This window comes from Sorex fumeus, unplaced genomic scaffold, assembly GCF_029834395.1.
Source record: "Sorex fumeus unplaced genomic scaffold, SorFum_2.1 ptg000009l, whole genome shotgun sequence".
Lineage (NCBI taxonomy): Eukaryota > Metazoa > Chordata > Mammalia > Eulipotyphla > Soricidae > Sorex > Sorex fumeus.
Window position 1 is genome coordinate 18912145 of NW_026606066.1, and position 215532 is coordinate 19127676.

The 215532-nt window shown below is 36.5% G+C and overlaps 1 protein-coding gene across 2 annotated transcripts; it reads right to left on the bottom strand.

Annotated features, from left to right (window-relative positions):
• Window positions 1–14866: 14866 nt before the first annotated feature.
• SCN1A (sodium voltage-gated channel alpha subunit 1) lies at window positions 14867–157671 on the bottom strand. Of its 2 annotated transcripts, XM_056110249.1 has the most exons (27): window positions 157413–157671; window positions 98263–98575; window positions 82462–82582; window positions 79990–80077; window positions 77880–78008; window positions 75688–75779; window positions 73962–74231; window positions 67555–67618; window positions 66892–67033; window positions 65891–66097; window positions 64184–64465; window positions 61121–61501; window positions 59675–59807; window positions 58575–58813; window positions 56865–57038; window positions 55575–55931; window positions 54547–55029; window positions 45368–45488; window positions 41964–42118; window positions 38715–38888; window positions 35629–35751; window positions 28558–28839; window positions 25977–26030; window positions 24509–24646; window positions 22498–22602; window positions 20602–20872; window positions 14867–18113 (listed from the first exon to the last, which is right to left on the bottom strand). In XM_056110249.1, exons 2-27 carry the CDS (start codon window positions 98524–98526, stop codon window positions 16936–16938), a joined length of 6027 nt encoding a protein of 2008 aa, XP_055966224.1. In that variant the 5' UTR covers window positions 98527–98575; window positions 157413–157671; the 3' UTR covers window positions 14867–16935. The 2 variants fall into 2 exon arrangements, with proteins under 2 accessions (XP_055966224.1, XP_055966225.1); XM_056110250.1 differs by lacking the exons at window positions 79990–80077; window positions 82462–82582; window positions 157413–157671 and having other exon boundaries at window positions 98263–98399.
• Window positions 157672–215532: the final 57861 nt, after the last annotated feature.

Genomic DNA, 215532 nt, shown 5'->3' on the forward strand with positions numbered 1-215532 from the left:
CACTCTGCTTGGTGTGACATTTAGATAGAACATTATTTTAAATTTTACTAACTGAAGTCCCAGTTCACATCTGAAAATAATCTTATTTAAGATCAAATTGACTCCATAATCTTCCTAGACACCCTATAATTTTTTGAATGTGTGATCATCAGAGTTGTGCTCTAATTTTTATCTGCAGGTTGAGAACAGGCTAACATTATAGCTTTCTAAGTGTTGGACTCTTAGCTTTGTTTATGGCAACGTTTCCAACTGACTACCAACACTCCTGAGAGACAATACACACTTGTAAAATAAATGAAAAAACAGCAATTCTGTGCTCAGTGGACCTGAGTTTATGGAGGATTCTCTGGTGTGATCGTCTTTGAGTATGTCAAATATAGAGAGTTTCTCTCCATGATTCCCTGTCTCTTTCCATTCCTTCAGTTCCTTCCTTCCCTGCACCCCATCAGTGTCCATGTGTTAACCCTGTGTTGACTTCTTCTTTACCAGATTTCCTCTTGTCAGCTTGTCCCTCTAACATGTCTTCCCAAAATAACCCCTCAGTGTATCAGCTTGACTTATTTGTCTGATAGAAAGCAGGTCAGAAGCTGGACATTTCACAGAGATACATGTAACATGGGCTGGAGGGCGTTTGCCTTGCACACGGCCCACACGTCCGACCTGAGTTCGATTCCTCTGCCCTTCTCGGAGAGCCCAGCAATCTACTAAGAGTATCCCGCATGCATGGCAGAGCCTGGCAAGCTCCCTGTGATGTATTCCATATGCCAAAAACAGTAACAACAAGTCACAATGGATATAACAAGAGGGCAGTGCTACAGTGTTACATGTAACATTTCTTTCACCTTAAAAGTGTCTAGTTCCATCTTCCACTGGAAGACATCTCTTCCTATTCAGAGCAAGAGAGGAAGCAAAGGTCCAATTGCTTCTAATAGCTGAGAAGAATTTTTCCCCTTCCCATCCCAAAGTTTCCATGTTCTCTCTCTTCATATCTTACTCTTGGGTTCTCATGCCCTAAATCCTCATTAGACACTATTGCTTTTATGATTGGATTAAATGAAAAGTGCTCCGGTTTGCACCTTGGGAACAAATTCGTTAGTAATTGGGCTTTAATTTATTGTTTTGTGTGTTTTACGGCCATTTCCCCCTTATATTAATTAACAAATATACAAAATGTTTAAAAGAACAATGGAAAAGCCAAACTAATCTTTTTTTAAAATTTTTATTAGTGAAACACCATGAGGTACAGCTGTAGACTTACAAATTTTTGTGCTTGTGCTTCAGTTATACAATGATCAAATACCCATCCCTCCACCAGTGCCCATTCTCCACCACCACCGATCCCAGTATCCCTCCCCCCCTCCCCCCCATCCCACCCTACGTCTGTGGCAGGGCATTCACTTTTGTTATCTCTCTCCTTTTGAGCACTATGCTTTGCAAAAGAGACATTGAGTGGCAATCATGTTTGGTCTATAGTCTACTCTCATCATGCATCTCCCATCCTGGGAGGAACCTCCTGGAAAACCCAAACTAATATTTAAGAAAAAAACTAATCTTTAAGAAAAAAATCTTTAAATTACTGGTTTAGAAAATATTTCCTTCTCCTTATTTCAAGTGAATAGACAACCTGTTAGAATTTTAAAAGCGCAGTGGAAGCAAAAGCCTTTAGACTTGAACCATTTCAAAAGGAAGCCATTATTCATATAGGGCTGTTCAAATTTACAGTACTATTAATTAAAATCAGGAATTAAATTCATCAGTTGCATTAGCCATATTTCTAATGCTAAGTAAACATATGTGGCTAGTGATTATTGTACTGGACAACGCAAGTAAAGGACATTTGCATTATTTCAGAAAATTTAATTTTATAGCATTTAAAATGACTTTAGATATTATATAAAATATCCCATATAAAATATAAAATACCCATATAAAACATGGGTTTCTTGGTTGGTAGAAGGAGAAGTGCCTCTGAGACAAGAGGGTGGCAAGCACTTTTCAGAACAAAGAAATGGATTTGAGCCAGTAGGGTCCTATAATATTTATGAGTCCACCCCTGGTTAGTGGGCATAACCAGAAGGAAATGAAACCTTTCATTACAATTAGCCTAATGTGCCCAGTAGAGCTGAGTTTTGGATACTGGTCTCAGTGATTCACGTTAGCTTAGATAGTAAGGATATATCTGAATATCTAATGGGTGGAAGGGCTCAGAAACCTCTCCCACTCTCTGAACACCAGATTGGTCTTTTGAATTCTGGAAGAGTATTGGTAGAGGATGATGCCATAATAGCTGAAAGTCAATTTGCTGACAGTCCATTGGAAGATGTTCAGTTTTGGAATGTATTAGATTTTTTTTATTTTTATTTTTTTTCTTTTTGGGTCACACCTGGCGATGCACAGGGGTTACTCCTGGCTCTGCACTCAGGAGTTATTCCTGGCGGTGCTCAGGGGACCATATGGGATGCTGGGAATCGAACCCAGGTTGGCTGCGTGCAAGGCAAACGCCCCACTTGCTGTGCTATCTCTCCAGCCCCTGTATTCGATTTTTTAAATAATGGAAACTTTGGGGGCTGGAGCAATAGCACAGTAGGTAGGGCGTTTGCCTTGAATGTGGCCAACCCGGGTTTGATTCCCAGCATCCCATATGGTCCCCTGAACACTGCCAGGGGTAATTCCTGAGTACAGAGCCAGGAGTAACCGCTGTGTATTGCCAGGTATGACCCAAAAAGCAAAAATAAAATAAATAAATAAATAAATAATAGAAATTCCTACACACATAAATTTTGCAAGTGAGTTTGAAACCCACCCCCAAAATAGTGAAGCGCGGACTAGAAATATGACTCAGATTGCCGAGTTTGATCTCCAGTACCACATGCTCCTTATACCCATCACCTGTGGGAGTATTCCCAGTAACAATAGCAATAACAATTAGCAGAAATTATCCCTGGTAATCATTTTAAATGGTATATATATGTGTATGAAGTTTGTTTTTGTGATTATCAATCTTGTACTTGTTTTTGGACTCCAAGGTAGATATTGTTGCCTCATGCAGAAACAAAATTAACATAGAACAGAATCAGCCAGAGGAGTTGTCAAACCTCAGATCTCTGGACTGCCACTGGCACAGATCCTAATCCAATGTAGTTCAATGTGAACTTGAAACATATTCCCAAGTGATGCAGATGTTGCTCCTTTGAGGACCATGGCCTTAAACCACTGACTTGGTAAAAATATGACATTGAACAACGTTCTGACCAAACTTGCTTCCTCAATAGGATATTGAACATGAACACAAAGAAAAGTACTGCATTTATAAGTAATTTAGTCTGGTTTTATATACTCAAAGTGCTCATCAATATAGTGAATGGGTACAGAGATGGTGCTTAAGATGAACAAACTTCATAGTTCCTGAGACTAAATGAGTGTAGGTCTAGATAGAACTTGATCTTTAAATTACTGGTTTAGAAAATGTATACCCAAATGCCATAGGTCTCTAAACCTAATAACTCATTTCCAAATTGTAGTTTAGGCAACATCTAGGAAAATAATTTTTTTAGGAAAATCCAGAATTAAGTTTAATTTTAAAGTGTTACAGCTGGTATATGAGCTATATATATATATATATATATATAAAAATTAAGACTTAAAGAGATCATCTTTCATAGCTTTTGAAAAACTTACTACAAATGTTGCTATTTTCCTCCTCAGGTATTTATTTTATTGGAATCTAGAGATAGTAGAAATAGCATATAATGATAAATATTTTGTACATTGTGTTATAAAGTGAGAAGATTGGTATGAGGTTTACTTAATTTACTATCTAAATTTATGTGACTTATTGATTTGTGCCTGCAGAAATTGGTATTATACTCAGAAAATTAATGCTTTAACACTAGAATGGGCCTTGCAAGTATATTCATTTAGTATAGAGAACAAAGTTCATGAACATTTAATATAAGAACAAAGTGTTACAGATTTTATTAGAGCAGATTTCCGGTCTAGGGAAGAATGATTGAGAAATGTATTGAAATGAAGTTAAAGTATGCATTCTTTTCACATGTAGTAAAAACACGAAGAAAAACGTAAACTAAATCTAGCCGTTTATATGTCTGGGGAGGCTTCCCAAAGCTGTGCTTGAGAGATCCCAGCTGCCTGGTCTGTCAATTCTCTGCCAAGTAAACTGGCAGCCCAGTTTCGAGGGTAGGAGGATTCTTTTAGGCGCTGAAGTGCTGGGGAATTCCCCAGATCATGCAGTTGGTACTGATGTACGAGCCCTCTTGGGGTGCACCTAGTGGTGTTCAGGGAGGACAATGTAATGCTGGGATCAAACTGGGATCTTCCACAAGCAAGATCTAGTTATCTCTTATTCCCCAGGGAATGTGTTGTGTTGATCTTTGTGCTCCTTATTTATTTTTTTTTTAATTTTTATTGGTGAAACACCATGAGTTGTAGACTTACAAACTCTTGTGCTTGGGTTTCAGTTATACAATGATCAAGTATCCATCCCTCCACCAGTGCCCATTCTCCACCACCAATGTTTCCAGTATCTGTCCCACCACCTATCCCCTCATCCAACCCCGCCTCTGTGACAGGGCATTACCTTTTGTGCTCTCTCTCCTTTTGGGTGCTGTGGTTTGCAAGAGAGGTATTGAGTGGCAATCATGTTCGGTCTGTAGTCTACTTTCAGCATACATCTCCCATCTTGGGAGGATCCTCCCAACACCCTTTACTTGGTGCTCCCTTCTCTATGCGAGCTGCCTTTTCCCCAAGCATGTGCAGCTGGCATCCAAACCATGGAGTGAACCTCCTGGTACTTATCTTGGCTATTCTTGGGTGTTAGTCTCCTATTTTGTTACTTTATATTCCCCAGATGAAGGCAATCTGTCTATGTTTGTACCTCTATTTCTGACTCATTTCACTTAGCTTGATACTTTCCATGTAGTACCACTTGTATGTAAATTTCATGACTTCATCTTTTCTAACAGCTGCGTAGAACGTATAGATTGTGTAGATGTACTAAAATTTCTTTAATCAGTCATCTGTTTTCGGGCACTTGGGTTTTTTGCAGATTTTGGCTATTGTGAACAGTGCAGCAATGAACATAGAAATGCAGATGTCACTTCGACTTTACTTTTTGCCTTTCTGGGATATATTCCCAGGAGTGGTATTGCTGGGTCAAATGGTAGCTCAATTTCTAGTTTTTTGAGAATCGTCCATACTATTTTCCAAAAGGGCTGAACCAGTCAGCATTCCCACAAGCAGTGAAGGAGGGTCCCTTTCTCAGCACATCTGGGCCAACACCGATTGCTTTTGTTCTTTTGGATGTTGACCAGTCTCTGTGGTGTCAGATGATATCTCATTGTTGTTTTGGTCTGCAACTCTCTGACGATTAATGATGTAGAGCATTTTCTTATGTGCCTGTTTGCCATTCAGATTTCCTCTTTGAGAAAATCGTTCATTTTGTTGCCCCATTTTTTGATGGGATTGGATGTTTTATTCTTGTGGAGTTAAACTAGTACTTTGAATATCCTTGCTATCAACCCCTTGTCGGATGGGTATTGGCCAAATATTCTTTCCCATTCTGTAGACTGTCTTTGTATTTTGGTCACTGTTTCTTTTGAGGTGCAAAAGCTTCTTATTTTAAGATAATTTAATTTGTCTATCAGTTTTCACTTGCTTGGCCAGTGGCATGTGATCTTTGAAGATACTGATAGCTTCAGTGTCGTGGAGGGTTTTGCAAACCTTGTCTTCAATGTACCTTAAGGATTCTGGTCTGATGTTGAGGTCTTTAATCCATTTTGTTCTTACTTTTGTACATGGTCTTAGGTAGAGATCTGAGCCCATTTTTTGCATGTAACTGTCCAGTATTGCCAGCACAATTTGTTAAAGACGCTTTCCTTGCTCCACTTCACATTTCTTGCTCCGTTATCAAAGATTAGATGATCATATGTCTGAAGGGATATGTCAGTATATTTAACCCTGTTCCATTGGTCTGTGGCTCTGCATTTGTTCCAATACCAAGCTGTTTTAATTATTTGATTATTATCGCTTTGTAGTAGAGTTTTAAGTTAGAAAGGTTTATTCCTCCCATTTTCTTTTTCCCAAGTATTGCTTTAGCTATTCGTGGGGGCTTATTGTTCCATATGAATTTCAGGATTGTTTGCTCCATTTCTTTGAAGAATGTCATGGGTATTGTTATAGGGATTGCATTGTATTTGTACAATGCTTTGGGGAGAATTGCCATTTTGGCAATGTTAATTCTCCCAATCCATAAGCTGGGGATATCTTTCCACTTCCTTGTGTCATCTTTTATTTCCTGAAGTACCGTTTTGTAGTTTTCTTTGTACAGGTCTTTTATTTCCTTATTTAAGCTGATTTCTAGGTACTTGATTTTCTGGGGCACAATTGTGAACGGGATTGTTTTTTTCATGTCACTTTCTTCTCTCTCATTATTTACATATATAATGTTCATAAGCCATGAACATTTGGATATTGATTTATAGCCTGCAACTTTACTATACAAGTCTATTGTTTGTAGGAGTTTCTTGGTGAAGGTTTTAGGGTTCTCTAAGTATAGTATCAAATCACCTGCGAATAGTAAAAGCATGATTTCTTCCTTTCCTACCTGAAAGCCCTTAATATCTTTTTCTTGCCTAATCGCTATTGCAAGTACTTCAGTACTATATTGAACAGCAGTGGAGAGAGTGGTCATCCTTGTCTTCTCCCTGATCTTAGAGGGAAGGCTCTCAGTTTTTCCCCATTGATGATGCTTGCTGTAGGCTTGTGGTAATAGCTTTAACTATATTGAGGAAAGTCCCTTCTATACCCATTTTGGCAAGGGTTTTCATCATAAATGTGTGTTGCGTCTTGTCAAATACTTTCTCTGCATCTATTGATATAATCATATGGCTTTTTAAAAAGACTTTATTATTTATTTATTTTGCTTTTTGGGTCACACCTGGCAATGCACAGGGGTTACTCCTGGCTCTGCGCTCAAGAATTACCCCTGGTGATGCTCAAGGGACCATACGTAATGCTGGGAATTGAACCTGGGTCAACCGTGTGCAAGGCAAATACCCAAACCACTGTGCTATTGCTCCAGCCCCCTAATCATAGAGTTTTTTATATTTTTTGTGGATATGATGGATTCTGTTGATTTATTTCTGAATATTAAACCATCCTTGCATTCCCAGGATGAATCCCACTTGGTTATGGTGTACGATCTTTTTGATGAGTTGTTGAATTCTATTTGCTAGTATTTTGTTGAGAATCTTTGCATCCGTGTTCATCAGGGATATCCGCCTGTAGTTTGCTTTTCTTGTGGTGTCTTTGTTTTCTTTTGGTAATAGAGAGATATGGGATTCATAGAAACTGTTTGGGAGAGTTCCTGTTTCTTCAATTTCTTTGAAAAGCTTGAGAAGAACTGGCAATAGGTCCTCTTTAAATGTTTGGAAAAATTCACTATTGAATCTATCTGGACCTGGTCTTCTGTTCTTTGGAAGACTTTTGATTATAGTTTCAATATCATTGATGTTAATAGGTTTATTAAGGTACTCTAGATCTTCTTGATTCAGCCTTGGGATATTATAGGAATTCAGGAATTTATCCATTTCTTCTAGGTTCTCTCGTTTCGTGGTATACAGACTTTCAAAGTAGTCTCTGATGATCTTTTGAATTTCTTTGCTTTCTGTTGTGATATCCCCCTTCTCATTTCTGATTCAGTTTATTAGGTTTCTCCCTCTCTTTCTTTGTGAGTATTGCTAGTGGTTTATCTATTTATTTATTTTCTCAAAGAACCATCTCTTGGTTTCATTGATCTTTTGGATTGTTTTTTGGGTTTCCATGTCATTGATTTCTGCTCTAATTTTTTTACTTCTTTCCTTCTGCCTGGTTTTAGCTCCTTTTGCTGGTCCGTTTCTAAGATCTTGAGTTGTGAAGTCAAGTTGTTTATGTGGGCCCTTACTTATTTCCTGAGAAATGCTTGCAGAGCTATAAATTTCCCCCTTAACATGGCTTTAGCTGCATTCCACAGGTTCTGGTAGCTCATGTCTTCATTCTCATTTGTTTCGAGGTCTTTTGATTTTGTCCTTGACTTCCTTCCTGACCTTACCCACTAGTTGTAGGGTGTTCGCCTTACAAGCGGCCAACATGGCCGACCGGAGTTCGATTCCTCCGCCCCTCTCAGAGAGCCCGGCAAGCTACCGAGAGTATTGGATATGCCAGACACAGTAACAACAAAGTCTCCAATGGAGACGTTACTGGGCCCGCTCGAGCAAATCGACGATCAACGGGAGGGCCTTTACCTTTACCTTTACCAGCTACTACCATCTGAAGAATGACGTTGTGCAGACTATATTGTTAGTTTGCAGAAAAAGTAAAGGTGCTCTTAACTTTGTGTCTTTTTTATTATTATTTATTTTTATTGTCATTATTTTATTGAATCACAGTGAGATGCAAAGTCTGAAAGCTGTTCATGGCTGGGTTTCAGTCATACAACCATCTAACAGCCATCCCTCCACCAGTGTACATTTTCTGCTACCAGTGTGCCCAGTTTCCCTCCCTCCCCTCCTTCCTCTTTGGGGAATTATGGTTTGCAATACAGATATTGAGAGGTTATCCTGTGTGTTCCTTAGCTTTGTTTCTAATTCTAAATTTAAAGACATTGTTAAGGATACTTTCAGTGTAGTTTGCAGTATCGAGTTGCTCAGTAGTTAAAAGAATACTATATAGGCACCAGTCTATACCATGCTAGAGGAATATGATTCTTGTTTATAGAGATATTATGGCTGTAGTTCTATTTGTCATAGGAGAAATTTTGGGAGACAAAGAAAATAAAGAATTGTTTTTCTTATTAGCCATGCTCTAAGACGATGCTAGCATACAGGCTCCTACTATCTAATAAAGAAAAATAGGGAATGTGAGCTTTCACCTGGTATATCCAATGTTACAAAAAATAACCATACATGTCTCAAAATACTGGGAAAATATTCATCTGAGTCTTGACAGTATACAAAAAAACTACAGAAATGTAAGTGTCCTCAAATAGAGGTTAATTAAATCTATAGAATGAAACACTTTGCACCATTTGAATGAGGTATCTGTGTGAGTGCAAAATAGAAAGATATCCAATACATTTTACTTTTAAGGTCAAGTTTTAGAAATCATAAAATATCTTATTTTTATAATAATAATATTTCTGCATTTGTATGACACAATAACTAAATAATTACTCACGATGTTCTAAAAGAGATTAGGATTATATTATGTATTTTTCTATTATGCTTTACAATATTCTTAGATAATCAGCATGAATTTTATAGGCCAGCAATAACAAAATAATGGTCAACTTTAATGTTTATAGACTGATGGGTCCTGATTTTATTTCTTGTCATAGATTTTTTAAATTCTTATGTTGTTTATAGTCTTTTTGTCTGGTGGGGAAAAAAAGATTTTTACACCTTTAAACATTACATCATTGACCTGCAAGTTAACTTTTCTCTGTGTCATTTCTAATTTATTTGTAATTTATAATAAAATATGACCCCTAATTATTTAAATTGTTTTGCACAAAGTTGACGGCTGAAATTCAGCTCATGCATAAATATTTTCAGTCCACTGCAGAGCATTTTCTACCAAAAAATAAAAAGGGATCTTTTTTCTAATTTTTTATAAATCCATGTGTGAATTAATATGTCCCTGGTATTAGAACATATTTTCTTTAAAAAATATAAGTCACATATTTTAAAATTAAGGATTTTGCTTTGTCTAATCATCCATTTTTCTCAGAAATCTTAAGGCACAAAATAGTACCACACTGAATAAAATTCTATACCATGGGGTGCGACTTGATGACGATATATTCTGATATTTTAATATTTTGTTAAGTACATTCAAGGAAGTCATTGGCAAAGGGCCAAGAATAGAGCAATCCTTTGTCTGGTCAAGTCTGTGGAGCTGGATGTAGAATTCTCTTTCTCTGAGGTACATGAAAAATGGGATGATGTGGTTAAATATGAAGTGGGTAATTTTTAAACAGTTCTGAAAAGAAAGTAAGAAAGAAAGAAAGAAAGAAAAAGAAAAAAGAAAGAAAGAAAGAAAGAAAGAAAGAAAGAAAGAAAGAAAGAAAGGGAAACCAGCAATACATAATTGCAGTAATCTTTTGAGCTTCTAAAACATACAGCCTTGGTCTACTAATGTGTTTGGAATTTGGTATAGATACCTCTGTGTATTATCTCTTAGAGGTTATTTTGAGCAGGAGAGATAGTACAGCGGGTAGGGCGTTTCCCTTGCATGTGGCCGACCCGGATTTGATTCCTTTGTCCCTCTCAGAGAGCCCAGCAAGCTACCGAGAGTATTCCACCCACAAGGTAGAGCCTGGCAAGCTCCCCTTGCTGTATTTGATATGCCAAAAACAGTGAAAAGTCTCACAATGGAGAAGTTACTGGTGCCCGCTCAAGCAAATCGATGAACAATGAGACTATAGTGCTACAGTGTTACAGTGCTTTATGATCAAAGAATAATGAGTTCCTAAAGGTCTTATACCTTTCAAAGCTGCTTTCTATTAAGTCAGGGTTTTTCAGACTTACCTGATCATAAAACTCTCCAGAGGAATTTCATATAGCTTTTTCCTAAGTATGATAGTACAAGACATTTTTTTTCTTGGCAATTCTGATTTAAGATACAACTTAGAATAATTAATTTTAACTATTGTCTGCCATGTTTCTAAGAATTAGAAGAGATTTTAAAACATCTCAATTATTATTGAAAGGTAATAGATATAGATATAATGTAGTGGGAATAGAGACTTGGTACCTACCTTATTGATGTTGCCTTTAGATACTTACTGGGGCCAGTGGTGATGGGGTTGAGTCACACCTGATTACACTCCTTGCTCAGTAGTTGGGTCACTCCTAGCAGTTCTCTGGGGATCATATATGGTGTTGGATATTAAAATATGGTTTTATATGCAAAGTTAGTGCCTAACTTTCTGCACCATGTCTCCAGCCTATCCTTAGCTATTTAAGCCATAATTTGGACATGTACATCATAGTCTATGGAGAATGCCATAGAAAAACCTAAGTTTCGGTGTGGAGAAAGAAGAGAGTCACAAAATTTTAAGACAATCAAGCTAGTTTCATACTGCATTCCACATAGTTAACGGCCTAAGGAGTTTTATTTTTAGCAAGTCATTATATGAGAAATAGGTCAAACTCTTCTGTATTTGAATAAAGTTCTCTTCACTCTTGTCTGAAAGAAAAACTTCTAAGTACTAATTCAACTATTCTCCATAAATCTTGTTCTCTACTTCTGACATATTTATACATTTGTGGTCTTATTCTTATACTTATATTTGCTTTTGTGTTTTACATGTTTAGATTATCAGTCAGTAAAACTCAGTAGACATTTTTCCAAAGCAGGTGCACTTTTGACTGAAGTTTATCAAAGGCAAAATCTGTTAGCCTTTAGAAATTTGTGTTTTCTATGACTGCAAGAAATACTGCTGAACAAGATATTTTTCACCATCCTTGATGAAAGTTGAACATTAATAATGCAGATAACAATCAGGCCAAGTATTGCTAAAGGGAAATTCCTTTTAGATGAATAAATTTAAAATGGCAAACTCAATAGTTCCACTCTAGCGAAGATGAGGTGATTATTATATAAGCCTTAAGTTCTAAAGATTTAAAAAAAAAACAATTGAGGAAAGAAAAAAAACCCAATTGATGGGCTTTTCTACTGAGAAGTATTTAACTATTTTATTTCAATACCTAGCCCTAAATAGATCTATCTATATAAATGTTTCTATCAGTTTTTTCATCTTTATTTAAAATTATTTATTTCAAAAATGTCTTAACCATTTGTATTGAAGTACTGGGATGCAGTCCTGCTAGTTATTCTCTTTCTGTATACATCATTCCAAGAGCACATACATCACCATAGTGCTAGCCTTCATCCACCAGTGTCTCAAAGATCCCCTCCAGACTCTTCCCATGTAAAATCAGTGTTGTAGACAGAATCTCCAGTTCTGATGACTTTTGGCCATTTTTTTTGTCTCTTACGATGTTTCTTTTTTAGAAAACAAAATAAGACATTAAAGCACCGTAATTTACAAAGTTGTTCCTAGTTAAGTTTTGGACATACTATGTACAATATCAATTCCACCACCAGTGTTAACTTCCCTCCACCAGTGTGCTCAGTTTCCTTCCCACTCCAGCCTGCCTCCTTGGAAGGCACATTTTTAGGTTTGGTTGTTGTATTTTGGATCTCATGTTTCCAGTGTTTGCTGGTTTTGTGTTATATGTAGCTATACCACTGGGCCTCAGATACATTAGTGATGTATGTATATATTTTTATAGGTAATAGAGGTAGTATATATAGAAATGATTGTAGAAAGGTCTTATGGATGTAGAATTGTCCATTTAAATGTTTATCATAAATATATATCCAGTTTTACTATTATTTACAAAATCATACTTTCACATATAACTTTTGTGATGTTTCATGATTTTATGTATTTTATATCATCAATCCTTTGATACAATAAACAACTAGATGTATACAGTAGTTGAAAAACTAATGAAAATTCATCACAAAAAAGGAATAGGTTTGAACAGACACCCTCTCAATGAAGACATACAGATGTCCAAATAGGTGTTAAAAATTGCCTTTCAGGGCCAGAGCAATAGTACAGCGGGCAGAGGGTTTGACTTGCACGGAGCCCATGCAGCCAGCCAAGGTTTGGTCCCTGGCATTCCATCCGGGCCCAAAGCTCATTAGGAATAATTCCTGTGTGCTGAACCAGGAGTAACCCTTCAGAATCGCCAGGTTTGGCCTAAATTTCATCACTTAATCATTAGGAAATGTGGAAATGTAAGCAACAATGAGAGATTATCACACACCAATGAGACTGGCACACATCAGAGTAGAAACAAGCAGTGCTGGCAAGAACATAGTGAGCAGGGGTGCATGTTTTGTATGTATGGGATGCCAATTAGATCCATGGCACTATATGGCCCCTCAAGCATCTCTGGCTGGAACCCTAGAGGCTTCCAAAAACTTCCAAGTGTCCCTGAATGATGACAATTTATTCAAATAAAATATTACAAACCACTATAATTTATTCTTATAATTATTTTAAAGTGAGTATCTTAATCTAAACTTAGTTTAAATTTTGGAAATTTTTGGATACCTTTTTTTCCCCATGATTTGTAACTTATTTATTTTAGAGTTCAAATTACCCTTCAGGCCTTATGGGAACATCCTTCACATTTGTTTCTGTGTCCTATCATCATGACTCATTCCCTGAGCTTTAAATTACTTTTAGTGCAACAAATCTGATGCAAAATAACACTACAATGAAGATAGCAATATATTCAATTACATTGTGTCCCTTTGTGTTTGGAGAAGCACCAGTGAGTGCCAGTGTGTGTGGAGTACAAACAATTCTCTGGGAATTATCTAGCCGACCTTGTTTGTGCTGGTGGAAAGGGAGACATTTTTTCCAGCCACTGCTAAATTAGAATTAATTGCCATGTTGTTGTACCCAAATGCGGTTTTGAAGAGACAGGTCAGTAAGTAATAGGTTGGGAGAAGCACACTGTGTATGTCTTGTTTTTTTTTCCTCTCCTTTTCGAGGCCTGTTCCTGGCTTCTGGTTTACTGTGGTAATGACTGAGGGCCTCCCCCCCTCAGACTAGTAGCTTTTAAAACTTTTTTTTGCCAGACCTGGGTAGCGTGCTCAGCACTTACTCATGGCTCTGCAATCAAGATAACCCCTAGCAGGCTCAGGGGACCTTCGGGACTGCCAGATGGTCCAGCTGCATGCAAGACAGTCTCCCTTCTCACTGTGCTATTTCTCCTGCAGCATAAATAGTAGTATTTTGTTGTTGTTGTTTTCACAAGCTAGCAATATTGCCATCTGGATCAGTCCAGTCCATATTTATTTTTTTATGATTTCTTTGAATTTTCTACCAAACCAGTGAGAACGAACCGTCAAACTAACCCAATGTATGACTTTGCATCGCATCCATTTTAACATTGGCCATTTGGTAACGTTACCTAATAATAATTTCTCTCCATATTATTATCTAGACAGGAGACTAAAATAAGGCAACAACATTTACACAAACGGGCCATTTAAATATGGGTGAGATAGGTTAGTGGAAAGTGAGATGAACTGAGGAACTGAGTACGTCAAGTCTATTCCTAGGACTAAAGTAACAAGAGGTGCAGTGGCAAGGAGAGCTCAAATAGAGGAGCTCTTAGAGAAGGTTGTTTGACTGGATGGATGACTTCCTATTGATGAATGCAGCCAAGTCAATGGAGAACAAAACAAGGAACTTGGGAGTAAACACCTAGTTTCACTCTTGTCCCATTGTTGCTTTCCCAGAGGTGGTGGAGTTGGGGGTGGGGGCTTTCTATTTGCCAAATCAATTAGGAGCTAGAAGGTAGCTATTAAGGCAATGCACAAAGCCACCCTCCAAGTGAGACTGAAGTATGGGCAATAGTTTTAGAGGCATAAATCAAATATCCCACTGACGTTTAGCAACTTAAACTTTTAAAATCCAGTTTTAAAGACACCACTTTAAACCTAGTCAACCATCCTTGTTATGGTTCCCATACTTCTTTTCTATCTGGAGTCTCCCGCTAAAGCTTTGGCAATAACAGAGATCCTTTTCCAAGTAGAATACAGCTGTTTCCTTGGAGTCCTTGGATCTCATTTTCTTACCTCTATCCTGTTTCTTTTCTATCCCAGGTTTTCCAGATATGTGTATGTGTATGTGTGTTGCAGCTCCCCTGTCTCCCAATTTGTAAGTAAAAACATCCTCATTTTATAAAACGGTGTTAATAAAAAGTAACTGAGCAAGCAATAAAATAAAAAATGTAATCTTTATTACTTTTGCACATTTTTAATGTTGGTTAGCATCATTTAGGGTAATAGCATTTTCCAGCATGCATTTGACCAATACAATTTATCTAAGTAGTTTTAAGAAAAAGTGGAGCCTATGATTTGCCTCTGTAAGAACACAAATGTCTGATGTAATTGACTACTGAAGTTCACTACTCTTGTTACTGTGGAAAAAAAGGTGAAACCCACATCATATTTAGAGCAGTCTAGAGCAGCATAACACCAAAAAATAAATACATAAACAAGTTAAGAAAAAAAAGGGGACAAAAGTGAAAAAAGTTCTACTTTAATCAAATATGCTCCCACCAAAATAAGTAAATAAAATTTGATACCCTTTTCTAATTGCAAGACATAATTTAGATGTGAGTTGTGAATCTATATTGCCCCTTAAAATAATGAATAATCTAATATTAACAAATGTAATTTAAAAAGCATAAATCTACAACTACCCAGTCTTATTTTCATTTCTTAGCAAATTTCTTTCATGAAAAAGTACTATGGACAGAAAGTAAGAAAAGTGATTGTGATATCAACCTGAAGATAATTTCTTTTTCATATTTATATACATAATGCTGAAAAATAAAATAAAATGACTTTTTTACAGTATTTATATTTGCTTATAAAATTCTAAACACATTTTAACAGGTTAAGTGGTGTTATTTTAAACATGTCTGTACAATCTGACTATTTGCCATATGTTATCCACTTAAATTTTAAAAGAACCAAAAAGCTGTTAAAGTGCTGCAAACTATTGCTTAATGACTTAAAGAAATGAGATCTGTTGAACAATTTCTTTGACTTTACCACTGACATATGGCTTCTCATAAATGAGATTCTTAGCAGTGGGAGAAACCAGATTCAGCAGCATGATAATATAAACATGCATTGATAGCATCCAAACTATCTATAATGGTACAGAATACATTATATTACCTGTGTAAAGCTTGCACTCTACATTTCTTGTGGTACATATTTGATGCAATAAATAGTGTGCTTAGATCATTATTTGTTTGCCCAAACGTGCACCACAGGGTAAAATGACTATTTACATAATAAATAGCATTTCATTAACATATACATTATCAACCTTGCTGAGCTGAAGATGGCTAACCAAAGTGCAGATTAAGCAGAAATTTATTAAGGGTTGTTCTTTTGTTCAATTCAGTTCTCAGGGGAGAAGCAGTACTCATTATTCCTTTTTTTAATTTTTGTTTTGATTTTTTAAATACATTAAACAGAAACAACATTTATGAATCTAGACATTTGAATGAAGTTTGTACCTGCTAAGATTTAATGGCCTACCCTTGAAAAAGAAAAGACCTACCTTATCTAGAGGGACTGGGTTGGCAAAAATAAAAATAGCAAAGCACCTCCAACTATCACTGAATTACCCCTCCCAGAAACATGGATGGAATTTAAGAACTCATTTTATTCCTTGTGACTTTTTTCATGCACAGTCTCTAAGTATAGCATGCCCTCATGCAAACCACTTCTTTGTGCAAATGGGAGGGACATGTGATTTCTCTTACCTGGATGACAAACCTGTTAAAGAGGTCCTTTAGTCTATTTCCCAACAGAAACCCCATTTACAAAAATAGTCACATATAATAAACAGCATATGGATTAAAAAAAAGATGAATCCACTAACCGATTTTGTAAAAATGTGACAAATGTGGCAGTTGAAATGCAAAGAGTGGATTAAAATTACTACACTAAAGTTTTTCACGTTAAATAACCCCCAAATTATAGGTTTGCACCCCTTTGAACTGGTTCCTACAGTCTGAGTAGCCATTTAGTCTCTTGTCTTCAGCAGTGTCAGCTGGTAGTGAGAACAGTAACCTCCTGTCAAGGTCATCTCCCCTTACTGAGTCACAGTTTTCTGACAAGGGGTCACTGTCTTATTGTAGGCACTGACCTTAAGTAGATTTGTGTAAAAACAGTCAGTTTGGCATTGACCTCCTAAAGGAGTCCTGTTGACAAAAATACATCACCTTTCACAGGCTGTAAACAATTTGTCACCTTTTAAAAATTTTATTTCCCTTTGGCTTTTTCATCTTTACCTTCTTGCTCGTGTTTTTCCACGATTGGCTTTGTTACCCGATCATAGGAGGGTGGGCAAGCGGCTGTGGACATGGTCAGATCAGTTTTTTCTGTAATAGAGTTTTCATTTATTCTGTCAATTATCATGTCTTCTTTGATAAGAAGATTAGCCCCACCTTTGAGTTTATTTTTATTATAGGTAAATGAAGCTTGTTTTACAGTTCTCTTTAGAAGGTGGCGCCTGTAAGCACGCTGAATAATAACAGCGGACACCTCCTCTTGTTTTCGTTTTAAAGTTGTAGTAATTGGCTGATAGGAGACCTTCGATGGGTTGGAAGCCATGAATCGCTCTTCCATTTGGACTCGAAGAGCATCCATCTCTCCACTCTCCCCTAGAACACGCTTCGTAAAAGCAAATAAGATATCGAGACAGTGGATCCGGTCACCACTTACCATGGGCAAATCCATGGCAATGAGTTGGAGTTTGTTCGGTTGCGGCAAATTGAGTGGGGGTTCAAGAGCAGCTGCAAACTGAGATAATTTTTCAAACTCCATGAACTGGGTGGCATCCGGATCAAACTTTTCCCAAACCTCATAAAACATCTCAAAGTCATCCTCACTCAGGGGCTCTGCACTTTCTTCAGTAGCAACACTGAAGTTCTCCAGGATGACAGCGATGTACATGTTCACCACAACCAGAAATGATATGATGATATAACTGACAAAGAAGAAAATCCCAACAGATGGGTTCCCACAGTCTCCCTTAACTGAGCTCCCCGGGTTATTTTTGTTAGGGTCACAATCTGGAGGTCCACTGTTAAGAATCGGTGCTAACAATCCGTCCCAGCCCGCAGAGGTGGTGATCTGAAACAGGCAGATCATGCTGTTGCCAAAGGTTTCAAAGTTGAACATGTCATCAATTCCAACTTCTCTCTTAACATAGGCAAAGTTGGACATTCCAAAGATGGCGTAGATGAACATGACCAGGAAGAGCAGGAGGCCGATGTTAAACAAGGCAGGGAGGGACATCATCAGAGCAAAGAGCAGAGTGCGGATCCCCTTGGCCCCTTTGATGAGACGCAAGATTCGACCAATCCTGGCCAGACGGATGACTCGGAATAGGGTAGGAGATACAAAGTACTTTTCTATAAGCTCAGCCAGAAACATACCTGTGGGCGGGGGGTGGGGGGAGACCAACCAGTGAAGAAGTTATCAAATACTTTACTTTTCGTAAAGGCTCTAAAGTTCAGAATACTGAAACTTATGTACACATGCTTTTAAGTATCACATACATATAATATATCATAAATATTAATTTTGACATCAAGCATAAAATTCTATTCAGTGTTTGCTAAGGACAAATGAATTCTTATGATATTATTAGTAACTTTATAAGCAGAACTTCAGAGAGCTTTCATACTCTCTCTTCCCTTGCCATGCACATGAATAGTGCTGCCTACCAGACAAGAAGAAAGGGTTACTAGAAACTTGTCATGGTTGATGTGTGATCTTGGTCTCTTAGCATACAGATCTGTGAGAAACCTTGTTTGTGCTCTTTAAGCAGCCACTCTGGTTCTGGTAAGGCATGTCTGAACTAAGATGATATTCATTAAAAAAGGATCTTACTGTGCTTTATGACTTTGAAGGCGATTTATGGTTATTTTTAGTTTACATGACATTTCAAAACCAAATCTCAAAAACGAGTTAAAAATTCTCAAGTCTATGTAAATTTCAGAGGGTTAAAATTTATAGGAATATACATATTTTTCTGAAATTGCCAAGCTACATAGCCTATTTTGTGCTCTTATCTGACTAAAATGTCTGGTTTTGATACAATTTTCTTTCTCCGTGAACTTCGCTTCCCTAAATTTTAGCTTTAATATTACTATATATTTATATATGTTCTCGCATGTTTCCAAAGGGATCAAAGATTGATGCTTTCTTCTTTAACATTTGTCTTTCTGTCCCCTCCCTTGAAATTTTCTTTTCCATTATCTTTTAATGAAAAAATAATTATAAGAAAGATCAATAAATCATGTACCTTCAAGTTACATAGCTTTATTCTATAAAGGATAAGTTTAAATAAACATGAAGGGTGTGTGTGCGTGTGTGTGTGTTTGTGTGAAAGACAGACAGACAGACAGAGAGAAGATAGAGCAGAGAGAGAGAGGACGTAGGGAGCAGGAAATAACAGAATCAATGGCTATATACAACACATAAATTGGATAGAAGGTCAGCTTCTCTAGAGGGAGAAATGGCATGAAAATATGGTCTAAAGAGATGACCCATAATACATAGTAAAATATAGACCCACTTCCAATTCATCATCTGTTTATATACCTGGTTCACACAGAGACCTCTTCACTTCCATGGAGCTAGAGTAGCTATATTTTAAAAGATATGAGCTATTGCTTGTAGGATCTCTTCTGTTCTGTGTTCTAGGTTTTGAAGTGTATGACTACTGAAATGATATCTTAAGCCAGCTCACTTTCTTTCTGCATCATTACTATTACCTCCTTTCAAAATAATCTATGATACCCTAATAAGACCTCTCATGCACATTTGCTAAAACTTTGATCCCCATCTTTATCTCCTAACCTAAAGGACTTGTTAATTGCTTATTTATCAAAAAAAATTATTTCTCAAACCAAAAAATCACATTTTATATTGCCTCTATGGACACCAACTAAAAGAATTTCTTTATGTCCCAATAACACTTAACAATTTGAAAAATTCATTCACTTTCTTCACTTCAAAATATTTTGTGGAAAGTAGCTCTTATCTATTTCATGTAAACTCCAAAATATATTGGCACAAATTTCTTTAAAAGGTTTATTAAAGCCAGGTAAGGCATGAATATTATCATAATGAAGTACCAATATAAAATAAAATTAAATGCAATATAAAAATCTTTCATGGAATCACAATTTCTATAGGAATATGCATATTCCCTTGTCTTTTGGTTCTGTCATATCAAATTTAGAGAAAGATACAATGCTCAGGAATATAGTAAGTGCTCCACAATATATGATCTCAGGCATTTAATTAGTATGTTACATACACATCTTGAGGTTTTAAAGCACCAAAAGTCATCATAACTATTCTCAATTCCAATGTAATTTCAGACTGAAGGAGAAATTGATGACTGTTCAGCCCATTGTACTTTTTCTTATTCTCTTTTCACTCAGTGCTTCTCTTTTTCCTGCCATATTTCATGACAATTTTTATTTTGCTTTTTGGGTCACACCTGGCGATGCACAGGGGTTACTCCTGGCTTATGCACTCAGGGGACCATATGGGATGCTGGGAATCGAACCCGGGCCAGCCGCGTGCAAGGCAAATGCCCTACCTGCTGTGCTAACACTCCAGCCCCTCAAGACAATTTTTTTAAAAAAAAAAACCTTACACCACATTTATGGTTTAAATAAATAAGACTTTACTATGTTGATAATTGATAAGTATTGAAAGTAGGTAGACTAAGCCTATAATAGTGTAAATATAGCAGAAGCCTCATTTTGTAATAAAACAACACATGTGGAAATAAATCAAGTCATAGGTGGTATCTCTGTGTGGGGGGGAAGAACTGGAGTCTAAATTTGATTGCTCCAACTTTTACTTTTATTGATATGAACTTAGGAGACTTTAAATACTTCTTACCTACAATGGAGAGAATAACAACCACAAAATCAAAAATATTCCAGCCTATGGTGAAATAATAATGGCGCAGCGAGATGAGCTTCAGTACACACTCTCCAGTGAACAGCACAATGAACACAAGGTTGATACGAGACAAAATGGTAGTGACATAATCACTCTGGTCATCTGTTTCTACCATCATCGTGACCATGTTCAGACAGATGAGAATCATGATGCTTATGTCAAAAACTTGTCTGGTCACAAAGTCAAATACCATTCCTTGAAATTTATTCTGCAAAGAAACAGACATTCTGTTAGTGAGAGGTTTTGTTGTTGTTTTATAAACTTTAGCATCCATATAGCTACTTTCTGCACATATTAACTTTCTATATTTCTACATAGTAGCCATTGATCTTGGTTTTGTAAAAGATCATCTTTAGTCCTTATTTTAAACTGCTATTTCCCAATGAGTAGTCTACAGACTAACAATACTTTTCAAAAGGGAATTTTTATAAGAAGTTTTGCATATACTGTATTTCTCTGAGATACAAAATATGTGTTGAAAGCAACTATGTTTTGTTACCCAGTATGTGCCCAAATTATTTTGACCTTAGATATCATGGTTGGGCTCTCTCATGATTGCGCTGGAACAATAGCATAGCGGGTGGGGCATTTGCCTTGCACGCGGCCAACCTGGGTTCGATTCCTCCATCTCTCTCAGGGAGCCCAGCAAGGTACTGACAGTATCCACCTGGCAAGCTCCCTGTGGCTTATTCAATATGCCAAAAAACAGTAACAAGTCTCACAATGGAGACATTACTGGTACCTGCTCAAGCAAATCGATGAACAATGGGAGGACAGTGCTTCAGTGCTTAGATCATGAATATAGAACTAAATACAATGTGGGACAAAGCCTCCTTATCTCATAGCAATAGCTCAATTCATCATAAAAAGTGAGAATATTGTTTATTATTAACATATTTTATTATTGATAGACTTTTATAGACATTAGTGAATTCTAACTACATGGTCATATAAATAAATAGTTGACCTAGAATCCTTTTCTCTTTTCTCCACCACAATAGTTAGATCTGCACTGAAAAATAAAATGAAAGTTATTGTTTCACTCAAGACCTCATTAAATTTTTTATCTAGCAAAACCATGCATGTTTTCAAATCCAACCAAAAGCTTATTCTTCTCCTTAACATTTCTTGACAATTCTTGAGTTATGTTAACAATTGTTTATTTTTCACATTACTTATGTATCTTACTACTGGCTCTCAGCTCAGAGATCACTCCCATTCCTGGTGGGTACAGGGAACCATATGAATGCCAAGGATTGAACCCAGATCAATTATATGCAAGGCAAAAATTGACCTACCCACTGTACTGTTGCTGTGTGGTATCTTTGGAAAACTTCTTTTTGGGGGTGGGGGGGTCACACCCGGCTATAATGCACAGGGTTCGCTCCTGGTTTTGCACTCAGGAATTATCCCTGGCAGTGCTCAGGGGACCATATGGGATGCTGAGAATCAAACCCAGGTTGGCCGCATGCAAGGCAAACACCCTACCTGCTGTGCTGTCATTCCAGCCCCCTTTATGGAAAGCTTTAACTACTGCTACCAAAGAGGTAGGTTAGCAATGCTCTAAAACTAGAAGGAAATTTTGCCCAGGAAATATTAGCTGCTATCTTTTCCATGAGAAAACCAATTATATTGTCCATATAATTTAATCCTCTCTCGGAGAGCCTGGCAAGCTACTGAGAGTATCTCCCCTGCATGGCAAAGCCTGGCAAGCTACCCGTGACGTATGCCAACTCAGTAACAATAAGTCTCACAATAGAGATGTTACTGGGCCCGCTCGAGCAAATTGATGAACAGCGGGAGGACGGTGTTATATAATTTAATATTTCTTACTCCTGGTCGAGGTATAGGCTTTTGTGGCTTTTTTGATCCCAATTTTTTCATTGCATTATAGTATTTCTTCTGTTCTTCTGTCATAAATATGTCTTGACCTCCAAAGTATAGAAAGGAAAAACAAAACTGATTAAAACTGTGTCCCCTTATACTTGTTTCATGATAAATTTAAAATAGGAAAGAACAGTTAAAGAGGAACATGCAAATTTCAATACATTAGCATCATTGTACTGGGATTTTAAATTTGAATAAATAGAAAGCACTTTAGTTCATATAATTTCATTTAGTTCTCAAATCATCCAAATTTAACTCTACTAATTATTATTATTATTGTTATTAGTTGTTTTGGGGCCACACCTGATGATGTTCAGGGATTACCTTTGGTTCTGTACTAAGGAATCACTCCTGTTGGTGTTTGGGGGACCATATATAGGATGGTGACGATCAAAACCAGGTTGGCCTGGTGCAAGGCCAGTGCCTTACCCGCTGTATTATCTCTCTAGCCTCTCTCATCACCATCATCATCATCATCATCATCATCATCATCATCATCATCAGGAGAAAAAAACTGAAACTCTGTGAGGCTTAGCATTTTACTCATTTTACTCAAGACTATATTAGTTGAGGTGAATGGTAATAATTGATTTGCCAAAATACTAAATGTTTTCCTCCTTATGCTATGTATGCTGCCTTTCTGAAGTTAAAGACAATGATTTTCTTATTTAAATGTAGCAAGGAGCTATGGTATGTACATTCCAAGATGTTTTAGAGTTAATCATGGAAGTTACTTTCTCTCTGGCAAGGACTGGTGCAAAGGAATAGAAAGCTAAAAGGTAAGTACAATTACAGCCAATTACAAGGTAAGTCAGACCATAATTATGGCAAGAATGTAACAGTCCAGTTAGTAAAGAGAACTGGAATTCAGGTGGTACGTTAAATGAAGGAAACTGATTCTGAGTACAAAATAATATTAGCCAAGGTACAAGGTAAAAGGGTCAGGAATGTTGTAGAGTGAGAGTCTCACATAACAAAAGCATAAGTTAAATAAAAAGAAAACATGCTAAGTAAATGACTTGAGGAAGCAGTACACAAAAAATTACCAATATATAAAAAGCACTTTAAAATAGTTCAGTACTTACAATAAATTATACAGATAAATTAAAAATAATTTTATTTATCAAATATATAAAGTAATAAAAATCTTAAAAGTAAGGAATCTAAGCATGTGCATGCACTCTGTGAACATGAGTGGATATATTGTATATTATTGTAGAGAAGCAAAATAACGTACTCTTGGAATTAACATTAAAATATAATTAAAGACTCATTTTTGTTGAAAAGACACTCGATTAAGCAGTATTTAAATTATTAAAGGTAAGAAGCAACTGGAAATGATAAATGCTATCTACTCTGAGAAAAAAATATCCATGCAAATCAAAATCATGAAAAAAATCATCAATCTTGGTAAAGTATTGAGTAAAATTTAATAATGCATGTATAAACTTAACAAAATAGGAAAACATGTAGAGTCAAAAAAATTATCACTGTTGCTGTCACTGTCATCCCGTGTTACAAATAATCTTATTAATAAGTGTGTGTTAAGAAAATGTTTGAGGAGAAAAGCAAAACGTGAGTGTTAGTTACTGTAAGTGTAAACAATAATATTAGTACTGTAGTAAACTGATACTCCAATAAAAACTGATTTAAAAAGAATAGATGGTCAATGCATATGTGAAGCATAAACAAAAAAGAACATTTTGCTAGATTAAAACAAAAATTAAAAATGAGGAAGAATTGTAAACCTAAGCAAAGTAATATAAAGCATAGTTATTCTTGGCTTTCATTACCCTGAAAGAGATGAGTGGTGGGGGAGGGTGCTTATACACAGATAGACATATACCTATATATGGACATATATGGTATCATTGGGTTCTTCAAATTAATATTCATTTGGTGGAGAGAATATCATGAATAATTTTACTTAGAGGAGAAAAATATTAGAAATACTTATCTTCTTTTTTTGTTGGTTGAAATTATCTATGATCACACCAATAAACAGGTTCAAGGTGAAAAAGGACCCAAAGATGATGAAAATAACAAAGTAAAGATACATGTATAGACTTTCTTCATATTTAGGCTGGAGTTCCACCTGCCAAAGGAGAGTATTTTATAAAATATCATAATGTATTTTGATGATATAAAAGTCATTGAAATTTTTTATGTGAAAAGAAAATTTCTAGTAATGCATAAACTAGTGTTTTTCTTTTTTTACATTCTAAAAGAGTGACTATTAAAAAAAATTCTGAAATTAGACTTTAAGAAAGCTTTCATATAAAAAATATTATGAAACTGTATGTTTAGTTTAAAATATTGTTGGTTGAACAGCAATGTGTTTAATTTGGCTATTTTAGGTGTTGGATTTTTAAAATTAGAAAGATAATTAGTGAAAAATCATCAATAAAATTAGTGAAAAATTATCAGCATATTTAGAAATAGTCATTTATATATACATGAATTTCTTTAGTAAACAAGAATTGGATATTCAGTAAAGGTTGATTACTATACTATTAACATTACAAAATTCATTGGATTTTTCATATGGCATAGACAGAACACTCCATCTAAAATCTTCAATGATAATTTAATCTTTAGGTTGTACTCTCAGAAAATTAACATTGATCTATCACATCACTTAGGAATAAAGAGTCACTATTGACAATTCCCTAATACGTTCATGTCCTTCCAAAGACAATGAGTTAAAACCAACTAAACACACACAACAAAATCACTAAGAAAGTGAAATAACACCACTCTCATGGGTATCAGAAATGAACCCAACATACAAGCTAAAGCCTCTAGGAGAAGCGCATATCAAGAAAGATAAAAGTGAACTTTGCCAGGTGTTAAAAATTAAAAACAACAGGGATTGTTATTTTTGTGAGCGGGGTTGGCTTGTTTTGTTTTGTTTGGGTGTCACACCCTGTGGTGCTGACTGAGAAGAGGCCTGCAGTGACTCCAGCGAGGTGCTCATGAGATCTTGTGATGCTGGAGATCAAATCTGGGACTTCTGCAGAATGACCGTGAAAGGGAAGATTGCAGATCTCTGAGGCTGCATAGCTAAAGTCCTGAACTTTACATACTAATATGAAAAATAAATATTCATTCCAAATACTTATAACAATCATGTAGCTCTTTACACTTGCTTCAGTACACCAAATGTATTAAATAAAAGAAAGCAAAATATTTACTATGAGAATATTTGTTATTGAATATATGCAGTGTTACTTTTGCTTAAATTTCAAATTAATTTGTTCCATTTTAGTGTAATTTTTCTGATAAATGTTATTAGTTTTGAATACTAATGAGTCATTTTTTCTGCTTTTAATAATCTGGATTATTCTACTTAGCTTTGTTCTCTGTTGAATTAGTATTAGCAGCAAATAAATATTATACAAAGACAGGCTATGAGAAATACTTACATTTCTAGAATCAACTGCTGCATACATTATATCCATCCATCCCTTAAATGTGGCCTATTGAAAAGAATTTGAATGTTTCATTTTTAAGTAAAAATAAGTGAGACTTGATTTTTAAAAAATAATTCACACACATATATTTAAAATATACATATTGGAAAGCATTTTAAAATAGATTTTGGGTCATCACAATATCTTGATATATTTGTTGTTAGATAACCAACTCATGAATAGTTCTTAATTTTTCAGAGGTAATGATGTATTGTTTAATTTCAGGTGCTATCAGAATTTAGTAGAATATTTTCAAAAAGTATGGAATATTTAAAAAAATATTCCAGAATGTTTGGCAATCTCTATAATAGAAAAATAATTATAACTTTAGCTTTTTATAACTTATATTTATCTGCAAGGTCATCAAAGTAACTGAAACTCTAAGATTTCTTGATTGTAACAACTCCCCAGATCAAACATAAAGTAAAAACAAGTCAGACTTGAAGACTATAAGAATTTTGAACCACAACATTGCCAAATAAACCTGCATTTTACTTCTCTGCAATTTTGATGAGATGAAAATGGGTTAGAAAAGAGGAAGTAATACAGTAGACACTTCACATTTTCAGATTTATTGCTTTTTGTTTGTTTGTTTTTTGGGCCCCACCTGGTGGTGCTCAGGACTTACTCCTGGCTCTGTGCTCGAGGCTCATTCTTGGCAATACCCAAGAATTGAACCCAGGTCAGCTGCACTATCCTACTGTACTATCTCTCCAGTCTCGTGGTATTTACAGATTTAAAAAGGAAGTAATGATTCCTAAAAAATATGAGTGCTTTCTTTTAATATAAAAGAAAATGTGAACTATTTTTCTTTCTCTTTTTTTTTTTTGTTTTGCTTCTTGGGTCACACACACCCAGCGATGTTCAGGAGTTACTCCTGGCTCTACACTCAGGAATTATTCCTGGCAGTGCTTGGGGGACCATATGGGATGCTGGGGATTGAACTCAGGTCAGCCACATGCAAGGCAAACGCACTATTCGCTGTACTGTCCATTCGCCCCCCACTATTTTTTTTTTTGTGTGTGTGTGTGTGTAACTTAAAAACCCAGTAGAGCAAACATTACACTAGTTAAAATTGACTTTAGTAATGGTACCAAAAGACCATTTGAGCTGAGACAAAAGAACCTGTGTTTTATTTCTATTTAGCATTTAGGCACTGTAGTACTGTAGCACTGTATTCCATTGATTTGCTCGAGCGGGCGCTAGTAATATCTCAGAACAAATTGTGAGACTTGTTACTGTTTTTGGCATGTTTGGCATAATGCTACAGTGACAGGAGTTTTTGGCATATTGAATACACCATGAGGAGCTTGCCAGGCTTTTTTGCCATGCGGGCGAGATACTCTCAGTAGCTTGCCGGGCTCTCCAAGAGGGGCGGAGGAACCGAACCCGGGTCCGCAGCGTGCAAGGCAAACTCCCTACCTGCTGTACTATCGCTCCAGCCCTAGCATTTAGGCAGTGTCACAAATTTTCCCAACTCCCTGTGAGGATCCAATCCTAAAACTTAAAAATCATTGCTTATATCATGCTAAGTGAAATTAGTCAGAAAGACAGGAACAGAATAGAATGACTGCACTCATTTGTGGAATAATAGGAGATTAACACCTAAGGACAATAGGAGATAATAATAGGAGACTGTCACCTAAGGACAGTAGAGATAAGGGCCAGGAAGATCACACCATAGCTTGGAAACCAGCCTCACATGCTGGGGGAAAAGGCAGCTGGGATAGAAAAGGGACCACTAAGTAAATGATGGTTGGAGGGATCCCTCAGGATGGGAGATGTGTGCTGAAAGTAGACTATGGAACAAGCATGATGGCCTCTTAGTACTTGTATCGCAAACCATAATATCCAAAAGGAGAGAGAGTAAGAAGGAATGTATCTGTGACAGAGGCAGGAAGGAGGTGGGAAGGGGTGGGGGTGGTGGGTGGGGTATTGGGAACATTGGTGGTGGATAATGGGCACTGGTGGAGGGGTGGGTATCATTGCATGACTGAACTGTAGTTATGAAAGTTTGTAAGTCTGTAATTGTATTTCACAGTGATTCCATAAAAAAAAATTTAAAAAATCATTGCTTAGTCTTGAATTCAAACTATACACCCCGCCAATTAATTACAATTAGTTGCAATCCATTCAGGTGGGCTAAGTATAGATTTTGAGAGGCTGATCTACCAGAGAGACAAGCTTCTAATTACAATAGATAAATAGGAGCAAACACATTGATTCATTAACGTTTTCAAATGAGAAAGAAGAGCAATATAGAGAGAACAACCCATGGAACAAACTGATTGATCTCTATATTCTGCACTACTTAGATGTACTAGTTTCTTCTATCCATCTGGACTCAGAAAACCATACTAAAAATCAAATTAGAAAAAAACAAAATGTTAAAAACGATTTTCTTAGTAACTATATAATCAAATTAGACAAAAGAAGAAATATTATAAGCTATTTTTATAACTAAATAATAACTTGTTCAAGGACTTTGTTATTATTCCAAAAAAAAAAATCAGAGAAAAGAGTGGTTACTTACAACTTGAAGCAAAGAGAGATACCCAAATCCTACATTATCAAAGTTTACTTTCACATTTTTCCATCGGGCAGTCTCATTTCTTTCTATTAATTTTATGCAATCAGAACGATTATTCACTTCGGTGATTTTAAACATGTCACCAGTTGTGGTGTTAACACAGTGGTAGAATTTTCCAGCAAACAAATTTACGCCCATGATGCTGAAAATTAGCCAGAATATAAGACAAACCAGAAGCACATTCATGATGGATGGAATTGCTCCTAAAAGGGCATTCACAACCACCTAGTACACAAATGGAAGAAAAAGAAAAGTCAGAATTCTTGTTGGACCAAAAAGAAAGGCATCCCCCTAGTAATCTGTGGCATTTCTAATTTTTTTCAAATACTAGGTCTATTCCAGAATATTTAAAACAAAGTAAAAATTTTAAATAAAATCCGTTATTTCATAAGCAATACAATTAGGGAAACAAATATAGACAATGTAACAAATAAACAAAAATAACTTCAAAGAGAGGGAATTGTCAAAAAGCTAAAGTAAAAGCAAAATTAGAGGAATTTGTTTCCATATGAAGTCAGAATACTTCTTTTTTCACTAGAAAAAAAAATGAAGCAGAAAATCCTAATACCAAAAATGAACTCATTCAAAAAAAAGAAAGCAACATATTAAGGAATAAAACTAAAATATTTGGACATGATTTATTTAACTAATATAATTTAATTTAAATTTCATATGTATAAATATAGTTATTATTAAGCACCTAATATAATTTTAACCTTAATTATTCATGCATTTCTATGACTAATAATTTTTGCATAAGCAAGACAATTTAGCATTATGTATTTCATTAGATCATCACATCGTTTATTTCAAGCTCCAGTCATGTCAGTTGTTTCATTTACTGAGTTTAATTCAATAAAATTATTTTAACTGAAACATAATTGAATTCAGTTTATTAGAAAAACAAGGAGGGATACCTTATTAGAGGTGATAAATCTCAAATCTGATACGATTTCATAAAATTCTGAACTAAACCATTATCTACTTAGATGATGCTACAGACTTGAATTCTCCCTATGTCCCTCTATTATTCTGATCAATCTTATTCAAAGCAAAAGACATGTATTAAAATGTCTTCTACTTTTCTTTTGATGTCACTATATCTTGGAACACTCAAATAGTTTCTGACTATCTGAGGAAAAAAAATACAGGAGCCAGTTCTTAATAATCTCCAGCCCTGTTTAAAATCTAAAGAAGTCTTGACCTTCGTTTGTTAAAAGCAGTATTATTTAAGTAGGTCAAAGGAAATTGTAAAACAATGACAGAAGTGAAGAAATATGCATTAAAAAAATTTAACCAAGTTATCCAGGCATAATCAGATTACATAGTTTGTTTAGTAAACTGAACATGGCAACACTGTATCTCATTTTGCTGACTTCATTTATACAATGAAATAAATAAATTCTTAATTATACTTTTATTTCAAAGGTGTGGCTTTGTTTCTTTTATATTGAATATTTGAAATTTGAAATCATGTTATTGTCAATCCTTATTTTTCAGAATATTTTACCTATCACCTTGATTTAAGAAAATATATCTGTTGTGCGGACATTAAATGCATGTTAAAAGGCACTTTTTTGGGGGTCAGAGGATGTCAGAGAGATAGTCCAGTAGGTAGGGTGCTTTGCTTTGCACATGACTGACATAGGTTCAATTCCCGGTTTACCTTCCTCCCTTCTTCCCTCCCTTCCTCCCTTTCTTCAGTTTTTCTTTTTGTTCCTTCCTTCAACACTGTTTAGTTGTACCTTTATATTGGATTTTTCTCACATAAATCTGTAGGTCTCATACCTTTTCAAACCTTTCTCACCTTTCTTACTTTCTTTTCCCATTTCACCATTTCCATTCCAGTTCTGACATCTGTTAACTTATATTTGCATAATTGTAAAACTCCTTTTTATCCATGTAAGATGACTCAATCTTCTTTAGATCTTACATTAAAATTATTTAATAGATCCCCACTGACTATGAAATTCTATCCATTCTTTGAGAGTTGAATCACGCTACAATCTGCATTTCCAATTTTAACTTCCCTAGTCTAAACTTTCATGTCAAGCCAACAGTTATAATTATCACATACTAATACAATCTTAAGAGAATTGAGATGTCATTTCCTTTGAAATTCCTTGTGTAATATTTCCACTCCTGAAATCTCTTTTCTTTTCAAATTATTCTTTCATTCAATCATCCTTTGTACCCTCATCTAACTATCAAAATAAATAAAGTGAGTATTTTCTCCTGAATTCATTAATCATAATTTCAGTGCTGAACAAGACCAGAGAAATAACTTGATATTGTGTGGCCATTTAGCATATGGGAAATAAAGCTAAAGTCAGAAATTAGACTAGCAGTAACACCCAAATCTCCTCTGGATTATTCTCCTTAGATTGGTTCCCACTTAACTGGAAAATAACAAATGGCAGATTGTTTGCTTGTTTTTAATTTAAGAAACAAAAATATACTCATGAATTTCCCAAGACCTCGAGTGCCTTAGTCATGGAATAAAATTGAGTACTTTGAATAAATGAATACAAAAGTGGTGAATTTTTTAAAAAAAAGAATGCAATAAAGGTTAGTTTAGTATGTCTTGATCAAAACAAAACTTTCAATGTTATTTTTGGATATGAGACAACAATAAAGACTTTAATACATCAATGAGTTTAGGGTTAGCTAAAAAGCCTGAGATGTTTCCATTGAAATGAGATTAGTTTTGCATTAACTCCTATGGAACTCCTGATGTAAGTAAGCAGTCAGAGGCAGTGATGTTCAGGACATGATTTGCAGTATTTGCTAATCCTTGACCCACTCCCTCAAAGTATTTTTAATTAAACAAAAGTAAAGAATTATATCTTGGAAAACATTCTGCATAATATTGGGGAATTTGTTATACAGAGTTCCATTCATATTTATCATTTCATTAAATTACACAAAGCAGGATGAGAGAGAATATTGCCTTTTCCCAAGAGTTGGTTCAGCACAGAGGGAGACATATTAGCTCTTTGCTGGCTCTAGGGAACTACAGTAATTGGTTCCCATGTGATGAAGGAACTAGACAGAACTGGCCTGAATAAATTGCAAAGCACGCCTGTGGTTTTTAGACTGCCTAAAAAGAGATATCTATGAAAGCAGCTATCTTAATGAATACTAGGGGATTTTTCTTTGCACAAGAGTTTTCCAAGATATCATGAAATAGAATTTTTCTATTCTAGCACAACTGATCCTTAGAGAAACTCTTTATATCTTTGGCTCATTATCAACATTTTATTAAATAAACACTAATTGGGAGATTGAAGTTAAATATGCAAATTAATATGAGGGATTTTTATACATGCAAATATACTTGGGAGTGAATCGTCCTGAACTTCAAATCAATACTACTCATGAATTCTATTGCTTCTTCATACAGGAAAAGAAAATAAATAAAATTTGAAAGTACACAAAGATAAATCATATTTTCAAATACAAAGGCTAATAGAATATTTTAAAATATAATTTATATATTTGTATAATGGGGTTTAATAAACAATTTTTATAAAAAATACATCCCTTTTTTCCAAAATAAGAACTCATGCACAATATTCTTCAAATTCAAGAATAAAGAAAATGAAAAATTATTTATGTTTTCATTGGGATGTCTATGATAAGTAGTTTTCTAAGAGTGACAAATTCTAAGAAATAATGCACTAATTTCTATCTTTATTCACCTGATGTTTCTGAGTTTTTTCTAGGTAAGTTAGTTTGTTCTATAATACAAATAAATGCATGCCTTTACACTATTTTTTTTGTTTGAAACATTGTTCTTACTTAACTTTTCCTTAATATATTTTGCCATTCTATGTTTTGAAAATAATCTCTATAAGCATGTACTTAAGAAAAATTGAGAATGGTCACACAATACCATCTTAAGAAACCTAGAATATTATGTCCCAGAGTGTACTCATACATATCAACAAAGTAAGAGATCGACAGCTTTTATTTTCAAGGCAATTCTTGGTATCCACAGTAACATAGCAAGTGGCAAGGTTTTAATACCTTACAACAATGCCATGAACTTGATCATAAAATTTTTACACAGCCATTCTGCACCTGGGCTCCCACCCTCACCAGTCAGATTACCTTCCCATAAGGGATAAGTCAACACACACATAACTAAATCATATTCAATGAAATAAAGATATCATCAACAGTTGGGGTTCAAATCCACAGAGGATAAATTCACAAAGGTATTCTTTTCAAAAGAAATTTAAGACATGAATATAGGGGACTAGAATGTAAATACTGTATTTTCCTACTGTGGTACAGTAGTACCCTTCCCAATCCCTCCCTCATCCCACTACACAAAGTCACAGTGAAAGGATGAAAGGTAGCAAAAGGGGTAATACAGTACCCATAATTAAGGGCTGAGGGGAGGAACCAGCGCTCCACCCCATCCAAGTTGGAGCAAGATTATCCTATATAAAATAGAAATATATAGTTTGTTATTAGGTAGAAATCTGATATGACAGAACATTTGGTGTTATTTTATTTTTATTTTGTATATGATGTTCTCAGTGTCTGTTTTCCTATCAATTAAGACCTGAGTTCTTTTGAAAAAGAAGGTATTTAAGATTTCCTAGAGTAGGAAATTAAAAATACAAATTTAAATAAGAATTTAATTTTACTCTATATATTCATGACACCAATTCACTCAGTTTAATTTTACAAGCTGAAAAATTTGGACTGGAAATTTGAAATACAATAAATGTTTAAAAGCTGTCAGCCAGAAATGTGCACCAAACATGCAAAACATAAAGTGCAACGTGATGATAACTTAATATTTTCTAATCTCTTACCAAGCAATGTACAACATGCTCTATTTAGTTTTGTTGCATAAAAGCACATGCTTTGAAAAAGGTGACAAAACAAAAACAAAATGAGTGCCTCTTTAGACTTTGGCACAGCTAATATGATTTTATGCTACTAGAAAAATTATTAAATGAGAGTTTCTGAGTATATTTAAATCTCACTTTCTACTTATTATCAATTATTGTCTCCATACTTTACATTATATTTTTTATAAAATCATAAAATTCAAACACAAGAAATGAAACAAGCACTCAGTTTCTTTGTCTTTATAATGCCAACTAGATGCTGAAATGATCACTTTGCTTTGTGTTTAATATGTTGCCATGAGACAAAGAACCATACTAAGGAATCTGATAGTTGAAATGATTAATTCATTTTCTACCAGCATTATCAATTTTATGTTTCTAAAATTCCAAGCTTCCAAAATTAACTTATTTTTATGACATGAAAGAAGATGTGAAATAAATTATTATTAATATAATTATAGCTAGTTTAGTGAAAATAGGAGACCATAACACCAATATTGTAATAGATATGCAGTTTATACATGAGACTGTCTTATCAGTTGAAGTTACGGATTTAATAAACTTTCAAAAGATAAAGTGAGAAATGTTTATAATAACATGATACTTAGCAAGTTTTAGAAAACTTTTCACATGCTTGGCTTTTGTTTTAATAACATATTTTTGAGTAGAATGAATTTAAAAAATCATATTTTTTTCTCCAGAACTGAAATTGTCAGTTTGAAGCATAAGAAAGTTATGTTTTATTTGAAAAATAACCATCACCAGATATCTTAGAGAGAATATTATTTTCTAACAAAACTTTAGTGAAGAAGACCTCTGAGAAAAATAAATAGAACTACTTGCCTTTTATTATGTTGAATTGTTTTTAATGAAAAATATTTGAATACAAATCTTATGCTTCACAAAAGCTGCAATTATAAGTCTTTGATTGAAGGGACTACATAAGGCTATCACCTGTATATAAAATACAATTGAAGGTGTGTAATATGGTGCAGTTTTTATAAACATGACCAAAAGTTAGTTATGAGATAGCAAATGAGCATTGGTTGTTCATAAAAATCACAACTTAGCAGCTTTGTTTTAAAAAGAATTCTATTTTTTAAAAAATGGAACAAATATATGAATGCTTTGTGCTTATAAAAAGGCATTGCTAGGGCTGGAGCGATAGTTCAGAGGGTAGGGCCTTTGCCTTGTAAGCGGCTGACCTGGGTTCAATCCCTAGAACCCCTTATGGTCCCCCAAGCACGGCCAGGAGTAATTCCTGAGTGCTGAGCATAGCTGGGTGTGACCCTCCCCTATAAAAGGCATTGCTAATAAGTCAATAATGACAATTTCTACTTTGTTATGAATCAAATAGTTGAATTCTTTCCTTAAAAGAAAAACATAAAATTTTACATCACTTGGATAGATGATACATGTTATGGTTAATTTGAGTCATCTATGATAATTAGTCAAAATTAAATTTATCTTCATTGTTATGTTTTTCCTTCACTGTCATAAAAATATGCCAATTTGAATACAACATTTAAATGAGTCAATTATTCATATAAATGAAGAATAACGTATGGTTAAAAAGTGAGGTTATTAGCATAACATATTAAAATAACAACTTTTAGAAATATTTAAAATGTAAACAATATTTGTAGTTTAACCTTAAATATATTCCAAATATGAGCTTTGGCATTATATAGACAAAATTTTTAACAACTTGAATTGTTTCCTGTCAATTCATATTTATATGTGGTTGACATTTTCAATAAACTCATTAAAATTATGTTATGTTTAGATAATAAATGATACTTTATACAGAATTATCTTTATTTTATTATTACTTCATTGTAAAACATAGCAATTTAATATGTAATTTCTTCATATATATGCATGTTCGTAATGAAACTCCCAAGATGGATTAAAATATGCAGTTATTTTAAGGATCACAGCACAGATAAATGATAAATCATTTCAAAAGAGGCCTAAATTCTCTTGCATATCACCTACAAGTAAATATGCAACAGAAAAAATATAAAGTAGCAATTCTGCAAGAATTTGCCATTCCCTTTTGCATGCATGGATTTTTTTCATTTTATAATTTAATTTATGGAATTTTGTCTTAGTAAAATTCTTCGGATTCCTTCATGTTCCTTACCCTCATCCCTTCAAATCGTGATAAGGCTCTCAGAGGTCTCAGAGCTCTTAGTGTCCTGAGAGATTTAATGGCACCAAGTTCTGAATAACCCAAGGCATTTGCTGTTAAACTGACCAATGAAACCTGCATAAAAATGATATATACATGTAAATAAATAAAATAAAATAACAAATAATTAAAAGAAATTGTTAGCATTCATTTATAATTACTAGTAAGTACAGTAAATATAGCTTCTGCTAGCAATCATTCAGAAGATAATGGCTGGATATATTTTTAGTAAACCTTTAAAGTTAAAAAATTTCAATTTGTTTCAAAAAGTTAAGATGTTAACTACAAATTCACAGAATTAAAGAACTTGAATGTCGCATACTTTTTAATTGTTTCACTAACTTATTACTAGAGCAATTTTAAAATTACTACAGCAATTTTAAAATACATTAAAAGAAGAAATTTGGTTTAAAAAACACAACATATTTATTTTAGTGTATAATCCTCAATCTAGGGTTGTGCTTATGTCTAGCAATAAATATAAAAACTGATAATATAACCAAAAAAGACGTCTATTTTATTGCTATAAAATTATATGTTGCTACAAAAAGTTGCTATATACAACTAATTTTAATCAGAATACTCAAAACTGATTATACTAAATCTGTTTTAAAGATAACTTTTGATGTATTTCTATTACTAAATTATATTTCTCACTTGTTTCAAGTATATTTTTAGGTAAAATAATGTAATCTCAAAACATGGCACCATGGGGCTTGAACTGGGTTTCAATCCTGACACTGCGTGCTCTCTAGGACCCATCACAAAGTACAGAATCAGCAACAGCCCTTAAACATGGAAAGCATGGAAAGCCAACTGTTCCTTGCCCCAAATTCAAAAATTCCACCATGAAACTTCTTCAACTTTTTCCTATGCTGTGTCACACATTTTGGACCACAGCACTTGGTCCAAAATGACCAATCAACAAATATATTAATTAATTCACCCTATTTATATGAAGTATGTAATGGCCAAGAAATAAAAGTTCATTGGCATCTAATTTTCTATATCAAATCTTCTGAAACTCAATATCCAAGATGTTATAATTCCACTAATTTAAAGGGTTTGAAAAGATAATATAGCGGCTAAGGCACTTATCTTGCCTTCAATGGACACTAGTTGGATCCCTGGCATTGAATTATGCCCCCTGCATTGCCAACAGTAATTCCTAAATATAGAATCAGGAATAACCCCGGATCATTGTTAGGTATGGACTTCCAAAGAAGAAAAATTAAAGTGGATATCCTGGAACATTCAGTTTCAAAAGATTTATATTTCAGAATATTCACTGAAATAGGATTCTTCTGAAACTTTTAAAAATGTTCTATTTTTGAATGCTTTAGTTACTTTGTATTTAAAATATATTTTAATTTATTTCACGTGTATTATAATTGCTCTTATCCTTTTGTAGAGATTGATCCAATGTGAAATAAAATGGAAAATTAAAAGTTGTCACTACTGCAAAACTACAAAATTCTTTATAGAATTATTTTCTAAACTATTTCAGAAATAGTACTTAAGATTAACTTGTGGTAAATAAAATGATTTTCTCCCACTAAAAATTTCAAACATGTAATAGGCATAGTAGAGAAAAGCACAAACTAATTTTCAAAACAGTCAAAAATTAAATTAGACACATTCTTGTGTAAAGTTTTGATGAGTTAAAATATAAAAATACTTGAAATATCAATATTAGAAATATTTTATCTTATACCCATAATGAAGGGCTGGAGTGATAGCACAGTGCATAGGGCGTTTGCCTTGCACGCGCCTTGCACGCGGCTGATCGGGGTTCAGTTCCTCCATTCGTCCTGAAGAGCCTGACAAGCTACTGAGAGTATCCTGCCTGCAGGGCAGAACCTGGCAAGATCCCCATGGTATATTTAATATGCCAAAAATAGTAACAAGTCTCACAATGGAGACGTTACTGGTGCCCGCTCAAGCAAATTGATGAACAATGGGAGGACAGTGCTACAGTGCCACAGTGCTACTGTAATGAAATTAGTTTATTGTGTTTTCTTTCATTTCACTCATTTCATACTAAGATTATTAAACTCTTCAAATAGTTTTTCATGACTCAGCTGAAAATTACTTTTCACAGGAAACCTAATTACTATTGGATTATTTTTATTTGGGCACAAAAATGAAGTCTACAAAGTCTTTGATGTTTTGGACATATTTAAATGAGAAATAATACCAAATGACTAATTTGATACATGATGGTTTAATTCTTGAATACATTCCTTGCTTATAGTATGTGAATATAGTATGTGAAGGGCTATTGTTGCATTATGGGCTCAATGTACTTCACGTTTTCCAGAAAACCTTTTCACTGCATGAAATAGAGTATTCTTTTATAATGTGTACACCTTCTTTATTTTTTTGTGGGGTGGGAGTGGTTGGGCCCTACAAAGCAGTGCTCAAGTTAGTTACTTGTGGTTCAGTGCTCAGGGATCATTTCTGGTGGTATTCGTGGGCCATATGTGGACCAAGGGATTCAAATGGGTCAGATACATGCATACAAGGCAAGAATCTTACCTCACCCTATGCTAACTCTTTGAGTGGAATTGCAATTTATGTAATCTACTCACTGAGTTAGTCTTTTAAAAACTGCATGTACTGAAAAGAACATAAAAATTTGACTAGCTCCAATATCCTAGTTGTCATTTTACAGGATAAAATCCAATTAATTTAGTGGTACACACTCTATCATTTGTGGGTCACGAATTCAAACTCAAGTCTATTTGATTCACTATCTAAAAAATTTAAGAAATATATCCCTTTCACTACTCTCTGTAAAAACTACTGATCTCTCTCCAGCTTTTTAACCACTGTAAATTCCATAATTTCAATACTAAAACAGTAACATAGTCACCTTTCGCTTATAAAACAACACTATCACTCAGAGTACCCATTAGTGTTTTTTTATGTAGTGTGTCCTCTCTACACCACAGTGGTGAAGATTCACTGTTTTATGATAAGTATCTTAATAAGATAAACCACCTTGAATTTAAGATAAAGATATAAAAGATACTTACATCAACAATTAAGAAGTCCAACCAACACCAAGCATTGGTGAAATATGTTTGATAGCCATATGCCACCCATTTTAGAAGCATTTCCAAAATAAAAATGTAAGTAAAAACCTTGTCAGCATATTCCAACATTGTCTTAATTGTCTTTCTCTGATCGATATATATATCTTCAAATGCCTATGAATAAAGGATATATTTAGCTTTCAAAAACATTGCACTTTGGTACCTTTTCAGATTTTCTATGTATTTCCCCATATATATTTATTACATGTATACATATAGACATATAAATCTATTTATATACAATGTACGTGTATCTTACATATACATTATAACATAAATATGATATTCATCTGTTAAAACAATAGGATATAATTAGAGTAACTCTTCCTTGTTCGATTCCTCCGCCCCTCTCGGAGAGCCCGGCAAGCTACCGAGAGTATTCGATATGCCAGACACAGTAACAACCAAGTCTCCAATGGAGACGTTACTGGGCCCGCTCGAGCAAATCGACGATCAACGGGAGGGCCTTTACTTACTTACTTACTTACAATGATTATTTGAGTTAATCAGGGAATGAGCTATATTCTCAACTCACATTATAGGCAGATGAAAAAAGTAAAAGCATAATTATAATTAATTAATTTAATTTATTTAGGCTATAGCGATTGATGTCATATTCTGATGTTTATTTCTTCCTTGTTTCTTATTTTTATACTTATTTCTTCCTTTTGTACTACTATTTATACTTCTGTCTCTTGGCTGTTCTCAGAAGAAAGGTTGAAGAAATAAAAAAAAAATGAGGGTGTATAAGACTGATTAGCACATTCTTCAATTTTATACATAGTTAGGTTTGTTTTTACTTTTCTCCTGTTTTCAAATTTTTTTAATTAAACATTTTTTGGGGTTTTGAGGGCTACCTTCTGCTGTGCTCATGACTTAAATGAATCACTGCTGGTGGGCTCAGGGCACCATATAGGGTAATAGGGATCATACCAGAGCTGGCCATATGCAAGGCAAATGCTGTACTCATTTACTGTCTAGTCATCCCTCCTTTAATTTAATTGATTTTTAAAATATTTATAAGCAGAGAGATGCTATGACAATGATGATAAAAAAAGTTCTCATTTTGATCACAGTATGTTTGGCTACAATATAAACCTTTATCGATATTTTACATCCCATATATATTCTTTTCAGTGGTTAAGACTATTAGTTATTTAGAGGTATGGAGAAAAAAGTTTATTAGAGAAACAGAAAAATAGATATTTCTGTTTATATAAGTTTGTTTAAAAACTAAAAATAGAGCTACACTATAACCAGCAAGTTCACTTTTTAGCATTTATCCTAGGAATACAAAACCATTAATTCATTAAAATATATGCTCATCTATGTTTATTGCAGCACTATTTACAATAATCAAGATCTGGAATTAAGTCAAGTGCCAAACAATAGATGATGAATAGGGAAATGATTATATTATATGTGTAATCTATCTATCTATTGATCTATCTATATGCACAGTGGAGTGATACTCATCTGTAAGGGCTGGGGAAGTGCGGAGGAATTGAATTGGGTGGATCAGATGTGGCAGAAAAACAAGGGAGAAAGTTTTCTTTTAACACTTTGGTGGAGGTTGTAGTATTAAAACGATAAACATTAACACTGTTATAAAGTATGTTACCTCAATAATAATAATAAAATAATAATTCTTTGTAAGAATAGTAAATAATTTTATTTGGTTAGGGAAGCTCAACTCTCATCTATCATTTATCACCTATCCTTACAGTTTAAGTGTTTGATTTGTATCATTGTTCTTATAAACTGCTTTCTCTATCTTCTTCCTTATATTTTTGCAAGTTATTTCCAGAAATTAATTCTGATAAAATAAAAACTTTCATATTAAGAGAAATTAATTCTTCAGTGAATTTCTTAGGTGTGCTAACCAATATTTTTTGTTACCGACCTTCACTATTACCTGAATAGCACAAGAATGGCCCTCCCGTTGTTCATCAATTTTCTCGAGCGGGCCCAGTAACGTCTCCATTGGAGATTTTGTTGTTAGTGTGTTTGGCATATCGAATACGTCACGGGTGGCTTGCCAGGCTCTCCCGTGCGGGCAAGATACTCTTGGTAGCTTGCCGGGCTCTCCGAGAGGGGCGGAGGAATCGAACTCGGGTCGGCCATGTTGGCCGCTTGTAAGGCAAATGCCCTACCGCTGTGCTAATGGGCAGAATTCAAAAGGGAAAGAGAATAGCCCCTAAATTCTTATGAACACTTCTTAAAAGTAAAGTAACACTCAAGAAAAACATCAGAAATTAGACATGCTTTTCTAATTACATAATTTTCATTAACTGCATTATTGTTACTATGCTTATTTTCTTGTTATTCTGTGATTGCTTTATTCTTTGGTTATGTCATAAAAATTAATAAATTAATTAGTAAATGTGTTATAAATGAAAGCATACATGGATAAAATAAGTCGACAAATGCACAAGTACAAATTAAATCATGATTTGAAAAATTACAAGTATGGGAGGGGCATTTAGGATAGAGAAGGGACTACTGTGACAATAATAGTTGTAAAATAATTGTAAGTGATCACTCTGGACAAGAACTGAGTGCTGAAAGTAGGTGAAGGAATGTGCAGTACAATCTTTCAGTATCTGTATTGCAAGCCACAAAGCCCAAAGGAAAAGGAGAAGGAGAGGGAGAAGGAGGAGAGAGAAGAAGAGAGACAGAGAGAGAGAGAGAGAGAGAGAGAGAGAGAGAGAGAGAGAGAGGCAGGATGGGAGGCAGAGAGTAACTGAGGACATTAGTGGTGGGAGAAATGAAATGTACACTAGTAAACCAAAGGGTCTTTGTACATTGTATGACTCAAGCCCAATGACGAAGAACTTTATTTTATTTTTTTCTTTTTGGGTCACACCTGGCAATGCACAGGTGTTACTCCTTGCTCTGCACTCAGGAATTACTCCTGGTGGTGCTCAGGGGACCATATGGGATGCTGGGAATCGAACTTGGGTCGGCCGCTTGCAAGGCAAACGCCCTACCCGCTGTGCTATCGCTCCAGCCACACAAAGAACTTTCTAACTGTGTATCTCATGGTAATTTAATAAAAAAACAAATATATTTAAAAATGGGTTATTAAAATGCTTTGATACAATGTAAATGCATCAGAAAAATAATAAATTATCAGTAATGGATATTTCTAAAACAGTATTAGAGCACTTTTGCTTAATATTTACTCACCAGAGCCCCACTACTAAGGAGAATCATGAAAACAATGAAGGTCTCAAACCAATTATGTTCTACTATTCGGAAACAAGTTCTTCTCAGGTTCCACCATTGCTTTCCTCTCCCTTCTTCCACACTAACTTGACAACATTTGAATCTTCGTACACAGCCTACAAATATAATAATTCAAATATGAGTATATAAAATAACATGAGTTTCCAAAACATCCTCTAGCCTGCTCTAACTTATATAATCATTATTGCCATCTCTATTTTACTAGACCAGTGTCAATATCTAAGAAAGATTTAGTAAAGCATCAACAAATGTAAATTAGCATTATTTTGTGCTATATTATTCAGGGGTATTTAGTTCAAGTCACTCTAAACAATTACTTTAAAATGGAAATTTGTAATAATCAGAAAACTTCCCTTTCCAAGAGAATAAGGAACAGGGATATAGATCTTTTCCAAACTTTCTGGGTTTGTTGTGGGTAGTTATTCTTTTGATGCTCCTAAAAGAGAACTTACAAAATTTAAAAAAATAATAACCTAGTTCTCTAAAATGTGCTATTATGATCTGCTTTGACTTGCTATTATCTTCCTGTTACTGCTTCCACTTTAACAGAAAATTAAAATCAATAGACACCCTGACTCAAAAAACATCAGATGTGCTGATAGAAAAAGGACAAAGGAGAGAAAGGAGAGGAGGAAGGAAGAGGCAAGAAGAATGCTAGTAAAGATTCACCTAATCGTTTAACATGAAAGAAAATAGCATCATTGGATAACGTGTGATTAGTAATCAGGTAAAGTAAGTGAAAATATTTATTACAACTTCAAAGAGAAACAAGATTTTCCTTTCGGGGTGTCGGGGGGGGGGGTCTATTTTCAACAGTATCCATCTGACAGAGCAGGCCTGATTCTTGGATTTTTCCTGGACATGGGGCTCGAACCTGGAAATTCTCTTTTTTTTGGGGGGGTGGAAGGGAGGTCACACAGGGCAATGCACAGGGGTTTTCGTACTCAGGAATTACCCCTGGCGGTATTCAGGGGACCATATGGGATGCTGGGAATCAAAACCTGGGTTGGCCGCACGCAAGGAAAGGCCCGAGCCACTGTGCTATTGCTCCAGCCCCCAAACCTAGCAATTCTGGGAGGCGATGCTTGTAGTATTCAGCCTCAGAGCCTCACATGGACTTTATCGCCCCAGCCCTCTCTCCAGCATTAATAATCTCCTTCTGGAAGAGCCTCACCTCCCTAGAAGAGAGATGCTGCATTATTTATAAATCATTTAATAAATCCAATTAGATCTTGGGAAGTTTGAGTGATGTACATAATTTACATAGCAAAAAAGGGGAAATGATCAGGTTCACGGAAGGAATCACTAACTACAGATAATGAAACTATATTCATTTGGGGGGGGCATACCTTTTATTTATTTATTTATTGTATTTTTTTAATTTTTATTAGTGAGACATCATGAGGTACAGTTGTAGACTTACAAATTTTTGTGCTTGGGTTTCAATTATACAATGACCAAATACCCATCCCTCCACCAGTGCCCATTTCCCACCACCACGGATCCCAGTATCCCTCCCACCTCCCATCCCCCGCACCCCACCCTGCATTCATCTGGGGAATATAAAGTAACAAAATAAGAGACTAACACCCAAGAATGGCCGAGATTAGTACCAGGGATTTTACTCCATGGCTTGGAGGCCAGCCACACATGCTAGAGGAAAAGGGAGCTCAGATAGAGAAGGGAGCACCAAATAAAGGGTGTTGGGAGGATCCTCCCAGGATGGGAGAAGCATGCTGAAAGTAGACTATAGACCAAACATGATTGTCACCCATTGCATCTTTTGAAAACCACAACACCCAATAAGAGAGAGAGAACAAAAGGGAAACTATATTCATTTTTAAAGTTCAAATTCCAAAGGAAATATGACCATGGTACTAGTAGCCATGGGGAATACAAGTACTTAGAACTGATTGCTCAAAGGGTACTAGGCTTCTTAGAGACTAGGCTTAAGTATTGGATATAGAGAGCAGTATTTAATTCTTATTTTATTAATTAAGCATTGGAAAATGTAAATTTTACCCAAAATTAAGTATCCTCAATTCACTTGGTTGTCATAAAGTTACAATGAAATTTGGTTTGTGTTTCTGGTGGTGCTCAGGGGCTACTCCCAGCTCTGTCTCAGTGTCTCTGCAATCCATGTTCAGCAGAACATATAGCCTCAGGGATTGAACTGGGTCTCCTGCATGCAAAGCACTGCACTCAGCCTCTTTGAGCTGTTTCCCTGGCTCCAGGGTGGGTGAGCTGGGGCCCACACCCAACAAATTTACTCCTGGCTCTGTGTTCAGGGATAACTTTTGACAGACGCCAGGGGACTATAAGCAATTTGTCATAGATCAAATCCATGTCAGCCATATGCAAAGCAAGAGCCTTCGTCCTTTTATGTTTCTCTGACTCTACCCAAAGATAATTTTGGGTGAATTCTATGTATGAGAATTTTTTGTTTGTTTGTTTTTGGGTCACACCCGGCGATGCACAGGGGCTAGTCCTGGCTCATGCACTCAGGGATTACTTCGGGCAGTGCTCGGGGGACCACATGGGATGCTGGGAATTGAACTTGGGTCGAACCTGGGTCAGCCACTCACAAGACAAATGCCCCACCCACTGTGCTATCGCTCCAGCCCCAATGTATGAGAATTTTTATGATAGTGCTTAGGATATTAACTTACTGTGAAACTAAAATTTTAAAATATTCCTATTTACCACTAGTTTTGATCCAATAAAATATATTTTTACTTTAATTTTATGAATCCTTCCATACAGTGGAAAGAGAAAACTCAGACATAGAAATAGATTTTAAGTTCTTTTACCAGGGCCACTTAAATTTTTTTAAATTTGTGATTCCTTTTTGTCTGAGAAAACTGTATGCAACAATGAGAATATGAATACACAAAATAGACACACAAATCACTTACTGCTAATAAACCATAAAGAAATGTATTTTAAAATGAAATTTAAAAAATGTATATAATCTCATAGGGGGTTATACTCTAAGGTTTAAGATGCTAGATGTTAGACTGTCGCACTGTAGCACTGTCCTCCCGTTGTTCATTGATTTGCTCAAGCAGGCACCATTGTGAGACTTGTTGTTACTGTTTTTGGCATATCAAATATGCCACAGGGAGCTTTCTAGGCTCTTCCATGTGGGTAGGATACTCTTAGTAGCTTGCTGAACTCTTTGAGAGGGACAGAGGAATCAAACCAGGGTCAGCCGCGTGCAAGGCAAACGCCCTACCCATAATTGAAATAGATATATCAAACAAAATTACTTCCTTTGTAATCAACAGTTTAAAAAATATTGTACTCAACAAACAGGGCATTATCATGAGAATCATTTTTTTTACCTTCAGTGAAACAGGCTTCAGGTTCCAGAGTTTCCTCAGGTTCCACCACGGGTTGTTCTTCTGCAGGTGCACCGATGTCTACTGTGCTGCCTTCGGAAGAGCTACTGCTTTCATTAAGCTTCTGTGCGTGAGACAGGCATAAAAAGCACACCATTTTAATTTTGGAAACTAATAAAGAGCCAATCAAGGCAGACTTGATTATAGTATTATGAGCTGATTTGAGGTTCTGCTTAAAGTAATTTCAAGGTTAAAGCAGATTTGAATTTAAAAAACGGAAATGAAAAGAGGAAATAAGGACATCATTGGATAACTCCTCTCCTTGGCTTTATAATGTAAGTATAAAAATCAGATTACTGTGTTATGAAATTACTAATGGCCATCAGTCACAAGTACTAAGTAAAACACTGCCCTATGAGATAGAGAAGTCCTGCAGGGAGGGGGAAGGTTAGAAAATCAGTCTGTGTTACTGTTCTCATTCATCATATGATGAGACCAGGTTTCAGGCAGCTTAAATAATGCCAATATCACAACTCTTATAAGCGAGAAAGTTAAGATTTTAGACAATTGTTACTGAACCCTAAATTCAAGCTCATTTCTATGTAAGAATCTTGTTTCTAAAACAAAATAATAAACATATTTATGCACCTATAATTCTTTCTCATTTTAAAAGTGAAAATAAGCCATAGGAAAAAGTCAAGATAAAAAAAGAACATTAATCTAACCTTGAAATGAAAGACAAATCACTATACAAAAACCAAAAGGGAGAAATAATAAAATTTTTATTAGCTGAAATAAGCACAAGTTAGAGGAGTTGTAGAGTTGAGCTTGAGTTGAGCTTTATTTAATTTTTGCTAATAGTCATTCTACCAACCTAATTACATACTTGCTATTAAGCAAAGTCATAATAGCAATTTATGGGCAAGCAATAATAAAACCCTTCGGTATAGTATTTAATGTACAGGAAAAACTAAAAGAAAACATACTACATGCAAATATGCAAAACTCTTTTAAGTTTTGAAAAAATTCTGCTTTTGCTTACAAAAGTTTTCACAGATAGTGCCAAACATCAAGCTCTACATATAAGAGAATATATTACTAATATAATTGCTTGCAACCCAGATTTTAGTTTCCATTCTTTATTTTGATTACTAATAAAAAAGAAAAAAGCCAAAAAAATACAATTAATTTTATCTTGTGCCTAATAAATTATACCTTTAAATATCATTTCCCCCATTATAGCTTGCCTGAATGATTATAAGATAAACCAATTACTTTATAATGTATAAAGTTACTTCTTAGTAATTTAATAACCCCAAACAATAGTTCTTCTATTTATTTATTTTTTGTGTGTGTGTGTGTGTGTGTTTTCAGGGAGGACATCTAGTTGCACTCAGAGCTTAGTTTTAGAATCATCTCTCTCATATCTGCGATATACAGAAACATAGCAGTGGAATAATAAATATCCACTGACAATACAATCTGAGAAATAGTCTAGAGGACTAAGTCTGACACAATGGGGAAATGGTGGGGAGTAGCTAGGAGAGATAGTAGATCAAAAGTAGAAGGAAGCGCACACTCTGGTGTAGAGTATGGTGCTAGATGTTCTATGCATAAAACTACCATTAGCAATTTTGTAAACTACATTGCCTAAAATAGTATATTCTTTTAAATTATCATTTTTGGTTTATAACCCAAATGTGTCCCTATGTGTAATTTCTCTTTAATGCATAGTTAGGAAATAACCTACATTTTTTTAATGACCTCCTAAATTTAAATAAAAATTTAGGTCTTTTATTTGAGAGCCTCCTATTCAGGAGGCTGGGAATCCCCATGAACCATCCTGTGACTGACAAGACAGGATGAATCGGAGATGCTGGGAACCTCTAGGGTTACACTTGGCAGGACTAACCTTGGGCTCTTGTGCATTGAAGATCTGTACTCAAGTCCCCTAAACGATCATTCCAGCCCAAAACCTACATTCAGAATGTTTTATATGATTTCAAAATTATAAAATGCTCATTGCAGTCAGTGGAATAAATGCTTTTGGAAAATTCCCAGTCTAGGCAAGAGATTACTTAGATTTTTATAAATAAATAGCAAGGGAAAGAAACATATTAGGGGAATTTTAAAAAATGGTCAAAGGCAATAGAATATGAAAACTGGTCCATAGAAGTACAGGATTATGAAAACTGGTCAATAACAAGAGGCTGGGGAAGAAGGAGTCACTGAGACAATGGTGGAGTGTGAACAGTGATAAAGGATGTGGCATTGGGACTTGTTTTGCTTGAAATTTTATAATTAGCTGTGTTACAAACCATGGTGCCTTTAGTAAAATTTAAATAAATGAAAACTTAAAACAAAACAAAACCTCAAATGGATAGACAATCTTGATGTTAGACCCAAATTTCTAAAATACATTGCTGAAATCCTAGACCAAACTCCCAAACTCCCCTATATATATTTTTTCTGCAGAGGTGTATTCAATGATCCAACTCCATTAGTAAGCAAAGTCAAAACAAATATGAACAAATGAGACTGCTTTAATTAACAATTCTGTTGATCTGACCAAGTGTTAACATCTAAGATAAAGGACTCACAAAAGCAAAGCAAAAAACTCAGGTACTGGAGTGAGAGTACAGTTGATGGGGAGCTTGCTTTGCAAGTGGCTGGCTCAGGTTTAATCCTGGGCACCTCCTATGGTCCCTTTAGTACCACCAGAAAAGATCCTTGAACAAGAAGCAGAGCCAGGAGTAAGCCCTAAGCATCTCTGGGTGTGGCGCCAAAACAAACAGCAACAAAAATAAAACATAGAACTCAAAGGAAAAATACCCAAACATCAACAATAAAATGAACAACCTCATCAAATATGGGGAGAGGAACTGCACACATACTCTCTCTCTCAAAAAAAAAAAAGACACACGGATGACCATCAGGCTTAAGAAAGTGCATCATCAAAAATGATCAAGGAAACACAAATCAATCCATAAAGTACCTCTTTATACCAGTGAAAATGATCTGTATAAAAATTCTGGAAACAGCTAGTGTTGAAGGAGATGTAGTGAATTCACAACTGGGAATGTAAGTTGGTTTAGCCACTATAGAAAAGAGTAAGAAAATTTCTTTAAAAAATTAAAAATAGGGCTGGAGCGATAGCATGGCGGGTAAGGTGTTTGCCTTGCACGCGGCCGACCCGGGTTTGAATCCCAGCATCCTATATAGTCCCCCGAGCACGACCTGAAGTAATTCCTGACCAATGAGTCAGGAGTAACCCCTGAGCACTGCCGGGTGTGACCCAAAAAGAAAAAAAAATAGTAAATGTAGGAATACTAAATGACCCAGTGATTCCATTTCTTGGCATATATCCCAAGAGAAATAAAAACATGAATTCAAGAAATATAAAGGCCTACCTATGTTCATTTTGGTACTATTTGCAATAGTTCAACAACAGATATGTGGATAGAGAAATTGTGGTATATATACAGGATTAAATATTTCTCAGTGATAAGAAAAAGAGCCCCGACCAGGGCTCCAGCAGCCAAAGACCTCCAGGACCAGCCACCACCATGCTGAGACCACTCTCCGCACACATGAAGGTACTGGCAGAGGGACAAAGCCACGCGGGTTCCGGGGCCGAGATCTCCAAGCCTACTCGAAATGGAGTCGAGCATCCTCCACCCAGATCCTCCAAATTCCAGTAGGCGGGGGTCACACCCACCACCTGGCCCCCTGGCGCCATGTAATCCCATCAGCGGCCAAGACTCAGAGACTATAAAATCCAGCCCCCGGAACCACGCGGCCACGCGACATCTTATCAGGACATCTTTTTATGACATCTTATTATCTCATTCCTACTTTGGACAAACTTGCAGGCTATCGAATGTAGCCTGCCCACAGGGCAGAGTCTGGCAAACTCCCCGTGGCGTACCAAATATGCCAAATACCAGTAACAATGATGGGTCTCATTCTCCTAAAGAGCCTTGAATATAATCTCAGGGCTAGAATGAAAGAGACGTTACTGGGGCCTGCTCGAGGCAATCGACGAATAACAACGACGAAGAAAATATTAAAACCTTGCATTTTGTTATAGCATGGGTGAAAGCAAAGAGTGTCATGTTAAGAAAAATAAGTAAGGAGGAAAACAAATACCAGATGATCTCATGTATGGAATATGAACAAACAGAGCAATAGCATACACAATGGCCAATGAAAACAAATCTTTAGACTCTGACAACAAACAGAACTGAATTTTCCAAGCGAGGTGAAGAAACAGGCAGGAAAGGAGCTTGCAAAAATAAACCTAGGAACGATGGTGGAGGGATAAAGGGACTTAAGTGGTGGGTGTGGTAAAATAACATTGTAAGACTGAAACAAAAAATGCTATTGAAAACAATATTACCTCAATTAAAAATTAAGTCAAAAACCATCATAACCAGTATGTTTTCATTTATACATTCTTATAATTTACATTACTATTATCTGAGGGTTTTTAAAAAAATTAGTGATAATATTCTGTAATTCTGAATTCATCTGATTGGAGCAATAACACCGAATTAAAAGGGTTAGGGAAAGAGCTTTACATGAGTGGAGAGTTTCTTTACATTAGCATGAAGATATTAACTTAGTTAAAATACTAAAGAAGCTGCTGAGAGCTACCTAAAAAAAATCAAATAAGCACTTTCATTGATTTAAAAGACAATGAGAACAATTAATTTTTTCTCTTTTGCTCTTAAAAAGAAAATTAATTTTTTCTTGAAATTTGCTACTTGCATAATAAAGCAATTGGGTCTCACTGTTTTTTACATTAATGAACTATTTAAAAAATCCATTTTAATGTTTGGTTAAGTCATTTATTAACTTTAATTCAACTAATTTCCAAAAGAGTTAGTTCACTTGAAAATATGTATATTTTCACACAGGAGTCTCAGAAGCTAAATCATGCACTGACTTGTATTGTCTAAGACTCTTTGGCAGGCTGATTTAATAAGCGAGCTAAGAGAATGAAGGGACCATATCTATCTGAAGCATCCACTTAGCCATGTACACCAGGGCATTCAATAACTGCTTAATAACTACAGTCCTGATGGTAAGAGCATTTTTCTTTCTGAGTAGATTTATGTAACATTTCTAACTTAAAAGAGAAATGTTCTTTACTATAGCAAATTATTTTGACCTTGAGGTTGAAGCTAACAAAGCAAAGCAAATAAAATACTCTCTAATATTTCTTCAATACTACATGATTGAAAGTTCTTATTTTCTCGTTCTCTGACAACTATAAAATGTTTATCCTTTTACTTTACATTTGGTTTTATCCAAGGATCTTCTCAATAGCGTTTAAAAAGTTTCATCTGAAAGTTATAAAATTAATTTAAAAATTTACCTGCAATTTTAGGACCAAAAGAATATAAAAATTTCTCTCTCTCTCTCTCTCTCTATATATATAGGTATATACATAGATATTTATTTTTAAGGAAGGCATGTATGGATAAATTATCTTAATACCTTTAAAAGTAAGCATTTATTATTATAAACTGGATATTTTGCTATTTAAATATATGCATATGTTTTTAATATATACATAGATTTAAAATAATATATAAGTGAGATGTTTTACAGTACTAAAATATTATCATTAATATTTAATTGTGTACATTATGCATTAGTAAATATTTCTAGTATACACTAAGCATATTAAAAATTAAAATAAAATCTATTAAAAATTCTCAACACAACAATATATTATCAAAGGAAAAGATACTGTGCTGAGATTTAGCAGTTTTAGAGGAGCTAAAATAGCCAAATATTAACTTATCAATTTTCACAGATGATTTCTTCATCAAGATGTAGTTGGAAGATTAGTGTTCAACAAATTATTTATATTTACTGTATACTAATTGTACGCAATTAATTGTAAAATACAGTGCCATCAAACACCTAAATTAGGATGAAGGTGGAGGAATAGAGTCCTAAATATAGCCTGTATTTCCTTCCTGAGGAACATGGTGCTGCAAAAGTTACTATTAAAAATAGTTGAACGTATCAAATAGTTATTTAAGTAGATAATGAATTAAGTATTTCCCAGATAGTACTTCAATTAATACTGTAAAAAATATCATGTAGGTAATATTATCCCCATTTTTAATAGTTGGAAGTGAATAGTTAGGAAAAATTGCACAGTAAGTGATCATAGTCCAATATTTGGCTTCAGAGAATGAGCTATACACATTAAAATTGTAGCTTTTCATGGCTATAACAAATGCTTAGATAATGGATAATGACCTATGAATACTTTCAATTTTAACCAAGGCATTAATACAATTTAATACCTGAAAATCATAAATAATTCCTCTTAGATAAAATACTTTGAAATTCAGAAACTGAAACACTAATATATTCAAATAGCACAGGTCTAATAGAGGTCATAACAGGGAGTGTTTTGAAAAATAAGGTATGTCTCTATATGAAAATTTGTATTTAAAGGAAGAAAGACACATTTCTAAAATAAAATTATATGTGAATAATATAGATATATAAAATCATCTTTCTAAAGCAGTTTATTAGTATCAGTAACTTCACTGGTGCAGGGTAAGTGCTAAGTCAATGAATGCAATGAATAAAGATATAATAGAGAGTCAAAATGATGACATTAGTGTGCTATAGCCTATATTTCTCTTTTGTTTGTTTGTTTGGGGCATGATATTTTGGGCAACACCCAGCAATGTTCAGGGCTTACTCCTGAGTCTGTACTCAGGGATCACGGCTGGTCATGCTTAGGGAATGCTGGGAATAGAACCCAGGTAACCTCCATGCAAGGAAAGTGCCTTACCCAATGAATAATCTCTCCTGCCGATAGGCTATATTTCTAATATGAAATAACTCCTAATATAAAAAATATTTTAGAGGATCTTCTGTTAGTATTATTCCACTAAATGAGAGCACCTTGAAAGTTATGCCTTGCTATGGTGTAGAGAGTACAAAATGAGACTAAGGAAGCAATGAGGATAAACAATTTTATATGGATTTATTTCTGATCAAGAAGAAATAAAAGTGAAGACAAGTGTCAGAATCCAGGACAAAATGGTAATCTATGAAGGGATATACACAGAAAGAACACACACACATACACACACGCACACACACACAGTGAAAGTGCTTTGTTCTATCACTGTCACTGTCACTGTCCTCCCGTTGTTCATTGATTTCTTTGAGCGGGCCCAGTAGCATTGTGAGACTTGTTACTGTGTTTGGCATATCGAATACGCCACATGTAACTTGCCAGGCTTTGCTGTGTGGGCAAGATATTCTCGGTAGCTTGCCGGCTCTCCGAGAGGGGCGAAGGAATCAAACTCAGGTCGGCCATGTTGGCTGCATGCAAGGCAAACGCCCTACCTGCTGTGCTATCGCTCCAGCCCGCTTTGTTTTATATTTATTTTAAATTTATCATTTCAGTAGTTAGTGTTTAAGACCTCTTAAGTTATCTAAGATTCTTAAGATGGTTTAAAACTGTTAAGTAATTTGTTATAGAACATGTTCCCTTACTTTAATAGTTTGAAGCCCTCATCTTCTATCTATTTGAGGAAAAGGACTATGAGGTAATGATAAATGTTAAAAGAAGTAATAAGGGTATTAAATATAGAGCTGGTGGGTTTTTTTCTCCCTCTCCTATCCTGACTCTGTGCTGGGAAATCATGTGGTATCCTGTGCAAGGCAAGAACTTTAACCTTTTATACTGTTTCTACAGTTCAGGGCTGGTGTTGTTATAAAAAAAAAAAAGGGCGGTCCCAGAACCTTTTCTTCCCACCCTGAGTAAAGGCTACTGGGGGACACAGAGAGAAGGCTGATATGCGCAATCCAAGAAGGAAGTTTTCACAAGAGATACTGACCCTGTTAACACTTTGATCTTAGATTTCAGATCAAGTGTTGAAAAATTTGAAAATTACATTTCAGTTGTTTATGTCAACTAAAATATCTATTCAAAAATAAGGCTATACACATGAGAAAATGCTCTGCATCATTAATCATCAGGAAGATGCAGATCAAAACCACAATGAGATACCATCTCACACCTCAGAAACTGGCCCACATTCCAAAGAACAAAAGCAACCGATGCTGGCGCGGATGTGGGGAGAAAGGGACACTCCTTCACTGTTGGTAGGAATGCCAACTGGTTCAGCCCTTTTGGAAAACAGTATGGACGTTTCTCAAAAAATTAGAAATTGAGCTCCCATTTGACGCAGCAATACCACTCCTGGGAATATATCCCAGAGTGGCAAAAATGTGTAGTCGAAGTGACATCTGCACTTGTTTGTTCATTGCAGCACTCTTTACAATAGCCAGAAACTGGAAGAAACCTGAGTGCCCAAGAACAGATGACTGGTTAAAGAAACTTTGGTACATCTACACAATGGAGTACTATGTAGCTGTTAGAAAAGATGAAGTCATGAAATTTACACACAAGTGGTACAACATGGAAAGTATCATGCTAAGCGAAATGAGTCAGAAAGAGAGGGATAGACATAGAAAGATTGCATTCATCTGGGGGATATAAAGTAACAAAATATGAGATTAATACCCAAGAATAGCTGAGATCAGCACCAGGAGGATTACTCCATAGCTTAGAGGCCAGCCAGGCATTCTAGGGGAAAGTGCAGCTCAGATAGAGAAGGGAGCACCAAATAAAGGGTGTTTGGAGGATCCTCCCAGGAGGGGAGATGCATGTTGAAAGTAGACTATGGACTGAACATGTTTGCCACTCAATGCCTCTTTTGCAGACCACAACACCCAAAAGGAGAGAGAGAACAAAAGGGAATGCCCTGCCACAGAGGCAGGGTGGGAGGGGGGTGAGGGGGGATATTATCCTTGGTGGTGGAAAATGGGCACTGGTGGAGGGATGGGTATTTGATCATTGTATAATTGAAACACAAGCACAAAAAATTGTAAATCTACAACTGTACCTCAGGGTGTTTCACTAATAAAAATTAAAAAAATAAGGCTATAAAACCACACACGTATTATTCTTCAATTTATTAACTACCTCATGGTTTAAATCTTTGATTCTTTAGTGAAATAAATTTTGAATAATGGCAAATATAAATATGGAAAAATGGATGCTTATAAAAGCAACTTATGTAATACCTTAGATACAAATAAATTTTTACCTATCTACATGTGTAAAATCTTACCTCTTTACTTTCTTCCAGATCTGACTCACTACTGAAGTCCTCAGTGTTCAAATTTTCAAAGTCAGACTCTCCAACAGCAATCGGTACAGTCACAGTAAGACTGGGATTGTTTATAAATGACATGTAGTCACTTTCATCAATGATGTATTTTTCCACACTGCTGCCAGTTCCTATCCCACTTGTGGTTCCATTTACATCTTTAAGGTAGTCAAGATCCTTCCCAATTTCTGTTGTATGATTGGACATGCAGCTGTCTTTTTTATTGTTTAGATCATCAAGTGGTTTAATTTCATCTAATATTTTTTGTTTTTTAACGAAGGATTGCTGCATAAATTCATAAATTTTTCTCTTTACATATGCTATTCCTTTATGTATCCTCTCCACAGCAATTTGGAGATTGTTCATTTCATTATCATCATCGGTGGCTGCAAGGTTGTCTGCACTAAATGAGCTCAGAAGCAAGGCAAGGAAGAGGTTCAGGACCTTAAAAAAGGAAGAGTGAGATAACTTATTTCTCTCGTAGGACACTTAAGTGCTAACAACTTAGTAAGAAGGAAACACCCATAAATTTTCCTCACCTTTTCTGATCAGAAGTTGAGTGATCTAATTTTGTGATCTGTCTCAGTAGCTATATATCCCTATAGGTCTATGGCAAGTTCAGTTTCAAATTCTCACATGAATAAAAATGATGTAATTATTAACTAAGTAAATAGTTCTAAAATTATAAGGAAATATATTTGCTAGGAACCCTATTAGTGTTCTAATATTCTAATTAGTGTTCTAATGTTCTAATATTAGTGTTCAGTTGTTTTTCCTTTCATGACTCTGAACTTGTAAAATATTGCCAGCATTTCTTTTTAGGCCTATTTTTAATATGATACTCTATTGACTTTCACACAATAAACATGTTTACAAATTCACCAACTACCATAATTGCAGTTTTATTGTTTTATTTTTAGTACAGAATGGTCACTACTCTATAATGTTTCAGTCAGTTTCTAACATATACATTTTTAATAGGTACATACCACCAGGTTTCCAATCACCATCACCATCATGAATACAGTAAGGCACATGGCTTGACCAGCGACCTCCATACAGTCCCACATGGTCTCTATCCACTCTCCACACAGTACCCGGAACACAATCAGGAAGGAGTGGAAGAAGTCATTCATGTGCCAGCGTGGGAGCTTACAATCACTGGAGATCTTACAGACACAGTCTTTGTAGCTTTTACCAAAGAGCTGCATGCCGACCACAGCGAAAATGAAGACAATGATGGCCAACACCAAGGTTAAATTTCCCAGAGCCCCCACTGAATTGCCAATGATCTTTATTAGCATATTTAAAGTTGGCCAGGATTTTGCCAACTTGAAAACTCGAAGCTGGAAAACAAAAAAAAAGAGTTTTATATTAGTATTATCTTTAAAATAATCCCAAATGCTGAGGTTTACCCAGAAATGATGACTAGTATGAAAACATCATTCTATACTGAAACCTTGTAAGGCTCGTGGCAATTTCTGCAAGGCCCTCCACTTCCCTATAACCACCACCAGGATAATTATGATTCTGTCATGTTTTAGCCCTGTAAATATTTTCCGTTGGAGTGAATTACTTAGGACCCAATTGTCCTCAATTTGTTTTAGGATGAGCCCAAAAACACATCTGGTCTAGTTGCAATATTGGCTTTGTGTTGCAATGATCTCTGCTAAATGATATTGATTAATCCATAGTTCTGAAAGTAACATTTTGAGCCCTGCTACACCTGTAGAAATGTTTCTTCAGGTTTCTCATATAGTTATATGTGCCTGCCCTAAAAAACTTGGAATATCTCCCATTACTTTATAATAATTTTCCCGATTTGAAAAAGTGTGTATGTAAATAATAGGCATATTATGCCACATGTCCATATTATTAGATATTCTTTTCTGATTTTTGGAATGAACTTATTTTTTAGAAGTAGAATAGGAAGTACTTCTGCATGTACACCATGCATATGCCATCATACACCACTAAGAGAAACATGTTGATATTTTCAAGTTAAAGTATAATAATATCTAATTTAAAACATTTTTATAAATTCAGGAATATTAAATGTAAACACTTATAAAAGCAATAATCAGCAAGCAATTAATATATTACACTTTGGAATAAAAGTTTTTATAAATGGGAATGTCTAGGATTTTTTTTTGATTTAGGGAAAATTTTTAGCAATGCAAATATTACATAAAATTAAAAAATTGTGTGGAAAAATGTATAAAGGTACTATGAAAAACTATAGCTATTGGAAAGATTGTTTTTTTTTTTTTTTAGTTTACCAGTCGGAATGAACGAAGAACTGATAATCCTTCCACATCAGCAAGACCAAGTTCTACAAGACTAAGTGTCACAATAAAACCATCAAAGATATTCCAGCCTGCTTGGAAATAATAGTAAGGATCCATGGCAATAATTTTCAGAAACATTTCCGCTGTAAAGATCCCAGTGAAAACCTAAGATCAAAACAAATTATTCTATTTCCATCAAATAAAAATAAGACAACACAACACATTTGTTCTCAGAACAAATCACTTTTGTGACTTTCCCCCATAAAGATACTATTGCAAGTTTACATTTGTGTAGTAATCTACAGTTGATGAAAATATTTCAGATGTTATTTCTTTGTTTCTTTGTAAAAATTTCTATTAAGAGTTAATGCAGATATTAGAATAATTACTAATGAGGAATAAGTTCTTTGAGTGAATGCAATAATTATTCTGGAATCTTAAAACTAGAAAATGGAATCACAAAACTAGGGTTTAAGTATAAATCTCTTTTTAGTTTAATGTTTGCTTTATTAGATCTTGAGATTCATGCAGAAGTAAGGCAAAAATTTTCTAATGGTTTTATTTACCTGTAAGCTTTCCTCCACTTTTATGAATCAGTTATACATTTGTGTCTGTTATTATGAGATGCTCCTCACTAATTATCACTTTGTTATGCACATTTTAACAGAAATTTATTCCATAGAGGAAATAATAGTGCTTTAACAATGTAACTATTATCTTGTGGGAGGTTTCGCATATATATTTTTTAATCATGAAACATTGTTACAAAACAAGTATGGAAAATGCATACACTACTTTAGAGACCTCTTTTACCAAACAAAAACTGAGTCAGCTGGCAAATATATTAATTTGTATTTTTATGGTTGGGTATTAAAAGAGAATGGCAAACCTCAAAAAATAACCCTGCTCATCATATAATACACAAAACGTTTTGGGAGTTTTCAGAATTTTGTAGCTTTGGTATAGAAGAGAGAGATAAAACAATTCATGTACTACCTAGATCTTGGCAATAAGAAAGATGGAGAAAATTTTGAGTTGTTAAATTATAGCTTAGAATGAGGATGACTAAGCAAGATAAAAAATTCTGCGATTTAATTTTAGCCTTTGGTATGTGGGGAAGCTGTGGTAATATCAACTCCAAAAAGTGTGCCCTGAAACTGTGAGCTGCTTTTGTATCTTGAAAAATTAATAAACATCAATATTAGCTTTTTAGTGTATCTATGCCTATTACTCTCTAAGTTTGCGCTTCAACTTTAAAGGCTGTTATTTTTTGGCAGAAAAGGATAGTAGATTCAACTAGACACAGACCCATCTTACATAGTCTAATAGGTAGAAGAATAAAGGGGGGAAATCTATAATTTATTAAAAGTATAGCATTTTCAAATGAAAATTTTGAAGACTGAACACATTTACCTTCCAACATGCTTACCAAAGGGCTGGAGTGATAGCACAGTGGGTAGGGAGTTTGCCTTGCATGCAGCCAACATGGCTGATCTGAGTTAGATTCCTCCACCCCTGTTGGAGAGCCTGGCAAGCTACCGAGAGTATCTTGCCCGCACGGCAAAGCCTGGCAAGCTACTCGTGACATATTCGATATGCCAAACACAGTAACGACAAAGTCTCACGATAGAGACGTTACTGGGCCCACTAGAGAAAATCGATGAACAACAGGAGGACAGTGACAGTGATAGTGATGCTTACCAAGTTTCCTACTGCAAGCACATTAGTGAAATGATCCGTCATCGGATAGTGCTCCATGGCCATGAAAAGAGTATTTAGGACAATACAAATGGTGATGGCTAGGTCAACAAATGGGTCCATCACAACCAGGTTGACAATATGTTTTACTTTTAACCAATATGGCGAACAGTCCCATATTAAGAATATGTTGGAAAATTTATACCAACAAGGTGGGCACTTTTGCCTGGATTCTTCAAGTTCTAAATTAATAACAAAACAAAATAAGACAAGAACCAAGAAAAAATCATACATTTTACACAGACACATCATGTCACTTATTTCAGATCTACTAGAATTTTTCTAGTTAGTAGTCAACATATTTCAGTTTGCCAGAGTCAAGTTTTTTTTAAAATACACAAAATGCATCCAATTCTTAAATAATTTCTTCAGAAACAGTCACAAAGTGGTATAGCAAAGAATTGTTTTTTCCAGTTATGCACCTATGTCGTGTCAGTACTTGCACACTTGCCCTTAAAATAATAGAAAAAAAATACTTTAAAAGAAGCCCCAGGAGAAACAGGGTTGGAGGAGTGCAGATGCTTGATGCTGTTTTCTGGCTATGCTGTCATCCTTGGGCTATCAGAAATAAGGTAGGAGTCAATGTACATCAAGAACAAGAATCTTTTAATCTGGTGTGTGTGGAAATAACCTAACTCCACACTGAAATCAAGAAAGTATCTAGAAGAGTTTTGGAAGTCATAAACAAAGTGGAAAAGAAGAGAGGATCACTATGGCTGACATTCGAAACTCAAAAAGAAATTCTGCATTTGCAAGAATGTCCACACAAAGGACAACATTCCAATATCATTAAATTTAGACCAATTTTTATTTCTCAGTACCGGGCACTGAATCCAGGACTTCACAATGTGAGGTATGTGCTCTGCTACTGAGCTACATCCCTGAAGTAGTTTTTTTAAAACTTCTTTTATGACAAGTCACCAAAAATAATATCACATTCTCTTCAGAATGTGTTGTTTCCATGTCCCACTTAGAAATATTTGTTTCAAATGAGATACAATAAGCTCAGAGGAAATGAGTGGAAGAGCGGACTTTGTACAAACCTTCTACAGTATTTGTTAAAATGCTGGCTATACTCATTGCTCTTTGTCTTTGGGAAGGATCTTCTAGAAAGTCCATAGAAACATGGAAAGAACTTGATCTTCTCTTTCTCATTTCAGTTTCAGTGGTGGTTCCCTGTAAATAAAATGCTTACATATTAAATGATTAACTTGAGTAATATGGTAAGCCAACAAGCAAATGTGATAATGATTATCATGAAATACATGCATCATGCACCTTCATATTTAATTGGTGATGGCAGATATTGCTGACTTATTGTATCATTAACCTGGAATGTAAAAACTGTTAACCATTTAATCATAGAGCAAAAACTGATTTTTTTGTGTGGTGTCAGGGATGGAACCCAAGTCCTTCACATGTAAGGCATGTGCTTTATCACTGACCACATCCCAGGAAAAATGTGAAATTTTTAAGCCCTCTAATTCAAAATTTTATGAGATATTTGTCTAATATATCACGAGACATATTTAATAGCTATCCTTATCCACTTCTTACTAGTCATTCAGAAATAACTTAAAAAGTTAGGTAAATATTAAGACATTTTATTTTGAGAAGGTAGCCATTAATTTTTAAAGAAATTTCAATGATCACGACACCTGTAGCTGCCATCTCATTTTCTGGACACAACACATAGATGGTCACTGACAACACAATTGTAATGTTAAAAAAAACAAAACAAAAAAACACACATGCTGCATGGACAACAGTTTCATCCAGGGTATAAAAGCAATAAGTCATCTATCCTGATGTCATGCCTCATCATGCTGATATATTTCCAAGTGAGTTCACAGTCTAATAAGAGGCAGCATGTGTTTATAAATTTCTCTCCCATGTATGTATTCACAAACACATAACATACCTTTGTACACAGACAATTTCTGTCTGTATTAAAATGTGTTTCTCTTCATTTAGTTTACTTTGAGAAGACCTATATCAGCATTTTTCTTATTAAGACAAATATGAGTAATATAAATTTTAATAATGAAGATATCTATTTAGGCACAGTGTTCTTGAACATCTAAACTAAAGCAGAGCTATATTGAAGAATCTGTTGGAAAGATTTATTATATACCCTTTACACTTAAACATTTGAGTCATTCATTTACTTTAGTAGCAGGGCTTTCAATATCACACTATTTAAGTTCAACACGGGTATATAGCAAACCCTCCAACTGAAGACGATAAAATTTAGTTTTGTGTCTAATATATCCTCAGCAGGTCGAACAACTAAATGCATTCGTGTTTTATGCAAGAATATTGAGGTTTTGAGGTTTAGTTGGTTTGTCTGTTAAAGGTATTACAAGATGCAGTTGCATTCACAGCTTGACCAACCAAGAATCATTCTCAGGGGGTTCCATTCTGTAGAAACACTGGCTGGTGCAGCAGTAATAGGCCAGCCATGCCTGAGCTATTTAAAACTTCCTTACATTGTCATCAGTAGCTGGCTTATCTATTATCACCTCTGGCAGAAGCTGTCCAACAGGCGATGTAGGAACTGAAGGTCCACCAACCAAGGAAACCACACCATTGCAATCCACAGTGCTGTGCATCTTCCCATTGGCTGGAAACACTGCCAGCATCCGGGATGACCTACTGGTCTGACTTAGGTTACTGTTGCGTCGCTCTCCATGTCGTCGGGGCACAAATAAGGAGTCTCGCCGGCTCTCATTATCTTCAAAGGTGCTGTGCTCATCATCAGCAAAGTCATTCTCTGATCCCACATCTTTGGCGCGCCCTCTAAAACTGAAAAGGCTTGTTCTGCTATTTCGCCTTGGAGAAAATAGGGAGCCACGGATGCTCAACAAAGACTAAAAATTTGAAACCAAAAAAAAATTATTTTAACATAACCATTAACACCTGCTTTTATTTTACAAGTTTTCAGCATTCATTTAAAAAAAAGAGCGAGACACATTTCTTTTGATTAAAATACTCTTTTGGCAAGCATTCAGATTAAGTGGCTTCTAGTCCATGAGAAAAAGTAATAGATGGAGAGAGGTCAATTTAAAGATGATTACAAAACAAAACCCTGAGCCTCCATTTTACATGCATGCTCAAAAGTAATGTATTTTGTACAGATTTTGTACAGATATTCTAAGCAGTCTATAAACATTGGAAACAATATCTAAAAATAACCACATTTATATCCATTGTTCTTTCCTTACAGGGAAGACTAACATTTTTCAGATGTTGTTTATAGTCCATTGTTGGAAAATTCCCTTAAATAATCATTACTTTTTCATCCTTAAGGGAAAATTATGTTAGAACTTAGAGTTAAACTTCTGAGATTCAGAGTAATGAACTTTTGATAATATGTCACTTGATGATTATTCATGCAATTTATAAAGAATCTGGGGACTCACAACTTACAAAAGTCAACTCAAAGTGGACCAAAGACCCTGGGATGAGATCAGGATTTAAAATATATTGAGGAAAATAAGGACAGAATGTTTCAAGATCTGGACCTCAAAGGTGTCTTCAATGATAACAATGCCACTGCAACTGTGGCCGAGTTAAAAATAAATGTGACTTCACCAAATAAAAGAGCTTCTATCTGGCAAAAGAAACACAGGCTAAAATTAGAAGATAGCTAACTTATTGGGAGAAAATATTTGCAGTCAGTACATCATATAAAGAGTTGATATCCAGCATATATAATGTACTCACAAAGATCAACAACAAAAATTATTCAAAAACCTCAAAAAAATGGGGAGAGGCTGGAGTTGGAGTAATAGTATATCAGGGAGGTCATTTGTCTTACACATGGTCAACCCAGCATCCCATATGGTCACCCAAGCACTGCCAGGAGTAATTCCTTAGTGCAGAGCCAGGACTAACGCCTGAGCATTGCGGGTTTGACTCAAAAAAGTAAAAAAAAAAGGGGGGGGGGGAAGAGGAAATGAATAGAGACTTCTCTGAGGAAGACCAATGTATGGCTAACATGCCTATGTGAAAAATTGCTCACCAAAATTTATTATTATTGGGGCTGGACAATAGCACATTGGTGGGGTATTTGCCGTGTACACGGCCAACCCAGGTTCGATTCCCAGAATCCCATATGGTCCTCTGAGCACCGCCAGGAGTGATTCCTGAGTGCAGAACCGAAGTAACCCCTGAGCATCACCAAGTGTGACCCAAGAAGCTAAAAAATATTATTATTATTAGGGAAATTCAAATCAAAACAACAGTGAGATCCCATCTTACACCATTGAGAATCAAATATATAAAAAATAATGGCAACACTGTATTGGTGGAGATGTGGTGAAAAAGGAACTCTCATCCACTGTTAATATGATGTTGTCTGGTTCAGTCATTATAGAAAACAGTATGGAGGGTTCTCAAAAGTTAAAATTGAGCTCCCATTATGACCCAGCAATTTCACTTTCGGGTACCTATCCACAGGACAGGAAAACATTCATTCAAAAGAATGTATGCACACCATTATTCACTGAAGCACTCAGTACTAAGATTTGGAATCAACCTAGATGTCCAATAACAGATCAGTGAATTATGAAGATGTAGTATATAATACACAATGGAATATTATGCAACTGCAATAAATAATGAAAGCATACAATTTGCTGCAACATGCATGGTACTGAAAGATATGTTGAGTGAAACCAAAAGAAGAAAAATCAACACAGGATGATATCACTTATAAGTTGTAATTAGAGTAACTGGATGAGGAAATGCAATGGTTTAAATGGGGGAGGGGAATGCCTACTTGACCCTTGGTCTCAAAGTATAGGGAGGAGAAGGAAAGATAGTGAGTGAAGGAGGTGGGTGGAGGGAGAAGAGAAGAGAAGCAACAGGCACAAGGATCAAGGTACATCAGTGTTGTTAAGAAAAGATAGAGCTAAATATTCAGACCACAGAGTCAACAACACTGAAATCATGAGATCCAAACTTTAAAAGGTGCCTGTCAAGATGGTGGGGTGGGGGTGGGGATGAGGGCAGGACAGGGAACCTGTGAACACTGGTAGAAGGAAACTGACACTGGTGATGGGATCATTACATGTCTAAAACCCAATTATGTATAACTTCGTAAATCAATTGCTTTATTGAAATAAATTTGGAGCAAAATAAAGAATCTGGGGAAACAGAACACTAAAACATTTCAATGTTTTTACTGATCACTAGCCTCATAGTCCCTTTTTTTTTAACCGATCACTAGCCACATAGTCATTTTTTTTTTCATTAAAAAGCTAAGAATCAGAAATACTAAATGACATTTGTTAGAGATAAGTACCAACAGAAAACAGGATGGAAATTCAGGTCTCTTGACTTTCAATCCAGAGTTATTTTATCTACACTAAGATATACACTTACATATTCACAGAACAAAATTTTCTCACAACCACATAACGAAGGGTTAAAACAATAGAAGAAGCAGCCAATGAAGTGAATAACCATTTACAAAACTGCTTTAACGCCCATTCTATCTGATGTTCTAATTTTCATTCTTTTATCAGTGAACTCAGTAGGTGCCATACCTGATGTGGGGAGGAGTACCTCTTTTCATACGTTAATCTATTCCCTTCGATAGAGAACCGAAATCCTTTCCTCCTGATGCTGTCTTCAGATTCAGATTTGTGGAATTCATCCTCATCTTTCTCTTCTCCACCAGACTGTTCTTTCTGTTTCCTTTTCTTTCTCCGGTTTCTTCTTTCCTTGGCACTCTTAGAGCTCAACTTGGAGGCTTCTGATGAGCTGTCAGAGAGTCCGCCTGCTGCACTGGCTTCTCTAGAATGCTCGGAGGCAGTAACAGCTGTTTGCTACATTGGGGAGAAATCATTTTAGCCTGGCACTAGAGAAGACAATCTTTTAAATAAATTGTTCAAGTATTTGTGTAAATTAAAAAAAATCCATTTAGCTAATTCAAGCTGAGCTTACATAGGAATAACTATCAAGTATAAGAGGGATTTTTTTCTCTTTCCATGGAATGAAGGTTTCAAAGTCAGTTTGGTTTTCTTTGTACAGATTTTTGTGATGCTTTACAGAAAATGTATTCAAAGGAATAAATCAGATATCAACAAGAATATATATTATTTTTAGATTTTATTAACTCTAAAAATTGGCACTTCATTAGGTTCATCTTTTCTCTGAAAAAGAAACTGAACCCGAGAAGGAAAACAGATAAGGACAAGTCCAACTGGAAATGGAATTAAGATCTAAGGTCCTAGCTCTCATTAATGAAATTGGGCTGTCTAACATTTTCACAATTCTATCAATCGATTTTATGGAAGGTGATAAAATCCCTTCTTCATTCATCTACAGAAGATTTCCAGAAGATTGGAGAAGCAAGGATCAACATTTTCTACTAAGCAAGGCAACACACTTGCTTTTCCAAAAACCATCCCCACCTTCTTCAACTTACCACTTGTTCTTGCTGACCACGTGGGCATGGAATAAAAACAATGCTTTTTGATCACAGCTTGTATTGGTATTAAATTGGTACTTTCTGACTTTCATTATTTTTAGAGCACCCTCAATACAGGGGCTCTTGCAAATAAATTATTATTCCAAAATAAAATTTTAAGGAAATACAATATAATTGTATTCTAAATAAGAGGATTAAAGATGGAAATGACATGAAAAGTATTTTATAATTTATTGAACTGCAAGTACTGACACTTCACTATAAGAACAAGCTATTGTTAAGTTATCTGATCTCTATAAGATTGGTTACTCTCATGAGCAATTGGTCACTTTCAAGTCTATTGAAAACCTCTTTTATCAAAGAACACATTACTTGATCACTTCATTTACTTGGGGAAAGTAACACATTTTTGGTTAAAGAAAGAAGACTATCTTCTACTTTCAGAAAAATATATTTTAATAGAATAAATATTACATATTTTTCTACAATATGGTTTCTTAAAACTTTCTTCTAGAACCCATACTCTAATTCAGTAAAAGTTTCTTACTTGAGAAGATTCAAAATACACACTTTCCCTTTCATGTTAAGACTCTTGCAATAAGATTAACATGAAAGAGTTCTATTATAGCCAATATTATCAACAGAAGAGGTTAACTAAATGATTGACATATGAACAAAACATATATAGAAAAGTTTCTTATATCACTACTTAAGTATGGTATAAAATTTCTGTCTCTCACTTTTCAATGTTTTTTAATCAATCAAAATAATGAAAAAGGATTATACCATGAGCAGGGCCCATCTGATTCAGTGTATTTACCTGGGCTGCCTCCTGTTGCTTTTTAAGCTGCTCAAGCATCTGCTGAAATTCAGCTTCTTTCTGTTCTGCCTCTTCTAATGTGGCCTGGTTCTGTTCTTCATAGGCCATGGCTACTACAGCCAGAATCAAGTTTATAAGATAGAATGATCCCAGGAAAATCACCAGCACAAAAAATATCATGTATGTTTTACCAGCTGCACGCAATGTCTAGAAACAAAAAAATTAGAATTACTCTTTTGATTTACTAAGAGTTGTTTTCAACTTCTAATTGATTATGTACCTAACAGGACTCTGATACACATAATATTTATATTGAATAAATCTGTCCTATGTAAATAACTTTTTCATTAGTGTCATCCTCATTCCATCTCATAACTCATAATTCATAATCTGATTAATAGGCAGTAACTTTTGGATTCACCTGGAATAAAATGGAGTCAATGAAACGGAGTGGGGACCTCCATCAAAGAGCTGAGCCTTTGGTAGAGGTCAAAGAAGACACCACAGTTATCTTTCTACAATTGTTTCTTCATTTTTATCATCAGTCCTCTAAAAGATAAAACTTGAAGTAGTATATGGGGCAGAGAAGAGAATGATCCTTTGGTTTGGGATGATTTGTGTTTGAAAAAGCATGTCAAATAGGGGCTGGAGCTATCGTACAGCGGGTAGGGCATTTGCCTTGCATACGGCCAACCTGGGTTCGACTCCCAGCATCCCATATGGTCCCCAGAGCACCTCCAGGAGTAATTCCTGTGCATCGCTAGGTGTAACCCAAAAAGAAAAAAAAATCAAATAGTTTTAGTTTGAGTGGAATTGTGAAAAAATTGCTATCTTAATATCACAATGCTTAACATGAGGTATAATCAATACATTAGAGGAACTCCAATTTCCTGATCTCAATTCTGTTCTTTTCATTATTCTCTGTTATGGATTTCAAAAGTAGGTTGGTTTGAAATATGCAATTTTATTTAAAATGCAGAATGTTTCTCTTCAGCTCTTACCAGTTGATAAAGATTCTCCCAGAAGTCCTGAGTCATCAGTCTAAACAGGGACAAAAATGCCCAGCTGAAGGTATCAAAACTTGTGTAGCCATAATTGGGATTTCTACCAGCTTTCACACATATATATCCTTCTGGGCATTGACTATAAGTGGGGCAAAAGAAAGTATTAAAGGACATTAAGCTATTATTTTTATTTTAGCAACATATTATACTTTTAATATTATCTAGACAGCTGAAGTTGCTATTTTAAAGACTTACAATACAAAAAATAAGTATAATAATTCCAATTTTTTGCTTAATATAATTTTAGTGGCTACCTAAAGTCATCATTAAAATATTACACAACATTCCTAATATTAATTTAAACTATTTTATATTGATAATTATCATGTTAACATTTCTATTTCATTTTCTCTATTTCTGAGCCTCTGGTATTAACTATTAACACATATACACAACAAAGGGAAGAAATAGCATTAAAGTATTGCATCTTGAATTATAGAATATAAAAGTCTGTTCAACCTTGAAATAATCCCTTACTTATAAAATCTCAATTATAACTAATTAGCATGAATAAAATTAGTTTGTTGTTATCTATGTTTCTATAAAAAGATTAAAAACATATGTGTATATATACTCATACACACAAACATAATGACTTACCCTGCATCTGAACTATTTCCACATAGTAGTGCATCTAAAAAACCCTCCAAGAAATAATGATATCCTGTTTAAAAAAAAAGAAAATCAGATGGTGAACATTTGTATTACTCTGCAAATAAGAACGAGAAGATCTCCAGGTCCTGTATTTAGGTTTCATGGAGTAATTTTTAAATTTATTCATTTAAATATATAAGTTATTGCCCTTTCTTCTTCTAAATACCAGATACTGTACTAAGAAAAATTATGCCTAATAGTACAAAAATGTATTCATTATGAATGTAAAGTCAGTAATAGGCACAGGTACTAATACAATATTTTTGAAAGGCATCAATGGCTTTCTACTATCATCATTAAAATAAAAGTTTCAGGGCCCAGATATGTATAGTACAGTGGGCAAGGTACAGAGATACAGTACATTGCATGCAGTCCACCTAGATTCAATCTCTGGCATCCCATATAGGAGGACTGACACCTGGTTGCAGAGCCAAGAGTAACCCCTCAGCATTGCCAGGTGTGGCCCAAAACATAAATAACTAAATAAATTTCATTCTGCAAAATTTGAGAATGGCAGATAGTTCCTTGCATTCTCAGTAGCACCATATACTTAAAATTAAAAGCTGTGATATGCTTTTTAATCTTGTCTATAATTCCATTTTTAATATTTATTCATAATTTTAATTGAAGTAATGTTGGTCTACAAGACTGTTTTAGGGGTTTAATTTTACAGCTCTTCAAAATGTTACCACTCCACATCCTCCAAAATACTCCCTGTACTATTTATGAACCCCGTTGCCTGCTTTAGTCTTCCCCTTCAAAGTTTTATAATTATCACTTATATACTTTCAATTTCAGAATATGGTCTTTGCAGTTTATAGTTAAAGGCCCTTATATAGCACCAAGCATTAAAATACTGAACAAAAATATTAAATATTAAAGCTATAATAATTTCTAGAGGTGAAAATTAAATTATGGCAAAGTTTTCTTTTTCAATGTCCAGTGGAAGCAACACTACTGTGAATTATTCCTTGATATTATCTACTTATTTCTTACATAAGATAATATCTATCTAGGCAAGATTTAGGGGTCAGAGTAGATCTGGAAGGTTATTTGTCTTGGCAGTGGCAGACCCATCCTGGTGAGTTCCTGACACCACATATGGCTCCTCAAGCACTGCCAGAAGTGACCCAAACCCTGAGTCCTGAACAGGCCTTTTTGCATAGCCTGATGTGAACCAAAAATGGAACAAAAAGAAAAGAAAAGAAAAAAGAATCCTAGATACCGTGTATCTAGATAACACTGACAAGTTTAAGAATGCTTTTCACTGTGTTGTTAGTAACATGCATAGACATGTAAAAAACTTCAATATTTCCATCATTATAATACTCATCCTATACTATAAGTATGTATTTATAAATATTGTTTCTTCTTGAAGGAAGCACAATTATTACACAGTTACTTTTCTATGGTATCTAGCACTTTTAAATAAAACTTATGAGTGAGTAAGCAAATAGATGACAAAAAGAATCGATTTGCTCGAGCGGGCCCAGTAACGTCTCCATCATGAGACTTGTTGTTACTGTGTTTGGCATATCAAATACGTGCGGGCGAGATACTCTCGGTAGCTTGCCAGGCTCTCCAAGAGGGGCAGAGGAATCGAACTCGGGTTGGCTATGTTGGCCACTTGTAAGGCAAACGCCCTACCGCTGTGCTATCGCTCCAGCCCCAACAAAAAGAATATCACATATAATTCAATAATTAGGTTGGATTTTGTAATAAGAATTTCTAATTTTTTTCTAAATGTTATTTTTCACGGTCACGGTCACGGTCCGGTCCTCCCATTGTTCATCGATTTGCTCGAGCGGGCCCAGTAACGTCTCCATTGTGAGACTTGTTGTTACTGTGTTTGGCATATCGAATACATCACTTGCCAGGCTCTGCAGTGAGGGCGAGATACTCTCAGTAGCTTGCTGGGCTCTCCGAGAGGGGCGGAGGAATTGAACTCGGGTCGGCCATGTTGGCCACTTGTAAGGCAAATGCCCTACCGCTGTGCTATCGCTCCAGCCCCAACAAAAAGAATATCACATATAATTCAATAATTAGGTTGGATTTTGTAATAAGAATTTATAAATTTTTCTAAATGTTATTTTTAATATAAAATAATTCTTACGCATGGTTCTGTAATGATACAAAAATAAATATTTCCACTCTTAAAATCCTAATTATTTTGAACATAACATAGGTAAGATTTCTTAATTTTTAATTAAAATTAAATAACCAAGTAAAATGCATATGATAATTTCTGGTGTAACTTTTGACATACGTTGTTTATAAATAAAGTTTTGTTCATTTAATTCAAAGATCCATAAACAATCTGAAGAAAATATGACTCTTATTCAATGTTTATTTTCATATAAATTTTCTATTACTTTTAAAGAAAACCACTTTACCCTATTTGAAATAATCTGTTCCAAGAAATAAAATATTTTAGGCAAATGACAATAAATGTTTTTGGAGTTGAAAATTATCTCTGGTAACTTTGTTTTCCCTTTTACTTTAAGTATATATTTTTACTGTATATAATAAATCCTAAAATAGTAGGCTGTTGGTGACATTTAATATGCTTTTATGTTACATATATGAAAATTTTACATAATCCTAAACTAAAATGGGGCATTTAAAATATTTTTCTGACTGAAACCTCATGGGAAGCAGGGGCGTTCCCGGCTCGTCCTTCACGCCCTATCGAGGTCACAAGTTGCCCCCCACGAGCGGCTCTCCAGCTTGGCCATGGCTCCAGAAGCACAAGGACTTAATGCAGAGCCCAGCAGCTTGCAGCAGAAAAGTGAATGGACTATGCCTTAACCCATGTCACCATGCCTGCCAGGAGGGAAAAAGGTGTTGGTCCCTTCCACCTTTTTCCCTCTGGAAAGAAAGATGGCAGCCGTTTGAGAGCTTTGTGGAAAGCCAGGTATGAGCTGGTCGCCCCCATGAGCGGCTCTCCGGCACGGCCATGGCTCCAGAGCACAGAAACCAATCTCATAACTATCTGACTTTCAGCAGAAATACTTCCAGGGTTAATAAGTAAAATACCAGAAATCCAAAATCGCGCGGCCACTGTTGCGGCCACGCGACATCGTTTGTTCTTGTCACTAGTTGTAGAATACAAATTATTTTCACAATGCCTGTTCAGCATATCTGATTTGGGGGTGTAAACTCTAAATAATAATGGTGCATCTTTTGTCGAAACAATGAATCTAGTCAAAGTAGAGTGTTAACTAGAATTCATTTGCCTCACATGGATTGGGAGGGTTGCGGGGGGTTATTGGGGTTCTTCGTGGTGAAAAATAAGTATTTGTAAAGGGAAATATGTTTGATATTTGCATGACTGAGACTTAAACCTGAAAGCTTTGTAACTTTTCCCACAGTGATTCCATAAAAAATTAATTAAAAAATATTTTTCTGGCATTTTTATTTCCTTTTCTGGAACAGTACACTCAATGAAGCTCAGGACTTACTCCTGGCTCTATACTTAGGGACAACTCCTGCAGGTGCTGGCTACCGTATGTACTGCTGGGGATAGTACCCAGGTTAGTCAGGTGCCAAGACAAGCATCTACCCCACAATACTATCTCTCTGGCCTCAAGGATATATTTTTTTACCTAGAGATGTACAACAATAATATCTGCCGGGATATCACCTCACTAGAATTATGAAAGTTTATTTGTATTAACCCAAGCTATCTTCTAGATCTACAAGTAAAAAAGGACATTGATTATTTTTTTTAATTATGCTATCATTGCTTTAAGGGTTATAGAATCACTAGTAACCTTTAATAGTAATCCAACTTTTCTACACAACTAGTCACTGAGGTTTTTTTTCTTTGATTTTTTTCCTAAGTATTACTATTACCCTTTCACTGTCACTGTCCTGTCACTATCCTCCAATTGTTCATTGATTTGCTCAAGCGGACCCAGTAATGTCTCCATTGTGAGACTTGTTGTTACTGTGTTTGGCATATTGAATACATCACAGGTAGCTTGCCAGACTTTGCCATGTGGGTGAGATACTCTTGGTAGCTTGCTGGGCTCTCCGAGAGGGGCAGAGGAATCGAACCCGGGCATACAAGGCAAACACCCTACCACTGTGCTATTGCTCCAGCCCAATAAAGGTATAGCTATATATAAACAAAACAAACATTCTGAGTTTGTTTTGTATGTTTCATATTTGTATTTTTCAAAGATTATATGCCTCTTGGAGAGTCCGGCAAGCTACCGAGAGTATCCCACTCGCATGGGCAGAGCCTGGCAAGCTCCCTGTGGCCTATTCGATATGACAAATATAGTAACGACAACAGGTCTCATTCCCCTGACCCTGAAAGAGCCTCCAATCATTGGGAAAAGATGAGTAAGAAGAGGCTGCTAAAATCTCAGGGCTAGGATGAATAGAAATGTTACTGGAGCCTGCTTGAGTGATTTTATGATCAATAGGATGACAGTGACAGTGACAGATTTTTAAAAGATTTTCCCTTCCTTCTTGAATTTGTCTTAAATCTCTCTGCTTTTGAAATATTGAGATTGTCAGGTGCCTAAAGAAAAAATTATACACTTTCACCACTTTAAAGAGAAAGATTACTAAGATACAAATTTTCTATCTAGACTAGAATAAACAACTTACTTTTGTTATTGTAAAAAGAGAAATAATAGAATCATTATTTTCTATCCTTCTAGAGTAAACTAAACATTCAACTATATTTTTTGGACTCTTGAAGTCCAGATTTACTAATTTTTATGATGTCACCAATTTAGCTGTTTTTATTGCTCTCTTTTAAGACACCATTTTTTTATCTTTGATGTAATTTTACTTTTCAAATATAATATTTGTTATGATTACTTGGTTTTCACAGAATGACAACAAAAATAATCTACTAAGCTATTAAGTGTCCTGAATTCATGCATCATGAAAAATATTTTCCCAACATCCTCTTAGGAAAACAGAGGTACATAATGGTACACAGAGTTACATAATACACACAAGGTACATTCTGGTGTATAGATGCATTCCACAATCAACATGCTTGATGGGTTATATCTGCAGACACTATAGTTTAAAAAGGCTTTCATAGTAACAAAATAGGAGACTAACACCCCAAAATAGCCGAGATAAATACCAGGAGATTTACTTCATGGCTTGGAGGCCAGCCGCACACTCTAGGGGTAAGGGCAGCTCAGATAGAGAAGGGAGCACCAAATAAAGGATGTAGGGAGGATCCTCCCAGGATGGGAGAAGCATGATGAAAGTAGACCCTAGACCGAACATGATTGCCACTCAATGCCTCTTTTGCAAACCACAGCACCCAAAAGGAGAGAGAGAACAAAAGGGAGTGCCCTGCCACAGAGGCAGGGTGAGATGAGGGGATGAGGGGGGTGGGAGGGATACTGGGATTAGTGGTGGTGGAGAATGGGCACTGGTGGAGGGATAGGTACTAGATCATGAAACCCAAGCACAAAAGTTTGTAAGTCTACAACTCTTCCTCATGGTGTTTCACTAATAAAAAAAAGACTCTGAAAATAAAATAAAATAAAATAAAAAGGCTTTCATATATTTTGTGTCATTCTGTTCTCAGTCACCATGAAAAAAATGTATAACAACCAAAGTCCTTAGGGAACTTCATTCTAAGTTCTTCAGCATTCCAGATGATGATATATCATAAAATGATAAATAAGAGTTAAATTATTGTGAATGAAATAATGTTTGCTAATTCAGATGATGCTGCACTGCACTGTAGCACTGTCCTCCCATTGTTCATTGATTTGCTCAAGCGGGCCCAGTAACATCTCCATTGTGAGACTTGTTACTGTGTTTGGCATATCAAACATGTCATGGGTAGCTTGCCAGGCCTTGCTGTGCGGGTGAGATACTCTCAGTAGTTTGCCGGACTCTCCAAGAGGGGTGGAGGAATCGAACCCGGCTCGGCCATGTCGTTTGTGTGCAAGGCAAATACCCTACCCGCTGTGCTATAGCTCCAGCCCACAGTGGGTAGAGCGTTTGCCTTGCACACGGCCGGCATAGTCTACCAGAGTTTGATTCTTTTACCCCTCTCGGAGAGAGCCCAGCAAGGTACCAAAAGTATCTCCCCCACACGGCAAAGTCTGGCAAGCTCTCCATGATGTATTTGATATGCCAAACACAGTAACAAGTCTCACAATGTTCCTGGGCCCACTTGAGCAAATCGAACAACAGGAGGACAGTGACAGTAATAGTGAATGAAATAATAAAATGCATGTGCAAACCACTGATAAAGTGATTAAGAGATCACACCCTGATGTAAACATTAAAAAATTTTTTTTCAAGCTTCCCTGGAAGGCATATAAACAGAGGGAAAAACTACATATAACAGTAATTCTTACTTGAATCTTGAACATATGATTTCCAGTCAAATTCATAGAGAGTTTCATTTACAAGTGTGCCATTATAATTCACAGTTATATTTTTCTCTATACTGTGTTCCTCCAGCGAGGCATTAGTGGGAGGCCACTGGACACATTTATTGCGCAGGTTTCCCATGAAGAGCTGAAGCCCAATCAGCGCAAACACACTCAGACAGAACACGGTCAGGATCATGACATCTGAGAGTTTCTTCACGGACTGGATCAGGGCCCCCACGATGGTTTTCAAGCCTGAAGAGAAAGGGCTGTCACTAAAAACACTTACAATTTCTAAAATAACAAAAACTGCACACTTTTATGGAAAACACAGATTATATGTGCAAGTCTGCAAAATGATTGCAATGCCCATAGAAGAAACACGTCATGAAGGGCTTCTATTTTCCAATACTTCGTGGAAGTGTTACGGCATATTGCGGAGATGAATTAGAGAAAGATCCAAATTTTGTTACATTGAGAGAAGCTAGTGGGCTGCATCTGGTTTTCATGAAATCTATGTAAAGAAAAGGATCTTCTACAAGAAGACAACGCCCTATGCAATCACTACGTTAGTAAATTGTCAGATATATAAAAAATTATCTGAATAAGTATTTATAAATTTTTACATATGAGATGGAAAACCTTTTGCTATAGCACTAGAGGTGGTGTTGAAGTACAATTTTACTTTAAGATAATGTTTCATTAAAATTTAGCTAGTATTGGGCCAGAGCGATAGTACAGTATGTAGTGTGTTTGCTTTGCACCCTGATGACCAGGGTTTGATCCTCGAAATCCCAGATGATCCTTTGCACCCAGCCAGGAGTAATTCCTTAGTGCAAAACCAGGAGTAAACTCTGAGCATTGCTGGGTGTGACCCCAAAGCCAAAATATATTTTATTATTTATTATCCCATTCCTTTATTTTACTAAATAAAATATAAATTGATATTGTATGTACATAGGCATCAGCACTTACAATGAAAAAGAAATTATAGTTTGATATATTTAAGGTAAAAGGTAAAGGCCCTCCCGTTGATCGTCGATTTGCTCGAGCGGGCCCAGTAACGTCTCCATTGGAGACTTTGTTGTTACTGTGTCTGGCATATCGAATACTCTCGGTAGCTTGCCGGGCTCTCCGAGAGGGGCGGAGGAATCGAACTCGGGTTGGCCATGTTGGCTGCTTGTAAGGCGAACGCCCTACCCGCTGTGCTATCGCTCCAGCCCTTGATATATTTAATATGAAACAAAATTTTGGTACAATGGACATGCAGGAAGGAAAACATAAGATCTCTAAATGCAAGTTCCACTGACTGGGAACAAAAGGCGTAGTACAGAAGGTAGGGCATTTGCCTTGCACATAGGTCATCTGGGTTTTAACCCCAGCACTTCATATGGTCTCCCAAGCCTGCCGAGGAATGATTCCCAAGCACAGAGCTAAGAGTAAGCCCTGAGCACTGCTGGGTGTAGACCAAAAAACAAAACTCCACAAACTGAAAGATACAGGATCTCAAGCAAAGACCTAAACTCCAAGACTCAAAAAGTGTGAAACAAAATCTACCCCTAAGTAAGACAAATCATATTCTTCAAAATATATAATGTTGAATATTGTGGTTTTGATTCCTTAAATTATTCCAATTTTATTATGCTGAAAGACAAAGAAACTTGATTACCAAACATGATGAATCAACTTCAGTGTATAATCTATTTCTTACCTGGAATGACTGAAATAGTTTTCAGTGCTCGGAGAACTCTGAATGTTCTCAATGCTGAGACATTGCCTAGGTCCACAAACTCTGTCACATATCTGTAAAAAGGAGTTCACACACAAACAATAATGGGATACAAGGAGATACAGAGAAAGAGAGAGAGAGAGAGAAAGAGAGAGCGCTGTGGGTATAAGGACCCTATGCTTAATACTAGTCATTTCTTATCTGAAAATACAGAAATGATTTGCAAACCTTCCAAGACTCTGAAACTGCGAAGGCCTCAAAACTTCCCTAGGTTTACAAATTCTATTATATGACTATAGAAATAAATCATAGTTATTTTAGAATTATGCATGTTTTATTATTTTCCTGTGTATTTTTAAATTATATTGCTAGTTTTAAAGAAAAATATTGTAACAGGTTAGAAATAAGAATATATCACTATGGATTCCTTTATTCACATAATTTAAGGCCATAATTAATTGTAAACTTCATAAAATACACATTTTGGAAGGCAATACAATTAAGATTATGTGTAATTTAGAACTAACTCGAAGGAAAATGTTTCTTGGGTATTGGCTTGGATATTAACTCTTAAGTAAAAATTAGACCAACTAAGAATAATGCTTATGTAGTCCAACACTTGCTCCTGCCATTACTGCTACTTTTTCCTCATAACCAGTCATCACAAAATGCATTCTTTGGAACTGTGGACAGAGGAAATAACAAAGAATTGACTTAATAATTAGATACAGAATTAAGATGAAACAGGCAGTACTTGGAACCACTTCTACCCCTCTCCATCTTGTTTTACCTGTAAGAGGACAAAAGTAGAAAGTGAGCTTCAAGAGGAAGGATGAGGACCAGTGGTATTGGTCTACCTTCCTTTACACTCTACTTTCACCTACTTCTCAATAGTCTTCCATTACTTTTCTGATTCTCTTTGTTCCTTGGTAAAGTTTACCACTAGGAAGAAAAAAAATAGCACAGAAACTGTAGAAATTGTGAGCAAATATTGATGGGAGAGAAAAATAGGAAGGTATTTGTTAACAGATCAGTTCATGATATTAAGGGACTGAGCTTCACATCATGGGGCAGAGAGGTTACTTTGGACTGCCAATTTGTTAAAGATAATGCTCATGAAATGGTGGTGAACTTTTCCATTAGAGGGGGAAAGTGTTGTATACCAGTGATTAATGAAAAATTGATCCTCTTGGAAAAGGAAGAGAACAACTTTTTGAATGGAGAGTTTCATCAAAAAAAGAATAGGAACCAGAGAGCTAGTACAGTGGACAAGGAGGTTGCTCTGTGTTTGCCTAACCTGGGTTAGATCTTCAGTATCCCATATTATCCCACTGAGCTACCCATTAGTGATCTCCAAGAACAGAGTAAGGGATAAACCCTGAAAACCACTGGATGTGGTCCTCCAAATAAAAAAAAGAAGTGGAATAGTATGTGTATAAATCATGTGAAGAATGGCACTCCATTTTGATACTTTCTTATTCAGACTTATAGGATCTAAGTTTTAATGAAACAAATAAAATTTCATCATATTTTCCATTTCAAAAAGAAGGTTTATGCTGAGAGTTAAGAAAGAGTTCAGGAAAATCATAGAGGGAAATAAGAAAGAAAGGATAAATAGAGAAATTTCTGGAGAGGCAGTGATTCTGTATATATCTTTAAAAATCAACTCATCAATAAGACAATAATCTAGTATACTTAATAAATAACTTATCAAATAGCTTTTCTTTGCAAGTTAGAAAGTGTTGATACAAATTGATGCTCATTTTCTATTAGTGTAAAAAAAATTCTACAGAAGAACGTAAAGCAATGAGCATTTATGGCTGAAACATAGCTACAATAAAAATTAATACATTTTACAGATAAAATATGCATTTACTTGTGCTTCTCTACTAGTGTGTGTGTGTGAGAGAGAAAGAGACAAGAGAGAAAGATATGTTGAAAAAGTGACACGTGAAATTTGATGAAGTATGTTTGTTACATGTTAAAACTTATCTAAACTACCATCATTGCTTTATTTAAAAAGATGGCATTTTGACCTCTTTAAATCTATGGCTTAAATGTAGAGACTATAAAAAAAATTATCCATATGAAGCAAGAATATACCTTGAAGCAGAAACACTCAAAATATTTAAACTGCAGTCACTTTTGAAATTTACAAAAAAAAAGTCACTTACGCAAATGTTATGACAGTAAAGTCGAGCCAGTTCCATGGATCCCGAAGAAAAGTAAAATCTTCTAAACAAAAGCCTCTTGCAATAATTTTTATGAGTGATTCAAAAGTATATATTCCTGTGAAGGTATACCTGGAGACAAGCATTCAAAAGAAATTGACAAACAAGTAATTTTCTTTCATATTGTATAAAACCTCTATCATCTTGTAAGTGGAATAAAGGAATAAAGAAATAAAAAATCTAAGCAGGTTAAGACCATTTTTATGGAAAAAATTGAATAACTGTAAATTTATATTTAGTTCTTTGACATTTGAAGAGTTGTTTTTAAAATGTTCTAAGAGTTGAAATGCATGTTGTATAAAGTTTATCTAGTTACTATCTGAAATGTGTTGGTATCAATACAAATGAGGAAAGACTCCTGAGGATTATCTAGTTCATATACTTTATGAAAAAGTCATACACATCAATTTTACAGAAAAATAAACTGATCTTCCTTTGTACAATAAAATTAATAAAAAATATAGTAAACTCCAATCATGCTTTAAGAATGAGAGAACATGTACAAGTTCAACATATAAACATATGAACATAAAAACATATGACCAAGTCTTATGTTTTTGCTTTTTACAAGATATTTCTATGAGATAATTGAGGTTAACTCAATTAAAAGTGGGAATTTTTTTAATCCAACAAAGTAGATAATTCTAGGGTCATAAGTAAACTTTTCATTTAGATAAAACTACTGTTTTCACTCAAAGTTTAAATTGTCTACTCAGCTAAGATGAATGATATTTAGATGTTTCTAAACTGAAGTTTAGATGTTTCCAAAGTTTTAATTTTCTTCTGATAATTTGAAGAACAAAAATTACAAAATTGTGCTAGAGCACATATGGGACTTCACATATTAACTTTAGTATTTTAGAAATTCTTACCACAGAAATATTACTTTTGCCAGAATTAATGTCCCTTTTCTGACTGGCTCTAATCTGGAAGTATCCAGGAAGTGAAGAGGCTTTTGGGAATATCATGGTGGTTGTTTGTTTTAAGGGTCAATAGCCAATGAACAAAGTGGATGGTGGGTACAGATGCAATAGCCATTGTTAGTGGCAGCCCCAGATTATGAAGCTGCCCTGTGCCTTCAGAGCCATCACAGAACAGACCTCATCAATGAAGCTAGCAATTCTACTGAAAATACATCCCTAACTTTTGCTTCAATTTACTTATCCCAATATCCATGAGGACAGTGCTGGAGAGCCCTGGTTACTTTGGTGGTGATGGTGTGCAGCAATTTTAAATACCATTACCATAAACTTGATCATACCTTACTTTATTGTAATAAAAATTCTAAGCACTTCCCCCAAATACATAAAATACAAATCTTAAGGATTTTAAAAATCACTATTTGGTGAACACATCTGAAACTGATATAGGGATGAAATTAAGTAGATAATTCTGATGGAAGTAAAAAATTTTAAGATGCAACCTTGTGTTTTTATGGCACATATAAACTACCCTTGTTGAATTCTAACTTACTGAATTAATCTTCAATCAACTGGAATGAACATCTACCACATTGAATCTTTTCTGCAATTGCTTTCATCACACAGGTTTTGTCAAAGATGTTGCTCTTAAATGTTGATACTAAAGGGATATTGGTATTTAAGAATGACTTTGTAGCCAGAGTGGCAGTACAGAGTTTAAGGCACATGACTTGTACATAGCTCACCACAATTCAATCCCCAACACCACATGGTCCTCAAAGCACCTCTAAGTTCCGGTACAGTTCCGGAGGTCCCCAAGTATCACCAGGTAAACTCAGGAGGCCTCTGAGCACTGCTGTTCCCCCCTTTAAAGAATGAGGGCCTTCTGGTAGCTACCAGTTACAAATGAAGATGAAATATTAAATTCAACAGCATGAGAATGAGGCTGTGGGATTGTATCTATAAATAGCAATAATAAAAACACTTTCCAGTTTTAATGTACATTAAGATATATTAGCTTCAAAAATCTAATTATATATACATAGATATGTCTATATGTATACCTATCTTTATATATACATATAAACATGTATACTCACATAGTTGTGGTTTAAAATATAAGTTGAACTTACTCTACATTCTTTGTCCATTCGGGAGGGTTACTCATGGTCATAAACACACAGTTTGTCAAAATAGTGCACATAATTAGCATGCTGAATAATGTAGGTTATCGTTAAGGAATACACAAAAGAAAATCCAGACCGCCCTACTATATTATTTAAAACAAACACTGAATTCTCAAACTTCAGTTTAGCCAGTATTCATTGGTAGATACATTGTGGACAAATCATCTAGGCTCCTTAAATTTCAATGCTTTCATCTATAAAATATGAGTAAAGTACTATCATATAGAAAAGCTGTATATAGATAAGATAATTAATGAGAAAATTTTGTGTAAGTAAAATGTGTTGCTTTTGTCAGTATCATTAAATCAATAACTTTGTAGTCAATGAACCTTAGTGGGAAAACTGCAAGCTAGAGTTGTATAGTCTTTGAACTGAAAGTGGTGACTTGGCTAATTCTGGTGATTGAAACAGTAAATTGTTGAGCTGGAGAGATAGGACAGTGAGTAGGGCCCTTGTCTTGCATGTAACAAAACTGAGTTTTATTCCTGGCACTTCTATGGTTCCACAAGTCCTGCCAGGAATAAGCCCTGAATACTGCAGTGAGGCCCAATATTGCCCTCCTCCATAGAAAAATGTTGATGGAGACACATATCTATTGTATTATATTTTTTAAAAATGCAGATTACACAGTATCTTCCAACTGGTTTAAAAAATAATTTTCAAAAAGAAGAGTGTAACATTAATAATCTTGTCTGAGTTAGGTAATTGCAGAAACATCACATTAGACTGAAAAAAAAGTTTTGAAGACCGGTAATTAACATGAGGTAAACACGATCAAACTCAACATAAAATTAACCATGGGCAAGTTTGACCTCTCTGTGCCACTGAAACTTCTTCTGACTCTACTCACTTTGGTACAAAGGGATGAATTAGGTGCATAACTTATCAGTTTGAGAGGCAGTTCAATAAATTAGTTTATGTGACGTACTTCGAACTGACATGTATATTAGTAAAGTACATACAACAGCTTTAGTAAATGTTATCGAAGTGTTAAATTAACAAGACTTTTGGAGCTGAAAAAGATTCTATTTGGAGCTGAAAATGATTCTAAAAAGCAACTAGCCAATTTATTATATTTTAGAAATAAATAAAAACTAAGCTCTTGAAGAAGTTAGAGAACATGGCCAAGGACTAAAATATCCAGTATTCTTTCCAATACACTGCCAAAACAAAAATTTTCCATAGATAAAGAGAAAATTTCCTTTAAATGGCCACATGATGGCACTAAGAACACAAAGTAGAATAAGGAAGCCCCTAAACAAATAGCTTATATATATTTCAAATACTTAATTTTAATAGATATTTATACCATTGAGAAAGCTCTTACGATCAGTTTAAAAATAGAATGATCTACTATATTTTAGAATCCTTTTAAAAAATATCAGTTTGTTTCTATGATAATTGCAACATACTTCTTTTGTTTGTTTATTTTTTCCGCCACCCCCAGCAGTGCTCAGGACCTACTCCTGGCTCTGCACTCAGGGTCACTCCGGAAATGCTCGGAGGATGATATAATGTGTCAGGGATTAGACCCAGGTTAGCAGGATATAACCTAATCATTATACTATCTCTCCAGCTCCTCAACATATTTCCTATTGCCAAGGCCACTAACTGAAATGATAATCTGAAATGAAAACTTTTTACTGATATGAACAGAATGAATTCAATGAAAGAGTCAATTTGAAAAAAAAATAACACCATCAGGAATCACAAAGCTAAATCCCTAAAGACTATTTAGAAATATCATCTCATCTTCTTTCATTAACTTGGAGTCTTTACTAAGCAATTAGTTTTGCACAATAGGATCATAATATAATGACAAGATTGAAATTCAGCCAATATTCCATTATTTAATCCTTATTTCTTTAGTAAAATTCAAGAATAGCTAAGTATTAACTAAGCCACTAATTCTCCTGTGGAAATATACAAAGGTTTATTCTAAAACATACAATATATTTTATACTATATATTTGTTTAAACATGGTTCTAGAGTAGATTTCTTTGTTAGTATGTTACTGTTCATTAAAATATTTAGAAATTACAAAATTTGTACAAAAAGGCAAAAGTAAAAATGAATACTTTATACTAAGTATGTAGGGCTCCATATATATACTATTTTAGAAATATTTATGTATATTTTAATATAATATTTTAAATGCACATAATGAACATATTGTACAGTCTATGGCTATAGATTTGATAAGAAAAATATGTGTTTGAATTATATAATATACATATAATGTTTAAAATTGTAAGCTTCAGTGACATCGATACAATTAATAAGCTGTGAATAAAACAAAGATACAAAATAGGAATGGTAAAAACTGTAATATGTGGCTATTTACCAACTTAATTTTATATTTAGCTACAAAGCACTTATTATGTACAAATAGTTAATATTGATCACTTGAAAAGGATATGAATGTACCAAAATCTTAATAGCTACTTTCCTAAGAGGATTGAAGGGAGTTAAAATGTACAGGGCAGAGGTGGCACTGAACCGGAAGATGGCCTTCCCTTTATTCAATACTATAAAAGTCTGCAAGATAGGAACACAACATAGAAGTATGAAAGCATGAGCTATTTATATTCTATCACCTACTTTTCGTATTTATCATAAGAAATTATTTCAATGTTGCAACTTTTGGTTTATACAATGAACACAAACTGTCACAAGGTTTGTTCTTTTAACTAAAGAACATCCAGTTATCTTTGTTGTTACTTACCTTTTCCCTGATACTTACCTAAAGTATTATTTTACCTAGGACATTTAGTGAGGATAATTTTTTTTCTTTTCTTAATATTTTAAACTTCTGAGCTATGTGAAAACCTAAATAGGTACCCATTTAATTTTATTCTAAAAAGTGTAAAACACTACACTTTTTACAATGAGTTCAAGCTTTCCCAATTCAAATGTTGAAACATTTATCTTATAAAACATACACTCATTAAATAGTACTAATGCTATTTTAAATAAATATTCAATAATGCTTATAAAATAAACATTATCACTTGATTTTGATAGAAAACAAAGCCAACATAAATAGCCAACATCAAACCCATTCTTGAGTTTGATGGATCTAATCCAAAAATTGATTTATGAGGTTACATTCCCTTGTGAGTATCTGTACCCAGGAGTCCTAACTATTGTATTGGGATTTCTGAGTTAGCTGACACACTGAATTCTAATTCCAGTTGATTGCCTATCAGTGCTTTCTGAAGCACAGAAGAAAAGCTCAGAGCATCTGCAGAACCTAGAATTTAGGGGAGTTAACAAAACTGCAGTCCAAAAGTATAAACATATTAAAGAAATGAGTAATGTACTTTATGCTTATATTCTAACTAAGAATCTATAATGCTCTCCTGTTGTCTATATTTAGAATTCGAATAATTTATTCTATTTTTCTTCCCCTCCACTGAGCCTTTCTAAATTCAAGTAGAGCAACCACTCCAAAATGTCTTTGAGTTGCTGCTTCAAAAGTTTGTCATTTCTATTTTATGTATAAGTGCCTAACTAGTGTGGGTCTAATTTGTGGGCTGGTAGGGAAAAAGGCAGCTCAGATAGAGAAGGGAGCACCAAGTAAAGGGTGTTGGGAGGTTCCTCTCAGGATTGGAGATGCGTGATGAGAGTAGACTTTAGACTGAACAAGATTGCGACTCAATGTCTCTTTTGCAAACCAGAGCACTCAAAAGGAGAGAGATAACAAAAGGGAATGCCCTGCCACAGAGGTAGGGTGGGATGGGGGGTTGGGGGGTGGGAGGGATACTGGGACTGGTGGTGGTGGAGAATGGGCACTGGTGGAGGGATGGGTATTTGATCATTGTATAACTGAAACCCGAGCACAAAAATTTGTAAGTCTACAACTGTACTTCATGGTGTTTCACTAATAAAAATTTAAGGGAAAAAAATAATTTGTGGGCTGGGACAAGATATTAGGAATGCTTAAGAACTTGTAAGACAATTTGACAAACTAGTTCAGTTAAATCTAATAAAAGAGAGATACAGTATGATGGTCTTCGTCATTTTAACTTTCTAGAAGTCTTATATTTACATATCATGCATACTATTTAATATATATGCATTTTAAATTAATTTTGTAGTACTCATACAAGGTATTTATGTTTTTGCCCTAGTGAAAGCACACATATAAGGACATGGAGGTCCAATGTAAGCTAACTCAGAACTTAATATAGTTTTCCTTGCTTACCAACTGCCTAGGCTTCCTTTTCCAAAAAATATGCTAAGTAAGAACTGATAGAAATACTGAGGTCTAAGAATGAGAAAGTAAAAATATAATCTAGCATAAGTATATTATAAATATAATAATAACCCCCTTTCAAGTAATTGCATATTTTGCAATTTTATGCAAGATAAATTAAATATATATACTAGTGATTCAAAGAGATAACTGAGGAAGAAGTTATAGTTCACAGGAGGTCTATAACAAGGATGTGATGGCTAGGCAATGATAAGGTACTGATTGTAGCTCAATGAAAGAGAAATTAACTAGACTAATTCTAAAAATATGGAACCACACACAAAAGATATATATTATCTGTAGCACTGGTTATGTAGTCAACCTCATGTCCAAATTATGAGTAGAAAAGTATTTGCCGTAGAGGCAGACTGGGGTAGGAGGTACAAGGAGGGTAAATGGGGACATTTGTGGTGATAAACGTACACTGATGAAGGGACAGGTGTTGGTACATTGCATGTCTGAAACCCAATCCCATGGACAAATTTGTAACTATCTCATGATCATTTAATAAAAAAAATTTTAAAGGAAAAAAAGAGCAGAAAAGAGCTGGGAACTCTAATTCAATGAGTTGAATTGAATAAAAACCTTTACATTCCTGCAGTAGGTAGGTTATTCTAAATATAAGTATTCATTTGACATAAAAAAGTTAATATTCTGGCATAAAAATGAAAATGAATCTACATAATTCTCAATTTTGAAGGACTTTTATTAAACTACTAGTTATACAATGTACTTTATTCAAGATTTAGAAACCCAATGAACATGTGGAAGATAACTGACTTTTAATATAATTTACAAGATTTATGTGTACAATGTGTAAGTGCTTGATACTCAAATTTATAAACAGAATTAACTAGGTTTTACACTACAGTAATTCATGTTCGGCTTTAATTTTTCACAAGATACATGGCCTGCTAAGTTCTGTTAAAGTTTCCCTGAAAGCAGACAAGACCAACTTTGGGATGACCATTTTTTATATGTTCTGTAAGGACCTTATAATACTACTGATGTTAGTGAAGGGAAAATTGTTCGCATGGATTGTTTATAGAGTTGGCAGGAAACATTGTTTATTTACAAGTAGTCAAGTAACTTTAGAAATTTTAAACAGAGATATTAGCCTTTTCCATTTTACAGATAAGAAATAACTTGAAAAGAATTTTAAGTTTAATCAACATAATACAGACTTAAACAGCAAAGAGTTACATAGTTTAAAAAGATGAAGACTTGGGGCCTGACAGATAGTACAGTGGATATGGTGCTTGCCTTGCACATAGCAAACCTGGTTTCTACACCCGGCAACTTTTTTTTGTGGGGGGGAGGGTTTGGGGGAAGCCAGGAAGCCAAACTTGGCATCATTCAGGGATTACTCCTGCTCTGCACTCAGAGATCACTCCTGACACAGGTCAGGAGAACTATGTGGTATGCCAAGGATAGAACCAGGATCAGCTAGGTACAAGGCAAGCACCCAGCCTGCTGTATTAACTCTCTGGACTTCAGAGAGGACATTTTAAAAAGAAAGTATCAGAGAGCTTATTATAGTTTAATACTAGCATCCTTTAAATTTAATTTAGTTCAATAAAAATTTCATTAACACAGATTCATAGGATTATTTTTTATTGCATTAAGTTAATTCAATGTAAAAATAATTCAAAATTTATGGTGACAGTAGAATGGTTGATTCTAATAACACCTAGCTTAAAATAAACGTGTCTTTAACAGTTAAAGTTATAGGGGTAAGGGAGAAGAAAGTCATTTTAACATGTAAGCTATTTTATATGTAAGAACAAATCGCAAAATACAGTATTTTACTCTACTGGTAATGAGGTTCTGCGTATGAATTACAAGATAAACCATTTTAAAGGTATATTTGCAGGGATTAATCCTTTGAAATAGTAATAGTTGATAAGGATTGTCAATATCTCTTCCAACATAGTTACAAACATAAGTAGTATTTATTGAGTTTATATATAGATAAAAATCTATTAATATGTTTGAGCATTGCAGATTTTGAAAAGAAGCATCCAGAAACTAGTTTTCAGTGTAACTGTTAATTTAATTCATCTAAGTTCAAATGATATGGATCAGCCATTTGCTGCTTGCAAATCTCTGAGCTACAATTTATAGGGAAAACAATGATTCTGAGATAGTAATCCCCAAGAAGGTTACAAATCTGTTAACATTCAACTATAACACTGATGGAAGAAAAGCTAGAAAGATCAAAGTAGGCTTATCTAGACCAGAACTGTCCAATGGCAATAATAAGTGAACTACAAATCTGTGCCACATATACGATCTTAACTACTTAAACAACTTTTTTTAATGAGTATAATGAAGCAGGTAAAATTAATTTCACAATGTTTCCTTTTATCCAATATACTCAACATAGCATCATTTACATATGAAATAAATATTTTAAATTATTGGGTTATTTCACAACTTTTCAATACAATTTTGTTTTTTCAAAGTATGTACTCCTGTATTTCAAGCACAATGTGTAGTCACACATGGCTAATTCCTATTGTATGGAGTGTACAGACATAGATGCAATTCATTTATTGTCCTTCCAGGACATACTTTCTCAATAAGCCTTATTTGGTAAAAATCTTTTCTGGGTCTAAAAGCAAACTAGAAACACAGTTGAATATTTCTTATAATCAACATTTTAACAACCTAGAAAGCAACCTAGGAAGGATTAGACACTGAAACTAAAATTCTGAAGTTTTAGTAAATAACCCTGGAGATAAAGGAATAGCAGGGCTTTGTATCAGTGTTAATTAATTGTCTTTTAAAGACCTCAAATAATTTTTTTGCATCATACCCAGTGATGCTCAGGGGTTACTCCTGGTTCTGCACTCAGGAATTACTCCTGGTGGTTCTTGGCGGACCATATGGGATGCTGGGGATTGAACCTGGGTCGGCCCTGTGCAAGGCAAATGCCCTACCCACTATACTATCACTCCGGTCCCAATACCTCAAATAATTAATGATAAATTTACACAGTTTAAATTAGATAAGTAACCTACAAAAGAAAAATTATGACTGCTATTAAAATTCATATAAAAGTCAGAGTCCAGAAGCTGTTGAAGTCTGGGCTCCATGCACATCACAAACCACACCAGACTGGAAATGAGAATGAAAGTTTGTGCACAAGATAAGTATATCCCAGTGTTGAAATTTAGCCAATCACTCTAGCTAAACTTCCCACCAACCGGAACTTCACTGACTAAAAAAAAGTTCCTCACCTTGGGCAACTGGAGTCCTTGCGTCTGTTTCCTGACATTTTTTCTTTGTTTTTCCTTTGCTGAAACTGAACCAGAGACCAAGTTTCAGCTCTTCTCTCTATATAATCCTTCCCTAATCTAACTGCGTTGTTGGTGTAGAAATAATTATGTATAGTAATTTGGAATAAATTGCTATTTAATAATTGATGCTAGTTATCATCTAGAAATGTTTTTTCTCTCAGGTTTTAGGAAATAATTCTGTTTGTAATTTTTCATGCTGAACATTAATTTCAACCAGTCATGGTTTCCAAGTTTCATTACTAAATATGTCTATAATTTTACATTTCTTGTAACCTAGAGAGCATGCTTCTTAAAGTTCATAATTTAAACATATGTCCAACTTTGTGTTTATCTGGAAAGAAATAGGCAAATGACATAACTAATCTCAAATTTCCAACCTTTGCTTCTAAAGTATACCAACAAAAGGGAAAAAATGGTGGTTAGCAATATTCATGAACAATGTAAAAATGTAGACTAACCTGTAGAACTTACCTCTTCATCTCATCTAAAATAGGTAGTTTTCAACTTAAACTAACATAATAAAAATAAATGTATATAGGGGTCAAAGAGAGAGAGTGCAGCAGCTTGGGTTCTTGCTTTGTTTGTAGCCTACCTGGGTTATATCCCTGGCATTCCATATGGTACCCTGAGCACTAAAAGGAGGAACTGCTTTACCAGGAGTAACCAGGAGTAACCCCTGAGCATGGGGTTACATGTAGTTTACACACAAAAACCTACACGTGTGTGTGTACTTATATTTATTATATACCTCAAAAGCCTATGTTAATGAAAGAGTTTTGAATGTGGAATTTTGTTACATATCAAACAATGTGATTCTAAAATTGACAGCAGAGTTCCAGGATGGGATGCTGCAAGTTACACCTCTCTCCTCCTGAGGTTGCCCAGGACACAGTGGTAAGGCATTTGCCTTGCGCGCAGCCAACCCGGCTGAGCGGGTTCGATTCCTCCGCCCTCTTGGAGAGCCTGGCAAGCTACCGAGAGTATTGCCCCCACGCCAAACACAGTAACAAGAAGTCTCAAAATGGAGACGTTACTGGGCCCACTCGAGCAAAATCGATGAACAACGGGAGGACAGTGTTTTGTTTTGTTTCTATTTTCTGCTGGAAATGGAGCCAATCCCATTTATTCACTAAACTATTGACTTAAGGAGAGATTCCAGAAGGGAGGGTCAGAATGAAGCCTATGTTCCAAAGAGAGATATTTCAAAGGTTTGGGTATAAAAATTCATCATTGGTTCGGGATTCTATTAGTATACATCTATGAGTAGATTCCTCATTGGACTATCTTCTATGCTATTTTATTCTTTTCTCTTTAGTTTTTTCTGGCCTACTCTCTAAACGGCTTCACATAATTCCCTGCAAGTGTTATAGCCTCTGGATTCACGTCAAGACTTCGCTCTTTTTTGAGCTCATTGGGAATAGAAAGTTGGTTTTTTTTTTCATGGAGAAAGTGCATTTCATCTGATTCTAAAGTCACATGCTATTTTTTTTAATTCCCACTTGATCTTATTCTCGTTTTCACTTTAGATTAGGAACTAGCCTATAAAACGAATTCCTTGTATAATGAAATAGCTAAGAATGACATACCATTCTGACTAACCTCAAGAACTATAAATGGCATTTGACTGTTCTTCACTAAGCTTTAGTATACAATCTTCAACAAATTACATGTATGGCTTTAAGTCAGTGCTTTGTTAAAAAAAATATTAAGCCAAAATGGATGCCTACCACATCATATCTGTCAATGTTGTTATACATAGCAGTGTTGTCAGATTTTAAGAGAAATCTTAAGCATGCATTATTATGTGTGTGTACATGTGTTTGATGTCCTTTACTGATAACACAAAACTAAAGCAAAATTTTATTTTATTTTATTTTGCTTTTTTGGGTCACACCCGGCGATGCACAGGGGTTACTCCTGGCTCTGCACTCCTGGCAGTGCTCAGGGGACCATATAGGATGCTGGGAATCAAACCCAGGTTGGCCGTGTGCAAGGCAAATGCTCTACCCGCTGTGCTATCTCTCCAGCCCCTAAAGCAAAATTTTAAACAGTAGTATATGAGTCGACCCAAATATGTCTGTAGGCTTGATGCCTTACAGTCAGATATTGATATCTTTTGAGTAGAAGCAAAGAATAAGTTCTCCCTTAGAGATGAATTTATACAACTGTTTGCATCTAGACCTTTGCAGGGTAGAATAGAGGAGGCAAGGTCACTATAAGAGACTAAACTTAGAAGGTTCCTGGGGGGGGTCTGATCACCAGGTGTGCATGTACCACCGTCTTAACTTCAGACATAAGGAGAAACTAAAAGGAGAAGACCTATGACTCAAATAGTTTTTATCCTTATAGCTTCAGTCAATCCCACAGGTATTATATATTATATAATAAATATTATAATCAGTTGATTTTTGTTAGATAATATATTGAGGCTCAGTTTTTATTAGGTACTTGCAATGTAATATCATTAAAAATTATTCTATGTCAATTTCTACACCTAAAGGGATGAGATGATAAAAGTATTAACCACAGGGTATGCTTTTCCTTTTCTTTCTCTTTGAGAAAGAAGTGAAATATGAGTACCTTTAATAAATTCCAAGATGGCATAAAAATACACAAATTAAGATATTAAAATGGGTGGATGCCAAAGTGACTGAACAGGAAGAAACTGACAGCATCCTCCTGTGATGAATGTAAAATATACACCAAAATTTAGATTAACGACAAAAATCTTCCTAAAGCACAGACAAAGAAGGAACAGAATGAGAATTCCCAAACAACAGAGGAAAAATTCCTAGAAATCAAAGAAAAATATTTGAAAACAATTTCTGAAAAAACAAACCAGTAACAAATTATACTCACTGATAAAATAAACAAACTTTTCCTCATAGAAAAGACATAAGGCCTCGATATCCACTCTGACCCGTATTATTAAGTATAGCATTAGAAGTCCTAACCACAACAAATAGATTGGGAAAAAAAAAAGTCCAAATTGCAAAAAAAGGTTAATCTATCATTATTTGCAGATATAATTACTTTAGGAAACCCTAAAGATCCAATCTTAAAACTATTAGAAACAATAAATTAGTGCAGAGAATTGGTAAGCTACAAAATCAATATTAAAAAATCTGTTATTTTTCTTTAAGCAAATAATGAATAAGAAGAGAAAAAATGAGGAGCTGGAGTGATAGCACAGAGGGTAAGGCATTTGCCTTGCACTCGGCCGACCTGGGTTCGATTCCCAGCATTCCATATGGTACCCTGAGCACTGCCAGGAATAGCCCATGAGCATTGCCAGGTGTGACCCAAAAAGAAAAAAAAAAGAAGAGAAAAAATGAGAATAAATAACCTCACTTTCAATTGCATTTTTAAAAATAATTGGGTATCTTGGAATCAACTCAACAGAAGGTGATTTTAAAAAATTATGCACCAAACACTATAAGCTACTATCAAAAATAAATAGAAAATATAGAAAAATGAAAAAATATCACATGTTCATAGATTGGAAGAATTAACATTTCGGACATAATACCTAAAGCATTATACAAGTTTAATGAAATTGACCTATAACATTCCAATTTCGTTCCTGAAGGGAAAATAATAAATAGTATTAATATTTGTAGGTATGTGAAAGCTCAAACGCCCATGAAGAGTTAAAACAATCCTGAGATGAAAGAAAATTGGAGGCCTCAAATCCCCCAATTTCAAACTATACTATAAAATTATAGTAATAAAAAATTATTAGAATAAATACTAGAATTTCGAGCTAATGGAATACAACTGAGATTCCAAAAGTAAACTCTAAAATGGGTGGGTAGGGGCTGGAGCGATAGCACAGCGGGTAGGGCATTTGCCTTACATGCGGACGACCCGGGTTCGATTCCTAGCATCCCATATGGTCCCCTGAGCACCGCCAGGAGCAATTCCTGAGTGCGCGAGCCAGAAGTAACCCCTGTGCATTGCCGGGTGTGACCCGAAAAGCAAAATAAATAAATAAATAAATAAATAATAAAATAAAATGAGAGGGCAGTTAATTTATGACGAAGGAGCTGGGCACATTAAGTGGAGAAAAGAATGTCTATTCCACAAATACTCTGGGAAATGGTTAGCTCACATCCCCCAAATAAAAAAAATAATAAATAATTGTAAATAATAATTATCATAAAAAGAAAAATAAACTGGAGTCTATCTTTTGCCATGCACAAAAATTGATTCCAAATGGATAAAAGATCTTGATATTAGACCAGAATCCACAAAATACATCAAGGAATACACAGCAGAATAATACTGACGTTAGAGGTGTGTTCAATGGTTCGATTCCATTGGCAAAGTAAATGAAAGAAAAAATAAGCAGAGAGGACTACCTCAGACTGAAAACTTTGCTCACTGAAAAACACATAATGTTTAAATTAAAGGCATCAAACAGATTGGGAAAAAATATTTTTACACCATACATTCGACAAACTGCTAATATTTAAGATATACAAACCACTCAGAAAACTCAAATGGGAGAGGGGAAAAACAAACACTCCCTCAATGAAGTTGTGCAAATGACCAGTAAGAATAAAAAAAAAAGTTTTTGTCATCGTTTCTCATGAAGTAAAATAAAACAACACTGAGATATCACATCACACTAGCAAAATGGCTTATATCAAAAAGCCTGGAAACACTCAGTGCTGGGGGTAGCACTGTAGCACTGTCCTCCCATTATTCATCGATTTGCTCGAGTGGGCACCAGTAATGTCTCCATTGTGAGACTTGATACTGTTTTTGGCATATCAAATACGCCATTGGGAGCTTGTCAGGCTCTACTGTGCGGGTAGGACACTCTTGGTAGCTTGTCGGGCTCTCCGAGAGGGACAGAGGAATCAAACCCAGGTTGGCCACATGCAAGGCAAACACCCTGCCCACTGTGCTGAAGTTAAAAAATAGAAACCCACAAAAAAAAAAAGAAAAGAAAAAAGAAACCCTTACTGTAGTGGGAATATAAACTCGTTCAACCTCCTTAGAAAACAGTATGGAAACCTCTTCATAAAATTAAAAATAGAACTACTATATTAATCAATGAGTCCACTCCTTGGCAGTTCTTCCAAGGACACAAAAGCACAGATGTATCTTTTTTTAAATATATGCCTATCTATGTTCATTGTGGTACTACTTACAACAGTAAAGATCTGGGGGAAAGTGTGCAATGACTGATAAGAGGATAAAGATGTGGTCTACATACACACTGAAATACTAATTAGCTACTAAAAAGTGAGATTTTTCCTCATTAATAGAAGTGGAGGAGATCATATAACAAAATAAATCAGGAGTAGAAAGACAAATACTGGATTATTTTAGTCATTAATGGTAGAAAAGGAAACAAGGTAAGAGAAATGAGTACCTTAGACTCTAATGAAAGGAGTGAGTTTATAACATAATATGAATCTAACACCCAAGGACGGTAGACATAAGGGCCAGGATTATTGCCCATAGTTGGAAGACTGCCTCATGAGCTGGAGGAGAAGGCAGCTGGAATAAAGAAGGGATCATTAAGTCAATGATGGTTGGAGGAATCGTTCGGGATGGGAGATGTGTGCTGAAAGTAGATAAAGGACCAAATGTGATAGCCTCTCAGTATCTATATTGCAAACCATAATTTCCAAAAGGAGAAAGAAAGAAAGAAAGAAAGAAAGAAAGAAAGAAAGAAAGAAAGAAAGAAAGAAAGAAAGAAAGAGAGAGAGAGAGAGAGAAAGAGAGAGAGAGAGTATGGGGGAAATAGTCTGCCATAGAGGCAGGGGGAGGGTTAAGAAGGTGGGTGGGAGGGATACTGGGGACATTGGTGGTGGAAAATGTGTACTGGTGGAGGGATGGGTGTTCGATTATTGTATGACTGAAACTCAAACATGAAAGCTTTGTAACTATATCTCACAGTGATTAAAAATAAAAACACACATTTAAAAAAAAGAAGTGAGTTTACCAACTGTGGAAGTGGTGGGAGTGGTACTTTGAACTGTGATGGAGCATGGCATTTTGTTCATAGTGTGTAGTGGTAACATTTTAATAGATAATAGGTACATAAATAAATAAGTAGAAAGATAAATAGATATAGACACATGTACCCTTTAAAAATCAATGGTATCTCAAAAATTAAAAAATATTAAAATTTTGTGTCATCTTGTTTTTAAATAGCTACATTTACAAGTTCTTGTGTATTTAAAAACACTGACAAAGTTCACATTCAAAGGTACTACTTAGTACCTTTCTTTCTCCCTAAACCTCATATTCAGAAAACACAGCCTTTAGCATGCTCTTATTTGATACTTAGTTATCACACTTCCAAAATACATTCTGATTCCATCCATTATACTCAATATGCATGTCATAAACTAGGTCAATCCCCAAAGAATAGACTCCCAACTTTAAAATGATCTTTAAGTGGATCTTTAATATAAGTGGATCATGTCATTATCTTCCCAAAGTCTTTGAGGCTTAATTTTGCCTTTAAATATCAAACTGTTTTTTGATATTTAGAGCTACTAAAAGGTCCTTTTTTTTATCTAGTGCCAGGCTCAGCTTCTCGATATCATCTAAATCTCTTCTTACATACTACAGTCTTGCTATATTCCATGTCTTATCATAGGTTATTTTATATTCTTGGGAAAAAACACTAATGTCAAAAATAACAAGTGAATATAATGACTAACCACATCATAATAACCAAAAATATCTGTAGTGAAGACAGACTGACCAGGCATGGATTTGAAATCACAAATTCCTCTATGATCCTTATGTCATTTCAAAGAAAGAGGAGTACAAATATTTTTAAAGAATAAATGATAAAATGGAAGAATAGCTGTTTTTAAATGATCCACAAGACAATCAAGGAAAGAGTACATTTTTTAAAATAAATACATTTCTGCATTCCATAATTAACATCCATCTTCACTACAGGTCTAAAATACCTCATGCTTTTTCCAGTACATTGTGACACTGTCAAAAGAATATTTCCCTCTATGGTACTAATGAGTCATCTGTAATTTTAAGAACATGAGAAAGGAGAAGTTTTCTGCAACAAAGAGTGGGTGAAGAATTTGAATGTATAGCCAACTAGTGCAAAGTCAACTCAAGTTATGAAAGGAAACTGTGGGGGGGAAAAACCCACATGGGAGGAAAAAATTATGTCCACAAGCTTGCCTTGCCACACAGCTAAATAAATAAATAAAGTTACCTATAATGAGATTATGTTTAAAAGAGCTAACAGGGCATTGAAATTTCTGGTTGTACTCTGGTAACACTTTTATTTTATTCCTTAGCTCCTACTTGAACTTCTTAAGGCTTAAAACATCTGAGGGTCTGGAAATGCACTAATATTTCTATGTCTCAGGAATTCCCATGAGATAGTTGTTACTCTTACTTTGGTTACTCTTACACTGGTTATGGATGAAACTACTTTAATAATTTTAATAAGATTTTTGAATACTATATCACTTTTACTTTTATAAATGGGGCAAAGGAAATGAAAATGTGTGGATGTAAAACCATCTGAAAATATGCATCAGCAATGACATTCCATAAGTTCACTGACATCGTCTTTGTAGAAGAACAAAGGAAGTTTTAGTCTCTAAAATTAGCATCATTTTTATTCGCATAAATGTCCAATATATATGCAACTAAAATGAAGAATAGACTCTGATTAGGTTCATTTTTCTGTTGAAGCTTGTTTATACTCTCTACATTATTAAAAATAAAGGCTTTGTACATAGATACAATTGACACATTAATTATTGCACTTTAATATAAACTTAGGGAACTATTGGCCTCACTGATATTTGCATGTATTGACTCACTCAGCAATAAATTCAATATTCCCAGTATCTATAATAGTGGGAAATCTTGTCCTGAGAAGCATATTCCCTAGTGACATTTCTACCATTAGATTTTGAGGTATGCCAAGTGTACTGTATTCTTACTGCATTGTTTTAATATTACCCTGCCAATCTCAGATATCCAAGACACTGAGATAAGCGTTGTCTGCAAATATCAAAAGACTCATTACTTTATAAAAATTTAAGATTCATTTAAACATCTGAACTTTAACTAGATCATAGTAATTTGGAACATAAGGCTATTTCTCAATACCAAATCAAATTCACTGTCACTGTCACTGTCCTTCCGTTGTTCATCAATTTGCTCAAGAGGGCCCAGTAACATTGTGAGACTTGTTACTGTGTTTGGCATATCGAATATGTCATGGGTAGCTTGCCAGGCTTTGCCGTGTGGGCGAGATACTCTCGGTAGCTTGCCGGGCTCTCCAAATCAAATTATAAAAGAAAATTTAAAATTAGAAAACAGCATATAAGCAAAGTATAGAAAGTTTTAAAACATGAAAATGCTAAACAAGGAAATTTCAAGACTGAAGCTAAATAATGTGTCCTAATTATGCCAAGGTGGTTTATAAGAATTCAATCCTGAAAGTTTCATTTGTGTTGCTTTTGAATTAGTTACTCAAAGACTTGCTTGATGTCATTCCACTGTGGATGCAGTGAATGTAACTTACTTTGGGGAAAACTCTTTTCTGATAACAATATTTCTCTTATCAGCTTGCTCTACTTGCACACTGTGATTTGTTCCAAAGGGTCAAAATGTTTTTCAATCTGCACATAATGTGCATTTGAAGATAAGGATAGAAGATGTTAAACGTAAGTCTGAATGTGAACTACAAAGTTTGAAAGTGTTACATCAGCACAAGATTCGGGCCAGCATATTATTCCTTTAGAGTTGGTACTTCACACTTAATGACTAACATGCATTAATTTGGTCCTTCTTCAAACTGTTACTGTATTGTTTCATAAATAAGGATTTAGCTATAAGCTAGGATATTAGATGTGATTTGTTTGATGAAGGGGTAGTTTTAAATAATTTGATGAAGGGGTAGTTTGAAATAGTGATTACGAGAGTTGTAAAAATTGGGTGTCTGGGCATAGCAAAATGTCTGCTGATGATAGTCACTAACCCATGAGGAGATGAGCTAGGTTATGTAAACTGGATATATAAACTGAATATGTCCAACGGCTTTTAATAAAAAATAGGCTTTACAGTGTGAGTCAATTTCAGTCTAATACATACCAAAGTCATAATATATTAAGTATTTTTAAATAACTTCAGTGTTTGAACAACTTCATTATTTGTGCTTTTATTTTCATTATGCAATAGATCATTCATATTTTGCTTACTTTGGGGCTTAGCTTTTCAGGTTATTAAGTTAAACTGACTTCCATTGAACTAATTTAATTACTAAGTGCAAATTTTCTCAACCTAAATAGTTACCAAATGAATAGTCTACCAAATTTTGCCAACTGAGATTTGACAATGTCAAGTTTAAAAAAAAGAGCTAAAATAAGAGAAATTTATGAAAAAAAAGACTTATCTCTTCTTTTTTCTGTAAAAAGGAATAAAAAGTTGAGTGTAGGGGCTGGAGCGATAGCACAGTGGGTAGGGCGTTTCCCTTGCATGCAGCAGATCCAGGTTCAATTCCCAGCATCCCAAATGGTCCCCTGAACACCACCAGGAGTAATTCCTGAGTGCAGAGCCAGGAGTAACCCCTGAGCATCGCCAGGTATGACCCAAAAAGCAAAAAAAAAAAAAAGGTGAGTTTATATTATTCTCAAACTGACAATATACTGAAAGTTAAGTAAGTAAAGGTAAAGTAAAGGCCCTCCCGTTGATCGTCGATTTGCTCAAGCGGGCCCAGTAACGTCTCCATTGGAGACTTTGTTGTTACTGTGTCTGGCATATCGAATACTCTCGGTAGCTTGCCGGGCTCTCTGAGAGGGGCGGAGAAATTGAACTCGGGTCGGCCATGTTGGCCGCTTGTAAGGCGAACGCCCTACCGCTGTGCTATCGCTCCAGCCCATAAAGATGCTATAAATGAACAAGTTTCAAATTTAATCTGAACTCAATATAACATTTTTTTTACTTTTTTCCCCCCACTGCTCTTTCCCATGGTTCAGTGAAAGTGGTCGTAACAAAAGCTCAGGTGCTTAATATTATCTATTCATTTCAAGTATGGGTATAGAAAAGGTAATTATCCTGGAGCTGGAGTTATACAGCAGGTAGGGCAAATGCCTTGCACAGTTGACCCAGGTTCAATCCCCAGCATCCCATAAGATCCACAGAGTCTGCCAGGAGTAACCCCCTCTGAATACTGCAGGGTATGGCCCAAAAGACAAAAGAAAAAAAAAGAAAAGAAAAGAAAAGAAAAGGTAACCATTCGACTACTGTTTAAATAGTTATTATTATTTTTAGCATGCTTTACAAGTTGGAAATTCTTGAGGTATTTCCAGGAGAAATAATTAGTTTTGAAATTATATAACTTGTGATGATATTTGAATTTTCAAAACCACAAACCATACAATAAATCCAATATATGGGAGAATATTTTAATTCATTATGTTATCAGCCTACAACATTTATTTTTAGGTGTCTAAAATGGTGCTTTTGGGAAAATTCCATCTGTTATGAATGATCAAATTATTTCTCATGTATATGCATAAAATAGATGTGAATGTGTTTTCTTTCTTAAGCAGATAGACTTTTAAAAGTGTTGGTATCGTGACAAACAAAGGTATGTAGCAGGAAATTAGCAGGAAAATATGCCTGATAAAACAATCACTCACTTTTTTGTTGACATAGTAGGGGTCCAGGTCCTCCAGTGGCTCTGACACCATCCCTGGAGGTATGTCTCCATAGATAAAAGGAAGATTCTTTCCAGCTTCCAAGTCACTATTTGGCTTTGGGCCATTTTCGTCATCATCTTTTTTGTCTGGTTTGGGATTCTTTGCCTTTTCCTCTGCAATGCGTCTTTCAATAGCTGCAAGAGATTCTCTAGTGAAGAAGTTGAAGCTGTCAGGTCCTGGTGGTACAAGCACTGTTTGCTCCATCTTGTCATCCTGCACATTTTAATTACCATTTACTCTGCATATGAAATTCCTGAAAGAAAAAAAAGAAGAGGATGTGGGAATTTCAAAAAAATTAAGAAAGACATTTTTAATATCTAAAATCATTTACAATGAGACATGAAGTAGATGATTGAAATTTGTTTTAATTAAATTAAAATGTAAGTGCCACATACACATTCTTTTTGCACTAAGATATTTTAACATAATACCTACACTTTTAAACACATTTTTTAAATGTAAAAGACAATTACTCTTAAATATAGGCACAATGTTGTATAGCAGGTCTTATTCATCTTGCATAACTGAAAGTTTATGCCAATCAAATAGTAACTCCCATTTCCCTGCCTCTGGGATCTGGCTATTATCATTCTGCTTTCAGTTTCTACAGGTTTAGTTTAACACACACGCTCTTATTACTTGCCCTATTTTTTATATAGTGCTTTGCCTGTTCAGTAAATGTGTCACAAGTTAAAACCTGGTTCAAGAATAATCTTAATTAAACTACAGTAAGCAAAATATCACCATGTCCCTAATTGGCTGTTTACTCTTTGAGTCACCCAGAAGATGAGGTCCTATCTCTATGGAGACAATGGTTATCTCTTTAAGAGGATAAACTGGGAAGAGATTTGTCTCTGTAAAAATGTAATATATATCCTTCTAATCTTTGCAAGTGGCTGCCGGTCAGGTTAGTTTTAACAGCATGCTGCAGGCAGCTTTAAAGAGTTAGTGCTGGCCTTTCCATTTGTCTTAGTTAAACCCAATTCAAATGATTGCCACATGTCGTATGTACGAGCATCAATGGTATAGACCACACAGATAGTCATGCTTCCTTGTTGGTCTTCATCAGTACTTCCAGGCTGAACTGTCATAGCAATAGTCATCCGAGAGTTGGCTTGCTTGGACATATACAGGAAAAAATGGTAACATTAGGATATTGCCATTGTATAACTGAAAAATCAGAGAAAAAAGAAACCTGAAGGAAATGACTAGATTGAGTTCAGGTGGGAGAAGAGAGCTTTCGGTATCAAGATAGGAAGATTCTTCTACCCCAGGAGAAAACAAAACAGAACAAAACAGGAAGAGGATAGAGTGCTATAAGTTTAATTTCTTTTCTGATATTCTTGCTGAGTCTATAGTTCAATAGTGTTAAACATAACGCTAATCATTAAAAAGACCTAAGGCAAAATTCCTAACTCTTTATAGCAGAGTCAGACCTGATCTAATGCCAGAGTTAAATCCCAAATGTATTGTTTTAAGGCATATTTAATATAAGCTCAAATTTCACTGATATTACGGAGCCAAAACTTCCCAGAGCCTAAGCTACCACTGACCATGAGCTTTATTTGGATACTGTATTAACTCATTAAGGTCAGCAAAGTACAATACAGTTAACTACAGCTCAATCTTTGTACGTGAAGGGCAAAAATAAAATTACAGTGATAATGAGGATAACTTCATTTTTAATGAAGAAGATTCCCACTGCTGAGACATTTTTGAAGTGTCCCCTTCCCCCATGAACAATTTAATATAAGGGGAAATAAAACAGAATTTTTATCCTCAGTCTATTTTTTGTTTTGTTTTATTTTGGGACCACAGCAGGCAGTGCTCAGGGTTTACTCCTGGCTCTGCATTCAGGAATCACTCCTGGCTAATTCAGGGGACCATATGGGATGCCTGTGATGGAAGGTCGGCTACACTTGAGGCAAATGCCTCACAGCCACTATACTGTTGATCTGGCCTTTCAATGGTCTATTGAATGAACTAACAAACCTTTCTGCTGTTCTTGGCTTTTGCATGCAGTTTAAACTCTGCAAGAATATAAAAACTGAACCACTATGTTGAAAGCAGTGGGAAAAGAATGTTTTGTCTTAAAACCTTTTTTCCCATAATAGGAAAACACTGCCATATATTTGGAAATAAAAGTTTAGGAATAACAAATAGGCTACTTTTCCTAATAAGCGATGACATAGATATATGAATGATTTTATTTTTTAACTAATTAGGCACTTCATGAAAAATATACAAATGGCATAAATTTGAAATACTGTGGAGCTGAAGATATTATAGTGATTAGGGCTTTTACCTTGCACATAGACAAGCCAGGTTTGATTTCTGGCATGCCAGATGGTTCCGTAAGCACACCAGGAGTGATCCCTGAATAAAGAGCCAGGAGTAAGCCCTAGGCATCACTGGGTGTGGCCCATAAACAAAAAACAGACAAACAAACAAAAAATGAGAGCTGAGGAGATAGTACAGCAGGGAGGGCACTTGCCTTGCATGTGGCCTACATGGGTCCGATCCCTACCATTCCATATGGTTTCCGGTACACCACTGTCAGGAGATATTCCTGAGCACAGAACCAGGAATAAGTCCTAAGCATCACTGGGTGTGACTCAAACCAAAAACAGAATTTTTTTTTTAATCAAAACATTGAAAACAGCACAAATTCTTCTCCCTACTGTATACTCTAGTGTTTAATTTTTCTTTTCAGAAGTAACCACTACCATATTTGACTCACTGTGAAATACACAATTACAAAGCTGTTTATGATTGGGTTTCAATTATACTATGTTTCAATACCATCCCTCCACCAGTGTATATTTCCCACCGTCAATGACCCCAGTTTCCCTCCTACCACCCCTCTCAGCCTGTATCTATTGCAGGTACTTTGATCTCTCTCTCTCTCTCTCTCTCTCTCTCTCTCTCTCTCTCTCTCTCTCTCCCCCCCTCCCCTCCCTCATTTCTTTTGGGCATTATGGTTTTCAATACAGATAGTGAGATGTTATCATGTTTGTTCCTTTATCTACTTTCAGCATGCAATTCTTGTCTAGAGTTCTTTCCAGTGATCACTGTATCATATTTCAAATGATACAGTGATCATATCATTGTATCATGGCTTCACTGATTGCTTCCTATATCGATTGTATTGGATAGAAATTAAATGTAGTCACCCACAAAAATTAAGAAAACTTATACAAAAATTGGTTTAAACTTTATATGAAAAACTATACAAGCAAAAATAACCAGCAATATGTTAAGGGGAACTTTGGTTTCAAAATTCTCCTTATGGTAATTACCGGGCAAAAGGCTGTTTAAAATTTCCAAATGATGAATTTACCCTCATTTTAATTGATACTTACTTTGTGTAGCATAACCCAATTTGTATTATTGTTTGCTTAGAATTTGTAGATATTTTTATTCTAATACAAGCTTTCTTTAATTATTATTATTTTTAAAAATAAATCTTTAAGAACATAAGAAAGAAGTTTTTCTTTGTTATACAGCAATAGATTTATGGGGTGGGGAGGGCACATGCCTTGCACCTGGTCCTCTCAGGTTTGGTCTAGGGCATCACATGTGATCCCTCATATCAACTGCTGGTTGTGGCCCACAAATGTTTATATTTAAAAAATAAAACAACAGTGATTTAATGTATGTAAATCAATTAAATTTCAATTTTTAAATTTGTGTTTGCCTTGCACGCAGCCAGCCTGGCCGAGCCAGGTTCATTCTTCCGCCTCTCTCAGAGATCCTGGCAAGATACTAAAAGTATTCCGCCTGCACGGCAGAGCCTGGAAAACTACCCAATATGAAGTACTCAATATGCCAAAAACAGTAACAACAAGTCTCACAATGGAGACATTACTGGGCCCGCTCGAGCAAATGATGAACAGTGGGAGGACGGTGCAGTGCTATCTCCAGTTATTGTTAATTTGCTTGGCTATGAATTGAAGGGTGATTACATGTATATTTTAAGGTGTTTATATTTTTTAACTTTGGAAAAGTTATATTATTTTATTTTTAATTTTTTTAATTCAATCACAGTGAGATATACAGTTACAAATTGGTCATGATTGGGTTTCAGAAAAAAACAGGGGCCAGAAGGACTGGTTGATGGTTGGAAGCTTGCCACAAGTATGTGGGAGCCAAAGGGCAGTTAGGATGACTGGTATGACAATAATAGTTAGAAATTATCACTATGGACAAAAACTAAGTGTTTAAAGTAGGTAAGGGGATAAACATAATAACTTGTCTGTATCTGTATGTGACCCATCGTGCCAGAAATGAGAGAGGGAGGGTGGGGAAAGAGGGAGGGAGAGAGAGAAGATAAAGGGGAGGGCAGATGGGAGCAAAGGGAAACAGGACACTATGGAAAATGTACATTAATGAAGGGACATATATTGGAACATTATAAAGTATTTATATTTACTCATTTAGTTGTGATTTTGATTGTACAAATTTTATTTATTTTATTTATTTATTTTTTTTTGCTTTTTGGGTCACACCCGGCAATGCTCAGGGGTTACTCCTGGCTGTCCACTCAGGAATTACTCTTGGCAGTGCTCAGGGGACCATATGGGATGCTGGGATTTGAACCCAGGTTGGCTGCGTGCAAGGCAAATGCCCTACCCGCTGTGCTATCGCTCCAGTCCCAACTGTATGAATTTTAATGATATATTATTTAGTGTGTAGATGCTGCTATGATCAGATCCCTGGAGTGAATTGAGCTATTTACCACTATAAATAGTACTCATCTCACTTTACTTTCTTTTTTCTCTCAGAAAAAAAACCTTGTCTGATTTAAATCTTGTTCTCTCATTTGTATTCATCTGGTATGTCTTTGCCAGTTGATTTGGTTCCATCCTGTTCTATTCGCTGACCTTTTTTACTTCCCTTAATATATGTATGGTTGGATTTCATATGTAGGTATATATTAAACATATGTGATCAGTCCTTTGGCCAATTGATGCTTTTCATAAGGAGTACCACATTAGAGATCATTGTCCATGAAACTGTGTGGACAAAAAAGAAATAATTACTAAACTCTTTCTTATTCTCCAAAATCATTGCATTTGAGAAAATTCCCTGAAATAAACACACCAAGCAGCAATCTTTGATCAGTGGGTGTGAATTCCAACTGTTTCAAGAAGTAAACAATCAGTAAAGTATTCTACACTAAAGAAAATGATTACTTCAAATGTATTATAATTATAAATTAGTTCAGACATTAGAATTGCATTTATATGTTAGCAATTTAACCCATATTATAATGATATCACACTGAGGCTAATGAAAGTGTTTCTTAATCTCTTAAGTAGACCCTATATTAAATACAATCTGAGAATAAGCCTTATTTTACTTAAGTTATAAGGATAAGACATATTTTTTTTATTTTATTGAATCACCATGAGATAGTTACAAGCTTTCATGTTTGGGTTACAATCACACAATGATCAAACACCCATCCCTCCACAGTGCACATTCCCCACCACCAATATCCCTGGTATACCCTCCCTTTCCCACCCTCCCCCTGCCTCCATGGCAGACAATATTTCCCATACTCTCTCTCTATTTTTGAGCATTATGGTTTGCAATACAGACCCTGAGAGATTATCATGTTTTATCTACTTCCAGCACACATCTCCCATCTTGACCGGTTCCTCAAGCCATCATTTTCTTAGAGATCACATCCCTTCTCTATTCCAGCTGCCTTCTCCCCTTTGCTCATGAGGCAGGCTTCCAGCTATGGAGCAATCTTCCTGTCCCGTGTATCTACTATCCTTAGGAGTCAGCCTCATGTTATGTTGTTTTATACTCCACAAATGGTGCAGTTCTTCTATGTCTGTGCCTCTCTTTCTGACTCATTTCCTTTCTGGAAAACAATATGGACAGTCCTTCAAAAACTAGACATTGAGCTTCCATATGACCCCACAATACCAATTCTGGGAATATATGCTGAAAATATGTATATTGTCTGCCATAGAGGAAGGGTGAGGACTGGGATGTAGGGAGGGAAGGGCAGGGATATTAGGGACATTGGTGGTGGAAAATGTGCACTGGTGGAGGGATGATTATTATATGGCTGAATCTCAAACATGAAAGCTTTGTAAGTATCTCATGTTGATACAATAAAAATTGTTTTAAAAACTAATGTGGAGTTCATGTCCAATTCAATCAGCTTAATCAATGGCCGAACAAATAGCAGTACTCCTACATTATTAATTTGAAAAAAAAAAGGGTAAGAAAAGTAAGACTTCTACTCATCCACTTGCTCACATACCAAATTCTGCAGGATGGATATGTCCTTCCCAACATTCTCCCTTCTGAAATCCGACACACCATCTCATCGGTAAAGAAATAAAGAGCACCTGGCCCAGACAAGGTCAGACCTGAACACCTGAAGAACCTACTGTCAGTATTCATCAATACACTGGCTCGGCTCTTCACATGCTACCTGTCTGAATGCAAGGTTCCATCCCAATGGAAAACCAGCAGGACTGTACTACTATGCAAGAAGGGAGACATCCACGACATTGGTAACTATCGCCCAATCTGCCTATTGTCTGTCATCTACAAACTGTTCACTCGAGTCATCCTGAATAGGATTAGCAGAACACTAGATGAAGGACAACCATGTGAACAAGCCAGATTCCGAAAAGGATTCAGTACCATCGACCATATCCATACGATTACTAAGCTCATTGAGGTTTCTCGGGAGTTCAAGATGCCGCTCTGTCTAACGTTCATTGATTTAAAGAAGGCCTTTGATTCTGTTGAGATGGAAGCAGTCATGGAAGCCATGACCGTACAAACTCAATACATCAGGATCCTTCGTGAGCTCTATTGCGGATTCACTACCAGGATCTCACCATTCTACAAAGAAGTGATCGTTGATGTTCAAGAGAGGGATTCGTCAGGATGATACTATTTCACCGAAAATCTTCAGTGCCACCCTTGAGAACGTCAAGTGATGACTGGAATGGGAAGATAACACCAAACATCAGCCAAGCGGCACAAATGCTTACCGACTTCGACCATGAGTGTGGAAAGGTCAGATTACAGCTGAATCCCACAAAGACAATGTTCATGAGAAACAGTCTTGTTCCTGACGTTCCATTCGCTCGCAATGGAACGACATCTCTGAATGCAACGGTTATGTGTACCTTGGTTAAGAAGTCAACATGACGAATGACTTGGCAGCTGAGTTGTGCAGGAGGAAGAGAGCAGCTTGGAACGCCTTCAAGAGCATTGAAGAAATAGCTAAGAGGACAAAGAACCTCCAGCTCTGAGCACATCTCTTTGATTCCACTGTTCTTCCTGCATTAACATACACCTCGGAGACTTGGACCCTACAAAAACAGGATGAGAGCACTATTCAGGTCTCTCAAAGAGGAATCGAAAGAGCTATGCTTGGAGTATCACGCTTCACTCAAATGAGAGAAAGAATCCGGAGTTCTGATCTCCTTCAAAACTCAAGAATCAGGGACGCTGTCTCATTTGCCAAGGCATCGAAAATCAGATTGGCTGAACACGTAATGAGATTTATAGATGACCACTGGACTAGAGCCATTACCGACTAGATTCCACTGGACCTCAAAAGATAGCGTGGACGCTCACCTATGAGATGGTCAGACTTCTTCATAAAGACCCTGAATGATCGGTTTGAGGCTCTTCATGTTCCTAGAATGAACAGATCCCATTGGGCTACGCTAGCATGCAACAGGGATGAATGGAGATATTACTGGCACCCGCTCAAGCATATTGATGAGTAATGGGATATCAAGTGATCAAGCCATATCCTGAGGATTCAAAAAAGCACAGTAGAAATGACATCTGTATCTATATTTTCACTGCAGCATTGTTCACAATAGATTGGCTAAAGAAACTTTGGTACATATGCACAATGGAACACCATGCAGCTGTTAGGAGAGATGAAGTCATAAAATTTGCTTATAAATGGATAGACTTGGAGAGTATCATGCTAAGTAAAATGATAAGACATATTTAACAATTGTAACTGATCACACAGACTCACATAATAAACTAATAACTGAAGAATACAATTAAGTATTACTATTTTGTAAGTTATGGAAAATGTTCTGGTTATTTTGAATAATTAAATATAGAAATTATCATAAGTCTTTTTTACACTTAAAAGGGAGTTTCATTCTTTTATATAAAAAAGTCTTATTTATAAAGCTACACTTCACTATACAGTGAAAGAATCAACTCCTCAACTAATAAATAAACTTACCATAGAGATTTATGTTTTCTCAGGTTTTCATTTTTCAGTTTTTCTCTACATGCAAGAATATGTATATGACCCCTAAATTAATAGTATTTCAATGTCAATAAGAAAATGTTAAAAATGTTATCAGAGTACATTTACATTAAGTAAATATCTAACATATAGTACATGTAGTATATACAGACATGTAATAACATGTTATTGGGGCTACTGCTGAAAATTGCATCATTAGGGTAACAGCTCATGGATAGAAGACCAACCAGTAAGACAGTGGTGCCAAAGGGAAAGAATAAGCTCACTCAGTGGCTAGGCTTGGAAAAAGGTTGAGAAACAGTGTTCACATTCAACTCTCATTTTGCTTAGAATGTGTTTGCATACCAGTTCCAAGGTAAATGTGAAATGTGTAGGATTGCAGAACTGAGTTATGGTAAAATAGAAAATAGAAACTTCATTTCCTGACTCCTAGATTAAAGTACAACAGTTTCTAATAATTATTGTATATTTTTCAAGGACTCACAGGATGTTAAACTGAGACAAAATGTGCACATATAGAGTACAAGTGACCATGTTAAAATATTATTCATTCATTGAGTTTCATTTCTTGGAGAAAGAACAAAATAAAGCTGATAAATTAAATATGTTGGCAAACATATATATATCTTCAAATATCCAAAAAGTAGGAGACACCAGAAAGTTGATTGTACTATTTAAATTTAGAAATCACTTTATGTAGATTTGAAAACTGGTAAATGATATAATCGTGGATGATTTATATTTTATACCTACGACTTTCCTGTGCTTTGATAAATCTGATTATTTTTATTAATTGGGAAGATCATTATATAATTAATTAATTTGTCATACTTTTATATTTTCAAAATCCAAAGTTGTAATTATAGAACATTTATGTATATTATAATATACAACACTGTATAATTTGAGATGGCTAAAATTCATATAATTGCAATTCTGTCTTTAGAATGGTTTGATTTTCATGCTGAGAAGAAATCAAACAGATTTCTGCCAAAATGACTGCCAGCTCCTTGTAGAGCTCCTTGTACTATTCTTGGTACATAAACCATCTGGGCACTGCAATTCGTGAGGAAGTGTTTCAGTTGATTTTGTGGTGTTTCTGCCACCCACTTTACAAAAGAGTGTTGCTGCCAATAATAATAAAAATAACTAGGTAAAATGTTATTCTTACAGTTGTGATATCACATAACTATTTTTTTAACACCCAAGAAAGAAATTGCTCTTTACATAGAATTTCACAAGCCTAGAAAATAATGTTTTATCTTTTTTAGAAGTAACTGTTTTGGTATGTGTATAATAAAAGTCTTTATCATTTTGTTTTTAATAATATACATTTTAGCATTGTAAAAACATTTACATTCCCTAAAGTCCATAGAATCCACCTTAAATTTTTCTCTATTTGTAGATTATGTTGTAAATAAAGCTATATATTCCACATATGTCTACAGATGCTTCTATCTGTTTCAAGAGTCTTTCCCAGAATATTCTAATATTAAGCTACAAACTACAAAGTTGACTAAATCTCACAGTGTATTTGTTGACCCAATACCAGTATACGACCTTGTCCTAACTGACTATAACTTTAAACTTTCTGTAATACTCTGTGGTATGTTTACTTCAGATACTAATATAAACTTAACACAAATAATGTGATTAAATGCTATAGGTGGGTTCAGAGAGATAATACAGCAGGTAGGGCAATTGATTTGCCTATGGCAGATCCAGGTTTGATCCTCAGTACCCCATGAGGTCCCCTGAGCCCTCCAGGAGTGATCCCTGAGTTCAGCACTCAGAGACAGGAGTAAGCCCTAAGAACTGCAGGGTGTGGCCCCAAACAAAACAAAAACAGAAAGTGGTGCTATATGTTAAATTAAACTAAAACACTGTACTCTAGACATACTTTCATGCAAGAAATAACTAGTAAATCATTTTTATTAACTAAACTCTCAAGTTATTAGGCATCTTTTGACTCACTATATAATTAACTGCATCAAATTCTTATAAATATTAGGGTTTAATATTTTGTCCCTGTAAATTGGGATTACTTTTAAATCTAACCTCAGTTTGCCAATATGTTTGAAGCCAATATGTTTTTAAATAAAATCGTATGTAGTTTTTTCAAAGTATTTCTTATAAAGTTCTGATTGTTCATGCACTTATAGCCCACTAGCTTATTCTCAGGCTCATAGAAAATGTTCCAATTCAAATTTAGCTCTAATTGATATTCTTATGTCTTTATTTGTCCTATTGTCTTAGCAAAATAATTTGGTGGGTTCCATTTAAAAAGGCCAATTCTATTTCAATACTATGCCTATGACAACAATATAAATTCTACCACCACCCTGTACAAAGTCATATCTTGCATTTAATATACTCCTCAGTAAAAATATGCTTTGCAAGTATGAAGAGCAGAAATGTATGTGTCCTAATTCTTCACTGAGTGTCTTGGTCATAAGAAGTTATTTCATAGTGATACATTTTATTGAATTACACATCTCTGTGTGTTCTTCTTATATTTTATCTTGTACCATTTCAAGAAAATGAAATTATGAGGCTTCCATTACATCAAGATTTTCAATAGGTTTGAAGCTGCTTGAAGTTCATACTTTTTTTTTCTGGGTAAAATCTTGAATTCATTTCAAGTATGAATTTATATACCCCAGAAGATGGGAGAGAGGCAAGAGAGTTACATAGGTGATTAGTGAGAGTTTCCTGACAAGGAAGGGATGACAGGACTCTGGGAGAGTGATAAAATTCTGAGAGAGAGCTGAAGAGCTAGTTCCTTGTCAGGAGAAGTCTTAATCTTGCCAAAGACTCCTCTATACTGAGCAAGGCACGCAGGGTTTATCTTATGGATATGAAGACATGAAACAGTCATGCACCTCTGTGGCATTCGACTATGATGTACACTCAATCATTTATTCTACTTGGGAATTACACATTACTAATTGCCATGTGACTTACAGGCTATCCTGGCAAGTGATGTTCCCAGACCGATTCTTCTTGCCCTGTAGACCCTTAGACCAAGTGATGTGCTTTGACAACAAATAGTCTTTAATCAAATAGAAGCTCTCAAGACTATGTTTTGAAAGCTGGTCCTATATAGCCTTCTGGTACTCTCTCTCTTTCTGTCTTGAGAATGGCCTGTCATAAACAGAGTTATTCCCTTCATTAAGGGCCCAGAAGTAGGAAGCTACATGAAGCAAAACTACCAGAGCCAACCAGAAACACGGACAAGTTTTTAAACCATTGAGACTTCACGCTGTTAGTCAGAACGGAGCAATCAAATCTATCAGCACAAACTACTCATCAATGTGCAATATCTATACTGGCTGTACAAATGATCAGAAAACACATAGCATCTTTGAAACACAATTCTTCCCTGCACAACTGTGTCTAATACAATTCTAAGATTCTGTCCTGCTATAATTTATTAGCCATTTAATCCTGTCACAAAGAACATGATTCGCTAGGATGCTTTCCCCCTTGAAGAGAAATTAAATTCATAGAAATTAGGAGGTGGATATAAACTTTGTGAAATTCAGGGTCTCTTCTGGATAATAATACTCAGAAAAATTCAAGGGATCTCCTTTGAGAAATTGTGGGGCTCTCATCAAGAAGATTTCAATGACTTTAATTAAAAACAAATTATTTATCTTAAATTCGTCAGAAAAGAATATTTTAGGTTAGGAAATAAAGAATGTCTCGGTGTGGTGAATGAGTGGTATGGTCATAGAGATTTGGGAGGACTCCTGAGTAGAAAGCTTAATAACTAAGGACTGTGTCTGTGGTTACAGAGTATGAGATATCAAGTGTAAGCAGAAAGGCACTAAAAGTCTAATTGGGCCATCCCATGCCTGATTAGTTAGGAACAGGAGGGGGACTGCCTAAATCTAGGCTACATTTGGCAGATTTCTGAACAAAGTAGATTGCTTGAATATTGTGTCTGCTTATCCTCTCTTTCTCATCTTTTCTCTTCCAACTTTCCTTAATTCTCCATTTCCTTCTTTTTCCTCAGTTCCTATCTAACTTTTGTTGCTCATCTTTCATACCTTTCACTCCTCTTGTTTGTGGAAGTGTCACAGGCCCATTCAATTTTATTTGAAAACTACTCTCTAAAAGTAGTTTAATATAAAACACAAAACAAAAATACAAACAGAATCATTGCCATTATTTTGTTGCTCTCTCTCTGGCAGTTCCAATAATTTGTGACAATGGGATCGGCAAAGGTGAGTGTTATGTAGCAATAAGTAGCAGAGAAGGGACAAAAAGCTATTGTCAATATATAACCTTTTATTGATATGGGCTGGGTTCACTGCCACAACCATGCTTAAGGCCACTCTTGGACACGCTTGGACGAGCCTCATGCATGAAGGAACCGGAAAAGGAACCCAGGTATGCAGGACCCATGGCTGAGATTTCCAAGCCTGCTTGGATCAGGACTGGGCCTTCTCCATCCAACTCCCCCATTTTCCAGTAGCTTGGCAGTCATACCAACAAACTGATCCTGGCCCGATGTAATCTCATCAACGGCCAAAATCCAGAGACTATAAAACAAAGCTCCTGGAAGAGAGTGATGTCCCTCTCTGTCCCTATTGAAGAGCCCAGCAAGCTACCAAGAGTATCCCAGCTGCACAGTAGAGCCTGGTAAGCTCTCTCTGGCATATTTGATATGCCAAAACAGTAACAATAATGGGCCTCATTCCCCTGACCCTGAAAGAACCTCCAATATGGCAGCAATGGTAAGGAGAGGCTGCTAAAAATCTCAGGGCTGGGAAGAATGGAGACGTTATTGGTGCATGCTCAAGCAAATCGATAAACAACGGGACGGCAGTGACACAGTGATACAGTGATTGATATGAGAATAATGGAAGGGGAAAATGGCTGAATTTCATGGTACAATTCTAACTGAAGGTAAAAATAAGGCAGGGCTAGCATTTTATTGCAAGGTGTTAGGAGGGTAAAAATGTTCATAGCTCTTACCGGGGGTGTGGGGGCGACTAAAACCTCATGGGAAGGGGGCGTTCCGGTCCGTCCTTCACACCCTACCGAGGTCACCAGTTGCCCCCCACGAGCGGCTCTCCAGCACGGCCACAACCCCAGAAGCACAAGGACTTAATGCAGAACCCAGCAGCTTGGAGCAGAAAAGTGAAAGGACTATGCGTTAATCCAGGCCATCAAGTCTGCCAGAGGGGAAAGGGGGTTGCCCCATTCACCCTCTCTTCTCTGGAAAGAAGGATGGCAGCCGCATGGGAGCCTTGTGGACAACAGGTATGAACCGGGGGTGTGGGGGCGACTAAAACCTCATGGGAAGGGTGGCGTTCCGGTCCGTCCTTCACGCCCTACCGAGGTCACCAGTTGCCCCCCGCGAGCGGTTCTCCAGCACGGCCACAGCCCCAGAAGCACAAGGACTTAATGCAGAACCCAGCAGCTTGGAGCAGAAAAGTGAATGGACTATGCATTAATCCAGGCCATCAGGTCTGTCCGGAGGGAAAGGGTGTTGCCCCATTCGCCCTCTCCTCTCTGGAAAGAAAGATGGCGGCCACATGGGAGCCTTGTGGACAGCAGGCATGAGCCGGGGGAGTGGGGGCGACTAAAACCTCATGGGAAGGGGGACGTTCCGGTCCGTCCTTCACGTCCTACTGAGGTCACCAGTTGCCCCCCGCGAGCAGCTCTCCAGCATGGCCACAGCCCCATAAGCACAAGGACTTAATGCAGAACCCGGCAGCTTGGAGCAGAAAAGTGAACGGACTATGCGTTGATCCAGGCCATCAGGTCTGTCCGGAGGGGAAAGGGTGTTGCCCCAGTCGCCTTCTCCTCTCTGGAAAGAAAGATGGCGGCCGCATGGGAGCCTTGTGGACAGCAGGTATGAGCCAGGGGTGTGGGGGCGACTAAAACCTCATGGGAAGGGGGGCGTTCCGGTCCGTCCTTCACGCCCTACCGAGGTCACCAGTTGCCCCCCGCGAGCGGTTCTCCAGCACGGCCACGGCCCCAGAAGCACAAGGACTTAATGCAGAACCCAGCAGCTTGGAGCAGAAAAGTGAAAGGACTATGCGTTAATCCAGGCCATCATGTCTGCCCAGAGGGGAAAGGGTGTTGGTCCCTTCCGCCCTCCTCCCTCTGGAAAGAAAGATGGCGGCCACATGGGAGCCTTGTGGACAGCAGGTATGAGCCTGGGATGTGGGGGCGACTAAAACCTCATGGGAAGGGTGGCGTTCCGGTCCGTCCTTCACGCCCTACCGAGGTCACCAGTTGCCCCCCGCGAGCGGCTCTCCAGCACAGCCACGGCCCCAGAAGCACAAGGACTTAATGCAGAACCCGGCAGCTTGGAGCAGAAAAGTGAATGGACTATGCGTTAATCCAGGCCATCAGGTCTCTCCAGAGGGGAAAGGGTGTCGCCCCAGTCGCCTTCTCCTCTCTGGAAAGAAAGATGGCGGCCGCATGGGAGCCTTGTGGACAGCAGGTATGAGCCGGGGGGTGTGGGGGCGACTAAAACCTCATGGGAAGGGGGGCGTTTCGGTCCGCCCTTCACGCCCTACCGAGGCCACCAGTTGCCCCCCACTAGCGGCTCTCCAGCAAGGCCACGTCTCCAGTGCACAGAAACCAATTTCTTAACTATCTGACTTTCAGTAGAAATACTTCCAGGTTCAATAAGTAAAACAGCAGAAATCCAAAACTAACATTTAATTCTTGAACCCAGCTGTAGAAAGCAAATCACTTCACAATGCTTTTTCAGCATGTCTGATTTGGGGGGGGGGTAAACTCTAAATAATAGTGGTGAATCTTTTATTGAAACAATGAATCTAATCAAAGCAGATAGAGTGTTAACTAGAATTCATCTGCCCCACAGGGACTGGGAGGGGAGGGGGGTGGGGTTTTATTGGGGTTCTTCATGGTAAAAAATAAGTTTTGGTAAAGGGAAATGTGTTTGATATTTGCATGACTGAGACCTAAACCTGAAAGCTTTGTAACCTTTCCCACGGTGATTCAATAAAGAAATAAAAAAAAAATGTTCATAGCTCTTCACTGCAATTATCTGTCTTGATAACCATTTTAGTAATACAGTGCATTTTTTTCAATCACTCTGATAGATTTACTTTCAGGACTCCCACCATTTATAGGCTCTGTTCCTGAAAAGAACATATTACATCTCTTTGTTAGGATCTTTACTGAACGTCGGCGGGATTTGTTCTTAAGAACTCATGATTACTTCTATTTTTATATTTTTTATGATTTTCAGTTTTCACTTTAATGGGTGTTGCCTGGACAACTCAGAGTGTGAAATAGTTTAGTTTTTCAGCTGCGTCAGCCAGAGGGGTGTTTGTGGTGATATACAGAAACATCCTAAAGTGTGGAACTTTGATCCTAATGGTTGCCTTTTGTAAAGCCTCAATTGGAATTTGTTCCTCTAGCTCAAACCTCCAAAACCACCTCAACACAAAGCAGAACTTGCCTAGGGCACAGCTAAACAAGGAAATATAGCAGAGAGCAGTGAAGTCAGTGAATAAAGACTGGTAGAATGATGAAGAAATTAATAAAAATGATGGCAGAGAGGATAGAAGGATATTCACACATCTGATCCACCTTACAAGCTGAGTATCTGCAGTTTGACATTTTCACGCTTCAGAATGACCTGAAGACAAAGGAAAGCTCTCTGAGTTATAAGAAGTTGAAATCATAAAGTACCAAAGCTTCAGAAATTCACTTGGTAAATATTTTGTAGCTTATCTGACACTGAAAAATTATATGGAAAGAAATAATATTGTCTGCATTTATTAACATAAACTCTTGTCCAAAGACTCTAATTGATATGAAGTAAACTAAACAAACTCAAAGGAATATGTAGAGTTAATTTCCTATTGGAAAGAAACCTCACCTACTGCAAGATTCCACTTATTTTTTTGTACACAACTAATCACATTACTTGGTTTATCTTTTAGTCTATGTACTCTCAGTGATTCTACTACATGCTTTTGTGGTATATAGTTTGAGGTAAAGTGAGCCTCTAGATATTGCTATAGTTCAGTGCTACAGTGCAGTGCTATCTAGAATGAGTGTTTATCAGCTAATGATCATCACAAGTTTGTAAAAAGTGGACAACTAGCAGATGCTTAGCATGAATATGCATCACAGAAGAGCCCCAGCCAGCTATATTTCTGTTAGTGTGAGGCACGTGGTATATTCAAATAGTTATACTCATTATATCTTTATTGAATGCATATCATGGATGGAATACTGGTCAGAGTTGTAAAAATGAGAGATGACAAAAAACATTCTAATACTGGGATGCAAATAGATTAATTTTATAGTTTGCATTATAAAATAAACTTTAGATCGCTTGCACAAAAGTTGGAGGATTCGGTATATCTGCTCCTTCTTTCAAATTGTTTCTTTGGTTTTTTTTGGTCACAACTGGCAATGGTCAGGGATTACTCCTGGCTCTACACTCAGGAATTACTCTGGTGTAGAGTTCCATAGTCTGCTGGGGTCCATATGGGATGCTGGGGCTTGAACCCAGGTCATCTGCATGCAAGGCAAATGCCCTACCTGCTATACTATATCTGTACCCTCCTATCTACTCCTTTGATATCCTTTTTGTTTTAGGGATACATCTAGCTGTGTTAAAGGTTCACTCCTGGTTCTGTGCTCATTGGTCATCTCTGGTGGTGCTCAGGGGACCATATTCAATGATATGGAGTAATCCTGGGTTGGCCATGTGCAAGGTAAGTACCTTACCTGTTATACTATCACTCAGGCCTTAGTACATCTTGCTCTGAATGAATTCACTCTGTTAGTCCTACAGCGGGTAAAATGAAACTTGAATATTGAAGTATTGAAGCACTGATAATTAGACATCTCTCTCAAGCACACAAGTCAAGTAAGTGTGTATGTGCATATATATGTGTGCATGAGGACAATAAGTTAAAAACTCAGTCACCAGTCTGAATTATTATGAATAATCATGTTATAATTATATTTTAATTATTTAGTAATGGCCATGCCATCCTTATCAAATCTCACACAAAATTATGAGGCTAAAATTATGACAAAATTTTTTTCTAGTCTATATTTCTATTTCACTTAATGGTGTTTTCTAGTGCATAAAACAATAAACATAAGGAAATGTGTGATACCACAAAACAAAGGGCTCAATATATGTCCTACTGTTTTTTTCCTCTTAATCATTTTCATGTTTTTCATGCCAATACCTTTTTTAGGTGACAGTGATAGAGAAATGGAAAAGAGAATGAAAACAACAATTCATAAATTAAACTGCATGCATTTGGAATCCATATCATTTTCTTCCTCAATATGTTTTCTAACATTTTTTTATGTGCTGAGAAAAATTTCCTTTCTGTTATCCTCAATGGCAAGAGACAGCTAAAGCTGTTCAATTGTATGCTTTGTTAAGGCCTTATAAATAATTTAAATACTATAAAATTTTACTATAGTTTATACTGAAATTATTTTTCCTTTTGACCAAATTATCAAATACTTCTCACGTGCTACTTTTTCCCTACGCTTAAAGTAAAATCACAAAGCCTATGAGTTAGGCAAGCATTACTGTTTTCATTTTTTAAATGTTGTAGGAGTTGGCTGAAAAACTGCTTGATTTGTTGTAACAACTGATGTTCTTCTCTGGGTAGTTTGGATGGAAGAAACAGAATGATATCCAAACACTATGATGTACATAACATCACCTGGGGCGGCGTCAGCTGACTGGAGGTTGGGAGAGCCAGTGCAGGCTTAGTGCCAAGAAGGTCATTAACAATTGCCATGATAATTTAAGAAATCTGAATTGTGTCTTAAAAAATATATATAACATACAGTTATGTTTGGAATTCAGATGAACAGGAAATTCTCTCCCAGTATAAACCTATGATAAAACTGAGGTATATATAATTATATTTTAAAAAGTTGATCGCTAATCTGACATTATAACATAATTGGGCATCAATAGTTTTCTTTGATGAATATTGAAAATTTAAACATGAAAAAAGTCTTCTAAAAATTTCATTTACTATTGCCTGAAAATTAGCATTTTTATTTCAACTAAAAAGTTTTTCCTTTCAGAAGACAACTTTGAAAAGTTGTTGTGCATACACTACTATGACTTAATGAAAAAAATCCATTTCCACATCAATCCCCAACAGATTTTTTACTACTAAAATGGATCAAAATAGTCAGACTGTAGACTAAAAAAGTTTTTTGTTTGTTTCTTTGTTTTAGGGGTGAGAAGAGGTCAGAATGTCAGTTTGGGTCAGAACTGTTTATTTCACTGGAGCTATAGATACACTATTTTTAGTAGGATAGCTCTGACAGAGACAGGCTATACAAAGGAATGAATTAAAAGTAGGCGTGCTTCAAATAGCTAAAGTAATCCTTGGGAAAAAGAAGATGGGAGGCATCACCTTCCGCAACCTCAATCTCTACTACAAAGCGGTAATAATTAAAACGGCATGGTACTGGAACAAAGGAAGATCTGCATACCAATGGAACAGGATGTAATATGCTGACACACACCCTCAAATATATGATCATCTACTCTTTGATAAGGGAGCAAGAAATGCGAAGTGGCGCAAGAAAAGCCTCTTTAACAAATGGTGCTGGCAAAACTGGAGAGCTACATGCAAAAAACTGAGCTCAGATAAACACCATATATAAAAATCAGATCAAAATGGATTAAACACCTCAACATCAGACCAGAATCCATAAAATACATTGAAGACAAGGTTGGCAAAACCCTCCAAGACACTGAAGCTAAAGGTATCTTCAAAGATGACACACCACTGGCCAAGCAAGAGGTAACAGATAAACAAATGGGACTATCTTAAACTAAGGAGCTTCTGCACCTCAAAAGAAATAGTGACCAAAATACAAAGACAGTCTACAGAATGGGAAAGGATATTCACCTAATACCCATCAGATAAGGAGTTGATCTCAAGGATACACAAGGCACTGGTTGAACTCTACAAAAAGAAGACATCTAACCCCATCAGAAAATGGGACAATAAATGAACAGAAAATTTCTCAAGATATCTTAATGGCCAAAAGGTACATGAAAAAATGCTCTTCACCAGGGAGATGCAGATCAAAACAACAATGAGACATCATTTCACACCATGAAGACCGGCCCACATCCAGAAGAACAAAAGCAACCGGTGTTGGTGTGGGTGTGGGGAGAAAGGGACTCTCCTTCACTGCTGGTCAGAATGCCAACTGGTTCAGCCCTTTTGGAAAACAGTGTGGACGATTCTCAAAAAATTATAAATTGCGCCCCCATTTGACCCAGAAATACTGCTTCTGGGAATATATCCTAGAGGGGAAAAAGAGTATAGTAGAAATGACATCTGCACTTCTATGTTCATTGCTGCACTTTTTATAATAGCCAAAATCTGAAAAAACCCAAAGTGCCCAAGAAAAGATGACTGGTTAAAGAAACTTTGATACATCTACACAATGGAATACTATGCAGCTGTTAGAAAAGATGGAGTGATGAACTTTACATATGAGTGGATCAACATGGAAAATATCACGTCAAGTGAAATGAGTCAGAAAGAGAGGGACAGACATAGAAAGATTGCACTCATCTGTGGAATATAAAGTAACAGAATAGGAGACTAACACTTAAGAATAGTAAAGATAAGGACCAGGAGGTTTACTCCATGGCTTGGAAGCTGGCCTCAAATGCCGGGGGAAAAGACATCTCAGATAGAGAAGGGAACACCAAGTAAAGGGTGTTTGGAGGACTCACTCAGGTTGGGAGATGCATGCCGAATGCAGACTATAGATCAAACACAATGGCCATGCAATACCTCTATTGCAAACTACAAGGCCCAAAAAGAAAGAGAGAACAAAAGGGAATGCTCTGCCCCAGAGGCAGGGTGGGGTGGGGTTTTTTGGGTGGGGGTGGTGGGAGGGATAATGGATCATTGGTGGTGGAGAATGGGCACTGGTGGAGGGACTTGATCATTGTATGACTGAAACGCAAGCACGAAAGTTTGTAAGTATGTAACTGTACCTTATGGTGATTCACTAATAAAAAAATAATAATAATAAAAAAAAGTAGGTGTGCTTATTACAGACTCTTGAAAAGAATCCTTAATTTTAATGAAGAAACGGCTAATGGGATTTGTCTTTGAAAACTGGAAAGTGGGAAATGTAAAAATTAGTAATGAATTTTCACAAATGGTAGAGATATCATAATAACCTAGAGAGAACTACTCTGTATTTTCAGTTTCAAAAAATGATTTTCTTTAGATAATAAGTAATTATTGTTTATTCCAGTCAATAATTTACTGGGACCTGAGCCAGTGGGTGGGGTGCTTGTTTTGCATGCAGCTGACCTGAGATCAATATCAGCACCTCACATGGTCTCCAGAGCCCCACGAGAAATGGTATCTGTAGCACTGACATTGTAAGCACTGAATATTACCAGCTGTGGTCCCAAAACAACAAGAACAAAATTTACTTGAGTCAATCAAGAATTATTTTGCATTTTTATAGAAAAATAATATTAAAAGGAAGTAAAATACTAAGTTGGTGTGTTTTGTTTCTAGGCCATGCAATCACAGAAGGAAATGTCAGTTCAGGTTGAAGAATTATCTTTCCAACGCATGAACACAGATTTTGCTAATGTATACACACATTATCCAGATAATTGCTTACAGGTGGGGGACTCAGTCTCTAACCACAGAACAGATTAAACCTGTGGCTTTCACAAACCCCTATATGATGGGTAAAAAGAACAATAAAAGGAAAAATCAATGGAAAGAAAACATTTACCTGATGTAACAACAAACGTGTTGGTAACAATGCTTCCTCTGAACCTCACTGCAAACTTAATCAGGATTTTCAGATAAAACCTGTAAGTTTATTTCAGCATTTAAGGCTTTGCCTTTTGTGTATCCTAGGAGGTATGTGGAGTCAGTTAAAATTAGACCAACCCACCACTAAAGTCAAATAAGCCGCAGTGATTTCCTAACCAAATTAAAAAATATTCAGTATAGTTTCTGGCCCAAGTTGAAAGGATGAATGGACAGATAGACAGATAGATGGAACTATTTAGGAATATGAGTTATTGTCTGTTCTTAATCTACCAACTGACAATTGAAACAATGAAAACCACTGTTCATTCTTTGAGAGCATGATGAGAAAAGAAAAATTTGAATGGCAACACAAATCTGATCAACTAGTTTCATATTGACTTAATATGTCTGAAAGTTATATTTAGATTAATAATATTGAGTTCCATATTTTTATATATATCTCCATTCGCTGGTTTAAAAGTCCAGCTCTGAGATCGATGATATCTGTCTATGTGCTATACACTGTTGGGTTTCTTTTGTTCTAACTACTAGTGATGTGAGATTATCCTCATAGGTGTGGGTTACGCCTTTTTCCAGATCAATTTTGTCTTTTGTTACTATTATCATTTTGCCCTGACTCAGTAGGTCCTATCCACATCAACTCTGCAAATAAAAAAGAGAAGGAAACTCAGAAACTAAAGACGAAGCTGCTAAATGTGATAATATTAACAAGGAGAAAAATGCTTTTAAACATCTGAATGATAAATTCATCAACCTATAAACTTTTAAGAAGAAAAACAGTGTATATTTCCTTCAATTGCATAAGTTATGTAATAAATTCATAGCAAAAGCAAAGGGATAAGAACAGATTTGGCACATATAGCTCTTCTGCATAATCAGGCCAGGAAGTCTTCCCAAGTCTCTACTACCCATGGCCTATTGTCTTTGCCTTTAATGAGCGCAAATCAGACCTTTTTCTCTTTCTCTTTTTCATTTCTCTCCTTTTCTTTTTTCTGCTTTTCTCTTCTCTCCTTTCTCCATCCTTCCTTCAATGCTAGGCAGGGCCTCATACATGCAAGACAACTGCTAAGCTGTTTACAGCCTGAAACAGACACTTCCTCATAATATAAAACTATTGCACTTGACCCCCTTAATTTAATCTTTCACAACATTGAAAAGGTAATGTGTATTTTAACAGGCCCTCAAAATTTTTGGTTAATTTTACAATTGTGTTTTTTTAATTATTGGTTTTCCTATGACACCTAGCTGTGCTCAAGGCTTACTCCTGGCTCTGTGAACAGGAACCACTCCTGGTGGGGCTCAGGGGACCATATGCTGTGCCCAGGATTGAACCCAAGTCAGCTGCAACTGTGCATTTGTTTATCAAAATTTCCATTTTAAAGTGAAAAAGTCTTAAAATTCTAAAGTCAAACAATCTTACATTTTAGACTATCTATCAGTTTGCTCATGCCAATGCTTGTTGCTACTAACTAAATGATTCAAGTTTAAAATTTCATCTTTCTGTTTTGGGTTTTAAAATAGCACAATTTACCAAGAATTAATTCAAACTACAATTACATTCTATTTCAGTCACTAGCAGATGTCAGTACATAATGAACTAACCTACACTGTATTTGTAATTTTTTGTCTCCTCTTGAACCAATGGCATTTGTAGGAAAGAGCTAAAGAGCTGACTGACTTGCAGGGAATGTTACACAATGCACATCTTTGCAGCAATACACTAATGCAACATTGAGATGCTGCAGGGAGGCTGCAAACAAAATCATTTCTCTTTAGAGAAGCACAGCTTGCTTGTTTTTAGCTGAGATGGCATTTCTTTTCCTTTTATTTTCCCTTTCTCTTTTCCTAGTCTCCTATTGTTTCTTAGTTTTTTTAAAAATTCACGCAACTTATCTATAATTGATTTCTCTAAAATTGGATACCTGAAGAGGTATTTATCTTAGAAAATTGTTTATCAGCTTTTAGAAATGGAATATATATACATATATCTATCATGTGCCTATACTAAAATGTAGATAAATATAAATGTGTATATACATAAATATGTGTCTATATGTAAATATATAGACATATATGCTTTGCTTCTCTTTATATAATATCAACCATTTAATACCTATAGACTTGAATTATATGTAATTCTATATATACATATGTATGTGTATACATATATATATAAGTATATAGATAAAGAGAGAGAGACATAGAGAGAAAAAATGTCATTACAGGAAGGACTTAATACTATTTGGACTTAATACTTAATACCCCTTGTCCAGATGCTTAGAAGGTAAGTCCTATACTTGATCAATGGACAAGTTTTGAGAAATTCCAGCATAGAAGAAATGACTCTTTAATGCATGTAAAGAAAACTAATCAAATTCATTATACAATTTATATAGTTTGACTCTTTAATGCATGTAAAGAAAACTAATCAAATTCATTATACGATTTATATAGTTTGAGGTCTATTTTGCACTTACAAACAGAGTTATACAAACATCAGAGATTAGATATCACTGGTAGAGGATATTGACTGGAAGCAGAGAGAGAACTGTTGTTGGCAGGAATTACATAATACTAAGCATTTCATATACTGATACATTTTTCTAGGTGTATAGATGATTCAAAGTTCAGTCCCCTGTTATTCAGTTGTCTTTCTGCCAAGGGGAAGCAGAAAAGACACTTCAACAGTGAGAAGAAAGATAAACTGTGCAAACATATCAAAAACAAAATCAACTAAATCTGCGAGTCCTGTGTTTTCTAGCTCCCTCTAAAAAATAAGCATACTTATACTATCTGATACATAGAACCAAAGCATGAGCTACACTCATTTGAGTGTTTTTTTAAATAAACCACACAATGATTGAATTTTTAATCAATGGCTTATCCTAGACCATCAACTCAGTTAATAGTATTAAGAAGGGCAATATTCAGAAGAAAAGTGAATGGACCATGTGTTAAACTACAGCGTCATGCCTCGCCACAAGGAAAAGCGCGTTGCTCCCTTCCTTCCTTCCCCCCCCCCCAAACAACAAGGTGGCTGCCGCCTCAGAGCTTATAGGAAAGCCAGGTACGAGCCAGCGGTGACGGGAAACTGCAGTCTCATGGGAAGGGGGGTGGTACCAGCACGTCCTTCACACCCTACCGAGATCACGAGTTACCCCCAACGAGCAGCTCTCTGGCACAGCCATAACACCAGACACACAGATAATTACCAATCTCGTAATTATCTGGCTCTTTGCAGCAATCCAAAATCGTGGCCGTGTGACATTATGATTCTCATAACCAGCTATAGGAAACAAAATATTTCACAAATGCCTTTTCAGCAATTCTAATAGTTTGGGGGGAAATTCTAAACAATAATGGTTCATCTTTTGTCAAAATAATGAATGTAATCAATGTAGAGAAGAGTTAAGTAGAAATCATCTGCCTCACAGGCATTTGGAGGGGTGAGAGGGGGGTGTACTGGGGTTCTTGGTGGTGAAAAATGAGTACTGGTAAAGGGAAAGGTGTTTGATCATTGTGTGACCGAGACTTAAACCTGAAAGCTTAGTAACTTTTCCCACAGTGATTCAATAAATATAAAAAGAAAAATAAAGAAAGAAAGTTAAAGAAAAAAATTAAGGTGGAGTTTATGCCCAATTCAATCAGCTCATCAGTGGCTGAATAAATAGCAGTACTCCTACAAAAAAAAAAAAGAAAAGAAGGGCAATATTTGTGGCCTTCTCCCCCATCTCTTTCCCTGAGCACATCCAGGTGTGTCCTCTCCAGCAACCAAACTAAAAACAAACAAAAAAAAGAAACTCAAACATTCAACCATGGCAAACATTTTCACAGTTTCACTCAGATATAAAATCTTTCTTATGAAATTCGACAATGTAATATTAAATTTTAATTAAGTGATTTTTTAATTTGTGAAGAAGTAAAACAAATAAAATTGCTTATTATTTCCATAATAAACACTGTATTTTGAGACCATAAACCAGTGCATACATAAAAAGCATATAGGGAGCTTTTTGAAAACATGCAGTTCAAAGAACCACCCAACATTTTCATTAGTTGGGCACAGAATCTATATTTAGACCCCTTGTCCAGATGCTTAGAAGGTAAGTCCTGTACTTGATCAATGGACAAGTTTTGAGAAATTCCAGCATAGAAGAAAAGACTCTGTAATGCATTGTTTACAAACATCAAATTTAAAAAAATCAACAATTTGATACCTATCGGTTTGAATTAAAGTATTCATATATTGGTTACTGATTAGAGAGAAAGTCACCTATATCTATTTGTCATACAAAAATTTAAATGTCAAGAGGATGATTTCTTGCTGGAGATTTATTTTCTTGACCATGAAAATGTCATGGTAAAACCCCTGTGGTAGAATGAGAACATATGAGTTCAAATTTTTGGTTCTAATTCTTAGTAAAATTAAGACATCAAATTCGTTTCTTGGGGCTGTAGAAATAGCAAAGGGTTTAAGGTGCTGTCAATCCAGGTTCAATACCTAGCAACACATATGTTCCCCAAAGCACACTGCCAGGACTGACTGAATGGTGAGCACGAAGCCAGAAATAGCACTGCTTCACAATCCCCCCCCCAAAAGAAAAAGAAAAAGAATTTCATTTACTGACCTCAGTCTTATCTCTATTATTTATAAAATGTCACGAATGCTTATAGCATTCACATAAAGTGCTTACCCCGCTCTCATTCCTTTGATGTTACAGATAAAAATTTTATTATTTAAATTAAATTGAAAAATATTAAGGACATGATTTATATAGTTATTCATGGTTGAATTTTAAACATACAATGTTCCAAGGTGACTTTTCTTCCCGCATAAAGTGACTTTTATCATGTATTCAGGCTTCCTTCTACTCCCCAACCTGCCTCCTTGACAGGTACATTTTTAATTAATTAATTTTATTAGTGAAACACCATGAAGTACAGTTATATACTTACAAACTTTCGTGCTTGGGTTTCAGTCATACAATGATCAGAGTACCCATCGCTCCACCAATCCCCATTCTCTACCACCAATGATCCCGGTAGCCCTCCCACCCCCACACCCCATCTCCCCACCCCACTCTGCCTCTGTGGCAGGGCATTCTCTTTTGACCACTCTTTCCTTTAGGGTGTTGTAGTTTGCAATAGAGGTTTTGAGTGGCCATCATGTTCGGTCTATAGTCTACTTTCAGCATGCATCTCACATCCCGAGTGAGTCCTCCAAACATCCTTTACTTGGTGTTCCCTTCTCTATCTGAGCTGCCTTTCCCCCCAGCATGTGAGGCCAGCTTTCAAGCCCTGGAGCAGACCTCCTGGTACTTATCTCGGCTATTCTTGGGTGTTAGTCTTCTATTTTTCTACTCTATATTCCCCAGATGAATGCAATCTTTCTATGTCTGTCCCTCTCTTTCTGTCTCATTTCACTTAGCAGGATCCTTTCCATGTAGAACCACTTGTATGTAAATTTCATGACTTCATCTTTTCTAACAGCTGCATAATATTCCATTGTGTAGACTTACCAAAGTTGCTTTAACCAGTCATCTGTTCTCAGGCACTCGTGTTTTTTCCAAATTTTGGCTATTGTGAATAGTGCAGCAATGAACATACAAGTGCAGATGTCATTTCAAATGTACCTTTTTGCCTCTCCGGGATATATTCCCAGGAGTGGTATTGCTGGGTCAAATTGGAGCTCAATTTCTAATTTTTTGAGAATTGTAACAGGTGCATTTTTAAGTTTCGTTGTTGCGGTTTGCGTTTCATGTTTACAGTGTTGTTGGCTCTGTAGTTATTTTAGTCCTATGGCTCCATTGACAAAGGCAACAAACAAAAGAAGAATGAGACTTCACCAGACTGACATTTCTGCATAGCCAAAGAAACACAGGCTAAGATTAAAAGACACACAGCTGAAACAGGAAAAAATATTTGCACTCAACACTCAAAATTAGATAAAGGATTAATATCCAAGACATACAAAGCACTCACAAAGATCCATAACAAAAATGCAAAAAACCTACTAAAAATCCACAAACCCTATAAAAATGGGAAAAAGAAATGAAACAAAGGAAGTCAGACATAATAACGAAGTAGGACTGGGGCTGCATTTCAGTGGTAGAGTATATGCCTCTAATGTGTGAGGCCCTGCATACGATCCCTGAGAAAAGAAAACCAAGCAAATTAAAAACTAAAGGAAGCACAAATAAAGAAGAAATGGGGGTCAGACAGATAGCGTAAAATTGAAAACAATTGCTTTTCATACAGATCAACCCTGCTCAGTCCCCAGCTCCACATATAGTCCTAAGCACTGCCAGCAGCAATTACTGAGCACTGCCAGGTGTGACCCCAACACTCCCTCCCTCAAACATAAAAGGAGAAAAAGCATATTGCCATTGAGAAAGAGTGAGTCATTTTGATTTGGTTCCTGATTTGTCAGTTTCAGTTCTGTCTCTAAGGCTTAGCCCTGGTTTGGTCTGTGGAATTTAAATTTAAATAACCCATTTTACTTATACTAATTTGAATGTTTTTTAATCCCTGAAAACAGTTTTCCTTATCCAAAAAAAATGTAAACCCACTCTACAAATAATATATTCTTTAAATTTTAATTCAGCTTTCTAACTTATAGAAGAGAAAAAAATGAAGGCTCAACAAAGTAAAATATCACAGGTAATGGAATAACTAGACCCAGTGAGATAGTTGGTAGGAAGCTTGAGATTTGAATCTGGGGTATTGTTTCATAGTACAATGATTTTATTTTAAAACTAGAAATCCAGGCAAGAACTGATATTTTCATCAAACATGTCTTGTTCTAAAACGTTTTCTCACTGAGAAATAGAGGTATTTCATAAAATTGACCAAATAAATCCTTCCAACTCAAAGATCTTTTTTAAAAAGAAAGAAGTAAATCGTCATTAGCATAAAACTTAATTGAAATGTTAAAGCTCTATTTCATAGAGATGAATAACAATTTGGTCAGAAAATAAGACAACGATTATTGTTACACAATAAACATTTTTTTAAAAAAAGTTTTATCCTTGAAGAATGACATTTTTTAGGGGACATATCTGGCGTTGTCTGTTAGAATGGACTACCTGCCAATGGAATATCCAAGACTATTAAAGAGCTGAATGGTTCAAAATGTTCTTTCAAATATTTAGACTTTGTAAAACATCTGCCAGAAAGAACAATTTTTAGCGCAATTGACACTAAGTTTGCCCAGAATGACAAATAGAACCAAATTTATACTCCACACAAAGTCATAGTTTTATGCAATTATTATTTTGCTGCATTCAGAATATTGCACCTCAAAGTTCAAAAAATCTTAGTAAAAAATATATAAGTGCTTTAGATGTTTTAAAGAATGGTCAAACGTAGAAAATAAATTGAGTCTGATAAAAAATATATACCAGAAATTTTACTTAGTTGGAGTAGGCATATAGTTGCTAGGTGTAACAAAACTGAGTTCAACCAAAAATCATGCACAAATACCCATCAACCAATCAATCCATCAGCAAAGAAACTGTTAAACCATAAATCTACTCAGTAACTATTAGAAGACATATGGCAAACTGATAAAATAATCTCCTTTAATAATTAACTATTCTGTGTAAACAACAGAGTCTATATAAGTAACCAACCATTTACCCAATTACAACAATGATAAAATCATTGTTGGCTATTTAAAATGTACAAGCAAATGAAGTAGCAGCTCTGAGGAGGGCGGGTTGGGTTTCCCTCCCTGCCCCAAGCAGAACCTCAGCAGCCAAAAACCTCCAGAACCCAACCGCCTCCATTCTCAAGGCCACCCTCCATATGCTCCAACGAGCCGCACCCAAGAGGGAACTGGCAGAAAAACCCAGGTATGCGGGCCCCATTACTGAGAACTCTAAGCCTGCTAGGATCGGGACTGAGCCTCCTCCCCCACCTCCCCAGTTTTCCAGTAGATTGACAGTAACACCCACAAACTGCCCCTGGCGCCATGTAATCTCATCAACAGCCAAGACCCAGAGACTATAAACTAAAGCTCCTGGAAGAGAGTGACACAGAATTTCCTGGAGTGTGTATGATCTCTTATACTCTAGCCCATTTATGTACCAAAAGTAGCACACATTTGTTTAGTTTTAACTTACTTGCTTGTATTCTCTTATGTATGGACTTAAATGGTTCCACAGTCAAATACAACAACCTTCACACACTTCTCTCTTATTGCAGTGGAAAGGTGATCAGTAGTGTGATTGGTGTTTGAATATTATCTACAGTGAACTATTATGCAGTACTTTATGAAAATAAAGTATATAAAAATTTCAAAAAAATACACACACATACACAAAACAAATGAATCTCTCTTTATTACAGTTTATGTCCATATCCACAAGATTAAAATTAAATCCTGAATTTTCGTTATGACCAATACTGTGGAAGACAATTGAATATCTCTTTTTTAGTTTTCTCTTTTTCATATTCAAAATATTAGTTTTAACTCTTTATCATGGATACTTTGCTGATTTCCTCTGAAATTTCTGCTTCAATTCACTGATCCACTTAGACACTGACAGAATAATGGTAATAAAATACACATCACAGTTTGTTAATAGAATATCCTTTTTCATTTAGCCTTATATCTTCTGACAAATCAATCTGGCATAAAAAAAGGTTGAGACAATAAAATTGATCTTTAAGTATAAAAATATACTATGATCCTTTGATTCTTCCTGCTATTAATCAGAAACAAAAAATATTTGAGTTCATGTTGAGCACAAAGACCTTGTTGTTTCCACCAACTTGCAAATAATTAGCTTTTCCACATCTTGTTATTTGTATAACTTGTTCTTGATTTAAAATATACTATAGGACCACAGAGACAGAATGGTATGCAAGCTGCTTGACTTGCCCTCAGCTGACCTGCATCCGATTTCCAGCATCTTATATGCTCCTCCAAGCACCTCAAGAAGTGATCTCTGGGCAAAGAGCCAGGGGTAATCCCTTGGTACCACTAGATGTGAACCAAAACAAAACAAGAAAAGTTCTACACCCTGGCTAAATTTAATACTATAGTCTTGCCCTAATAAACCTGTTTCCAGAGATTTCAAAATTATTCTCTTTCTCATCCCTATAACTAAGAGTTATTATTATCATTTATTGTATGAAAAGTTTAAGTTCTCTATAACAACATCAGGATCAATGAGAATTTGATAAAGAATAATAGTTCCTGGACATTTCCAGAACCTCTGCTTCAACCCTCCAGGTGAGGTTAGCATTTGGGGGACTTCCACCTTCCAGAAGTGGATTTTGCCCTCTTTCAGTTGAATCCTGGCAGCCTCCAAACCCAACCTCATCGGGCATCTTTTCATCAGGCCACCTCCACACCTCCTGAACTTCATGGTCACATAAGCTCTTGCACTACAGATCTGTCCATTAAATATCGCATATCACACTTATATTTTCTCTCACTGTGTGAAGAAAGGTAGAGAAGGAAAAGAGAAATACACAATTTAATTCCTCAGAGACTCACAGTGAGGTTAGCTATAAAGATGCACCTTGACCACAGCAGAAAGACAACAAGTACAGTTGAGGATGGTGAACAGAAACCCCTCAAGCTTAATGAGTGAAAATAGGAACAGAGAAGGCTCTACCAGAACCAGAAAGCTCTGTAAACTCTCAGAGAATAATTTCGTTGACATCAAGTTGAGCTTTTTAAAATAAGCTCAAAGAAATGATGACACAGATAACACATCACAAGAAAGTATAAGAGGAGAAATAAAGAAACTACTCTCAGAGGTGACAGAAATGAAAGGTATAGTAGGTGATTAGAAAATACAAACTCAATACAAGGTTTGAGCAGCAGAATACAAGCAGCCAATAAAAAAATCGAGAAGCTCCAAGATGAGTTTCGAGAAACCTCCACAAAACAAGAGGATGGTAGCGGTGGTGGTAGTGGCAGTGGTGGGGGTAAGATGTGTGTGTGGTGGGGTGGTTCCTAAAGGAAATGAACAGCACATCAGAGAAATACAGCACGAAGTCAAGGAGGGAGGGAGGGAAGGAAGGAAGGAAGGAAGGAAGGAAGGAAGGAAGGAAGGAAGGAAGGAAGGAAGGAAGGAAGGAAGGAAAGATTTACATACAAAGGAAAGCCTATGAGATCCAAAATCGAACAAGCAAAGAGGTCAATGAAATAAACAACTCACCAAGGATACTCAACCAAGATAGACTATTTTCCAGATTTGAAGGAACAACCAGAGCTTCATAGACAGTCAATAGCTTAGGAGAGTCAAAGCCTTGGAACCAGTTCTGCAAGAAGCACTAAAGGAGCTTCTTTAAAAGACAAGACAAACTTCGCAGCACTTCGCTGTAGAGTACAACATTTACTCATGGTACTTACTATTACCCATTAAGCACAGCAGTAGGGCATTTGCCTTGCGCGCAGCCGACCTGACTGACCCGGGTTCAATACCTCCGCCCGTCTCGGAGAGCCCGGCAAGCTACTGAGTGTATCTCGCCCGCAGGGCAAACCCTGGCAACTACCCATCATGTATTCTATATGCCAAACACAGTAACAAGTCTCATAATGGAGACGTTACTGGGCCACTTGAGCAAATCGATGAACAACGGGAGGACAGTGACAGTGACTAGATTTAAAAATATGTGCTGGCGTGGATGTGGAGAAAAAGGGACACTCTTTCACTGTTGGTGGGAATGCCCACTAGTCCAGACTTTCTGGAAAACAGTATGGACAGTCCTTCAAAAACAAGAAATTGAGCTTCCATATGAACCTGCAATACCACTTCTGGGAATATATCCCGAGGATGCAAAAAAGTACAGTAGAAATGACATCTGTACCTATATGGTCATTGCAGTATTGTTCACAGTAGCCCAAATCTGGAAACAACCCAAGGGCCCTAGAACAGATGAGTGGTAAAAGAAACTTTGGTATATCTACACAATGGAATACTTTGCAGCTGTTAGGAGAGATGAAGTCATGAACTTTGCTTAGAAATGGATAGACATGGAGAGTATCATGCTAAGTGAAATGAGTCAGAAAGAGAGGGGCAGACATAGAAGGACTGCTCTCATTTGTGGAATATAAAACAACATGACATGAGGCTGAAACCTAAGGATAGTAGGTACACGGGACAGGAAGACTGCTCCATATTGGAAGCCTGCCTCATGAACAAAGGAAAGAAGGCAGCTGGAATAGAGAAGGAATCACTAAAGAAAAAGAAGGTTGAAGGAATTGGTCGCAATGGGAGATGTGTGCTGAAAGTAGATAAAGGACCAAACATGATAATCTCCCAGTGACTGTATTGCAAACTATAATGCCCAAAAGTAGAGAGACAGTATGGGGAATATGTCTGCCATGGAGGCAAGGGAAGGGTGGGAAAGGGGGGGAGGTTATACCAGGGAGATTGGTGGTGGGGAATGTGCACTGGTGGAGGGATGGGTGTTTGATCATTCTGTGATTGAAACCCAAACATGAAAGCTTGTGACTAACTCACGGTGATTCAATAAAATTAAAATAAATAAATAATGGGCTGGAGCGATAGCAAAGCGGTAGGGTGTGTGCCTTGCATGCAACCAACATGGCCGACCCAAGTTCAATTCCTCTGCCCCTCTCAGAGAGCCCGGCAAGCTACTGAGAGTATCTCGCCCGCACGGCAAAGCATGGCAAGCTACCCGTGAGGTATTTGATATGCCAAAAACAGTAACAGTTGTCACAATGGAGACGTTACTGGGCCTGCTCGAGCAAATCGATGAACAATGGGAGGACAGTGACAAATAAATAAAAATATGTGCTTATTCCTACCTTGTTAAGGGATATTATAGCTTTTCAGTAATGATTTAACATTTCATTTGTACTGAATGTTCTATCAGTTGTGTTTGTTGCATCTACAGAGATTTTTATTATAGTCTTTTACTTATTAATGAAGATACTTAAATCATCTATAATATTTTCTAACATAAAGTCTATATCCCCTTTTCAGGATAAAATACACATTTATATTTATGTTAATTTTTTAATTTTTAACATTCCTCTACTTATTCTTACTAAATTGTGTATTTGTATAATTTGTAACACCTATTTCATGCTAATGTTAAAATTATGTATTAGCATAGAACTATTCACACTAATTTTTAAACCTATGGACCTACAAAAGTGAAGCAAAATGAATACTGCCTTATTTCTACAAGCACTGTTACATTTGTAATAAGCTACATGAAAATAATCCAGTAGTGTTATATATTACATAATGCACATAAACATAGAAAAATATTTCTTTTTATGGAAGGTCACACCAGCAATGTTCAGGGGTCACTCCTGGTTTTCACTCAGGAATTACTTCTGGCAGTGCTCAGGGCACTATGTTGGACGTCAGGGATTAAACCCAGGTCAGCCATGTGCAAGACAAACACCTTACCCTCAGTACGATCTTCACAAAACTATGTTCATTTTAAACCTCAACACTTAAAGCTTAGATTTTCAAATATGAGAATGTGAAATTATGATAAATATTGTTTGGAAACAATAAATGAAGTATAAACAGAACTATATGACATCTAAATGACATCTATCTCCTTGAATGAAGCAATAATAAAAAATAAGAAAAACACCCAAGATTAGATTATGATAGTTAATGTTAGTATATAATCACCAGTTAATTTTCTTTTCTTTTCTATTTGAAACTCTTAAAAATATTCAATTGATATCTGTTGATTCCCCAGTAGGAAAAACAAAGAGTATCAGTCTCTAGATGGATTTGATTAGAGTATGATTAATATCTTTTCCTAAGATATAACAGAATCATTGTTGATCTTCTTGAATCACTTAAACATTAGTAGCTATGTGATATTAAAAATTTTTTGTCTGCTTTTGTTGGTCGAGTGGTTTGTGTTTTGGTTCTAGGTCACACTTGTTGATGCTCAGAGCTTACTTTTGGCTTTGTTCAAGGATCAGTCTTGGTGTTGCTCAGAGAAGCATGAGTTCTTGTGATCAAATCTGGGTTGACTACATACAAAGTAAGCACTTTACTCACTGTACTATTTCTTGAGCCCCAAATATACATTAATTATTGCAGGAAATCACATTAACAGTTATTCAAAAGTTCCAAGGAAATATAATGGCCACTCCAGCTTTTTATTCATAATAATACACACTTTATACATATTCATATTAAAATCCCTTTTCACAGTCGTCAGGACGACTGGTCATTGGTTGGAAGCTTTGCATAAGTGTAGGGGGGGAGTGTGGGGGGGTGTGGAGAGCTCAGAGGGCGAAGGGCAGTTAGGATGGAGAAGGGATCAATATGACAATAGTAGTTGCAAATGATCACTCTGGACAAGAACTGAGTGTTGAAAGTAGATAAAAGGATATACACAATTACCCTTCAGTATCTGTATTGCAAACCATAATGCCGATAGAGAGAAAAAGAGAGAGAGAGACAGAGACAGAGAAGAAAGGTGGGGGTTGGGGAGCAGGAGGGAAGCTGGGATATTGGTGGTGGGAACTGTACACTGGTAAAGGTATGGGTGTTGGAATACCACATGACTGCAACCCAATCGTGAACAACTTTGTAACTGTGTATCTTCTGTGATTCAATTAAACAAATAAATAGATATTTTCAAAAAATTAACATTTTATATAGAAAAAATCTCATATAATTATATGTATGAACATGTAAATAATACACAGACACAATAAAATAAAAATTCCTTCTATGTCTTTGATAGCCATATATATTGTTATTCTCATCAGGCACTGCAGGTTCAACTTCTTTCATATACTGATTTATCATAATTCTGATACAGAAGTTGGCAATCTATGGAAGATTATGTGCATATAGAAAAAAAGACACCTGAAGCACAGATAAGTGAATCACTTTTGTCTTGATTAGCATAATTTTTTACTATGTCTCAAGGAAACTAAATTGATCAGACAAAATTCCTATTCACAAGGGTAGAGTGATTTCTGTCCATTCTATTCCAGATGATTATCAACTTCAACAAATGTCATGTTTATGATTCTGTTTTGTTTCCTTGTTTTGAAAAATATACTTGAAGGCACCGAGTTAAGATTAATATTCTAATATTCTTTAATCATTTTTATCAAATACAGATCATAACATCTATAGATTTAGCAATAGAGCTAAATATTCGCCATTACTGGAGAAGACCTTTTCAACATTATTTTCTTATTGTCACCTTATTTACAGTAATTTGGTATAATTGCATTGATTATTATGTTTCTTCTTCTCTCTCTTTGCCTAGAAGCAAATGTTTAATAGTATCTCACCTAATTCTGTTGTCCCTAGTGATTTGCTATTACTAATACATATGTGACTTATGTATTCCCTGATACTTAGAGTAGACAATTATATTCTTGGATTTAACAATATAAATGTGAGTTTTGTAAAGTTTTTTTCATTAACGTTACATACAAAAATTCATTTCTTACTTATAATTATATGTAAATAGTTTTTATGTTAGAATATTAAAACTATTTGCCAAACAAGTATCTCAGTTAATGAATTTTAGGGTATGGACAATTGAGAAGTTTCATGTTGGAACATTTAATAAAATAATAACAAAATATTATTATATCAGTATATAATGAGAATATCTGAACAACAGTCTAGCTACTCAATCCTCAATTTGGTATGTCTACTCAAAGTTAAGAAAATATTTCTTGAGATTTTTTTTTTACAGCATTAATAGGAAACATTTGAGGTTGTTTATTTAGTTTTGGTTTGGGAACCACAGCCAGCAGTGCTCAGGTTTTACTCCTGGCTCTGCACTCAGGAATTACTCCTCATAGGGTTGGGAAACCATACGCAATGTCAAGGATCGAATGCAAGTCAGCCATGTTCAAAGCAAATGACTAATCTGCCTCACTCTCTCTGGCCTCCAAACATTTGAGTTTTAAAAGATACAAGAAATCATGAAATAATCAGACTGCATTTTTCCAAATCAACACATTCAAAAACAGAAATAAACCTCATTTTAAGACTTAACACTTGCTTTATACTTCAGTATATCTCTCTATATTTAAAGGTGGAGTTTGAATATTTTGATATGTTTTTTCTAGAAAATATTAATCAACAAATAAAACTCAGAAATGGGGTGTGGGGGATGTTAGCCCACCTCTGGCAGTGTTCAGAGCCTATGCCTCGGCCTGTTCCTAGGAATTACTCCCAGGGGTGCTCAAGGAGTTTTGTGGTGCTGGGGATCAAACCAGAGTCAGCCGCATGTAAGGCAAGTACCTCAACCCCTATATTATTTTTTCAATACAAGTGTCAAGTTTTGATGCTATTTATATGTAATTGAAGACTTTTTTTTATAGTTTTTTAAAATTTTTATTTATTTATTTATTTACTTTTGCTTTTTTTTTGGGTCACACCCAGCAATGCACAGGGGTTACTCCTTACTCATGCACTCAGGAATTACCCCTTGCGGTGCCCGGGGGACCATACGGGATGCTGGGAATCGAACCCGGGTCGGCCGTGTGCACAGAAAACTCCCTACCCGCTTTGCTATCACTCCAGCCCCAATTGAAGACTTCTTAAGGCAGTATTTGATCTACTTCACTGTCACTATCACTGTCACTATCCTCCCGTTGTTCATCGATTGCTCAAGCGGGCCCAGTAACATTGTGAGACTTGTTGTTACTGTGCTTGCTCGAGTAAAAGTAAAGGCCCTCCCGTTGATCGTCGATTTGCTCGAGCGGGCCCAGTAACGTCTCCATTGGAGACTTTGTTGTTACTGTGTCTGGCATATCGAATACTCTCGGTAGCTTGCCGGGCTCTCCGAGAGGGGCGGAGGAATCGAACTCGGGTCGGCCATGTTGGCCGCTTGTAAGGCGAACGCCCGACCCGCTGTGCTATCGCATATCGAATACGTCATGGGTAGCTTGCCAGGCTTTGCCATGTGGGCAAGATACTCTCGGTAGCTTGCTGGCCTCTCCTAATAAATTCTTATTTAGTTGGCAAAAAATTCTAAATCTGATTTAGAATTGGTCTATGAAAGACAAGGGTTATTTTCAGAAGCAGTCTATCAACAGGGCTGTACTGCAATATTTGTAAGTATAAGCATGTTACTGTGAGACACAGGAAATACAGAAAGACCAGGAGGGATGGTTTTGGTAGGAATAGTGCTATTGCTAAGAGAAGCTTCTAAGTGAGAGCAAAAGTACAGTTTATGAAATGAAGTAAAATTTTCTAGGAATACAAAAGAAAATGGCTGAGGATATACAAAGCATGCAAATGTCCTAGGAAAAAAAACCCCAGCAGAACAGAATAATAGTGTAAAAGCATTTACTCGGGAGCTGGGAAAGTGACTCGTGTGGTAGACTTCACATACAAGGCTCTGTTTGATCCCCAGCACCTCTAGAAGTAGCCCTGGTGGCCACAAGAACCTCTGAGTCCCACCAGATAAGACCATTATAAACTAAAAACATGTACTGAAACTATTTAGTCTGTCACCTATCATACTGTAAACTCCACATGCATGATCATTAGACCTTAGCATCTTATTTTTAAATATAGGACATCAATGTTTTATATAAGGACACAACAATCAGGAAATAAGTATAAATTAGTCAAAGTGATTTAATATATATCTACTTCTGTGTTATGAATATTAAATTTTCTTGAACTCCAGCCCTAGGCACTTCTGCTGTATCATATTTGCTGGAAACATATCACTGATCATGGCATAGTGCCTGGTACTATGCTTAAAAATATCTACTGAGTGAAAGAATGAGTGAATGATTTGATATTGGACTCAATTTAGTCAGTTAAATTTGTTGGTGATATTTACGGATAGTTGGGAAAAGAACTGAGAACAAAGACGAGAGACATGAATAGATTTATTGTAGATTTCTAAAGAAAATGGTAAAAGCAGATATTAGTCCAAAGAGAAGATTTTATTCTTAAAAGTCAAATATTAACCTTTACAAAAAATAAAAGAAGTAATTCCCTTTTTCTAAAAGAGGAAACTAGGGGAAAGAATAGCAAAGAAGAAAAAGATTAGCATTGCCTAATATTTCAGCATAATTCAGTAGGGTTAGAAAAGAAAAGAGCCCCTCTGGACTGCTAGCATGGTTGTCTTGATTACTTTAATGAACATAAAATATTTCACAATGCTAGGGAAAAAAAATTGAACACCTTGTTTTAAATTTAGCTTTAATAGTAGTAAAGTTTAGATTAAAAGTTTGACTATATTTTCTTTATCATAATTAATAATCAACTGTGAAACTACATACAATTTTAACTGATGTACTTTTAAACATAAAAGAGGGGTAGGGGATGTGGAAAAGTGGTTGAGCACTTGCTTTGCATGTGTGAAGCCCTGTGTTCAAGCCCGAGTACCATGAAAAAAAACTTGTGCCATTTGAGCTTGGAAGCCAGCTCAAAGGGCAGGAGTGAATTCCTTTTATACACTATGCCTTTGAGTTTGATCTCTGACATTGCATGGCTCCCCCTGCACTAAAGGTCCAGAAAGCAGTACTATACTTCCCATCTCAGAAATGAACCATCAGGCCCAGCACACTGGATCATGCATTTCTAAGAGTGGTTACTGAGCCTCTGTTGTGGAGTACTTTATACCAATAAACAAATGGACAATAAATCACTCTTAACAGAGCTTGACTGTGATAGAAGGGCAGGGTGTAATTACAGCCAGAAGGAGCAGGAGAGTTTGGCCAAGGGAATGGCATCTTACAAGCAGGAGGGAAATAATGGTTAGTAGAGAGAATCTACCAGGAAGGTAGATGTAGAGACAGCAGAGGGACTGGAAGGCTTAAAAAGAAGGAAAATAGTTTAAAATGGTTTAAAACTCATATCCTTACTTTGCTGATCAGAGATACTCATTTTACCACTTGTGATCGCTTCTTCACCTAAAAAAATGTGAGATTAAACTTGGAGGGTCATCAGAGTTCCATAAAATAAGAGACTAGATCAGATCATTTGTAAGTTCCAGTTAGAAATCTGCCCTTTTAATATTGTACAATTTTTGCTCTTAGAATTTTTTTTTTCATTTCATCATCCTGTTATTCGTCGATTGCCTCGAGCAGGCCCCAGTAACGTCTCTTTCATCCTAGCCCTGCGATTATATTCAAGGCTCTTTAGGAGAATGAGACCCATCATTATTACTGGTATTTGGCATATTTGGTACGCCACAGGGAGTTTGCCAGACTCTGCCCTGTGGGCAGGCTACATTCGATAGCCTGCAAGTTTGTCCAAAGTAGGAATGAGATAATAAGATGTCATAAAAAAGATGTCCTGATAAGATGTCGCGTGGCCGCGCCGTTCCGGGAGCTGGATTTTATAGTCTCTGAGTCTTGGCCGTTGATGGGATTACACGGCGCCAGGGGGCCAGGTGGTGGGTGTGACCCCCGCCTACTGGGATTTGGAGGATCTGGGTGGAAGATGCTCGACTCCAATCCGGGTAGGCGTGGAGGTCTCGGCCCCGGAACCCGCGTGGCTTTGTCCCTCTGCCAGTACCTTCATGTGTGTGGAGAGTGGTCTCAGCATGGTGGTGGCTGGTCCTGGAGGTCTTCGGCTGCCAGAGCCCTGGTCGGGGAGGGGAGGAAAGCTCAACCCGCTCCCCTCCAAGAGGCCTCGGCGAGGAACAGCCGCCAGGCGCGGGGGCAGAAGACTGCACTGTTCTCGTCCGGGAGCTGGATTTTATAGTCTCTGAGTCTTGGCCATTGATGGGATACACGGCGCCAGGGGCCAGGTGGTGGGTGTGACCCCCGCCTACTGGGATTTGGAGGATCTGGGTGGAAGATGCTCGACTCCAATCCAAGTAGGCTTGGAGATCTCGGCCCCGGAACCCGCGTGGCTTTGTCCCTCTGCCAGAATAGATTCATTTATTTAGTTAGTTACTTAGTTACTGTTTTAGGGTCACACTGGAGATACTCAGGTGTTATTCCTGGACTTGTGCTAAGGAAATACACAGGGGTACCATGTGGGATGCTGGGGATCGAACCCCGGTCAGCCGCATACAAGGCTAGTGCCCTGCCTGCTGTACTATCTCTTCATTCCCAGAATAGACAATTTTAAAAGGAAATTAATATACATTATATATATATGAAATCTTCAACTGATGTATATTAGTAAACAGCTCATAACAGAAAAGTTGCATCATCTTTGAAATGAATTGGACACTTTGTCTTGCCAAGCACACTGCTTATAAGAAAGTGCAGAGCTGCATTAATATTATATTCCTGAGAAAGTACTTCCTAAGGGAATGAAAATAACAGAAAATATTTTATCTGTGGGTAAGCACTTCTAAAAGGAAATTAAATAATTTCATAGTTTATTTCTGATATGTTTCAGAGGCCCTCAGTTAATTCCTAAAATGAACATCTTGTATTATCTTGCTTAGGATTTTTGCTATAAAGGAAAGAACAAAGAGTTGGAGAGATAGTATAGGTGGTAAGGAAGCTGGCTTGCATATGATCACTTTTACTGCAGCTCTGGATGCTGATTTGATACTGGGCACCACACATGGTCCCCTGAGTACCACCAGGACCAGGCATTATTCCTGGAACCAGAAACAGGCCCTGAGCACACTCGGACGTGGCCCAATCCTCCCCCTGTGCTAATGAAAGAAAAGAACATAAAGTTTTCCTTTCTTCCTTCCTTCCTTCCTTCCTTTCTTTCTTTCTTTCTTTCTTTCTTTCTTTCTTTCTTTCTTTCTTTCTTTCTAAGGGAACCAATCTCCACGTGAGTATTACTTTTTTAACTTATTTTAAAAGTTGTATCACCAGAAGATACTCAGTTCCAAAGTTATTCATGATTGGGTTTTGGTGATACAATGTTCCAATGCCTTTTTCTTCAGCAGTGCATATTTCCCAGTACCAGTGTCCCCAGTTACCACTTCCCCTCCACACACACACCTGCCTGTCTTTATGGCAGGCACTTTTTTCTGTTTATCTTTTTCCTTTGGGAATTATGGCTTGCAATACAGATACTGAAAAGTCATCATGCATATGCCTTTACCCACTTTTAGAACTCAGTTTCTTGTCCAAAGTTATCATTTTCAATTATTATTATCATAGTGGTCCCTTCTCTATCCTAACTGTCCTCCACCCACCCCACCTCCCACATACTTGTGGCAAATTTCCAATCGTGGGCCAGTTCTCCTGATCCATTTTCTCTGCCCTTGGATATTAGTCTTATACTTTGTTTTTTAAATGTCACAAATGAGTGCAGTCATTCTATATCTGCCCCTCTTTTTCTTATTCATTTCACTGAGCATTATACTCTCCAAGAACATGAAGTTTTCTTAATTTAATGTTTTTCACATATTTGCTTGATACGCCTTGCTGCTAAGTCATGGAAATGGAAAGTCATTAGAAAATGGAAAGTCATTAGAAAATGGAAAATATTTTTACTTTAAAAATATTCCAAGGTCAATACCTGAACAGACCTATCACCATCAAGAAAATTGAAATGGTAATAAAAAGTATCCCCAAGCACAAAAGTCCTGGCCCAGATGGATTTACTAGTGAATTCTTCCAAATCTTTAAAGAGGACTTACTCCCAATCCTTTTTAAACTTTTCCACGAAATTGAAATATCAAAAACACTTCTGAACAGTTTCTACGTAGCAAATATCACACTGATACCAAAAGCAGACAGAGATACCACAAAGAAAGAGAATTACAGGCTGATATCCCTGATGAACACAGATGCAAAGATCCTCAACAAACTACTAGCAAATAGAATCCAACTACTCATCAAAAAGATCATACACCATGACCAAGTAGGATTCATCCCAGGGATGCATGGATGGTTTAACATTCGGAAATCAATCAACATAATCCATCATATCAACAAAAGAAAAGATAAAAAGCATCTGACCATATCAATAGATGCAGAGAAAGCATTTGACAAGATCCAGCACCCCTTTATGATGAAAACCCTAGCCAAAATGGGTATAGAGGGGACTTTCCTCAACATAGTTAAAGAAATCTACCACAAGCCTACATCAAGCATCATCCTCAATGGGGAAAAACTGAGAGCCTTCCCTCTAAGATCAGGAATGAGACAAGGATGCCCACTATCTTCACTGCTGTTCAATATAGTACTGGAAGTACTTGCAATAGCGATTAGGCAAGAAAAAGATATTAAGGGCATTCAGGTAGGAAATGAAGAAATCAAGCTCTCACTACTCGCAGATGATATGATACTATACGTAGAGAACCCAATAACCTCCACCAAAAAACTCCTAGAAACAATAGACTTGTATAGTAAAGTTGCAGGCTATAAAATCAATACCCAAAAGTCCATGGCTTTCCTATACGCAAATAGTGAGAGAGAAGAAAGCTACATGAAAAAAATGATCCCGTTCACAATTGTTCCCCAGAAAATCAAGTACCTAGGAATCAGCTTAACTAAGGAAGTAAAGGACCTGTACAAAGAAAAATACAAAACGCTACTTCAGGAAATAAAAGAGGACATGAGGAAATGGAAAGATATCCCCTGCTCATGGGTTGGGAGACTTAACATTGTCAAAATGGCAACACTACCGAAAGCATTGTATAAATTCAATGCAATCCCTATAAGGATATCCATGACATTCTTCAAAGAAATGGAGCAAACACTCCTGAAATTTATATTGAACAATAAGCCCCCACGAATAGCTAAAGCAATTCTAGAGAAAAAGAAAATGGGAGGAATCAACCTCCCTAACTTCAAACTGTACTACAAAGCAGTAATAATCAAAACAGCATGGTACTGGAACAAAGGCAGAACTGCAGACCAATGGAACAGGGTTGAATACAATGACATCTCCCCTCAATTATATGATCATCTAATCTTTGATAAAGGTGCAAGTAATGTGAAGTGGAGTAAGGAAAGCCTCTTTAACAAATTGTGCTGGCATCACTGGACTGCTACATGCAAAAAAATGGGCTCAGAACTCTGCCTAACACCATGTACAAAGGTAAGATCAAAATGGATTAAAGACCTCAACATCAGACCAGAAACCATAAGGTACATTGAAGACAAAGTTGGCAAAACCCTCCATGACATTGAAGCTAATGGTATCTTCAAAGATGCCATGCCACTGGCCGAGCAAGTAAAAACAGAGATAGATAAATGGGACTATCTTAAACTATGAAGCTTCTGCATCTCAAAAGAAACAGTGAACAAAATACAAAGACAGTCTACAGAATGGGAAAGGATATTCGCCGAACACACATCTGACAAGGGGTTGATATCAAGGATATACAAAATACTGGTTGAACTCCAGAGGAAGAAAACATCCAACCCCATCAAAAAATGGGGCAATGAAATGAACAGAAACTTTCTCAAAGAAGAAATCCAAATGGCAAAAAAGTACATGAGAAAATGTTCTACATCATTAATTATCAGGGAGATGCAGATCAAAACCACAATGAGACACCATCTCACACCTCAGAGACTGGCTCACATCCAAAAGAACAAAAGCAACCATTGCTGGCACGGATGTGACGAGAAAGGGACACTGTTTCACTGTTGGTGGGAATGTCGACTGGTTCAGCCTTTCTGGAAAACAGTATGGACGATTCTCAAAAAATTAGAAATTGAGCTCCCATTTGACCCAGCCATACCACTCCTGGGAATATATCCCAGAGAGGCAAAAATGTATAGTCGAAGTGACATCCGCACTTGTTTGTTCATTGCAGCACTCTTTACAATAGCCAGAACCTGGAAGAAACCTGAATGCCCAAGAACAGATGACTGGTTAAAGAAACTTTGGTACATCTACACAATGGAGTACTATGTAGCTGTTAGAAAAGATGAAGTCATGAAATTTATATACAAGTGGTACAACATGGAAAGTATCATGCTAAGAGAAATGAGTCAGAAAGAGAGGGATAGACATAGAAAAATTGCATTCATCTGGGGAATATAAAGAAACAAAATATGAGATTAATACCCAAGAATAGCTGAGATCAACACCAGGAGGATTACTCCATAGCGTAGAGGCCAGCCAGGCATTCTAGAGGAAAGGGCAGCTCAGATAGAGAAGGGAGCACCAAATAAAGGGTGTTTGGAGGATCCTCCCAGGAGGGGAGATGCATGTTGAAAGTAGACTATGGACTGAACATGTTTGCCACTCAAAGCCTCTTTTGCAGACCACAACACTCAAAATGAGAGAGAGAACACAAGGGATTGCCCTGCCAGAGGCAGGGTGAGATGGGAGGGATGGGGGTGGGAGGGATATTACCCATGGTGGTGGAAAATGGGCACTGGTGGAGGTATGGGTATTTGATCATTGTATAATCGAAACCCAAGCACAAAAAATTGTAAATATACAACTGTACCTCATGGTGTTTCACTAAAAATAAAAAAAAATAGAAAAAAAATATTCCAAGGTCAGTGAAGCTGTATTCCATTACAGTTTTTGTGAATTAAAATCACCATTTGTGAGATTTAAAAACAAAAAGTCAATCATAAATTCAGAGAGACAATTCAATGTTCTGGAGCACAGGCTTTGACAGCAAGAGTCCTGGGTTTGATCTCTAGCAATTCATGGTTTCCTAAGCACAACAAAGTGACCCCAAAACACTGAATCAGGAGTTGGGCCTCCAGCACAGTCATTGTGACTTCCACACCAAATAAATAATCCTAAATTGTAAAAAAAAAGTCTTAACTAAAGTTTCTTATACAGTTAAAAATGAGGGACAAAGGGTCAGAAAGATGGTACAGGGTGAAGGCACTTGACTTGCATGTGTACCAAGCCCAGTCTTATCTCTGACATCAGTTGATCCCTTGAGAATGGCAAGGTTAATCAATGAAGGCCAGCAAGCACCACCACCAAGTACCAGAGAAGTATGGTAAAGGCTTGTGGACAACCTGTGTACCATTTGGGAGATCCCTCACCGATCCAAAAATGAGACACCAAAATTTAGTTAATAATATTACTAATACCATGTCTGAATGTAAATAAATTCAGACATGGTATTAGTAATAATAACAAAAAAAAGTCACTAATAACTGATGATTCAGTGAACTTCAGGCCTCTTGTATCCCAAAAAGCTTATATTTATACTTTATTGAACAATTAGAATTAAAATAACTGTCACATATGATCATATGAAAATAGTTTGAATCAGTTTAGCTTAGCAAAAAATAAAGAAAATCTTACAAAAATCTATTAAATGGCTTATTCAATATAAAACAATCAAATATTTAAATTGGAAATAGATCAAGCTATGATACTTAGTCAATTAATAACTTTTATGCCTGAATAGAAAGGCTAGATTATATTCAAATTCACTAGTGAAAGAGTCATATTTTATTAAACCAAGTGAGAAGATCAAATATCACACTGCTCAACATTTCTCTGTGGATAGTGACATGAAATGAAGCTTGCAACAGTATAAATTCTTAAAAAAATTCAAAATAGATGATATTAACTAAGCAAAGGAATTTGTAACAATAGAGCTAAGGAGGCTGGAGCGATAGCACAGCAGTAGGGCGTTTGCCTTGTACGTAGCCAACATGGCCGACCCGAGTTCGATTCCTCCACCCCTCTCGGAGAGCCCGGCAAGCTACCCAGAGTATCTCACCTGCAGAAAAAAGCCTGGCAATATTGTGACATATTCGATATGCCAGACACAGTAACAACAAAGTCTCCAATGGAGACATTACTGGGCCCGCTCGAGCAAATCGATGATCAACGGGAGGGCCTTTAGAGCTAAGGAGGAAGCAGAAAATACACACTGATTTACATGGAAACCTTTTCAATAAAAGTAGTTATTAAGAATCAGATATGAAAGGACAAATATTGTTTTATTGAAATTACACAAGGTACTAGAATAGTAAAATTCATAAGGTCAGAAAGTAAAAATATAGTTACTAATGACTAAGGAGAGGGGAGAATAAGGAATTACTGTTTAATGGGAATGGAGTTTCAGCTTGGACTATGGAGAGTGATAATGCTGATTATACAAATGTAACTCTACTTAATGTAATAAACCATATGCCAAATAAAACGGGAAAAAAAAGTAGTTATTAAGATGCAAAAAAATCTTGAGTGTTTTAAGGCTGAGATGGAGCATAAACATGAAAGGATGCTAACCTACTGCTGGAGGTCAGACTTTGTTTAAAAGGTTGTGGTTGAAGCCCTTAGTTTGTGACTATGTATTCTAAGTTCCTGGAATGTCTAAACAACCTTTGGCTATAGTTGTAAATAAATCAGAAGCAAGCTTCCAAGACTCAGGTTAGCCAAGGCTGGCAGATAGATCTGCAGGGAATGGCTGTGGACGTGAACCCAGGGCTGTGTGGTATCTATGTAGGGAGAGCTGTGCAGGTGGTCTCTGGACCCTTACCGGGTCTGTGAAGACATTCAATTGGTCATGAGGCTTGAGGAGTATATCACCCTATGTTCACAACACACACACACACACACACACACACACACACACACACACACACACCCTCTATGGGCTATACAACAGGTACACGTGAAATACAAATTAATATGGAAGGAAGCTCCTTTCTTCTGTAATGTTTCTTCACTGCCCTCTACTGACAAAGCTTAGTATAACACTCACAGTAGTGGACCAATGCTTGAAATATCCCAGCCATGATGGCTATTGGGCACCGAAGTGCGAACTTCTAGTGAAGTCATGAGACAATAAACTATTAACAAGAACATTATTAATGTAACAATGAATATTATTATTCATAATATTTTTATCAATGGCCATACTTTTTACTATCTATGTTATCTATGTTCATTAATCAGATACTTATTGTTCTTTCAACCCCTTTAATTATTTCATAAATGGATATGCACTAAAATTTGCTGCCACATAGATTACAATTCCTTCACTCACTGGCATCTTTCCAAAGCAAATATCAAGTCATCCGTGAAATCCCAATATAATTTAACTGCAACTTTTGCATTACTTGCTGACTTATACCCCCTACTATAAATACTTACAAATATGTTCCATGTCCATGAGCATACTGAAAGTAGCAACCATCCTTGGATTCTGCATTAAACTATGCAAGGCACTTTACTCCGTTGCTGAATTAGTTGTAATATTTTTACACTTAATCCAATAACTCTGAGTTCTATAATAGCACTAAAACTATACCATTGGACAGCAGCTCTTCTTGTTTATCTATGCGATCGAGCAATCAGCCTATATGCTTATTATAAATATGATACAGAACAATAGAAGTTAGAAATAGCTAAAACAATGAGATTCTTTGTACAGAATGAGGAAATGTATTGTAGTAAAAGGGAGATGACTCAAGATCACCCTTGACTCCAGTGTTTATAAAGAAAGATAGAAAAGAAAAGAAATCAAAGGGGGAAGAAGAGAATGGGAAGTGATGGGTAGACAGAAAACAGGGCTTCACTTATACCGGTGATATGGGAGAGCGGAATAGCCATATATCCAAAACAGATTCAGCACAATTGAAAACAGGAGATCTAAGCTGCAATCACTGAAACTTTGTAATATAATGGTCAAGTTGACAGGGGGAATGCAATTGGAGAGGGGAGGGAATATGGGAACACTGGGGGAGGGAAGTTGACACTGGTGGTGAAATTGGTGTTGAAAGATTATATTCCTAAAAAGTCACTATCAATAAATTTTGTAAATAGCAGTTCTTTAATTTAAAAATATTATTCTGTTAAAGACTATTTTGGAGCTCTTAAAATTATGTATTTAAATTACTTCTAATAGCTTCTGATTCTATAGATACAAAATGAACATATTTTAGAATGAAAATATCTTAAAAGCAATACTTATTAATATTATGGAAGAAAATAACAAAACATTGTGAAATTGTGAATATTATTCCTCTTTGTACTTCACTAGTATGCCGTAAGTGAGTGGAAAGGAAATTGCAAAATTTATCAGGCATTGAATAACTCACAATGGTAAAGGTAACATTATATTACAGGATGTTCAAAATAACTCCAAAAGGTAACATTTGTCATGTCTAATAATTATATATATGGAATCACTGACAAGAGTTTGGAATTTACATAGGAAATAAAACAAATATTAAATGTAATACTTAGTATGGGCTGGAGCGATAGCACAGCAGTAGGGTGTTTGCCTTGAGCGCGGCCAGCCTGGCTGAGCCAGGTTCAATTCGTCCGCCCCTTTCAGAGAGCCCGGCAAGATACCGAGAGTATCTCGCCACATGGCAAAGTCTGGCAAGCTACCCGTGACATATTCAATATGCCAAACACAGTAATAAGAAGTCTCACAATGGAGACGTTAATGGGCCCGCATGAGCAAATCGATGAACAAAGGGAGGACAGCGCTACAGTGCTACTTAAATATATTTTAATAAAAGTGGTATTTACAAAACCCTCTTTAAAAAGCATAGAATTTTCAAGTGTTAAATGTTATCCAAAAATTGTTTTTGTTTTGTTTTATTTATTTAACATCTACCCAGCATTTATGTTTTCAAAAAGGAACAAGGCAGCAAAACTGATACTCAGTCACATCAGACAAGACTGCACTATATTGCAAAAAAAGTAAAGCATCAGAGGCTAGCAAGAAATTAGCATAGTAAAGGGGTATGACAGAAGTCTATACTAGGCACAGCCACAGCACAAAAGGGAAATGAATCATTCCTGGGTAGAGATCATAGCTTTTCAAACAGAGTAAGAAGCAATAACAAGGACTTGGAGACAGAAACAGCTTCAGATATTCACAGAAATGCAATTAATTCTGCAGGACTAATGGTAGGGTAGATAGGCCACAAGGAAGAGTTAAATTAGACAGCTCATAGAAACCAGCCACCCTGAAGAAATGGGACTTTTCATCCCAAAGGCAAAATTTAGTTTTAAGCAGTGAAGATTTGATGTGCCAGTTAGAAAGGGCACATCAAATAATGATACTGTGGAAGGAAGATTCTAAGTGGGAGAGGTAGATATTTGGGGGAAAAAAGACTATTAGAAAATTCCTGCCTTGTTTGATGAAAGTTCAAACAAGAGTAATCGAGCGAGCACTTATCTTTTAAAATCTCTGATTTGCTTCACAACACTTTTTTTCTTCCTTTTATTAGAATTTACTGAACTAAACTGACGATACATTCAGGTTATATTGTAGTAATAAGAATCACACTAGTATGTTATGACAAATATTGTGTCTATCCAGCATAATACTAAAGGATACAGTTACTGGCATTATAATAATAATCTCACCAAATACATGATCTGCAGAATAGCAGACATAAATGGATGTGGAATTTGATAAATTATTAATTTCATCTTTGTCTTACAAATTTTTATATCACAACTATTTATATTAATTTACTTTATGTGGGTTATAGTTATTGATATTAAAATAGAAACATAATAAATATTTATTAATTTATCAATAATAATTAGGCAATGGTGTAGTAATAAAGTCACATTTTGAATGAATAAACTACCAGTCTAAAATATTTGTTCCCCCCACAACATCCAGGACTTTCAAACCTTGGCAGCCACACCCACCTCCTACAGCTATATCATGTTGACTCACCCGCCCCTGCTCTGTGGAGGATTCACGACTAAATCTCCCATTAGATGTACACCAAGTAGCTAAAATTCATGGAAACACTCGTCCACGTGGCTGAAAACTCTGGCATGCCCTCTGTGAAGCAGGAGGGCCAAATACCTGCCCTGCGAAGTCTGAAAGTCACACTCACACCCACACCCCCTCACTGCAGTCAATCCAATGGCCCAACTCCTCAGCTTCAGGAGTATTTTCTACAGAGGCCAAACTGAGAATAATTTCAGGTACTCGAGTGGGTGCCAAAGCTGGGAGTCCTGGTGTTCCTCGGAGTCCAGGTGGATAGCCTCCCCATGCCGAGCACTTCTGAACACCCCTGAAGCTACGCCCACCTCCCACATGGGCTGCCTTGTCAATTCTCTTGCCCAAACCAGGAATTCTCAAAGTCTCTGGTTCTCATACTGAAATTCTAGTAGGAGCACACCAAAGTAGATGGGAAAGTAACACAGAAGCCAAATACAATCAACAAACAAAAGCAATGACACAGAAGACTTAACTAGCAACAAACAGCTTAGAAATTCTTAGATAAGGACTTACCAACCACATGGTCAGATATAATAATGGTCCCATAAAAATTTATTTTTATATACTTAGTGATGTTAATATTGGAGCTTTGTTAACCAATCAATTTCAACTAGAATTGTATCAACAGTGTGGCTTTTGTCTACATTCAATAAATTAAAAAAAAATTATAATTTTGTTTCACGACTATTTTATAAACTTATAAATATCTTTAGCATCTAGCTTAATGTCGACATTCTTAAATTTTCTTCTCTATGTTATCAGCCATATTTTGACTTTGATATAAGAAATATGATCTTTCATAATTATGCAAATATGAACTTAGAAAACCTTCATAGCATTTTCACATTGTGAATATTTTTCTTTGATAATCTACTGAAACTCAACAAGTAAAATATGAAACTATCTCAGAGAAATTCTTGTACAATGGTACAGAAAATATTCATTGACAAAATAACTCAGATCATTGAAATATTGAAACATTTCATTACCCATCTGTTAACATCACTACTAATCACATCAGAAAATTGTTCTAAGTTTTGAGCAAACTGTTGATCTCATGGTAGCAGATACAAGTTTTCCAATATTCTAATTCTCTCTTGAAAATTCAAATGTTGTCACTGGGAACAAATATTTTCAGTTGTTTTTCTTGAAACAACATGCTCACTTCATTTGTTTTCAAAAGATCATCTGCCAGATATCTAAATCTCAATAACCACAATTTTTTCATTCTTGCAAGTAAAAATGGTACAGAATGGGAAAAAGCTGCTAGTTCAGTTTGTTACTCAATACTAAAAATGTTTTTCTGTTTTAGCACAGCGGGTAGGGCGTTCGCCTTACAAGCGGCCAACATGGCCGACCCGAGTTCGATTCCTCCGCCCCTCTCAGAGAGCCCGGCAAGCTACCGAGAGTATTCGATATGCCAGACACAGTAACAACAAAGTCTCCAATGGAGACGTTACTGGGCCCGCTCGAGCAAATCGACGATCAATGGGAGGGCCTTTACCTTTATACATTGATAAGTGGCAGATTTTCTTTCTGCATAATTCCCATATCTGTCCACAAATGTTAAAAAGAGTGCTTGTGTGTCTATAAGAAATATGAGACTCTTAGTGCTCGACTAAGCACATTTTCTTAGTAAAACTGGCTATTAATTTTATTTATTTACTTCATTTTGCTGGGATTGAGTGGTAGTGAGGAATATAATGTCTACCAGTATAGTTTGAAGTCACTGTTCTGATGTGTCAAAAATAGGAGTCTTAACTAGATCTTGCCCCATCAGGCCAAGATATCAACTCAGCAAAGAAGGCTGAAAATATATATTATTGTGAAAACAGCTCTGAGCAAATGGAGTCCCTAAAATATTGTAAAGAATGTCTGTCAATATACTATAAAAACTATCACTTAAATCATATCAATAAATTTTCTGTTTTTCCGATTGAATTCTTATATGTGTCAAAGACTATGAAAATGATGTTGGACATATTTACACACAATTCACTGAGTGAAGGAGGGATTATGAATAAAGCACAAAAGGGATAAAATTAAAATGAATGACAAAAGTGAAAACTAAGGAAGAAAAGGTTGACCAAGAGAGAACAGATATTCCACTCTTTATTACTCCATAATTTTTTTTTGCTCACTAACTTCTATTTAACTTTTCAATATGTTAAAATTTCATTTATAGAATTTCTTCAAAGGGCAATCTCCATTCATACAAGTTGATCTATAATCCTCTAAATGCCTTACGTAGTAGTATGCAATTTTCTAGAGTCTAGACTACTCAAATCACTAGAAATTTGAAACGTCAAACCCACATTTCACTGAAACTATGGCATTCTAGACCTGAAACCAATCTGTTGCCTCTTTGGTTTTGTACCAACACATTCATAGCCTAAAATACCACTAGCCTTTTAAAATGGCATATCACATTCCAGGGTAATATCCAAACTGCTGCCTAGTAGTATTTGTCAAGGCTCAAAGCAACTCCTTCCAGGATTTTCAAATCCACTGAATTTTTAAGATTGAAATATTTTAGGTAACAGAATTCTATTAGTGTTCCCTCCTCTATGAATATATAATTGGAAACTCTATGCTTTAGTTTCTTTACTCGGTATTTCTCCATAATTTTCTAATTAATAGTATTTACTTAAGATCGCCTACATGATTTTATCTTAGACTGGTCATTAATCAGCTGTGTTTCTTCATGCAGGTTCCTCAACATGCTCAATTTTTACTATTTAACATCCCCCAAAGCAACATTAATGACAACCTCACTGTTCCACCACTGCTGAATAGAAAACATTGTTAATCTACTCTTGTCATCATTTCCCAGGATAATCTAATAACTTGATTATTGCTAACTTGGTGACCTGTATTGTCAGTTGTTAAAAAAACAAACAAACATGTATTTATTATGTCAGAATTTACATTGTTTGGGGATTTAGTTTCTCAATCGGAGGATCTGAACAGTCTAAACAATACATTGCAAATAGTAGACACTGTAGCTCTGTCCTCCCATTGTTCATCAATTTGCTTGAGCAGGCACCAGTAAGGTCTCCATTGTGAGACTTATTGTTATGCAATGCACAGGATTACTCCTGGCTCTGCACTCAGGAATTACTATTGGTGGTACTCAGGGGGCCAGAAGGGATGCTGGGAATCGAACCTGGGTGGGCCGTGTGCAAGGCAAACTCCCTACCCGCTCCATCCCCTGTTTTTGGCATATTTAATACACCACAGGGAGCTTGCCAAGCTCTGCCCTGCAAGGGGGGGTGGGGGGGAGTACTCTCGGTAGCTTGCCAGGCTCTCCAAGAGGGACAGAGAAATAGAACCCGGGTCAGCCACATGCAAAGCAAACTCCCTATCCACTGTGCTATCACTTCAGCCCAGTAGACACTAAAAATATAAATTTTTTATTTTAACATTTTGCTGAATTCTGAAGGAGAAGTTATATTGCCAAGTTACACAATTTTTAGAATGGTATCCCTTCAACAGTTCAAAACTAAATGTACTTAGATCCCTTCCTAAAGTTTCTTTTATAGTTATGCAACTTTTAAATTACTAAAATTTTATTATAGAGAGTTTATTAGTTTGTAACATTTTCTAACATCGCTTTCCTCAATAACTTTACATTGAATTAACTATTTGATTTTAGATACAAAAAATATTTTATATGAAACAAATTTACACTGTTTCATTAAAAATAATTTATGCTAATTCTGGTTCTGATATTTTGGGCCTACCCCAACTCCTGCTTCTTATTTTTAAGTCAACATGGACTTACTTTGAAAAATTTGTACAAAACCATTTTGGCATGTAAATAAATAAGCAATACTACTGATTTCTACTTTTGTAGCGCTGTAGGAATCATTATTATCTTTATTCCTTAATATTCTGCTTTTAGTTTTGATATTAGAAACTATTATTTTTGTTATAAAAAACATTCAGTATCCTGGTTTTTTAAAAGAAAATTTATGAAGAGGAAAACAGAAATAATGCTTCATATATCAGTAATAACTATCAGGTTCTTTCTGCTTTGTTCTTAAAGGAAAGGCCTTTTTGTCTTTTTTCCTGTTGTTTTCATTAGTCCTTGAGACATACTTAATTAAACTATAATATCTCATTATTTGCATTTATTATGGATTACTAAAACATCATTCTAGTATATAACTATTATTTCTAAACAAGAAATAGCAAATTATTCCTATCCAAATACTGTTAAGTCAAAAGTCTAATCCATCCTTAAAGGGATCAGATTCCTAACTCAAACTCAAGAAGCTACTTATTCATTACATTATCATTATTATCTTCTTAATAAGTGAATATGCTTTTAATAATAATAAAAATTGTGGCATTAAGTTAGGTCAAAAAGTAGTTTAACAGTTAGGTGGCCCAATTTCCTTATACATTCAAGTCATATGGAATCCTCTGGAAGAATAACGGTCAACCCCTTTAGTCTTAAACAAAAGCATCATCTCTAACACACAGTCTATGAAGCACTTGAGACAAAAACATTGATGCATATAACTATGAATTGAAAAACAAGATGAACAAGATTACTTAAATGGTGAACATAACAGCCATTTCAACACAAAATGCTGGGACAAGTTGATATCAACATGAAAAAAAGGCTGGACTCCCTATCTCACATTATATATTGATGGGTATGGATTGTAGACCTAACTATAAGATTAGAATCTTTTTATTTATTGCTTAGAATCAAGAGGGAAAAAATAAGTAAATACTCATAACCATCAGTTAGATAGAGATGTCCAGCATCTTATATATGACATCAAAAACATAACTGACAAAAGAAAAAATAAAACAAAAAGTTTTAGCTACTTCCTCTGATTTAAAATCAAGGTTATAGATAGCGCACCATGGGAAGAAGCTCTATGAGAGGACAAGAATTTTTGACAATCCGTAAGGATAAACTAAAAAGTGAATGTCATTTTGAGTTGAAAAAGAAACTCATATATGCTTGAAAACTACAATGCAGATGGGTAATTAAGAGAGAGTGGGAGCAATCAGCTAGGAAATCAACAAATAAAACTTTAGGATGAAAATTTTAAAATGTAAAAACAGTTTATTATAGATGAAAACAGAAACTGATGTTATATTTTACCATTTAATATGAAATCACATTCAGATTTATTCACCTGCCCCCCAAAATGATTTCTTAAAATACTGAGTACCCACTGTGTCCTGACCTTGCTAGGGAATGTAAAAACTCATTTCTATCTTTAATGTCAGCTCTCTGCTTGCACCTCCTCAATTTAGTCAGAGCAAAGTCCTTAAGTACACACAAGAAGGACTGGAGGAGTAGAGCTGGTTTTTAATTTTAACTAATAGTATGCAGAAACCTAACTAACAATCTTACTCAGGCATACTCTTTTTCCATCAAATTCCATCTTCTGAATATTTTTGAGACAATTATACTGCATTCTAGGAACTAAAGCATTTTTAACAGAACTTTACAAACTGTTAAAAAAATTCGCGTGAAAATGAAATCTTTTTAAATCTGGTAATCTGTCACATTAAATTTAATTTTATTTGACAATGTTTTTGCAGGTTTTTTTTAAAAATCAAAACCAGGAACCCTTTGAGTCCTAGTACTCTACAGATCTATCTGGTCACTGCTATGACCTGCTTCCTCCCATTTCTTGTCTCAGGATGGCTCACAGGCAAGGCTCATTCCTCATACCTCATTCCTCATTGAATGTTTTGGGGCTTGTTTTCCCTCTTTTTTTTTTCTGTTTAGTAATCTTTTTACATCTCCTTAGTATCAGCTTTACCCTGCACACCCCTCCCCCAATAATTCTCACTATCTTTTTCTCCTGATTTAGTTTTCATCAGAAAACATGCATGTACTTTTGTGGAACAGCCTGGCAGAGAAGAGACAAAGATACACAGGGAATCAAAATTTCTTCTCATTGGAATTAACTAGATGTTCCTTCGTACACTGTTAGTGCAACTAACATATCCACAGTCTAACTTCATCATTAGACTGAAAGCACCATGTAGGGAGGAGCACTGTTTAATTTTTCACATCTGGTCACCTAGAGAAGGAAGACACACATTTTTAATGGCTAAATTCGTGGGTGGGGAGGTTTGCCATGGCAGTGCTCAGGGCTTTTTCCTGTCTCTGTGCTCAAGGGTCACTTCTGGAGGGACTAGGTGATCATATGTGGTCAGCTTCATGCAAGGCAAACTCCTTAACTTCTATACTATCTTTCTTGACCCAATGAATAAATACATTTAGGAAATCATCCTAAACCAAAGTATTTCAAATATTGACATGCAAGAAAACTAATCAATTATATACAGCTGCTCAGATTGGTGCAACCAAATGGATAGATTGCCTTGTACATATCATACCAACCTAAGGCCTGACTTTCTGGGCTACACCTTGTCTTTGTTATCACAAAAGTATGATCAGGAACCCAAAATTGTACTTTCTGGTATCAAGTTTAAGCTCTGTCATTTCCTGCCTAATCAAGGGCAACTTCACAAACTTCACATCATTGTGTCTCATACACAAATTGGTGATTCATAATAGAACCAACCTCACAGAATTATATAAGAAAATATAAAATACTGCTTAGAATAAAAACAGGCAGAGTGAATGCAATACATCACTGTTAAATAAAATAAGAAATGAGAACCCAAGAAACAAAAGAGAAAGTTAGGAAAGCACAGGTTAGGACAATTTTAAAACATATGGCTCTTTTTTTTTCCTGACCACAATTGATAGGGAATAAAGCTCTACCCCCACCTCTGCTTTAAACCAACAAAATCTGTGCTGAGCTGTGAAACATGCTGAATTGACTAATCAGACTTTCAAAGAGAAGTAATTGCAGCACAATACAAAACCCAACTGACCCGGAGGTGAGGTGGAAGACTACAAAAGCATCAAATTGCAGATTCTCCACCCTCCCCTAAAATCTCTTTCTCTTCCCCTCCCCCTTCCAAGCAAACTGGAAGATTGAGGCCTTAAACTCCAGGTATTTACAGGTAGTAAGTAAGCCTCTCTAACAACCAACGAGGATGAAATGTAATGTTGTACCAGAGGAACCAAACAAATCCACCTTAGCTCCATAACCCCCACTTTTTCCCCTTCTTTATCTGCAACACCAAGAGAAGGCATTCGAACATCCCCCCTCTGAATCATTCTCTATCTGATACCTTTTAGAACCCTTAGTACTAAGAGCTAGAGTGTTTCCAACAGAATCCTTCTGAGATTCTGAAATTTCTATTCCCTGTGTTAATGGTAAGAGAAACACGAATTAACTTTTGGATCTCTGGTCTACCCCTTTGCCTCCGATATCTATTGGTTGGTAATGCAGAATCCTGGCTGAGATCCCCAGTGCCTTCTTGGATACTGTATAATTAATTAGGCCTCCAATTGTGCCTTCCCTTCCCCTGCTAGGGCTTGAGAAACCCTCTAGACCATGTCTTAAAGGGAAATTGCCCAATAAACAAGGCTCTGGACACCAAATCTCCCAGCAAGAGATGACTATGTAAACAGGATCGTTTGTATAGGCAGTAGAAACTGATATGAGTATTTTTGTTTGTTGTTTTAACCAGTATGAGCATTCAAATGTACAGCTGCCCAAAGAAAATTTGGGGGAAAAAAAAAAAAAGACCATGTGAGCCAAGAGAGGAACACGCCATAAAAAGCAGTTGCAGAGAGTTTAATGAAAACTAATTCTATTGCCAGGTTCGAGTGCTATAACCAGCCACTTGTGCTCTATTCTCGTGGTTTATAATGTTACCTCACCCTCTCCACGAAATTGTTTTCCGGTAAATCTCTGTGGCCATCCATTCCTGTCTACACATTATGTTCCTAAAATAGACACCATCTAAAAATCTCTTCAAGGAGCTTTGTGGAGGAAGGCCTAAATTGCATCACTGCTCCTGTAAAAGGGATGCCAGGGATTGACAGAGACAACCATAAATGAGGGGTCTAGAGGAGTCTATCCACCATAATTATCCTGCTTCCAAAATGCACAGAGGAAGGGTAAGAAAAGTGTCAGATACCCCGTGAATGTGTGAAGGTCCAAGTTACATCATCCAGGCCTGCCAAGGTCCTGCAGCAAATAAGAGAGGTAAGCTACCCTCTGTGCAGAAAAAAAAAAAAAACTAAAGCAGGCATCATAACCTCAGCATGGAATTTTCCTATTTCTGTTTGGCATCATTTTCTTGGGATAATTAAAATGTCTTTGGAAGAAATATGTTCTCTTACTCTACTAGAACATCAGAAATACCATGTGAACCTGTAAATCCATAGATGTAGCAGCCACATTTGTTAGGTGTGACAGCAACAGCGCTTGGCAATTTGCAAGTTTGCTACTGCAGCTAAGAAATATTCAGTCACATGCACATATGGACAGAATCAGAGCCCTCTTTGGCTTTGGTAGTTTCATCAGGCACCAGAAAAAGCTCCCACCACCGCTCTATTTGGACTGATTTGTGGAAGAGGAGTGACGATTGTCAGTAAGCAACTGAAGAACACACACACACACACACACACACACACACACACACACACAAATATGAGAAGCAAACGTTGGGGGAAGAGGGGCTTTATACACATACCTCAAACAGGTAGGAGAGAGAGAATCCATGAGAGCAAAGACCACAAACATTTGAACAAGCCTCACAGTGACCCAGAGACATTTCTTGTGCTGTTTGGAAAGGCAAAACGGTTCACACTGGGAAGCGAACAACCTCTGCAGTATCATTGCCGGTGGTGACCTCTGCCTATTTAAAACTTACTCAATCTTTCCTTTCTGGCATTCCATGGAGGAGGGGATTCTTTCCCACTTCCTTCAAGCTCCTTTTTCAGTGTGATTGGGTGAGAGTTGGGGGACATAAATCTTCGTCCCTTTCTTGCTCCGAGCTTGAAGCATTTCTCCCCAAAGCCCAGCCTCAACCCGGGGAGGCTGAACACCCCTGCATTGCTAGCTCCAGCAGCGGTCCCGCTGCCTTCCTCCTTCCTGTGGGGTTAACACTGAGATCTAATTTTTGTTCCATCCCTCGGAACAATATGACCTCTATTCACCGCTAGCTCGTTCAAGTTCTAAAGCACTCGGCGAACCAGGGGGCTTCAAAAGGAGACCTTGAATAGGATGAAGGCAAGCAAAGGCAAGAGCTGGCCAGCTTCCAAGCTATTTCTGGCCAAAGAAACCCATCTTGTATCAAAATGCTGAACTGCAAAAACAAACCTGATTTCAGTTCGTGGAAGGTTGAGAGGAGGGGGGATGGGGAGGGGAGGAGAAAGGGAGGAGAAGAGGGAGGAGGGGGATAGTTGGTTCGAATTCTCATAGAAAAAAAAAAGGACTTCCTGCTCTGCCCAAACTGTCCATCTATGGGCCCCTTTTCCAACGGAATAACTGGAACAAATATGCCTCAAATCGCGACGAAACAACCAGAGGGCTTACCTGATAAAAAGGAAAATTACCCATCTGCAATGAGGAACAGCATCTCCCAAAGACCAGAGGATAACAACGTGCCTTCAGTTGCAATTGATCAGATTCCTTCTCGCCAAAGGTGAAGAATATTTACAAGGGCTGCAGTCTCACTGGGGCAGGACACACGTACCCAAACACACACACACGCACACAACCACACATACACCAGAGACCTCTGCAGTATCCTCTCGGCTTCATCCTCGCCTCACTCTATGGTACCTAATACAAATCAGCAAATAGCTTGTTAAAAAAAAAAAAATCGAGAAAGCACCTTACATTCCACCGCCATCTAGTGGCCAAATATTAAATGCTTTCTCACCCACAGGATTTGTGTTCTCAGCCTCTTTTTTTTCTTTCAACCTCCTTTTCCTGCTTCCCTTCCCCTCTTGTACTGTGGCTTCCTCTTGCTTCTCCTTCATACCCAAATATTCTATCATATCAAACATCAGTGTTGCAGAGGTGAAAAACTTTCAAACAAAATGTAGCTATCAAAGAGAACAAATACCTCCTATATTGTTTTTCGATTATTTTTTAATTTCTGTTTTTGTCCTGTATTTATTGCTGTTATCTTTACAAGCTACAGAATTTGTAAATCAACTTTGACTTTTCATTCCACTAAAAAAAATCAATGCATCTTTATTACAGACATATGTCTTTTATTGAAAATTCTATTTTAAATATTGTTTTAATAGTAAGACCCAGAGTGAGATCTAAGTTCTGAAATAATTCAAAAGTTCAGCATTAATGATAATAAGAAATGCCTTGGATAAGTTCCTGATCGCTTACAGGAAAGCTTACATTTTCTCATCTTCTACTAAAACTCAAGGTTAAAAAAAATGTTATTTTCCCACTATAAAAACTATGGTTTTATTATATTTATTACAATATGTTTTGTTATTTTGTGTACAAAAACCCAAGGCTTAATTATAGTAACATTTTGTTCTGTATGTATGTATATATATATACATATATATATATATATGTTTTGGATCCAAATCAGTATTTGGATCAATTGTTGATACAATTGTGTTTCTCTAAGACAATGGAGAATCTATATTTATAACTCTAATAAGTGAGAGTATAACTTTCTTTTTCTTTTCTTTCTTCTTTTTTTTTTTGCTCTGTGCATCACACCCAGTGATGCACAGAGGTTAACTCCTGGCTCTGCACTCAGGGATTACTCCTAATGGTGTTCAGGCTCGGGGACCATATGCGATGCCAGGGATCAAACCCATGTCAGCCATGTGCAAGGCAAATGCCCTACCCGCTGTGCTATTGCTCCAGCCCCCAAACTTTCTATTTTATATACTGCATGACCTTTAAAACTGACAGTGTTTCAGTTTTGGCATTGCACAAATTTATAATTTGCTATGTATAGATTAGTTATTCATGAGTATTTATCCTGTTTTTCTATGAAATACATTTATTTTGATAACTGTCATTTTATGTGCCTTTCATTTACTAAGTGACATCACCTTCTAAATTTTTTTCTGTAGATCCTATGGATCCTATAGATACTATGAACATTATTATAAATATTGTAATTGTATTGTTGAGAGTACTGAGACTTTCTCGGCTTCCTTTGAGATTTATTCACAACCATACATAGCTTGCAAAGCAAAAAAAAAAAAAAAGGACAAGCTGTACTGAAATCCAATATTCTCTGCAACATAATTTACCTCTAATTTACCTTTATTCTCCTGTTCTGGACTCACAGAAATTTTGGCCTTCCCCCCACCCTGCACCCCCATCCAGTGGTGTCCATGGCTTAGTCCGGCTGTGTGCTCAGAAATAACTCCTGGAAGCACTGGGGGACCATATGTAGTGCCTGGGATCAAACCCTTGCTGTGTGCAACTAAGTGCTCTACCTGGGGTAACCATACTATTACCCCAGACCCTGTCATAGAAATTTTTGACTCTATGCTCACAAAACATTTTCTAGTCCTGGTATATAAGATACTGATGAATCCATCTTCTCATCCTTGGAGGAAAGAAATTGAATAAGATAACTACCTGTTCCAACTTAAAAAATCCTATGCTTTTGAGAATGGAAAGGTTGTACACGGAACCTGAAGTATGCTCTGAGCACCATTGTATGACTCAACTAAACTCCCCCCTCCAAAATATTCTATTTCATAAAAGACAGTCATGATAATATTGACACATTAATTAGTGTCTGGTTAATGGTATGATGCAGATTCTGGTAGTCAAGAAAATGTCAAAAGGTTGGAGATTCAGAGAGCCAGGCTCAGTGCATGTTTTGCATATAAAGGATCAAAATCTATCAGTTTCAATGTGGGTATGGGAAAAAATAACCCTCATTTACTTCTGTGAGAATAGTAACTGATCCAGCCTTTTTGAAAAACATTATGAATACGTCAGAAAACTAAGAACTGAGCTTTCCTCAGATCCAGCAATTCCTTTTCTAGGTATCTACCCCAAGGACCCTATTCTGAAAAGACATTAAACTCTATTCCGAAAATACATTTTCATTCCTATGTTAATTGTAGCACTATTTACAACATCCAACATCCAAAATCCAGATATGACCCAAGTGTCCAAGAACAGATTACTAGGACACTACTTGGCCTTAAGAAAATACAAAATATGGTCATAGTATATAACAGATCTGGAGAGTGTCATGCTGAATGAAGTCAAAATGAGAGGAACAGAATGACCTCCCTCATAGGTGGCATATAAGAAATCCAGTAAGGAAATAGCAAATGACCAAGGAATCAGAATATGAGAAATGGTTATACAGCTGAGCTTATACTCTCTTTGAGTGAAATACTGTGTGCATGAAACTCTGTCATTAGCAGTATTGCAAATATTGGTGCCTTAACATGTTGAAAAAGAAAAGGTACGTCATGTGCAAGGACTTAAGTTTGATCTCTAGTACCAAAAGACCCCATGGGCACTAATGGGCTTGACCCAGGAGACCCCATCACTTTTGGCCTGAGTAGTACCTCATCATTGAGTAGTACCTCATCACTGACCTGAGCATTGAACATTCATCCCAACCAATCATCTTTATGAGGGTTTCCCAGCACCGTCAGTATTATGAGGGAATAGCCCCTTCAAATAAAAAGGGCAAGCCCAGATAAAAGGAGTTGAAGACATAGTAAATCTGGAAATAATACCAGGATATCATGGATGCAGAAAAAAACAGAAATATGTTAACTGAAGGGTAGTGTTTAAAAAATTTTAAATGAACATATTCCTTATTAAGAATACTATTAACACATAAGATATAAAGGATGACTACCTGATCTTAATGCCTTCTTATTGCTTATAAGAATCAATATTTTTTATGTATCTTTTCAAGATCCTCTCTATAATTCTCCCTTCCTGACCAACAGGGCTGAAACCACTCTCCTTGGCTACAGAGAACCAGAGTAGAGGGGAAGGCTGTCCTAGCCAAAAACAGCAACTACTGCCATTATGACAGTTATAGAAGCTAGTCTTCTCTTGCAATGCAGATTTCAGAAGACAATTTGCAGGAATAGAAGTCATGACAAACGAAAACCATAAAACACACATTATTTTCCTTTTTGGGGTTGCAGTCCTACCCAAGATCTAGAATTCCATGACATACGCAAGTAAACTCTATATCTGCTTATTTGACGGCTGTTTCTGTTATTATAGAGTATATTAACCAATTCATTTATAGCAGCAACTCTCATTACCCTAGCTCTTGGAAGCTATTAACTACTGCTCATACTCTGGGCATCTGATACTTCATTTATTCATTTCTTCAAGCATCTGTTATATTCCAGGCACTTTTCCAGATTCTGAAGAGGGAACAAAACAGAAAAAATCCTTCCTATTTTGCAGTGATATGTCAGATAAATGGGAGGGCACATTGATTGCTTTTTAAATCACCATATCATCCTTCCACTTGTAATCATATATCATCCTTCCACTTCAGTATCTTTGTCCACAGTCTTTCCTACTCTTGGCAGAACTTCCCTCTTGCAAACCGGTAAGTTCTACAAAGGCTTTAGGGAAATATTCCATCTCTTAAACCATATTTATTTTCTTAATGGACAGTCCTTTTTTCTTTTTAATTACAGAACAACTTCATGTTCAGTTTTGAGGAATATGGTTACTTGTTAAGTTGAAAGCTTTAGGTTTCAGAGAGTAAATGGCTGTACTTTGCCAGACAATGGGGGGAAAGGGAGACCAGGATCCTATTCATTTTGGAATGAGTAAGTTTAATGAATAGCTCAGCATTTGTCCACAGGCATTTTAATAGCACTGAAGCAGTTTAACTACACTGGTAAATTTAAATAGTCCTCATGTAAAGCCTGGCAGAAAAGCAAACCAGGAAATTGTTATTAGTGTAGTATACACTTAGATCACACATTCATAAAAGCTGGAAAAGGATCAATTAAAATAAAACCACCAGTGCTTCCTATTAATGCATTGACACTTGTCTCTTTTGACCTTTTGCTGAGTCTTAAGTTCTCTCTCTCACCTTATTTACCTCCTCTAAACTCCCAATAGAACCAATCCTATAGTGTTAAGATTTCTTTGACAGAACAATTTATTGACATATAACTTTCTTTTCACTCTCATCTTTCCACTTTCAAAAAATAAAAGATAATTTAGCATTCTTTTTCTCCTACTCTTCATGCTAGCCATTCCTGGAGACCCACTACAATCCTGTCTCAGAAGGTAGAATGTACATAGCTGTCATTCCTAGCTGGCATTTGTACGTGACAATACTTCTACGACCGTTAATGCAAGGACTGAGTTAACTGACTTAAAGATTTGAGCTGTGCCTATCTAAAGTAAGAGTTTCTAACACAACAATAATAATCACAGCATAAAATGTCCTATAGTCTTTGCATAGCTCTCTCTGTCATGAGAGTTAGATTTTTACTTTCATTTGGCATGTAACTCTTTAGAGGCTGACATCAGCAGTTTACTGCTCGATACCCAAAAGATAAAGGGAATATTGCAATGGAACATTATCAATGTCAGTAAATCTTGGGTATGAAAAGGAAGAAAGGACACAAAGAGGTTCAAAGCTGCACTGGTTCTGCCAGTTCTAAGGCAGACACGGTAATTTTCTATTGTGATTAGAACTTTAAAAGAATTTGCAAAAAAAGAATGCAACATGTTGAAGGCTGAAAAACTGGTATATTAACATATAAATTTTTTTTAATATTTTCTTGTAGAATTAATGATAAAAATTTGTTATCAAAACATATTGCCTAATGCCTATTTGTTGTAGTTTAAACTTTTCTTCCAGAAGTCATATAAAAATATTTTATTAATTAACTTGCGGCCTGACTTGGGAAGAAAGTCATCCTTGATCTTCGGCCAAAAATTTCGTGATTTCCAAATTTATTTGAGCTACTGATTCCCTTGATCAAAGTTGTAAATTGGAATTTTAAAGAATACATTTTTAGATTCCTCTGTAATTTGAGTGTACAGGGTAAGACATCTTTTTTTTTTCTTTCGGGTCACAGCCGGCGATGAGCAGGGGTTACTCCTGGCGCATGCACTCAGGAATTACTCCTGATGGTGTTCGGGGGATCATATGAATGCTGGGATTTAAACCTGGTCAGCTGTGTGCAAGGTAAACGCCCTACCGGCTATGCTATCACACCAGCCCCAAAGTAAAACATCTTGCAGCTGAATTCTCCCTGAAAAAAAAAGGGGGGGGGTTCAGAGTACTGGTTTCCTGAGGTATTTGTCTGTTTATATTTTTATTTTTACTTTGTTTAGACGTCATACCCCACGGTTTTCAGGGACAATCCCAGTTCAGCGCTTTGGGTGATTCCTAGCAGTGCTCAGTGGACTATGCGGCACTAGAGATCAAACCTTGGCCTTTACTTGCAAGTATTTGCTTCAGCTCATTGAACCATCTCACTAGTCTATGATGACCAGAGTTTAACTTGGGCATGAATGATCTTATTTAGGGATTGTGCCGCAGAGAATATAACGGCGATGTCACTTACAATGTGATAGGAGACCTTCTGGCAGAATATTGAGAGATTCCATCATGGACAGTAAATTCCAGAGAAGAATTTGAATTCAGTCTTTAGATTCTCAATCCACAAGGTCACTATATTATTTTTTTTTTTTAGTAAGAAGATGAATCACAGATGCAATATTCTTTGATTGTTGCAATGGTATGCTTGGTTACATACAGAAGTCCAAACTCATCAAAATGCAAGATATACAAAATAATATTTTTTTCCCTTTACCAATACTTATTTTTTACCATGAAGAACCCCAATAAAACCCCACCCCCCACCCCTCCCCGTCCCTGTGAGGCAGATGAATTCTAGTTAACACTCTATCTGCTTTGATTAGATTCATTGTTTCAATAAAAGATTCACCACTATTATTTAGAGTTTACCCCCCCCCCCAATCAGACATGCTGAAAAAGCATTGTGAAGTGATTTGCTTTCTACAGCTCGGTTCAAGAATTAAATGTTGGTTTTGGATTTCTGCTATTTTACCTATTGACCCTGGAAGTATTTCTACTGAAAGTCAGATAGTTAAGAAATTGGTTTCTGTGTTCTGGAGTCGTGGCCGTGCTGGAGAGCCGCTCGCGGGGGGCAACCGGTGGCCTCGGTAGGGCGTGAAGGGCGGAGCGAAACGCCCCCCTTCCCATGAGGTTTTAGTCGCCCCCACACTCCCGGCTCATACCTGCTGTCCACAAGGCTCCCATGTGGCCTCCATCTTTCTTTCCAGAGAGGAGAGGGCGAATGGGGCAACACCCTTTCCCCTCCGGCAGACTTGATGGCCTGGATCAACGCATAGTCCGTTCACTTTTCTGCTCCAAGCTGCTGGGTTCTGCATTAAGTCCTTGTGCTTCTGGGGCTGTGGCCGTGCTAGAGAGCCGCTCGTGGGGGGCGACTGGTGACCTTGGTAGGGCGTGAAGGACGGACTGGAACGCCCCCCTTCCCATGAGGTTTTAGTCGCCCCCACACCCCTGGCTCATACCTGCTGTCCACAAGGCTCCCATATGGCCGCCATCTTTCTTTCCAGAGGGAGGAGGGCGGAAGGGAGCAACACCCTTTCCCCTCTGGGCAGAAATGATGGCCTGGATCAACGCATAGTCCTTTCACTTTTCTGCTCCAAGCTGCTGGGTTCTGCATTAAGTCCTTGTGCTTCTGGGGCTGTGGCCGTGCTGGAGAGCCGCTCGTGGGGGGCAACTGGTGACCTCGGTAGGGCGTGAAGGACGGACCGGAACGCCCCCCTTCCCATGAGGTTTTAGTCGCCCCCACACCCCCGGCTCATACTTGCTGTCCACAAGGCTCCCATGCGGCCGCCATCCTTCTTTCCAGAGAAGAGAGGGCGAATGGGGCAACACCCTTTCCCTCCGGCAGACTTGATGGCCTGGATTAACGCATAGTCCTTTCACTTTTCTGCTCCAAGCTGCCGGGTTCTGCATTAAGTCCTTGTGCTTCTGGGACTGTGGCCGTGCTGGGGAGCCGCTCGTGGGGGGCAACTGTTGACCTCGGTAGGGCGTGAAGGACGGACCGGAACGCCCCCCTTCTCGTGAGGTTTTAGTCGCCCCCTCACCCCCGGCTCATACCTGCTGTCCACAAGGCTCCCATGCGGCCGCCATCCTTCTTTCCAGAGAAGAGAGGGCGAATGGGGCAACACCCTTTCTCCTCTGGGCAGAAATGATGGCCTGGGTTAACGCATCGTTCGTTCACTTTTCTGCTCTAAGCTGCTGGGTTCTGCATTAAGTCCTTGTGTTTCTGGGGCTGTGGCCGTGCTCCAAACTTAACTCTGATTTTCAGGGAGAAAGATTGGGTGGTTTACTTCTCATTGATTACTTTGTATATAGAGAGATGTCACGCGGCCGCATAAGCGGCCGCGCGGTTTTGAGAAAAAGTCCTCGTTCCCGCATACTCGAGCTGTGTTTGTAGAGGCTTCTGGTCACCGGGGTTCCATCTGGGGGAGGCGGGATGCGGCACCTACTCCATCTGGAACTTGCCGGTGATCTCGGCTCTTTTTGGAACCTGTTTCTTTTTTTTTTCCTCCGGGATCTGTGGTTCCCGCACCCTCCATGTGGTCCTTCTCTTAGACTGAACGCTTCAAAGATGGTCACTATATTATTATTTGGCTTCAAGTCTTGACTTTGGCCTTGAGACTGGTAAATGGAACTCAGTTAAAACATGGTTCTGATAGGCTCCTGAAGCATAGTATATATACCACTTGAAGACTTTTCTTGTGTAGATACACACTTTTCAAGGATCCTTTTTTCTTTTTTTAAGTATATGCAGCAACCACTGTTTACTATCGACTACTTGCTCTCCTTTAAGCATTTACTAACACTGTGTCTTTTTAGTCACTGTTTTAGAAATAGAAAATATTTCCTGGCAGAAAATAATGAACTCTTATTTTTACTTTCCAGTTTAATTTGTCCTTTTGAAAATGAGCCAAATATAAATGTAGACTTTACCTGCTGCTTTATAAGTAAAAGCATAAAATGTTATTAAAACTCAAATTTTATTACTAAAACTAGTTTTACTGAGAGTTTAAAAATTATAATTTCTTGATAGCACAGAGGCTTATTGGTTTCAGAATGTCTTGTAGGTATTACAAAGCAGCTATCTGAAACTTTAGTAAAGATTGTACTTTCTCCAGGGGCCTCAGTTTTAGTACAGCCTGTACTACACTGCCAGCCCAAGTTCAAACTCTGGGAGCCCGTATATTCCGATGAGCACCACCAGGAGTGATCCCTGAGGGCAGAGCCAGGAGTAAGCCCTCAGCACTGCCAGGTGTGACCCAAAAACAAACATAACAGAAAGATTGTACATTTTCTTCCCTCCTCCTCTTCACCCTCACATAGATCAATTATTGTTTTCAAATGTGATATCAAATGCTTGATATTAGTCCTCCCATCGTTTTTCATTGATTCACTGGAGCAGGCACTAGTAACGTCTCCATTGTAAGACTTGTTGTTATTGTTTTTGACATAAAGAATACATCATGGGGAGCTTGCCAGCCTTTGCCGTGCAGCTTTTAATATTTTTAAACATGTAGAATCATTAAAATTGCTCTCAATTCTGTCTCTTTCTGGTGGTAGAGGAGAATGAAGGGGAAGTTCTTGGTTCACTACAATACCTTTTCAGCTGAGAGAAGGATCTAGATTTCAGACTAATAGTGGAGATGAGATGTCCAGATCCTCCAGATTTCCCATGTTTTTCTCCTCTGCCACTCCAGCTAAAACAAAAGTCAGATTTTAACCAAAACCCATATAGGATCATTTCCATGGTTTCAGTTACTTCTTGATTGAAGATTCACTGCCATTTTATTCAATTATACAGGCAGCCTTTGGTGTTGGAAAAGTAAATAATGGTATTCCTAAACAAACTAAATAGGTTTTCTGGACAAGGAATAGGAATATATTGACCTGTTTTCTCAAAAGGAATTAGATATATGAATGAGTATAAAGCATCTTATAGTATCAGTTTTGCAATGTTGATTCAAAATGAGTACTAAATTACAAGATTGCTTTGTTATTCACGATCACGATTATGATCATCCTGTTGTTCCTCGATTGCCTGGAGCTTTATTATTACTTTCTACAATATTATCTTTTTCACCGTTTTACAATACCAATCGGTCACGGTCACAGTCCTCCCGTTGTTCATTGATTTGCTCCAGTGGGCCCAGTAACGTCTCCATCATGGGAATTGTTACTGTGCTTGGCATATCGAATACGTCATGGGTAGCTTGCCAGGCTCTGCCATGCCCGTGAGATACTCTGGGTAGTTTTCCGGGCTCTCCGAGAGGGGCGGAGGAATCGGACTCCGGTCGGCCATATTGGCCACTTGTAAGGCAAACGCCCTACTACTGTGCTATCGCTCCAGCCCCACAATACCAATAATATATCTAAAGTTTACTCTAACATTCTTTGTAAAATGCCCTGTTAGCACTATCGTCCCGTTGTTCATCAATTTGCTGGAGCGGGCACCAGTGACGTCTCCATTGTGAGACTTGTTACTATCTTTGGCATATCAAATACGTCACAGGTAGCTTGCCAGGCTTTGCCAAGTGGGTGGGGATACTCTCTTAGCTTGCCAAGCTGAGAGGGGTGGAGGACTCAAACCCCGTTGGCCACGTGCAAGGCAAACGCCCTACCCACCCTATCGCTCCAGCCCTTGCAAAATAACTATTTTAAATCTGTCATTATTTGGGCTGGAAACCTGATTTATTTTTTCTTGAGTTCTCAGTTAAAGTGTAGGCATATATTGTTGATATTTCATGAGAATAATATTGATGCAATGTTTCATAATTTTTTCCCTTTATATAAAACAGGTGAGGGGCTGGTGAGATAGTACAGAGGGTAATGTGCTTGCTTTGTATGATGCTGACCTAGATTTGATCCTTAGCACCCCATAAGGCTTCCAAGACTGTCAGGAGTTAGCTCTGAGCAAAGAGCCAGGAGTATGCCCTGAGCATTGCTGAATGTGACCACAAACCATACAAGTGAATAAATACAAATATGTGAGCCAGGAGTTATATATTCCATATTTTGCTTCCTTTGCCTTCTCTTTGAGAAAATATTACAATTTACATTGTTTTCTTCCCTCTCTTGGCGCATCCTCTATTCCCTGGCCCCATTTCTATTTGAGAGCATAAGTGATGTTTTACCTATTATTTTATTTCCAAACATAACCCAGTTTCTGTACCTGAAATAAGAGATTATCTGAAGCAGGACTAATAGCAACTTATGGGTTTTGATGAATAAAAATTCCGGAATAAAATTTACAAGTCAGGATTCAAATAACTGCTAAAACATGATTTAAAAAATGTCAGGGGATGCTATTTAAGCCCATGTTTTCCCTTGAACACTTATGTCACATGCTATGTATTTTGCTGGCTTATTTCCACTTAAAGAAACACATCCTCTGTCTTTAGCACATATTTCCCTTCTTTCTGTCCTCTTACATCTTCCTAAGTAAATTTTATTCAATTAAAAACTGACTTCTTCATAAAAAATAGTCATTTGGCATAAATCTTTACAATTGCTTTTATAGAGAGGGCAGTTTTGATAATCATAAAGGAATTATGGAGCTGAAATATTCAGATTGCCCATCCAAAGAAGGGAATTTATTTGGTAATGAAGAATGATGCCATCTGGTTATGAGGAATGATGCCCAGGCAGAGGGCTGAGACTAATCCAAGGTCACATATTTAGTTTTATACCACAAAGATCCATTCAAATTTCTTCTACCATCTAACTATGAAGGAAATTAATATTGAGTAGGTATATCATCACATAAAAAGAAAGTAGAAATGAGTATTTCTAGATACACCACTATTGATTTTCACTCATGTTTTGACAGAGAGATGGATATGATGGAGTGTATGGTTGCAGTTACTGTTTAAGAAGTGACAGACTAACCAACATGGGTCTTAGCAAAGGATAAAGAAAGTGCCTGTCCTTCACTCTAGTTCCACACACCGATCTGAAACATTAGCCAAAAAAAGTGTTCAGCTCAAGGGCATAACAGAGAGTCCCAGGAAATATCAAAAAAAGTGAATAGATTTAAAACTTTAAAATGTCTTTGAAAAGCCAAAATGTAATGTTAAAATATATTTTTCTGTTTCTTTAGGCTAATATACCATTTAATGACAATCATTTTTTATATTTGGAAACAAGATTAAAATTTTACATCTGTAGCTTCATGTCCACTTTTTAAAATATGAAAGCTCTAAAACCAAAATCCCAATACATCATAATATTTAAAGTATAATGGGCTGGAGCTATAGCACAGAGGGTAGGGCATTCGCCTTACACGTGGCCAACATGGCCGACCCAAGTTCGATTCCTCCGCCCCTCTCGGAGAGCCCGGCAAGCTACCAAGAGTATTCGATATGCCAGACACAGTAACAACAAAGTCTCCAATGGAGACGTTACTGGGCCCGCTCGAGCAAATCGACGATCAACAGGAGGGCCTTTACCTTTTACCTAATGTTGAATGATAATGCCAAAGGAGACATTATAGTTCATGTATGGTTCATGAACTAAAATGGTACGTTATACTTTATGTATAGGTCAAAGTATGGAAGATGTAAGCAAAGTATGAGAAGATAAGAGAGACACAAATGAGATGAAGAAGATGTGTTAAGAATCATTAAAACAACTAAACTACTCTCCTAGGTTGTATTCTGGGCTTCATATGTCATCCGCTTTTAGTCATCTTGACTCTGCTCTCAAGAATCACTCCTGGCAGGGTCTGGGGGACCATATGTGTGCCAGTGATTAAACCCTGTCATCTGTGTGCAAAGTAAGTACCCTATACACTGTACTCTTTCTCCAGCCCCTTTTTCCATGCCCATAAATCAGTTAAACACTATGCCATAGAGTTTTTCCTGGTATTTCAGAGAGTAATTTCTCCCCTTTTTCAAGAGGAGTTCATTAAAACCAGCACTAAGAAAAATATGATTGATTACTTACAGGGACCCAAACACTAGTGTGTCATTTTAACCTCGCTCTAAATTAATTAATCACATTACTTGGACATTTATCAAAGAGCTTCAATTAAATTTTTAATAAAAATTATTTCATTTGCACTAAAGGAAATAGCTAATATTTATGAATACAACATTTTATTTACATAAAATTGGACTTTGCCATAACTTAGCATATACAAACAGACTGTGATCCCCTACAGAATTCTTACCAACATCTTTTTCCTTTTGTTCAAAGAAAGAAAGCCACTGACATTATTAAGAGTACTGAGAAGCTATCTGTAACGTGTACACATGTCATTAGTATTGGGTGCTGCCATTTTTTTTCAGTCAGATCAACAGCTTATATATATCTCTAAGCAGTTTTTCTGTTTTCGTAAATCCATTAAAAAAACTCACATAAATAACATGACTAAATGTATTCTTTCTTTTCTAGGGAAAGCAAGAATTCTAAATGGGTAGAGGCCTTTCAGATCCTACTTGCAGACTATCCTTTCTTTCTTTCTTTCTTTCTTTCTTTCTTTCTTTCTTTCTTTCCTTTCTTCCTCCCTTCCTTCCTTCCTTCCTTCCTTCCTTCTTTTTTTCTTTCTTTCTTTCTTTCTGTTCTTATTTTTGGGCCACACAATATGGGTCAATATTCAGGGCTTATTCCTGGATGTGTGCTCAAGAATTACTCCTGTTGTGCTTGAGGGACCTTCTGGGGTGCTAGGGATCAAATCCAGATTTGTCACATGAAAGGGAAATACCCTACTTGCTGTACTATTGTGGAGGTTCTCTAATTGAAGATTTTACGTCTTTTACCAGTGAGTAGGAGGGAAAAGACAGATAATTACATCTACCCTATTTTCCAAGGAGAACATTGGAAAGTTTTGCTTCCATGCACTGAATTATTACTTCTTTCTGTCAAACACCTAAGCATCTGAAGGTCTTACCCACACCTAGGATGACTTGGGTCCTCACACAGGAGTACAGGCTAGGAAGCTATACTCCCCTGCCTATGAGCAAACTCCTATGTACAATCATCCGCAGTCAAATGAAAGAGAAAGTGACTTTTTTTATTCATTGAAGGAAGTTTAAATGATAGAACCACATCTCAAGTTTTTCCATGGCACTAGATAGTAAGCAACACACTTGGGGAATAATGTATGTTCTTTGCTTCTTTTCTTCACTTGGCCTCTTTGAGAGTTTTTAGTTGTTTGTGTTTTGATTTGGTTGCTACCCTCAAAGGTGCTCAAAGCTTATTCCTGGCTCTGACTCTTGGTAGTGTTCAGGAATCATATGGGAAGCCAGGAATTGAACTTCCATCCCCTGAATGCAAGGCAAATACCTTACCACTGTCTAATCTCACCAGCTGAATATTTTTAACACTCTGGTTGTTACTGCATTTAAGTTCATTGTATTACACCACCACTCTGTAGGTAAGAACAGGCTGAATAAAAAGGAAAGGACTCCATTGGGTATGTGTCTCTTTAATTAACACATAAATGATGTTACCATTTACATTTCCAATCCTCTCCATAATTTTAAAAGTAACTATATACAGAGACTGGATCTTTCCATGACCCTAACAATGATGAATCTCAGAAATTATTTGTCCTATTTCTGATAATTGCTTCTTAGATATGCACACATACTCACCCCCCCAGACACAGCCCCCCCCACATATGTATGTGTGTATATATATAATATACATATTTATTTTTAGTATATAATACATATTAAACATGGATTGTATATATCATGTCTTAAATAAGCATTCAGCTGTTATATGTATTCAAGCTCTTCTTTTCTCTTCTCTTGACTCACTCCCCCGTGCCCCGAAGATAGCAGTGTCATCATTTATAACCTCACTGCATTGGATATCTCTAGGTTATCATTAAAAGCTATTTTTTCATGAAGTAAGTAAGTAAGTAAGTAAAGGCCCTCCCGTTGATCATCGATTTGCTCGAGCGGGCCCAGTAACGTCTCCATTGGAGACTTTGTTGTTACTGTGTCTGGCATATCAAATACTCTCGGTAGCTTGCCGGGCTCTCCGAGAGGGGCAGAGGAATCGAAATCGCGTTGGCCATGTTGGCTGCGTGCAAGGCAAACGCCCTACCGCTGTGCTATCGCTCCAGCCCAAACATTCATTAATTTAAAGTTGTGCCTCTGAGTCAGTCATGATCAGATGAAACAGAGGTTATGCAAAAGAGGCTAAAATGAAAATAAATTTCACTGAGAAATTGTATGTTAAATAGGTGAGGATGGTTGGAGCTAGTGTTCTCCAAAGCCTCGGTGAACAAGATGAACTCCGTGGCTCTAGATGCTAATGAGAGCTGGAGTTTGGAAGATAACACATGATGTTTATCAGAGAAGAAAAAATGGGCCACTTCTTTAAGGTAAAATAAGGGATAGGGTAGCATGGGGCAGGCAATCTTTCAGTTTCCTGAAAATGCTTGCTTTGGACGAAATAATAATCTGGAGGGTTCCAGATTATTCTTTCAATAGTAATAATAATAATAACTCCAAATAATAATCTGGACTTTCCAGATTATTACTAGCCATAGAAAGTGGCCTTTATGGATTGAGTTATTGAGTCTTTCCTTTGACCTTCCCCAAGACATGACATTACATCACTCCACCCATTCCCTTTCCAAAATGTGTAGTCTTAGCTTTTGCTAAGACTCCTTTTCTGTGTTTGCAGTTCTTGCTTGGGTTCCAGAAACACTGATTCCTCCCTGTGGCCATTGAGTCTTCTCTATAGTACATGTCCATAGGACTCACATTATTATTTGTGCCTCCCTCAATCCTTCTCTGTGTAAAGTGTCTTCATCACACTCTTCCTGATAAAAACTCCCACCTATCCAGAGGCATAGGGAGGATGACTTGTAAGTTCCACCAGCTGTGAAGCAGGGAGAAGAGAGATGAACATTGGTACTGGGGGAAAAAAGGAATTCCATCTTAGCTCTAGAAATATTTATTTCTCTTTGCTTAAAATACAAAATCAGAAATCAATTATTTAAGTCTTTTTATAACCTTAACCCTTAGCATAGTATCTATATTCATAGTAAATACTCAGAAATATACAAAAATATAAGTCATATTCAAAAACTACTACTTTTAAATAAAGTCTAACAATGTATTAAGAGTGATAATATTTAATATAGCTGGGACTTTAAAATACCACAGTAATGGCTTTGTGTAGATACTGTTATAATTATCATGATTTTGGAGATGAAGATTAGTTGCAAAATTGGGCCAAAGTCACATATAAGGAGAGGACTAAATGTGGATCTTACTTTGTTTTATTTTATTTTTTCTGGTTCACACTCAACAGAACTCAGAGTTTACTCTTGGTTCTGTACTCAGGGATCACTCCTGGTGGGCTCTGAGTATCATATGCGGTGCTGGAGATCAAACCTGGTAGGCCGAGTGCAAGGCAGATGTCCTGCCGTCTGCAATATAACACTGGTCCCTAAATGTGGACTTCACACCATTAATATGTCTCCAAAGTATCTAATCTTATCATTAGTTAAATATTGTTTTATTTTATACAAAATACTCTGCAATATATACCAGCATTAAGATCATGTTGGTAAGTCTCCAGATGTCAAAGACAAACAAACAGGAACTGTCACAGCTGCTCTTCAAAGGGCTGGCTGGCTGGCATCACACTGCACTCACATGGAATGCAATGGGCGATATGCATTTTTGCATCTGGCAAACTCCAGACAGTTTTGAGGTGTAGGATAGATCTACAGCCTGAATTTGTGCCAAACATGTTGGGGACATGTGTGGCAGGGTGGGAGGTGGCAGATGGTAGTCTTCTTCTGCACTTGTGCTGACATCTTCAATATTCCACAAAATGTGAAAAAATGTAACTATGTTTGGAAATACAAAATCAACAAGTAAACTAAATACATGAGAAAGGAAGGAAGAAACTTGCCTGAATCTGGCAATATTTCATTTCCTGAAACTTCTTGCTAAAAATGCACTGTAGCACTGTCCTCCCGTTGTTCATCGATTTGCTCGAGTGGGCCCAGTAATGTCCTCATTGTGAGATTTGTTGTTACTGTGTTTGGCATATTGAATACGTCACGGGTAGCTTGCCAGGCTTTGCCGTGCAGGAGAGATACTCTTGGTAGCTTTCCGGACTCTCCAAGAAGGGTGGAAGAATCGAACCCTGGTTGGCTGGTTCGGGCGCATGCAAGGCAAATGCCCTATGCGCTGTGCTATCCGCTCCAGCCTGTTAAAAATGATGGGGGGGGGGGGGGGGGGGAAATGGAGAATTGCTGCTGCCTTTGAGACACTAATACAACTATTTGGCAAAGCTTTATGTAGCATACATCATACTCAAGGAGGAGCTTTTATCTCAGCTCAATACCTGAAAACAAGAAACACTTCATATTTGCAAAGACAAATCACACAAGAAGGCGATCTCTACATTTAAAGCGTTGCTTCTCAAAGTGTAGCAAAGACCTGATGTCTTTACCTTATCAGTTTGTGGCAACTGTGAACTGGGCTCCACTTCTAGCTGCTAACAGAGGATTTACATTTTAACTAGAGTCCCTGGTGATTTCAATGCTTATTACAGTTAAAGAAACAAAGCTGTAGAGTATGTCGGTCATGACCTTCACTGAAACCTTAGCACTTTAAGCACTTCCTCTACACCCAGACTCAGATCACCTTCTATCTTTCTCCTCATTCCTAAGGCTCCTGGCCACTTTAGAAGTCACTCTGACAAACACAGAAACAAGTCCCCCGCCCATCTTCCACTAAGCAAACTTATGCTTGGCTTCAAGTAACTTACTCAGTGTGGCTTCTGAAAAGTCACTTTCCAGTTTTTCTTTCCTCAGTCCATTCTGCAGAGGCAACTACTGGCTATAACAAAAACTTAAAAAATTCTTTTTCTGCTGACTGGTAAAGTGGCTCAGCACAAAGCAAAGCCTGACAAGCTACCCATGATGTATTCTATATGTTAAACACCATAACAACAAGTCTCACAATGTTACTGGGCCCGCTCGAGCAAATCGATGAACAATGGGAGGACAGTGACAGTGACAGTGAGGCTTGGTTTAAATTCTCACAACACCAAAAAAAAAAAAAGAAAAATATTAAAATTTAAAACCTCAGTTCAATCCCCCAAACTCTATAGCTCCCCCAGAAACCTTTGGAATCAGTCCAAGCACAGAGGCAGAAATTAGCCCCAAGCACTGTCAGATGTGGTCAAACACACCCCATAGGGCTGGAGATATAGTACAGTGTATAGGGTGCTTGCCTTGCATGCAGCCAACCAAGATTCTATCCCTGGAACCAAATATTGTCTTCAAGTACCTCCTTGAGCCCAGAGCCAGTAGTAACCCTTGAATAAGCTTGGTAGCTCACCCAACATAACCCCCCGAAAAAAACCAAATATACATATTTTATCAAATCCCTTTTTTTAATTCAATGATCTGGAATGCATGTTTTCCTCAAAAATGCATCATGCTAGATAGATACATGTATACCTTCTTTGGTTTACATTATTTATTTCAAATATATTTTATTGTGTTACATAAGAAGCATTTGGTGTGAAAATAGACGAATACATAGGAAAATTTATGTAATAAATCTCAAATTATGAATACAATTAACAGGGGATTTTGTTGTTGTTATTGATGCTATTTAAAACAATAGGGCTGGAGTGATAGCATAGAGGGTAGGGCATTTGCCTTGCATGTGACTGATCTGGGTTTTGATTCCTCCGTCCCTCTTGGAGAGCCCAGCAAGCTACAGAGACTATCCCACCCGACAGCAAAGCCTGGCAAGCTACTTGTGACATGTTCCATATGCCAAAAACAGTAACAAGAAGTCTACAATGGAGACGTTAGTGGTGCCTGCTCGAGCAAACTGATGAACAATGGGAGGACAGTGCTACTACGGTGTTATTTTTAAAACAATCCAGTATAAGTACAGAAAAAAAAACATTTACAAACATGTTGCTATTTGTATAAATTGTTCCTTACCATTTGTACTCAGGAAATGGACCAGCTGAGAGGAAGGTATGTGCCCTTTATGTTTGATGGATATTCATAGGTTCGTCTCCGAAGGTGCCGCACCATTTTATACTCCAGCAACTCATAACATGTGTTTTGCAGTAAAAGTAAAAGGGCTAAGTCACATGCCTTGCTTTTGACCCACCTAGGTTTTATTTCTGGTTTCACATTGTCTTGAGTAGCACCTTTGGTAATTTGAGTAATTCCCAGTACCACAACACTTCATCCAGCAACACTTCATCCCCAGTCCAGTTGACTGTGTTGTGTCAGGAGGGGCTTTGAGGCCTCCTGAGCAGCCTTTGGAAAGCCAAAAACAAAACAAAACAAGACAAAACAAAACAAGCATAGACTTCCCATAACTTTACCATCTGTAGAAATTACTGAACATTTTTCTATGTCAACTGGGAAGAGAAATGTAGGCTAAGTCTTGACTTCACCTAGAAATTTCCTATAGGCCTTTGCTAGGGAAGCACAAAGATTAATAGGAAAGAGAGGAAAGTGCATGCAAAGAGTTACAGACCTGGAGAAGAGTCAAGCTGGCTCCTGAGCAAGGCTAAAGTTGGGATAATTTGGTCAAATGGCAAGATAATGAGCTACAAAAGTAAAGGCAGAACCAAATTCACAGGAATTCACAGGAATCCAAGAGAAAATGCTATTATGATTTGAAAGCGAGATATTTTTCTTTTTCTTTGGACTAATCAAAGGAAATATCTATCTCCTGTCAGTACCCAAGGATGTTGTATTCATGTCCCTAGAATTTGACTTTTACAGTTAAAACCTACGATTGACTAGTGAATGAAGGTATGGGAGTGTTGGCAAACTATCAGAAGTATGTTTACTAAATATGGAGACAAAAACTTTTTTCTGGTGAACTGATTATGCTTACAGAGTTTACTCTAAAGCTTTTATTTAAAACCTCATATTGAAGGCCTGAATGCTTAGTATATCACCATTTTAATTTATTCTAATATTAGTCTATTCTGTAGGAATAATATAACAGTCACAGTCACAGTCCTCCGTTGTTCATCGATTTGCTCGAGTAGGCCCAGTAACATCTCCATCATGAGACTTGTTGTTACTGTGTTTGTTGTTACTGTGTTTGGCATATCGAATACATCACGGGTAGCTTGCCAGGCTCTCTGAGAGGGGCGGAGGAATCGAACTCAGGTCGGCCATGTTGGCCATGTTGCCCACTTGAAAGGCACTCTACCGCTGTGCTATCGCTCCAGCCCAGTGCGTAGGGTGTTTGCCTTGCACGCAGCCGACATGGCCGACCCGAGTTCGATTCCTCCGCCCCTCTCGGAGAGCCCGGCAAGCTACTGAGAGTATGTTGCCTGCGTGGCAAAGCCTGGCAAGCTACCCGTGACATATTTGATATGCCAAACATAGTAACAACCATGTCTCACAATGGAGACGTTACTGGGCCGGCTTGAGAAAATCGATGAACAACGGGAGGACAGTGACAGTGAGAGTTACTATGATTTTTTTCTGTTGGAGCGATAGCAATATAACATTAGTATATATAAATACATAATATTCTTTAGCAAATCTTATATGGGTTATTGGTGCCTGTTGTATTTTCCACACATCCAAAAAAGAGAGAGTCACAAAACAACATTGACATCTGCTTTAGATATTTCATTTTAACCCTATACTTCCTGAAGATAGAAGTAACTTTATCAGATAACTATAATTTTGTTTTAGAAAAGGAAGATTAACATTTCAGAAAAATGATCTCTTACTAATGATTCAAAATAGCTAAACAATTCCATATTAGCAAAGAAAAAACCAAATATACATCTTCAGAAAAATATTGAAACTATTAGAGTTGCTTATTTTTATTTAATTATCAATGAGTACATTAAATGGTTCTTTTAAGTCTGATCACCTTGTCTAAGATCAATGTTTGAATAATCATCTATAGGTGAAAATTTTTTTTCAAAATAAATTGGGCTAGTGTAATTGAACTTCCTTTTCCCAACAGCTTTTTCTTATATAAAAGAGAAAATTTTTTTGTTTCTTAGACTTTTCAGATCTCTCAATGGATCATTTACCCAGATAATGTAATGTTTTAAGGACAGGATCTGACATTTTTAGAAAACAAAAGAAAACAAAACAACTGGCTAGTTATCTTAGAATACTGCATTTTTAAAAGATTGAATGAGTCTAGGAATTAAACCATGCTCAATTAGCCTAAATGACAATCTATATACATTATTTCTTTGGAACATCAGTCTTTGAATCCTGGATCTCTTTTTTTTTCTATTCAAGAAATATTTATTTATTTTAAACTTTATTAGTGAAACACCATGAGGTATAGTTGTAGACTTACAAATTTTTGTGCTTGGGTTTCAGTTATACAATGATCCAGTACCCATCCCTCCGCCAGTGCCCATTCTTCGAGTCCCACATTCTGATACTGATATGAATGTTTTAGTTGCTCAAAAGATACCAGAACTCTTTGAGACAGTCTGATATATTTGAGAGTGTGTGCTGCCAAATATTATTATAAACTACTGTTTCCTGAACATTTTTAGCATCTGAACAGCACTATAATAACACAGCTGACGTACATCATCTTTTTAAAATTTGTACAAGGAGATAATATAATTCTCATATGGTAGTTGAAAGAACAGATTTTTCAAAGAGGTTGAATAATTGTCTATAGCGAAGAAATAACTCCCCCCTCCCCTCCCCCACTAAGAGAGCTGCTCATGGTGGTACTCAGGACTTACTCCTGGCTCAATATTCGGGATCACTGCTGGAGGGGCTCAGGGGACTATATCAGGATCTGGGATGGGATTAATTTCAATCACATGCAAGAAAGCACCCTACCAGCTATCTCTCTAGCACCTCCCTCCCTCTGCCCCCCCCAAGCTAACCAGTAGTGAGGAAAGGAATTTTTTTTACAAAAACTGTGTTTCCCTTACTTTTGTGGTTTAGAATGTAAGTTGAGAATGGCCACCTTGAACAGAGTTCTCTAATAATAAGCTGAGTCATGGTTTAAAAAAAATAGTACTTGTTCATTTGAAATTCATTGTATTTAATTTGTTTAAATCAGCAACTATTATTGAATACATTTTTTCCCGAGTGAATATTTTAAAGCAAAATTAAAGATATTTCAAGTTCTTCTGGAATATTTTCTTTAAGATCAAATAGAATGGCGTGACTATGTGGTCCTTGGACTGGAAGGCTAGTTTTTAAAAGACGAACTTATATTTGATAATAAATTTTTTTTCAGTCTTTAAGTCTGAGAAAGTCTCTACACTAAATCCAAAATATTCTCAATTACATAAAATAGCACAAATGATTGAGTACTGCAAATATAGCACTATAACAATTGATGAATCTACCTCTTTCTTTTAGATTTTAGTTTTCCTTTTGGAACTCCTCAGCAAGTTGCAGTTCAAGCTACAGGATAAATACTATTACATGCAGTCAAAAAATAAAAGAACTAGATAGTAATGACAAATTTTAAACATTTGCTCAATGAGAAAAGCTTATAGCAAACACTTCTAGGTACCAGCTGTGGTAGAAAATTAAGTGACCTGTTGCTTTGGCTCAACTTTGTCTCATAAAGACAGAAAAATGCCTAGGCTGATGTAGAAACTCAAGTTTAGGGTAAACTGAATTCAGTATCAGACCTTAAAAGGGGACTGATCCTGTCCTTTTGGAATATTTCAGGACACATAATACATGTGAATGACATACATGGCCATGACTATGACTAGTAAATAGTGAGTTGAAATCATTTCATAAGCACTAAGCTATATAAAGAATAATGAATCATTATTATGTAAATAAATGTATGAAAAGTCAGGGAAATGTATTAATTATAACAACTAAAACATAAATTTGTTGACATATCAACCCTTGCAATATCTGAATGACTATAGGTCTGGAAAATTCTTAAAATCGGTTCTTGTCAAAAAAGCACTTAGAGATTATACTCAGTGTGTTCAAACTATGGCGACCTGATGTATAGAATAGTTGATAGAGCAGTAGATTTGACATTTGAAGATCTTGAGCTTTTCTTTTCTTATTTGTAAAATGATGAGAAAGAAGGAACATATCCTATAAAGCTGTTGTGGGTATCACAAAGGCTCATGTTTATGAAATTACTTGGCAGTACAGACATAATCATTCAAATACACAGTCTCTTCTTCTCCAAGGCAGACAACATTCCTATGAAATGTTTTTACCTTTCATGAGCTAAAATTAATTTATCTGAATTTTGTAGTGTTCTAATACCATCACCCCAGCCTATCAAAATATATAGAATCCAAAATAATACTCTGATTTAGTAAAAGTAGTAATGATACACACACAAGCTATATGATGGAGTTCCCTTAGGCTGCTGAGATAGTACAGAGGGTAAGATGTTTGCCATTGATATGCCCCTCTAAGATTCTATCAGCACCAGTACATATGGTCCCCTGAATCTTGCCAGGAATGATCCCTGATCACAGAGCCAGGAGTAAGTACTGAAGTACTGAGCATGGTTCATGTAGACCAAAAAAGTAAAAGAAAAAAAATAAAATAAAGGAGTTCTTTTCTAGGTATCTTGGTAGTGCCAATCATAGTCTTGGGACATGCTGCCTTAATTACAGCTGTTAGCTTTGCTTTCTGACATTTTCCATAAAGTTCTCTTAGAATTTGGCTAGTAAAAGAAGTATTAAGGTAACTATTTTATAAAAGCTAAGTATCATAATGCAGACTATCACAAAGGTGATACTGTACATGTTATTGTTATTTTAATTAATTAAAATATAGATATCTAGTACACTGCTTATACCTACTCTTTCTTCTTCCTCTCCCTTTCTCTCTCTCCTCCTCCCTCCATCTCTCTTTCTTTTTCTCTCCCTCTCTCCCTTCTTCCCTCCATCCCTCCCTTTTTCCTTCCCTCCCTTTCTCTCTCCCTTCCCTTCTCCTTCCTTCCTTCCTTCCTTCCTTCCTTCCTTCCTTCCTTCCTTCCTTCCTTCCTTCCTTCCTTCCTTCGTGTGCTGGGATAAACATTGGAATTTAATTTGCAGTACAATGTTCTAATTCTAAAAATAAGCTCTAATTTTCTAACTTTTAGGTAATTTGCTAGCGTGTGTTTGCATGTACTGATATGTATGTTTGCACTCACATGGACGTAGATGCACATTTTTCAGGCTTATCTATTTCCATCATGACTAGAAGCTCCAGAAAATATCAGGACTGAATTGTAGAATGATTGAGGTAAAAACTCACAGGCAGATAAAATTTTAAACGCTAAGGTTTTAGTACGCACCATGTGTAATTTTAAGACAAAACAGCTATAATTCAATATCATGTTAAAGACAGAAAAATAAGTTCAATATCTATTTCAGCTCAATGACTTTGTCATTTATAATTATAGAATTCCAGCTGTCATATGTGAAGGGAGATGCTCCTAAACTGAATTCCTTGCCTGTCTGAACATCTTTATGGGTTTGAACTTTTACATCTTGAATAGAATAGGTGTGAAAAGCTGGACTACTTCGCATGCTTGGAGGCTCAGAGTACACAACAAGAAGGAGTGAGAAGCAGAGAACAGGAAGGGAAGAGAAAGAACGAGGGGAAGAAACTATATTTTTGTTTTTCTAATTTTTTTATTAAAGAACTGTGATTTACAGTTACTGACAGTTGAGTTTTAGGTGTATAATATTTCAACATCAATCCCACCACCAATGTCAACTTCCCTCCATCAGTGTTTCCATATTCCCTCTTAACCCCAATCCCCGCCCCGTACTTGTCTGTCAACTTGTCAGGCACATTGCAAAGTTTCAGTGGTTGCAGCTTAGATGTCTTGTTTTCAGTGTTGTTGAGTCTGAGTTTTGAATATATGGCTATACCACTCACCCATATCACCAGCTCTAGTACTACTTCTCATTTTCCTCTCTACTCCCTCCTCTCCACTTTGATATCTTTCCTTTTCTTTCTCTCTAAATAATAGAGTTTGAATTCTTAATGGAATCATTTATACCAAAAAATTCTAGAATAGATACATCCCTGGTGGAAATTGGTGACAGATAGAATTTGGGTCAGTTTTTTAGAGTGATGAGGTAGTGTACATGGAACCAGGACTCTAGGGCACAGCAGGTGATTTAAAACTTTTAGGCCTGAAAAGCTGAAGATGGGTCTTGAACTTCCACAGATAGAAAATGTAATATTTTTGAGAAAATTCTTCTTCAACAATATTCAAGGGGGCAGGAAACAGGCAAAGAATTCCCTGTTTATACATGGGTTGCACCAGTGAGACATAAAGCAATTTATTTGTATTTTTAAATCTGCCAGTTTCTGAATGGAGAAACAATACATTTTGTATTATTTTATATACATTTATAGGAGACCTAACCTAGACCAGAGGTTCTCAAATATACAAAGATGGTAAGAAAGGTGTGAAGGGATGAAGGGATCAATATTTTCCCTCAGGGGACACATGCTAATGTCTGGAAATATTTTTGATTGTTGCAACTGAAGGTTGCTCTTGGCACTGTATAAATAGAGGTGGGGGGAGGGTACTGCTAAACAATTACGATTTACAAGACAAATTCCTCAGTAAAGCATATTCTGATCCAAATGTCAATAAGTGCTGAGCTGAAAAACCCTGACTTAGGCCAACCTCTCCTTTTACAGATGAGAAATGGACTATCAGAGAGGGTCAGTGATGCTTGCCAAGTCACACAGTGAGAGCAGAAGACAGGCCCTTAAGTATTTTCCCCATCTCACTAAGTAACTTCTGAAAGCTAAAAATGTAACTGTTGGATAATAAGGAATTTTTCCCCTATGGAAAAACTTCAGGTTGAAGATGTACTAAAAAACTGCATGAATCTTGAAAACAGAGCTGTACTTACACTGGAAAATCTGGGCCACCAGGAAAATAGAGTTTAATTATATAACACATATTTGTCTGTATGTTGTAAAAGCAATTTTCATATGTAGCCCAACAAAATGGTACTCAGGTGTCATTGTATTCCATATTTATCAATAGGGCTAGTTAAAAGACATACTGCCGAGAGAGAGAGAGAGAGAGAGAGAGAGAGAGAGAGAGAGAGAGAGAGAGAGAGATGGCCAACTCCAGCCCTAGAGATTCATTTGGCTAAGAGTTATGCCCGAGAATCTGCATTTCTAACAAATTCCTGGTTGGTACTGCTGTCAGACAATAACACTTTGAGAATCATTCTCCTAGCATTTGATTAGTAATCAGTGAAAGTTCGCCTAAGTGTTTAAAAATTCAATCTCACTGAACAGCACAATCTCACTTTAGTGTGGATTAATTAATGCCAACTCATGCTTAGAGGAATATAACCTACAGATGGCAGAACTCAAACTAACCTTAAATCTCATTTAATTCAAATCCCTTACTGTAGGAACAAAAACATTGATATAACTTTTAAGTATCACCAACAAAAAAATAAACCCCCTTTATCTGTCACCAGTAAAACAGTATTTTAAATAAAAATCATTTTTAGGCAATTTGAGTACTGACATTATCAAAATGATATAATAGCACCAATTCTAATTATAATTAAGTGCTGACATGCTATTTTCCTTAACATTTTGTTTACAAAAAATATTCTGTCAAACTAAGTAAAACCTGGTTAGATGGGGATCTTATGTCAAGCTAAGTCTATGGGAGAAAATGCCTTATTGACTCAGTAATACAAACTTGGGCCCAGAGGGACTATAACTGTCTTTTCAAATTATTTGCAGAACATGAACATTTTTAATCAATTAAATATAGCATAAAACAATTAGCAGTATATTTACATTATAAATAATAAATGCTCTACTGTTAATTATGATTAACAGAGTAAAAAGTATCTCAAAAGAAATTAATTCAGTAGCACACAATTTTACTCATTTAATTTTAGAAATTCAAGAGTATCAGACACTTTGAAACTATCAGTTAAGCAAGTGTGTGCCCTAATTAACCTACCTCAGCCAGACCTCATTTAGAGACGCTCCATGACTAAACATTCAACTTTCATGAAGACAGTTTCTATAGTACTTTATTTTCCTAACTCATGACATCTTGTCCAAAGCAATGAAATTCACTTTCCAAAAACATACTGGAAGCCAGACCCTCTCTCAGATGGGCTGCATATATCTTAAACTTTTTAAATATCCACCTATCTTTTAAATTAGGTGCCATCTGTTATATCATTATCTCTGGTTGAACCTTATTAAAATTCCTTGCCAATATCACAGTGCCGCTGCAATCTCACCATGCTATTCTCCAGTTTTTTCTGCAGCATTCAGCACAAGAACCTATTTTAACTAATTCCCGCACCAAGATACAGTATGAGAGCTTAAAACAGAATCAGTACGATACTGTTTCAACTTTTATCCAAAGAAGAATAACCTTGCAAGTCAAGCCTAAGATCCTACCTCCAAGTTCCCTAAACCCAGCACAGTTTGAAACAATGTAGTTAGCCTAACATTGTTCTTTGCTTATATCAACTGCAGCTCTTACTGCAGTATTCACCTTGGAACTAAGTAAGTAGCATTTATTATTTGTTGAAGTCACATAACTGTGAGGTTGTTAGGTCTCCATTCTCATCACAATCGCAACAGAAGACAAATGAAGGAAAGCAAATAGCTCGTTTACAAGGGAAGCAAATTTGTTATCCGACAAGGGCAAACCTAACAGTCAAGAACTGCAGTAAATCTCTTAGCTCTAATAATGCTTTCCGTATAACACCTCTGAGTAAATGGATGGTATTCAGACTTTAAACATTCTAATCAACATTCATTCCTGGAAGGTTAGAGATGATGCTTGATAAGCAAATACAAATTTATGATTTAGTTTCTCCTAAGGACTTTTAAACCTAGGATTTTTAGGTTTTACATGCTTATTCAAGCTTGCTGACAAAATTGCAATCTCTTAGTAATTTTCCCTGTACCTCTCAGCGTGGCTGACAGGCATCAGCTAAGTCTAAGCACATAAACTACTGAATCATGCACAAATATTTACCCCCAAAAGATGTAGAAAAAGCTCAGCTTCTTCCAGCTTCCATAGCCCCTGAAGTGTTAATCTGAAGAAACAGTTCCATGAGTTTTCCCAGGCCAGCAGTGTGTCTCCTACACTTGACCTAGACAGTCTTACATAACGGAGCATCGGGGCTGGGGAGCTCGTTGAATGTCATCACCAGCAAGAGTAAGAAGTATTGGCAGCAGCAGGCAGGCGGGAAGGCTGGGAGTTTGCTTGGAAATCATAAAGTCTTTCTTGTCTTGCCTTTTGAAATGTTTTGGAAGGAGAATTAAGAACAGCTTGGAAACTACTCTTGTTCTTTTTGTGTGTGAGTGTGGGAAGAATGACCAGAAGCATAAAAGTCAAATCTTCCAGCAAATGCAAGATACTGCTTTTGGTGTTTGTTGTAAATGAGACAGACTAAATTTCTGTTTATGAAGTACTGTGCCATGACACCTAAAATGAAGGCAATGGTAAAGCAAAGTCATCACTCAAAGACTGCCATGAGAGCTTTGTCTACCTTTAACTCATTGTGGTAAGTACAGGGGAATACGTGTATATATAATGAGAATATAGTTGAAAATATAGGTTGATCTGAAGGATGACAGTAAAAGGATTAGTAGAGAGGTTCATGTTTCTTAAACATCTTGTTACAAGCAAGGCGATAGTATTTTTACTCTTGTATGTCAACTTCAGAAGAAGTCAGGTTAAACTGGTTGTGCTTAATGTATTTCAGTTTATATATTTTCATGAAAGTACTCAAGGAAAGTGTTCTGTGGTGGCTGACAGACAACTACCAGAATGTTAGTTAGTTACTTCTATTGTCTATGATAAAATACAAGATCTGAATTTTAGCATTTAGATTTTGAATGCAATAAATCTGTTTTTAGACTTTGAAAGCAAATCCTCACAATGGGGCAATAGAATCGTGCATTTGTAATAAGCTTTGTAAAACTTGCTTCTACATGTCTGGGGGATACTTTTAAAGAGCGTATTAAAAACAATGTGTTCATTATCTAATTTTCGTTCCATTATCTCAAATGTATGCAATACAAGTTATGCCCTTAAAAGCTAGAATAATAAGCAGTCCTATATTCTGATCCTGTGCACAGTGATGTAGTATTATTAATATGATAGTATTTCATTGTTTAATTATAGATAAAATTGTGGTTTGATAAGAGATGTGGGCTAAAATATAATTCCCGAGGTAAGAGAAAGAGGGAAGAGGCTATACCTCATTTACAAATAATCTTTACATCCTACTCTCACCTGAGAAAGTTGACTGATGAATTACATAGAGAATAGAGAAGGAAAACAAGAGAACTATGGCTCTATAAAACAATGCAATGATCCAGTTTCACCCCATCATTTAACCCTTATAGGAACTGAGGTAGGGAAAAGTTAACTTATGTGCCTAAGAGGAAGAGATGAGTGTAAATGGTTTTCCTGACATTGGTATTTTGCCTACTGTATCTACTACAGTGAATGATAGTCCTTTGACATTGTTGTCCAAGCCTTTAATATATGTTACATATTATATAAATGTATGATATGTATATTTTATAGAAATAAAAAAAACAAAAGCACTAAATATTGGGTTTTAGCAGTGCCTGTAGAAAAAGTGCTGTAGTGGATTTAATGATAAATCTTATCCAAGTATTTCTTACCTTTGAGATAATCATTTTGGTATAGCACTAAATTTATGTTCAAATCATGCAATAGTTGTCTGAACCAAAGCCATGGGTAAATTATAGGTGATTCAGATCTTTTTAATTTTGCTACTGTTGATTGTGAACCTAAGCTTACATGTCTTGGAAAGTTGATGTATATTAAATAAATAACCTATAGGAAGTAAAAACTGGATTAAAAACAACCCCCTTGGATTAAAGTACCAAGAGTACCATATAAACAGAGGAGTTGATATGGTAGGGCTACATGTGTGGGGGGAGATGACAAGGTGTATTGGAAGCAACAAAAGAACATTGGTGGAGGGTCTTGGAAACTTTGACAGTGGTGAGATGAAGAAACTATACATTAGAACAATTAATTATAAACAATTTTAAAGAAAAGTATCCTATTTTTATGTATGATGAGATTCTTGTCTGACATTTATTTTTCATCCTTACATTGATTCCTCTGGTATAGTCTTTATCAGACTCTCATCAAATATTTGCCAAATGAATTATTAGAGAGGTGAAATGCATTTGTAATGATCCACGTATGGGAATTGTATATGTCATTGCTTAGTATAATCATTTAAAGATTTAGAAAAGTCAGTTTAAGGAAAGTAATTATTTATGAATGCATCAGCCAAATAATTACCAAAGTAAGTGAATACTTCTGAAATACTCGTAAACTGTTTCATTAAAAAAAAATTTTTAAAGCATCTCCTTGAATCTAATCGGATCAACCCCATCTAGCTGATCAATTTGCAAGAAAAAATTTAAACTTTTGCTATGTTTAACCACATATCTTCAGTGATTTTAAGTCAAATCAAGTGCCATTAAGGTCAAATGACCTTAGATAGGTAGGACTTCTCAGTTCTGACAGACCCATTGTCTCCAGGGAGCTATACTAATTTTTCCATACCCTCAGTCATCCTTAGCATGTGGCTTTCATTTTATTTGTTGCCTTGTGGTCTAAAACTACTACCTTACCTCCAGCATCCTGACCACATTCCAGGCAGGAGGACAGAAAGTGCTAAAGGCAAAAGGCATTGCCAGCTGAATCAGCTCTTTACCTAAGAGCTTCCCAGAAAATCATCTAGAGACTTTGACTTATATCTTTTGGATAGACATAAATGAGAAGGGTGAGAAATTTCACCCCATATGCAAGACTATAATTGTGCTTTTAACTGTGGCTCTTGCTACTCTCAGTTAACCTGGTACTTTTTTAAAGGCATATTTGGTTTACCTACCTAATATCCATCCTACCCTAGCATATAGATTTGGTATTTCTGGTATGATCTATAGAATTCTACGTGATTCTTTGTTATTTTATCTAAATTGCTTTATCTTTCAAAAGAAAGAGCAGGCTTCTTATTTTAACATACATATCTTCAATGGGAAAAAGTAATTATCTTTTTAGAATAGAATATTGATTTGATAACAGATGGGTGAAAACTACACTGTAGTCAAAGGGATGCAAAAAGAAAGCTGTAGATAAAAGCTGTCAGAATGAAAAGGGAAAATAATTCTATATAGCATTTAACACTAATTTTACCTCCCAAATAAGGATGCTTAAAGTTGTTTCTTTGGAGGGTCATAGAAATAAGGCAGTGGGGAAGACAATTGCCTTGCACTCAGTTGACCAGGGTTTGATCCCTGGCACTCCATATGGTCCCCCAAGCCCATCATCTGTGTTCCTGAATGGACAGCCAGAAGTAAGCTCTAAGCACAGTCAGGTGAAACCTCCAAACAAACTAACACAAACAAAAACCATGAAACATTCAGTAATTTCTTTCTGAAAAGATTCTTGTGGAAAAACAAATGAACTACTCTTCATCCTTAAATTGCTGCAATTGCTAAGTAAATGAGGCTTCATTAATTTGGAAAAGAGGCTTTCTCTCTAGTTCTGTCTGTTGTCTTACTGGAATCAGCTAGTGTGAAATGCATGTGGTATCTCCTGCTGGTCTCCAAGAGGGGCTTATATGATATTTCAACTCAGAAATAAGATTGCCACTCTAAAACAGAAACTGGGACTAAGAATAAAACTTATGCATTTTCTTTATTGTATTTTAGACCCCAAAACAGTGCTCAGGAGGTCAGGACCACTCCTAGCAAAAATAGAGTAGTTCAATGTTTAGGCTCAGTGATACTGGGGGTTCTCACGGCCAACCTGGAGTGCTGGGGCATGGATGGTATGTGCTAAACTTGGATCCCCAGTAAGGCAAAGCCCTCTCTGACAAGTAAACCATCACCTTCCTCTCTTGATATATTTTAAAGGATATAAAACAAAATGAGTCCTCAAACTAAAGCCTTACTTGCAAATTGGATACAATCTTTCTATTTTTGAGGAAAAAGTCATGGCATTCTTAGTTTCTATTAATCTTACTTTGTCTTGGAAAAAAGTTGACTTTGGACCAAATCACAATCCTTAAAATAACCTACTCAGAAAAATATTGAATATTTCTCTAGCTTCCACTTCACTGTAAAGCCACATGGAAGCTATTATTTATTCTATTTCTTTTACAGGAATAAATAGGGGAGATTCTTTGCAGGCTGCAGTTAGCCTAACTGAAAACAATCCAAAATATATTTAGTAACTGGTAGGTAAGTGTTGTATAGTTGCAACCTCAAGGGAGAGAAAAAATGAATTTTCTTTATTTTACCATAATTAATTTGATCTCTATTTTAATGTTCTAATTGTGTATAAAATGACATAAAATTTAATTATTTCTGGGTCAATTCAATCACCTTACTGTTTTATTTTCAGTCATCTCAGTTTAACTGACTCATTAAGATGTGAGGTTTTTATTTTTGCCTTAATATTAATTAGAATAACACTTCCTTCAGCAACGAATAGACTCCAAAGTCTTGGTGACTTTGCATAATGGAATAGAACTCTGTGTTCATGCAAAATTCTTGTGGTTGTCCTTAATTGGCGGTGGCCTTCTGTGTGATCATTTATGACACCTGAATTGATCCTCTTGTTTCTAATCGCTGAGTTAAGCAACAACCAAGAAAGAAATCATGAGGAGTATAGCTACCATTTTTTCCAGAAGCGACATCCATGACTGATATATATAAATGGTTAGAAACATTCTCATAGTTCTGCCTAAACACAATGGAAGGATGAGAAATGCTGTGCCTGGTTGGATGGCCATTTCTTAGACTGGTGCACAAATAACTGTGGTCACCAAGATATCTCTGCCTTTTATCTATGTATTTGAAAAATTAAAACATTTTATTACCCTTTGCCAATTATGACCCTTTGAGATTAATTTAGAGAACCCCAAAGGGTTTTATCGGTGCACATGTATGTGTAGAGTATCTCTTAGTGTTGATGTTATTGGTGATTATATTTATCACTTGAAATTGAGGTTACTTTCTTTTTTTCCATCCATAGAAAGTATGCATGGATTCTCACTTTTACACTATAGAATGTGGAATTTAAGTTTTTTTTTTAATGTAGGAGTAGTATTGCTATTTATTCAGCCACTGATTAGCTGATTGAATTGGGCATGAACTCCACCTTACTTTTTTTTTCATAATTTTATTTATTTATTTTTTCTTCTTATATTTATTTATTGAATCACTGTGGGAAAAGTTACTAAGCTTTAAGACTTAAGTCTTGGTCATACAATGATCAAACACCATTCTCTTCACCAGTATTTATTTTTCACCACCAAGAACCCCAATATACCTCCACCCCTCCCAATGCCTGTGAGGCAGATGACTTCTACTTAACTCTTCTCTATATTGATTACATTGATTATTTTGACAAAAGATGCACCATTATTGTTTAGAATTTCCCCCTCAACAATCAAAATTGCTGAAAAGGCATTGTGAAATACTTTGTTTTCTATAGCTGGTTCTGAGAATCATATAATGATTTTGGATTTCCGCAAAGAGCCAGATAATTACGATGTTGGTTTCTGTGCGTCTGCTGTTATGGCTGTGCTGGAGAGCTGCTCATAGGGGGCAACTCGTGACCTCGGTAGGGTGTGAAGGTACCATACCCCTTCCCATGAGACTGCAGTTGCCCCGTCAGTGCCGGCTCATATCTGGCTTTCCAATAAGCTCTGAGGTGGTGGCCACCTTGCTGCTGGGGGGAGAGGGGGAAGAGGGAGGGGGGAGGGGGGAGGGGCGAAATTTAAGATTTTTTAAAAAGAATGTTTCCTGAATTGCAGAAGTTACATCTGCTCCCAGAAACATGCCTAATCTATATGAATGCTGAGAGCATGGTTTACAAAACTCATTTTGAAAGAAGCATTGCAGTAGTTTCAGAGGAATAACTTCTGGAATTCAGACTGGAAATGAGAAGGGATAACAGAATGGTTAGAACTGGTAGTAGGAAAGCAAGTTTCTTGGAAATTGTCAGTAGACTTCTTCCTATGTCTTATTGGTCAAAATTATTTATATTCACTCTTATGAACAAGAAAGAATGATGGTGGGGACAGATAGATTTCAAATAAAAATAAAAGATATCTCAGTATGGGAGAGATAGTATAGAGGATAAGACACATACCATTGTGTGTACTCAACTGAGGTTGAATCCCTGGCACCACATGTTCCCCAAGCACTTCTGGGTGTGACCCCCGCAGGCATAGAATTGGAAGTTACCCCAAGCATTGCCAGTATAGCTCAGAGACCTCAAAATAAAAATAAAAGTAGAAAATGTTTCAAAGAAAATGTGGGTTATCTTAATCAATGGGAAAAGAAGAAAAAATTGTCTTAAGCATTAACAGCCAAACTCACCAGCCTGAAGTGATAAATTGTTTCACATTTTCCACAGGACTTAATAGCACTGTGGGGGTATGGATGCAAAAGGAAGCAGAGGAGGAGAGGAAGAAAAAGAGGAAAAAGGGAGTAGGGGGAGCAAGAGGGAAAGAGAGAAAATATGAAATTGAGTAAAAATAATTAGATGTATTTTTTTATTAATTTTTATTAGTGAAACACCATGAGGTACAGTTGTAGACTTACAAATTTTTGTGCTTGGGTTTCGATTATACAATGATCAAATACTCATCCCTCCACCAGTGCCCATTTTCCACCACCATGGATCCCAGTATCCCTCCCACCCCCATTCCCCCATCCCACCCTGCCTCGTGGCAGGGTATTCCCTTTTGTTCTCTCTCTCCTTTTGGGTGCTGTGGTCTGCAAAAGAGGCATTGAGTGGCAATCATGTTTGGTCCATAATCTACTTTCAACATGCATCTCCCATCCTGGGAGGATCCTCCAAACACCCTTTATTTGGTGATCCCTTCTCTATCTGAGCTGCCCTTTTCCCTAGAATGCCCGGCTGGCCTCTAAGCCATGGAGTAATCCTCCTGGTACTGATCTTGGCTATTCTTGGGTATTAATCTCCTATTTTGTTACTTTATGTCCCCCAGATGAATGCAATATTTTGATGTCTATCCCTCTCTTTCTGACTCATTTCGCTTAGCATGATACTTTCCATGTAGTACCACTTGTATGTAAATTTCATGACTTCGTCTTCTCTAACAGCTACATAGTACTCCATTGTGTAGAAGTACCAAAGTTTCTTTAACCAGTCATCTGTTCTTGGGGCACTCAGGTTTTTTCCAGATTCTGGCTATTGTAAAGAGTGCTGCAATGAACAAACAAGTGCAGATGTCACTTCGACTATACATTTTTGCCTCTCTGGGATATATTCCCAGGAGTGGTATGGCTGGGTTAAATGAGAGCTCAATTTCTAATTTTTTGAGAAACGTCCATACTGTTTTCCAAAAGGGCTGAACCAGTCGGCATTCCCACCAACAGTGAAGGAGTGTCCCTTTCTCGCCACATCCGCGCCAGCATCAGTTGCATTTGTTCTTTTGGATGTGAGCCAGTCTCTGAGGTGTGAGATGGTATCTCATTGTGGTTTTGATCTGCATCTCCCTGATGAGTAGAGCATTTTCTCATGTGCTTTTTTGCCATTCAGATTTCTTCTTTGAGAAAGTTTCTGTTCATTTCATTGCCCCATTTTTGGATGGGGCTGGATGTTTTCTTCTTGTGGAGTTCAACCAGTACTTTATATATCCTTGATATCAAACCCTTGTCAGATGTGTATTCGGTGAATATCCTTTCCCATTCTGTAGACTGTCTTTGTATTTTGGTCACTGTTTCTTTGGAGGTGCAGAAGCTTCTTAGTTTAAGATAGTCACATTTACCTATTAGATGTATTTTTAAATGGAGATAGCACAAACAAAATATGAACTCTTGATACAGAAATTTCCAGTAAGTTCTGAGATGAATTCCAAAGAGTTGAAATACAAAAGTCAAAGGAGAGGTAGACTAGAAATGAGAGGAAACAGAGACCTAGTATAAAATATGCATTACATACCTATAGCAGTTATGTTTATAATTAGTGTCCTGAAGTCTATGTTGGAATTGACAAGGATGAGACTCACATAGTTTATGTAGAAATGGTCTGAAGCAACTGGTTCTTACAGTACTCTCTTTCCTAACTTTATATGGTGTTTTATTAAAGTTTATATATCAGAAACAATGTACTTTTAATTAAATAATGCTTTTCTTTGTAGATGATCACATTACACATTTTCTTTGAAAATGTTATTTAAAACTAAAGAGGCAGTATAGGATTTAGATCTCTGCCTTGCGTGCAGCTGACTGGGTTTGATTCGCTGCACCATGTAGTCCCCCAAATATTGCTCTGAATCACTCTCAAGCACAGAGCCGGGAGTAACCCTCAGCACCACTCAATGTGGCTCCAAAATGGAAAAGAAATACAACTTAACAATTTTTACACTTATTATTTCTGTGGGGAAAATTCTATTTCTTAAAAATTCTATATACTTTTAAAAAATTGCACGAAATTATTGATTTTTTTATTCAAAGTTTAATCTATTTGTAGCAGCAGTTCTGTTCGACAATTTTGGATATAGTTTATTAAATTGAGAATGAAATACTTTCCCCTTTTAGAAGTTGACGATTGGCTATATATCTGAAAATAACACTCTAAAATTTGTAGAATTTTACCTATTTTAACAGAATTAAAATTTTTTAATATTTTTGCCCTGATAAAGCAAAATTCTTTGATTTTATTTAAATATAATATTTGTTTTTTATTTTATTCTCATAATAATCCTTTAAAATTGTAAAACTTATTTCACCACCTAATCTTACTTTTTTTAGCTTAAACAAGTAGAGATGGAGAGGCTGGCGAAATAATACAGCGAGTTGGGCGCTTGACTTATATGTGGCTTATCTGGGTTTGATCCCTGGCATCCCATCTGGTCCTCTCAGCACCATCAGGAGTAATTCCTAAACACAGAGCTAGGAGTAATCCAGAGCATCATTTGGTGTGATCTCTCTCTCTGCCCAAAACACCAAACAACCAAAAACAATTAATGGAGTAAAACTAATAATGAGTCTACCAGTATCTTACAGTTAAGTTGCTGACATTTTCATTCTAAATAATAATTTAATTTACAGATTATTATATTTCCCCCTTTTTATGCTAGAAAGAACCTCTAAATGTACTCAGTAAAATATTTAACATATCAGCAAATTAGTCAACAATTTTTTGTATGTTATTCTGTTTCTGCAAACTCTGAGGAATTTTTATTTAGAGATCTAAATTAGGCAAATTTATTTATAACTAAGATTTAGAAATGTCCTCAAGTAGCAAGTCGTGACACTTCATTTTGATGTGAAAATCTGTACTACAGGGAACTCTTATTCACAGAACCCCAGCTGTTTTAATCCAGAGTTCTACTGAAGTCAGAGAATTAAGACTGTGGATGCTGAGCCGGGTGGTCCACACCCTCTTGTTTTTCTCCTCTTGCCCTCTACCTCACATTTTCATTTTGAAATAAAGGTAAAGGTAAAGGTAAAGGCCCTCCCATTGATCGTCGATTTGCTCGAGTGGGCCCAGTAACGTCTCCATTGGAGACTTTGTTGTTACTGTGTCTGGCATATCGAATACTCTCGGTAGCTTGCCAGGCTTTCTGAGAGGGGCGGAGGAATCGAACTCGGGTCGGCCATGTTGGCCGCGTGCAAGGCAAACGCCCTACCCGCTGTGCTATCGCTCCAGCAAGGCAAACGCCCTACCCGCTGTGCCATGGAGCGATAGCACAGCGGGTAGGGCGTTCGCCTTACAAGAGGCCAACATGGCCGACCCGAGTTCGATTTTGAAATAAAATTGGAAAAATTAGATAACTGGTATAAAACCACATAGCTTTGTGTGCTGTTTGTTCATAGGTCTTGGTGAACAAATAAGGCTTTCTTGACAAGGATCATTAAAATACAAAGTCAAATATGTACATAATATACAGACAAGATTATTTTGTCAGTGTAGTTGGATTATAAAATTTTTGAAATGTATTCCTTTAAGAAAAACTTCTGGAAATTTTTCATCATGATATTTTATATATTAAACCTCCCCTTGTTCTTTTTAACTGAAGCAGTCGATTAGAGTATAGGTCATAATCATTAATTATAATTTATAACTGTATGAACATGGTTAACACTATATAATGCACATTCACACATTGATACCCTAATGTTTAAAGTCCTTACCAGGTTTCTATGAAATCTGTAAGGCAATCACCTCACTCCTAGCTCTGAAGGGCACTCAGGATGCATTCCAAGTCATGGGACTCTCCAGGAAGTGTTCTTTGTAACACAACACACTGTAGGATTCTATTAATCAAGTATAGGACTACATGGATGCAAAGTGACAATGACTGGGGGATGCCCAGTTCTAATCCCAACCATGCTACAGAGAACTGTTGATATGGCTGAGAGTTTCCCTGAAACTTTTGGAAGAGAAGCTTTTGATTTCAGAAATGTGCTCAGACTTGTGAAATCCAGTGATGGACAGATACTCAGAACTGCCAAGCTCTGTTATTATGCTGAGTAACAATTAGTGCCCAGATGATTTTTATTTTGAGGAAGAAAATCTCAAAAGTGATTAGTCAACCAGCTGAACAGCTGCAAATATCTTCAGATTTGAAAGCATTGCCCTTTTTGCAGGAGAGGCAATAGGGCTTCAAAAGCGAGCAAATTTTGCACATTCAAAGAACTATTCTGTCAGCAAGTTCTGTTAGGTAAAAAAAGCTTGCATCTAGTTCTGTGGTAACGCAATAATTTAATATTTGGAGGCTAGAAGAAACTTCAGTTTTGCCATTGCTTAATATGGCTAACTTAGCAAATACAGAAGAAGATAAAATGTGCTTTTAATAGTGACATTTGTTAAAGGTATTTCTAGAATATATTTTATTATATATATTTCCTTTTTATTATAAGGTAGTTTTAAATTCACTTTATTAATATGTAATACTTTTATCCCTAATAAATTAATAATTTCTAATAAATAATAACATTTGATATATAATTGTTGACACAGTAAAGCAACTGCACTTAAAAATTTTATAATTTAGGTTCTATTGTTACTATGATGTTAAAATTTATAGTTTTGATCTACAAAATTATTGCATTTACCACTTCATTTCTCCACCATTTTTATCTCAGCTCTGGTTAGATTTTTCAGCCCCTCAAATCCTCCCGCCACTGTTTGTTAATAAATTTTATAATCCAATACTAAGAGTTTGTTATCATTCAGTAAAAAAGCAGTTAAATCCTTAATATAAATTTATTTTATAAAATAAGACAGAAGAAATACTAAAAACACACAAAAAATACCCTAATCACATTCTCTGGGTAACTTGATTATATACATTCAGGGAAATTTCATATGGTGATAAGGGAATAATAATGCTCTCTCAGTGAACTTCTGGAAATTATAGTGGAGAAATATTAGCACTGCACATATAATAGACACACAATGGTGATATGTCTATTCCACTTACATACTGTTGTCATAAGTATAGAAGTTTTGATTCCTGCCCAATCACAGGAAGACTATATTTTTGTCAATTAAAACTTCAGATTAAACTAAATTATAAATCAGCTTGTCCTTTTTGTTTTTTTATTTTGAATAAATATCCCAATTTTTATTCAGAGGAATGAAGATCAGGGGAATGTATTACTACATATTGCATTATACTTTACGGTAAGTGACAAGTACTAGAAGTAGAAACTAGAGTATACATTAGCATTCAAAAGAAAACAGCAGTTTTAGGTCCTTAGGTGGTCTAGGATATCTTCTTGGTCAAAGTAGAATTTGTACAGAGAAGCAGAGGTGGCGATGACACAGGGAAGAACTTGGAGAGTTAGTGGTTAATTTTCCTTCAAGGAAAAGGGGAAGGAGAACTATATTCCTAAAAAAAGGAATAAGCTAGTTTATCTTGAGCTGAGGTTTTGTCATTATCATGATTAATCACAGAAACAGTTGCCAAGATTTCATCATAAAATATTCTCCTTGAGAATTTATCAAGTTCTATTGTCTATTAATTTATGTCAATGCATTTTACTTAGCATCTTTAATGACAGAAGACTTTTTTTTTTAAAGAAATGAGGGAAAAAAGATAAAGCTCATGAAAGGAATGATATTTAAGAACAAAGGAATATCAGTTTTGTAAACTATTGATAAGTTGTTAATTTTAAGCATAAGATTGCAGTATCTTTAAAATTTCTAAAATGTGAAAACATTTCCTTTTAGTACATGTGAATTAGTAGTATTATATCATCTGATATTTGCTATCATTATGAAAAAGGCAATGCAGTGCTGTAGTAAATATGGAAATTTTTTAAGGGTTTACTTAACAAGAATTTATTCATAGGAATACGTGTAAGTAGAGAAAAATACAGAAAAGCTAAGCTAAACAAATAAAATGAAGAGGATACAAACAAACTTTCACTCTGTAGACTTTTACTTGCACCCTTGTTTGCAAATATCTGGGGCACAGAGGACCATTAACACATGCCAGTAAGTGTAGAAACTTTCATTACATACAATACACTTAAATGTGTCTTTAAGATCATGCTTCAAACAAAAAAGAAAGCTTAGAAGGCAATAAGTTGAGTGAGAGTAAACATTGAAAAGATACAAAATTTTGATATGAAATTTGATAACAGTTCATCGTTTGATTTTTTTCACACCAAGTACTCTTTTCTTGTATGACCTTGAATATATATTCTGTCTATAAGTACAAATGATTATGTATGAAATAATGGAACTGTGTGGAAACTATGCTTATTATAACTTATCAGTAAAACATAAGTCAAAACAGTAACGTTCTGTTTGTGAGAATAAAAATTAACACCTGTAAAAATGAAATATTAAAAAGCCAGAAACAACAAGTGGAGAAAGAAAATGAATCCTCAAGCACTATTGATGGTAATGTAAATCACAATAGGCTCTATGGAGAATACCTTTACCTACCCTTTGATCCTACAAAGAGATGATAATTGCACATATCAACCAGTATGTACTGTTGATTAAACTGTGCCAACATATCTCTATCAACAAAATTTACACCTATGGGTGATGGAGGGCAGAGATTGTCATGACCCTTGCAAGAAAATCCATTGGAGACTTTTATTTAAAAAATTCTTGATAAAAAAAAATTCTTGATAGTTTCTCACAACCCTGAGAAACTCTGTCAGATATTTTTATAAACCTGAGTCCAATATGAGCATGTAATTCTAGCTACACATAAATAAATAACGTCTGCACTAATAGTACATACACTTTTTGTTGTGAGGTAATTTTGTTCTAAATGCCCATTGCTATACATTTTTAATTCCCTTCAGAATAAATCGAAGTTTTCCTTTACAAAGTGACTAATGAAAGATCAGGCTATTTTCTTCTGATTTTTCTTTTTGAATAAAAATAAATTACACATCTTCTTTAGGATTAGAGACTACAGGAGGCTTAAAAGAAGATTTAACTTTTTTTGAATGAGTTATTATATTTTAGATTTAACGTATTATATACATTTTATATAAATCAGAATGAGAATACGATCAGAGAAACTGTAATTCACAATAAATCTGCATTACACAATTTGAAGTTAGTCATATATGAAGTTAAAATCATAATAAAATAAAACGAGGCAGATATGGACTGAAATTTTACCTTTACTTGTTAATAAAATTGTGACTTTTGGTAGGTAAAGGTAAAGGTAAAGGCCCTCCCGTTGATCGTCGATTTGCTCGAGCGGGCCCAGTAACGTCTCCATTGGAGACTTTGTTGTTACTGTGTCTGGCATATCCAATACTCTCGGTAGCTTGCCGGGCTCTCCGAGAGGGGCGGAGGAATCGAACTCGGGTCGGCCATGTTGGCTGCGTGCAAGGCAGACGCCCTACCCGCTGTCATTACTTAATTTTTTTGAGACTTTGCTCTTATCTATTAAATGGTGACAATAATTCACAGTCATAGGGTCACATAAGATAGTTGTGTAATCTGCATGGCACATCAAATATGTTAAAAAATATTGCTCTTTCCCCCCCCCCCTTTCCTTTTATCCATGTTCAAACCACAGTTTGGGAATTGAAATGAATATTTCATGAAAAAGAGATAAATAAATCTCATTTTGTTGGCCACAAGTATCTTCTCTTTGCTAGTGGTTTCAAATTCCTATCTCTGATATAAATCACTATCCTGTGATTTCTAGGCCTTTATATCTATATGCTCTCAGTAATCTCTACATGCATGTCTCTTTAAGTCACTTTAAACTCAGCAGTTAAGGGGCCAGAGAGTTAGCCAGATGGCCTGAGCATATGTTTTGCATGCAGGAGGCCCAGGGTCAATCCCTAAGATGTCACCCAAGCACCACTGGTTGCAGGTGGAACTCTTTCATATAGTTTTTTTTGTCAAACACTTTCCTTCTGAGTCTTTAAGCATTATTCAAGTCCTACCTCTTCTTCTTTCTAAGTATCTTTCATATTCAACTTCAACTCTCCATTCTTATCTCCATCACCTTGCTTAAGCCACCATCCTCGACTTTTGCAACAATCCTATTCTTTTTGTCTCTAGTCTTTAGTCATGAGTCACGCTACTCTAATATTTTGCTCATACTGCATCTAGAAAGAATAGTGTGTGTTTGTGTGTGTGTTTGTGTATAAAATTTCACCCTTAAGGACTTAGGAAGTTTTTATAGTATCACAACATCACTCAGTTTTGTCCTTCTACAGTTGATGAGATCCTTTATGTACAAGAACTCATCCTCCTAGTGTTCCCTCATCCAATTACAGCCCTGTGTAGAGGCATGAATTCCAAACCACTTACACAACTGGAGATAACTTTGATGGTTCACCAACTTCAGAGTCTCTTATGAACTGGCTAAAGGCTTTGTGTCACTATATTATAGGTCGATTCTCCTTTAAACATGCGCAGAAAAGTTGAACAGTTGGTTGACTTTATTGTCCCTCAGTTGCTGATCTTAAAAGCTTTTACCAAGAACTTCTTGCATGAAAAACTCAATCATTGAGTTAAATTCCCAGGGAACCCAATTTTGGCACAAGACTTTCCCATTGCACTGTCTAGCATTTTAGCCTGATAATGTACCACATCCTTTGTATTCCATCTTTCTTCCATGTTTAGTTTTAGTTCTCCAAATACATAGTTGTCTATGATTGGCCTTGGAACTTGTACCTTCTGATAAGTTTTCTCCTCAATCATTATTTTGAACTTATCTTAAATACACTTATTTCAGGATGCTTTTCTGAATTATATTATGGCTGGGTGTATTATCTTTGTCATCTACTGGTATTTCTTCCCTTATAGCACCTTCACTTTGTACTGCTATGTACATGACTCTATCTAGTTTATATTATTGTTGACCTATAGGCCCTGTGAGGAAAGGGCATTATTTTTCATTGAATCCTATTGCACTTTACAGTTTGGGGCTTAGACTAGTCTCTCAAAATTATTTACCAAGTAACTGAAAGCATGAGTGAATGAATGAGCTGTGAGTTTAAGCTGTGACTTTAATTCACCCTGGTTGGAATTAAGACGTAAGAGGAACATAAAGTACATTATACATTAATTTCTGAATGATCACAGATATTTTGAGTTAGAACGTTAGATCTTACTGAATATACTCACACATAAATCAGACACAGTCACCAGTTTTTTGTCCATCATCCAAATATAGGTATTTAAAAAGTTCCACAATGCATATCCCTTAAAGAAGTTGCTCAAAAACTCAATTCAGCTTAATATTGTGTTAAAACATTAAACTTCCATAAAAACCTAATTGGAATAAGTGTGAGAACTCACAGTTATACTAATTTTATCCTCCCAACCTTCTTCTCTCCATTTGTTGTTCACAACAATTATCTGTCTGGGAAATGGAGGATAAAAACTGGTCAAATCCTGTTAGAGTGGTTTTATTAAGTTACTCAGGAAATTAAATGACTCAACAAGGGTCATTGAATTAGCAAGCTCCAGAATTTGTGTTATAAAATTTAAAAGAATAAAAATTCATATCAATGCCAATTATGCTCCACACAGGTTAGGTTAGCGGCAGGTCAACTATGTTTCACAACAATCACATTTTGAGCTACTAAATTCTTTTCTAGGGATGCAATGAAACTTGCATTGTATTTTTAGATAAGGAAATCATTCTATTATATTGGGATACACGTCAGAAAAGGAAAGTTATTAGCTATTTGATCTGAACAGTGACAATTATCTCTTTATTTAAGACCAGGAATAGAAACTGCCAATCCAAGGGCTAGCTCCCTTATTTACATCTCAATTTCTTCTTCTGGAATAGAAATAAACTGATTCAAAATAACTGCCATTGTCAGAAGTAAGCATTAACTCTTAGAATTTACAATTAGTATATATACTCATAAAAATAAAATAAAAAGTATACCCATAATAATAATGTCATATTTCACTGTCACTGTCACTGTCACTGTCTTCCCATTTATTGATTTGCTTGAGCAGGTCCAGTAACATCGTGAGACTTGTTGTAACTAATCTTCTGTTTAGATATAAAGAAAAATATTGAAGTGCAGCATATTATCACAAAGTGTTTTATTTTATTAAGTCACAAAATCATCCTTTTAAAAGATATTGGAGACATTAAGGTACTGGTGGGAAATATATATGGAATTATTTGTTCATTCTCAGTAAAATAAATAGTCATGCGTTGGGGGTAAAATTATTAGAGGGATATAGTGTGAAGAAACCATGTCTGTGCAAGAGCTTTGCTCAACCCCCTTACAAAATGATGCCAACCCTCCATTCTACAGTACATTAAAGACATAAGACTTTCTTTTTAACCACTACTCCAGAATATTCATGCTTTAGAACATCATCAGAAACTGCACTCCCAGATTCTGTTTTCTGACCATTAGAAGTGATGTAGTGTTCACAGAAAATAGTTAGAGAAAATATTATTTAGTCTTTTCCAGCTTTTCTTCAAGAATTCATTATTGAATATATGGAATACCTTATCTTAGAACTATATTATTTTCCCCCTGAATACAGAAAAAAAGCACAGAATAGTAAACATACAGAACTGATTTAATTATGATCCCCATCATTTTGACCGATATAGAGCTATAAGATTGCAGCTGACATCACTGCAGTGCCTAATAACAGGTTGAACAGTTTGAATTTTAAACCAAGGATGATCTAAATATGTACCTTTGGACAGAAGAGAAGAGAAACAAGCCTAAGTGAAAATTGGCTTCAAACTCAAGTTTAGCAATGATTTTAAATGAGATCATGTAGGTCAAACTAAAAATACATGCAAATCACTACCTAAACACTGACATAAATTTTAAACTAGAAAGTAGTTTGATGGTTCTTTCTCTCTGAAAGATTGCAATGAGCTTCCAGGACCATGGCCAAAGGGTTAGATGCCTGGTTAATTTTAGGCTGACTAAGCACTGATAAGCATTACTAAAAATCTAACCAAGTGTCTCAGATCTAGTTCTAGTAGATGGGACTGAGAAAAGGAAGAATATGCTGTTGTGCCCATCCCAAAGAGCTTTACATAGTATATTTTTGTATCTGGGAGAGAAAGTAAGAATTGGGGGGTGGGATGGGGGTAGGAAATTCACAGGTTTTTAGATTGTTTGCTTATCCAAAGTATCTGTGTATATACATTTTATATCTTTTAAGTAATTTTATTTTTAAAGATTAAATGGGAGACAGAGAAACAGTAGAGCAGGTAGGGTATTACCTAGCATGCAGCTGAACAGGGTTTGATCTCCAGCACCGCCAAGAGTGATCTCTCCCCACAGAGCCAGAAATAAGTACTAAGTACACTGGGTGTGTTTCCCCCATTCCCCCAAAGAAAACAACAACAACAAAAAAGTTATTCAATTTTTACACAAAATAGTCACTTTACCGCAAAGAAAACACTAGCTATTTTGGGTTTTGTCAAAATATGAAAAAGAAAGTCTTTAATTATTTTTTGTCAGGATGGACTCTTTATTATTTATTTATTGAATTGTCATTTTTATTCAAGAATGTAAGTATTTCTCAATTTTAAGGGTACCAACATACCCGCTGAACTCTTTTAAAACATGCTTCCTTTGCTTTCATATAATAAAAAACTGCTCCTTAGAGATTCATTCAGTAAAACTATTAACCTCCACTTTGTATTAAATGTATATCTATAAAATTAAAAACACACTTTCTGGGAATGTTTAAATTGGGTTTCAGTGTGGCAATATCTGACAATTCATGTTCAACAGTATGTGGTACGTATATTATATTTTACCAATTTGTTGCTTTTTGTTTATGTTTTGAGGAAAGGAAGAATTTTATTTTTCAGTATAAAGACTGATAGCAGATAGCCTTAATAGACAGAAGCAAGTTAACATAGAATAAAGGTCTGCTTATCATATTCTCCAACCATGGAACTTCTAGCCTATATACTACTGTAATCGGCAAGTATCCTCAGTATAAGAAAATTTGAAATTCTATTGATAAAGGCATGAGTGAGTTACTCTGCAGGGTTTCTCATCAGTACTAATGGATTCCTCAGGGAAACCTCTTATTAGAAAAGATGATTCTACTTGAAAAGTTCCTCTAGTCCAGTGCTTTCCCCCTTCCTCTAATCCCTGAATTTAACTGTGTCTAAAGTCTCAGATTGGTTAGATTCCTCTCACCAATATTTTTACTGGTGTTTCTTACGATGTTCTTATAGAAGAAAACTAAATACAATATATTTTCTGTGAATATTGGATAAAATATTTAAATATATCTATTTTGGGGATGACAGAACTTCCTGATGTCATAAGTGCTTAAAACTTTTATTTCTCTTTTAGATTCCCTTCAATAATCTTCCGTTTGCAGCAAACCATTCACTTTATACTTGCTTCTATTTTATGACGAGAGGGTAGAAAAGAAAGGGTAGATTTGAATCTCTCTTCCTAACTAATCCTTGTTATTCCATAAAATACAAAGATTGCCTTTTCTTACTATGTAATTAATTAAGATCTTAAGGATTGTAATGTTTTAACACATATAAAACTATTGATCAGCAATAAATTAAGAAATATGAGTATCATTTTCACAAATAGAGCTCCAGTAGATTGAGTCTGATCCCTAACTGAAGTATTATATTTGCCCATAAAACTGAAACTGATATTTTTAATATTCTTAAGTATATCAAAAGTATTGAACAACCACTCACTGGTTCTTGTTCTATTCTATCACTTGCTCACTTGAACACTTGACATCTTCTTACTCATCGATTTGCTCGAGCAGGTGCCGGTAACGTCTTCATTCATCCCTCTCACGTGTTAGTATAGCCCTAAGGCATCTGCTTGCTCCAGGAACACAAAGAGCCTCAAACCGTTCATTCAGGGTCTTGATAAAAAGTATGACCATCTTGTAAGTGGGCGGCCACACAATAATTTGAACGTCCTGGAATCCAGTGGCTAATGGCCCTAATCCAGCGGTCATCTCCAATTCGCATTACATGTCCAGCCCATCCAATTTTTGATGCCTTGGCAAATGAGAAAGTGTCCCTGATTCTTGTTACTCGACAGAGTTTGGAACTCTGGATTCTTTCTCTCCCTTGAGTGAAGCGTGATACTCCAAGCATAGCTCTTTCAATTCCTTTTTGGGAGACCCGAATAGAGTTCTCATCCTGTTTTCATAGGGCCCAGGTCTCTAAGGCATATGTTAATGCAGGAAGAACAGTGGAATAGAAGAGATGTGCCCGGAGCCGGAGGTTCTTTGTCCTCTTAGCTATTTCTTCAATGGTCTTGAAGGTGTTCCAAGCCGCTCTCTTCCTCCTGTGAAACTCAGGTGCCACGTCATTCATCATGTTGACTTCTCGACGTAGGTACACATGACTGTTGCATTCAGAAATATTCATTCTGTTGAGAGCAAATAGAACATCAGGAACGAGACCATTTCTCATAAACATTGTGTTTGTGAGATTCAGTTGTAGTCTGACCTTTCCACACTCACGGTCAAAGTCAGCCAGCATTTTTGCTGCTTGGCTAATGTTTGGTGTTATTAGAATGATGTCATCAGCAAAGCGGAGGTGGTGTCGTTGCTGACCGTCTATCTTCACTCCCATTCCTTCCCATTCCAGTCATTGCATGACATTCTTGAGGGTGATACTGGAGAGTTTCGGTGAAATGGTATCACCCTGATGAACCCCTCTCTTGACATCGATGATCACTTCCTTATATAATGGTGAGAGCCTGGTAGTGAATCTGTAATACAGCTCACGGAAGAGTTTGAATGCCCTGTTTGGCTAGGGCTTCGAAGACTGCTTCAGTCTCAACAGAATCAAAGGCCTTCTTTAAATCAGTGGTCATTAGACAGAGCAGCATCTTGAACTGCCGAGAAACCTCAGTGAGCTTGGTTACTGTGTGGTTATGGTCGATAGTGCTGAATCCTTTTCAGAACCTGGCTTTCTCGCATGGTTGTCCTTCATCTAGTGTTCTTCATCTGTTCAGGATGACTCGAGTGAACAGCTTATAGACGACGGACAACAGGCAGATCGGGCAATAGTTGACAATGTCATGGATGTCTCCCTTCTTGTACAGTTGAACAGTGCTGCTGATCTTCCATTGGGATGGAACCTTGCATTCAGACAGGTAGAGTGTGAAGAGTCATGCCAGTGTATTGATGAGTACTGACGGCAGGTTCTTCAGGTGTTCAGGTCTGACCTTGTCTGGGCCAGGTGCTGTTCGCTTCATTACCATGAAATGGCATGTCGGATTTTGGAAGGGAGATCTTTGGGAATAACATATCCATCCTGCACAATTTGGTATGTGAGCAGGTGGACATGGTTATCAAAGAGATCCAAGTAGAAGTCATAGATAATCTTCTCCATTGCCCTTCTGGAAAATGGGATAGATCCATCAGGATGTAGGTGGGCAGTCATCTTGGTCTTGTAGTTAGTGAAGGACAGGCAGGTGTTGCAAATGCGTTTCCTGGCTTCTGCCATATAGGTCAGCACTGCTGCCCTTCTCTTTTTGAGGTCTTCCTTGATCGCTTCTCTGCACTGCTTTGCAAACTCAGACGTTTGCTTGAGGTTGCCTGAGGCTCGTGCCAAGCCACGTTGGCAAATGAGCTCCAGAATTTTCCAAGACAGGCGTCTTTTTGTGGCTATCTCTCTCGGTGTTCCTCGCACAATCATGGAGGTGCTGAACCAGTAGATCGTATTCTTCATCAATGTTGTCAATCTTCCCATGTTGCCACAATAGTGCCAAAGAGCTCACAGTTGGTGGTCGTTCAGGGAGTTCTCTTCTTAAACTTTGCAGCGCTTTCTCCATGCTCTGTAAAGTAGAATTTTGCATGAAAGAGATGGTGGTGATCCCATTTGGAATTTGGGGAAAACACGACATTGGTCAGGCAAAACCATGGATTGAATATGAAATGGTCAATTTCATTGTGGAATCATCCACTAGGAGACTCCTATATCCAACATTTAGATTCGGCCTTCTGGAACTGTGAGTTACCTTGGATGGTCTTGGTCAACATGATGAACTCAGACAGTCTTTCACCTTCTTCATTCCATTCTAGGCCATAGGTCCTGATGTGGAGATCTTTGACTGATCTTCTCAGTCCTATCTTGGCAATAAAATCACCGACAGTGATCTTGTAGAAGGTGTGGTGTTCTTTATAGAACTTCTCCAGCTCCATGTAGAACTTCTCAATTTCTTCTTCCTCATAATTGAATGTTGGTGTGTAGAAACAACGAAGATAAAAACTGCCAGCAGTGAGCCACATCTATTCAAGTGTAATTGTCTGATTTGGATTGTTAGGCCTTTAAATGAATCAATGCTCATGGCCAAGTTCGTGTTGACAAGGACACTGACACCACCGATGCCTCCTTTGTTACATGTTCTGTGCAACAGCTCTTCTCCAGTGTCAAAAATGGCGTGATGTGGTTGATGCCTTCTCATTTCTGTCAGACCAATGATGTCGAACTTGATCTTTCATGCTTGCACTATCAGGTCCTCGATGGATGCATCCAATGCCAGCATACGTGCATTGAAAGTACAGACAGTCATTTTTGTCCTTCTTCTTTTGGCAGCCTAGTTCAGACTTGAGATCTTATCAGCATCTCCTCCCTTGTCCTTCTTAATGCTGCCGTATTGGTGGCTCTTTCAGGGTCTGGGGAATAAAACCCATTGTATTTACTGGTTTTGGCATATCAAATATGCCACGGATAGCTTTCCGGGCTTTGCCGTGCAGGCAGGACACTCTCGGTAGCTTGCCAGGCTCTCCTAAAAGCCTTTAGAAGCTTTTAGGGCGGCCTCTAATCGCCCATGCAGGTGTTCCCATGGTTCAAACCATATTTGAACCCCATCAAATATGGTGGGGTAATATTGGAAGATGGATATTAAGTGTTCAAAAAGCAGCCTGGGGCATGGTGGGGTCTGGGTAGTGGAGGTAGTGGAGGTAGTGGAGGTCTGCCGATGAGGTATTTATCTGATACCGGTAGGTTGGGGTTTCTCGGTATGATTCCTGGGTCGTCGGAGATTTGCGGAAGCAGGCAGGGCAGGACAGGATGGGGCTTCTGGGTTTGATCCCTGGGTGGCCTCCACTACCCAGCTGCCACCATGCTCCAGGCTGCTTTCCGGATGCTCAGGTTGAGACTCAAGCACGAGTGAAGCCCCGAAGAACCAGGTAAGCAGAACTTTGTGACCTTGGACTCCAAGGTCAACGGGACCTGGAAACAGAGTTCTATTCTATATAGTTAGAAAACAAAATTACTGATTTTTCTTGCCCCCACTTCTCTGTCTTCCTGTCACACTTCTTTTGTGTCTAGACATAATAAACTTACTAGTATAATAAGATAACTTTTTGGATTCTGGACAATCTGTTCAACTGGCATAATTATTTAAAATATGTTGATGTTATGAGTAGCTCTTCACCTAAAGGAATCTGAGTTCCACAAGAAGACAGATTTTGAGGGTCCACTGCTAAAGGTTTAGGAACTTCCTACAGAGTAACCTTTGTACTCATTTTTTTGATAATTGAAGCAGTCTTAAGTAACACAAATATGGAAAACACATGTTGTATAGAAAATATTAATTTTTTAGACTTCCTATAATCAAATTGATCATTCTTAGCCACAAGGTATCACTGTTTTCTAAAGTAAAACTGCTAGTAAATATTTTGACAGTTTATCAGTATGCCAAAAGACTGAATGTATTTTTTTCTAAAACCTCTGTTGTTGCTTGGAGATGCCTCATAAATAAGTAGGCAGCTAGTTTATCTCGCTCTCTGTCTTTTTGAACACAATTCTGTGTAACCTGGTTGCCACTTGAAGACAAGGGAATCATTACACATGTACCATTGATAAATTGTATTGATTTTCTCAATTTTTTTCACTGTAAAGTAACTATCTTTCACACACACAAAAAATTCTAGTCAATGTGACCAGTTAGAATTATTATCAACATGACCTTAGAGGAGTAACTAAGAAAACTGACTCCCAGATTCTCAAAACACCCTCCTTTGGCAAAATATTCAATCTCTGCATTTATGATTAACTTGATTGTGCTTCCTGAGCAAAGGCTCCAATTAAACTATAAGACCAAGTCTACTTCAGGATTAAAGCTTCAGTATAGTAATTCAGTTTTGAATAAATCTTGACCCTGTGCTTATTCTACCTGTTTTATGTCTAAACTGATCATACATTTTATTCACCAGAATAAACCTTGATATATGAAATTTCTCAATAATATTCATTGAAAAATAAGGTGCATAGGTTTCTCCTGGCTGATTTTTATTTGAAATCTGGTTTTCAATCTTTTTCTCTTTTTTGGGAGAGTTAAGAATGTCAGGACTTATACACAAATAGTGAGAAAGAAGAAAATGACATGAAGAAAACAATCCCATTCACAATTGTACAACAGAAAATCAACTACCTAGGAATTAGATTAACTAAGGAAGTAAAGGACCTGTACAAAGAAAACTACAAAACGCTCCTTCTTGAAATAAAAGAGGATGCGTGGAAATGGAAAAATATCCTCTGCTCATGGATCGGGAGAATTAATATTGTCAAAATGGCAATACTTCCCAAAGCACTGTACAAATTCAATGCGATCCCTATTAGGATACCCATGACATTCTTCAAAGAAATGGAGCAAACACTCCTGAAATTTATATGGAACAATAAGACCCCTCGAATAGCTAGCGCAGTTCTTGGTATAAAGAAAATGGGAGGAATTAACCGCCCGAACCTCAAACTCTACTACAAAGCAGTAATAATCAAAACAGCATGGTACTGGAACAAAGGCAGAGCTGCAGACCTATGGAACAGGGTTGAATATACTGACATCTCCCCTCAAACATATGATCATCTAATCTTTGATAAAGGGGAAAGAAATGCGAAGTGGAGTAAGGAAAGCCTTTTTAACAAATGGTGCTGGCAAAACTGGATGACCACATGCAAAAAACTGGGCTTAGATCTCTGCCTAACACCATGTACAAAAGTAAGATCAAAATGGATCAAAGACCTCAACATCAGACCAGAATCCATAAGGTACATTGAAGACAAAGTTGGCAAAACCCTCCATGACATTGAAACTAGTGGTATCTTCAAAGATGTCACACCACTGGCCAAGCAAGTGAAAACAGAGATAGACAAATGGGACTATCTTAAACTAAGAAGCTTCTGCACCTCCAAAGAAACAGTGGCCAAAATACAAAGACAGTCTACAGAATGGGAAAGGATATTCTCCAAATACACATCCCACAAGGGGTTGATATCAAGGATGTACAAAGTACTGGTTGAACTCCACAAGAAGAAAACATCCAACCCCATCAAAAAGTGGGGCAATGAAATGAACAGAGACTTTCTCAAAGAAGAAATCCGAATGGCTAAAAGGCACATGAGAAAATGCTATACATCATTAATTATCAGGGAGATGCAGATCAAAACGTCAATGAGATATCATTTCACACCACAGAGACTGACCCACATTCAAAAGAACAAAATCAACTGTGTTGGCGCAGATGTAGCAAGAAAGGGGCCCTCCTTCACTGCTGGTGGGAATGCCGACTGGTTCAACCCTTTTGGAAAACTGAATGGACGACTTTCAAAAAATTAGAAATTGTGCTCCCATCTGACCCAGCAATACCACTCCTGGGAATATACCCCGGAGACCCCAAAAAGTATAGTCAAAATGACATCTGCACTTGTTTGTTCATTACAGCGCTGTTTACAATAGCTAGAATATGGAAAAAACCTGAGTGCCCGAGAACAGATGACTGGTTAAAGAAACTTTGGTACATCTACACAATGGAGTACTATGTAGCAGTTAGAAAAAATGAAGTCATGAAATTTACATACAAGTAGTACTACATGGAAAATATTATGCTAAGCAAAATGAGTCAGAAAGAGAGGGACAGACACAGAAAGATTGCATTATCTGGGTAACATAAAGTAACAAAATAAGAGACTAACACCCGAGAACAGCTGTGATAAATACCAGGTTGTTCACTCCATGGCTTAGAGGCCAGCCGCACACTCTAGAGGTAAAGGCAGCTCAGATAGAAAAGGGAGCACCAAATAAAGGGTGCTGGGAAGATCTGCCCAGGATAGGAGATGCCTGCTGAAAGTAATCTATGGACCGAACACAATTCCCACCCAACGTCTCTTCTGCAGAAGAGCACCCAAAAGGAGAAATAGAACAAAAGGGAGTGCCCTGACACAGAGGCAGGGTGGGATGGGGGATGCGGGGTGGGAGGGATACTGGGATTGGTGGGGGTGGAGAATGGGTACCAGTGGTGGGATGGGTACTCGATCATTGCATAACTGAAACCCAAGTACAACAACTTGTAAGTCTACAACTGTACCTCATGGTGTTTCACTAATAAAAAAAAATTTTTTTAAAAAAAGAATGTCAGGACTACTCTAGGAAAAGTATTTCTTTTCATTTTTTACAAAGTGTTTTGTTCCTTGTTGAATAAGAGGAAGAACAAATGACTCAACTATAGTCTAAGGTTATATACAGGTTTTCTTCTCTTTACAGACTTAGGAATTTGAACTGTTGACAAAAGGGTAGATAATGTGACTAAAATGTACTCATTTTGGTAACAGCACCATGATGAACCTGCTACTCAGATCTTTAAACTATTGTTCATTACTATTTTGTACTATAAAATATATTTTTAATAATAAGTTAGACAGAAGGAATCTACCTGAAATATGTTGTCTTTTGGAATTGTGTCTATGTTGAACAATGTTATGTATATTTATATATGTATATCATTTATATATAGCTAAAATATATTACTCTTAAGAATTACATCTAAGTGTATAATTTCCATAAACTTTGACAACTTTAGAAGTGCTTTTAAAGAAAGTCCTATTAACATTTTAGGATGATTTAAAAGAAGAATAATTTACATATCATATTCTTGGTCATATTAGCAATTGTTTGAATGCCTGTAAAGAAGATATTTCAATTTTGGATTAAGAAGAGAACATAAAGTATAAAAAATCCATAGATGTATACTAAATTAAGTTTTAGTTATATATTCTAGTGATGTTTTATAAGAAACAATCCCAGAAGTTCAATTAAACAATAAATGATTGGTAAAAATAATAGGGATGTTCTAAGACAATCATACAATTCACTGACAAATGAGGGAAGGAGTGAATGTTGTTTTGCCAGCGCAAGGTGAGATGTTAATGTGTTGAATGATGTAAGGCTGTTTCTTAGAAATCTGGAGGAGATTGGATTATAGTCCAGGGAAAATGGGTATCCTGCAGAATTTTGTTAATTTAAGAAAATCCTCTAGAGTCTGTAAAACATGCCACTAGAAGGAAAGCTATATAGATTATTAACAACAATATTCCCAGCTAGTCTATAGTACCTTGATGCCTCACTCATTAGTAGCCAGCGATGAAAATTTTGCTTCAGAAAAGACTTCCTCTTTGCTCTGATCTCCTGACTTGGCATCTCATTTGATCTCAGAGCTCTTGATCATCTCACTTTACCTGAAGGTCGAAAATTGCCTCCTTTCTTCAATATTGATTTTGGAGTGTCTCTCTGTTAATGCCTTTCTTCCAATTGACTTCTCCCCTCTATAAAATTGCCCTCTTAGCAACACCTCTGGAATAGGCCAAGCTTCTCTTCTTTATTATTCCCAAAGATTGCACTCATATAACTGGCAGGATTTGGCTAATGTGACAGAGAGAGATCCTGAGTAATAGAGCACAAGCAATATAGCAAGAGGTCCAGGGCAGAAACAAGTGTATGAAATATTCAGGGCATAACTCTGACTGGTTAGGGTAACAGATTGAATCCTAGAAAAAAATTAAAAATTATTTAGCATGTTGTGGTTGATTAAATTGAAATGATTATGGTCAGTAGACTGAAAACAGAAGACTCTTACATAATTTAGATATAAATCTATAAGGATGTTGGCAGAATGGTGACAACAAAACAAACAAACTCTGTCCTCCCGTTGATCATCGATTTGCTCGAGCAGGCCCAGTAATGTCTCCATTTGTTGTTAGTGTGTTTGGCATATTGAATACGTCACAGGTAGCTTGCCAGGCTTTGCTGTGCAAGCGAGATACTCTCGGTAGCTTACTGGGCTCTCCGAGAGGGGCGGAGGAATCGAACCCGGTTCGACCGGGCTGACTGAGCGCAAGACAAAAGCCCTAGCACTGTGTTATAGCTCCAGCAACAAATATAGGTATAAGTGATTGGTAGAAGAGGATCCTAAAATATCCAAAACAACAAATAACTTCTATTGTGCTATGCTTATGCAAAATAAATTACCAAATATTGTTCTGTGGACTTCAGATGCATAATTTTTAAAGGCTTTCTGGTATCCAGAGTAATTATTAAAAATTGTCTAATTCTTTAAAATTGTTTTTTTTTTCTCTTTTAGTTTTCTAATAGGGACTACAGCTTGTGGTTCTTAAGCCTGGTAGAGCCCAAGGCGATCAGAGCCACTCCCAGCAGTGCTAGCTGAGAAGTGGGCAAAGGCTTTAATTGCTGGTGATTAAACCTAGGACTTCATGATTGCAAGGAATGTGCTCTACTGGGCAAATCACATTCCCAGTCTAATTTTTTTCCTATTTGAGATGCATTGATGAACCCAGCTTTACAGCTCCTGAGTGTACAGCTGTGTAGGGATCCTTTAAATTTTATAATACTGATAGCTCAATAAAAGCATAACAAATTTGATGGGAAAGTTGCTTAGAAACATACCAAACTCAGTGAGGTAAAATATTAATACAGAAGGCTCAACCAGCACCAACCAGTTCGGTAAATTCTCAGACAACAACTTTAGGAACACCATTATGAGATATAACAATCAATGATCACAAACTGACTCTTCTTGATCTATTTTCTGAAAATGCTGCTTGCGTTTTTGTTGTAGCAAGCAATCTGAAGTAAAGTTGCTATGTACAAGCAAAAGAAAAAAAAAAGAAACAAAGAAAGAAATGGGCTGGAACAACAGCAGGTAAGGCGTTTGCCTTGCATGTGGCCAACCCAAGTTCGATTCCCAGCATCCCATTTGGTCCCCCGAGCACTTCCAGGAATAATTCCTGAGTGCATGAGACAGGAGTAAGCCCTGTGCATTGCCGGGTGTGACCCAAGAGCAAAACAAAACAAAACAAAACAAAAAGTTGCTTTGTACTTGCTAAGGGGTCAGGCTTGAAGGGTGGGGGATATGGTAATGGGAAATTCATACAGGTAGTGGGATTGTTGGAATACTATACGCCTGAAACAACTGTATTATGAACGACTTAGTAAATCACATTGTTATAATAAAAAAGAAAAATCAATAATAATAATGTCACCAAAATGGTGCCACCCTCTGTCTTTCCACACATTTCTGCAATTATATATCTATTTATGAACAAAAACAACTTCCAAAGCTCAGAAATTTACCTATGAAACTTCAGAAACACTACGGAACAAATGATAATAAAAAAAAACAATTGAGGATGATAGGAGAGGGTGATGATTAAATCTGCTTAAAGGTATCAATCATGTGGTGAAAAAATTGGACTTTTAGCAGTGAATTTGCAGATGTTAACTTTTAATGATGCACCCCTAAAAATTATACAATGTTATAATCAATGTTACTTCAATAAATAAAATACAGATATATGTATAAAATAATCACATTATTTTAAACTTATATGTCAGTTTTATCTCAACAAGACATTAAATTATAGAGAAAGAATACCTACCACTTTAATATTGAAATAAACTGACATTTTTGGGTAAAAGATATAGTACAGTGGGTAAGAGGCTTGCCTTATGCACAGCTAACCCCTATTTGATTGCCAGCACTGTAAATGAGGTCCTCTGTGCATTGCTAGAATTGATCCCTGAACACAAGGCCAGGAGTATGCTCTTAGTACCCCTGGGCATACAGTACAAAAACCTTCAGTAAAATAAATAGAATAGATGACAGGCTAAAGTTTATTTGCTAAAGATTTCTTTCAAATAGAAATATTTTCTCTAGTTTTCTTATAGGCTCACTGTATCACTGTATCACTGTCATCCTGTTGTTTGTCTGTTTACTTGAGGAGGCGCCAGTAATGTCTCTATTCTCCCCAGCCCTGAGATTTTAGCAGCCTCTCCTTATTTGTCTTTTCCAATGTTTGGAGGCTCTTCAGGGTCAGGGGAATGAGACCTGTTATAGTCACTGGTTTTGGCATATTGAATATGCTATGAGTAACTTGCCAGGCTCTGCCCGTGCAGACAGAATACTCTTGGTAGCATGCTGAGCTCTCTGATATATATATATATATATATATATATATATATATATATATATAATTTCTCTCTGGGCCGGAGCGATAGCACAGCGGTAGGGTGTTTGCCTTACAAGCAGCCAACATGGTCGACCCGAGTTCAATTCCTCCGCCCCTCTCGGATAGCCCGGCAAGCTACTGAGAGTATCTTGCCTGCACGGCAGAGCCTGGCAAGCTACCCATGACATATATTCGATATGCCGAAACACAGTAACAACAAGTCTCATGATGGAGATGTTACTGGGCCCGCTCGAGCAAATCAATGAACAACGGGAGGACCATGACCCTGTGATTTACATTTCTCTCTATGATTTGTTGCCTACTGACTAAACTCCATCAAACATGGTGTGGTAATTATGGAAAATGGGTAGGAAGTATCTTATGATGTGTCATGCGGCCATTGAGTCCAGAGTCCAAGGCCACAAAGTTCTGCATTACCTGGGTTCCATGAGACTTCACTCCTGCATGAGGCTCAGCCCCAGCGTCCAGAAAGTGTGGCGGTGGTTGGGTAGTGGAGGTGGGCTGCTGGGGCTGGGTCCCTTGGGGCAGGGAGTTCTCTCGCCTGCCCCTCTCTGGAGTGCCCCAAGTGAAAACAGCCTGGTGCGGAGTCCCGATCTGAAAACATGGTGGACTTTACACTTGAAAGAAAGAGTGTAATAAAACCCATACCTTATAATGAAGGAACTGGAGGAAAAGCAAAAGAAAAATAAAAAAGAAAGCTTGAGATAGAGGAGAAAAAGATAGAAAAAATTAGACAACTTATAAAGAAGGAAACGAAAAACAAGGAAGATGTAGTGGAAAAGCCATTTAATGACAGTTCCTGTCTTCTTGTAGAAAATGATTTTTTTGAAGATTGGATTGGAA

What these genes read in the sequence shown, in the direction of transcription:
- SCN1A (XM_056110249.1), bottom strand. Translation starts at nt 98,526, where the DNA reads ATGGAGCAAACAGTGCTTGTACCACCAGGACCTGACAGCTTCAACTTC. An exon ending in TGCTTGCAGTAGGAAACTTG is followed by an intron (nt 57,039 to 58,574) that starts GTAAGCATCACT and finishes TTTTGATCTTAG; the next exon opens with GTTTTCACTGGGATCTTTAC. An exon ending in CACGATTTGAAGGGATGAGG is followed by an intron (nt 28,840 to 35,628) that starts GTAAGGAACATG and finishes TTTGTGTACTAG; the next exon opens with GTGGTTGTGAATGCCCTTTT.